Raw genomic sequence first — 266,016 nt, forward strand, 5'->3', positions numbered from 1 at the left:
ACCCCAGGGCTAGACGCCAGGCAACCCCTCTAGGGACCACCCTATTGCTTAGAAGCCCCTGAAATGGTTGCAGCCGGGGCTAAGCTGGCACCCTCCCTGCCCAGGCCTTCTGGCTCTTCTGCCCTCTGGGCCTCTCTGTGCAGCCGTGCCCCGTTTCTAGGGACTGTGAGAACAAACGTTGCTCTCCTGCATCTCCCCGTGTCTCTCCTGGCCACACCTGACCATCACACACGTACAGAACAGAACAGACGCCCGTGCAACAGCCACTGTGGGGCCTTTCCCAGGAGGCGCTGTGCGCAGTGATGAAGCCTTTGCTGAGTCATGCGCGTCAGGGTGGAGCAGATGCAGGGTGCAGCCCCCTCCTCTCTGCACCCACCTCCCCCTCCCAAGCGTGTACGGAAGCAGGGGATCCTAGCAACGCATGCGGAAAGTTTGGCTCCTTTACTCCAAATGGTGAGCAGTTCATAACCTGAAGGGCTTTGAGTAGAGAATAAAGGAATATGCTGGACATCACACACCAGAAATCAGCAGCCCAGTGACTTAGCAAAAATGACTTAAAATTCACACGCCTGCATCTTTCATCCGTCTCGTTTATTACAGTATTTCCTAGCTTTGCAGCCAGCACAGCACAGTGAAGTATTACAGTGATTTTTATCATTGCACCAGCATAGAGGCTACAGATCAAGAGGTGGAAATCGCGTGTGTATGAAGTGATCATCCAAACCTAACATTGAAAAGGGAATTTTCTCTGAAGGTGCAATCGTTTTCTTCAAAGTACTAAGTATCGCGGATAAACCTTCCTCCGGGCGTCTGTGTTTGGCTCCTCACATGGGATGACCGTCTGGGGACTCGGCAGGGGGGAGCGGTTCATTCCCACGGGGCAAGCTGGACAGGCGCAGTCCCAGCACAGCACGAGCGGGCACGGGCGCTGCGCCTCCTCCCCTCCAGGCAGGTGTGAGAGCCGCAGGGCCTCTCCTGTCTGGACCTGACGCAGACCGAGCGCGCCTTTCCCTGAGGGTCTGAGCCCCACCACTAGAGAGGGACGCTGGGAAGGCACCGGGGAAGCGCCGGCCGTACTCACAGCCCAACGCCAACCAGAGCAGGGAGAAGCGGATAGGCCTCTGCAGGCCCCTGAGCTGAGGTTTCAGTCACCAAGGTCCAAATTCCCTGAAAATACCCTCCTGACGGAACCAACTCACGCAGCCTCCCCAGGCCACTAGTGACTGGGCCCAGAGTAACAAAGGCTCATGACTCTTTGTGATGCCCTCAAAAGGGAAACCACACCAGCGCTTCCAGGCGGCCTGCAGGAGCCGCACGCGGGCCGTGGCCGCGAAAACTGCCCGCAAGGGCCCGCGTGCCCGTCGGCCACAGCAACGCAACGTCTGGGTTTTCTTTCACAGAAAGAGTAAAGTTTCATTCAAACGCTCTGTGTGGCCGCCCATGACCTGACAATGTAAGTAAGCGAGCACAGCCAGTCGACCAGTGGAGTAAAACTCTCTTTAAAAAAATATCACACTTCAAGAAGCAAAATCTCTTACCAAAATAATTGTTTCACTTTCCAAACTGCACTCGCCACAAGCCAGGTCAATAAACAGGTAAGAGAACTGTCTCCTGCGGGCCGAGCGCACGTCACCGGATGACTCCCTGTCCGCATGGCCTCAGTGTGCGTGGGGGAGCTGAGAAGGGAGGTGGCCCTTGCAAGTCCAAAGGCAGGAGCAAGCGGGGGGCGCGCAGAGCCAGGCGCTGCCAACAGCTCCCGGGAGCCTTCTCGGGCACGGGCAGCGGTGACGGGTCTGCCGAGAAGGGGAAGGGAGTGAACAGGATCTACAGAGAATATAATTCCACTTCTTGAAACGGTTTTCTTAACCCGCTGCTGTCTGAGCCCCCGACAGCTCACAGCATCGCATTTGGCACAAGCTCTGGTCCAGTCCGTGTCCTCGGCGCCGCCTCGCTGGACACGGCAGCTGGGCCTGCTGGCCTGACCCGAGCGACGCCTGCCTCGTATTCCCTGCACTGGGAGGCGAGGGCGCGGCAGAGTGGCAGAGAGCCGGGCAAAGCACATTCCAGGAAATAAAATGTCGGCCACCGAAGGCTCAAGGCCCAATGATTCCAGCCTTGAGCCACAAAAACGGGGAAAGGCCAGTGACACAGGTTACCTTTAATCGAAGGGATTAAAGAACTTCTAAAAGTCCGAGCGTTGCGCAAACACTGCAAAGGGACACCTGCAAGGCAGAGGCCCAGCATAGTGGGCTTGGGGTCCCTTCAGAGACCCGAGATTCAGGTCACTGGGCTGCCCCCGCCAGGTGCATGAAGAAGGGGCACAGAATCAGGGAAATGTGCCCCCTACTCTACGCAAAGTCGTGCCCATCATCCTCAGTTAACTGTCATCGCGGGGACCCCTAGCAGCCGCCGCGGCCCGGTGCCCGCGGCCCACCTGGCACATTCACGACCCCCAGGGCTGGAGCAGATGGGGAAGGCAGAGGGCAGCTGGCTTTAAGCCACAACTGAGGAAGACTCTGCACCCCGAGTCCTTTCCCACCAAGTGCACCCCTCACATCTCACTTCAAAATGCCAGCCCTGGGGAGGTGGGGAGGAAGCGCTCCTGAATGCTCTCTGTTCCTCGGCAGATGAGCGCCGCTCCCCAGCAACCAGACCCCAGCCTGCCCTGGGCTGCCCGGTCTTCGCGGGTGTCAGGAGGCTTGGAACGTTTTATGCTGAGGCTGAATGAACATCCTGGTTTTCAAAGGGCGGCAGCGGCTCTCTCCAAAAGGTGAAATTACTGAAGGTATCTGAGCAGGGGAAGTCGGAAGAATGGCTCCTTTTCAGCAACGGGAAGACGTGGTCGACCACTTCACAGAGTCTCCCGTACCTGGAAGGACAACAGAGAACGTCACCGCCTCGGAGGCACAGCCGGACGGTGGGAGCAGGAGTTCCAGCCGCTGTGCTCGGCGTGGAGATAAACCGAGGCAGTGGCCTGTTAACACAACACAGGTGGTTCCAGAACAATCCCTAACTCATCGTCCGGAAGCCCACGAGTGTGCAGAGGAGGGCCGGGGCTGTTCTCAGGTCTGCACAGACCAGGCCGCCTCTCAAACAGCCAGAGCAGGATCTGGCCTGGCAGGGCTGATGGCATCCTGTGGGCAAAGCACCCCCCACCCCCAGCACGCAGGACAAGGACATGCTCCCCTCTGGGAAGCAAGGAGCCCAGAGCAGACAGACACCCTCCAGCCGAGACTCGCCCGCTGCCTGGAGGCCTCACACAGTGACTCAGCAGCTCCTCTGCGGGAAGCCCTCCCGCCCTCCCCCCAGCGCTGGCTCCACGGATGCGAGAACGTGGTCACGTCTCAAACAACATTCGAGGCTTGCAAACCCAACTTGGCGAATCCGAATCTCGGGTTTTCAAATCCCTCCCATTCCACTCGGGAGCAGAATCAAGCACTAGTTTAAACTCCCGACTCAAAGGGGATCTGATTCAACTCAGACGAGTTAAAATACAGATATTCCTTGCAGGAACTAAAGACTAAACTCGCGCAGCAAAGGCCACGGTGGTCACTGGAACCGTGGAACAGCCCGGGATGAAGACGCCAGCCCAGAAGGCCAGAGCCGGCCTCGCCGGCCGCGGGCACTCACGAGGAGATGTTGGTCTTGGCGTGTTCCTGCACGAGCTCGCCCTTGGGGTTGACGGTAAATATTCTGTTCAGAGACACCCCGACTTGCTTGTAGGAGTACACGTCCTGCGGGTGGGGCGAGGCGGTGCGGTGTTAATGAGGGCATGATAAATACACACTACTGGTAGTTCTGAGATGATACAACTCTGCAAAGTTTTCATTAAGCCACAGCTACGCCTCCAAGGAGTCTACACAGAGCGTCTAGGGACAGGAAACACAGGCCTCAGCCCTGCCAGCCTCAGCACGCTCCTGATCGGGGACTGCGGGGGGAGATAGCCCACCCACCCCCTCAATCCTCACACCTGAAGGCCACTCTCGAGCCCTTTTTTCTCAGGCGTGATTTAAAAAACTGGGAGCCTTTTTTTTTCCCACTGGGAAATTAGGACCCGATTGTAATCTCGGGGATGCTGAACCTTCCAGAAAATGTGGCAAGTCCACATGTGATCTGGACGTGTTCCCCCCACAACATGAAACACCCGTGAGCACGTGAGGGGCAGGTTCCACCGCCGGGGCGCAGGGGGTTAGCCTTCCCCACACCCTGGCCCAGGCCCAGGCCCACTCACTTTGCAAGTAATTCAGGCCTTGACGCTTGCAGCCCCACCTGTCAAGCTTCTAACTGAAACCCACTAATCCACCTGCAAACCAGAGACCATGAAATGGTGGACCATGCGGTGAGACGCAGGCCAAAGACACCCCACCCGCCATTTCTTGTAGGGAGAGTCTGGCCTCCAGCCCCCGCCCCGGCCGCTGTCAGGAAAGGCATTTCAGCAGCTCTTAGGACCCCATTGGCTACTTACAGCAGGGCGGTTTCCAAAAGCAGCATAAAAGGGCTCTGTATTTGGGAAAAACAGGTTTTTGATGTCGGTCAGACACTGGACTTTAAACTTTTCTGGCTTCTTTTCAATCACTTCTCTGTTAAACAAACAAACAAATAAATAAAGGATCAGCTTGAGCAGAGAGTCTTCAGAACCATCAAACTGCCTGGGACTGTCAGAGATGCAGGATCCCTAAGAACACAGCTGAGGCCTCAAAGGTTAAGAAAGTGGAAGCCCCAGGAAGGCACCGGACAGAAAGCAAATCCACTTTCAAGTCTCCCTTCAAAGCAAACTCTAGGGACGGATGATGTCACCCCAGAGTGCCAGTCGCCCACGGAATGAAGACTCCAAAACAGCTCTCAGCTGCTATGTGAGGCACGCGTGGCCTCCAAGCCAAAGCAGAGAAGAGGAGAGAAGCAGGAACATAGCATCGGTCTCCTAGAGCATGTAAGTGCAGACACATCAGCCCATGCGGACGTGCAAGCCTAGTGCAGTGAGGCCTCACTGTCTTGGCCCAGGAAGGCAAGAATAACTTCAGGTTTAAACTCTTTGTGTAATACAACACACAAGCAGACAAGAGGAGGAGAAATATCGTTCCAAAATACACAGACAGGGCGTTGGGGACAATTCAACATCTAATCAAGACAGAACCCAGGAAGAGAAGGGAAGGCTCAGGACCAGAGCAGACGCCCTAGGAAGAGGAGGGAACGCAGGCGCGCCCTGAAGAGAGACAAGCACAAAGAAGGCGTGCTGACTGGCGTGGAAGGAAAACACCTGTCATTTTTCACCAAAAAAAATTACCATCTACATAAAAAAGAGGATCTGCATAAATTATGATTATTATAGGCAATAACGTCACCAGTTCCAAAATCAAACTAAATGAACGTGCCCCCCACAAAAAAATCAGTGTTCAAAATGCAACTGTATTTTCATGCACTAGAAACAAATAGGTATAGAATGTAATTCTGTAAATCAAATTTTAAAACTCCGAATCCGAGGAGTAAGCCTGAAAGATGTGCCAGACCTTGGAAAAAACTATAAAACTCCACTGAAACCTATTAGGGGAGACCTAAATAAACGAAGAAATGTACCACATAACTGAGTGGGAAGGATCGATAATATAATGAGAGAGTCGTTCTTCCTGTAAGTTGATCTACAGATTCCCTGGAATCTCAGTTAAACTCTCAAAAGGTTTTCACGTTTTTATGGAATGTGATTCCAGCAGCTAAGCAGGCGCGCAAGGCCACCAGGTGCAGCACAGTCACAACACAGGGCTCATGACTCAGGCGGAGAGAGTGGCCTTTTCAGCAAAATGGTGCCAGGAAAAAACTCAGAAGAAGACCCGGACCCCTTCCATAGGCAACAACCAGTTCCTGGCAGGGTACAGACCTAAGTGGGACGGGCAGCGCCTTCAGGTAAGAGGCAGGAGTCAGCCACAGCCAGGAGGCTCATTAGCACACCAAAAGCACAAGCTACACAGAGGAGGTGATGATCAACAGCCAGAAAGTAGGGAAATTTGTTTATCAAGACCACATACTGGGGGAAAATGCAGCATTCACGAAAGAGGCTGGGTACACAGGATACAGAGCACAAGTCATGACGGGCATGGCCAATAAACAGGTGAAAAGGGATATTTCATACCCAGCAGACTGACAAAAATGTAAACAGCAGAAAGCCTGTGGGCAAGAAAGCAGAACCAGCCAGACACTAATCCTCTGCCGGTGTGTGATCGATTGATTCGACTGCTTTTGAGAAGAGCTTGGAAAGGCCTAATAAAGCTGGGTGTATGCCTGCTCTGTGGCCCCACAATTTCACTCCTCAGTCCCTACAGTAAGGCCTCTGTTAACATGACCTCGACCGTAAACAAAACAAGCTAGAACGAAGCAGGTCCTGGGACAAGCTGTTGAGTTCAACTCCGGCTGGAGTTCTTTTCTCATAAAGGTTCCAGGGAAGTGAACATCATGGGGTCCAGGCAGAGAGGGGGATGGCTACGGGTAGGGATGGGGCTTGGGGTCATGTGACCCAGCCTGGGTTCCAGATTAGAAGAAATGCAAGTGGCTTCCGGGAATTTGGCTTCTGGGAGTTGTCAAGGTGGGGCAGGAGGGAGGATGGGGCAGGCACCCACAGGTGCCCAGAGCAGGGGACAAGGAAACAGCTAGGGAGCGAATTCTAGACAAGGAGAGAAAGGAGACCCAAGAGAAGCCCAGCGCACGAAGGCGGGTGAGTCTGGACTCAATCCCAAGAGCCGAGAGGTGGCAAGGACAGGCTGCGGGGGTCGGGGGGCAGGCTTTGAAGTCCACTGTGGACAGGAGCGGGGAGGGGCTGTTCCTGCACAGTTTCAGGCAGGAGGTGAGAGGGCCTGGGGCAAGGTACCTGTGCAGGGCAGAGAAGAGGCTGCTGGGGCTCAGCAGCAGCGGCCCCTGGGGCAGCACAGTGCCCCTCTCGTTGACCCAGTGCAAATAGCCCCTCGTCATGTCCGCCATCCCGATGGCACGCGCTGAGCAGTAGAGGAACTTATATCCATTTCTGCAAAGAAACAAAATGCTCATGTTGCGTGGCATCAGGAGACGGCTTGTGTTGCATTCACAAACCCCCATCTCTGCGCTGCCGCGAGTACACGTCCAATGTCCAAAAATCCTATTTTCAATTGAGGAACAAGCCACGGTGCATTTCACAGCACCTTCACAGTCCCCCACTTCGCTGATCCTCAGGGGACACCGCTGGGTCGGTATCTAGTCCTGGCTTTACCCCCAACCCCGCCCCGCCCACACTCCCCACACCCGGTGCGGGCTGAGGGCCGCCAGCCACATGGGCACCTGCCAGGGGCATCCTACCCCCACGCATGCACCCTCTCCCCTGGGAAATCCCTGGGGGCGTATAAATACAAGCAAACCTCTCTCATCGCCTCCTAAAGACCAACCGCCACCAAAAAACAAAACAGAACCACCCCCCAGAGGAGTCACTGCTCCAGATCAAATCCCATCTCTGCTCCCCTTTGTAGCAAATTCCCCCAAAGAGCCTGCAGGGGCTCCACGTTTACCATCCTCTCTGCAGCCCTCCCCAGGCCCAGTCTGCTCCCCTCTCTCCGACGCTGCTCATGCCCACAGCTTCAGTCCCTCTGAGCCAAACATCAAAGAAAAGGGCCAGGGGGTGTTCTCTGCAAAGCCACACAAGTTTTCCAAGGAGGTACCTTTTCTAGAAATATCCGAGACACACAATTCCAGACCCAAAGAAACAGCAAATGTCTTCCCCACGTGACAGACAGCAAGGACAGAAATGGATTTATAGTCCAAAAACCAGAATGAATCAGCCTGAGTAGCCTGACCCAGAGGGTCTCTTCCAACCAAAAAGTAGCTGCAATTTTTAGGGCCCTGGGAGTGGGGCGGCTCATCGGCAGATGAACCCTTTTAAATGAAAGGTCAGCTGTGGGGCGAGGGGTCTGCACCTCACTGTCGAGAAGCACAGAGTGGGTGGGCCTTGGCAGGGGCCATTCAGAGACACTGATCACGCCCCAGGACGCACTCTCTGCCCCCCACCCAGCAATTCTGCTTCTGGGAATCAACTGCCTGCAGGCCCCGGTCGGGGCATCTTCCCCACCCTGCTAGATGCTCATTCTAGGGAACAGACTCTAGAGTCAAGTGCTTCCTGTGTCCCTGCTGGAAACAGTGAGAAGGCTGGCAACTGCCAGGGGCACCAGGGAGGTGGCTTATTCCCATCACAGGCGTTTCTTTAAAATGGGGAACGCTTCCCGCCTGCAGGTGCGCCCGCACAGGCCCTGCCGAGCCCACCATGTTGTTCCAGGGCCCGAGTGTGGGCTGCCAAGGCTCGCAGGGCCAGCTCTGTGGGTACTGCCTGAAGCCGCGCCGACGGGCCTGATCAGGCTTCGGTATCTTCACCTGAGTACCCGCCCTCCTCAGTGTGGGCAGAGCCTCAGCCCCGCCCCTGATGCTGACGATTTTCCACTCGCCTTTCACCTCTCTTCTCCGCCCTTTGGCATTGAGCTCAGGCTTGAAGCGGGCTGGACGCCCCACCGCCACCCCCAAGGACACCCTGGGTCACAGCGACCCCCAGGGCAGAGATGTCCACACACCAGTGGGGGGCGGAAGGGGCTGGTACTTACTGGCTTACTTTGTGGTACAGCTTGGCAATGCCCTGGTGGGTCCAGTCCTTCCCGAGGGTGGGCAAAATGTGGCCAAGAGTATCTGATCTAAACAAAGACAGAAACGGGAAGCGTGGCATGAAGAGGATATCGCCCAGCAAGATGCCCATTCCCACTCACAGCACCATCAGTGCCTAACACAAAACACTGCAGGGGAGACCCACGACTTGCTTTCTGGACAGAAAGCCCCAAACTCAAGAGTGGGGCTACACGGGGAGGGACACGGCGGCCCTCGAGAGGGTGCCATGGCTCACGCAACGGGCTAAGCCCAAGTGCTGGGCCCTGAGACAGGCATAGGGAGGACCCCGCCCGAGTAGCAGAGCCAGGGGCCGATGCCCTGTCCGCCCAGAGGTGGAATCATCAGGCCCGGGGCCAGGGGTGGGAGCCAGCGGCCCACCTGGTGATGGTGCCATCGATGTCAGAGATGACCACCTTGTCGTCCCAGTTCCACAGGTAGATGGTGCCCTCGCAGCGACACGTGCCTTGGTACTGCGTCGTGACGCTGAAGACCACGTCATTCGGGCCGTTCTTCAACTTGAGGCTTTTCTGAAAGACAAGACCACGTGTCTGGCTGAGGGGCTGGGGGCTCGTGTGGCCTCCATGCCAGAGGCCGGGTTCAGATCACTTGTTCAGTGCACACGTCACGGTCTTGCTTCCCTGCCCTGCTCCGGGGGACAGTTCTTCTAGGGTCGGGGCACCTGCACCCGGCTCTCCTCGAGGCCTGCCTGCAATGCTGCAGCCCCCAGTGCGGGTTCCATGTGCCCAGCCTGCCCCTGAGTTTCCGGGGGGACTGCTCAGGTAGGTGACATGATGGCTCTAGGACTTGGTGTGAATAATCAGCCCCCCTTGCCGCGTCTGTGACCAGGAGGCAGGTTGAAGCCGAGCATGAAAAAAATGCTTCCCTCGACAACCAAGTTCTTTAGGGTTAAGGCAGACACCGACTGTGGTCAGGACACACCTCAGACCCAGAAGCACACGGTCTGGGCGCCGGGAAACCAGGGCCGATTCAGAAGCAACCTCCCCTGTTGGCGCACCTGACTCTGCAGTGAGCCCCTGGTGCAGGCCAGCGGGCTGCCTGACTGGGGGGGCCCCACCCTGGTTGGAGCTGTGTCGCACAGCCACAGGGCAAGTGGCCCTCTCCGCCCCCCACACACACCCCCGCCCCAGCAGGCAGCGCTGATGGCTGAGCGGGGTCAGCAGGTCTGATGTCTGCAGGAAACAGCCAGACCCGGCTCCCCGCTGGTGAGGGTGGGAACCCCTAAGAGCGGGGCTGCCTGCTCGCTGCCTCAGGACATGGGGTCCACAGGGGAGGGCGGAACTCAAACTGGTAGGAAAGACTCCACACCCCGCACAATTGCTTCACTTCCCCCCAGTGGGTGAGGCGCTGAGCGACACATCTCTGCAAGTGAGACGTGGGCTGCTGCTCCATCACGTCTCGGGACAAGTGCCACTGAGCAGAGCAGGAGCCTCCGGGCCGCGTCAGGACCACGGCGCCGAGGAGCCAGGGTTCTGGCCCACAAGGTCGGGGCCAGGTACAAACATGGGCACCAAGAGGAGGGGCCCAAGGTGGCCAGTGCACCGGGATAGACAAGGTACAGGTGGGAGCCCTGAGATCAGGGGCACCTGCAACCCGCCCTGGGCCGCGCCACTCACCAGCTGCTCTGAAGTGAGGCGGAGGGTCTTCTTGTAGCTGACATTCGACAACAGAGGGAGGTGGCTGGTGCTGGACGGCTTGGCGGCGGCATGTTCCTCGTCGCTGGAGGATGATTCATGCTTGATTCTGGAACACACGGTGATGTATTGCCAATTAGGAAATGCATCTGGCTGGCCATTAAAAATGCATTAGCGGGGAATCAATGGCGGAGCCGACGGGGTCTCTCCCAGATCCGTCTCTTGGGTCCTTTACCATTCGCGGGACATTTATCAATGAACTGGCTGGCGCGGCGCGGGCGCCTGCATCATGCACCCCGGCTGCCTCCCCCGGGCACGAGCCTGCTGACGCTGACGTCACTCCATGTGGAGCCAGGAAGCTCCTGGTCCTCCCTCCAGGCAGGGTGCTCACACAGGAGCCCTGCCAGCCCCGCCTCCGTGTGCCGGCCAAGCCCCAGGTATCCCCGTCCGGTCTCCATGTCTACCTTCCGGACACACGAGTCCACAGAACTGGGGTGCCCTAGGACGTGCGAGCAGGGGATGGGGAACCAGTGCGGACAAGGAAGGTCCCCATGATCCCCCCCATGCCAGCTGCCCCAGGAGCAGGGACTATACCCTATTTGCCAAAAGGAACCCACGGGCCAGAGCTCCTGACTCTTCTAGACTTTTCTGTCAGGTGAGGGACTAGGATGCAGGTGGATGCAAGTCATTTCCCTAAAAAGCTCCTCAAAAGCTCATCAGTAACTCATTGTTCCTGCCATTAGCGTCCTGCTAAGACACCTCCCCCCACCTGGCTGCATTAGCTCTGCTTCCTGAGACCATTAACTTTAAAAACATCTTGTGAAATGTTAATAAACATTTGTGAGGCTAAATGGAAAAGGCATGTGGCCCCCAGGCAGGTTGGCCCACGCTTCCCGCACAGCTGGCCACAGGGCGCGCCCTCTGGCAGTGACCGCAGGGGCACCGCCTCTCACCTCAGCCAGCTCCCAGCGGCCCATCCTCTCTCCTGCGTTCCAGTCCTTCAGCTGTTCTCCCACCAACCTACTGCTTCCCTGGCCCCCATGCTCACCCCAGAGCAGTCCCCACAGTGCAGCCTGTCCCCACGCGGGGAGACGGGGAAGATGCCATGAGCACCCGCTGCTCCCCGGCCGTCCTCACCACCTCCACCTCCAACGCGGTGACCTGGCTCTTTCTCGTGGAGAGCAGCTGCCCTCCCAAAGCACCGGCTCCAGGGCTCAGCTCCTGGGATGCAGGGGTGGAGGGGAGCCGTGGGAGTTCATGCCCCCAGTGCTTACTCGCCAGAAGGGTGCACACAGCAAGCAAGCTCGACCCCAGGGAAGCGGGGGAGGCCCCAGAGCAGCAGCCAGCCCGGGAGCTGCACAGAACAATCTGGGCCAGAGGCACAGGCGTGGCCGTCGCCAGGACATGCCTGGTGACTCCGGTGTGAGAACAGGGACGTGGCGGGGGTGTGGGGGGCAGCACACAGGATCGGGGCTGGCGTGTGGCGGCCCAGCCACGAGTGGGTGGACCCACGTCCACGACATTGTGGGCAGCCACCAGGCAGAGTGGAGATGACGCAAGGTCTCTCCGGCGCCATCTCTCAGGGCCCCAGAACCCCAGGGACATGGGGCTGAGCCGCACAGGAACCCCAGGCTGTCTTACTTTGGTCACATCCCTCTTTCCTTCCTGCCCTGCTCTCCAATGTTCCACAGCAGCGGAACCACCCGCATCGGCCCACCAAGACATTCAGGGTACAGGCAGATAACCAGACCGGGAGGCCTGGGGCCTGAAAAGCTACCCAGCCTCCTCCTGGGCCTCTGTGGCTCGTCTGTTACAGGACACGTCCGACAAAAGTCCCTTCCGGTTCTGACCCTGCAGATCTTATGATCTTCTGAACCGACAACCCAAGCTCTTCAGACAGGTGGTGGACCAAGTTCCGGAGCCCATCCAGTGGGCACCCCTGGGTGGGAACCCAGGAGATGAGATCCCAGGCCCCCCTGCCTTAGGGTGTTCATGTTCCAACCAGACGGTCTGGATGGGGAACGAGACCCCAGCGCCGACGAGAGCTCTAGTGACAACAGACTGACGTGCGCCGCTGCCAGTGGGCGCGGAAAGCGAGGCTGAGAGCTGCCACTTCCATCTGCTCTTCTAGAGACGCGCGCTCTGGGGCCTTGCAGCGCGCCACGCTTGACGGCGGACGGCAAGGGAAACACACACCAGGCTGCCCGGGAGCTGCACCGTCGGCTGCCACAGTCCCGGCGGGCATGGGGCAGGCCCACGGTCACCTGGGGATTCTGTACCCCCTTGTGCCTATAGGGATCACAGGTCACTCACTCCACAGCGTCTGCAAGAAGCAACAAAGCAAAGAAAGGGGCGCGTGCAGGCACATGCGACCAGGCGCCAGGAACCTCTAGGGGAGCACCCGTCTCCGCACAGGGTTTCCCACCTGTGCTCGAAGAGCTTAGGGTGCCAAGCTGTTTGCTGCATTGGGAGACTTCAGGGACGGGTCTGTCAATCAAGCCTGTCAATTAGGAAAACACTCCAAGAGCTTTTTTTAAATTCAGCTGCGTGGCTCTAATTAGGAGACTAGAGCCGGAGATGCCAGCGAAAGGAAACGATTTGCATTTCTCAAAGAGAACATCGGGCTGACACGCCTCAAAATCCCCATCCCTTCCACAAGAGTCCCTCCGGCAAAGAAGGGCGGCGTGGCTCGTTTAGAACAGTGAACGAGCCAGTTCATCTCACTGGAAAAGGCGCTGCAGGTAACCTTGGCACCGGAGAGCGTCAGGTATTCGGAAAATCCAGCACGCGTCCAACACACCCAGCTTGTCCCAACACAGGGAGCAGCGCAGAAGTGTCCCTGCTGCCCCCACCAGCGCCCTCCGGTCCTGCTGGACAGCGGGAGAATCAGCCATGGGGCCACATCCCATGACGGTGGCATCACAGTCCACCCCGAGCCTCGGGGAGCCGCGAGCCCAGGTCTGCCAGGCCCACAACTGGCAGCTCCAGGCTGAACTGGGCAGACATCCGAGTCTGGTCACCTCTCGGAGACCACTTTAAAGGCTTTGAGGCGGCCCGTGTCCCCCCGGCGCAGGGCATCCACCCTGACCACTCTGCTCTCCTCCCGGCTCCTGTTGTGAGGATTCCAGGAGCCCACACCGTGAGCCGGCAGCAGTCCCAGCCCTGTCTCACAGACGCAGGAGGGGACACCGACAGGCTGAAGGATCCGCCCGTGGTGCGCAGGCACTGACCCTCCTGCTCTCGCCTCCAGCGCAGGCCACCTCTGGTGTCTGCAGCTCGTGGCCAGGACGGGCGGCTCCTCTGCGGAAGCTGAGGAGAGCCGGTGGTGCCAGTGTAGCCACCTTCAGTTTCTTAGGACAGACGGGGGCGCCTCTGCCGTGACCCCCTGGTGGTCTCGGCCTCTCCTGTGCAGCCTCCCCCAGCTGCCCTGGGAGGGAACCTCCGCCTGCTCCTTTGCTCAGATGAGATGCGGCCTCTGTCCAGAGCCTGGGCTCCAGAGCACACCATGCACAGCAACACCCAAGGGCTCCTGCCAGCTGTCTACAGGCACCGACGGAGGATGGCACGCGCTCCCAGCCTGGGCACAGGTGGACTCACCTGCCGCTCCCTTCCAAGCTCAAAGTCAAACTCAACTCCAGAGGGAAAGTATCCCACCAGGCCGGGGAGCCCTCCCCGGAAGATGAGCCGAGACAAGGGTGAAGCTGGAATGTGACACACGAGCTGCCACCTTGGCTCCCCTCCGTGCCAGTCGCTGGGGTCTGCTGGGAGAGCAGAGGTGGGGTCCTCGGCACCACAGCCAGCGACGGCAGAAGTCATCCAGAGGCATCGGTGAAGACGGCGTCACCTGCTCCCGCACACTCCTCCACAGAGAGCCTAAGAAATCTGTGTCCTGCCTGCCATCACATGGGTTCTATTCTAACGCGTTCTAGAAATAAAATAGTTTAAGACCAGGAGCTGAAGGCTCCCAGTCTCAGTCTCTGCTATGGGTCAACAATCTCCTGGGAAGATCTCATAGAAGCAGGAGCTGTGGCCACTGGACCTCCAGGACACAAAGACAGCTGACCTCGCGTCCCGCCATGGGCCCTGTCCGCGTTCTGTCAACCGAGGAAGAAAAGGACAAGCGCGAGGCGAGGACAGGGTCCACATGCAGAGTCACCACGGTAACTGGGGGTGACAGCATCGCCCTGAGAGTTGCCTCAAATCCAGCACCAACAGTTTAACCTGGAGGTGGGACGCTGCTAATGCCCATCGTGCCACCCAAATCGAAATTCTCAGCGCCAAGGACACGGGAACCCGCAGCAACTCTGAGGGACGTATCAACGTAAGTCTTAGACGTATTTAAATGGCAGAGAGGGCACACTCTTCCAGAAAAGACACTTGGGCCACGTCTCTGGGATGGCATTGCTTATCGCGACTGCTTCACGGCTGTCAGTACAATCACGGCCTCTATGGGGAGAACCGGGCATGCGCCCTCCAGTGATTCTTTGTGGTCATGGAAGGTTGCCGAGTGTGGCCACATGACCTGGGTGGGCTCGCCCGCCACACACCCAGGCTGTGTGCTGCAGCCCCCGCATGTGCACAGCCCCTCGCCCAACAACGCTGACCCCCTCACAATGGCGCAGCCTCCCGTGTGCTAAGGGCGCCGAGCACCAAGCCCCGGAGGCGCCCCAGCCTTGCGGCCACGCACGCTGCTGCCTGACGACGGCTCCGGGCCGGGCAGGCAGCCCAGGGAGCAGCTGCTTCCCTCCGACGGGGCATGCCAACGTGCGCAGGACACTGAATAAAGGACAGAGCCAGGGCTGGAAGCCGGGTCCACCTGGGTCAATGGCCTGTGCTGTGTGGGGACCCCTGAGCACGCGCTGACCCTGGACAGCAGCAGCCCACCCCAGAGGACTCAGCGTACCTGGTGGCCAAGCTCAGCTGCGCCGGCTGCTCCCCGGTGCTGTGGCTCTTCCCAGCCAAGCCCTGCTCCGGCTTACTTTCCTGGGGGGAGAGGAGAGCGCGTCAGGGGCGCGCGTGCCCAGGAGGGGTCTGCACCAAGGGCTGTGCTGGGCCAGGCCTGCAGGAGCCCCGTCCCCGACACACAGCCCCAGGGAGCCGGGTCCTGGTTACTCCTCTGCTTAGGACAACACAATGAAGCTGAGAAATACATCTGACAGAAACAAGTCTGCCTTCCGTAAGTGTTTGTGGCAGCCAACCAAAGCTCGTCATCGCTGTAGCTCACGCAGACGCTGATCCGGGCTGCCTGGATACCCAAGGGCTTTCAAAATATTTTCTTATAATTGCTGATAGAAATGCTTGAAAACATTTTCACACCATATTTTGCTTGGGGAAAACGTGGACGCGTTCTCTCTTCTTCAATGCCGCATACGCTTAACAGGAAGCCCTGCTCTGACGTACTAGAAGGAGCGCGCCGGGCCTCTAAGAGACCTGGGCTGTCAGGTCTCTGGTTCGGGAATCATGGCCAAGTCGCAGGACCTTGCAGAGGCCAGTGGTCACCACGTGGCACAGAAACAAAGCCAGACACCTGAGGGTGGGGGGGGGCGGGGAGGGAACCTCGGGGTCAGTCACCCGGCCCAGACCAGACGACAGAGGCAAACATCTACAATGACGTCTCATCGTTTGTGACCGTCCTGCCAGGAGGCATGTTCATGTTCTCCGCTGTAGAATGTTAATAAAGAAAATGAGTGATATGAACCGTGCAATTGTGAGACCACCCTAACATTTGGTAAGGAGAGGCCATTCTCAAATACTCTGGCTTTTGATAAGCACGCAAATATCCAGTAATTTTTTATCTATTTACTGAGGCAAGTAAGCAACCACTGTCAATAATTCTCTGCCAGGCTAGTTCAAAGGATCTACACCTACGTCTGTATCTGAAATCTGTACGCGTTAGTTTCCTTGGAAAGTATTTACTTTCCTAACGGGGCCTTATTTCATGCCGACTTCCCTCTCAATTCACACAGTGAGAATGTGGAGACCCCATGATAAATCAGCTCTCCAGTAAGGGAACCAGACTGATGTCCTAAGTTCTCTTAAAGGAAAGCTTACCTGTCCATACCCCTTGGAAATAAAACTGAGGCATATGAACGGAAAATGTCAAAGAACAAGTGGGTCTTGACAAAAGCCCACACTTTTTCCCTTTGAACTAACAGCAGAAATAAAAGGAGCTTGCTGGGGTTTCATTACTTTTATAACAATCTTCACTCTTGTGGAGTTTCTTCATACACATTCCCAAGTAATCAGTATTCCCTCAAAAGTAGGGCTGAACCCCCCACTCTGGGTCCAGCCTGGGCACCAGGGATACCACAGGGATTAAAGACCCACGTGGAGCTTAGGAGCTGGAGAAAAAGAGATGCTAATCAAAGAGCTGCCCTAGTAATTGCAGGCCTGCGAACAGAACAGACAGCAGCCAGCCAGGCAAGGCCTTTGGAGTTGCTGTCTAGTTAAGAGGGGAGAGATAAAGGAGCACTAAGAAGAGCATGTAGCGAAGGGAGCATATGCAAAGGTCCTGGGGTAGAATGTACTATCAGCCAGTGGAGCTAAAGCCCAGAGAGCCAGGAGAAAGGCAGAAGGTGAGGCTACCAGGTGAGATGGGGGAGGATCCACAAGTCCTGCAGATCAGGGGCAAGTCATCAGTCTTGACTATCATAACAGCCCTGCACACCCACTAGAGGGCTAACACCTTTTAGCAGGCAGTGACATGACAGGAACAGGTATGCAAGCAGACCGAGGTAACTAGAGAATGAAGAAAAGGCAAGAATAGCTACACACAGGATCTGGGGAGCTGATACCCTGGATTTGTGGCCTGGAGCTGGGGAGAAATGAGTAAATCTGAGAGCCACTAAGGGTGCTAACTTGACAGGTCTCCGTGACGCGTTGGATGCGAGGGCTGAGGAAAATGGAAGGCTCCGGCCACGGATGGGTAGTGACCTCATCCCCTGATGATGGTCCAGTGAAGGAGAAACTCAGAGAAGAGCGGAGCTCAGTTCCAGACGGGAGGAGTGGGAAGCGCCTGACGCATCCCCAAGGCCACGGCTGCCGACTGGGCTGCTTGATAAACGGGCGCAGAGCCCAGAACAATGTCTGGTCCCAGAACAATGTCTGGTCTGAAAACAAGCGACACATGGGGCTGCCTGGGTAGGGTGCGGGGCCAAGGCAGAAGAGGAAGCCCAGAGACAACCTGAAGGACCCCTTTATGGGGGGGGTCAGACCCCTGGGGACCCCTTATGGGGGTCAGAAGAGCCCTCATGGAAACAAAGTCAGGTGGCATAGCGGCACGGTGCCAGACATAGAAAGTGCTCGAAACGTCAACCAAGATCTTAAAAAAACGGCATTTCCGGAAATGGAAACCAAGGCCTCGCACAGCCAGGGGAGCCACATGAATGAAATAATGAGCACGACTCGCGCAGAAGCCCATGCTCAGGGGGCAGGGCTGGCAGCTGGCCCCCGCAGGCCACGCCTGCCGGGCTCCTCCCCACGCCCAGCGTTCTGCTCAAGGCAGAGCTGGCTCCCGAGGGCGCAGCCTCCTGACGTCAGGGCAGGAACACCAAGGCCCCTGCCCAAGCCCGCAAGTGCCGGGCCTTCCCGTGCCCCAGGCTTACCTCTTTGATTGTGGTATTTCTTCCCCTCCATGAAAACCACCATCTTCCTCCCTTTTTGGGCATCTTATCCCTCATGATAGATTCCACAGTGGCCTGTTTTAAATGGATGGCAACATAAATAATGGAACCAAAAAAAGATCAACTCAGCACATTCAAACCAAAAGAAGCACACGTGCAAATTAAAGTAAGGTCCAAAAGAAAAGAGACTCGGAGAAAACACAACATACGATTTGTGAATTAAAAATTTTCGAGAAGCAAAACCTAATGGCGTCCAAAATGACATAAAGGTAACTTATGCATGAAGACTTAAGAAGATGTCAAAAGAAGAAACAAATAACAAATAAAAAAAAAACCACAACAACAACAAAAGAAAAAGAAAGCATTGAAAAAATCATTAGTGATTAGTAAGACCAAAGCTTTTCAAATTAAAGTGACTTACTGGTAACGACATTGTTACTCTCAATATGATGACAATAAAATAAAACATGAAGTCATTAATATAAAGTATAAGGTAAAACGACCTTAAACAAAAGGTAAAAACGCACAGGATCTTTTCAGTAAATATAAATTTCCAATTATTGACAAAATGAACGATAAAAGCATTTGATTTAAAATCTCAACTATTAAAAAGAAAAGGCGTCGTCTTGCCCAAATCCATGAACGTTTGATGGAGGAGGGAGGTGATTACATCTGGGTCACAGTTTTCTAAGTCTTTCCAAAGAACAAAATATCTATCTGCAGGCTGATTCCAGTCCCAAGGTAAGTGTTACCTACTTCCCACCCCTGTTTGCAGAAATAACAGGCAGTTAACACCTCAGGCAGTAATGAAAGCAAGCTGACGCCTTCCCACCAAGCAGGTAAGTGGAAACATATGTTGCAGGTAAGTGGCAACATAAATAACCCCCATATTCAGCCTGAATGGTGCTTCTCTCTCTTTTTTTTTTAAAGATTTATTTATTTACGCATACAAGAACTGGGGCACAGGCCAGAGGTGTGGGGTGGGAGGGTGAGAGGATTCACCAGAGACAGAGTGGGGAGCAGAACAGGCAGATTGACCGAAGTACACTGAGGGGAGCAGCGGGGAGACAGGAGAGTCTGCTGCGCCAGTGGGTAGCTCCCTGCCCGGGGATCGAACTCGTGCTGCAGAGGCTGCGGGCAGCTTCATAACCCAGTTGCATCTTAACCCTTGCGCCACCCCCCTGAACGGCGCTTCTCTTTACCACTGAAAAGCATCCCTGACCAGCTGAACCCACCTAGTGAACAGGACCGTCCCTACAGATGACACCACCCCGTCCCTGCTTTCATCCGCAGACCTAACAAAATCCCATTTTAAAAAAAAAAAAAAAAAAACTAATAGGCCTCACAAGGGGATTTAACTTTCACATGAAAAACAAAATAGTCAGAAGAGCAGTCGGGACACAGCCTCGGCGCGTATTAAGACACAAACTGTGAAAGCGACAGTAATCAAAAGCATGTAGGGCTGGGCAGGCGCCAAGGTGCAGGAGAAGCCCAAGTGCAGGAAAAATCCAGAATCCCAGGAAACATCCTAGGTGACAGGCGTGATGCTTCCAGGCCGGGACGGGTCGGGATCTCTAGGGAGCCACACAGCCTGCCGGGGCCTCCTGGGCACGTCACCCCCTCTCCTTCTGGCCAACAGATCCAATCCCCTGGGCAGGGCTCAGCCTGCGACCCGGTCAGGAAGGCGGGCTCGACTCCACAGCACGGGCCTCGGTGGGTCGCCACCACCTGTCCTGGCGGGGTCTGGCCAGCAGCTGGTTCGGCAGCGATTCTGTGGCCAGGTGTGGCCAGGCGCCTGTGAGGAGCCGGCCCTGCCCGTCCTGTCTGGGGTGTGGTTGTAGGAGGAAAGGACACGGGGCGGTCGTCTGGGACCATAAGGGAAAAGCCTGGAACGTCACGGAGAAGCCGACCGATGTATCAGCCTCCGAGACTCTTGGTGGAAGAATAAACTCCTGCGGTGTAAGACGCGCGTGCTCATCCTGTGCCCAACCCACCCAGTGTCTGCTGAGGAACAGCTGGCTTGGCTCCCAACACCTCACTCATCTCTCTCAAAGAAAACCCGGATGGGGCACAGGCTTACGGAAGTACCAGGAGGCCTGTTTTCCCGAATTTTGGAAATGGGGACGCAGGGCCCAGGTGTGACAAAACCCAAGCCGTCCGAGCCAGACTGACCGAGTCTAGGCATAAAAAGTTTCTGAGTTAGACAAAGACCACGAGCCGTGAGAGATCACCGACACCCTCTGCGGATTTCCGGCACCTGCCGCAGAGGATGACTGCTTCGAGTTTCCAAGCGAGGACGCCAAATCCCTCACTACGTCCCTATCCTGTGGCCTTTTGTCTGACTGGCTTGGAAGAGCTGAGACGCGTGAAGATAAAAATTTGTCCTGGGTGTCTCAGACACCACGGGAGCCGCTGGGGCCAGAACAAAACCAGACAGGAGACACGCTCGGCCCGTGCGCGAGGAATGCTCCCAGCTAGAGAACGGCCAGAGAGGAAGTCACAGTCAAATCTCACACACACACACACACACACACACGCACGCACACATGCACGCACGCCCAGGAGCACCCAGTGTGGCCGGAGAGCTGAGAGGATCTTCAGGAAGCTCAGCTTCGAGATGCCCAGACCCACCCGCAGGACCACACAGGACACTTGCTAAGTGTCAGCCGCGCTGAGCCAGCAGAAGACGACACAGTGCAGGAAAAATGTGCTTTTCCCAGCGCAATGCCTGGTCATGGAGGCTGGGGGCACGGTGGGCTGCCGGGGCGCAGCTGCCTTCTCACCCTCCCTCCCTAGCAGCCCCCATCACTCGCCCCATCCACGGCATCTTCCAGGCCAGCCGGGCCCAAGCCCGCACCTTGGCTGCAGACACCGGGGCTGCCTCCCTGCACCAGGGCCGCTGCCCGCTCCAGCCACACACAGCCCTGCTGCTCCTCACCCCTGGGTCCTGCCCCCGCCAGAACCCCCAGAGGGCAAGACAGGGCAAGAGGTAGCACAGACCTTCCAGGGGGAGTGACATAATTAATGTGGTTTCTAAAATCAGACTCCCATCCCCCGGTCACCCCACCCACCCCGCCAGCGGCCCCTTCTTTCTCATGTTAACGCTCACCTTTGGCAAAGGTTTCTGGAAGGCCTGCATGGCCAGGAGCAGAGGCGCCGCTGTTGTCCAGTTATAATACCTAACACCAAACAAGGAAAAGGCGTCAAAGAGACTGGAAACCTTTCTAATGTCACGAGAGGCACGGAGAACTCTAGAATTCCAGGAGACTCCCCCAAGAGCTCGCCCCTGTGGCCTACACCCCCGGCCCTCCTCGGCAGGCCCTGCCCTTGCAGTGCCTCCCAGATCCTCCAGGGTCACACTGAGGAATCAAGCAATGTGGGGGTGGTGGCACGAACCTGCCCTGCGGCCGGGCCCCAGCTGGGCAGCAAGCCCCATTCTGCTCGTGCATCCCTGCCTGGGGCAGCTGTGCATCCCTGCCTGGGGCTTCCTAGCTGCCCGGGTAACATGGAAACACCCACACCTGACCCTGGGGCAGAAGAGACTGTCAACATTCTAGCAAAACACCTGCACCCGCTTCCCCCACTTCAGACAGTGCCGCTTTCAAAGGGCAGACGCCCAGCCCAGCCGCTTTCTTTTCTGAAGTAACACGTTTAATGGCAACATGCAGGCGGCAGGAATGCAGCCTCAGTCGGCCCACACAGACCCCGTGCTCCGCTGCTCAGAGCTGAGTCCAGCACAGACGGTCCCCAAAGCCACAAGAGATGCGCCATCCACCTGCCAACTACACAGCAGCGCGTATTTCGCCAGGAGCAAGCCGACAAGGGCTCCCACAACCAGCCTGAGCTGCTCCGAGCCTCCCCAAGCCTGAGCTCTGAAACGGCATCATGATGTAGGGCCGAGGCCTTCCTGGAGCAACTTACTTATTCCCGATCTTCACCACCAGGTTGGGGTCGTCGATGAGGGCCGGGTTGTCCACGAACTGCTGATAGGACACAGCTTGCTCCGAGAAGGCATCTGGGGAAGCCATCGCGGGCGGGGACAGAGGAAACTCGGGGTCAGAGGCCAGGCAGGTGATCACTCGCACACTCACAAGTGCTCCTGAGCATGGACGCACCCCAAGGGCGTGCACAAGCCTTTAAGGTGGGTTTGTAAAGGGGGCTTCTGTGTGCTTGGGGGGCAGCGTCTGTGGGGAAGTGAGGGGGCTGGGGTGGGCTGAGCACAGGGGTCAAGCGAACCCTCAGTCACCCGGCCAGACAGACGTGTGAAGAACACAGCACACGGACCCCTCAGGAGCAGATGAAAGGGAGGCTGGGCCACCTCGGTCTCTTCTGTGACCCCGGGGATGAGATTACCCTCCCCAGGCCTCCCGTCCCCGTCTGACAGGCGCCACTGGGCCCACTTCCTTGGTGGCGGTAAAGAGGGACCAGGTCGGGATTGGAAAGGGTCCCTATCGGTGGCTGGGCCCCTGCTCAGCCACCTGCACACACGCTGAGCACAGCTGCCAGCCTCCCTCGCTCAGAGCAGCGGGAAGGGCTTGGGGTCAGGGGTCTGGACCACAGCCCTAAACCCTGGCGTCTGTGATGGCACCACCTGAGGTCCCGGCTTCCCCGCAACATCCCCTATTCAGCTACGCAGGGCCTTGAACCCTGACCAGGGCAGCACAGCCTCCAGGTCCTAGTCCACACCCACTGCTTCCCTGGGGGTGGCTCAGTGACCTGGCATGGAGCCAGGAGCCAGCCGACACTGGACACTGCAGGTGGCTCCCCTGCGGGGATACCAGCCCCTCTGTCATGATGCCAACCCAGACCAGCCTCAATTTGTACCCTGGAGTCTGACTCAGGTCACTAGATACCTGCCTCAGGGGCCCCGGCCTTGGCGCCAGGCCTACCTGCATGTCCCAGCAGGTGACTCTCAGAACAGTAAACCCTGCGCCCAACAGGCCACAACCCCCCAACTTCCCCACCAGCCGAAATGACCCCGGGCTCCTTCAGGGCCTCGGAGGGGTTGATGTCGGAGTTTCAGAAATACAATGGGTCAGGGCAATCTAGGAAGACTTCCTGGAAGAGACTAATCGGCCAGATCCGCAAGGCAACCTTGCTTCCCTTGACCATGAGTGAAGGACTGGCTGGTTCAGGCACAGAACTGTGGGCCCCTGGTCTCTGTGTGAGAAGAAACACCAAGCCTCACAGGCACTGCCGGAGGGAGCCGGGACAGGGACGCACGCAGGCGGGAGAGGCAGGGAGAAGCACACAGCCTCCCCTTCCCCTCGAGCCACGCAGACCATGGGGTGGACAAAAGGAGACAGTGGGCACAAGAGTGGAAGAGGACGCGCCGGGCTGCCAGGACGGCCACAGAAGTCGCCAGTCGGTGACAGCTGGGGGTCACAGGGTAACTTCGCTGGTGAGGTACTGTGCTCTGTGAACTAACATCCTGAGAGCCTGCCCAGAGCACCCTCAGAGCCCCCCGGGAAGGGCTCAGACAACCTCACAAGCCCCTCCCTCTGCCCAGGCCCCCAGTCTCACGGCACCGGCCCCCACTGCGCGTCCCTGTGGCGGCGTTCCCGCCAGGGGCAGGGCTGGTGCGGGGCAGGACAGCACCTGGCTCAGCAGACACCTGAAGACCAGGCCCGGGACCTTGCTGTGCCTGAAGCCGGCAACATCGGGCCACGCGAGGCAAGAAGTCCCGGATGCTCATTAACCACAGCCCGGGGGGAGGCGCCCACAGGAACCCCCGCGGGGGCCCTCGGCCGCGCAGGCGGCCTCCTGACAGTGGCCACGAGAGTGCGGCGCAGCCCGAGACCCGGCGGCTGGCAGGTACCTTTGGTGATCTCCCTGTTGTCACTGAGCCCCCCGCAGAGGGAGATGGCGATGGACGGCAGGTCCCTCACGCCGTCCGCGGTGCTCTCCACGCCACTGTCGATGCCGGAACTGCCCACGGACTGCGGAGACTGGTTGGCTGACCGGGGCCCGCTGTCGCTGGTGTGCTTGGCGGCGCCGGAGGGGTCTCCGCTGGAAGGAGGGAGGGGAGAAGACGCTCTGAGGACGCCCCTCACCTGGGCTCGCACAGAACACGGGGACGGCGGCCCTCGGCTGCCCCTCAGAGGCACCAGGCACTCCCTGGGTGGCCAGATGTCCTCAAGCGCCAGGACCAAGACAGAGAAGTGCCATGAATTAGGAGAGAAAACGACTCCCGTGAGCCTCCCTGCCCGGGCCCGTGTGCGGTGAACCTGGCGGCCAGCGCCAGGCCAGGGGCCCATGGCCGGCTCTGTGCTGTCACCCTCCGAAGGGCTGGCCTGCCCTGCAAACCCCAGGAGTGTGAAGCGGGTCCCCAGGGCTGTGCAAGCTCCTAGGGAGCGAGCGGGCTGTGCAGCAGCCCCCCCAACCCACCTCCATTTACAGGGTTGTGGGTCACTGACCCCAACACAGCCACGGCCTGCCCTGCTCAGAGGTGGAAGCCAGACACGCCAGGACACCGGCCCGCTGTGCCCACTGGCTGCTTCTCACCGCCAAGTGTGCAAATTCCGCTGCTGCCTTTTACACACTTTCCAGTCAGATAGAAGGGAAAACAGTCTCACAAGGAGTCGTCAGAGGGCAGAAAATGAGATGAGGACTAGGAGTAAACTTTACTTCTTGGGGAAGTACAGAGCAGCCACTTCCGGATCCATGTCGGTGAGGTCGTCCAGGTAGACGCCGTCGGCACCGAGGTGTCTGCTCCGCTTGTCTGGAAGAGCAAAGGGTCTAGTCACAGCACGTCCCTCCAGAAACCACCTCTGGATGGGAGGACAGCTCCACGGTGAGCATCAATCAAGGCACAGGACCCAGATTCGCGCAAAGGCGCCCAAACTGGCCCAAAAGCACAGGAGAGTCAGCGCCAGGCACCGCGCAGAGGCTGCCACGGCCGGCTGGGCTGCCTGAGGCCCGCACTCGCCTGCTGTGTGGTGCTCAAGTGAGGGCGCCACCCCGCCCAGGAAGTGCTTGAAGCCTGCCAAGGCCAGTATCATGAAGCACCACCATTTTATTATTAAACTGTAACAGCGTCCAGTAAGCGCCTGCCCGTCCATGCTCGGGGCCGGCATCCGGGCTGGATCCCATCAGTCACGGCACCCAGGACTGAGGACCTCCCGTTCCCGCCGGCAGAGAACCCCATCACTGGTCAGAGGAATCAAGGCACGGCCCGGGCTGGGCGGCTATCAGATTCAGCCCGACACCGTGGCTCCTGACGCGTGGCCAGGGGAGCAGCAAAGGAGCGCCTTCTGGGTGCGGCCGCTGTCCGCGCCCCAGGAACAAAGACAGACCGACCCAGAAGACACGTGTTCGCATAGGGATGCGCATTCTGAATGGGCATCAGTGAAACAAGCAAGTGGTCATTTGCAAGGGGCTAAAGGGGATGAGAACCCAAATGAGGCAATGCCCGAGGACGCCAGGATCAGCGGCCCCGGAGCGCGCTTAGCAGCCAGGGGAGGAGCCAAGGACGCGCGTAATAATCGACTTCCTAAAATTCACTTTGGATGGGCCCCAAGTGCAGACAAGCTTTTAATCCATGCAGCGCCCCTGTCTATCAAAGAAGGGGCTCATCCCCTGCTCCCCAGGTAAACGACCAGATTCCAACGACTAAGCTACCAGCGAAGGACAGGGACAGGTGAGCAACATTACGCTTCAGCTTCCGCCCTGATACTTCTGAACTTCCCAAGGAAGGAACGTGCTGGGCAGACCCACAGGCCTGCACAGGAAGAGCCGGGAAACCCCAGCCTCAAACCTTTTTTCCTGGAAGGCGAATCCATCTTGCCCGCTGCCGGGGCCACACCAGCAGAGAGGGACTTGGGCTCCTCCGTCGCAGGCAGAGGCGGGGCCGCGGCCCCGAGGGCCTCCATGTCGTCTTCATTCACGAACTGCATCTCTGTCTCGGGCTTGCTCTGCTCGAACAGCACCTGCTCAGAGGGCGCCCCCGCCGGTGTCGGCGACTGGTCACTGAACGTGTCGGAAGACTCGCTGTGAATGGCCTGAAAGTGTATCTTGTCGTAGATTTTCCTACTGCTCAACGGGCTGTCCTCTTTCATCTTGTGTGGAGACGACTACATGGCAGGGACAGAGAGAGAGAGAGAGAGAGAGGGAGGGAGAAGTTCAGGGCTCTGCAAACAGAAGAAGGGGATTAAACAGGGAGATCTGTCATTGCAACCTCTGCGGGGAGCTGTCCGCACACTGTGCAGGGAGAGGCTGGCGGCCCAGGGCTCGCCTGGTGATTTTCTGCAAGGAGGTCTGGAAATCAGAAATATCAGCTCCAAAGCCAATGAGCTTCCATATAAAACAACGACAGTTGTGGGCATAGACGTGGCAGTGAGATGAGTGATGCCCACCAAGCAGACGTGGCCCTGCGTTCACCAGGAGACCGGGGCGTATATCCACGCCACGGGAAGTTGGCAGTAACGAGAATAAATAAGCTACAATTCCCACAGCAACACGATGAATCCTGCACCTCGATTCTCTGCCGCGAGTCGGGATCCTGCTTATCCCCGTAGGGGGCGGCTTGAGCAGGGGCTGCAAAGTGGGCATGAGGGAGACCCCTGAGTTGCCAGCGGGTTCTGCAGCCTGGTCTGGGGGCAAGTGGCATGGACACGTTCACGGTGTGCAGCACGTTCACACGTGCTCGTGTGATCTATCCCGACACGGTCTGCCCCCAAACGTGAGTAAGTGGAGGCTTGTGGCTGGGTCTCGGAGAGGGGCACAAACATCGCCGAGTCAACCTCTCCAAAAAGTCTGCGGGTATGGAAAATATTTCTCCAAGGAGAAGCAAGCTATAATTAGAGGGTGAGCAAGAAGGGAAAGAAAGGGGTGTCGTTTCTGACTCTGGTGTCGGGGCTCCTACCACACATGGAAACAGCTGGTGAGTCTGTGGTCAGTGGGAGGGATGGGCTGGCACGTTCACGCCATTTTTCCAGTGACACAGACATGAGTTCGGGGAGACAGCGGGCGAGGTCGGCACCCGGGCTTTGGGCAGAAATACTGCGTTTTCCATGAGAACCAACATAACCTCAGCCCTTTCACCTCAACAGACCTGCTCCCCAAAGAGCCGCCCATCTTGAGTCTAAGAGGCGTGTCCACGCCGTCTCCACGCCTCATCCTCCCCCAGACAACCTTTCCAGGGGCACACAGGCAGAGCGCCCTTTCGGTTACGCTTACAAAACAGTCATGTCATTCATCGGAACGTGAAACAAAATGTCTTGAAAGACAAGACCGAGTCCGTTGCATGTTTCAGGAAGCCACTGTTATCCCCGCAATAGTCCCCCACGAGCACCCCCAGACAAGGGAGCCGAGGCCGTGTATGGACGAGGCACGGTCGGAGAAAGGAATCAAATCGTTAGAGGGTCCAACCAGCCCCAGACACGCCACACACGTCATCGCGATGGCTTCCTCCCATCCTACAGGAGACACGAGGCTCAGGGGTCACTGCTGACGGGGGGTGGGGACCCCAGGACAGGTTCCTCCCAGGCCCCTCATTCTCTCCACACTGCAGCTGCTTTTCTAATTCTCCTGGAAATCCCAACAGGATGAAATCCCACCAACAAGGAGGGTCCAAAAATAGTACATGACGAACATCAAAGCCTTAAAATTCCCTGACTTTGGTTACTGGTTAGATCCAAATCTTCCGTGTCTGCTCCACCCGCCTTCCCTCCTGCCAGTGCCCTCCCAAGAACCTTTATCTCTCTGTCTCTCTCTCACACTCACACACACGCTCACACACATGCACACACACGCGCATGCACACACACGCGCGCACACACATGGGCGCTCTCACACACACACACACACACACACACACACGAGCACGTACACTGCAGCTCTCACAACTCACTGGGACTTCTTATCAACTGGCCCAGCTTCCAGCCCCCAAACCACTCTTCCGGCGCCTTCTCCCTCGTCACGTCACGCTTGCAGAATTGAGAGGTGGGAGATACTTGTGTTTACAGTAACCGCAGGACCCCAGGATACATGTGCAGAAAGCAAACATTGTAAAATTTGGTTTGCGTTTAGTCACGTAGGTCCCAATGTCAGAGCAGTCCCTGATGGCTTCAAATGAAACCTCTTTATCATATTGCTGGTGCTGAAAAAGCGACTGTGTTTTGGGGTGAACCCTAATATACTCAGTTGCCTGCAGGCCCTGGTCCTGTGTTCCGTGGTTAGACTCGAAAACTTCAGGGCAGGACAGAACCGAGGGGAAACTGACCTTTGCAGCTTGTGGCAATTCTCCCCAGAGCCAGAGCATTTCTAGATTGTTCTTCGGTCTGTCCATGGACTTACTGACCAACTCTGAATCGCTTTTAGGTGTTAAAGGTCGGGAACCTGAAGGACTAGAGAAAACACAAACGCATGACTAAGGTAGAAAAAAGAAACTTTTCTTTGTCATGTTTTCAGCCCAGCATTCTATGGCTCAGACAGCCCAGAGAATTCACCCAAACCCAAACCGTATTCCCTTGTGAACGTGACCTCGGGGCACAGCCCAGCCGGGGCCACCAGGGGCCAGAGCACACAGCCCATGGGGCAGGCCCTCCGGATCTGGGCAGCCCTGGCCCAGCCTGTTCCAACTGCAAGCCAGCAGAGGCGACGCGAAGTACCGGGAAGATGAGAGCCAGAGGCGGCGGCAGGCAGGAAAGCCCATCCATCCCCGCACCAGAAGCTCAAGACCTTCAGGTCTCTCCACAGAGGCTGCCGCTGCCACACGCCCGCCGTAGCGACAATCTCTAGCAGCCACAGCCTATAGAGTATGTGTGACTCTGGCTTTAAAGATGGGGAAACTGCATCACGAGCCAACGTGACCGCGCACGCTGGGTCTCCGCAGCAAACTCGCCGTGGGGCAGGAGCCTCCGAATCGAGGTTTCTAGAGACTATTCTATTTCCCAGGAAGGAATACTTCAGTGCGTCCCCCATCTGCTGAGGTTCCTCCTGGAACAACACATGCATTTCACTCTCAGGTCAGCTCATGAGGGGCTGGGACTTGTGTCCTCGTCACGAGGATGAGATCTCCACAGTCTCGTGTCCGGCCATCGTAACCGGGGGGAGCAACCCCCTTCTCCCGAGACGCCCACGGCATCCCACACACGGAGCAGAGAAAGACGCCACCGAGTCTGTTCTCCTTCCTGCATCGCTTCCTCTAAAGAACGGGCAGCTTTCAACTGCAGCGGGAAAGCCAGCTCCCCCGTGTTCCTCTCGCGCCCCCTCTCAGCCTCGCGGCTTCTCACCCACAGGGCGGCAGAACCAGGAGCCTCCTGGGTGAACAGAGCTCATGTCAAGTAGGGGCCTTTCGGGCTAAGTGGACCCTGGTCTCTTGGGTCAAACCCCGTGGACTAAACACTCACACCCAGGTGCACACAGGCTGGTTCTGTCTCCTCGTTGCCCATGGCCCGGCCTCCAGTGTGCGTGAGTCTGTCTGTGGAGGGAAGGGACTAAGACAGCAGAGAGCACAGATGGTGCACCTCACACACACTCACACTCACACACACTCACACATGCCCACACACTCATACATGCACGCATTCACATATACACACACACATACACACACGTGCACGTACACACAGCACACGCCACCCCTCTAGCCCTTGGGAAGGAGTCCCGGAGGGTGAACACCGGGTAGACCTGAGTGCTGGGCAGCCTGTTCGCCGCCTTCCTCTCTCACTTCCTGTCCTTCTGAAACCAGGCTGTTCTCCAAGGACCAACGCTATTCCAGGCACTGAAGGAGCCCCCCCGGTTACACGCTCACATCAGGGACACGTGCGAAGGGGCACCTGGCCTCCCGAGAGGGCCCCGATGTGACTGGAGTCCACCCCCTCCAGCCATGGGGAGCACGTCCCTCCTGACGGCCTCGACAGCTCACGCCACCGCTGCATGCCTCACACAGGTGCACGATACGCCTTGCCACGCATTCCTGGGGACCCCAAGCTGCCTCGTCCTCGTCCACTTTCCCATCCTAGGGAAAGTCCTTTGGTCAGGCTTGGTGGAGAGCAGGTGGCAGCAAACGTTTCTGCAGACGGCAAATATTCCAGGTGTGTGGGTCCGCGCTGTCTCATCGCCCTCAGTTCTGCAGATGTGCGCTAAGTCCCCACTCGTCAGTCAGACGGAGTCTCCAAAAACATGAGTTTAAGCAAAACGACTTATTATGAAACCAGCTCCTCAAATAATATCCTTTGTTTCAAAGCCAGCCAGGTTTGCTTCCTTCTCTTCAGCGTGATAGAGAAACGACATTGAACGAAACGACATTGAACAAAACTCTCGTGCAGCGTGAACACGGCCCTTGGGGTCTGGATGCAAACTCACTGGGCTCCCACACAACGCGACCGGAACAGCCAGCAGCGGGCCAGGGCTGCGGCTGGCTGCGTGTGCCGGCGCCGGCCCTGGGAGGACGAAACGCCCACCGGTTTCCAGAGAGGCCCTCGGGTGTACCAAGCCAAGTTCTCCGGGACCACGCCCGTGCGGAGGGTCCACGCGGGGCCCACCTCTCACCTTCACACCCACGAGCAGAACCGCTGGCGTGAAGGCCAGCCAGCCTCCCCAGGAGGACCCTTCGGTCACAAGGGTGGGGGCCCCCAGCACAGCGGGTGACTGATGAGAAAGAGGATTCCAGTCTCCCGAGCAGCCAGCATTGTGGGTTGTTCAAAAAGTAAGCGTACAAGCTCGCCGACTGGTCTTTGCCTGATCACCCCTGTGAGCCACGGAAGGAACAGTCTTCAGTTTCCAGCCAAATCAGTCCTGACCCCGCGTGACTCAGTCTACCTCATTTTAAGACGGCGTCTCCTCTGCATGACGAGAACCCGAGATTCAGCTCTTGAGTGAAAAAGCTCCCCCTGTGGAAATTCATCACCGCTCCACTTGCTGAGTTTTATAAGGTGAGCCAGGCAAGTGCATGGGCGGGCAGAGGGGAGTGAGGGCCACACCGAGGGCTTCTTAGGAGGCACCTAAGACCCTGGCCTCAAATGAAGACACAGCCCCCGACCCCGCCCCTGCACCTACCTCTCCAGACACCTGCTCTAGACCATTATGGAAAACCAGCGCCATATCCCGAGTCTGACGGGCGGGTTAAACAGCATTAACACCTAGAAGACAGCTTGCAAGCTTACTTGTTGAACAACCCGAGAAATAAGCGAATGATCACACGCCCGATTTTTACTCCATGACACTACTCCTGAAAGCCCGCCACAGCATTAGGAAGAAATTTGGGCTGAGCCATCAGAGTCAAATCTAGTGCTTAAAAAAATTCTATTCTGCAAAAGTTTTAAATGAAAGGAAAAGAATTATTTATGTGCATTGTCTTCATAAGTAATTTGGTTAGTGAGTGAAAGATTTGTAAGCGTTAGATCAAATCTTCCCACTTCATCTCGTCATACAAATTTTCCACAGAATTAGCTCGATTAATGTTAAGTTCGATTTGTGGGTGTTAGAGCGAGAGGTTCATTCTGGAGGACACCCAAGCGGGGGAGGGACCGCCTTTCTACCTTTCCGAAGCAAGGAAGGGGGAGGGCTGCTGAGGACAAGAGCTAGAAAGGCCTCCCTCTCCCGCAACCGCAAGATGAGGGGGCGTCCTTTTGCAATCTATCGGGCTACTGGAGACGGGGAGACATTGAGAGAGAGAGAAAAACAATCACGTCAATGAGGTGAAACGGAAACCATACGCATTATTTGACTACTCTTAACAATAATACCTGTAAGAAAGGGAACGCACTTGGGTATCTAACAAAGGCTGAGGTCTGAGGTCTGTATGTTGAAGTCAACATCAATTTTCTGAACCACAAAAACAGGAAATTGCCAAAAGACCCGTTTCACTTTCTCTTTCATCCATGTGCCCATAAAAGACGTTTTTCTCTGGTCAGAATGTAGCGCCTGATCAAACTACACGCTCCAAAGAGCCGAGCTGTCAACTGTCTTTGGAAAAAATACACAATTCCCGGTATGGAAATGTATCTATTTATCCTAAGTTGTATTTGCAGTTGACGGTGGTCAGATCCACATTATCTGACACAGTCAGAATTCTGGGTTCATAGAGCAAAGTGTGAAAGAATTCTAACACTTAAAAATGTTTATTTTAAGCCCTCAAAATTCATGTGTAATATTTAAACAGATTTTTTTTTTTTTTTTAGCCCTTTAGTGGTTTCTCATTAGGCCACATAGTTTTCCTCCCAAAGTGCTTTTCCCTCCGTGGGGTTTATCTCCACAGACCTCATAGGGAGAGGACTCTGAGGCTCCAGAAAGGTCTACAGAGCCAGTGTCCAGTGTCCACCAGGACAGTGCATGGGCTCTGGACCCTGCCCATGACTCACCCCTGAGGGGCTCTGTCAGCACCTGGCAAATCAGCCTGAAAACACTAACTACCTCAACTTTTCTACCTGACGACTCGTTGAAAGGCTAATATTTGGGATATACTGGATCAAATGGATCATTACAATTTATGTTATCTGTTCATTTTCTGAGTATGACTAAGAGAAATTGTTAAACTTCCTGGCATGGACAAGACACACCTGGAGAAGGGGACCCCTGCCTGACTAAGCTGCTGTGTCACGGTGAAGCCAGGAAAGGTGACAAATCTTTTTCTCCAGCCCCAGTTTTGGTGCACACAGCAAACTGCGCTGGCTCTGAATGGGGGCAGGCGGCAGGGGGAGGCATTTGCCTGAGACTGGCTTTGGGGAGGAAGTCTTAGCTGCACCTGCCGGGGCTGCTGGAGGTTCTCACACACCCCTCTTAAGCCACAAGAAAACAGAACCCTTTCAGCCTAGGAATACCCCAGTGTCGCTGTCAGCTAGATGGCTGATTCCCAACCCCTGTCCTGCCGCCACACCCCTGGGGGCATTGTGAGACATTTCTTCCAGTAGCCCTCCCTCCTCCTTGAAATTTTAGTGCTGTGACTAGACCATCTGCTTCAGGGTTGACCCCATTAGAGGCCACAGACGATGATGTCTACAATCTTTTGTGGCCCAAAGTCGCTGGCTCAATCGAGGTGATAAGGGCCCCGGCAGGGATGGCTGGGTTTGGAATGTCCCCTCCCCAGGTTCCTAAGAGCTGCTCTGCCTCGCTGACTGAGGTCTCTGGCCTCTTCGGGATGGCAGTCTGCACCGGAGCAGCTCTGGTTTGTGCTGGGGCAACTTGTTTATTTCAGGAAATAAAGGAAAGAAATATTCTAGAACTCAGCAGAACAAACTAAACTTGGCAAAAAGGCCTCACTCAGCAGAATGACTCAGGGCCCCTGCAGCCACCGCTCTTTGGTGCTAAGAGTCCAGGAAGGCTGAGCCCACGTGTCCCATTGACCACGAGTGGACGTCGCTGAACAAGCGGTCAACACCTGCTCGGGGACCCAGGGCTGCAGCTCAATTATGCGTAAGGAGCAGGTCACGGTGGCCGTGGTGTTGCACCCTGAGCTGAACCACCTACTCTAAACTGCATCTTTTCTGATCCTAAGATTCTCATTCTGAATTTATAATTCACTACTTTATTAACCACGCTTGCTAGGACTGGTGTGGGGCCGCTGGGGGGGTGCGGACACACCGGGGGGCTCACCTGGCGTTGGGCGTCCACTCTCTATCGGAATTAGGGTAAGAGGCCGACTGGGAGTAGGTGCGCAGTGGGGGCAGGTCTTCCTTAGGAACTTCGTCTTGGAATGGAGGGCTATCACTAGGGAGGGTTCTGCAGGGGGAAAAAGACGAAAGTCAACGAATGATTAGAACCAGAACAAGAACAAAGGCAGTTTCTGTTTTGCTGAGTATCTCTGAGCACCTCGCGGATCTTCCCTTTTTAAACCAAGACTCATTCCAGGCAGCGGACAGAAAAAACGTGAGATAAGGCAACACACAGGCGCGCGTCTATGTGCCCTGCCGGGGATGGATCCTCGACGTGATCATGATGGACTCCGACACCTGCTGGCGTCATGGCGCCTCCCAAAGTCCACCTCACGGAACCGGCCGCAGGAGTGACAGCACTCACTGCCGACACAGGAGCCGCTCAGTAACTAAGTGTGCACAGATCATAGTTCATCTGGCAGAATAAATAAATATCAACCAAATACAGATGTATCCTATGATTACAAAACGACTGAGAAACTGCCAGCCTCAGGTGGACAATGGAAGCTCGCACATTTCATTCTCATTACATATCTGTCACGCTGTAACATCACAACTGGCCGCGCTATCTCACACAGGCTGGGGAGCCTCCGCAGGCCTTTCTCATGTTGCTGAAACAGCCATTGCTAAGCCCTGGAATCAAAAGTCAGGCAGCAAGGCGACCTAGCCCCAGAACCGCTCCCGGGGACCCCTGGTCTGGGGGCTGGGGACCCACACCCTGCTGCTCTGCCAGGAAAACACCGTTCTGTTCTCAACAATGAACAGGGGACACAACAGATGCACCAGGCCCTTCTCCATGGTAAAGAGATACAGAAACAATCCTCAGGACACTGAGTTCTATAATTATCTGAAACATCAAACGCTTTTGACAAATGAGTTTTGTCTTTCAAAGCTGTCGCTTTTCACCAAGAGTAATACATAAAAACAGAGTTTCGCCACGCCGATGAAAGCAAAGATAAGCATGACCCATGTCCACTCCGGGCCTAATCAAAACAGAAAAGGAAAGGTCCTGTTCTCCGGCCACCCTGAGACCCAAAGCCTGCCACCCATCAGCCCCCAACTAAACAAACCCAGTTTCGTGCAGGAACAACTGGTTTGCTCAGTTCCTATTTCTCAGTTCTGCTCTGCTAAAGTTGGGAGCCAGGATGCCTGGCCTTACCAAATGTCTCTGAGTTACACGCTACGTTAAATCCTGACACTCCTTTCAGATAGGGGCTGTGTGATTCCAAAATCTAGTATAAAATGCATTCACAGAAGAATGATTAATGCAAGGTGTGGGGTGGGGTACGGGGTCTGTAGGACTCGTCTGCATAAACTAATTGGCCTCACTCCGGGATGGGCCGCCCCCTTCCACACGCACCTGCTGCCGTCCAGCGGGTCTGCCTCCTCATCGGAGCTCATCTCTATGGGAAACACGTCTTCATCTTCCGATGTGTTCGCAGTGTCGTCTCTTTTCAGGCTGTCCAGCTGGGACTTTCTCCTCCTTTTTCTTCTCTTCTTCACAACAGAGCTGCTTGAAGAGGTCTCACTGGGCGTCAGAGCCTGCACAGACGTGTTCGAGTCCAGGCTCCTCGCACGATCCACCGTGTTCCTTTTTAGCTGGCACTCCATGAGAGAGGCTCCCTCGGACAGGATAGGGGAGGTGGCCAGGTGTATGGGGATCACTTCCTGAAGGTCAGAAAATAGTTTCAAACACGAATGTAGTGACATTGGCATCACACGGTCAGATGGCACATGCCCAGGAGGATGACCCATCAGAGCTCTCCACCAGGGTTGGTGGGGACGTGAATTAATGGTGTCGTGGGTCCTGACAGCATCAGGCAGCCACTGGGTGACCCAGCAATTCCGCTCCTGGGTCTGGACCCGGACAGACAAAAACTTGCACACAAATGTTCAATAGGTCAAAAGGCAGGACAAACTCACGTATGTGCCCATCAACACAGGATGGGGAGAGCTAAGTGTGGAGCACAGGGAGCATGCGTCCATATTCAGCCCCAGAGAGGGGGGCAGTGCTGACACCGTTAGGAAATAGTACGCTGAATAAAGGAAAGTCGGGCCCAAAGGACCACATGGTTCCATTCAGAGAAACATGAAGTAAATGAGCTGTTGCTTGGGGCAGGGGAGAGGGAGGGAGGGGTGGGGGATACAACCAAAGGGCACAGTTTTATGAAAAGATTCTAAAACTGACTGTAGTGACGGCTGCATATAACTCGTGAAAATACTAAAGCCCCTTGAATCATACACTTGAGTGAATTATATGCTGTAAGAATTATATCTTAATAGAGCTGTTAAAAATTTAAAAACAATAAAAAAATTAAAGTCACTCGGTCACTCACTAAGTAAACATTACAACAAGCAGCCACCTGAGGTCCAAAGCTCCAGTATAATTTGTGCTTTGGACACCAGGCCCAGCACACTGAAGCGGGAGGGGCGCTGAGGCCTGCGTGGTCACAGGTCCGCAGAGAATAGGCCCTCTGTTCGGCAGGCCCCCGAGGTTCGTGTCCACACAGACCTCCGTTGTGTGTCCCGGGTAACCTCTGCTCCAAGTTCAAACCCAGGAAGCGGCCCTGACGGCCCAGCCCTCCTCACTCACCTGATCATTATCAGTCTCCTGAACAAAAAACGCTTCTCCGTTATCTCCCAGTTTCATGTGCAAATCCACAGACTCCCCGTTGATTTCTATGTCAACCTGAAGGAAAAACACATTTAAGAAAACAAGGAACTGCCCACCCCACGGGCAACCTCGCGGGGACGCCACTCTGCATAAATAGCTCTCATCTCAGACACCCCGAAAGCATCTCATGACAATTCCAAATCTCAATCAGTCCATCCGGTTCCACACGCTCTCCCCACAAAGCAAAGGCGTCTGCTCCACGCAGCCCCGCAGGCTCCCTATTGCCGCAACGCGTGAGCACAACAGAAGCGGCACCACAGGTAGAAATCGGGTCAAGGGGGCCCGTCGTGGGGTGAAGGGGGGGGACTGGCCCTTTGGAGGTGAACCTAACGTAGCAGACATGCAGAACTGCTGCAACCTGCAAGATGCTATCATGCGGCATGACTTCAACTAGGAAAAATGTAGGTAAATAAGCGAAAGCCAAGAATTTGATTGATAAAAACTGACTGCCAGCGATGTTGGAAAAAGAATCTTGTTTAGAGAGGCCGATGTTTATTAATTTAAAAAAATGAAATGGGCGAAGTTGGAGGAACACCAATGCGTGTTAAAATGTCGGCTCAAGTAGAATTTCAATTAATAAAATGCGTTCATTCCTTCAAAAAGCAAAGTGCCACTGCATGGCCTCCTCGCAAAGCCAGGCCAGGAAAGGAACCTGGCGCCCACCGGCTGCTCGGCCCTCGCCCTGGGGACGCCCGCCCTGTTGGGAGGACAACCCAGGCTGCACAGGGAGGACGAGTGTGGGTGTTCTGGCCTCATCGGAGAGCTGGGTCAAGGGCCACCCGTCTCGAGAGGGACCCCAGAGGATGCCAGACCCCGACTCTGAGATTCCGGCCAGCGTCCCAGACAGACAAGCCACCGCTGCGCCGCTCGGGCTGAATTCCTCGCCCGCAGAGCCCAGGCGTTAATACGGAGCTGCCTGGAATGAGAACTAACGTATTAGCTAACGAGCGGTGAACACCACTCAACTCTGGAGTAATCCACAGCCACAGGGGCCAGAATCCTCCACATTAGTAACTGCCCCTGCAAAAACAGCGTCCCCCAACGCAGAGCCCAAAGACGGGGTCTCTGAGAGGTCCCGGTTATGCCAAGGCACAGAAATGCAATGATTTTCTCCGAGGAGACAACCCAGTCCCGGGCCACGGCTCTCCCGTCTTACCACTTTCTCCCGGGAGCGCAGCACCCCCATCTTCCCGAAGCGCACGTGGAACGGGGAGCACTGCAGGCTCCCGTTGGGCTGGCGGACCACGATGATGTCGATGCATCCAGAGAGCGTGGCGGGGTTCAGGCCCTTGTAGAGCTCCTTCACCGTAACGAACACCTGGCCCGCCAGCTGCCCGACGTAATTCATGGTTTGAGCCTAGGACAGACAGAAGCACAGGGAGACGAGCCCTTAACTCGGGAGGCCACTCAGGAGCCGGCACAGCCAACGCTGCCTCCTTTCAAAGGTGCACCCTGCACCCCGCACCCCCCCACCTGGCTCGGATGCTTCGCTTCAGCCGCAGGGACTCCACAATCCCCCGCCCCGCTGCCCCAGCCCTCACTGCCGCTGGGGATCCCAGGGAGCACCGGCCACTCCTCCCTGGGACCCCGCAAGCTCACCCTGATGGTTCTGGCCCCCCATGACTAGCTCTGTCATTCAGTGCAAGGTTTAAAGACTAAATCTCAAGACACTTGAGAAAGGCCCTATGTGTATTTCGTAGCCTCCCGCCTGTGCCAGAGGAGGCACTTAATGTTCTTATTTGGAATTAAGTTCTCACTGGAAAAGCAAAAAAGATAACTCGTATTTTGAACAATGTCCATCCTCGCGCCGGCCTGCCTGGCTGGCTCCTGCCGCCACGTCCAGGGCTACCTGCTCTGCCTCCAGCCACCGGCCCAGCTCATCAACGGCATCCCTCTCGGTGGGCACGCCGGGCGCCCCCCTCCGAAGGGCCTGGGGCCCAGGGCATGGCCGACCCGGACGCCGTCCCTGTCCCCTGAAGGCGCTGGGTCATGAGGAGAGGGAGGCAGGACACGAGTAACTCAGTACTGCCAGGCTCTGTCGCTTGACACGAACATCAAGGGAGTAAGGCCCGGGCAAGAGGGGAGTAAATCATGGAGGGGCTGGCCCGGGGGGGGCTGGACCCCTATGACATAAGCAGACGCGACATCAGCCCCCCGTTTACAAATGAGGAAACAGGCTGGCGCTGGGCTGGTCCGATGCCCTGCGCACAGCAGGCAACCAGAACCGTTGGTCCGCATCTGACGCACAACCACCCTCGCCTGCTAACGAGACGGCGCACGAGGGAGCCCTGGCAGCTCGTGGGGCGGTTTCCAGGGCACGTCCCCCTCTGCTGAGGGGCCAGCCCCTCGGTGGACACGCAGTTGGAGAGGCACCGCCGCCCCCAAACCCCGGCAAGGACCACCGCACGGCCACACCCCACCGCGCTTCTGTTTGTTTGCGGGTGCTGGTGCCGCTGACTTCACGCACAAAGGGGAGGGGAGGGCAGTTCCCAAAAAGGTGTATGAGCTAAAAAGGGATTCTTTGTAACCCTCATGCTTCCCAGTAGGAGGCCTCTCAGAAACCCTCCGCCCCAGGGCCCAGTCTAGATTTTCACCCGCTGTGCATACAAACGAGAGGAGTACCTGCGCCCCAAGCCCCTCCCCCGCACCTCGTCCACCCCCCTGAGATGCTCATGAGTCCCTGCAGGCATGAGACCTCTGAATAAACATGTGCCCAGGGTCGCCATGTGCCAACGCTGGGGACCAGGAATTGGGGTCCTGGGGTTCTGCAGTCACCTTTATTTCAGTTCTGTCAAGCCCCCTCACCTGTCCCCAGGGCTTCTCCTAATTTCCTGGCTCTCGCTCCAAGCCGTGCTCAAGGATGCCGGCAGCAGGTTCCCAACCGCCACCGCCAACACACGCCACAGGGTGCCCGGGGCCCACCACCTGGCATTTTTGATTCATAAGAGAAAGCTCAAAACAGATGGTATCACCACGTCTCTGCATCCAGCTTCTTGTCTGTGACATGAGCATGAGGACGTCGGCCTCCATGAGCCGCCAGGGCCAATCCCAGCTCCAACTAGTCGAAGACGCAGGCTGCCCTCCGAGTTCTTAGCAACAGAAGGGGCGTCTTTAATAACTTAAAGACTGGTCTGTTCTCCTGAACAAATCGTTCGCCTTCTCAATGAGTAAATTCAAGTAATCATGCAGAATCCAAGAACTTCACTTTGAAGCTTACAGGATCCAGACAGAGTTGTTAGTTGTTCTAACACCCGCATCTCAGGGAAATCAGCCCCCAAGGGGAGATGACCGAGTAGTGTGCCCTCCCCGCAGAGACCAGGGCTCAGATCTTCCTGCTTCCAGCCCTGGACCTCGTCACAGGATCTGTCCGGTGCATTTTCCTACCACAAATAGCTAGAAATTGCTCTGAGTCCATCTGCTATCTGTGCTCCAGCAACTCGCTTATTTGCAAGCTGAAAATATCTCCATTTGGAAGCAGGAATCTGCTCCATCCTCCTTAGCAAATAAATGATAGGGCTGTGGGTGCCACCTGACCACAAGTTCCAGGAACTGACCTCAACATCTGCACCTGCGGGAAATGCCTTAGCTGAGCAGAGAATGTTTCAGAAGACACTTCCACCTCACACCCGTTTGGATAGCTACCATCTAAACACCACGGAAAAGTATTGACAAGGATGTGGACTAACTGGGACCCAGGTGCAAGATTGAGGGGATGCAAAATGGTGCTGCAGAAAATGGTCTGGTGGGTCCTCAAGTAACACGTGACTCAGCAATTCCACTCCTGAGCACATCCCCAAAACAACTGAAAGTGAGGTCTCAAAGAGATCCTTGCACACCCATGTTCTCAGTGACATAATATTCACAACACCCCAGTGTCCATCAACAGATGAACGGAGATACAAAAGTATTCCACCGGGGAATACTACGCAGCCTTAAAAAGAAGCCTGACGAGGTGCATCATGGATAAACCTTGAGGACATTAAGTCAAATAAGCCAGTGACCAAAAGACAAATACTGGATAGTTATGCTTATTTGAGCTACTTAGAGCAGACAGACTCACAACAGAAATCAGAGTGGTGCGCACTGGGGGTCAAGGGAGGGCGAGCTAGTATTTACGGGGCACAGAGCTTCAGTTCTACAAGGTGAGGAAAATTCTGGAGATGCCTAGTGGCAATGGCGACCCAACCAGATGTCTGCTAGCTGTACTGACGTGTAGGCTTAAAACACGGCTGAGATAGTGAAATTGGGATTATATGTATGTTGCCACTTTTTTTTAATTTTAGAGGACAAAGGAGAATAATATTTTAAAACAACTCATTTCAGGGAGATGAAGATTGTTTGGTTAAAGCTCTTGTTGCATAAATAAATTAAATCTTTTTTAAAAAAAAAGGTCTTTGAGGGCCTCCCTGGTGGCGCAAGGGGTTAAGCACCGCACTATGAAGCAATCCGCAGCCTCTGCAGCATGAGTTCAATCCCCGGCCGGCCTCAGAGCAACCCACATGGTGCAGCAGACCTCTCCTGTTTCGCCCACTGCTCCCCTCAGCAGTGTATTTCTGTCGTCTGCCTGTTCTGCTCCCCACTCTGTCTCTGGTGAATCCTCTCACCCCCCGCATCTCTGGCCTGTACCCCAGCTCTTGTATGCATCAATAAATAAATCTTAAAAAAAAAAAAGTCTTTGAAATACAGGAGACGCCTTTCACGGGGGCGGGGGGACATTCCGGATGGAAGGGTGCAGACCTGCTGCCTCCTGGCTCCTCCCCAGCTTCCTGTCCTCCAAGATCTCCCCTAAAATCTGGGCAAATAGTTAAAGAACAGGACAAACCAGAGGAGCCAAAACTCCCCAGTATTATCCCTTAACCTTCAGCCTATTTGGAGTGAAAGGCTCAAGGCAGACGCTAATTTTATCTCCCTGAAGATAAGAAGCAGGACCAGCCCGGACCAGCCCTGGACTCACCTCCCCAAAGGCCTGGCTAATCTCATCACTGTCATTGTTTCCAGCCTGTTCTCTCGGGCACATGACCGGGAAGTGAGAGGACTATTTGTTTTAAAGAAGAAAGCAGCTTAATTGCCTCAAGAATAACCAGAGACAAGCAAGGGCTGTAGAGAGCAAAACAGAACACCCCAATTTCCCACTGACAGCCTGCAGAGGGATGCTCCACAGCCACCCCTCCAAATTACCCGGCCATCTATTGCTTTCAATCTCAATATCTAACCCAAAAAAAAACCAGCTGCTTCAGCACACAGGGCTTCAGCCCAGAGATGCTTGAGGTGGGGCACAGAGCCGAACCCCATAAAAGCCCTTTGGCCAAAGTAGGTTTCTCCAAGCTGGTTTTCAGGGAAAATTGGAGGTTAAAAACTATGTAGACACACATACACACACACACACATTTTCACATGACCTTTTCTAACCTGACCTTCTGGAACAAACACTAATTTTTCTGAGGTCATGGCCTCCCAGGAATGCACCTTCCCAGACACCCTTCCTCAAACTGGAAACCACTGCTGCACTTAGACGAGATCCAAATAGACAATACACAGAGGAACACAAAAACCCGAAAGCGTATTTCCACCTGGGATTGGATTTGCGACATTAACAATAAACAGTGTTCAATTTGAACAACATCAATTATTAAAAACTGAATGCCGGAATTGGAATTATTTTAGGCCAAACCCCTTGAAGGTCAATTCAGGAATCAGCTGTTCTGATCGTTATCAGGCAAATGGATAAAAAGGATTTCAGTTCTGTTTCTAATTCTCTCAACTGGAAAGTTCTCAAACGCACGTGTGAACTAAAACCACAATTCAAGGGGTGTCCCTCTCCCCAGCCTCAACTGAGGGCGCAGCCAGACTGGTTCTTGGCAAGAAGCTGTGTCAGCAACTGTTACACACAACACAACAAGTGTTTCCAAGCATATCAGCAACTTCAGAGAGAGACGGATATCAAGGTTTGTGGCATTGCTTAAAAAACCACCCTCAGGAGACACGGCTCTAAATAGACAACATCGATTTTAACGACCATCCTCCTTGTTTTTCTCCAATCACAGACAACATCAAACGCCACAGGAACCGGACACCTTCCCAGACTTTCCATGTAAAAACCCCTGAAAATGTGAAATGTTTCCCTCGCGGACGGGCTGACTGCTCAGAAGGGCCGGGAGCGCAGCGCTCTCTGGAGGCTGGGCGGGGCTCAAGTCCTCAGACTCAGCTCTCCAGAAACTCACCACTCGGGCACACGCGTTACCTAGGCAACAACAGCCTGCACTTGGTGTTGCGGGTCTGCTCCTTGGAAGGGAAACACCCACAGCTGCAGCGTGGGGCGACTCCCACCTCCCTGCTGAAGGAAGAGCGGACTCAGGTGAGAACCCCACCTTCGCAAAGCCCAGGCCCGGGATGTCTGCAGTCACCGAGGCCACATCTCTTCTAGTCACACCCAGGCTTTCCTTGACTACGTTTTGTTTTTTTTTTTGTTTTTTTTTTTGCCAGGATCCTGACCTTCTGTCTGTGAAGCCAGAGGCTTCTGGAATGACTTGACTGAATAAGAGCTTTAGATAACGACTGTCTCCCAAAAGTGAAAATGCTTCATTGGTGGTGTCCACCCGTGGGGCCATGGAAATCGAGGGTGTACAGTCAGGGCTGCCTCTGCCCCGCGGGTCCTGAGTCCATTCACACCGTTGGCCTGACTCTGGCCCAGGTGACGCTTACTCCTGGGGACCAATGTCCCTGCCTGGGAGGGGGGTGGGCGGGAGGGGGGGGCCTGAGGGTCGTAGGGGCTGCACTGACCCAGGACCGTGAGGCTCGGGGCTGTCATGCCACAGTTTCTGAGCGACACTCGAGCTTCAGCAGAGACCAACCTTTGATTCGTCTCTGGAAGGACACTCAGGACCAAACAGCATTTCGGCTGAGAAAACACATCCTACCTCCTGGCTGCTGTCAGGTTCCTGACCGTGGGCTCGGCCCCCGGGGAGCGAGCTTGTTTTCCTGGGGCTCTCGGGGGAGCCAAAGAGGAGCCGACATGCCAGGCTCCCTCCCTGTCAGCACTGCGAGGCCTCGAGTAACTACGGAGGCGGCAGAACATGAGGGCTCAGCCAGACCTCGGTGCCTGGCTACCAACTTGGAGAGAAGTGAAATCTCACAGCCCTCAGGCCCAACACCCACCATGTTTATGCTCCAAGCCATTCACAGGTCACTAAGTCATCCCAGGAAAAGAGCCAGGCCACCCCCACGCTCCAGCGCCTCCCAGCCCACGACCTTCCGCTGTGCGAGCGCCTGACCCCCACTGACACAGATCTGTGAGGACCCCAACCAGCACCGTCACCCCGTTTCCAACAAGGAACAGGTGTGGGTCTGCGAGGTATTCAAACAGGCCCAGCGGCAGCGAGGCCCAGGGCTTCCCATTCTCTGCCTCGGGCTGCCCCCTCATTCTGAGGGGATAAAATGGTAAACAGGGGCAGGACAGATAGAGAAACGCCAGTCATGTGACATTAGCAAAACAGACGGCAACCACCTAGTTCTGAAAGTCAGATAACACCAAGGACATGTCCACAGGCGTCCACTACTAACAGCTCATCGTGGCTGCGCTTAAAATGGGAATCCCAGAGGGAACGGTCCAGAGCCAGGGTGGACAGCGGCGCCATCGCTGAGACCACGCTGCTGAGCAGAACTGACTCCTGAGCGGGAGAGAGCCCCACGTCGATGGGAGCAATCAAACAGTCTCAACCACCACCTGGCAAAGAGGGGGTAGGGGGAACCCAGAACTTGGTGGGCGCGAAGTCTACGCTTCCACGACCTGGCCACTTCATCCCAAGCAGGAAGCCAGGGTCCGGGTTGTTGCTGGGGGGCCGGCGGGGCGGAGCGGAGGGCTGTGTGGGTTGTAGTGAGGGGTGGCGAACCGGCGGGTGGAGGGTGGGAGGCTCTGTGGGAGGTTTATTTTTGGCCCCGCCACACTAAATTCCAGACTCACAGACGCCAAGGTGAGGCCACCACCTCCACCGCGGCTTGGCAAGGCTGGGTGTGAGTGGGGAAGTAGTAAAATTTAAAAAGTAGAAGAAATTAAGAAAGCAGGAGCTGTTTTCTCCGGGAACGCCAAGCTCATAAAGACCATGCCCTGAAGAAAAGTCCCCGGCAAACCCGCCGAAAGAGCAGGTACACGCGAGGTGTTTCTTGCCACCTCCACGCTCTGTCAAGGGCACCTGGGCGCAGACGGCGTCCCGGGAGGACTGAAGGCCAGGCCTTCGGGGCCGGGGCCCGGCCGGAGCCCGGGCTGCGGCGGTCACAGGCTCCTCGCTGCAGTCGGCCGACTGGAGACTCCTCGGAATGAGCCATCGTTTCCTGGAGAGCTCCCTGGATGAGGCCTCTGCCGCCGCCGCCCCATCGGACACGTGCCAGGGAGCCTGCAGGCTGGGGTGTAAGGCACACCCAGGGAGCTTCTGGATTCAAAAACCAACCCAGCATCAGCCCCGGTGAGGCCTCCTCCCTGGGCCCGTTCTGGGCAGCAGCAGGGGACACAGAACCCACTACAGAAACCCCCTGGCACGGGTCACAGGGCACCGGCCGAGGCCCCGTCCGGCCTCCTGGCCACTCTGCCTCGTGAGCACGAGGGACCTGTGAGCAGCCTCGCAGGTGCTGGCTCTCGGGTCCGGGCAGCAACAGCGCTGACCCACCGGCCATTTTCAGGTTGACCTACTGCCGAGAAGCCGATAATAAGAGTCAAAATGCGTTTCTTGTTTATCATAATGATGCCAAGAATACAGTTTTTCCATTTTACAACCCAACCCAAAGAGGCGATTCCTTAGGCTAGATCTTTACTGCTTAAAGTTCTTGCATTCCTCACGTGAGACCCTCTGGCCAGGACCCTTGACCTACTGAGCTACGTTCTTCCAGGGTAATCCTCAATTTTGACTCTAAAATAAGGTTTTACTTCCCTCCACGCAGTGGGGATGACACGTAAGTCCTGCCTGCAAAGCTCCCACGTGAGCTGACAGCTCAGTCCGCTGTGGCCGCACCCCCAGACGCAGCGCACCTCACATGCGGCAGGAAAGGATGGCGCACAGAACGCGGAATCTCAGAGACTTCATCCAGTCACCCGCTGTGGGACACGTTAGCGTTAAGCTCCTTTTCCCACGCCGGTGTCTGGCTGGGCATTGGGCTGCAGGTTCCAGGTTTGCCTGAGCTTTCCGGGGGTCCGGGAGCAGCAGGCCCGCCCCACTGTGCCATCCCCCGGCAGCACACTCAGGGAGGCAGAAGGTGCCCGGCTCAGGTGCACGGACTTGGCTGAGCCAGGGGGCGCCCCCTGGGCCCTGCAGTTCTGTAGTCTCGTTACTTTTGGCTAGTAAAATAGATAAACACAATCTCCCTTTCTCCTCTTCATCCTGATCCAGCTCAAGCGGAACCTGAGGCCAGCCGAGTGGTCAGCGGACGCCCCTCCTTTCTGCAGCAGGGATGACAGGGCCCCGCGCCTGGCTCTGGAACTGACCAGGTGAGATTCACGCCTGTCCCCCAGACACTGAGCAGCTGAACATTCATGTCGACCTACCACCTTTCCAAACACTGAAGAATGTGCCTGGGCAGAGCGAGCACCCCGTCACTAGAAGTACTTCAGTCCCCTGGCTTTTAATTGGGGGGGGTCAGTTCCTCCTCAAAGGTATGACACAATCTGCCTCCCTAGGCGCCCCACAGTCCCTGAAGCCCAGGGACACCTCATCTCATTCTCCAGGGTTCTCGGGCCCCAGGAGGTGGCGGTGTGGCCCCCCAGCATGCACAACCACTGCTCCCCGCTCTCTCAGCACCCCCCAGTGTGTGTCCCCACATCCAGGCCACATCTGGGCTGCACCTGCCGTCACAGCGAAACACATTTCGCACTGCAACTGGGCCGTCAAGATGTCACCTCGGCCGCGCCAGGTACACGCCGGGTGACAACCAGAGCATAAAAAAAGACCATTTCTAATAAATCCCCCAAATGGTATAATGAGTAATAAGCCTAGCAGAAAAAAGGAAAGCAGCTTACAACAGCAGATCTTCCTCTTGTGACTTGTGTTCCGGGCGGAGGGGGATGAGCTCCACGTGAAGGGGGAAGAGGAAGCGCGACTTAGATGCAGCACAGGAAAAGGCGAAGTCTAGACACCTGGCCCCGCCCTGCCTCCAGCGCACCCCCCCCCGCCCGCCTCTGCCTCTGCCTCTGCCTCTGCCTCTGCCTCTGCCTCTGCCTCTGCCTCTGCCTCTGCCTCTGCCTCTGCCTCTGCCTCTGCCTCTGCCTCTGCCTCTGCCTCTGCCTCTGCCTCTGCCTCTGCCTCTGCCTCTGCCTCTGCCGGAGCCAGCCCACCGGCCGGCCGCTGCAGGAGTGAGCTCAGCTGCCCCGCAGAGCACTCAGCTTCTTCAAAACAAGGGCAAAGTCCTGTGTCCCTCCACACCCTGCGGGGGTCGGGGACAGACGCCCTCATGCGCTGTTCTTCGGGAATACCCCCGGGCAAAGTAAGAAAAGTCACTGCAAAAGCTGGAAGTGCTTTGGAAAAGCCTGCAGGCCAGGCCGCTGCTTCCTGACTGCAGGGACAAGCAGTGAACCAGCTGGCCCCAGGGCCCCCCAACCCGACCCCGCAACCCTTTCGGAATGAAGCAGGTGAGGAATCCGGATTACAGGGGAAGAGTGTGGCAAGAGTGTGTGTCTGGGGTCGAGGGCCGACACCCTGCAGAAGCGGGGGGCACGGAGGGAATGCCGGGATGGGCTGGTCTGGGGGACTCCCAGCACACAGCAGGTGCACAGAAGCTGAGTCACCTCCACCTCGTGTGCCCCGGGAGGTGGCTGCTAACACCTGGCCAGCACCCGTCACGGGGTCGCGTGACTTCTCACCTGCTTACATCAGGAGACTCGGCATTTTGTCCAAAATTGGCAAAACCTTTTTCCAGGGTGCACACGCTGCCAAGAAACACTTACGTTCTTGGAACTTCTGCCAAAACTCGAAACCACAGCTGGGGCTCCGCGAGCGCCCGCCCCCTCAGGCCGCCAGGAGAAAACCGAGACTTCCCAGAGAGGGACACACACGTGGCCAGCGGCCTCGGACACGCGCGGCCCTGCGCCCGAGGCGCGCCGCCAAGGTCTTCGCAGGGTCCAAAGATCTTTGTAAAAACCGCAGGGATGGGGAGCGCGGGGCAGCCAACCGCCCCCCTCAGGGCTGCAGCGAGCCCAGCACACCTGCCCTCGACCTGGGAGACCCCCGGGAGGTCCCGGAGAAACTGCCGCCTCGACGGAGTCGCAAAAATCAGAGACAACAGAGAGTCTACAGGACAGAGATGAGCAAACTCCGGACCACCCGCGCCGTGATGGGCGGGTCTAAGGCTGTTCCAAAACATGAGAGGCAGCCCCACAAGCTCCGACACAGAGGAATGCACGGAGTGATTTCTAATACGAACCCCAAGACGGCGGGACCGAAGGACGCGCCCCCGACCAGGCCCGGGGGAGGGGAGGGGACCCTCGTGGCCCAGCATCAGTGTTTCCATGTGTGGCTTCGGGTTTTGTGTTTCACACGCACATGTTTTACTTGGACGTTAACTTTTGGCGACCTCAGAGAACCGGGTAAGGGACGGGAAACCAGCCCAGGGTCAGGGTCTGCCTGTCCCTGAAAGTGCCAGACAGGAGGGGGGTCATCTGCTGTGGAGGGAAGGTCAGGGGTGACAGTTCAGTAGCTCCACGGTTGGGATTTTGCAAATGCTCGGCTGGTGAGCCCGCAAGATGCGTGTCCCCAAGGCCCGCGGAGGAGCTGGAAAGGGTCTGGCAGTGGGGCGGGGGGCGTCTGAACCAGAGGGTGGCCGATGTGCTGGGCCGAAGAGCCCAGGCTTGGACCCAGTGGGGCTTTGCGTCCCGGCGTCAAGTACCTGCACGGGTGTGCTGTCGAGTTTGTGTCAGGGTCAAAACGAATTCCCTGCTGCAAGGGGTTAAGTCTCAGGACTGTGAAGCTCTCCCACTGCGGCCCGAGTTCCATCCCCGGCCAGGGAGCTACCCACATGGCGCAGCAGACTTCTCCTGTCTCCCCGCTGCTCCCCTCAGCAGTGGATTTCAGTCAGTCTGCCTGCTCTGCTCCCCACTCTGACTCTGGTGAGTCCTCTCACCCCCTGCACCTCTGGCCTGTACCCCAGGTCGTGTATGCATAAGTAAATAAATCTTAAAAAAAAAAAGAATTCCCGGCTTTTGTGACTCCCACCTCTGCCAGACCCCTGCCCGCTCCACACTAACCATTCCAGGAGGGTGCTGCCCCAGGGTGCTGCCCACAGCTCAGGAGGCAGGAAGGCAGGCCAGCGGCCCACCCACCAGCCCTGACCTGGGGCAAGTGACCTGCCTGTAGATCCCGTTTCCCATCTGTGAACTGGAGTAATATTCACTTGCCCACCGCAGCGGACGGGTGTGCGGGGGCAGATGTGATTTTCCCAGTGCACCCCCAAATGAAAGCCAAATGTGCGGTCACAGCCTCTCCCAGACAAAGACTGGACTCTCCTGTCTGCTGGTGCTTTGCATAGATCAACAACCAAAACCGCACCCTCGCCAAGGACGGGCAAAGAACACCACCGGCTACGATCAGTCCAGGGCTCTGGGAAGGGTGTTTCCGTTCCGGTGGGGTGAGCCCGGAGGCAACACCAGCTTGGGCAGCATTCTGTGATTACAGAGTTGACTGGCAGGTTCTTTTGCCAAAGCAAAACATGGACGGGGGCTGGTCTGTTGAGGAGCTGGAGACCTGTAGGGCGGTGACGCCCTGTTTGCCCAGGCACCTCACTGTTTGCATCTGTCTTTCGTAAACCAAAGTTGTGCTACTGGCAGCCGTGAATGCAGATACACCCACAGAGGGTGCACCTGCAGCTGAGGGCAGGGGGAAGGGACCAGGTGTGGTGCTGATGGGGCCCCTGACCGTTTCAGGAGAACTGATGGAGCAACCTGCCTGCCAGGCTGCGGCCACCTGCTGGGGGACGCAAACCCAAGAAGACAGCCCTGCCCCTCGGCCTCCCTCAGGGCGCTGGACACCCCCCCCCCCACACTCACAAATCTAAATCATGTGGTCACCACTGAGTTCAAGCCACATGCTGACTGCACTGCGCGCATTGCTCCACGGGGCTCCCTATCTGCACACACTTAGTGCCCCCAGCACCCTCACACAGGACTCCCGCCACCCCGTTCTCTACGTGAGGACACTGATGCCGGGAGAGCCCAAGTAACTGAGCAAAGCTGCAGGGCGAGGGGCCAGGGAGGGGATCCTGGCACTCTTGTCTGAGCCCACACCCCGCAACCCTGCACCTGCCATCTGTTAATGCTGTGGGGTGCCCAAACAGGACCCTGTGGCCCCCCAAAAGGTCGGACTATGGGATGGAAGCTCCATTCCAAACCGCAGCCAAGCCGCCCCCCACCCCCAAACATAGTTCAACACTCTCTGTATGAATGCCCAGAGGCCCGGAGCCCGGGCCTGTGGACAGACACTCGGTGGAGCAGGACAAGATCTGTCCATCTGCTCAGCGCCACGGCCTTTATCTGGATGTCAGTTTAAGGCCTCGAAGCCGCCGGGAGGCCAGGCAGCACTGTTGTGGAACACGCCAAGAGAAACAGGCCTAGAAAACACGGCTTCACACAGGAGGCACCCCAACTCTAGAGCCGTGACAGTTACCTCAGTATGGAATCGGAAGGAGACAGCGTGGTTCTCCCACTCAGCAGAGCCAGAGAGAAACAGGATTTTCTCAATATTTTCGCCTGGGACCCACATTAAGAAAAACATTTTACGTGCAACTCAGGACTCACATGTAAAACCCCCTGCTCCGCCGAGGTGGAAAGAAAGGCCTCTGTGAGGGGCACCCCAGGAGAGAGGGGTGTCGCCCAGGCTCCCTGCACCCTGGGGGCTGTGCCCCGGAGCTCACATACACTCACACCACAAAATACACACACGTCACTCAAATACACACACACCGCAAACACATAATACACAGACGCCACACACGCATGCCCACACACACACACATGCACACACACCACACAAACATATACTACACACACTACACATGCGTACCACAAAACCACACAAATACCACACACACCACCCACATACCACACACATCACACAAATACCACTCAGAGCATGCACACACGCATAAACATATTCCACACGCACACACACACACCAGAGCTAAGGCCAGTCTCACGGAACAACAGCCAACGGACAGTGAGCCCACCGCGCGTCACGGTTTTATGGGGAGGGCCACATGCGAGCTGACCGAGACTGGCCTCTCCCTGGGCCCAGAGCTCTCTGCGGCAGAGTCCTCCGGGAAAGTACTCCAGCCCTGGGCCTGCTGCTCACTTCTAACTTGTCGAGCACAACCCTGGCCGGCGTGTGGCAGAGGGAGAGGGAGGAGGGCCCGGCAGGCAGGGAGGGCACAAACCCAAGGCTCGTGCTCTGAACTAACAGCCCCGGCCCACAGCCCGTCAGGTCCCTGACACCCCCTTCCCGAGGAGCCCCGGCCCCGTGTGCCGCCAGCCACAAAAGCAGGCGGGGGGCCTGGCTCCCCAGAGTGTCCGCTCCCGGTGAAGACAGTGGAGGGTTCAGACATGGTCGTCAAATGGACACGTGGAGGCTTCAAGTTAAGAACGCGCTGGCTTGGTGGGCTTGCTCACGTTTGCTTTTCTTCACAAAGCCAATTCCAACTTGAAATGAGTGGGCTGCCCCTGTAATCAACTGGGCCGGGACCCCATCAAATGCAGGACGTGCCATGTGGCCCTTCCAGGAAACTCCCCTCACACCCGAGAATGTCTTGTGGCCGGCTCAGGCCCTGACGACACCCCGTTCTCACGACCGCTTCCCCAGGGAAGAGGAAGTGCACACGGGTCAAACCTCAAGCCTTGGTGTCCCAACCCGTCACTGCCTTCTGGGTGTTTCTCCAAAACCACACCCCTGCCACCCCCGCCCCTCCAACAGGCCCGCCCTGGACAGGTGCCCGCAGCCCTCGGCAGCCCCACCAGCTCACCTGCCCACAGCAATCCACCCCCGGGGGGGACCTTCCAGACCTTGAACCCACAAAAGAGAGGATCCAGGAGAGGCCAACCCAAAGTGGGAGGGGGCAGACAGGGGGTCCTACCTACCGTGATGATCTGCCGCCTGGCGACCAGCCACCAGGGGGGACTGTCCGAACCCCAGAGCACTCCTCGCTGGCGCTCGGACCCTGGCTGGACTACCACCTTCACGGACTCTCGTCTGTCTTAATCGCTACAAGCATCTGGTGAATGAGTGATTATCTCCTCATGTCGCAGATGAAGACACCAAGGCGCTGGGAACTGAAGTCTCCGGCTCCGGTTACACAGCAGGCAGCGTAACAGCAAAGTCAAGTTCTTGTCCTCGAACCCCTCGGGCCCTTCTTTTGAAATATCTTCCCATCTCCTGCTCGCCCCGCCCTGCCCTCTGGCCCAGGGCCCGGAGGGCTGTCCCCGGGCCAAGCACAGGCCACTGACTTCCTCCTGGTCTAGCTGGGCGGCCCCCACACCCCAGCCGGGAGCCCGAGCCGGGAGAGCCCTCGGTCCGCAGCCCCAAGCTCTCAGGGACACAAGACTCGGCAAGTTTGGCCCCAGCGGCGCAATCTCTTATAAAGGGGTGAGATTTTTGATAAGGGAGACCTGGGGTGAGGAGGGCAGGAGCTCAGACTCCCCGCCACTGGGACCCGCCGGCCCACATGCGAAGAGCAGTAAAAGCTGGAAACACCCCTCCAGGCCTGGGGAGGAGGCAAATAGGAAACTAATCAAAACACGGGCCAGAAAACAATCTTCCAGCATTTCTAGGAGACAGAGTGTGTGTGTGAGTGTGTGTGTGTGTGAGTGTGTGTGAGTGCGCGTGCAAGCGCGTGCACACACGTGTCTGTTTCTCAATTACTCTGCACGCCCCATCGCTCACTGTAACTCCCGGACCCAACGTGGAAGGACCAAGCATCACATTCACGGCCCAGCGCCAGCCCCGCGCAGAACCAGGGGCCCCGGGCGGGAGGGGGGCCCTTGGCTGCACCCCCTGGAGCCCCGTGTGTCCTCAGTGGGGGGCAGGAAGGACAGACACCGCTTTGGGTGATATTATCTTCAAAAAAAAAAAGGTCACAAGCTCATCTTTCCGAAGTCTACACCCCTGGGGCGCCTGGCCGGTCCGAGGACCCCGGGGTCACGGCCCGCGGGCGCCGGCCCCCCCCCCCCGCGCCGCAGGCCCTCGCGGGAGCCCCAAGCGCCGCTGCTCCCGCAGCTCCCGGCGCCCCGCGGCGCGCGACTTGCAGGGGCCCCGCCGCGCCTCGCCGGCCCGCGCCCCGCTGCAGAGGCCGCACCCCGGACCCGCGGGGTTCGCCCCCGGCCGCCTCCCGGCCGCGGGGTGACCTTGGGCGGGAGGTCAGCGCCCCGCGCCCCGCTTCCTGCAGCGCCGGCGGGACCCGCCCCCCGCGGGCGCCCCCACCCCGGGCCCCCAAGGTCAGCGCGGGCCTCGGGCGGGCGGCCCAGGGCAGCTCGCGGCCCGGCCGGGCTGCGGGGACCCGCCGCGGGGACGCCAGGCGCGCCGCGCCCCGCCCCGGGCCGCGCCGGCCCCTCCGCCCGGCCGCGGCCCTCGCGCCCCGGCGGCTACTCACCCAGGGGCGCGCGGCCGCCTTTGTGCGCGGACGGCGGGGCCCGGTGACAGGCGGCCGCGCGGCCGGGGCGGGGGGAGCGGGGGGCGGGGCGGGCGGCGGGGGCGGGGCGAGCGGGCCGGGAGGGGCGGGGCGGGGCGAGCGGCGGGGGCGGGGCGAGCAGCCCGAGCGGGCGGGACGAGCGGGCGGGGCGGGGCGGGGAGGGCAGTGGGCGTGGCGAGCGACGGGGGCGTGGCCCGAGGCGGGCGAGTGGGCGGGGCCAGAGTGGGGCGGGGCTTCCATGGCCCGGGCAGTGGGGGGGCCCGCAGCTCCCCAGCCCCCCCCCCGCCCCCGAAGAAAGGGCGCGTCCGCCAGCCGCTCCTTCAAGCCCTCAGCTTTCCCGCGGTCTGGGCCCTTAGGCCACGTTTCTGACTTTCCTCCCCAGAGCCGGTCACCTGTGTACTTCAGCAGGTTGGGCTGACCTTGAGGATGCCCAGGAGGGTCTTGTCTGGGCACCCTCAGCGGCCGGGCCAGCGTGGCCAGCCCCTGAATCTTTCCGATCCTGTTTATTCAGCCACAGAAGGGCAGCTTGCAGCCGTGTTCGCCGCCCCACTGCCGTGCTCCGCCCCCCCACCGCTGCTCCACCTGCTCGTCTTCCTCCCAAAGAGCAAGCCCCCCAGCCTCAGGCATCCAAGCAGCAAACACCTGCAGGCTCGGGTCCAGACACAGCTCTCGGGAGTGACAGCACCTGCCCAGGCGGACCTTACACTCTCCAGCAGGGACCAAAAAAAGAAATAATCTCAGGTATAGAAATGACTTTGATCAGATGATCAGGTGGTTACATTTGAACTGGAATCCTAAATGACAGAAACTGGCGTCCCACAAAGAGGACAATTAGAGAGGTACCCCCCCCTCTCCCTGGTCAACTAGGGGCTCAGCTGGACTGGCCTTGTGAAGAAGCTGCAGCAGCAACAGCAAGTTGCCCCCAAGCACACCAGTAACCTCAAAAAAGACAGGCTTCAGGGCTTGGCACTGCTACCGTCAGAGTTCCCGGGAGACACGGCCCTAAATAGACACACCAGCTTTAACAACCCTTCTTGTTCTTCTCAATACACAGCGTCAAATGTTACATTTTCCTGACATGTCCCCAGACTTTCTCTGTAAAATCCTTGAAAATGTAAATTACTTCCCTTGCAGGCCATGTAAAATTCTCATAGTGGGGCTCAGAATGCAGACAGCGTTCCCGGAGCTCCCCGGAGACAGCACCCAGCTTAAGGTCTGTCTTGGTTCTACTTGTGCACTGACCATTTTATCTAAGACAACAGGGGGAGGCAGCAGAGCAGAAGCAGCAGGTGCCAAGGTCCTGAGGCACCCTCTGTGGATGGCTGGAGCCACTGAGTTGCCGCAAGCATCACAGGGAGCAAACTTTTCAGGTTTTGTGGGCCAAAGCGAGGAATTCAGATATCCTAGGGAAGGTTTTAAGTTAGGAAATACTTGTTTAAAATACCACTTCTCTACTAGATAGAAAATGAACTTCAGGGAAATAGGGGAGACTAAGTGCGCTCTGATGGGAGGATGGGGTTCAGACTGTTGGGGATGGGGATAAAAGGCAGGACTTTGGATACACTGCGGAGGTAATGATCCATGGCCTCGCTTTGTGGGGAGAGGCACGTGAGGCCAGAAAGGAGAAGCAAAGAGATCTGCCTTTGGAATCCTAACACAGAGGGAGGCGGGGCGCTTTGCTGATCTGCAGGAGGGAAGAAATGGGGGCTTGGGAGGAAAATCAGGGGGCAGTTTTGGCCACACTGAGTTTGATCTGGTTTTTAGCCACCCCAGAGGAGACGAGATGTCCGAGGCATCTGGTGCTCAAAACATCCAGTGGCCCCAGATGTAAGTTTGGGGTCACCTGCATGGAGGGACACCAAGTGATGCTAGGAGCTGTCTTCTATCGACACCCTCTAGCTGGTCTTAGGGAATCATCCATCTCAGCAGCCTCTGCCTCCAGGGAAGCGGTGACCCCTCCTTGCTGGCATTTCAGAAGTGGGGTGCCACAGAGGGGCCATTATTTACATGAGACCCCTCCTCCCACTTGGGCCCAGAAGGAAGTGACCTGTTCCTACCCCGCTCCAGGGAGGGCCTACCTCGGGACCAAGAAGCAAGTCCTGGAAAGTCTTTCTGGAAGCCAAGTCTGACTTTAGCCCACGTTAGCAAAGCCTCTGTATAAAATAAATCTTCAATTATTAAAGTTTGACGACTAGAAGTCTAAAGACCAAGAAGATCCAGTGCAAAGCCCTCATTCTCGGGGGCTGGAGGGCAGCACGGGGCTGGTGGTCTGACGACCCCGAGCAGGTAAGGCCTGGGCTGTCTAGCTCAGTTGCCCCCTCAGGGAGGCACTCTTCCTGTCCTCATGGCTGCCACCCATCTAAACATGGAGGGAGAGAGCCCTGAGCCATGAGGAGGGAACGCTCTGTCTCACACATTTCTCGGTCCACTGAATAGGATTTCCCAAACCCTGGCGTTTCGGACCCGCCCTGTCTGGACACACACACCCCCCACCCACCCACCCCCACCCCTGTCGGGCCCTGTTGTCCTGCTGGCTAGCAGGCAGGGGACTGGGTGATGACTCAGCTCCAGCTCAGGGGCAACCCTCAAGGCCTGGGTTGCCACGAAAAGAGGGGCTCTCCCTGGGCCCAAGGCCTATCCTGGGCTGGGGTCTCTGATGGAGTGACTTGGGCACAGGCACCCTCTTGCTCAGGGTCTCAAGAAGCAGGTGGGACTGTCCGGTGTCACCTCACCCTGGAGCGCAGAGGAGAGAGGAGCCTGGAACCTCCCAGAGGAACAGGTCCCGGGGCCTACAGGCTACTGGGGGCAGGTAGGAGAGACGCAGGGTCCCCCGGGAGAGGAGAACAGGAGGACAAGGGTTATCTGTGGGCACGAATGTCTGGGATGCAGGCCGAGGGCCCACCCCTCCATAGGGTGAGGATCCTAGATTAAGGCCCAGGCATCCGAGTCACAGGGAGATAAAGGGGAGAGGCTAGTGGGGCCACAGCTGGGGATCATGGAGGCGACACCACCCCAGTCCACCCTGACAGCTGGGTCCGTTAGGGAGTTCGTGATCCCAGCCTCGGCGGCGTGCTGGGAGGAGCTGAATACCCGGACCCAACACACAGCAGCCACCACCCAAGAGAACTTAGCCGGGATCCAAGTGCTCATAGTGCCCGTAGGACAGAGACACCCCCAATCAATCCTCAGACACCCTGACCGTGCTGCGCAGAGTGGGGGCACCACAGCCTCAAGTCTCAGATGCCCCAGTGCTAAAATGTACCGACGTGAGTGGGTCTTCGAAAGGGTTGAGAGGCAGAAAAATTTTCCCAAAGATGGATGGGATTCACAGTTTTTTCTCTTCAAGGCCGGCCGGTGTGGCTGGGCTTCTTGTCAGCTGAGCTCAGCCCCGAAGAGAGACCAGCAGACTCACGCTTGCCGGGGTGAGTCCTCAGTGAGCCCCTGAACACTGCCCCAGCCACCAAGGAGAAGCCTCAGAGTCTCTGTCTACAGCCTCTGGGGAAGTTGCATCTCCTGTAAGTGGACGAGCTCATTCTGGTACGTTCTTTCATCCACAATAGATGGCCAGGTAAACCAAGTCTGGGTTCGTGGTTGCCCTAAGCTGTGTCAGCCAGAGGAGGCGCCGCCTGAGGCTCTTCCTCTGTGGCTAAAGGGACGTCATCACGCCTCCGCCGCAGTAGGCTGGAGGGAAACTGAATGAGAGCACGGACCACGGAGAAATCAGGCTCCAGGGTCCCCTTGGTGGGTTTTGGGGTCCCTCCGTTTCAGTCACTGACTCCATTGCTCAGTGAGTCTACACCCGAGAAGTCAGCCAGGTCACAGGGAAAGTAGTGAGACCTCATTACGCTCCACCCTCCTTGCTGCCGCTTACCTTAGCTGCCGGAAGAAAGTCTTGTTGCCTCCACCCTGGAGGACATATTGGCAGGACCCCATTCAATTTCCATAACTTCGTATGGAGCTCCCTTTCATGGCAACTTTGAGCTCCTGCTTAATTTCCTCTTTCTTCCAGTGTTGTAGTTCTCAGCAGCCCCGGACACCATTTATTGGCTGTTATTGGGACAGGCATGGTTGACGCCACCCTGATCCTGCCCTTCTCCTCCTGATCTTGCCCCTCAGCTCATCTCCTCCCCTCCCACTTGCTCTCCCCCATCATCCTGTCATCCGTGCCCGCTGCAGGGAAGGGTCATTGTTGGGTGGCAGGGTTGTGATGACCCCACTGAGGTTATGATGTCAGCCTTAGGCACCCAGCGAATGATAACTAAGTAAGACATGGAGTTTGTTCTGAGGCATTACTGGATTCAGAACAGAATCTGGCACACACAGGGGCCAGCAGAAAGCTTGGAGCACAGCATGATCAAATTCTTTCACGAAACGGGAATTTTGCCTTGTTAAATTCTGAACTCACAGCAAACAAAATAGAAAGGGCTTTTAATTCAGAAAGTTGCTCTCCTGGGCCTCCCCGGTGGCACAGGGGTTGAGCGCTGGGCTGCGAAGCTGCCTGCAGCCTCTGCAGTGCCAGTTCGATCCCTGGCCGCTGGCAAGGGTCCCACATGGAGCGCAGACACCTCCTGCTGCGCCCGCTGCTCCCCTCAGCAGTGTACTTCCTCAGTCTGCCTGCTCTGCTCCCCGCTCTGGCTCTGGTGAATTCTCTCACCCTCCCACGCTTCTGACTGTACCAGTGCTTGTATAAATAAATAAATAAACCTTTAAAAAAAAAAAAAAAGAAAGAGGGCCTTCCCGGTGGTGCAGCGGTTGAGCCCTGTGTTGCGAAGCTGCCGGCGGGCTCTGCGGCGCCAGTTAGATCCCCGGCTGCTCCCCGGCCACCAGAGGAGGGTCCCACATGGCGCGCAGACCTCTCCTGCCGCCCGCTGCTCCCCTCAGCAGTGTACTTCGGTCCTTCTGCCTGCTCTGCTCCCCGCTCTGGCTCTGGTGAATTCTCTCACCCTCCCGCGCTTCTGACTGTGCCCAGTGCTTGTATAAACAAACAAACAAACAAATAAATAAAACATGCCTCAAAAAAAAAAAAAAAGAAAGAAAGTTGCTCTCCAACAAATTGAGGAAGCCATATGGGATGAAATAACCTTATCCACCTTTTTTACAAAGTGTGGAAGTTTGGGGTTACCTACTATGCATAGTAAAAGATGTCCATAATGGGTGTTGTCACAGAAAAAGCATCAATCCAAAGAAATGTAAGCTCTATATGAACTCTTTGAAACCCCCAAATTTCAAAGGGGAAAGGATGAAAAATTGCAGAAACAGTTGATAAATTATGGTCCAATTAATTAAAATGGTGACAAAAAAAGATAGTTATTATACAATCAGAATGGGCTCTTTGAATATAAGATAGTAATACTATAAAGCATCACAAGTCTATTGAGAAGGGAGCCCAAACTTATAGTTGAAAGCCAAGGAACATTCTTGTGCCCACCTTTGACCAATCTTTATAGAGGTGCTTAGGCCTACAGGGGGGTTCTCTTCTCCTGTGTGATCTCCTTAGACATGACCAGAGGGCCTGTACCAAATGTCATACCTCAGAGGAGAAGGTGAAACTGGGAAAATTGATTCACAAACCACGAACTTTCTCCCTCTTTGGGAAAATTCAGAGTTAGAACAAGCAATCTTGTCTCCTGGATACACAAAACCTGCTTCCCTTGCCATGCCATCTTTTGAACCTTGACGGAAAAGTGACATTTGAAAGGTAAGTTCTTACAGAGAAGAGAATTTCTTTCACCTCTAGCTCTTGTTACCTTGGATAGATTTGTAGTCACTGCAGATTACTAAAGGCCATTCTAATGTTAAAATCCTGGATGGTAAGTTCTAGATTTGTCATTATGCAACACAGCACCTTCCAGTAAATCATGCACCAGCCTAGTACATTCTGCTCTCCTGGTTATGAGAAGGCAGTTGGAAGCAGCAGCAACTGAAATACCTACAAATCATTTCAATGAAATAATTAGCTCATCATTTCCCCAGGGCATGTCAACCCTTCCTTGCCAGAATTTGGGGCTAAAAGTTTTTCATTTTCTTCTTATGAACAAAGTCTCTGGAACCAGAAGTTGTGGGTTCAAATCCTGGCATTGCCCCCTTACAGTCATGTGACCTTGTGTGAAAGACCCAGCCTCTTTGTGTGCAGTTTCTCACCCTCAGATGAAGATAGTGACAGACAGGACAAATTTGTAGGGTTGTTGTGAGGAATTGGGTGAGCTAATACATTTGTAATGTTCTTAGAAACAAATCTACCACATAGTCAGTGCTTTACAAATTGTGTTAAAGGAGAAAACCAGAGTTATATGAAAATTATGGTCAACCAATAGAAGAAATAGGAGGTGATCTAAAATCTCTTTAGAGATAGGCTAAAGTAAAAGCTTAAGGACATGATGTGTTCAGACAGAGAATGGGAAGCATATATTTCTCGTCCTAACAAAGAAAAAGAAAGGCAAACATAACTTCCAGGAAAAACACATACTCCTCCAAGAAAAGCTCCACATATAAGAAAGGCAGAGTCTGAATACAGAACAAACTAAAACAGGTTGAGATTATACAAAAATAGTAGAGTAAGGGCCTCCCCTGGTGGCGCAGCGGTTGAGCGCTGGGTTGCGAAGCTGCCCGCAGCCTCTGCAGTGCCGGTTCGATCCTTGGCCACTGGCGAGGGTCCCACATGGCACGCAGACCTCTCCTGCCATGCCTGCTGCTCCCCTCAGCAGTGTACTTCAGTCCTTCTGCCTGTTCTGCTCCCTGCTCTGGCTCTGGTGAATTCTCTCACCCTCCCACGCTTCTGACTGTACCCAGTGCTTGTATAAACAAATAAATAAATCTTTAAAAAAAAAATAGTAGAGTTAAAAAAAAGGAGAATGTGGGGCCCTCCTTGGTGGTGCAAGGGGTTAAGATGCAACCTATGAAGCTATCCACAGACTCTGCAGCACGAGTTCGATCCCTGGCCAGGGAGCTACCCACATTGTGTGGCAGACCTCTCCTGTCTCGCCCTCTGCTCCCCTCAGCAGTGTACTTTGGTCAATCTTTTCTGTTCCCCACTCTGTCTCAGGTGAATCCTCTCACCCCCACCCTGCATCTCTGGCCTGTACCCCAGCTCTTATATGCATAAATAAATAAATAAATAAATAAATAAATAAATAAATAAATAAGAATGTGCTGGCTTATGATGCTCTGAAAATCAGCTAGATTCTCCTCTATCAGAGTGCAAATCCATAGGCTACATACACCAACTGGAAACTGTAGCTTTAATTATAAACCATTATTTCCTAGTTCATTTTATAGAAACCAGGCACATGAAGCACTTTGATAACTTTTCAAACACAAATTTAAATCTAAACAAAGTTCTACTTTCTCACCCAGTAAAAGGTGCTGCCTCCAAGAAAATATCTTAAATCCATTCTTTTTCTTTTTAAAACTAAAGACAACAAGAAAGAAAAAGAATAAGCAAAATATAGACTCAAGTCAATGGGCCAGGAAAATCTAGAATTCTGGGAATTGTTGCTCTAACTAGAAATTATGCAATCCACATACACTTTGGCCAAGAGGGAGGCATTTCCTGCCCCTTAGGAACATAAGGTGAAAACTGTGCCAGGCTTCCTGTAACCAATTGTGCCATCGTGTTTCATCACCTGAGCAAGGCTGGTGAGGGAGCCCTTGTAAACATTTACTTGCTCAACTGTCCCTGCAGAATGCAGGAGTTTGGGTTTGAATGAATGAATGAATGAATGAATGAATGGGTGGGGACGAGAGGAAGAGGGGAAGTTGTGTTAATATTTCTTTGGGCTTATGTTCCACAGCCAGATGTACTCTGTACTGACAGAACTCCACTGTGGTCCATTGTCACCGGTCAGTTGTGCTCCTCTGTCTCCTCAGAGGTTGGGTTGCCCTTGCAGGGAAGCAGCAAGCAGGGCACAGACATCCCAGGGTCCCCTGTGCTGGGTACATCTGCACAGTCATTGAGTCTTACTGTCTACCATGTTGTAGCTCCCTTTTAATTTGGGCTTTCTCATTACTAAACAGTTTTGGAATTTATGAACCCGCCTTCCAAGGATAATAGGGCACAGTCATGATCAAATGTTGTGACAGGAGGGGTTTTGTTTAGACAGTCTCCTCTAGCCCTGTCTCCCTGGTCATACCCCCTCCCTGGGGGACTCTGTCCCCCACGGAGACTTGAACACAAGAGATTCAGACTTCCCTGCCTGTTGGTTCCAAATAATACGTCCAACGACCTGGCAGGTAGCTGCATCTGGATGACCCACAAGCACAAACTCAGCCAGGTCAACAAGAGACTCTAACTGGGGTCCCTGCTTCCAGGCACACCCCATGATCACACAGTACAATGCAGTCCCAGGAAGGGCTCTGCCCTGAGCAAAAAAAAAAAAAAAAAGAAGAAAACATTTAACATGTCACTGAGTACATGTTGTTCCAGCTGTTGTTCTGTCCGAGGTAGAGTCATTTGCAGCTGCAGAGGCAGCTTGAGCCAGTTTGAAGGTGCAGGGCTAGCCAGCGTGTAACCAGACAGAAAACCCTGCCCCTCAGCACGCCTTTGCCTTGTCCCTGAACACACAGCCCCCTTGTTTGCTTTCAAAGTAGTGCCCTCTGCCCCTGCAGGAAGGTGCTCCATGGCTCGCCCGCACTGCTGCGCTTGCTCCTTTTTATGGAGCCTGGTCACTGTGTTAACTGATTGACGATCAGCAGATGGCCCCCTCTCGGGAGGGGAGCCCACCTCCGCCCTTAGTGCACCCCCAAGGATTAAGTCCAACGTCCTTGGGAGAGCAGAGAGGACCCCAGCCATCAGCACCCCATCCTCATCTCCCCTGTCCTGACCTCAAGTTCGTTCCCCAAACACACCGCGGGGTTTCTTGCCTCTCAAGCCTCTGCATGAGAGTCCCCTTTTCTTGGAAACTTGTTCCTGAAATTTCTCCTGAACCCTCCTCTCCCACTGCTCCCAACTAAGTCACAAACTCCATTTTTCTTCTGCCCCACAGGGCCTTGGGGCAAACAGCCAGCACGCCCATAAGCAGCTCGGGGACCTCGCGTGCGGAGAGGCTGGGCTCCCAGGAAAGGGCCAGCTGCTTGGACTCTTCGTCCGGCTGCCCTACCTTGGATGGTGAGACTTCCTGCAGCTTCTCCCGCCTACTTGGCATCTCCTGTCCATGCTCCCTGCCCCCGTGGGCTCTGTGAAGGCCCCATGCAGGGCCGGGATGCCTGCTGGACGGCCTAGGCCTGTCTGGCCTTGGTGCCCACGGGGGCCACCGCCCTACACACCAGGCCTGCTGCCTTGAGTCCCGGACCCACAACTGGAGAACGGAAACCTGGCCGGGGAGGCAACCTCGGCCCACCGCGCGGGCTGTCGGCTGTGAGGGGGGCTCACTTACCAGGGCTCTGCTCCACGGAGGATGTTCCCCTCACCCTGGGCTCAACTGCCACCAACTGCCCACTGGCCAGGATTCCTGGCTCTGGTGGGGCCCGTCCTGCCACTCCCTGGAAACAGAACTTCTGCTCCACAGAGTGCCCGGCCAGCCTTCCTCTGCGTGGTCTGCGGATTCGTTTAAGGGGGCTCCAGAGTCATCCCGCGTGCTGCGCTGTGAGCCCTCTGCAGCCCCTCCTGCTCCGCGCCCTGGGGGCTCCGCCCAGAGTGAGCTCGCTGAGAGGGGACTTGCTTCTCTTCTAGGGCCCAAGGCGTGGGGACAAGCAGCTGTTCAGACTCCATCATTGCTTCCCTGGACAATTCGAAAACCTCTCTCGAGCCTCTCCACCCCAGAATCTGGCCTCAAGGCTGTCGTCCGCGGGGACGGAGCCCAGTTAAGAGCTGCGTCCTATGATGCTGCTGACGCTGGCAGTGTGGCTCCCGTGCGGAGATAAATGAGCCTGAGCTGGGGGCTGGAACCCCCGCGGGAGGCTGTGCACAGTAGCACCCCAATGATGACGGCTGGAGAGCTGGACCCAGGGAGCCAGGCTAGAAGCCTGCTATGAGCCTGAGGCCGGGGCTGGGGCGGGGCTCAGCCCACTGAACTCGGGGTCTAGGGCGATTCAAATGGCAGCGTCTGTGGGCAGAGCAGAGAGCAAAGCGCTAACACGTTCTGAGCTCCTCTGCAGGGCCTGGCAGGGCTGCGGGCAGGCACAGGCCAAGACAGGACAGAGTTGCTGAAGGTTGCAAGGAGAGGGGTGTGAGTTGCAGAATCTGGGAAAATTTGAGGGGCTCGGGGGCAGCACAAGGGCTTTCACAGGCAGCCCTCATTTTACTGCACTGCGCAGAAAATGCCTTATTTATTTATTTTTTTTTCAAATTGAAGGCTTGTGGGAACCCCGCCTGGAGCCAGTCTGTCAGCACCTGTCCCAGAGCACGTGTCCTCGGGCTGTCTGTCAGCTGGGTGAAGTACGCGCGTGGTTTAGACAGGGCACTGTTGCGCCATGGAGTGGCGCGCACCCACTGCTTTTGTACGCGCTGGAAACCAAAAGGCTCACGTGCCTTGCTTTACGGCGATACTCGCTTTACTTCGGTGTCCAGAACCAAACCCACACTCCCTGAGGTGCGACTGTCAGAGCCATGTGATGACTCTGCTGGCCACTAAGACCAGCCTTTTCCTGCTGGAACTAGGAACCCGTTGCACCTTGTAAACCGGAGGCCACACCACCACATCTGTGATGCGGGAGGGCAGACCCCAGCGAGAAGAGACTAGAAACTAGCCAGAATGTTCCTCGCCCCCCCAGGCTGACGACACCTTCAGACGAGCCACGGCCAAGCCGGAAAGCATCCAGGCCGAGCCCGGGGGCACTCGGTGGCCCTAACCGTGGCCTTCCCTCCCTGCCAGACCCAACTAGGGCGCACGCGGCCGCGGCACTCACGTTGATGTTGGACGACCACACGTTTCGAATCCATCCAGGATCTCTCATCATTGGAATCTGCAAAAGAAGAACACGAGAAATTAATTCATGGACATATTCTGGAATCAATGTCAGCGGCTGCACCAACATCGGTTCCCTTGAAGGCGGCGAACTGCGTGGCAGGTGATGCCGTCACCACAAAGCAGGGAGGTAGGGGAGAGGAAGGAGGTGGTGATGCCTCTCCACGCGCCTCCCCTAGAGCCAGCCCCGCAGCCCAGGGCTCTCCCGCCTACTCCTCCAACCTCTTCCCAGCCCTGAGCAACCCTGGCAAGGCTTCAGGAGATGAGACAGTGCCAGGAAATGATAGACTGTGGCGTCAGAAGACTTGCCGCCTCCTGACCGGCTGCCTCTGTCCTAAGCAGTGTCAGGGCCTGGAGCTTGTTTGTGTGTCTGCAAAGTGGTGTGACCGACAGCCTGAGCTGCTGCCGAGGAGGGCAGGTAAAGGGGCAGGGGTGAAGGGGCAGAGGCCTTGGATGGACTTCGGGTGTTGCTGTCCCTGCGAGCAGTGCCTGCGTAGCCCCCTTCGCCCCACCCCCCGGGGCCGCCACCCCCAGACTGGCTGGTCTCAGTGCCCTGGGCCTCCAGGTACAATCCGTTATCTCAAAGACATCCCCGCCTTGAGCTGACTACAGCGGCGCGGCCTCCCCCTGGTTTACGTGGTGCTGTACGACATTCCCTCGGGGACCCCGTACGTGGCCGGGCAGTGGGAACACAGATGTGAGTGCGAGGTGGACTTGCCTGAGGTCCCCGAAAATGCAGAAGGGTGGGGTCAGGAAGATGGTAGGAAAGCAGTCTGGGCTGGGGTGACTGTGCTTGCATGCCCGGGGCGGGGGCAGGACCCCCAGACATGCCCGGGTGGGGGGCAGCACGGCAGGGCACCAGCGCTCTGTCTGCAGGGACCCAAGTTCCGGCCACGCACAGAGGTTGGCATCTGAGCGGCTTCTGCACGGGGCCCTCTGGAAAGGGGGGGAAACGGCTGCTCAGGCAGAGGCGGGCATGTCCAGAGCCACAGCAGCAGCCACACACCTTCAGGGCGCAGCGGGCTGGCGCGGGGGCAAGAGGGGAAGCTGGGGTGGGCCCAAGGCAGGAGACATGGGCAGCGGGACAGGCCGCTTCCCTCCCTCCCTCCCCGCTTTCTTGTTGTAAAGTCTGTCTTCCCCAAATAAAACCTCTCGCAGGAGTCCAGATCCTTCAGATCTGTCCTCTGTGAAGTGGGGGTTAAAACACACTGCCGGCCGCCCCGGGGACTGAACGGGAAGAACTGAACACACGGGCACAGAACAGCTACACCGTGTTCACGGTGACGGCTCCCGGGGGTCTCAGGGGTGGTAATTTTATGGGGATTACACGTGAGAGGAGAACTCAAACAATGTACAAAAATGAACAACAATGTAAAAAATAGAGATAAATTAAAATTTTTTAAATGTATTATGTGTTCCGAGGATGTCACGTCGTGTTATTCTCATTCTTAACCGCCACTGCGTATAACGGAGTAGGCCAGAGGCACCTGCTCCAGCCAGGTCAGGGGGACACCGCAGCCCTGGTCTTGGCTGGCCCAGGGGAGAGCTGCGGAGGGTAAGGTGACCAGATCCGGGGCCACCAGGGCCACTTAGGGGCGAGGACACACCTTTGTGTCGCGGGCAGAAGAAGTGAGGTTAAAAGCTCCTCCAGCCAAGAACGGCCAGGGCGTGAGCCATGGGGATGAAGAGGAAGGGGGAGCTGAGACTCACCCGGCTTTGGTCCGTGGGTGAAGAGGGAGCTTTTGAAGGGGATTGAATTTCTGGTTGGGGAAACATGGGGAGGAATGTTCTAGGGTCCTGGAGCCACATGTATAGAAAAAGTATAGATTTTCCGACAAGGCAGATCAGGGTAAGAAGCAGATGGGAGCAGAGGGAGCCTCCCCAAGCCCGGGTACCTGTTGGAAAACTGGGGACAAGGTGGTTGATGTCTTCATCTATAATTTGCTTAACATGGCGACTAATTCAGTCCCGCTTCTAGCTGACGGGTGCATTTCAGACCCTTCTTGGGATCCAGTTACTGTTTCTAAGCCCACTGCTGAGGAACATCACAGCCCCTGCGAGGAGTCACGCAACTTGGCGACGCATGTTCTGGGCCATCCACTCAAATTCCTTGGGGGCACAGACTCTCTCATGCCCACCGGTGCCGCAGGGGACAATGGTCTGGTTGATTCCGTGCTCACGAGGTCGGTGAGGCCGGCTGCCAGCAGTTTCGCCCACAATACTTGGATTTGGTCCCAATGACAAATGAAGTTTCAAATCAAATGTGTTTTTTTGTGGCCAAGAGGGCCTCCCCATGACTCTGACCCCCAGTTTGGTTTGATTTTAGAGATGAACGGTAAACACAAGACCACCAAATAGGACGAACCCATGCATTGCCATAACAGCTCCTCTCAAAGCTAAGAATAACGCCATTCCACCCCACAAGGGCGTGACTGTGGTCATTCAAAATTCTATCGGGTCTCCCTGTTGGCACAAGGGGTTAAGATGCAGCCTATAAGGCTCTCCACAGCCACTGCAGCACAAGATCGATCCCCAGCCAGGGAGAAACCCACATGGCGCAGCAGACCTCTCCTGTCTCCCCGCTGCTCCCCTCAGCAGTGTATTTCAGTCAGTCTGCCTGTTCTGCTCCCCACTCTGTCTCTGGTGAATCCTCTCACTCCCCACACCTCTGGCCTGTACCCCAGTTTTGTGCATAAATAAATAAATCTTAAAAAAATTCTATCATTAAGTCCTGGCCCAGTCTTGGGACCCTGGGCACTGGTAGTCAGCAGCAGAGTTGAGTAAACAGATAGAGCCAGTGGTCAGGCCAGGGGGCTGGAGCTCAGGTGGTCCACGAAGGAAGAAAGACATGCTGACTCGCTGTGTGGCTGGAGCTTGGACTTGGTTGTCTTAGGGGCGAGGACGGCCAAGAGCCCACCTTTGGGCGCTGTCCCCTGCTGGAATAGCTGGTTTCGGCTGCCAGCTGACGTGCTGGTGATCGCCCTTGAGTGTCTTTCTTAATGAAGTTCACTTTTACAGTATTTCCTCAAATTAAACCTCTGAAGACCAAATGGCCTTCTCTAAGTGGCCCTTAACTCCCCACTCATGGGCTTCCTCCTCAGAGGCATATGTCAGAGGAGTAATTGTTTACTGGACAGGTGCAGGCAAGCGGTGATGGCGTCTCGGGTAAATGGCCTGGACCCAGCAGCAGCCGGGCAGCAGGGCAGCTTTCAGGGTGAAGCAGGCCTTGCTTGGAGGGAACCTGTATGTGCCCCTCCTTTCACAACCACATCCAGCAGTGAGCAAATCCTGCAGCTGCTCCTCTGGCCAGGGTCCCCAGTCCCTCTCGTTGTTCAGCCCCACCCTCCCAGCTCCAGCTCTCTCACGTGGCTCAGAGCAGCAACCTCTGAGGCAGGTTTTTCTCGGCGCTGTCATAAACCTTTCCTTGCTACATAAGCAAAGTTCCTACCCATCTGTCCAGATCACTCCCACCTGCTCCTCTGGATTCTCCGACCCTTTCAATCCCTCCTTTCACCTGACTCCAGCCAGACCCTTTGCTGCTGCTCTGCCTTCTGCCTGGGAGGCATTTCCGCTGGTTGCCAACAACTCATTCCCCAGACAACAGCTGACACCCCACTCTGAGAGCCTGCCCCAGCCTCCTCCACTGGATCTCCCCCGGACAGTGAGGACCCCGGGGCGATCAAGCCAAGATTAGACCCTGAGTTCTTAGGCAGGCAAATGGGCTCCTTGAGCAGCCCTGGGGCTCTTCGGGGGTCCTCCTGGGGGGAGAGGGGAATGCAAGGAAGCAGCTCCAGGGAATGCAAGGAAGAGTGGGAGGTAACACAAAAGCATGTTCTGCGAGGCATCAGAGAAATTCGGAAGCATTCGAGAAAGCAGAGACAAAGTTTTCTGGTTTTGTTTTTCGTCATAGGGTTTTGTTTTTGTTTTTTTTTGTTTTTTTGGTTTTTTTGCCTGTCATTACATCATTGCCTGTGGTCCATCTCCAGGGGGACACATACAATCTAGCATTTCCCCAAAACACAAAAACTTGAAACCTCTTTGTCAGCAAGGGAGTGGTGGTGTTTGTATGTCAGGTAACTTGTTTTGGAGAAATGCTGCAGCAGAAATGTCAGGTGTCATGTCCACACCCAGGAGCCACCGTCCAGACTTCCCTCCCCACCTGGGCCCAGGGAACACGAGGTCACAGGGGTTTTCCTCCATGTCCAGTGCGGCCACATCCTGATAAACATGTGGCAGATGTTGCGGGGAGCTCGGTTGCCGAGCATCGCCAGAGAGGGCCTCGGCCCCGTTTCTGCTCCACGTGTCTCACTTTCACACCACCACGATGTTGAAAAATCCTGAGTCAAACTGTTATAGGACAGGGAGAGGGGCAGCCCAAACCCCGCAAACCTGCCTATTCTAAATGGGTTCTGCCATCCGCCGCATCAACACAAAACATAGGAGACTTTAATGGGAAGGATCTTTAATAAAACTAGGAAACAATACAGGTAAGGCAAAGAGTCTAGTTTCTAAATGAAGCACCCAGAGTTACCCGTCCCCTCGTGGGTAAAAGTCTATCCATGTGGGATCGGCCCAGAGCAAGGCCCCAAGGCCTGCCACGAGTCTAAAGCATCTTCCAATGGGGACCCACAGAAAAGGGTCACAAACAACCGGACAAGCCCGGAAGGAAAAGAGCAAAATCAACATCAAGATAAAAGCTGCCATGGTCCCCTCCCCACAGGTCTCACCCACATCTGTGTCACCCCGTCCACGACCAAAAGACAAGCGCAGTTTCTTCACGTGTCTCTAGGCTCCATGCGCCTCCTCCAGGTCTCCTGGCTCCATCCTGCTTCCTTCCTTCCTCAGTCTCCTCTGCAGCTTCTCCTCTCCCTGCTCAGCGCCACCCTCCCTTGGGTGGAGCAGGGAACCTCCCCCTTTCCTGGGGACCACCCTGTTACAAAACCCTTGTAAGTTGGGGGCCCTTTGTGGTTTGAAGAAGGTCAAGAATGAGGAGCCTTGTGGAAGGAGACATGTGAGTGTTTCAAATTCTCCTTTCATGCCAGCTATGCCCAGGTCGAGTGTCCTACCATATATGAACAAAGCACGTCCTGGCAACTCTTAAAACTTGGTATCTGGGAGCCACAAGTCCGGAAGGAGGAACTCGGTGAGACACACATGATCACACAACACACTGACGCACCCGGGGTCTCACGAGGCTGCTGAGGAACAGGGTAGTGTAAGGCAGGCCGACACCCACCCACCCAGAGAGGACACACCCACCCCGGCCGCAGGAAGAGCACAAGCGGGTGTTCAAGGTAACAAAATCGAGGTTCTAGAATCGGACAGACTAGAACACGCGGACTCTCTGTATGACGCTGCCCTGGTCGCTTAACTTGTCTATGCTTCATTCCTCTGTAAAATGGGGATTAAAATAGATGACTATTGTGAAGCCCAACTGTGCATGGGTTTATAACCCTGGCACCGAAACCGTTCCATATAATGCTGTCAGCAAATGTCACATTTCATTATCCTTCTTGTAACTCCCACTACAAGCGGGGCCAGCACTCACTTGGACTGAAAGCCCCCCTCCTGTCCACCTGGGCCCGGGGCTGTAGCCACAGGGCAGTGCCATTCAGGGTACAGACCAGCAGAGACTGGGCAAGCCTAGGTGGTCACACGTCACTGTGCATCTATTCATTGCACAGACATCCATCGGGCTGAGCTCCAAGCTCACCACTGGCCCAGGTTCTAAAGTGCCTGAGCATCTCTGATTGATGTAGAGCCCTAAATATCCTCCCCAAGGAGGGGGCAGTGACAGGTGACAAACTTGGGCAGTGGGCCTGAGTGAGAGTGGCCACTCCGAGTCCCCACTCCAGAAGGGAGACTTATTTGCAGTCTAAACTCTGAGGTTTTCGTGGCAAAGGTTCTGTTTCACGCAATAGGCAAAGGCTTGGTCTCGTCCAGGATGCCACAGATTCCACAGGAAAGGACCCGGATAAACAAGGTCTGTCTGTTGACAAGAAGAGCCTGCAGCCCCCTCGAAGGAGCTGGTGCCTCCTGTAACCTCAGGACAAAGGCACTGCACCCAGCCCCACGGGGGTGCACAGCTGAGGGCAATTTAAAAGCCCAGGTTTTAAAAAACAGGTCCTAGCAGCCACCAATCTGTTCTTTACATCTCTAAATTTGGTTTTGTTTGTTGTTACCCTTGGCAGTGTGTGTGTGTGTGTGTGTGTGTGTGTGTGATATCGGGGTCAGAGGTGCAGACTTGCAGTTCTGAGCAGTGCAGGGACTCACCGTGTGGCTCAGGGCTGTAGCTAACAATACTATATTGTGTATTTGAAAGCTGCCAAGAGAGTAGGTCTTAAAAGTTCTCACCGCCAGAAACACGCGTGTGACGGCGTGGGGTGGATGTGGACGGGGCTTCTGGTGGTGATCACTTCCCGGCACAGACAGAAACGGACCACTGTGTCGTGCATCTCAGAGTCATAGAGTTCTCAGCTAATTTGATCTCAATTAAAAAAAAAAGCTTCCCCATGCCATCGACCAACTTAATATTTGTGTGGCTCGATAAGTTTATCTTTCTAAGAATAAAGGGCGACACGGAGAGTTCTCGATCGTGGCCACTATGAGCTCTTAGCAAACTCACTTGCTCTGAGGGGACGGAGGTTCCCATGGGAGCGTGGGAATGGCGGGGAGCCAGGCAGCCGGGGAGCCAGCCCTGACCCCCCAGCTCCAAGTGGGTGGGTTTCTCTGCAGCAACAGCCGCCACGGAGAACAGGCCTCCAGGTGTTCTGGTCCTTGCATTTCTCAGAAGAGGCGGGTGACGTGGGAGCTGGTCACAGCCACCCTGATTCCAGGGAGGACTTTAAATAAAAAAGCAGAGACAGCCCCTCGACCTTGGGTACAGCCAGTCCCGACCACATCTGGTCTCCTGGGACAGCCGCCCAGCGCCTGGGCCCCCGCCAGGCTGGAGAAAGGGCAGCAGGCGAGAGGGAACCGGGCAGGACACGCTGTGCCCGCTCCTCCAGGCTGAGCCGAAGGAGATGACAGGCGCTCCCAGCCCCCAGGCCCCCAGAGGAATCCTTCTGGGCGAGGCGTGCTGGAAGGAAAGATCATCCTTTGCTCAGCAGAAAAGACAACGCAGTGACACCCCCTGGCCCGCCCAGGGCAGTGAGGACGGTCAGCAAAGCCCAGCCCTTCCGGGTTGGGGACAAGCGGCAGAACCCTCCGTCCCCAGAGGGTTGCATGTGACCAGGGGTGGGGCTTGCTCCGGGCCTGGTGAGACGGGGAGGGGCCGGGGCCGTGCTGCCGCCCGCCAATCCGACAGCCGCCTTCAGTAGGAGTCAGGGTTGCAGCCACAAAAGCAGCCAACCAAGGGCTTCTCCATCACCGCCTGTGAGTGGGGGCGTTCCCTGCCCTGGGCCGGGCCTGGCTCTAGCGGCAAAGGTCGCCCAGGGTCAGCAAAGCGGACTGTGCTGGGCAGGCGCAGATTCCTAAGCTGCAGGGCCGACTCCTGCAGGCTCCTGGGCTGGCCGGGAGCGCCCCGGGGTGAGCGGGTGCTGTTTCCTGCCCCCAGCATCACCCACCGGCCACAAGAAGCTGTTGCTGCTCCAGCTGGAGCCCAGGGGAGCCTTCTGGAACATGCAGGAGGCTGGTCTGGGGGGCGCAGAACACACAGGACCTTGGGTTTCAGGGTGGCCTATGCTGCTCTACTTTAACCGAGAGAGAGAACAGGCCAGGCCCCCCAGAAATGGCCATCCTTCTCGGGACAGAGCATGGCGCCGTCCTCAGGCTCTGAGCCAGACCCTGGGTGCAGACAGGGCGGGGTTCTGACGCAAGATGGCAGGTGGGAGATTGGGGGGCTGCAGCTGCACTTCTGATGGCTCCCAGGCGACTCCGACGCTGCAGCTCTTCCGAGGACCAGCACGGACCCTCGATTCAGGCTGCTGAGCAGGTCATCCCGCAGAGTGCCCAGATCACGTTTTGATCTTTCTTTTTTTTAAAAAAGATTTATTTTTATTTATTTATTTATACAAGCACTGGGTACAGTCAGAAGCGCGGGAGGGTGAGAGAATTCACCAGAGCCAGAGCAGGGAGCAGAGCAGGCAGAAGGACCGAAGGACACTGCTGAGGGGAGCAGCGGGTGGCAGGAGAGGTCTGCGCGCCATGCAGGACCCTCCTCCGGCGAGCAGGGGATCGAACCGGCGCCGCAGAGGCTGCGGGCAGCTTCACAACCCAGCGCTCAACCGATGCGCCACCAGGGAGGCCCCACGTTTTGATCTTTCTAGATCTCAGCTCAGGGCATCCCAAACCAGGCCACACATCAGCATCACGGGAAATTGTTCAATGTGCCTGAGTTTCGACGCCAGAAAGCGAACTCCAACAAGAGAACCGGATTCCCTCCTTTTTTGTTTCTAGCCAACTGCCCAGGTGATTCAGCGAGCAGGGGAGCGCCCCGCCTCCTGCCCTCTGTTTCCTCTGACTCTCTAGCTCCACCTGCCGCACCATCTCGGCTTATGGGGGCCTGAGAGTGTCAGCCTGTCACAGCTGACCCGGCCGTCCGGAGGAGCCTCCACGCTGCAATTCATGGCGTCTGGCTGCTGAGCCAAGATAAGTTTCCTTCCGCACTCTCACCGGCCTGGACGCCTTCAGTCCTCAGGCTGCGCTTTACTCCCAGGAGTTCGGGGGCTGGGCCAGAGACCTTTCCACCCCTGTGCCGTGGAACTTAGAACCAAGGAGACAGAGCGCAGCCCCAAGCAGTGACAGAGGGATTTAAATGAACATTCTGGCGAAGCACCACCCTTTCCTCTGACTATTTTTACCAGAGGAAGCTGTCTGGAGAGCAGCGGCCATGGTGTGCCCCTGGGGTTTCCAGGACGCAAAGCAGGCCGCCCCAGCCCCTGTGCCTGCAGGAAAGGGGGCAGAAGTGGGGGAGGAGAGCCCCAGATAGCGGCTCTGGGGTACTTCCCTTGCTCCGCGCTGGCAGCGAAGCACTTTTCAGACACAGCCACTCAGAACTGCACCTGCTGCTTTTCAGAGGCACATGGGGGACCCCACTCTGAGCCGCTGAGTCAGAACTCCCAGGGGAGGCCCGTGTTTGGGAACCGCTACAGGCTTTGCTCAGCCCTCAGGGCAGCCCATTTTACAGATGAGGACACTCAAGAGCAGCCTTACCCAGCGCACAGACAGAGAGTGCCAGAGCCCCTCAGGGGGAGGAGATGGGCCAAGCTTTCTAGTGACCCAGAAGCAAGAGTATTCAGATTCCTCGGGGAAATTCAGGTGCTGGTGTTTCTGCAGACTCAGCACTTCCTGAGAGCATGCAGCGCTTTCTGAGCAAACCACGTCTGCCTGGGGACCGCAGGCTGCGTGCCCCCAAAGAGAGGCCATTAGTGCTGGAAAGCCAGGGGCTGAGAATCCATCAGGACACAGCAGCCCCAGGATTCATGGGAGAGGGTCTAGCAAAGAAATTACTTTCTTTTTTGCATAGAACTTAGGTTCAGAGGTCAGGAGAATGTCTCTCTCTCTCTCTCTCTCTCTCTCTCTCTCACATACACACACACACACACAGAGGTGTGTAAATGGTTTCAACGAGGCATTTGATAAAGCCTTGCATGATGCCCCAAGGGACAGATTGAACAGCTTGGGTTAGGTAATATCAGTCCAGCCAGTTAAACAAACATTCCTAAGGAACATGGAAATCTGCTTGGCTGGAGGTCACGCCCCTGGCTCTGACCTTGAGAGCATTTGATCAATATTAGGATGGGAAAGCGTGTTTGTGACATGGTCAAGATGGTGCAGTGGATTTGACTTTTAATCCCCCTGCTCCCCATGAACCCATAGTCCATAAAAGGACAAAGCAAAGGGACACAGCAAGACTCCACAGCAGATTTCCTGCTGGAAAAGGGGTGACTGGGGACGGAGCCCGAGGGCTACAGGGCTCCAGTCTGGAGGCACAGGGTGGGGCTGGGTCAGGGGCTGTAGGGGGTGCGTGCGCCAGGCTCCACACTGGATGTGTGTGGCCAGCAGCGGGGCACGGAGGTGAACGATCCACTGAAAGGACTGAGAAGAGGAAGCCCCTAAGGCACCAACCAGCGCGCAGAAAGCCCCCAGCAAATGCAACCACAATGATGCACCCGGACACGAGTCCTTCTGAAAGTGCTGTCTGTTATCCATACATCGGGAACAACTCATCGCTTGCAGCCATCCCAGGCCAGACAGCTTCACTGTCGGTTCCAGCGATTTGAAGGAGAATTCTGGAGCCCTTGGCATCACTCTCACAGGTTTTACTGGTGAGCAGGTGAAGCCAGCCAGCAGGGAGGCAGCAACGTGAGCCCCCTTCCCAGGGTGACACCGCCCCTTGAGCCCCTCCCTCTTACTCAGGTGTGCACACTTGCACAAGCGCACACACCCACGCCCAGGTGTCCATAATCAGGCACGTGTGCCCCACGCCCATGCACCTTGCCTTCTGCGTTAAAACGATCAAGGCCGCAAGTGATGGCCACGGAGGCCGATGGCGTAGCAGCCTGACAATTCCATCTGCCCTGCTCTCCTGTTGGCAAAACGGTGACCACACAGGCCGCCCCCGGATGCTCGGCCGGGAGGGCTCTGCTCTTTCTCTTCCCGTCTGGAGACCTCTCACCGCTGGCCCTTCCAACTGGATAAAACCCAGAAACTTGACCCTGTCTTGCTTCACGCTTCACCGTGAAGCGTCTATCAAGTGGCTATTAATAAACTCTGCCCAGGGCACATCAGGGGACTAGCTCAGCCTCCTTTTCCTTTGAGGCACTTTGAAGTTCAAGTCCTCTTGTCCTTGGATAAAGGGAATTCACTGTCTTATCGTCACAGAAAACATTTCCTATATGAGCTCCTTTTGCATTTGCCTCCCCGCTTGCAAGGCTGGACGGAGTGGCCTGATCCCGGCGGTGCCTGGTCTGGCCCCGGCGTGGCAGCGCCCTCTGGAGGGCATTTCTGGGACCGGGCCCCAGCCTGGAGGACGGTCTCGGGGCTGGGTAAACAGGAGCCCGCAGGCCTGAAGGGTGTAACAGGGCGTGGACTGGACACTGGGTCCACCGCCACCCAGGAAGGCCCCGCCCTCCAGTCTGAGCTGTGGACATCCGGACTCCATGCTGCTCCGGAAAACCTTCCTGGCTGGGATTCCAGAATCAGCATTGGGGGTGCAGTTGGGGGCGACCGGGGTCACCTCTCTGGGGACTTCAAGCTCTGCTGCCTTTGCCCTGGGGTGATGTGGAGAAAGGAAGGGTGGGGGCCGGTACGTGCTGATTGATGTGGGGAACAGAAAGGGAGTTTGAGAAGGGAGGGCGCCCAGCTGGCCACCTGCACCCTGGCAAGGAGCAGTCATTTCCTCCGTGGACAGGGTCCCAGAGCTGGCAGGGATGTGGGTCCCGCGCTGGGGAGGGCAGGTGCCGGCAGTCAGGGTCAGCCCAGCGCCCTGCGCCAAGGGGACACGAGGGACCTCTCTGTGCAGAGCAAACAAAATGGCCTCCTCTGGGTGAGGTGGTTTCAAAAGGTGCCCCCTCCTCCCACGTCCCCCCAGCCTCCCTCCCCGAGCCCTCCAGGAGCCCCTCGGCCACATGCTGGGCAGACCCTAGCCGCAGCCCCAAGCAGCCCTGCCGTGCCCCCTTCTTACAAAAGCACCCATGAGGCTGGTCTCCAAAGCCCCCTTTCCCTTCGGTGGATGTAGTGAACCCGGCTGCCTTAGCGGGGGCGCCCAGCACCGCAAAGGCGTTGGGGAACAGCAGCCCTGTGGGGGCGGCATCGTAGCCCCAAGTCCTCCCTGCTCAGGCCACACCATGAGGCCTGGAACCCGCATCCTGAGGATCTGAATTCTCTCGGGACGTCCCCCCCAGCATCTTGTTCTCTTCTTCCTCCTCACGATTCATAAGCTCAGAGGCCGACCCCACCCACCGGTCCTGCCTCGCGGAGGCTGCGGTAGGGGTGTCGCTCCGTGGGTGCCCACTACAGACCAGCCAACAGGGATGCTCAGCAGTCCTGGTCTCCTCTGATAAGGCCCCGCCCTGTTTCAATACAAATAAAGACATCTGGCAATTTTTTTCAATTTTTGGTTATTATTTGCTTATATCCTTTTCCAAATCCAAAAAGAAATTCAAGCAGCTTGGAAAACCAATCAAGGAACAGAGCTGTTGAAAACAGGTGGAAAGCCGGGAAATGGAGCCGGGTTAGCGGGCTGGGTGGTGGGGGGAGAACATGAGCCCTGGAACTAAGACTCGGGATAATCCTGCAATTTCCCAAACCAAACCCGGGACCCATACAGCTCCGTCACCACAGGCGCAGACGCCAGTCCCCCGCCCTCGGGAAGGTCCCTATGGGGTCTCGCACGGGGAGCCCATAATGAAGGCCAGCAGCCGTCCCCGTGGGCGCGGGCACAGGCAGCCCCTCGGTCACTGGCGTGGCTGGGGTGCTCTGTCTCGTGGGCACAGGCTGTGGCCGCCATCCTGTGCCTTTAACCCAGGCCAGGGCATCCAGGACAATTTGCCATCAGGCCTGGGCACCCACAGAGTGCCCTGCTCACGCCCTCACCACCTTCCAGCCTTCATGCCAGCGTCACTTCTCAGCCTCGGGAGACCCACCTGACGGGGAGGACAAGCGTCCCCTCCTGCACTCCACTCACTGTCCCTGCTAACCCCCAGCCCTCCCCCTCCGGTCTATGTCTCACTGATCCATTTGCTTGTTCTTTTCTCCCCCAGCCAGACTGTGGGCTCCCAGGGGCCGGTAGGGCATCTGCTTTATTTACTGGCCCCTCCCCAGTGCCCACAAGGACACTGACCACGTAGCAGAAAACAGTGGATGTTCACAGTTGAATGAATAAATGAATGAAAAGATGATCGTCTTTCTTTTTTCTCTTTGCAGGAGCATGGGGGAGACTGACAAGGTCGCTAACTTTTATCTGTAGAGATGGGGGGGTGGGGGGTGTCATCCACTATTATCATTTTGAAAGAAGATACTGTAGGGGGCCTCCCTGATGTGCAAGGGGTTAAGTCTCAGCACTATGAAGCTATCTGCAGCCTCTGCAGCACGAGTTCGATCCCGGGCCAGGGAGCTACCCACCTGGCGCAGCAGACCTCTCCTGTCTCCCCTCAGCAGTGGGTTTCAGTGGATCCGCCTGTTCTGCTCCCCACTCTGTCTCTGGTGAATCCTCTCACCTCCTGCACCTCTGGCCTGAACCCCAGCTCTTGTGTGCACAAATAAATATTTTTTTAAAAGAAAGAAAGAAAGAAGATACTATAACCTCCCCCAACAGGAAGGCTGTTCTCTCGGTAAACGCGAGTCTTTGCCAGGAAAGTGGAGCAGGTGGCCTCACGTCAGCTTAGATGCCACACACACGCCCGCGTGAGCACGCCCATCGCTCACCCCCACTCCTTCCCTCCAGCTCTGAGTCGCTCTGTTCCAGGGCCAGCGGCCTGGTCAGCCGGAGCCAGCCGGACCCGCAGCCTCAGCGTTCACGTTGAATTCCCAGGGAACCTACCCTCTCCCCGGCGCCTCTCGCCTCTCGGAGCCCTGCCGGCCGGGAGCTCAGCGCTCAGCGGGAGAGAGGAGACAGGCCATTGTGCCCGCCCAGCAGGAAGGGAGGCTGCCTGCTAGCGGCTGTCATGGATTGACCCTCTGCACCCCAATTTCTGAAAGGGAAGAAAAATCAGTTTCCAGTGAAACAAACCCAGAACAAAAAGCAAAGCGAGGTGTGACCTGGCGTGAGATGGGAGCCCCGCGTCACCCCCTCACGGAAACAGAGGCCTTGGCCTCGTGCGAGCAGGACCTCCAAGGGGGACCCTGCGGGGGGCTGGACGCCGAGGAGGAAGCACAGAGTGTGTTCCCACAGCCGGCGCCGGAGGAGCTAAATCACAAACAAGTGTCACGGCCAGGAGTTCAAATCACACGCCCAGTCATCGCTGACTTTGCTCCGGCGCCATCGGGTCCCTGCCACGGCGCTCCCCATAAGCGACACCCGACGGTGTCACCTGACACCACAAAAGCGCGGGTGCCGCAGGGACGGTGCCGACCGGGGCCTCTCCTGCTGGTGGTGGCACCGCGCCGCCTCCAGGGGGAGCTCCGGGCCTCCCCAGAACGTCACCCGAAGCCGAGGTCAGGGGTGGGCTGGGGACACGTGGGGGGAAGCAAAGGGGCCCGAAGGGGAAATCGCTGACTCCCCCGTCTGTTTTCTCCCCACCCCATCGCAGGCAGCGGGGTAGGAGCAGCGTGGGCTCTGGCTCCACCGCCGTCACAGCCCAGGGAGGGCGCAGGGGCTGCCGGGGCTGCTCAGACCTCTGGTCGGTGTTGCCAAACAAGCCTCAGGGTGAGACACAAGTGGGGTCCTGGGGGCATCTCCCTGGAGACCCAGCAATACAGCTGGCTCGGTGCCCCTGAAGAACGGCCAGCGCTGGTCATGGCGGGAGACGGCAGGACCCAGAGAAGGAAGGGGAAGCCTTGAACGCCAAGCTGCCACACCGGCCGAGCACTGAACTCAGAATTCTCCGGGCCGGGAGACGGGTCCGCACTAGGGTGTTTCCTCCTTCCAGGGCGCTCGCCCAGACCAGGTGCATCTGATGCCCCCTCCACGGGATGCCAGCCCCGCGAGCAGCAAGGTCGGTGCTGTGATAACCCAGCTGCTGCACCGGGCACCTACACGGGATCTGTTACTAGTGTGTGAGCCCCATTGTGCAGATGAGAAAACTAAGGCTCCAGGAAACCAAAACTTGTAAGTGGCACAACAAGGGCTTGAGCTCAGGTCCTGAGGCTCCTCCCGCCCACCCCCCACCACTTACACACAAGGCCACCCCCATCCCAGCCTCCACTCTGGGCCCACCTACTGGGTCCCTGACTGCTGCTTTCTCCCCCAGGCTGGGTGCCTGGCCAAGAGCACTGCCACGCTGCATGCCCAGCTAAGGAGAAATAAAATCTCAAGTGGCCCGAAGAACACAACCCGCAGGCTCAGCTTGAGGGGAACACACTGTCCTCTTAAAGCCCAGCCTGTGCTTGAGCTGAGCCCTTGGTCTAGAAGGCTCCAACGCCGTGTGCTCTGTTTATTGAAACCCTACTCTTCTCCAAGCTCTGGCTCCAGTGCCAGCTTCTCAGAGCTGCCTTCCCCGGCCCTGCCAGTGGAAATCCCGCCTGATCAGTGCCTCCTGGAACTTGGCAGCTGGCCACAGGTGCAGCTTCACCCACTCACATTCTGCCTTGAGCTCCCACGCGGGGAGCAGCTTTCTGGGGCTGTGCACGCTCTGGGTCCAGGAGCAAGCTGAGTCTCTGGGAGTGTGGCCACGGCTGCAGGGAGATGGCACTGACATAGCAGCTGCCTCCGCGGCTCCCAGTGCTGCCAGTGGCCTCTCCCAGCCCCAAGACTGAAAGCAGGCCCAGGACTGCGCGCCTTCCACTCTTCCCAGAAGCAGGCAGCCAGCTGGGCTCCCAGCGGTGGCAGCTTGGTCAGCCATCCAGCATCTTCCTCCCAAGGTGTCCTGCCTGCATCTGGGTATCTGCCTCACTTTCCTGCTTTTGTGCTTCTGCCCTGCTGCTTTGCTGGAACCCACTTCTAGGCCTGAACTTTCTCTGGCCTCCAAGAATGGGCCAGGGCTAGCCCCTGGCTGTAGACACCCCACCTCACTGGAGTGTCCGCCACTCCTGACACCCACCAGCCACCTTTAAGCCGGACAGGCTAGAACCTTCCAGATGTGGCACCAGCCTGAGCCAGTCCAAGTTCCCTGGGGCCCTTCAGATGCTGCCTTGGGCAAAAACCTTTGCAGGGGCCACAGCTCCAGTAACCCCCATCACCCTGCCCTGCCATCGGCGAGCCCACCTCCCCAAGAAGTCATGGCACGGGGATATCCAGTCCACAGTAGGACAGCGGAGGGGCTGTTGAGGGTGTTAACTTGGGGCTTTAGAATCAAGCGCACTTGGTGGTACGGGGCTCGGAAGAGTTACAGAAAAACTTGCTGTAGCTCAATTATAATGAGCCATCGGGGAGTGAAACAAGACGATGTGCCCCGGCTCCCCAGAAGGTAAGGTGAGGTGTGTTCTACTCTCACTTACACTTCCCTGGATATTCCAGATCTTCTGTGACAGACATGCCTTTGTATTCAGGAAAAACAAGTAATAATCAAAAGCATCATCTGAAAGGAGATACCGTGCAGAGCCCTGATGAGGATTAGGATGATGCTCCGGCCCCGAGGGGCTTGGGAGGTGGGGGCTCCTCAACACCGCGAGGCCCACATCCATGGGGCCTGGTTGTAGGGGAGAGAGGTTCACAATGGCCTGGGTCACCTGGGCAGTGGGCGGAGCCTCCTGGCTCCCTTCCTGGTCAGCGCAGGTATGACGGCTGCTACTGACCAGTGTGATGTGGGTCGCACACACTCCTGGGCAGAGGCCCCTCCGCCCTCAGCATGGGGAGGCGGCACTGGCCAGGCCAAGGTAAGGCTTCTGCAAGCAGCGTCCACTCAGGACATCCTTGCCCAAAGGGCCAAACAGCTTCTCCGCAGCCCCAGGCAAGGCCCCAGCGAGCCTCTTGCCCCCAGGCAAGAGCAGGACATGACTGAAGTGACAGGCGACAGGTGCCACTGGGAACCAGCAGGCCGGAGACTCTGTCAGCCTCTGGCCTGCTGCACCCTGACTCAGTTTCCCTAGACGCAGAAGACCCAGCCCTCCTCAGCCCCCTGCAGCTAAGGACAGGAGGCGAGCACCGTCTGGGCACCAGAGGAGCCACTGCTGACACATTTGAAACATTTTTTTCACTGCAGCCGACACTCTACCCCCCACAGCCACACCCCACCCCAGGAAGAAACTACCAGGCCCTGATTCTAGCCCCGGCCCCACCCTCACTACCTCCTCTTAGGCTTATCTGAACACCCTCTGCACCGGCTTTAGGGTTGCAAGTGAGAATAGTTACTTTAGATCAAAAGCCCTGGCGTCTAGGATGAGTCTCCCCAGGGCAAGGCGTCCGGCCACGGCACACACGTGCGGCTGTCCGAGTCTCGGGGCTCTCGATGCCTCGGGTCACCCCACACCTGCACCCAGCCCCCCATGACAGAAAGGCCAGGCGAGGCCCCAGCCCAGGGCCTGGGCGCCGCAACCCTGCGTCCCTGCCCTGAGGATCGAAGCCATCACCGCTTTCCATCCACGGCAAGACAAAAAGCCTTTAATTCTTGAATCATCTCTAAAAGCCCTTCTGTCCAAGTATCCATTCAGCAGCCCGGGAGCCTCTGGTCCCTCGGGGACTAATCTGGGGAAACTGCGAACAGACAAATCCTAAATGAGACCCTCTGGGCGCAGCTGACCCAGAGGTCCACTCAGCTCTGCGGGGCTGGAGCGCAGAGGTGGACAGGCCCGCTGGTCCTTACCCACGACCACGGTGACTCAGGGCTGCTCTTGTCCCGGGGGGCCTCCCAGCTGGAGCTGCAGCTGCCATCCTGCTCATCCATGCCGCCGACGGAGCGGGCGGCCGCCTCGCCAGCCCGGAGAGAATGTCCCACAGGCAACACAGCGGCGAATTTCATGGGCTCGGGAGCCAGAGGCCGAACCCAGGGCAGCCGCTTCTCCTTACAGCCCAGGAGCGCCGCCAAGTCACAAGGCTCAGGAGGGAGCCGAGTGTTGGATTGCAAATCCTCTCCCACCTGGGGGCTGGCTAACAAACAACTCGGAGTCTCCTCCTGTCCCGAGGATGCAAGGATGCGGATTCCCAGCTGAGGCCAGTTTCTATCAACGTGGGGTGGGAGGCTGTGGGGGGCCTGACCGCTGCTGATGGGCAGCTGGGCTCTTGACACTCATCTGTCCACACCTGCCCTGGAAGCTTCCCTGAGCACAGCCAGAAATGGACCCACTGACTGCCCCAAGGTCACATGGCTATAAAGAACAGAACTGGGGCTCCAAACCAGAGTTCTCTTTCGGGGGGGCAAGCGGGGTGCGAGGGAGAGCCCTCCCAAGGCTGTCAACAGCAATGCATTCATGTTCCACTCTGCTTCCAGTTGCCCCAAAGCCCCGGGGGATCCTCTCTGTTCCTCTGAATTGCCCCGGCACCCCTTGGGGAGTGAGGAAAGCTGGGTTCAGTGGGTTTCCCTCCCTGCCCCCCTCCACCAGGCTCAGCAGCCTCTGTCATCGAAACAGCTCTCGGTTTCGAACACCTCCCATCCACCAGGAAGCAGAGCACTTAGGCTACATCCTGGTATGTAATTTGCACAGCACCCCGATAAGATTTCAGACAGAACTGGGCTGGCCGGCGCACTGAGGACTGGGAGGCAGGGCCGGCAGACTCCAAAGCAGAGCTCACGATCTGATTCCAACCCTGCCAGGAGTCTCGGGCTCCGTGATGGGGCTGAGGGACATAAGCCCTGGAATAGAGGCTGGGAGGGAGGGCCCATAACTAGGATGGTTGGGGGTGGCGGGGGAGGTTGGGGCTGATGGGACACCACAGGGTGGGTCCAGAGGCTTCCATCTAGCTCACCAGGGACTAAGGGGACAACTTTGCCATCTGCTCAGAGGGAGACAGGGCGGCCCCTGGGTGCACAGTGGGCTTCAGAGCAGGGATAAGTGGGGTGCAGTCTCCACTCTTGTGGGCAGAGGATCCCCCCTCCCCTCCACAGCTGCCCCTCCTCCTCTGTCCCTGCGGTCTGTGCTGCTAAGACCAAGTGCCTTTTGATGTCTCTAACCTGCTGCTGCTCCACTGGCTGGCGAGGTGCCCTTGGTTCTGCTGCTCCTCCCCAGCCAGCTCCTCGGGTTTCACAGGCCCTCCTCCCTCTTCCTCTGTCCCTCCAGAGAGGGCCCTGAGCTAGAACCCTGTGGGCTTGGCGTTGGCGTTGTGGTGAGAGTGAGGAACACAGGTCTGGCTAGCACGGTGGGTAGAGCCTCACGCCTGCACAGGTTCGGGGTCCTGGCTTCCCCGGGGGCCGCATTCAGCTAGGAGCAGAGCAGTCCCCCAACCCCAGTCCCCAAGTTCCCAGTCACCATGCCTCGATCCCGGCCACACTGGCGCCCCTTGCCTTTCTTACTGGAGGAACACCATTTGCCCTGGAATGTTCCAGAATGCCCAGGCCCAGAGCCGCATGCCACCACCCCACCCCCGGAATAGCCCCCACGGTCTGAATGCCCCAATGTCCTTACGTGCCAGGAGAAAATAACCACACTTTAAGACACTTCAACTGGATGGGGCCACCCTTGCTATTTTTAATTCATGCTGTGAAGATATTTTAAGAACCTCATGACTAACGAGTGATAAGATTGTGCGTAATTACACCTGGCCGTGTTTGGCATTTAGCCAGGAATCTCCTGGCGGCGCAGGACGCGCCAGACGGTGCTGGTTCTGAACAGAGTTTGGTTCAAGTTCACAGTGGATGGGGAAGGCGGAGCCCCAGGGCTGCGGGGGGGGGAACCTCCCCGAGATGGAGGAGCAGGGACGGGGCCACACCAGAGCCAGCCGTCGGAGGGAGGCGCGGCCAGAGGCAGGTGTCTGGCCGCTGGGTCTGCGGGGAGAGCCAGCCCGCCGTGGCAGGTGGACCTGCAGGGGAACCGATGCCCAGAAGCTCCGTGTAGGGTTAAATCTCAGCATCTGAGTCACACAGACTTGGGCTCCGGGTCTGATGCAGCTTCTTAGAAGCTGTGACTCAATGGGCCTCCCCGGTGGCGCAGCGGTTGAGCGCTGGGCCGTGAAGCTGCCCGCAGCCTCTGCAGCGCTGGTTCGATCCCCGGCTGCTCCCCGGCCACTGGAGGAGGGTCCCACATGGCGCGCAGACCTCTCCTGCCGCCCGCTGCTCCCCTCAGCGGTGTACTTCGGTCCTTCTGCCTGCTCTGCTCCCCGCTCTGGCTCTGGTGAATTCTCTCACCCTCCCGCGCTTCTGACTGTACCCAGTGCTTGTATAAACAAACAAACAAGCAAACAAACAAACAAATAAATAAAAAGCGTGCCTCTAAAAAAAAAAAAGAAGCTGTGACTCAAGACAATTCACTGCTGAGAGCCTTCCTTTCCTTATCTGGGAAAAACAGGGATTAAAAATAGAGCCCCTGGGCCTCCCCTGGTGGCGCAGCGGTTGAGCGCTGGGTTGCGAGGCTGCCTGCAGCCTCTGCAGCGCCAGTTCAATCCCCGGCCACCAGCGAGGGTCCCACAAAAAGAAAAAAAAAAAGAGCCCCTCCCTCAGCGGGTTCTAGGGATACTTGAGGCCACTCAGGCAAAGTCCTTGACATGCCTCTTGTGACGAGACCCTCAAGTAGCAGCGTTTACCCTCTCAGTAGCTTGGAGGGAGGGGTAGCCACGCCATTTTATAGACCAAGCGGAGTCAGCGTTTCCTTTTGGACTTCAGGCCATGGCTGACTCTCCAGGCTCCTGCAATAGAGCCCCTCGCTGCCCAGGGGACCATGGTCAGGACAAGCTGAATTTCCTGACACCTGCCCTGTGTCCTCTGTGCTGACAGCACAGGATGCCACCTTCCCCCAGGCTAGCGGCTCAGCGACTGGGGGTCACCTATGAACCCCCAAGAGCACTCCAGAGTCTCCCACTTCTAAACCTTATGTCCTGCTGTGACCCCTTCCTGGAATGCCTTCCTGCCCTCGCTTCCTTTTTTTTTTTTTTTTTTGCAAAGATTTACTTATTTATGCATGCAAGAGCTGGGGTACAGGACAGAGGTGCAGGGGTGAGAGGATCACCAGAGACAGGGTGGGGAGCAGAACAGGCAGATGGACTGAAGTACACTGCTGAGGGGAGCAGCGGGGAGACAGGAGAGGTCTGCGAGCCATGTGGGTCAGCTCTCTGGCCGGGGATGGAACTCAGGCAGTAAGAGTGATAACGCTGAGACTTAACCCCTAGGCCACCAGGAAGGCCCCAGATATTATTTTTTGATGCACAAATAGTTTGAGGGTGGTTAAAAAAAAAATCAAAAACTTGCCCAAAGTCGCACGGCTGGTACATGGGGGCCCCTCCTGCCTGTGGGCTCCAAAACAGAAACCACTTTCCCCCAGTTCCGCTACCAGATCCAACTGAAGTGCGCAGATCCAGCAGGCTGAGAGGCTTACCCGACGCCCGCGTCTGCTCAGGGACACCCTTGGGGGCGCGTCCTCGCGTTCTGGAGGCGCCCAGACGGGAGAAGGCGGCTCACCCGGCAGCTCGCCCAGCCCTGGTCTCCAGGCAGTGAAAGGGGCGGAGCGCGCGGCCAGAGCGGGATGGAGACCAGCGGCCCGCGGGCCCCGCGTGGAGCCTGGACGCCCGGACCGGGTGGACACGCGCCTCCGGGCCGAGGTGCGGCTCCCCCCCCGCCCCCCCCACCCCCCGCGCGTCCTGGCGCCGGCCCGGCGGGCGATGCGCTGTCCGTGCACGCGGTGCTGAAGGCGCGCGGCCCGGGCGCTGCGCTCCCGCGCGCTCAGTCTGCGCTCTCCGCCCTGCCGCTGCTGCGTGCCCTGGCGCTCTACTACTTCGTGTGCTTCCACTCCCGCTGGGCTTTGGCGACCTCGGCTGCCGCGCCCACCCTTCCGTGCGCGAGCTGTGCGCCCTCGCCACGGGGCTCAGCGTGGCCATTCTGAGCGCCGAGTGGTGCCCGGCTGTGTGCCAGCCCCTGCGCGCCCGCGGCCTGCTGCGCTCCTCTGGGCCGTCTCCTTCGGCCTCGCCCTACCCAGGGCGGTCATCATGGGGCAGAAGCACGAACTGGAGACATGCCGGGTTCTCACTGGGCATTTCCAGGTGGGCACTGGGCCTAGTGCCGTCAGTGGCTCCCAGCACCGACCCACACCGTCGGCAGGGCAGCTGCCTGACCATCGCTATCTCTTGCGGGGAAATGGGGGTGGGGGAGAGAAGTGGAGGCAGGCACACCACTGGGCCACAGACACTGGGTCAGGCTTGGAACTGGGGGCTGGACACTCACCTCCGATCACCTTCCTTCCCAGGAGTTCGTGGCCACGAGGCAGTGAGTGAACGACGTTGGTCCTCCCAGTCCATCAGGGCCCATGGGTTTGGCCATTAAACAAACATTAAGAGTAAAACCCACTTAGTAAGGCAACTATATTATGGTTGCACTAGTAACTAAAAAACACAACAGCCTCCTGCTATGACATACACATGCAGACAGAGAAAGGTTGAGGATGAAGCACAGGGAGGCAGCAGGATGGGTGTGCTAAGGAGATGTGAGTGATCCTATTTGTCATCTTCACCCAGGATCTGAACCTCAGAATGCCTGGCACTGAGCCCACAGCAGATACCCAGAGATGTGTGAAGCCAGAAAGGTCTGGTGAAACCTGTTATTTTCCTAATTTGCTGTATGCTATTGTTTGTACAGAAATAACAAGGAGCAAACAGCAAGTCAGTTCCCCTTGCTGTTGTCCTGACAGCAATGCTGGACGTTGGCTGATGGGCCCAGATTCTGGGGTCACACCAGCCTGGCGGCCCCTGCACTTTATTTCAGTGTAACTTCATTTCAACCGATTACATCAGCGACATCCCATTTCCAAATGAAGAAACATTCTGATGTACTCGGGTTAGGACCAACATATTGGGGGGATACATTTCAACCCTGAACAGCACTCCAACCCACCCTTCTCAGTAGGGTGACTTGCCACCCTAGGCAAAGACCCTTTTAGAGGACAGGACCCAGAGTTAGAGTGGCCAGGGATCCGGACAGAGGATGAATGTGCACCAGAGTTCTAGAAAGAAAGGCACAGGGATGCTGGGACAGTGTATTCTGCGAGTGGCAAATGCAGTCACAGAATTCTAGATCCTTCTCTCCACGTGAAGGGCTTTAAAAGTCTGCACTGGCCTTTCCAGCTGTTCTGTTCATTAAAACGCTATAACCTGCTAAGTGCGCAGCCTGCCAAGGCAAGGCCACCGAAACAGCTGTGGACACTGAAGTGGCCTTGGGCCTGGGCTCTCCTGCAGGATCTGGGCCTCACCTGAGAGGCTGAATGCAAACTTCTTTCTTAGAAGCTTCCTTGAAGCCTGACTGCTGTGATCGCCTAGACCCTGGTCGGTACCTAGTATGCGTATTTGGCATGTGCTCTCCCCAGCACCGCTCCCAACGAGAAGCTGGAGCACTCTGATTGCACACAAGGCTTAGGAGCGGCAGCATCCACGATTAGATGCCGCTGGGAGTCCACAACTGGGTAGGAAGCAGCGGTGACATTCGTGTTAACATCCTGGCACCTGCAGGCACAAATCTCAATTTGTTCTGATACTTGATAGCTGCGTGATCTCAGACGAGTGCTTTAAACCTCGCTGAGCCCTACTTTCTTCTGTAAGATGGTTCCCAGATACCTATTTCACTGTTCTTATGTTGGTTCAATGAAATAACGGACAATTAGTCATCTAGCCTAGCACACAGTGGGTGCCTCACAACCCCTGCAGCTCACTGCTGGTCATTTCATAGTAAGCGAACACCCAGGGAGTTGGGAGACTTGGCAGAGGTAGTCCCTGAAGATCTCTGACAAACTATTTCCTCCCAGAAAATGCAATTAATACCCACGAGAGAAACAAATGCACTGAGAGCTTTATTGATAAGCCGGAGCAAACAAGCATATTAGTTTGTTTTTCAAATTTAAATTAACTAATAAAATGGGAGAGAACAACAGCCTTGCAGTCACTATTTACAAAAGACAAACGTAACTAAAGAATGTAAGTTTTTATTCCAAATTAGGAATAATGACATATACAAAGTGATTATTTTATAAACATGGATCTAAGTCTTTTATACTCAGGGAATTTTTTTCTTAGGGGAAAAAAAAGATTGACATTAACTCTTTGGCATTATTTTTCAAAATAATCTCTTCTTGGATTGCTATCTACTAGAGTGCTTACCGATGTCTAGGATGGATGTGTATAAGAAAGCACACTGAGAGTTACTTTCTGAGTTATTTTTAGACTTTTCCTTTGGTTTCAGGCCACTCCAAAAAGCCATGCGGGGTAAGATGGACTCTGGGGTCCAGAATCCAGGAGTCTGACTCGTGCTCTGCTTCTGTCCAGAGTGTGATCCTGGCGAGGGCCTCTCTGCTTCTCATCTTTCAAATGGGGAGACTCATCCTGGCCACACGGGCTGTCCAAGGAGAGGGAACCGTGATAGCACCTGGCCTGTAGGGGGGGGGCTCGACAATGCTGGTTAAAAAGACATGGCTGGGCCCTCAAAGTGGAGCGTCTTGCTGCCTTCTCCTCTGTCCGGGCTTCCTCTCTGGTCAGGGACCAAGCATTCCTCCGAGCTCACCATCTGAGGAGCTGAAAACTGAGCTTCAGGAACTTACAGCAGAAGTCTAGTGCTGACCAACTGGTTTCCACACACCTTTGGCGGATCAGTTGCTCAAGCCAGCGGGTCCTCTTCCCTTTGTAAGGCAAATTCTGCTCCATTAAGTCAATCTCCATAATCCAAAATCCCTTCCTGAAACCCTTTTAAAGAAAGTTTCTTTTTCCCTTTGCCCCTTCTCAGAGGGAGGGTATTTGGCCAACTATGCCAATGGCATCCTATTGGCTCTGGACAATTTGTTATGTTTTATTAACCTCAATGCCTCTGGGCTAACGTCTAAAAAAGCAAACTTCTAGGCAACAGCATCTTTCTTGTTAAACGACCTACTTAGTTCTTTCCTTGTCTCCTGCCTTTACAGTTAAAAAGCTTTTTTGGAATATTGCTTTGTAGTAGTTTACAACCAAACTCATGGCCACAGCCCGAAATACTGGTCCCTTTTCCAGATAACCCAAGAACTTAGAGAAGGGAGCTTGTGTGTAGAAGCCTGCGGAGGCCCTGACAGCAGGTTAAACTTTGTTCTCCATGAAGTGAACTTGGACACGCTGGGGGACGTGGTGTGGCCCGGAACTCAGCAGACGGACATGGCTTCTTGCTCAGGTCTGGCTCGTCCTCCTCACGCTCGGGAAGTCCCCATCCACCCACCTCTGGGCCTCAGTTCCCCAGCACCTGCACGAGGGGGTGCACAACAGACAGATCCCAGGCCCTTCCAGTTCCAACACCCGGTGGTTCTGGTTCTTTCTTTAGCCTCAGTGGGACGAGGCACGGAAGGCTCCAGAAAACCCGCCAGTGTGGTCCTCAAATGTGACGTCCAGTCAGAAAGAAGAGCGGCCGGTCCTCCTTGGCGTTGGCCGTCTGGAACTCGTCCCGCAGGCGGAACTGCCATTCGTCCTCCAGCTCCAGGCGGACCACCGTCTGGCGGAGGGAGTTCCGGTCCTGACAGATCACACATAAGGTGGCACCTGCGGGGACAGGGGCACAGGTGCGCGAGAACAGGTGAGTCAATCAGGTGAAAGCACCGCCGGGACTCAACTTGCAATAACGAGAGGTGGAAGGAAGGTGGGCCACGTGATCCGTTTCCTCTGGAATGCTCCATTATCTTAGTGAGAAACACAGGGCGATGTTACCTGGCAGCTCTGGCAGGTGAGACAATATGGGGGCAGAAGAAACGCTGACAGAGAAGTGAGTGGAGGAGCACTGGAACGGGACCGCTGGCCGGATCACAGGCCCAGCTTCTCAGCTCGTCCTGGTGTGAACCGCCACCCCAGCCCACCTCACAGCAGATCCCACCTTCTCCCTGCCAGCCGCCCACCCACGCAGGCCTACCTCTCCCATCTGCCCAGCCACACGTATCCATCCCCTTCAGCGTGCATCAATAGTGTGATCATGTTTGTGTATTTTTATTCCATCATCTATTATCTACCCCCCATCTGCCTATATTTCTATTTCTCTATCCAACCACCCACCCACCTTCCTGTCTTCCTTCCTTCCCACCCACCTAGCTAGCTAGCTATCCATCTGTCCCTCCACCTGCACCTATACCTCCCTAGTTCCCCATCTCGCTCCCTGTCCATCCACACACCCATCCAGCCCCTTATCCATCTCTCATCTATCTAGCTACACCCCTGCCCACTTCCTCCCCTCCTTCTTACCTAATATCCTGTCCTCCCTGAGGACAGAAATCTCTTGCTAGCTCCCAAGGCCTCACACCAGATCGGTGCTCAGTGAACACCAGCTAGGGAGGGAGGTCAGAGGTAAGAGCAGCCAAGGGGAGGTGATCTGAGCTGGAGTAACTTCAGTCCCACAGAATGAACGCTCGTCACGCTGAAACATCCCAGCGTGGAAACAGCCGCAGAAGCAGACAGGCTGGGATGGACGCTAAGCAGCGCGCAGGGAGCCAAGACCAGGAGGGAAGCCTCATCTATCCACCAGGAGGAGGAACACCCAAGGCCAGCCGGGGCCCATGTCAGGAATTCGGACCAAAAAGGAAGGCAGAAGCTGAGACTAGCTGTGACTCGCCTACAGGAGGGGCTGGTCCTGTCTCCCTGCACAGGCGCAGGGGAAAAGGCCGCCCAGGGGCCCGGCCCAGCCTCCTCGGGCCTCCCTGGGTGGTCGGGGGAACCACGGGCCCACTCTGTGCCTCAGTTTACCCGTTCTCAGCAAAGAGGCCCCGCACCAGCCACAACTGCCTCAGCGGTGCCACGTGAAAGTCCAGGTAAGAGGAGGGAGTTACCTTTCAGAAAGTGGAACTTTTTCAAAAAGCTCGCGCCCACGAAGGAGTCGCACAGGTACAGCAGGAGTCCGCTGAACATGAAGTCGGCACAGCTGATGTTTAAAGAGTGAGGCCTGGAGCTCACGTAACACACCGAGATCTGGAAAAGAAGGACCTGGGGAGAAAAAGCCATCGCGTGCCACCACGCGCTCGGCACCCTGATGCCCGGCCTGGCCTCCAGCAGAGACTCGCTGCCCGGGCAAGCCCAGAGGTGGGGGCCAGAAACAGCGTTTCCATGTTATTTCCAAGGGGAGACCCTGAAAATCCACTGTCAGATGTGAGTCCAGGTCTCATCGCGGCGTGAGAGGGTCTGGCCCCAGGACGGGCCTGATTCGTCTCTCACGGCGCTCGGGGTGGACCACGGCCCATCCCTGGGCCTTTGTCCACGTGGGCGCAGGGTGAACCCCTGAGATGAAGCAGCCGAGAGGTTCTGTCCTGAGACCAGGGCGCGAGCCCAGCCTTCCAGGACTGTCGGGGCTGTTGGTTCGACCGTGGGAGTTACCTGCGACCCCAGGTTAAGGTAGCAGTCCACAGACAGCACCGGGTGGGCGAGATTCTTCAGGGAGAGCGGGAAGAAGCGGTGGCTGTGGTGCTGGAGAAACTTCTCGAGCAGCAGCTGTGCGGGGGCCGCCAGGAAGGTGTGCTTGCTGTCGGGTGCGCAGATGTACTGGGCGGGCACGGCGGCCACAGGGGTGTCGGGCACCTGGGGGAAGGGCGGGTCAGAGCCTCCCGGCCCCTAGCAGGAGGTGCTTTCCGAGGCTCCAGGCTGTGTGGGAGCAGGGGGAGGTGGCCCCGCAGTGAAGCCCCCACCCCAGGGAAGGTGACCGTGCAGCCGCCCCAGCTCCACTCTGCCAGGCAGACCTGCGGCGCGGGGCCGGCTCACCTTGGACGTGATGTGGAAGGACCTGTGCCCGCCCACGGCTATCTGCTTCTTCATCACACTGAAGCGGTTGAAGCGGCAGAGCAGGAGGCCGGCGCTGTGCACACGCAGGTTGAAGTCCACGTCGTCACACGTGAAGCTACTCGGAACCAGCGGGCAGATGAGACGGGGTGCCCTCAGCCCACCGTGCCCCCCACACCTGCAGCTTGGGGCCAGTGTCCGAGACCTTCCGGTCCCGGGCACACAAGGACAATGAGCAAGGCAGTCATGCCGTGGGGGTGCGTGCCAGAAGCAGCAGGGGACCCTCGCTGGGACTGCAGAGGGGCTGCCCGTGCTGACCACGCTGCACGCCGGGCACAGCCTCGGGGCTGTGCAGACGCCCCCCCGGGAAATGCTCACAGGCCACAGTTCTGCAGTGCAAGGCCAGGGGCCCAGCTGAGCCCCCCCAGGCATTTCTAGGCATTAGCATTATGATCAACAGGCTGAGGCACAAAATAATTGTTTTACCTACTTGGAAAAAAGAAAATGAAGCTCCCCGGGCAAAAATAACAGTCACTTTTTACAGCTGGGGAAAACAAGGCTCAGAGGTGGTGATCAGCGCTTGTAGGCGGCAGAACCCAGCTTCCCTAGCAGGTGGCCTGGCTCCAAAGTCCACACTCCCTGTGGGCTGCCTTGGGGCCCTGCCTGCACACAGCGGCGAGCGACGGTGGTGGCGTCACCCCTGAGACGGCAGCACGTCTGCACTGGGCATGTGGAGAGCGACATCGTGAAGTCACTCGATATTTTGTTCGGGGCTTAGGCAACTTCGAAGCCACGTGTTTGGAGGAGAAAAAAATCCAAAAGAAACAGCACGTAGTAGGACGTAAGTCCTGGAAGCATCGAGTGAACCGAAGATGACAGCCGTCATCTGTGCTCCTCTCCCCTGCACTAAAGCGTACAGCAAAAATACAAAAAAAAACAGAGTGGGTGCCGAGGGGGGCCAGGCGGGCTGTGGGCAGGAGCCCCTGGGCTGCTGGCCTGCCGGGCAGAGAGGAGGCGTGGGTAGGCCTGCGCCGGGGCCCGGAGAGAGGTGGTGCCGGGGCGGGGCTCACCGGTTCTGGTTGTACTGCACGTTCTGCGTCAAGTCCACGTTCAGGACGATGAAGTCGTGCACGTGGCAGCGGGAGAAGGGCTCCCGCACCTCGCGGCTCCCGGTCTTGCTGGACCACTTCCGCAGGCCGATCAGCGCGTAGTGGGTGATGTTGGGGGCGGCCTCGATGTGCTGCATGATGTGCTTCAAGGAGACGTTCCTCTCTGACCACGAGAAGTCCCTGCTGGGCGGGACAGCGCCGGCCCGAGGTTGACACCTGGTGACACCAGGGCCAGCTCTGCACTGGGCCGGCCAGCGCGCTGGTTTCCCAGCCCGACTGGTTGTATGTGCTGGACAGAGCTGAGGGGGTGGTGCCTGCCCTCCCCCACCAAGCGACCAGCGCGGCGCTAAGCCCCCGCAGCAATCCAAGACACAGGCCTCAAGCCGGGCCCTACGGAGGAAGAAAACGAGGCCCCCATGACGTGTCCAGTGGCTCACGGACAGAGCCCAGGTGTGACCGGTCTGGCTCCGCAGCCTGCGTTCTTCCCGCCGCGCCAACCCCCTCCCGTTGCCAGTCGGCAGAAATGAAGGTCACATGGGGGGAGAGCAAGGCTTCTCCATTGTGAATTCCAGGAGCGAGTGGAGAGGAAAGGGCTGCGTGGACCACCGCCCCTCGGTGGTGGTGTCGGGGTGTGTGAGGATGGTGAGGGACAATGAGGGACACCTGGTGACCAGCGAGGGGGGCTGAGGGAGGGGCTGTAGGCAGCAGGGGGGAACAGTCCAGTCCCCGGGGGCCCATCAAGATGCTTGAGTCCTCCGGACCTCTGATCTCTGTCCCCAGCCAAGAGGCTTAAACTAAACCCTCTGTGATCCACACCGTCCACGGACCAATAATCACATCGTGTCTAGATTAATCATCCACACCATTCAGATGAGTGATCACAAGACTCACAGATTAATCCATGTCAATGTCAGGTTCATCAATCCCCCCACATGCAGTCAGTAATCACACTGCGGAGACCAGCAGTCACACCATGCAGAGCAACAGTCCAGGAGGGGTGGGAAGGGGGAGAACAAAGAGGGAAGGAAGCACCGTGGTCTAAGCTGGTGGGTGCACAACGGTGGTGATGCCTGGTGGGGGATCCTGATATTGCTCAATTAAAAATAAATAAAATCTTTTTTAATATTTTTAATTGAGCAATATCAGGATCCCCCCATCAGCAACTCTCTGGGGACTACACCTGAGGGGGTGGGGGAAGCAAATATTGTTTAAAAAATGAACAGTGGTGTAAAAAATAAAAAATAATAATAAAAATAAATAAAATCTTTAAAAATAAATATTAAAAAAAGAAAAAATTGAAAAAAGGGAAAAAATAATAAAAAATAAATAAAATCTTTAAAAATAAATATTAAAAAAGAAAAAAATTGAAAAAATGGAAATAAATAATAAAAAATAAAATCTTTAAAAATAAATTAAAAAAAATTGAAAAAAGGAAAAAAAAATAAATAAAATCTTTAAAAATAAATAAAACATTAAAAAAAGAAAAAAAATTGAAAAAGGGAAAAAAATCCATACCGTTCAGGTTAATAATCCACACCATTCACAGATTAATTCTCACAACACATTTCCAGTGCAGGGATTAGCCCCCTTTGAAAGACGAGGAGAAGCTGGTGTTTCCCTGATGCCGCACGGCAAGCTCACACACCGCTGGACTTCAGGAGCGAGGCCGGGGGCCAGGGGGCCCGGGGGGGGCTCTGGGGAGCACTGGAGGGGCTGGGCGCTGGCAATACCCCATTTCTCCATACAGGAGCTGGCGAGGGGGTGTGTTCAGTTTGTGAACATTTCTCTACCTGGATGACCCAGTGTTTGCATGTGTTTTAAACTGAATCTGTACTGTGGTTTTTCTCTGTTCTATGTCAATGTCTTTTTCTTTCTTTTAAGATTTATTCATTTATGCATACAAGTCCTGGGGCACAGGCCAGAGGTGTGGGGGGTGAGAGGATTCACCAGAGACAGAGCGGGGAACAGAACAGTCAGACTAACTGAAATACACTGCTGAGGGAGCAGCGGGGAGACAGGAGAGGTCTGCTGCGCCATGTGGGTTGCTCCCTGGCCGGCTGGGGATTGAACTTGTGCTGCAGGGGCTGTGGATTGCTTCATATTGAGGTGCTTAACCCCTTGCGCCACCAGGGAGGCCCACCTTTTTCTTTTTAATTGAAAATGCAAGCTGGGAGCACGGGGATCTGCACCCTGCACAGCACCTCCTACCCCAGGCCTCTCAGGGGTCTCAAGGGTGGGTGGGCCTCTCCCCAGAGGACAGCAGCTCCCTGGTCTCGCTGTGTGGGGGTCTCACCTGGCCCTCTCCCCGCTGCAGTCCACGTCCACCACGTTCCACATCACGCAGGAGTCGTCAGAAATCACGATGAAAGGCCAGATATCCTGCGGCTTGATGCCCAGCTCCTCCTGCCGGTTCCGCTCGAGCTCCAGGTTGTGGTAGGACAGCTCCTTGATCAGGAAATGGGCGGCCCCTGAAATGGACCAGCCCCCACCTTGGGTCAGCCCTGGCCAGCAGCCGCACGGCCAGGACCAGGGAGGACAGGAGCCGCTTGGCCACACCCCACCAGGCCCAGGTAGCCACGCACCCTGGTCCACACCCCTGCTCCATCACTGTGGGCTGTGCAAGCAGAACAGGGGTCCCGGGGGGGGAAAACACTCCCCTCTGGGTGCACACACAGCCATCTTTTTTTTTAAATAAAGATTTATTTATGCATACAAGAGCTGGGGTACAGGCCAGAGGCACGGGGGGTGAGAGGATTCACCAGAGACAGAGTGGGGAGCAGAACAGGCAAACTGAAGTACACTGCTGAGGGGAGCAGCGGGGGAGACAGGAGAGGTCTGCCGACCATGTGGGTTGCTCCCTGGCTGGCCAGAGATCGAACCCGCACTGTAGAGGCTGCGCAGAGCTTCACAGCGCAGAGCTCAACCCGTTGTGCCACCAGGGAGGCCCACAATCCGTCTTTTTTATCCTGGATTTTCTAACCATTCCGTCAATAACCAAACATTAGGAATATTCAGCTTTAAAAAGTCCAATCAAAATAGCTTGGAAAGTCAAAAAGCAAAATGCTTCATGTGAAGTTTAGCTCTGTCATCTCTAGAACTTTCTCTCGAGTGTCCATTCACAGGCTGAGGGCAGCGGGGGAGCCTACCGACGCCGGCGCTGTTGAAGATGCTGGGCAGCACCAGCATGATGTGGTTGGGCCAGTACTTCTTGTAGATGGCCATCTCGTACTCCTTGACCACCAGCACGTGCAGGTGGCTGGCCCCGTCCATCGCGTGGTACAGGTTGAAGAGCCCGTGCTCGTGACGGCCGGTTGTGGGGGTGAAGGTTGGGCTTTTTATGTATTCGTGACTCTGGAAAATATGGACGGAATGAGGGCGCAGCTCTGTGAACAGTCCCAGTGACCCCTCCTGTGCGTAGCTGTGCAGGGCAATTTCTTCCATCAAAGAGGGAACCAACTTCTGCAGTCCCGGAATCAGCTAAGCCTCGGGACCTGGGCCCGGCTTTACCCATGAAGAGCAGCAAACGTGATGCTGGTCAGTTCTGAGGCTCACATGACACAGTCGCCCTCTCTCAGAATCCTCCCAGGAGCAAGCCTGGGACAGCGGAGGGAGGGGAGCCAGCCAGGGAGCAGCTGAGGGAGGGGGAGCTGAGGGAGGGGGAGCTGAGGGAGGGGGAGCAGCCAAGGGAGCAGCTCAGGGAGGGAAAGCAGCCACGGGAGCAGCTGAGAGGGGAGTAGCCAAGGGAGGGGGAGCAGCCAAGGGAGCAGCTGAGGGAGGGGGAGCAGCCACGGGAGCAGCTGAGGGAGGGAGGGAGAAGCACAGGAGGCAGCCCGGGGATGGGAGCCAGCACCGGGAGAACAGGGGTGTCCCAGAGGGCTCAGCATGCACTGCCCCCTGTGTGACTCAAATCCCGACCACTCACCCACACGGCCTAGAAATGAACGGTTAGCCCGCGCCTCTTCTATTTCAGTAACTGTTTTCTTGCTAAGTTTTGACTCCCTTGCGACCCCGCAAAGCACCTCCACAAAGTCCTAGCACAGCAGGGGCTCATAACCAGCTACTGGCACTGAGGAGAGTGAGGGGGCCAGGGACAAAGCCCCGACCGGGTCATGTCCACGGGAGTGTCACTGCGGTGCCCTCCTGCCACCCAGCTCAGAGGGTGACCTCAGCACAAAGGCCTCTGTGTAGCCTACGGATGTTTCATGGCTGGTTACGGAAGGCTGCGACGCCAGGCTCGGCGGGCCGTGCAGAGAAGGAAAGCAGCGGTGCTGACGGGGAAGTGCCCTGCGGGGGGCCGGCTGACTCTGGGGCTGGGCCACAGCCTGGCCCTGTGGGGTCCTGTGGGGACCGTGCCCATAGGGATGGCGCCGATGATGGGTATGAAGGCCCCTCGCGCCGAGATGGGGAGCCTTAGAGATTTACCCCGAAATGCTGATGGATGGAACAGCACCAAGGGCGAGACTCAAGGGTAAGGAAGGAGAGGGGCAGGGCGAGGACAGGGGTTGGCTGTGAGGTTACTCTGCTACCTCAGTGGTCGAAAGGGTACAGAAAAGACGCGGGAGCCGCTCTGTTATCTTCCAGCCTGCACTGGGGCCTCGTGCCAGTGACTCCAGATAATCCTCGCAGCAAGCGTTGCCAGGGTTAATATTGCCCAAGTTCCCACGAGGGTAAACTGAGGCTCAGAGATATCAGGTGGCAGGTTCAGGGAACACTGAACCGAGATCAGATGGTCAAACAGGGCTCAGACCCTGAAGATGGGCAAACAAAACGCATCTGTACTTTTCTCTTTGTTCTCTATTGACAGACAGCAGAGCCGGGGCCTGGCCTAAGAAAGCAGAAGCGACAAACTTGAGCTGAGCCCGAAGACCAGCTGGAGACTGGGAATGCGGAGGAGGGGCTTCCGGGGGCAGGGGAGCACCCGCAGACATGTCCGCTCCCGTCGTCTGGGGAAGGGCCACATCACAGCCACATACGAACTGCTCTGTGACTACTCAGCGAACCCAGCCACGTCCACCTGTCTTTGTCCCTAACCTGCTTTCCAGCCAATAAAACTTAACTGCTTTGTTCTCAAACCTGGTCCCCAAAACCAACATAAACCCCTTCCCTATAAAAACAAGGAGGGGTATTTTCTTTCTCCAGCCTCCCTTGACCTGTCTTCATTCTCGGCTCCAAGCACTGATGCTGCAGTGACTCCTCTTTACTGCACGTCCAGCACAGGAACATAATTTGGGGGTTTGTAACAGCACAGCTATTAGGCCAAGGGTCAAACCTGACTCCAAGGGACCCCACAGCCGTGTGCAGCCTAGTCACCTCCAAGTTCAAGCACCACTTGGGTCTCTCCCGTGTGCCCCACCTGCCCTCAGCTCCCCAGGCAGCTGCTATCTCGAGGTCCCTGCAGCCCGGCAGCCACCTGCTGCCACACAGGCTCAACTCGCCGGGCGGAGCCAGTACCTTGTCTGTGACGAGGGGCAGCCGCATGCTCTCCAGCTGGCCTCCAGGTTGGCTGAAGACAAAGTGGTGCTCCTTGGACTTGGGGATGATGAAGTGGAGCTGGATTTCCTCTCCTAGCATGGAGTAAGAGAAGGCAAAGGCGTGCAGGGTGGACTCATAGAGCTGGGGTGCGAGGGGAAAGGACAGAGCTTGTCATCAGAGTCCGCGTCACTTCCCAGAAGAACCCAGGCCCAGCACAACCAGGACCTCCCAGAGGCCACCGCTACAGCTGGAGCACGAGGGACCCAGCAGCAGACACCCCTCCAGAGGTGAGCAGCCAGGCCCCGCTGCCGGCTTACACACCCGAGGCCACACCCTCTCAGCGGAGCCGGCTGGTTCTTAACTCTGATCAGTCTCACGAGGGATTCCCAGCCCTTCCAGACTCTGGATTTGCCCCAGAGGTGTGCTGCGTCGTGAACCAAAGCATCCCCACTGCACGTCTCCTTTTTCACTCAAATGTTCTCCTCTCAGAGGCATTATGTGTAATAGCACGTGAACAAAACAACAACAGCTGCGCTCACTGGTACCACGCTTGTCTGGCACCTTCCAACCCCTGTGTATTGCGGGTAACAATCCCAGGGAGTGGGTACTGCTGCCCCCCCCCACCATTATGGATGAGGAAGATGACGTTCCGGGGCGCACTCCCACCCCCAGGTCAAGCCTCTCCTCTCGTCACTTCCTCCAAAGAGCCCTTGACTCCAGTGCCCCTCGCCCTGTATCTGCGCCTGCTGCTCTCAGGCCTGACCTCCCAGCCCATGTCTGCCCGAGCCACACGTATGTCTCCTCCAGGCCTGAGGCCCCGGGCATCACGGGGCCTTCCCTGACCTGCCTCCTCTGGCTCACAGCCCCCCAGACTCACTGCTGGGGCGAGCTGTGTCTCCTGGAGTGGGCTCTGCCACAGAACCAGAGTCCAGAGTGGGGGGCGGGGGGGGGGCACAGATGCAGGAGAGGTGGAATCTGAGCCAGGAAGAGAGCAGAGAGGGACACAGCTGGAAAGGTTTCATAAAAAGAGGTCAGGGGAACCTTGAGACTTGAGGGGGTTGGGACAGAGTGAGCAGAAGCAAGGAGGGAGACGCCAGCAGGGAGCAGAGGCCTGGTTACAAGGCCCCTGAACAGGGGTCTCCAGACCTCCCGCCCCACCCCAGCACGGACCAGGGATCCCGCTCACTCCCTGCTGATGGTGAACAGAGGGAAAGCCTCAGGTCTTTGCATTTCAAAACCAAGCAAAGGTTTTCATATATATTTTTTCTGCCTTGAAAGAAAACTTTACCTCCAAGGATGAAGACGGTTAAGAGTTTCTCTACATCAAATGGGATTACTGATTATTTTTAATCCTTTAAAAAAAAAAATCACTCCTATATATTTTCTAACTTCATCTACTGTAAAATCGACACTTAAAAAAAGTGTGCTACTTCCACGGCCAAGCTCGGGTCAGGCAGACTCGGGAAAATGAAAGCTGAAGGGCAGGCTGGGTCAGCTGGGTGTTCTGAAGGATGAAACTGGACTTTCAGAGATGAATCCAGAAGTAAATAAACTCTTGCTTAAAAAACAAGTAAAAAAACCACATTTTTTAATGATGCACACCTGGGACTTACGTAATACTACAGTGAGATGTTACTTCAAAAAAAAAAAAATGAATGAGAAAAAGAGAATAAAGCCATATAAAATAAAGTGACTGTCTGCTGTTTCCCTCTGCAAAAGGGCGGGGCAGAGCCAGCCGGCGCTCTTGCGGCCGCAGCCGTTCTGGAAGTCAGGATGCCAGGGCCCCGGCTCTGTCTGCTGCCCCGTGTCCGAGCAGCTCCAGGCCTCCCGCTGCCCGCCTCCTCCCGTCAACCTTGCTTGGGTGTGAAGTGAAAAGAAAGGCTAAACCTGACATGCCACCTTCTGTTTCTGACCCTGGGCCCCATAATGACCCTGTGCAGGCCGCTGCGGGTGGCTGGGAGCCTGGACTAGCCAGGGCCCAGGACAGGAGCTCACGGGTTTACTCAGCATCTGGGCAAACACCAGTTTCCATCACATAAAAAGGTTGGGAAGCGCAGGCATGTAGCGGGTGCTCAGATTCCCCTGCTGACCACATCACTTCTATGCTTCCAGCATTGGCTTCCCGGGGGTCTGAGCATCGTCCCGCCCCTGGGCTGCGAGTCCAGAGCATGGGGACGGAGTACACTCCCCTCTGTGTCTGTGTCGGGCCCCTAGTAAGCAGCCGGGAAGTGTCAGCTCACGGGATTCCCTTTGAGAATTGCTGGGACAGCAAGAAAAGACACCTGCAGCCACCTAAGAAATGTGTCCTCCAGGGCCATCACTGGTCTGCAGTGTCAGCAATAAGCCCGTAAGTTACTGATGGGAAATGGGGGTGCAAGTAAGGCAGGAAGCAAAAGCTTCTAGAACTTTCCATCTCCCACTCCAGAATGAAAACATTAAGAGAACAGGGAAGCAACGGCATCAGCCAGGTGAAGCCCTTCAGAGAGCTGCCAGGAGCTGCCGGGAGCTGCTGGCACTGCGGCCACGCCCGGCACCTACCTGGTAGCGGGGGTGGAATCCCATGTACTGGTGGCACTGCTCGCAGTGGTGGTAGGTGTTATACGCCGCGTACTTGGACAGCCTCATCCGCGCCGTCTGGCGCCGCACGTACAGGTCCTTGGGCTTCCGGGACATCCCTCTGTCTGCACGAAAGGCCCGGCGTTAAGAGCAGCGGGAGGCAGGAGTTCTCGCTCCCTACCTCCTCAAGCCAGAGTGAACTGCACTGTGTGAGGGACCCCGGCTGGGCCACTCTCACCTGTCTGGCCCCGAGACTCAGCGGCCCAGGAGGGCAGCTCCGTGGGAAACTCACAGACGGCCGGCACGGGGCCTAGGGAATGTCTCCGAAGCACACGCTCCAGGGCGCACAACGTGACAGCGTGACTCGACCGCCACATGACACGAACACTGTCACGTGATGCAGGTGCACCTGTGTCAGATGTGGCAGGTGACTCAGCAGGAGGAAGGTCTGAGTCCCGAGACGCTGTGCAGACCCCTCGGGCAAGTGGTCTCCGCTGAGAAGAGAGAAGACCTAAAGCCGCTGGTCTGACATGAGGCTGGTGAGTATTTTGCTCTCACTAGCATCCACCAAACTTTTCTAGTTAGTGCTTCTAATCACGGCAACCACACGTGTCTGTTTGCTGAGAGTGGCCCCGAAATGCTGCAGGACCCCGTGACGTCAGTGGCCCCTTTAGGACGGGGCCAGGGGTCTGACCTCCCACACTCCATCACAGATCCTTCTAGTTCTTTCCCGACCACTGCCCCTGGCAGCCTCTGACCCTTCCTCCCACCCTTGCCTTAACTCGGAAGCCTCCCTGCACTTACTAATCTCCACCTGTTTGCAAGTACTTTGCCTTGTCTGACCATCTGTTATAACACGTACGTTGTTTTTTATGCGCTAGTAGCCAGAACCCTCAGAATATTCTGTCCCCGCAAACACCAGGAGGGTCTTCATTGCTGTCAGCACCCCTGGGCACCGCCTCTTCCTCCGTGGGCCCTGTCACGTGTACGACACTGTTACAACCCTCATGGACGGAGGCCACGTATGTGCTGACGCCATAATGACCCAGACTGACGGAAAATTGTGAAAGAACAACTTAAGTTATTGATTAAAAAGCAACCACTTGTTGACAAAGAACAGACGGAAAAGGCCAGGGCAGATAAAACCTGGCTGTGCAGAGACGCCGCCTAAATAAAGTTAACCAGCGGTCCTGATAAGATGCCTCTGAAGATGCTATAAACATAGGAATGGGTCTGAGACAATCTGAGATGCTTGTGGGTTCCATGCCCACGCCCCAGACGCCCCCTCCGAGACTCGGGGACAGCAGCTGGGGACTCCCACACGGAGAAGTGACCGCTCTCTCCCAGCACGTGGACAGCCACCAGGAGCCCCGGACCGCGTGCCGCGCTCCCGAGGGCCAGTCCCCACAGCTTTGCCAAGAGATTCACTACCTTCTCCCTTTTCCTGCCAATTAAATTGCAGACGTCTATCATTATAACATGGATTCCCCCCAATAAATTTCTACTGTGCTTCTATGCGTTTGACTTGAGTTGCCCGCGAGAGCTTTGGCGCTCTGGAGGGGCCCACCCAGGGGAGCCCTTGCTCGTGCAGAGTGGCCACGCCAGCTCCCCAGCACGGACGATTAGACTCCACACCCGTAGGACTCGGCTCTTCCCTCTAGGAGGCATTTCCCATGTATTTTAGAAGGCGAAGCAAGAGATTGCAAAGTCTGACCTTCGCTCTTTATGCCCTGCTGGTGTGAACAAATCAGGCTGGCGTCCTCGTACTTGGGGTCGTGAATGATATAGTCAAAAGGCATCTTCCTGAACAGCTCCACGTCCGGCCAGGGGTCGCCGAGCTGGAGGTAATGCCAATCTGTTTCTCCTCGGAGGTCTACAGGGCGTGGAGGCACAGAGAAGCGACAGGACATCACGCTTAGTTTAAAGGAAACACGGTCATTTATCCAGGCCGGGTGACCCACGGGGACACTCGGAAGCCAGGAGTTACGTCTAGTGTTAGCCACAAAGGACGCCCAGGCACCATTCTGTGACTGAGCAAAATGACTACCCAGGAAAGATGAAGGCACCCCACCCAGGCCCTGAGGGAGTCTGATCTTGGCCTGAAATTCCAGCTACACAGCAAGAGAAAGGCACCAAGTCACTTGAGAAACGGATGCCAGGCGAGGCCAGCCCCAATCTCCCTGGAGAACTCACCGCTGTTGATCTCCTCCTCGTCATAGACGTCCACCTCCGTCAGCCGGATGAGCATCCGGGACAGGATGCTGAGGAACTGCAGGTAGGCGCCCGTCTTCCCGATCTGGAAAGGATGAGACTAGTCAGCCTCGGCACCCCCGCCCCGTGCGGTGAGTGGGCTGCAGCCTGAGCCGGACGCCCTGGCACGCCCCAGCCTCCTCTCTGCACAGGGGGCGCCTAATCCACACGAGAAGCTGGTAGTGCAGTCGGGGGCCGGGATAGGCACCAGAGAGGAGTGGCAGGACGACAGGAACCTCGGCCCAGGGCCGCCTGGTCCTCCCTCACAGCGAGGGCACCTTGGTTCTGAAGCTGCTAGAAATCAGACTTGATCACAAGCTGAAGAACGTGCTTCAAAACTGATGGGCCAACAGAGACATCACTCTCCAGCCTTACATGCCGCAAGCTATTCCTTGTATCGATCGCTCTGTCCACGACAGAACTCACTGTGCCGGACACGGCTCGCCGGCACCGCGGCTCCCTCCCCGGGTCAGAAGGAGAAAGGAGGCTCCCGTCTGCCTGCAGCAGCGTCTCCTGCGCTCAGCCCAGCCCCGGCCGGCGCCCTCAGTGGGCTCATCTTAGTCACATGCGTTAAACACACTGTGTCGCCCCAGAGCCCTCCGATCACCCCCATTTCAGTAACAGTTACTCTTGCAACATGTGCCCAGGCTCTTAGCTCAGTGCCTAGTTCAAGTGAACAGTTAACAAACGCTGATGAGCGGGAATCACTGACTTTAAAAAAGGAAATAGGAAATATGACCAGGGCAAGCATCACTGAGAAGTATCTCTGGCTCAGAAAATAGACAACAGGTTAAAATCTGTCATCTCTAAAGAGCTCTGGGAGCAACAGGGGGAAAGTGCAACAGTCTAAAGGAAAAAACAAGACGGAAAACCACCGTGAAAGTTCTGATGACCGAACAAAATACACTCAACCTTGCTAATAAAATTATTTTTAATGGGGCCTCCCTGGTGGCGCAGGGGGTTGGGCACAGAACTATGAGGCAATCCACGGCCTTTGCAGGATGAGTTCCATCCCCAGCCCGCCAGGGGGCAACCCACATGGCGCAGCGGACCTCTCCTGCCTCGCCCGCTGCTCCCCTCAGCAGTGTACTTTGGTCAATCTGCCTGTTCTGCTCCCCACTCTGTCTCTGGTGAATCCTCTCACCCCCTACCCCCACGCCTCTGGCCTGTATCCCAGCTCTTGAATGGATAAATCTTTAAAAAAAAATACTATTTTTAATACCATTACTATTACTAATAAAACTTACTATTTTCACCTAGCTAGTGGGCAAACACTTTAAAGACTGACAGCATCTGCTTATCAGATGAGGGTGTGGAGAAAACAGAATCCCCTTTTAACACATATCTTATTTTCCCCTAGTTTTCAAAAATTACAAAAAGCAAAATATAGTCATTTAAAGGCTGAAAATAAATGCAGATTGATAATGAAGAAGAAGGTTCATAAACTCCACCCCCCTGGGAAGATTTAGTGGTTATCCTGCCAGGGATGATTTCACGCATCTCACACACAGAGACACAAATGCTGGTGTCCCCGCCCCTGGTGCCACGCTGAGCATCTGTCGTTCTGCCACTTGATGTTTTGCATTTGAACATGTCACGGCCCCACGTGGGCGCACAGGGTCTGCTCACGCCGTCTGGCTGGATCCCACCACTGGGACCAGAGGCATGTAGGTCATCTCCTGTGTTTTCACACTTGCCAACAAAGTGGGCGCGCACGCTGGCCTATCTTCATGGCTCCTGTTCGGGAATCCATTTTGGGGATAGAATCCCCAACAGGCTGAGTCAAAACGGAGCAGGTCTTGAATTGTGGGGGTGACAGTGTTGACAGTGATGCCAGCATTCAGCGGGTGCTCTCCATTAAGACGCGTTGCTGGGACACAGTGTGACTGTCACTCTCGGAGGACACCGAGGCAGGAAGGCTGGAGCTTGTACAGTGTCAGGGGACGTCAGAGTCAGAATTCACCTGCAGAACCATCTGGCAGCCTGCACTGTTCCAGCAAAGCCCCTTCCCGGGACCCCATACCAACCTCCAGCTCACCCCTGGGGGAACACCTGCAGATTCCTAACCTTAACAAGTAGAGCTTTGTGGTTCGGGAGAGGTCAAGAGCCAGGGGAGGGCTGGGCTGGGGAAGCAGCCCCCCAAACTCCCAGGGCAGAACTGAGGGCTGGCGTCTCACATTCAGCAAAAGCAAAGCGCACACACTGGCCAGGAGGCCCAAAGGAAAGAATACTGGATGAGCAGAATTGTCACGTGCAGGGGTGAGACAGGGAAGCACCCCTGCCCTCCGAGTCACAAAAGGAGAAGACTGAGGTCAGAGGGCAGACAGCATCTGGCTGTGGGCAGCAGGCGCCCCTGGACCTCCACCCACCCACACAGCAGGCCCACAGAGAGTCCCCCACGGGGTTGGCCAAACATGAATCGGGATGTGGTCAGCCCCACTCCAGCCCTGTGGACACAGGGACCAGGAGTCCCTGGCCCAGGCGCACCCACCTGCGGGGGGCCACTGAGCAGCAGCCGGCGCGGGTGGAAGCTGTCCACGCGGCCCTCGGCGCGGTTGCCGTAGTCCATGTGGCTGGGCCGCGGCACCGTCCACTGGCGGTAGTACAGCGACTGCTCCGTGGACGTCATGGTCTTGCTGAGCAGGGGCCGGAAGGAGCTGGCCCACATGACCGAGTGGGAGGGCAGCAGCGAGGCGGCCTTGGGCAGGCCACTGCTGTCCGTGGACGTGACCATGTCGTACACCAGCTTGGGCAGGAAGACGACGGGCGGCTGCCGGCAGGCTTTGGTCAGGGCGCACTGCGAGGCCTGCAGGACCAGTGGGCCAGCAGCGGGCACCGTGGGTGAGGAGGACGAGCAGGCAGAGAGCTGGGAGGACGACGAGGGCACCGATGCCTGGATGCTCCTCTGGCCGGACCGGGGGCCACAGTCAGGCTGGGGGGCCAGCCCGGGGCTGATGATGGACGGGGCCCCCCGACTTGCTCGGAGCCTCTGGCGCTCCCCAGGGGCCCTGCCTTCCTCTGAAGGGCCACAGGCCACTGGCGACCTGGCCTGCTCCCCCGGAAGGGGTCCCCCTGGCTGAGTTGAAGGCTCCCTGCCGAGCGCTGAGCCTGGAGAGAAAGAAAACCTGTGAGAGACGCCGCCCAGGGGGACCCGGCGCAAAACCTGCCCGTCCCCTGCCCGGGTTCTGCAGCGCAGTGTCAGGGTCAACGCCCAAGTTAACCGTGGCTGTTTATGGAAAGCGCCCAGCCCAGGGCGACCCACGGGACACTCAGACATCGGGAGTCATGTCCGGTCCTTCCAGCCCACAAAGGATGCCAGGCGCTGTCTGTGACTGAGCAGAGTGGCACCAGGAGAGATAAAGGCAGCCCAAGGCCCTGGTTGACCCTGACCATTCCTGCGACTCCACCCCCAAGCAGGTAAAGCACAAGGTCTCTCTTGAAATAGGTAGAAATGAGTGACCTCTTCATCCTCCAAATCTCAAACAACCCCAGGCCCACCGGGCGGCCCCCGGGGACACTCACTGGACGCCTTCGAGGAGAGGGACGAGGACGCCGAGTCTCGGGAGCCGGGCCTCTCCGTCTTCACGGGGCTTCTCTTCTCCGAGGCGGAGCCTGGTTTAGAACACCCTGATGAGCGCGCGGGGCATCCGCCCAGCTCCGCCAGCTGACAAGCTGCATTCGCACCTGTCACCCCTCCCCGGCCAGCAGCCTTCGCCCACCTGGCAGGGGTCCACCTGTGCCAGGCCTGGGGACGCAGGGGACAAGGCCCCAGGGCCTCAGTGACAAGATGGAGCACGAGGAGGGCCAGGGGCCCGCAGGCCGAGCTCCCACCCAGCCTGGGGAGGGAGGGCAGGAAGCTTCCTGGTAGAGGAGCCGCCCGCCTTGGGTCCAGGAAGGACGTGGGGATTCCTGGTGAAGCACGGGGAGAGGAGGCCGCAGGCAGCAGGTGGAGGGCGGGGGTCATCCGCGTGGCCAGGAGGGGACATGGGCAGGGCAGAGCAGGGAGCGTGAGAAGTCGAGTGTGCTCCAGAGCATGGGGTGCCACACGGGGGCCGGAGAGTGCGAAGGGGGCAGGAGGCGACACGGGGCCGTCAGGCCCGGGAGTGCGGACTTGTCCCGGGCGACAGGCAGTCACCGTCACGGTCCCGGGGGACAGAAGCAGCCCGCGTCTGCAGCGCGGGACTTCCCACTTCAGGGAGGTGACCCAGGCCACCCCGCGAGCAGGCGGAGGAGGGAGAGCGGGGTCTGGTCTCTGGCCCACACCCGTCTGTTCCACCACTTCCCCCCCACGACTCTGCGTTTTGCATCAACAGGTTTTCTTCTCCTCACTGTCGACGAGGCCCAAAGCCCTGCTCTGCTATGATATCAGGCCCCACTGGGCACACTGTGGGGTGTTAAGAGTCTGCACACGCCTCCACGGGACACCTGCTCTTCAGTCCTCCCACCGAGAGGACGTCAGAGAGGACGTCTGCCCCCAATGCGCAGCAATTCCACCAAAGATCCAGTGGAGCATGAACTCGATCAGCATCCTGCAGTTCTTTATGAATTCTAGAACGAGGAGGAACCCAGCTGGGTGTCCAGCTTCTCACACCACCCATAAAGGGAGGAAAAGCAAAATCCGAATTCATCAAGGGATTCGCCACTCCCTGCCAAGCTGTGTCCGCACAGCTCTCACCCGACCCGCAGACAGGCACGGGCCCCCAGGGCTGACAGCAGGTGGCGGCGCGGACCCCACACGAGGGAGCCTGGGAGGCATCCAGAGGCCCCAGGTGTGCCGGGCGAGGCCCACCTTCCGTCCCCGGCTCCTCGTCCTCGTTGTCCGTGCTGCTCAGCCTGTCCGCGTCGCTCTCCAGGGCCTCGTTCCGGGAACCCTTGTCCACGGGCACCTCGCTGCTCACGAAGTAAGCGGCCAGGCCCAGCTCCTGCTCCAAGGCCGTTCGCACCAGGCAGGAGGAGTTTATCAGACGCAGGTCACAGTAGCGCAGAGACCTGGGGGGACAGGGCGTGACGTGGGGGGACGCCTCCCGCGAGGCGGTACCCCAGCACGCGCCGAGGAGACACGGGCACCCAGCACCGCTGCCTCCCGGGCTCCTGCGGACGGCAAGAGTCCAGAGCCCGGCACGGAAGGGTTCTCACTCCACGTCAGCAAAGGCCACGCCAGGAAAGACACGCAAGGGCAGCAGCAGATGGCCTGCTGCCCTCCACGGGATGAGGTGAACCTCTGAGAGCCGCTGGCCACCATCCATCCAAGCGCCTGCCTTCTGGAGGCCCGGGGAGCGTCTGCTTGTCTGGGCAGTGGCCGGAGACCCCAGGAGACACCAAGCGGGCTGACGTCCGCGAGGCTGGGACGGCTCCGTGGCTAGAAGACCGGGTCCTCCCCAGCGGCGTCGACCGCCTCCCCCCCGCCCCCCAGATCAACACCTCCAGAGCCAGCGGAGACCCGGCAGCCCAGACACCAGCGGAGGAGCAGCTCTGACTCCCGAGATGACGCGACCCTTTCCCGGCAGAGCAGACACGCCTCACACGCACAGCCCAGCCCCGGGTGCCCGTCGGAAGGAGCACGAGCTGCCCAGGAAAAGCCGTCACGGCCACAGGCTGGAACGCCAGCACGAAGGGCGGGTCTAAGGCTGTGGCTATCGATTGCTCCAACTACCCTCGAGTGGGGGGGCGGGCAGCAAACCGCAACCTGGTCTCAGGCTCCTCGAAGAGCCCCCCCCCAGAGGTAGAGCCCCCCACGCCCCGCCCCCTCACCTTGGCAAGGATTCCCCGTGCGGGTCCATCCCACTGAAGATGAGGATGCAAGGCAGGCCCTCCAGCTCCAGGTAAGTCTGAGGTCTCCACTCCGCATCCTCGATTTTTTGCCACATCTGCAGGTAATTAAAGAGTCTCAGAGCCCTGACGTGCGGTCTGGGGGAGCCCGTGCTCCCACCGGGCCAAAGCCCTTGCAACGCGGCCTTCGATTACAAGGGAAAGTTCTTTATTCCACAGATCAGCAAATAAGCACGTCCTCTGCTCCACCGGTCTCCCGGCCACGGGGAACACAGCCTGACACGTATGGGCCATTCCAGAACTACCGGCCGATGGACTGATTCCGTGGGACAAAGTCTATTCTCAACGGCGTCTAATGTTTTCCTGACCTCGCCATGGTGTGCTGTGCCCTTTCAACTTCATAATTCCGCCTCGTCAAGGCACTTTCTTTCATAGCTCCTCCTCGTTCAGGGAGTCTTTCTTTCATAACTCCCACTTGCTTATACTTGAAATGTTCAATATTAGTGAGACACAACTGCGGGCCAGGCCCTTGCTAGTTTGGGGGGCTGATCTGCAGGGCTGGCCTCTGCTCGCCACAGCCTGGGGAAGAGCCAGGTGACAGGCAGGGAACGTTGAACCTGCCTGGGGAGGGGGACAACGGCAGGCATGGGGAGAAGCCCGGGTGCGGGGGGTGCAGCTTCCAGAAGGAGGAGCAGAGTTGAGTTCTGCAGAAGCATTAGCTAAGCGGAGGAGGGAGAGAGACTCACAGGACAAAGGGGAAGGATGTCACCGCCAGAAGTTCGTAATCAGAAGACAGGGTATTTGGGGGAGCAGCCAGGAAGCGTGTTGGTACGTGGTACCACTGCACTGAAGGATGCTCTAGCATCCTCTAGAGTGGGGCTCTAGCCAGGTGCGGGAGGATGGCAAGGTCAGGGAACATGCAGCCGCCCTGGCTCCCCAGACCCCACACCCACCCTCCCCAGGTACCCGTCACCCTCCTGCCCTGCACTGCCCCCACCTTGAGCTGCTTCACAAAGTGCTTCCCCACGGTGATGCCCGAGCTGGGGTTGCCCAGGATGATCTCAAAGTGCTCCTCCAGGGCCAGCCGTGCCCGCACGTGGGCCAGCCGCTCGTAGGCCACGGCCGCCAGGGGCGAGCAGGGCACCCGCAGTAGGACCATGAGCCCGTGGCCACAGGGGCACTGCTTCGGGGAGTTGATGAGGTTCTGGGTGATCTCCAGCGTCTCCACCGACGTGTAGTTCTTCATCTGTGACAGGCCGCTCACGGCCATCATGGCGGCCGCGTAGTGCTGCACCAGGACGAAGGTCCTGATCACTGCACTGTGCAGCCGGGGGAACCTGCAAGACAGACGTATGGCCACCGTGACCCCAGCTGCTTCAGGAGAACCTGCAAGACAGACAGACCACCGTGACCCCGCCCTGCTGGGAATTGTGAGGACAGAGACTGCTGTGACCTGCGCCCAAGGCCCCTGGCGCGCTCTCAGGAGAGGGGGGTCTCTTCCAAAAAACAGAACCCAGGGTGTCCACCACCTCAGCACAGGCCGCTCCCAGATGACAAACAGCGTGCCTCCTTTTGAAGCTGCTGGTTTGGAACCTGAAATGGAGCCATCCTTTGTCAGGCAGCTGGGAACAAAAGTGGAGGCTCACTGCCCCAGGGAGGCCCCCCGTCAACAGCAGGTCATCAGCAGTTTAGGTTTAGGGGAGTCAAAAGTTATATGTAGATTCTTGACTGTGTGGGGGTCAGTGTCCCTGCTGCATTCGCAACATGGAGATACTAACAGCAATAGACTCAGAGAGGTGGAAAGCACTAAACAAGATAATGAAGCCAGGCCTCAGCACAAAGAACAGCGCAAAATGAGCCCTCGACAGAGGACACAGAGGAGGTAAACACTGACACTAGCTATGATTGTCGCTATTGTTTCCTTTAAATCCTTTGGCGTCTTCCCTCCTTCTTTCTTGCCCTCCCTTGAGTATCAAACACACAATCCCACATGCCGGCATATTTCTGTCCATTCACACCCTTAAATTTTTCTGGAACAGCACAACAGAAATAATCACTGACCCAAAATTCAGGATGAAAAACCAATCTTTGATGGAGGGATGGAGTCGCCTCAGGAGGGAGGGAGGTGAACTCCTTCCTGGAACCCCCTGGATGCATGCATGCATCAACCTGCACTTGACCTTGAAGCATTTTAGTAACTTGGAAGAGAGACGCGTACCTTTTTCCCAGTGCAGTGACCATGGCCTCAAAGGAACTGTCGTATCTGAGCAGGGGCAGGCTGTGTCCCGAAAGTGTGGACTCAATGAATTCGGACAGCCCAAAGTACTTCTTGTTCTCAGGATATAAGTCCACTCCCTAAAACAGAGAAGTACACGGGTCATCTAAACTTTGCATTTGTGGGGCCTGAGAGGCTCCTAAGCTGGATCCACTGGATCTCGATCGTGTGACTCTGCAGGTGATATTTTATGAGTTTATTCCTTCTGCAGACCCAGTACACAGAGAGTTCCACACTAAGGCTGGCAGATCCTCATCGGTCAAGACTTTGCCTTTCATTTGACCCTAGTGTCTTTGCCAAGAAGAAAACCAAGGCCTCCCTGGTGGCACAAGGGGTTAAGCACAGTACTGTGACGCTGTCCGTAGCCTCTGCAGCACGAGTTCGATCCCTGGCCAGGGAGCTACCCACATGGTGCAGCAGACGGTCTTCTCCTGCCTCACCCACTGCTCCCCTCAGCAGTGTATTTCAGTCAGTCTGCCTGTCCTGTTCCCCGCTCTGTCTCTGGTGAGTCCTCTCACCCCTGTACCTCTGGCCTGTACCCCAGCTCTTATATGCATAAATACATAAATCTTTTTTTTAAAAAAAGAAGAAAACAAGCCTTATCATTTTTTAAACATACAGCTTTCTTTGTTGAGATTGCTTCTTCACAAAATTTGAAGTTGTTTCCAGGAAGAGGCAAATCCATCATCTTGTACTAAGATGCTTTTAAAATCAGCAGGAAAAATGCACTTACCTAACCAATTCACTCACATGACAGAAAAGCCATCCCAAACCAACATCAGAGTTTCTCAAACTTCAGAACAGAGCAAAATTGGGGAGGTTGTTAAAAACACAAAGGTGTGAGCTTTATCCTCAGATAGCACAGTGATTGGTGGGAGGGCAAAGTATCGGTGGGCTGGGTCACACCCAGGTTCCCCACTTCACAGCTTCATGGCCTCAGGCAAGTGGCTCGACCCTCCTCTGCCTCATTTTCCTCATTTGCACATCAGAAATCATCCTGGCACCTGCCTCTTGTATTAGTTCATATGGAACTAATGCTAAAGCACTTCAAACTAAAGCACTTCAAAAAGAGCCTGCCTGGCTCACAGTGAGTGTCACCCAAACACTGTCACAGGTGCCCAAGTGGCTGGATTGAAGACAGGCAGCAGCATCTTTCAAAGCTCCCCAGGTGACTCTGAGATCCTCCGAAGAAGTCTGGACTTTGATGCTTACTTATCACTTGCGTAATTAGCTAGAATGCAACCACCCAGAATTCTCAGTTCACCAGAACTGTGTGTCTTCTATCTTGATGAGCAAACTAAAATCAAACTCAGAGGTTTTCGGAGGGAGATTTTGAACCCTGTTGTTTAAAGACGCAGACATAGGAAAGCCAGGAATGATTCTAAGGCTTCTGGACCAAACGTGACATGGTCTCAGCTGGGGAAGCCAACAACACAGTTCAGCAAGGTTTTAAAGACCAAGACCTCTAACCCCAGCTTGTGTCGAAGATCCAAGGAGCTGGAACTGGCTTGGGCCCTGGCTCTGCTAGATTCTGCCAAACACAACCCCCCACCCAAGCTCAAGGGCCTTTCCACGCCAGCGCGGCACCCGCTTGCACTCACGTTGCTGTAGGAGGCAGGCCAGTGGATCTCGTTGTAGGGGCTGATGAGCGTGTGTTGGGTCTGCAGCGCGTAGGGGAAGGAGGTCACATGAAGAGTGACGATGTTGGGGGCCTCCTTCACCTCCCTGCAGTTGAACAATCTGTCTACCAATCCCACAGACGGGTCGCTTTGGGAATAGAGATTATGAACAGCACTACTGGTGGGGGGAAAGGGAGAAGACACAGTGAGTGGGGTTAGTGACAGTGCCCTGTCATCGTCCAGGGATGAGTAATCAGCCCCAATGGTGCCGACAAGGTAAGCACGTGGCTCCACCGTGACGGTGACAGTCGGGACCCCCGGACTCCTGACTTGTCACAGGTTTGGCTTGTGACAATGTCAGCTCCCCACGGCCCAGCCCCACTAACCTCACAAGATCCCAGTGGGCGTGGTCATGGATCAGGACAAAGAGTGTGTGCGGGTTCTGGAAGGAATTTTGCAGAAAGGACTTAAACTTGGTCTGTGCCTCGGTGTCCAGCTTCAGAACATACTGTTCCACCCTCTGCTTGGTCAGGTGCTCCTTTTCCAGGCCCAGCTCCAGCAAAACCCCTGTGACACAGGATGAGTACATCAGCACCTCTTCACCCCGCAGACATTCCTGAGCATCTTCTGGTGGCAGGTGCAGTGTGAGGCCCCAAGGCCACCTGGGCACAGGCACCTTGGCAGCAGAGAGGCAGCCCCCCCCCACCGCCCCGTTCCCATAAACACTGTCTACAGCTGTCAGTGCAGGAGCTGGGCCCAGAGGCAGGCTGCTCCACCAGATGGGTGAGCTACCCCCTCTCCCAGGGGCTTTGGAAGCAGCTGACCCCTGGGGTGGGGTGACTGAGGGGAAAGCAAAGTCACCTCCCACCCTGGACACCACTGGCCGAGGTGGCACCACACTCCAGGGCAAATCCTAGGAGTGAGACAATGTCTTGTGCATTTCACAGTCAATCCCTGATGGCACAGGACGTGTAAGCTGAGGTCAGATACCACGGCACGAGCAGGCTGCTGTCCGGAGCAGGGCAGGGTGAAAATTCAAAGCATGATTCTGCTTTTTCAGATTCCAAAACCCAGGCCCAGTCCTACCTCCAAGCATCAGGTGTTTCAGGAGCCACAGAGTGGGGTGCTACCGCTTGCCCCATCTACCTTCAAGGCAGAGATGCTAAAACCCCATCTGAACTATAGTGGACCCGAGCACCGGCCCCCGCAGCCCCCAGGCTGGTACCTGAGTGCCAGACGTGGAAGAGGGTCTGCTGGTAGGTCACCTCTGAGGGAGGGATGCAAATCAGGAAGTCGACCTTCTCGAAGGAGCCCAAGTCCAGGTTCTGGGTGCTGGAGTCGGCGATGGAGCACACGTGGGAGAGGAGCTTCTGGGCCACAGCCAGCTGGAAGGGCCGCAGACAGCGGGACTCCAGGCTGGAACCTGGAACCAGAGTGCCCGTGACCTTGGTGAGGACCCGTGACCTTGGTGAGGTGCTGAAGGGCAGAAGCCACCGCCCTGGACCTCTGCTGGGGAAACAAACAGGGACCCCCAGACTAACTGCGCCAGGGGCCAGGGACCCAAGGAAGGATGACATGTCCAGTGCTGCGCTGGGCGCCCCCCACACCCAGCTCCACACGCCTTTCCTAGTGTAATGCAAGTGCATGAACCAAGGAGCTGTGGTCGACTCTGCTGGACAAGCACAGTGTCCCAGGGAAGCAGCTGCTGAGACTGGGCTTTGGAGGAAGCTGCGAGTTCTCCGTTAGGGAAGAGCATCACAGCCTTCTGGAACTCAGTGCGAGCAAGATATTTCAACAACACGTTGAGGCTGGACAGCACAGAGAAGTGCACCCGCGCAGGAAGAGCTTGCAAATGTGTACTCAGGAAGAAATGTGATGTTATCATTAAGGACTAAAATTAAAGTGAGAAATGAGGTCTACTTGGGGGAGCAGGGGAGACCCAAATTCTGCAGGTGCCTCTGGCGTGGCCTCCTCGGGAGATGCTGCCTCACAGCCCAGACCCCGGCCACCAGCAGCTGCACCTCTCCCGTGGCCAGCAGGGCCCCCCAGCTCCGTCTCACCACTCACTTGTGCATGCAGGTGCCCCACCGACATCCAGGGGTGCTGACTTGGCGACAGAGGAAGCAGTAAGTGAGGAAGAAATGTGGCCTTGATTTTCCTGATGAAATTTGTCCAGCAAAATGTCAATGTCCCCCTCTGGCCAAAACAGAGAGAATGACAGTTGGGTTTTCCATCCCAGTGGAGTCCAGCAAACATCTAGGGGACACCTGCGTATCAGGCACTGTCCCAGTTTGGGGGTGGAGTTATCAGGGAGGCCACAGCTGGGGAAGGGAGGCAGATGCGCTGGAGTAAGGCACACCCGGACCAAGAGGTGTCGCCACAGAAGAAGGACGGGCCCAACCCATTCTGGAGGGGAGGAGCCCCAACCCGAGAGGGGTTGGGGCGAGGGGGAGGGTCCGGAGGGACAAGAAGCCAGGTGGAGCACAGAGCACAAGGGCACAGGAGGAGGGAGGTGGACAGGGCAGAGAGGTAGACAGGAACAGGCACTAGGCTGTGTGAGCCCCCAAAAGACAGAACCTACAAAGCTCCCACCCAGGTAACCGACAGCCAGAGCAGAAGACGGCCAGAGGCCACGCTGACGGGCTGGAAACACCACGGCCAGAGCCACACCCGGCACCCCACGCCGGGCACCCCACGCCGGGCGCCCCAGGGCTGGGCAGAGATGCCGTGTCTTGCGACAGGCCTACCTGGGCACAGGGTGCTGAAAAAGGCCCCCAGCGAGTCCACCTTCCCTGTAACCAGCTCATAATTGACTTCCTTCTGGTACTCCGCTGGGGTGAGGAGGCTCTCAGACAGAATCCGGGCTTGGTATTTCCCTGGAAAACAAAGGACAACTTTCACGAGATCCCTGCGTGTAGAATCGGCAGGTGAGCCCCAGGACGGGGCCCAGTCCGTGCCTCTCCAGCCCGAGTCCAGCAGCAGGCCTGGCCAGGAGCAGGTGTCCAGGCCACGAGGAGTAGAGGAAACCGGGAAAGGCTTCGGGCGTGACTCGCCCTCCTGGCCGGGCAAGCAGCCGCGAGCCCTAGTCCTCCCGGGCCGGTTCCTCCTGAGGAGCCCGCCAGCAGCAGCTACGTCATGGGCGCTGTAAGGATTAACAGGGCGCCTCTCACAAAGTGCCCGGCCCAGCGCCTGAGGGCAGGGTGCAGGGTGTCACCGAGTCAATGGACCATCCAACCAGCATCAAGAACTGTAAGGACCTCCCCGTCCAGCCTCCCCCCTGCTCCAGCCACCCCCAGGGATTCCCTCGCTCTTCTCAAACACGGAGCCCCTGCACATTCCCTGCCCTGCTCTCTCGCCATCCTCAGGTCCCTCCTCCCTGGACTGTCCAGCCCCATCACGCCCGAGCATCACCTCAACAGCCTGCCCTGCTCCACTGCCCACCCCCTCGGCCCCACGCCTGCCCCCGCGTCAGAACACGGCTGGCGCACGCCAGCCCCGGCACTCCAGCCCTCCCCACCCCACGCCAGGGCGTGCCCTCCTGGCCATCGCCTCCCCCGCATCACCCTTGCCCGTCTGTTGTCTCTTCCCAACATGAGAAACAAGCCCCCGTCCCCGGCTTCCACGGAGCAAGACCTGACCCCACGTCCTCTCCCGTCACCTTCCCATTTCCCTGTCCCCTTTCAGGCAGCACTTGCCAAAGTCGCGTCTACACTCGCTGCTTCACTAATTCTCTCGAGCCAGCCATGGTGCCCGGCTGTCGGCGCCCGGAGCCGTCCTGACACAGGGGGCCGGTTGCCGGCCCTCGGGCCGCTCAAACATCAGAGCCCCATCCCACCCCCCGACAGGCACCCCCGGTCTCCTGCACTGACGTGATCTCCCTCCCCGAGCCCCGGTTACTAGTCCTCAGGCCTCCTCTTGCACCCTGCACCTCCAGGAAGTTATGGGGTGCACCCCTTGGCTGCTGAACCCCCCAGATGCTGACTCCTCTCTTACTCTGCAGACGCAGCCCCTGCCCTGCCCTGCCCTGCGGGTGTTCACGTCCCACCGCTGCCCTCCAGGGCCCGGGGCCAGGCCAGCCGCTCACAGAGCACTCGGCTCCAGCACCGTCTCCCGCCCGCCCCGCGCACACGGCTACGGGAAGGTTAACACCAAACTGCACAAGCCCAGTCCTCGGGGTGGCCGCGCGGCCCCTGCCCTTCTCGGCAGCGCCCAGGCCCGCCGCAAGCCCTGAGGGCGCCACTTCAAAGCACGCCCGCTCGGGCCACTCCCTCCACCAGCCTCACCACCCCCAGTCCCGGCCTTTGCCCGGTCACCCTGCCGTCCAGCATGTCCCACGTGCCATCACAGCCTTGGGGCGCTCTGCCGCCGGCCCCCAAGTCGGCATCATTTGCTTCCTCTTCGCGACCAGGTCCAGCTCTCGGGAGAGCGTCCCCGACCCCCTTCTCCAACCCGCCCACTGCGAGGCCAGAGGCAGGCGCCAGGAAACCAGGGACTCCCCTTGGTCCCCGGCCCCGGGAGCACACACTGAGGCTCCTGTCCTGTTTCTAGAATTACTTTGCTCATCGCCTCTGAACTCACGCGGCACGAGGGGTCGCTGTTTCCTATCTCCAGAGGAGCTGAAGAGACGGAGGCCGGAGCCCCTGCAACAACACACCATGGGCTCGGGCAGCGGCTCTGCGGGTCCTGCCCGACTTGGCCGCCCCCATCTCTGTCCTGCGTTCCCAGAGGCAGGCCTGACCGGAGCCCACAACCCAGGGACGTGTGTTAGCGCTCGCACAGGCTACTGCAGCCACGACCCAGCGCCCTTAGAGGCAGAGAGGGCAGGTGCCAAGGCGGGCGGCGAGGCCAGCGAGGCCTCACTCCAGCTGGACCGGGCGCACCACCGCCCGCCGCCCGCCGCCCGCTCACCCGTCACGGCGATGCAGGAGTCGATGGCCGCGTTCCGGCAGGCACAGATGATCACCACGTAGTTGGTCTTGGCCAGCTTGCCCTCGACGAGCAGCCGGAACATCTCGGAGAGGCCCTCGGCCAGGGAGTAGGTGCACTCGATGATGTACACGCTGTCGTTGCAGGAGCTGGCGGCCAGGCCGGCCAGCCAGGGCAGCTGCGCGGAGGTGACAGGCGCCACGGCGCCGGGCGCGGGCGGGAAGGGCTGCGGCGGCGCCTGCTGGTACTGCCGGATCTCGGTCAGGTGCGACTCGCGCCAGGAGCGCAGGAAGATCCGCTCCAGGTCCTCCATCAGCGGCACCTGGTCAGCCGCTGGCGGCGGCGACAAGCAGACGGGCATCAGCGGCCGCCCCCACGCACCCCCTCGGTCCCACTGCGGTCCGCACAAAAACACTGGCCCTTGTGGGGCAAGGCCGGCAGCTCGTTCAGAGATAATGTCTAAGCTATTCATGGGAACTCGGCAGTGCAGACGGCGGCAGGGAAGTAAAGAGGGGGAGGCAGGAGCCACACGGGCCTGCAGGCGAGCCCACTTCTCAGGAAGGAGCGCAAGTGCAGGGTGACTGGGGTGCGGGGGAGGCGGGTAGGGGATGCTGGCCTGTCTCTGGGGCCCGGAGCAAGTGTGGATGCTTGCGCTGGGAAGCCCCGGAGGACTCAGAGCCCGGAGGAGAGGCAGAGGGTGCCCTGGGGCAGGGCAGGCCGCGGCAGAGCGTGACCAGCTGGACTCAGGATGGAGCAGGCCTTCCAGGACGGGTGGGTGGGGTCGGGAGGGAGCGAGAGCCGGCAGCTCCTGTCCAGCCCAGCAGCACCGTCCAGGCACCGCCCCTTCCCTGGCTGCTCATCTGCTCCTCCTCCATCCCAGAGGGTCTCCAGTCCATAATCACCTCCAGGGGACCTCCCAGCCCCCAGTTTTAACACAGGTGACGGAGCTGAGCTCCCCCCATCTACACCTAGACCTTCCCTGTGCTCACATCAGCACAGCCCTCAGCTCAGTCCTGCGGGCATCTCCACCTCAAAATTGCTCAGAACTTTTGCTCACCCTTCCACTCCACTGCCAACCTGCTTGCCACAGCCCTGGCCTCCCTCAGGCACCTGCATCCTCCCTCCAAGTACACCCCACATCTCTCTCCTGAGCCGCACCCACCTCTCGCTGGGATGGCCCCACCCCACCCCACAGCGCAGCCAAAGGGGTCTCCTGAACGAAATCGCCCGCTGCTGTGGACAGACCCGTGCCCCACCCACCCCCGTGTGGAACCCCCAGCGTGACGGTACTTGGAGATGGCCCTTTAAAGAGGGGACGGTGGCTCCATGAGGCCTGAGGGTAGGCCCTTGAGCCTGTGTCCACCTGAGAGGAGGTGGGCCCAGAGTGCTCTCACTCCGCAGCCTCCCAGGACCGGGCCCTGCTCCCTCAGCCCCACACCCTCACTGTCCACCCCCAAGGCCCACCCGAAGCTCAAGGCTGTTTCTTCGCACCACCCAGGTCTCTGCTCAAATGTCACATCTCATGACCCCAACTGTGACCTGTGCCAGCCCCACGGCCCATGCGCCACCTGCTGACTTCCTGCCTGCTCCTTCCTTCCCCTCCTTCTGGCAGACAAAGACCTGGAGGTAGAGTATTTTACAGCCTGCTGAGCCCTGCCAAGCCTGGAGGGGTCATTTGGAATGATCTGGAAGGTGCTGATGTGCCGTAAGCCCTTCCAGGCCATTGGGCCTCGACCAGGCCTAGGAAGCCATCAGCACCCCCAGTCCACTCCCACCAGCCAGGGCTGTGTGCCTGCAGGCTCAGGGGTGGTGGCCACCTGGCTGGCGAGGCTGTCACCTCTCCCACCCACGTGTCACGGTTTTTCTCCCCGCAGGAGGGACGAGGCTCACCCAGCTGGACGAGATAGTAGACGGTCAGCAGGAGCTGCATCTCCTCGGAGATGGGCTGGATGGTGGCGGCCCCGCACTGCTCGTAGGCCCTGGAGATGGACTGAGAGTTCTGGTAGCAGGTGTACAGGAGGGGGCTCACCACCACGTCGCTGAGGTTCCCGCAGAGGTAAGGGAAGTTCCCGTGGCCTGCGGCAGGGGACAGCAGCTTGCTCAGCCTTGGCACAACAGCTGCCCCCACACGGCTCAGAACGCCAGGTTGCTGCAGTTGCAGGCAACCTGCATGGGGTACCTCTCCCTCCCGAGGGCTCCCAGGGGCTAGTGCGCCTGCGTGGCCAGGTGAGGACAGGACAAACCCCCAGCCAGGCTCCGGCCACGAGGGCGGGTGGGGCTGGCTCCTGATCCTCATGCTGAGCACCAGGCACAGCAGTTCAGCGAGGCAGAGCGAGCGAGTGGACGAAAGAACAGGTGAACCGGCCAATGATGTCACGGCATAGGAGCCCCTCGCTTGGGCCGTGGCGGAGGTTGTGATGACCTCTGCCAGCCCCAGAGCGGCTTGGGGGCTGACCTGCCACGGTCTGCCCAGCTTCTTCACAGCCCTGGGTTCCCCAGGAGGACAACCTCGGCCTTGGCCCGGGATGCCGTCTCCCTGGATGCCGTCTGCCTGTTCCATGGGCCGCACTTGCCTTTAAAGATCACTGGCTTGGCCTTGCAGATCTGCAGCAAGTTGTCAGGAACAGACACTGGTTCTCCAGAGGCCACAACGGGAAAGGCGACCGAGGCTGGTCCCACCAAGCCGACCTGCGGCACGCAGGACACACCTGCACTCTCTGGCGACACGCGTGGAGGACATGTCAGACGAGGCATCCAGCTCCGGCAGACCGGACCTCAGGTCGGCCACAAATCTGCTGCAACTTGATCTTTACCCTCCACCCCCGCGGGAGCACCCAGTCCTGGAGCCAGGGGCTTCTAGGGTTGAAAGCATCTTTCAGAGCCCTTGGTCCCATCTTCCCTTCAACAGTCCAGCCACTGACAGGCCCCCCTTAAATCCCTCTGGAAGGACGGATGCGCCACTGTGAGGGACCCGGCTATGTTCAGCAGCAGATCATTCTAACAAGCAAGAAGAGATCCTTTCCTTAGACCAGTCAGGTCTGCTCCCCAGGACGTCCTCATCAACACGTACGCACGCACAGATGCAGGTGCACACACGCAGCAGGTGCACACACAAGAACACAAACACACGTGTGCACCCGGCACCACCATCCCAGTTCTGGATTTGGGGTGAGGCTGTTGCCACTTACCATACTTAGCTCTGGTGCCACCACCCTGGGGGTAGCCCCCCTCCGCAGCTGATGGAGATTCTGGAGACCACCCCTTGTGGCGCTTTTTGGGCGGCCCGGAGCTGGGTAAGATACCTAGACGACATTCAGACACGGATCAGGCCCTCGTCAGGAGGAGCTTCCATGAAACGCGTCCTGAAGGAACCATCCTGCCAATTTTTGTAAATGCTTCACCCCAAAGCCGTGCAAGTGTCTGCACTTTCTATCACTGAGCCTTACTTAGTTCCTTCAACTTGAAAATGTAACAATAAATTCTACTCTGAAGGTGGTTTAATCAGAAGGAAAAAGAAAAGACATGAAGCTTGGAGCAGTACCCAGCACAGAGCTTGGGCCCAAAAATGGCAGCCCCCAAGACCACCACCACGGTCTCTGCACCTTCCAGTGTGTTAGTGTGCGTTTCTCCAGACTCAAAGCAGGTGGATTCCACCCACCAGCACCGTGTGACCAGCTGGGGGCAGCACCGGTCCACGGTACCTGCTCCCGCCCAGCCCTGAAAGCTGATTTCAGGCTAGAAGGATCCAGGGGAACAGAAGCTGGTGGTGCCCGCTGCTGCAGAGTCACCCCCTTCCATGCTAGACCCCAGTGTGTGTGTGACTCACCCTACAGCCATGGATTATTCAATATATCGAGCATTAATTGCCAGGTTTTTTTACCAATCAGACACAAAGATCCCCTACTTTAGGACGACACGTTACTCTCAGCTGGGAAACTTTCAAAACTCCCCATGTCTGCACGCAACTTCACCCCCAGTAAGCGGGACCCTGGTGCCCCCAGCTCAGGGGTCTCTGCTCCAAGCAGGCAGAGTGGGAGCCCGGAGCACTGGCAGGGTCAGCGCCTCACTGGGCTCACTTGCTGAATCAGGTCTCTGGAAAGGGGAGTAAGAAACCGGGTAGTTCAAGTGCAAGGCAGCTCGAGAGTGACCACTTCACAGTCTACAAAGGAACTGAAAATGGTTTCCACCTCTTGAGACTGAAGCCAAGTACAGTTAAGTGAGTAGAAAGTCAAGACGGAAAGTTTATTTGCCCCGAGGACTCCTGGCCCCATGCAAGCAGCTCGGCTCTGTTGGGGAGCCCCCGCGGAGCCCCCAGAGCCTGAGGCCAGTGCTCTGACAGCGTGTTAAATGATCAGAGGGGCAGGACGGGAGTGGACCGGGGCACCAGGGAAAGCGAGTCCTCACTGTCTGAAGTGGATTCTGAGCTCATGGACTCTCCCAAGATGGTGCCCCAGGGTGCCAATGTGCAGCTATTCCTGTGTCCTCTGGTGGGGGCAGGACGGGAGCTTGGAGCGAGAAGATTCCTCACCGGTCAGCCCATTCACGGCAGGGAATCCCCAGCCCGTGACCACCGGACAGCAGGCACGGCTCTGCAAGCCCAGCAGGGGGCAGCATGGCTCTGCTGGAAACCAGGGAGCCAGGGACCCGCTCCCCACAACTCCCACGCCCTACCCCACCTCTCCTTATGCTCGATATGGATTCAGAAGTGGAATTCTTACTCGCAATCAAGGGTTTGCTTAGCCAGATTTGTCCAAGACCCCCTGACTCAGGAGACAGAGTCAGGGATTCATTTCTGTCGGCTTCTCATAACCACATTTCCCTCATTTATCCGAAGCTGAGAGCCCTCCTGCTGCGCAGCCAGAGTGTGGGCCCAGCTCCCTCTGCCTCTGGGCATCAGAGCCCCATGGGGCCCCACCCACCTAGCCCCGCACCCCTCCCACGCCACTGGGGCCCAGGACTCTGGCCCACCCCCCAGAAGACAGCCCCAGGACGGCGCTACCTAATGCCGAAGGCCGAGGCACGGCGGACAGGCTGTTTCTTGCCAGCTGCTGGTGCTTCGGGGAGTCTTTGCCGTTGAAAACAGCTGGAGCCATGGCCGCGCTCAGCGAGGGGTGGTCAGAGGCCGGGCCTGGGGGCAGAGGGTGGGAGAGAGGGCAGGGTCAGTGCATGCAGCGAGGCCGGCGGGCAGCGGCTCCTTGTCTTCTGTTGGGGCAGACCGGCTTTCCACTGAGAGTCCCAACGGGCGAGACTCCCGGTGATTCTGCCCAAGGAGAAGGCCTCCCCCCACGCACGCAAGTGCACACATGCAGGTAAAGGGACATGAGAGGCTAGTGAGGGCCCTGGACGCCAGGAGTGCCCCTGAAGCTGTCCTGTCTTCCATCTACCTCCTCCTGCACCCCCCGAGTTCAGGTGTGCATCACACACGCTCGGATCACAGGTAGGCGGGCAGTGCCTGGTCCAGGCTGCTCACAGGCCAGGGGCTGTGGGACTTTCTGGGGTGGGTGTGGCCACGCACTGTCGAAGTCCCCCATACCAGCCAGAATGGTCTGGAAGGCACCGCAGAGTTGGGAATAGTACAAAACATTTCTTGCAGGTGAGGGGATGAGCGTGGGCCTGAAGCCAGACGTCCTATGTCTGAACCCAGTTCTGCTGCTCACTCGCTGTGTGACCTTACCTAACCTACTTAACCTGTCTGGGCCTCACTGTTCTCACCCACAGAAGCAGGGGCCAGAGAGAACCACTGTGGGGGGTGATACAGGTGCATAGAAGCTAAAAGCACAGGATAATGCCTGGCAGGGAGGGGCTGTCACCACATTTCATTCTGACAGTCACCCCGACAACCAGACAGGTGTCCTCCAGCTTTACTGACAAGGAAGCACATTCAACGAGTTGCCCCCAAACACAGGAGAAAGAAGCAGCCCTGGACCCTGCAGCCAGGTGTCCTGATGACGACGGTGGTGACTGCGCAGGGGCCACATGTAACTATCCCAGGTGGCCCAGAGCAGTGAGGCAGTGAGGACAAGGGCAGGCCCCACTCAGAAAGGGAGAACATGCGCAAGGAGGCACAGCCTCTGCACATGGGTGTGATGTGCCAGCTGCAGCCCCTCTGGGCAGGGGGAATAAAACCCCAGCCTTCCAGAGTTCTGGAGAAAGAAGGCTGCTCTGGATTTTGAGGACAGCTGCCAAGCTTAGCACGCGCAGGACGCTAACCACAGGCTCCGGCAATACCTTCTGTCGCTTCCCAACTCCACCATACAGTGGGAGATCTCAGATAAGGACCAGGGGTCTCGACTTCACAGTGGTGAAGCAGGGTAAAGAGGCCTGCTGGTGGGGTGGTGCCAGCATCTGATGGGGCATGCGCAGAGCCAGGCACACAGAGCACATGATAAATGGTGCCCCTGCCTGCCCTCCGGGCTTTCTGTTCCAATACAGACCTTGCGCCCCTCACAGAGCAAGTTCCATGCTGCGAAATGGGGTACGGTGGAGTCCTAGCCCCCATCTCATCCACAAGGGATCACATTATGGAGTAAACACAATACGAAAGCAGAACGTCTTTCCAAATTAAAAACACAGCATTTCCACGGAGTTGAAAATGACAAACACTGTGAAATGCAGAGGTAACACAGACGAAGAAAACACACAAAGCACGCCCCCTGCTAGTCTTGCAGAAGATCTGGCAGCAGTCGCGCCCCACCAGTGACACGCCCCGCCCATGACTTAGTACCTCCAGAGCTTCCCCACCACCTCACCTGCCTGCTGGGCTCCCATTGCGATGCTGGGATTGGTCCCAGGAGTGGGCTCACTGGAGAAGGCAGCCAGAGGCCCTGGGCTCTCCAGTGGCGGGAAGGGAGAGCTGGGACAGGTGCTGGCGGAGGTCTGCCGGCTTCTGAACTCTACCGGGACAAAATGCACGCGTGAAAACCAGTATGTGACCGTCAACCACAGTAACTCGATTTCTCAGACTGGAGCTTGTCCTACGGGAGAGCTAGATGCATAGAAAACCATGATGGTGCCAGTGCCATCCAGGCCTTGCTTCTGTAGACAGCGGGCACGTGGGGGGCAGAAGGGGTGTGAGAACCCCCGAGGGCCTTATGCCAGGAATGGGGCATTGGTCAGCCTGATGGACAGCTCTGTCAGGAGAGGGAGCATTCTGAAATGAGCATTTGGGAAAAAGAGAAAACAGATTACACAAATGAGTCATTCAGTGATTCCAAGGGAAGAACCGAGTATTGCTCAAAGGTCTGAGCTGCGAGGTACTTGCTCACAGCAGGAGACAATGACTCAGCTAACCCCACAGGTGAAAAGCCACTGCCTCCCAGGGCGTAGGAAATGACCGGCGCGCGGTAGGGGCTCCAGCAGTATTTGTGAAAAGACAAGGAGAGAAGGAAAAGAGTGATAGCACTGGTGGTGTAGGGAGCACCTAGAGCCAGCCTCTCCTGAAGTCCTTCCTTCTCCTCACAGAACCCACCGGGGCGTTCCAGGTGACCCGAAGTGGACCAACTCAAATAACTGAGGGACCAAAGGCTGGTTCCCCTGGTCATCGTGCTGACGACCTCCTAGGACATGTCCCTCCACCACCAGTCAAGCCCCAAGGGGGTGGAGGGCAGCCCTGTTCTAAAGGCGCTGCCCATCACTCCTTCAAGGACTGGTCTCTCTGCTGGTCTCTCTGTTCCTGGTTAACAGGGCTGAGGGCGGGTAGGGAGGGCACTGCTCAAGCCAGGCTTCCTTCAAGGCAGGACGTCTCGGCCTTGGCACGGCCCACCTCACCCATCCAGGGCCGCCCGCGTCCCGCGGGGCAAGTAGCCACATCGCCAGCCTCCGTCCACTGGTCGGCACTGCTCAGCCGGGACCAGGAGAACTGGCTCCTGACAGGGCCCTTGTTCCCAAATACTTGCCCCAGGAAAGGGAGGGTGGGGGGATCTAGCGCTGAAAAGCGATGCAATCAGGGCGAGGGTGACCTCACAAACTAGCAATACACAGAGGTCCTTCCATTCCATGGGGCTGACCTTCTGCAGAGTGGTGTCCCCCCCCAGAGTGGATGGCACCCTCCCCGCTTGGAAGACACCCACTTCACATCCCCCCATACACATAACACCCCTGCACGGACACAGCCCTTCACACACACCCCCTTCTCTCTCTCACATGCACACGGGAGCCGAGCCGCTCACCAGAGCCCTTCCAACAGATGAGGGGCCCTTGCATGAGCGCCCCCTGGGCGTTGCGGACCAGGTAACACTTGAGGTGCTTCTGCTTCTTGGGCTGGGCGGTCAGCTTCAGGTTGATGTGGTTGGAAAACTCGGTGAAGTAGCAGAAGCCCTTCTTCCCGCAGCCCACGCAGTTCCCGGAGAAACCTGGAGGGCGAGCGCGCACGTGAGCCCTGGCCCGGCTGCCGTCCTGCTCCCGGGCGGGCCTGGGATTGGTCCTCTTAAGCAAGTAGCAGTAAGTAAACGAAGGAGGCGATTTTCAGCCTCCGGTCTCTCCCCTGGCATCTCCCGTGACACAGTGAGCCCACGTTAGCCTCTCCACAGAGTGAGAGCAGGAGGAAGGCGGGACCCAACCCTGCGTCATCGGGATTTAGCATAATTCTTGGCATAAAAGTCATTCACTAAACATTGTTGCCCATAAAAAATAAATCATACATAAATATCTGCATCTATATCTATAGATCACGCACAGCTGATGAAAACACTGACTGGGGCCCGTGCCACCCAGCGGAGAACCTCCAGCGTCCCGCACCGGCTCAGGGGTCACGATGACCTTGGCTGGAGTGGAAGGACAAAGACTTAGTCACGGAAGATTAACCTGCCTCAGGGCACATTTTAAAACCTTCACTGGAGAGAACTTTACAGGCCAGAACTGTCGGGTTTAACTGTCTACACGGCCCGGTTCCTGCAGTGACTGGGTGCTCCCCCACTGGTCTGGGCTGCCAGCAACAGTATCGTGGACACAGGGCCTGTGGGTGCCCTCTGAGGAGCCCAAAACTCCACCCTGGAGCCAAGCAAGTGGCTGCGCTGAAAGAATTCGGGAATGCGCGTGGGTTCGGTGGGTTCTGTGGGTTCTGCGACACGCGGTGGAGGCACCCCGCTGGATGGGGCAGTCTTGGGCCGGGTCTCACCGCGCGGTCACAGTGGCCTTCCAGGGCTGACAGGGAATCCCCCCGTTGAGCTCCAGCAGCTGACAAAACCACCACTCGTGAGTCACTGAAATCCAGACCGTGTGCTCGAAAAGCCCGTTACAAACCGGAAAGCCTGTTCAGACTGTACTTGTTACAACTGTGGGTCGCAGAAGAGACGACTCGCTCCCCCACCTGCTACCGTCCACGGTCAAACGCCCACCTCAAGCAGGTCCTTCCTCAGACCTTGGCTGCCCCCCCAGCCCCACCCAGCGCAAGGCCCCTGGGCTGGGGTGACCCTGAAGCCGGGACTAAGCTACTTTATCATATTTTCTAGCCGACAAATTTACAACAGTCGTTTCAACTCCGGCCACGAGGGCCGAGCGGCTATGCGTGCAAGCGCTGCATTCAAACAGAATATCCCTGAGCCTCTGGCTAGTGCTCAGAAAATAACAGCAGCGAGTAGAGGGTCGAAGCATCTCCAGAGGAGACACCGCATGGCAGAAACCGCTGGGTCTGCTTTAAGTAAAATCAACATTTCTTAAAAGATCTTAGAAATCAGAACAAATAAGGGAGCCAGTTTGCTTAAGCTTCCAGAAGTCTATTCTCTGCACCCAGCAAATAGATAAGGCACCCAAGACGGTCCCGCACAGAGATCAGAGCATGACCTGCCGTTCAGTCGCGCAGACACGGCACTCGGCCGAGCTGACAACACAGCAGCCGGGCCAGCGGGACTGTCTCCGGGAGGCGAAGAACCGGGAGGCTAAGTGATAATTCAACACAGAAAACGATGCATTCGATTCCAGCAAGAAGCGCACTTCCTAGGGAGTCTAGCCCACAGGCCCCAAAGCCGCTGGCCTCGGCCCGTACACCTCATTCTGCTGGGCCAGCCCCACCACACCCACCACCTTCCCGCCTCTGCCACCCCCTGGTGAAGGCCCCACCACATCCCACCCATCGCGAGATGCCCAGCCCAAACGCCGGCTCCCGTGCCCCAAAGGGCTGGTCTTGCTCTTCCCCAAGGCTCTACTGCTCTTTCTTTCGGCCAGACAGCCCTCGCAACGTCTTCCTTTGGGCCAGTTTTTGAAATGGGCATCTCCCCAGGTCTCCCGAGGGCCGGGTTTCTGTGTGGCCAGTGCAGGTGCAGGTGGAGTGAGTACCGACGTGCGGTGGCAGGCGGCACCTGGCCACCGCGGGAGCCAGCAGGAGCAGAAGGGAGGAAGCCGGGTGGGTGGACGCACCCGCCCCGCGGGGCCCTGCACACGCGCAGAAGCGCTGGCCTGGTGGTTCACTTGTTCCTGCTCCAACCGGGCCCGAGAGAAGCGCAGCCCCAGGGCCACCTGAGAAGAAATCTCTGAGGAGCCTTCCGAGTCGGGCCCCGGGTATGGAAGGATAAGTGAGCGTGGCGCAGGGTTACAAGACCTAGGATGCTGGGGGACTCTGCCTGGGCTGGTGCGGCCACCTCTTTCCAGAAACGGGCCTTTGTCCCATGAGAAACGGGGGCTGTGCAGCCAGGGGGAATCTCTGAGCACGAGGCTGGAGGTGGCTGCAGGCTGGGAGGTGACTCCTCACTGTAGATGGGGTGCCCTCCCCTCAGGGGGTGCTGGGCGCCCACACCGCTAGTGTTTCCTTCTAAGCCACAGTCCAAGGAGGCTTCTCCGCTCCGGCCACCACGGTCCCAAGCAGCCTCCCACGGCCCTGGCGCCTTCCTGGGAGTGGGAGGCTTCTGCCCTCACTCGAGTGTGCTCGCAGGGCGCAGCCGGCCGTCCCCAGTCAGGGGCCCCCCACGAGAAAGAGCAGACCTTTGAGCAGCCAGGCTGAGCACTCAGAGCACACTTGCTGGGCCCGAAGCCAGGGGCTCCGAGGCAGACATAAAAATATATGGCCCCTGGCTGTGAGGAGGAGGCACAGCCACAAATAATGAACTCGGTGGAGGCAGCACTACGTGTCCGCCAGACGTCCCAGTGGCCTTCACCGGGCAGAGCTTCAGACTCCTGCAGCCGAGCAGTCGGTCCAGAGGGACCATCCCTTCCCTAGAGGGGAGCCCCGGCCTGGGAGAGGAAGCACCTCTCTCTGGGATGGGGCCCAGGCAAGGGGCCAGGAGGCAGGTCCTGAGCCGGCTGGGAGAGGCGGGCTTTAAATCAGAACTGGGAGATGGACCACATGGCCTGTGGCGCCGCCTCGGAGGACCAGCAGGTGCATCCCCAGAGCTGAGAGCCCCTCCTCCTCCCTGAAATCCCCGCTGAAATCCTCCTGGGGATAAAAGGACGCTCCATGGGTCTTTGTAGCACCTGAGAGGAAATCCCGGTCTGGGTCCCGGCCCCCAGGACGGAGAATGGAAGAGAAGCCAGGCCACCGCGGCCAGGAGGGGCGACTTTCCCTTTCCACCTCGTGGATCACGTCACGCTCATCACAGTCGGGGTGACGGCAAATGTGGCCTGATGACAACTGAGAAAAACGGGGCCACCGCCCCGGGCCCTGGCACTTGGGCCAATTCCCACGAACACGTGGCGTGGATGGGCCGTGTCCGCAGGGCCGCACCCACACGTGAGCCGGGCCCCGGGCCCATCTCAGCCTGGGGTTAGACCTTCAGGAAAGCGTGACCGTGAGTGGGCACTGGCAGCTGGTGGGGTCCCCTCTGAGAAACACACCCCCACTAGCTGAAGCACCTCGGTTCTCATCTCTCAGCTTTCCCAGAGAAAATCCCACTGTGGCTCCTACGTCACTAACACCAGACTCCCTAAGAAGTCAATTCTGGGGGGCAGAGGCGCCGAAGTCGTCAGTCTCCCCAGAGGCCCCCCAGCCCCACCTCACAGGTCACCAGGCAGCCCCCACCCGGCGCCTGGAGGGCCCAGGGCTGGCTTATCCGGCTTATCCTGTGCAGCCCGTGGGGTTAATGGCAGGAAACCTAAACAGCGCTAAGTGTGCAAGCTGAGAGCATAAAGTTATTTTGAAAGAAGAAAGCAGTGGTTGTTACCAACCACCCTGCTCATCCACCTCCCATGGCTTTTGGCGAGCAATTAACAGACGCCACTTCCTCCGGGCTCCCCGCCTGAGGACGGGCCGTTACCACCGAGTGAATGAGCTGAAGACGCTCGTCTCCACATTTCAAGACACAGACCCCCCTTGATTTACTACCCTCCAATTCCTTTACAGCCACAAAGTGGTGGAATTCAGGCCAAGCACCCCCTCCCCAGCCTCCCCCACCACCAGATCAAACGCCAGCCAGGTCACCAGGCACAGCCTGCCCGGCCCATTGCTCCCCCTTGGCCTGGAGGCCAGTCGGACCCCGGCAGAGTGAGTTTTCTGGGGTTATTTCTGTCTTCACGCACGAGTCACGTAAGCCGGGTGCTGCTAGGGAGAATGACTAGGACTTTTGCTCTCCCTGGCCAGGGTGGCAGAGCTACTGTCCTGGGGGCACTCACCTGCTGTGCTCAGCAGCCCTGTCCCCTCCCTTCTTCCTCCCCGGGGCCTCCTCCCAGGTCCCGCTGCACCCTCCGGTCCTGCACACAGAGCACCCTGCATGAAACGTGCTGGATAAATACCCACCGAAGCGTGTTTACCCACCCGGCTTTAGGGCCCGATCCAGCACAAAACCGGGGTGCATGTGCATGAGAAGCCTACAGGAGAAATGGCGGGGTTTTAACCTAGAAGTGTTCCCATCCAAGCTCACAAACAAACTAGTTTCTACAATGCAGTTTGTTCTGTGTCTGAAGGAGATAAGATGATCACGAACCACCAAGCCTCCTGCCAGCCAGTTCTCCAGAGACACCAGGCTGAGAAGTGGACAGAACATGAGGGAAAGCCCCTCCCCCTCGACAGAGGAGGCCGGCAAGGCCCAGGGCCCCTCCGCACCTTGGGCATCTGCACGGCACCTGCACGGCATGGCTGAGCACAGGCCTGGCAGACAGCAGGAACTCAGCACATGTCTGAGGAATGGGAACCCGGCGTGACCTCACGGCTGCAGTGCCGTCGGGGATGTCACGGGCCAGGAGTCGTTTGAAAGATCAGAGCCACGCCTGCCCTTGGCTGACCTTGACCAGGACCCGGGACCCCGAATTAAAGGGTGGAGTTTGGAGCTGGGGAGACTGACAGTGAGCACTGGCTGGGTTCTGCCACTTGTGCTCTTTTAGGCAAGTTCACCCCCAAGTGAGGATAAGAAATGATGTCACCTTTGAGAGGGAGCCGGGAGGGAAGGTGCCCGACCCAACCGCACACAAAGCCAGCCCGGCGAGGCTTCCGCCTGCAAGCGTGAAGCCACGGTGCTCCAATCCAGCCTCTGCTGAGGACATCGGGGCCTGTCCCCGGGCCTCCCTCACCCCCCGCCCGCGTGCAGACCGAGGACACGGAGACGGAGGACGCGGAGCCGCTCACCCAGAAGAGCGTTGTGGCCGCTGTCGTCTGGCAGGAAGCGCTGGTCCACGGCGCACACCAGCAGGTGGTCGGGCAGGCTGGGCGACTTGGCCCCCACCAGGAGGAAGCCGGCCGGCACCTCGAGGGGCTCGCTGGAAATGGAGGCCAGACGCAGGTCCTTGCCTGCCTGGCAGAAGCCTGGAGGAACAGGCAGGGTCAGCGTGCCCAGGGGACGCTCTGGATCCTGTCAGGAACAGCCCTCACTCTGGATGGGGCCGGCCCTGCGTCACTGATTAGGAATGGGAAAGAATTTTCTGTGACCGACACACATCACCTACGTTGTTGTTGACCTTTTAAAAAAAAATCTCCATTTTATTCTACCTAAAATTTAAAGATTATCTTTTATTGTTCTCCTACCACCACCCCTTAGTCCATAGGCCCGCCCCCCCTCCCCTCCTCTTAGAAGCCCCCTCCCGGTACGAGTGCCGCTAGCTCCGTCAGTATTTTACTCTGTGGACCTGTCCTGCAGGTCACTGGCCGCCCAGCCGCTCTCCAGCCCCAGGTGCTCACAGCAGGATGGGGCAGCTCGACTGAGCTAACGGTTCCCTAGATAACATCCATCACCTTCCCCGCAGCACTGGACTGAGGACGGGAACCATCACTCCCACCGATCAGCTCGGCGGTAAACACCCAGGGCTGCAGATCCGGGTGGGGAAAAGGCATTCTCATTTCAAACCACCCAGGCAGAGACGTGAACCCTGGATCCCCACTGGGGTCTGGCCTGGCCGTCCAGGGAGCAGGCCCGGCAGTGAGCCCGGAGAGGCCCAGCAGGTCCCAGGGGATTGCCTAGCACCTGAGGCACAGCCCAGGCCAGGGGAGCAGGACAGGCCCAGGATGCACCTGGCGCGCCCAGCCGCACCTCTGGGCAGTCTCGGGGCCCCCTTGGTGGGAAACACTCACCGTCAGTGGTGCAGCACCCCTCAGGCGGGGGGTGCATCTGGTAGGGGGTGGCAGGGCCGTTGGGCTCCAGGGCACCTTCTCCCTCTTCCTCCTCTTCCTCATTGTCCACTCGGCTCCCGCCTGGACCCAGGGGAGAGGGGTGAAGATTAGGGCCAGCCTGTCCCCGCCCTCGGGGGACCTCAGGGCCTCTCCTTCAGCATCTCAGTCTCAGGCCCCTCATCACTGAGCAGCAGCTACTCACCCCTCCCTCGGCCCTGACCAGCACGCCCAAGCCCGCGTCGGGGCCCTTCTCTGCTACAGGGAAAGACAGCCCCTCAGGTCACAGACCCACACTCGAGTCTGGCCCCCCCGGGCCATTCGGGTGCCCTTCCTTCCTGCCCCCCACATGTCCGCATATGGCCAGGCTTCAAGATGGATACATATCGGGCCTCCCTGGTGGTGCGAGGGGTTAAGCACCGCACTATGAAGCAATCCACAGCCTCTGCAGCATGAGTTCGATCCCCAGCCAGGGAGCTACCCACAGGGCGCAGCAGACCTCTCCTGCCTCACCCGCTGCTCCCCTCAGCAGTGGATTTCAGTCAATCTGCCTGCCTGTTCTGTTCCCTGCTCTGTCTCTGGTGAATCCTTTCACACACACCACCCCCCTGCATCTCTGGCCTGTACCCCAGCTCTTGTATGCATAAATAAATAAATAAATCTTTTTTTTTTTTTAAAGAAAAGGATATATATCACTGGTTGATGAGACTGAGCCCGAAGCCTGCACGTAGTAGGGGCGTGAAAAATACTTGTGCTGGGCACCCTGGCGAAAGCGACCATCTTCTCAGTGAGGAAGCTGAGGCCTGGCGAGACCCCACAGCCCACAGCTCCCCAGCCACGTGCTTGGGCCCCGCCCCGGGCTCCTGGTGACGGCGGGTACCAAGTGGGGTCCTCGCCACCCAGAACTGCCGGGTTCAGGAAGCGAGCTGTGAACCCCGATGTTGTTATTTATCCTGAGGGAAGAATGGATGCAGACATTGCCGAAAACACAGACCACCCAAACTTCCCCGAGGTCCCCACACAGCCATTCCAGAGCAGACCAGACAAGTCATGACTTTAGGGAACTTGTCTTACATGAAAGAGCATTTGGGGATTAACAGCAAAGGTGAAACTGGTCAAAAGAGCCAGGAATTGGCCACAGAAAGCCCATCATCACTCCCTGTCACTGCCAAGAAATAAGCTTCTGGCCTCAGCCCCCGAATCAGCTCCTCAGCCCCTCTCACCTGTGTAGCTGTCCCGGGCACCCAGCGAAATGTCTCAGACAGAAGAGGGGCAGGAAATACCTGCCCGAGGGATCTGAGCACGCCCAGGCCCAGCTCATTTACGGAGAAAGGGGTGAGGAGGGGTCCTGCAAAGGAACTTTCTAGGTGGTTGAAGCATCATCCTTCTAACCTCTTTCAACTTGGATATCTGGGAGAAAAACCTGTCTCCCTGGTCATCTGATCAATAGCGTGCACGTCTACTCATGGCTCAAGGTCATTATCGGCAGCCCCAAGGACACGGCGCCAGGACACAGGTGCTTCCCACTCACTGTCTGTCTCCTGCCTTAGGGCTGGTTTCTTGTTGCTCTCTCTCCTGCTCTCTTCTTCAGCTCACCCCACCCCATCCATCGAGTGGGTTAAGTGATTTAGTGATTTTAAGTTAATGATACAATCATGTGCAGAGATGGGGCTGGGACCGAGGACTCTGCCACTGGGAGGTCACAGTCAGGTTACCTAACCTCTCTACACGTCAGATCCTACATTGCAAGACAAGGTCGTTCCAGAAGGTCACTCTGAGCTGTGACAGCCTGGGAAGGAAGGCCCCGCAGAGTGGCGCAGAATATTCCAGATGTCATGTAATCAGGGCAGGGCACCGGGAACGCAGCTCCCAGGGGCCCCCACTGTAAAGGCACTAGGGGACAACAGAGAGGAGAAGATGAACATTCCAAGCCAGCCCAGGCCTCTGACCTTGGGAAGGTCACAGCAGGAAGTGAAAGGAGAATTCCTAGAGGACACAGAGGTGGCTGGAAACTGTAAAAAGATTACCAGGAAGAACACAAGGGGATGGGGGATAAAGGGAGATTCTCCTTCCGCCTCTTCCTTCCTCCATTAAATGCATGGGGGGTGGGGGGCGGTCAGGAGAAGTTGGAGAGGCTGGCCCAGGCCCAGGGCACAGCACAGGTCCTAGTGAAGGTCCAACTTGCCCTTTGACCCCCATGGAGTGGATGGCACGAAGGCCTTGCAGGAAATCAAGACGGGTCTCAGGGCCAGAGCTGCAGAGGCCCCGAGGGGGTGGTAGAGACCCCAACTGTCAGAGAGAAAAGGGAGAGAAAGTCAGAGAATTGGGGCCTGGGGGGGGGGCACAGGAATGTCTGCCCATTATTCTGCTAAGTGGAAAAGAACAGGAATTCAGACTCTGAAGGGATGAAAGAGGAGGGTCTTAAGCCTCAGAATGCAAAGAAAGAGCTCAAAATCCAGTCGCTAAGAAAGCAGGGTAAAGGTCAAAAGGTCTACCCCAGACATTCCAGCCCCTTTGATGGGCTCTGGGAGCAGAAGGAGACTTCCTGGCTCTGAGCAAAGGAAACCAGACAGCCCCCAAGGTCTCGGCGGGACGGAGGGGTCGTGAATGGTGTCAGACAAAACCAGCCAGGCTGGCGGGGGAGGGGGGGAGTGGGCGGGGTCTTCATTCTGGATCACAGGCGCCCACGTCCACAGCAGCCTCACCCCACGGCAGATGCTGGCCTTAGTGTTGACACTGGATGTATCTGCTCCCGGGAGAAGAAACTGGGAGAGGTTTTAAGGGGTGGCATTACAGGAATAGACCTGCATCTTGCTTAGTTAATAAAAACTTAGCTCAAAATTCTGGGCTGGTCTTATTATGCCTTTTGTTGGTCTTCCTTGGAAGAAGAAAAAAAATAAAATGTGTGCCCTGCTAGAAGGGCTGGTCAGACCTCTAACCCTGAAGAGCTGCCGAGGGGGGTCATGCACCTGCACCCCGATCCTAAAAACTCTCTTTAATGTCAGTGTCCAAGGAAGGATGGCATAAGTGTCCCTGACAGACAGACAGACAAAACAAGGTGCAGCCTGGACAAGGCGTCTGCCCCGAGTTTTATGATGCAGAGACAGGGGCTGGAGCCCAGTGCTGAGTTTTGGTGACATTCTGCAGACGTAAAAGCCACTCCCTTTCCACCAATCCCCCTCACTAGAAAAAGAAAACCTCAGAGGATGTCCCTATTCTCTTTGCTGGACAACAGGGGAGACCCAAGAGAACGCCTACTCTGGGTTTCATATCAACACCAGAGGAATGGTAAGTATAAGCCTCAAGGCTGCCTGGCAGATGGGGAACTCCCCAGGAGGTAGAATGTTCTAGATGGAGCCTCCCAATTAGAAGCCTGGAGAGGGACTGTAAGGAGCTCTCAGTAGAAGGGCAGGCGTTGGGAGCCCAAGCTGGCGCCTCTCCCTCAGGTGAGCACCCACCTGGGCACCTGGGCGCCTCTGTCCAGCACACCCCAGCCTCTGCCCAGTGCCTCCAGAGCAGCCAAATCACAGGCCTCGGCCTCCCGCTCCGTCCTCCGAAACCGCAGGCTCCCATCTTCCCAAGCCCAGGGATTCTGTTGTATTTCACCCCAGTGGGGGTGAAAACACTTCGTAGATTTTAAGGTCCTGCTCAAAAATACTAAATTATTTATCCTGATTACTGTTCTTCACTAGCCCTTAGCAACAAAGGCTTTGCATACTGTAACAAGTTAAGGATAACCATTTAATAGCAACTGACAAAGCCTTTCAGCCAAAAGCACAGCCTGTGAGTCACTCGGGTCGCTTCCAGCTTCCCAACGGCACCGCAGCGCTGACTGCACCGGCCGAATCCTTCGCCTCTGAATCCAGCCAAGGATCCTCCGATCTGGTGGTTTTAGGCCCTGAGCTATTGCCATTTGCAAGGTTAACTGAGTCAGAACACTTTCCAGAGTGACACAGATTAATTCAGTGAAAACATCTATGGGGTCGTGGACACGCCCCCGGCTAGGAAAAGGGACCATCAACTAGACCTGGTGCCCCAACCACGTGTCTGTGCAGCCCTCGCAGCCCACCAGCCGCACACCCTCCGAACATGCGCGCACACGCGCACACACGCCCGCGGCCACCCCAACCAGGCCCCGGCGCACTGCACTCTCGCATTTCCTGGTGGGTTCATCAGTGCCGGAAGCTGTGCCCCCACTTCACATCACCCTGCTAAGCCAAGTCTGCTGTAAGTTCAAGACACAAACTGGCATGAGCTTCCATAACAGGCCTCCCTGGTGGCCTCGGGGTTAAGTCTCAGCGCTGTCAAAACGACAGCCTGAGTCTGATCCCGGCCAGGGAGCTATCCACAGGGCGCAGCAGACCTCTCCTGTCCCCCGCTGCTCCCCTCAGCAGTGTGTTTCAGCCAGTCTGACTGTTCTGCTCCCCACTGTCTCTGCTGAATTGTCTCACCCCACACCCCCCCACCCACACACACCTCTGGCCTGCCCCCCAGCTCTTCCATGCTAAATAAAGGATTCATTTAAAAAAAAAAAAAAGAAGAACTTCCATAACAGGGACCGTCCCCGGGACAGGTGGCCGGGAGGTTACTTTTGCCATGAAAAGTCACAGCTGTGGGCCTCCCTGGTGGTGCAGCAGTTGAGCGCTGGGCTGTGAAGCTGCCCGCAGCCTCTGCAGCGCCGGTTCGATCCCCGGCTGCTCCCCGGCCACCGGAGGAGGGTCCCACATGGCGCGCAGACCTCTCCTGCCGCCCGCTGCTCCCCTCAGCAGTGTGCTTCGTCACTCTGCCTGTTGTGTTCCCTGCTCTGACTCTGGTGAATTCTCTCACCCTCCCGCGCTTCTGACTGTACCCAGTGCTTGTGTAAATAAATAAATAAATAGATCTTTAAAAAAAAAAAAAAAAAGAAAAGAAAAGCCACAGCTATAAAAAACCCAGGCGTTGAACAATCAAACGATACAACTATTTCATTCTCTAGATAACTAAGCAAAGAGCCCCGACGCCTGGGGGTGTGTGTGGAGCCCTGGCACAGGCTCCTCCAGCTTGCTGTGGGTTTTTTAAGTTTCTGGAGGACTCGCACCGGCTGTCACAGGGAACGTCTAGACTGCTTGGCAAAGACACATGCGTGACTCGCGAGTGTGCCGTGGACACAGAGCAAAAAGACACAGAGTCCTGAGTTAGACAATCCCGGCCACCCACCCACATGGAAACCTCACACCTCGGGGTCGGCCCACTGGGCGCAGCCCCACAGCCCCACGCCACCTCCTTCCGAGGAACGACCCCTCGCGGCGTGGCTGGCAGTCACCCCCGCCTCCGCCAAGGAAGAACTCGGGGTCACTTCTCCTCCTAGACTTTCTTTTCTGCACGACTCAGGGTCGCGGAGCAGCAGAGGGCCTGGGGGGGGCTGGGGAGCCTGGGGGGACCCGGCGGCGCCTACCTTCCAGCGCCGAGAGCTGCCGCTCGGCTTCCAGGTAGAGCTGGGAGAAGACAGGCCGGGGCACCAGGCTGCTGGAGCGCAGGGAGGCCTCGATGGAGTTGTGCAGCACCTCCTCGAAGCGCGTGGTCTTCAGCTGCCCGGCGTAGGAGTTCCCCATCTTCCGCGGGGCCGGCACGCTCTGCTCAAAACATCGCAGGGCAGGGGCGGTCAGCAGCCGGGGCGGTCAGCAGCCAGGCTGGCCGGAGCCCGGGCGGGAGGGGCCTGCGGGAGGGGCGGCCGGTGGGCGCAGGGCAGGAAGTCATATAAGTAACAGCCCCAGCCTCCTGGAATGGGCTGCCAGAACTCGGCTCTGGGAGGTAAGCCCACCCCCGACCCCCCAGACAAATGAGGCTTTATCTTCCTGGACCTCCAGGGCAGCCCTGCACCCCTCTGCAGACAGGGCGGCGGCTGACCAGCGCCAGCTGGAGAGTGACAGGACGTGGACCCTCACCGGCTCAGGGGCAGGCCGCAGACCCCAATTCCTTTATGATGTTTCCCTTATACAATGAGGAATGACACCTGGACGATCTAGCAATCAGAGAGGAGGCGGAAAAGCCTGTGTGTTGTGGGGGGGAGTCACAGCCACTTCCTTCCCCCAAAAGAACGGCTGTGATTTTATTTTCTTGGTAGCCAGTTGACCAGAATAGAAAACACAGACCAAACTGTCCATCCAGTGGGAGGGTTGAGTCACTGGGTTCTGGCATCTTCGGCGCTGTGGTCAGTGGAGCAAGGACAGAACATTTTCATCCCCCCAGAAGAAGCCTCCTACCCTGTAGTGGTCAGGCCCCAACCCCCCGGGTCCCCTAGCCACAGGTAACCACTGGTTTGCTTTCTGTCTCTGAGGCTTTGCCTCCCCTGGAAACTCCCTAGAATGGAATCACACGGTCTGCAAGGTTGTGTGACCGGCTCAGCACAATGTTCTCAAGACTCGTCTGTGTGTGCAGCTGGACTGGGCTTCGTTGCCATGGAGACATTTTGATGCGTCTCCCCAGACTTGATTCCTTCCAGAACTTGGGAAGGGGAGTGATGAAAGCCTATATTTACAAGTTATAATTATTCAAGAAAGCGTTTTTTATTCTTTTTTCACTTGATGTTACAGGTCACCCAATCCTTACACATGCCTTGCATTTGAAACCATTTTGATGGCTGCATCATATTCTACTGATCAAGGTGGAGAGTATCTGCTCAGAATTCTTTCAGATAATGCCTCTGTCAAATCTCTATCTTTAGTTCTTCCCAAGAATCAGCATTTATATTTATTTTCCACTTGTTTTCTCGATTTCTCTAAGCTTAGCTTCATCTGGATTCCCTTCTTCTATCTCCTTTTGCTGTATTTTTTTCAAACTTCTTAAAATGATTATCATCATCTTTATCGCTCGCCTGTCGGTGTTTTCCTCTGGGCACCTCCTTTGCTATGGCACATAGGTTTAGTGTAAGTTTCTTTTCATCTATTTTTAGGCAGTTTATGATCTCCCCTTGGATTCCCTCTTTGATGCGATAATTATCCAGGAGTGCATGTTCAATTTCTAAACAGTCAAGACTTGGAGGGAGAGAGGTCAGCCTTATTTTATCCATTTCTGACTTTTATTGCATCGTGATAACAACTGTGGCCTCTTTAGAAACTACTTTTTAAATTGGTTAATGGTTACTCTTTGACAGATACCTGATGGATTTTTCCAAAGACACCACTGGCAAGAGGAAAGAGACATGAACCCCCTTCAAGGGAGGAGACAGACTAGTCAGTTCTTCTATGTCCCTGCATATTACTTATCTATTACACTGTTGCTTTTCAAAGTATCATTTGACTTCAAAAAATTGCACAAAAAAAAAAAAAATAGCCAAGACACCATCCCAGACATGTCCTTAGGGCCCCAGTTTCCCACTTGGTCTCGGGGCTGCACACCCCACACGCTAGTTGTGAGACCAGCTTCCCAGCCAGGCACACTATCCCACACCGTGCAGGTGAGGAAACCGAGTCTCAGAGAGCAGGAACCCAGGGACTTAACACTTTCAAAGGTGCACTGGGATTCCAGCCAGAGTCCCTGCCTGGAGTCATAGCTCTCCCGACCCTCGGCCGTCGGCTTGCTGTGTGAGCTTGGGCAGGTTGCTAAGCTGCTCTGAACCAAACATCTTCAGAAAACCAGAACCCACAGGGGATTGAAAGAGGAAAAACACATATTAGCACATGAGATTGGTGCGGGGAGCTGCCTTCCAACAGCCAGCGCCCCTTCACACAGTCACAGATATTCTCGTTTCATTCTGGAAGGGGAAGATTATCCCCATGTTACAGACAAGGGCAAAATCCATACGGTGGCGAGGGCGGGTGGGGGGGGGGCACTTCTATAAGACAAAAAGCCCAAGTTCTTCAATCAATAAAATATGAGCCACACACGAGTGCAAAGAATCCCCCTTGTCCATTTCAAGACTGGCCTGGCCATGCAGTCAGCTCAATTTTCTGCCTCTATTGTCAGGAAGAGCCAGCCTTTCCTCTTCCAACTCAAAGTAAATGGAAACCATTAAGCACTTCCTGCCGTGGCAATAACTGCCCACCAGGCCCTTGGTCAGCCTCTGCTTATAGCCTGGGGAAATGAGCTGTTGGGAAGATTGCTGCAGGAATTAGCCCAACAAAAAGAAAGCGCTGTGAAAGGCCGAGGTCAGCTGCTGGAGCCGCTAATAGCCGAGGCACAGGGGCTCCAGCCCTCCTGTCTGCCTTTTTTCTTGACCTGCTGCACACTTCAATACGTGAATGAGTGGTTACTGGCCGCATTTGGGGCCACTTGCATTATTTTCCATTCAGGGTGGTCTGTTTAAAGCTGCCGCCAATTAACAGCGTCACAAATGCCTCCCGTTTCTATAGGATCTTAGTCTGAAAAGCTTGAGGCTCACAGAGAGAAGTTTTAAGTTTAGCCCATTTTACAGGGAGCCACTGAAGAATCGGGCTCAGAGACTGAAAGACTGACCAGGCTCCAGGCCCATCGCCCAGGGTCCGGTTCAGCTGACTTGATAATAACTGGCACCCCAAGCCCAGAGGGCTCCAGCACATAAAGCAGACCGAAGCCCAACGCGATGGAGAGAGAAAGAAGGAAGGAAACTGACATCGTCCAGCCGCAGTGCGCAGCGCTCCCTGCTTGCCACACTGGTGCCCAGCGAGGGACAGATTGAAGCCCACGTCAGCGTCTCCGAGACAAAGTAGCCTAAAGGAAGTCTTGCTGGAAGAAGAGAAGCAGAATTAGGAATGATGCCTGGAGAGGAAGGAGAGAGGGGGAAACACAAAAGACACAAGGGCATAGGGAAGATATAAAAGCTGGAAAAGAAGTAAAATTATCCTTATTTACAGGTGGCAGGATAACATACATAGAAAATTCCAAAGACTCCGCCAAAAGTTGTTAGAAACAATGGATCAGCATAGCAGAGTGGCAGGCTACTACACCAATACACAGACATTAGTTGCACTCCTATATGCAAATAATGAAGTAAAAGAGAGAGAAATCAAGAAAACAATACCATTTTCAGTGGCATCTAAAAGTATTAAATCTCTAGGAATAAACCTAGATGAAAGGCCTATTCAATGAAAACCACACGACAGTGTTGAAAGAAACAGAAGACACAAGGAAATTGAAAGCTATCCCCCCCACGTTGATTGGAAGAATCAGCACTATTAAAATGCAAAGCAATATATAGATTCAAGGCAATCTCTATCAAAGTTTCAATGGAATTGTTCAAAGAAATAAAGCAAACATTACTGAAATTTATGTGGAAGCACAAAGACCACAAATAGCCAAAATAATCCTGACCAGAAAAAGAAAAAAAGGAATGGAGACATCACAAAATATACTATAAGGCTATAGTAATCAAAACAGTCTGGTATTAGAATAAAAATAGACACACAGACCAACAGAATACAACTGAGAGCCAAAAAACCCCACACTTACATGGCCAATTAGTGTAGGACAGAGGAGCTTAGAGTATACAATGGAGAAAGGAAAGTCTTTTCAACAAATGGTGCTAGAGAAAATAGCCACATATAGCAAAATGAAACCAGACCAGTCTCCATTCTCTCCACACAACACATACACATAACTCACATAACTCAAAGTGGATTAAAGACTTGAATGTGAGACCAGAAACCATAAAATTCATGAAAGAAAATAGAGCAAAACCCTCAGTGATACTGACTTTAGGGAATTCTTTGGGGACTCAACTCCAATGGCAAGAAAAACAAAAGCAAAAATAAACACATGGGAACACATCAAACTAAAAAGCTTCGGCACAGTGAAGGAAACTATCACTAAAATGAAAAAACATCCTACCAAATGGGAGAAAATATTTGCACATCAAACATTGCACAAGGGACTAATATCCAAGATCTACAAACAAAATGGGAATTTCATCTTACAACCTTAAGCAAATGTTAAAGGTTTAATGTCTTACAAGCAGACAGAAACAGCAAGAGAGAAATTGCAAACCACCCCTGTGTGATGATGCATTTGAAATAATAAACGCGGTTGAATCGGGAAGAGGAAGGAGCCCTGAGAATCAGGCCAGCAGTGTGTGGTCCTTTTGGTTCTTCCCTATTGGGCCACAGTGGGCACAGCAGGCACTTTCTAGACGCCTTGTGGTCTGGTGGTGGGGGTGCTACCTTACAGACAAACCCCCTGCAGGGCGAGGGGTTTGGGACCAGCAGCCAAAGCAGCCTGGGCCACAGGCGGCTGGGGCCCCACAGCAGGTTAGAATCCTGTACGTGGCAGAATCCTGTACTTGGCAGAATCCTGTACTAAGGACCAGAGGAGGAGAGCCTAGCCCGAGGTCGCATGCAAAAGCCCAAATCCTCCCAAACGCTCCTGAAGCCAAGCGCACCCCTGCATAGCTGGCGCCACTCACACCTGTGCACTAGACTCCACCGCAGAGAGTCAAGTTGGTCAACTGCTATGTTACCCCCATACCCTGACACGTCACACTGTGTGCCAAGGCTGGGGTCCTCACCAGCTAGCACCTGGATCCTAGAACCAACCCAGTGGCCGTCGTGGCCAAAGGGTGGTCAAACCACAGACTGTGCCTTAAGCACAATGGCCTGGCTATAGCGTCTGACAAGGGCACATGTGACTCATCGGGCCTCAGTGCTCCCAGCTGTAAAATGGGATTGCTTGGTGGCTGCAGAGAGTACAAGAGGCAGCAAGTGTGAAAGTGGCCTGCACAGCAGTGAGTAGTGGGTGCACGAGCATCAATTTCTAGCTAAATCTGAATATTCACATGAAAAGGTAAACATTTCAGATCAAAAATGACAAATGACCGAAAGTGTTATAAACCACGGCACAACAATGAAAGGGGAATGGTGGAGGATCAGTGAGAACTTGGGGAACCAGAAAGGACTAGTGGATCAAAAGTAAAAAAAAAAAAAAAATTCCTCCCTGGTGGTGCAAGGGGTTAAGTCTCAGCACAATGAAGCTATCTGCAGCCATTGCAGCATGAGTTCAATCCCCAGCCAGGGAGCTACCCACATGGCACAGCAGATCTCTCCTGACTCACCGCTGCTCCCCTCAGCAGTGTTAGATCTGCCTGTTCTGCAACCAACTCTGTCTCTGGTGAGTCCTCTCACCACACCCCCCATATCTCTGGCCTATACCCCAGTTCTTGGATGCATAAATAAAATAAATCTTAAAAAATAAAGGCTATTTTTAGCAAAAATAAAAGCAACTTGGGAATAACATTTGGAAAGGAACATGCTCCAAGAATACAGACATGGTAAAGGGGAAGGAAGGAAGCTCTTAGCAAATGGTTTACAGGACGTCACTGGGAGAGAGTCTAATCAAAACTAAAGGTAAAAATTGGGAACTGTTTTAGGAGGCAACACAGTCCCTGAAGGTTCGGAACTAGGGGTGTATGATGATGAGGGCATGTTTCAGGCGGGCCAATCAGACAGGGGTGTTTAGATAAAATTGGAGGGAAGACCTGGAGGAAGACAGCCTGGTGGGTGCTGCTTCCATTGGACCTGTCCATTCCTGCTGCTTTTAAGAGTGAGACACAAAAAAGTTCCTGGAAAACTCAGCCCGTGGACATGCAGTTGGCCGGCAGCTGGTGGATTCCCAGACGATCACCAGATGTGGGTCTATTTCACCAAGTCAATATCACCCTCTGTCCACTCAAGCCCAGAACCAGGACTTCTGCGAGACCGTCTGACCTCACCCAGGACTTGACCCGATGAAGCAGACCAGCGCCAGGAGAGCATGGGCGAGCAATCTGGACATGCTCCCTCTCCCCATCCTTCCAGAACACTCACAGCTCTAACCGTGGCTGAATCGGCACCAGTATACACTTACAGCTTGCTAGAAAGAAAATTTCCGTTCCGTACAAGCTGCCTGTCCTGCAGCTGCTACTTTTCTGGAAGGACGGGGGAAAGGCAGGGTCCGCGAGGGTGTGTGATGGGGAAGGCAGGCGGGGGCGTGGGTGGGAAAGCAAAATCCTCCCATTCCACAGCGAGCGCGCAAAAGCGATCTAGAAGGAAGAAATGGCAGCACACATTGTTATTTGTAAATAAAGGGGTAAATTCCAGGAAATAATAAAAAACAGAAAACGGCTGCCTCTCGGGAATGGGAACTGAATGGAACACGGTGGAGTCGGCTGGTTTTCGCTAGAAAGCTTCTATGTGCCTGAACTTCCCTAGACGACGCGCACACTTCCATCTCACGAGAGTGGAAGGCTGCACTGAGCATCTCCGGTGATTCACCAGCCCTGGGAAAAAAGCTCATTTTGCAGATGCGGAGACGGAGCTGGGGGACATGGTCTTCCCGCCGCTATGATCTCCTTCCTCGGCGGGAACCCCGACAGCCTTTTAAGCAGCGATGCGCAGAGCGACACTAGCGCAGCCCGTAGTGCGACGCTGACCTTGACGGACACTCACGTGCCCTGAAACACGCGCCTCGTGGTCCTCAGTTCACAGACAGGACACAGGCAGGGCGGGAGGGCAGGCGCCCCAGCTCACACTCGTGACCCCCGAACCCGAGCGTCTGCTTTCGATGAAGCCGCTGACTTGAGAGAAGGGATGTTTCCTGAAGTTACCGGTGTAGACCTTTCTACCACCAGACGGTCACGGGTCCAGGCGGGCTAAAATGGTTGGTTAGAAAAAGGATGACCTTGGGTTCTTGCTTAAAGGGGTTTTCGACTAAAGGGGGGCTGCGATGAGAAATTAAAGCCTCCATCAATGCAAAGTCCCATTTAGAGGACACCTTTCTGGGCAGACAAAGGAGGGGCGCAGTCGAGGAATGCTCCCTGAGAAGGTCTGCGTGAGGGGGGCCGGGGCTGCCGGGCAGGCAAAGCAAACAAACACTCCTCCGGGCCTGGACAGTGTCCAGTGTCCCCGCTCCACGGCCCACCAGCCCTCCCTGGAGATTAAAGCAGGGCCCCCAGGCTCCAGCCCGGTCAGAGAGAAATACTCTCACCTGGCCTCTCCTAAAAGTGACGTTAGTCCTTTTCTATTTTGAAAAACGGACTCTCCAAAGGTTTCACCCCAGCAAAAGGGAGGCAAGTGCCTTTATCTTGACAGACTCGCCGCACTGACTGAGGCGCTTGGGGAGAAGCGCAGTCTGGCCCCAATCACCGACCTTCCTCGGGGACTTCCCTCGGCCTTTCATCAGATAAGCGGTCAGGTCAGGCACTTCCGCCTGTGCCAGAGCCCCGATCTGTCAACAAGAGCGACTGAGTGCCTGCAACTCACTTCCAAAGCCAGCACCCAGCTCTGGGGGCCCCTGGGGGCCGCACTCATCTTTGAGTCACCTCCCTGCCACGCACAGGGTGCCCCGGAGACCTCCGCTCACTCCCCACGGTCACCCACTGCTCAGATGTTCGCTCCATGAATGGAGACTGATGCCCGCACGTGCCGAGAACCAGCAGTTCAGTCCACAGGCCACGTCTCGTCCCACCAAGCCCGCAGGACCGGAAGAGGACCTGGCAGGCCCCTTCAATGCAGAACGAACCTCTCGGGCACGCAGGATGTCACCAGCATCAGTTGATCGAACTCAGAGCTTGCAAATCTGCTAATCTGCTATGGGTAAAAAGCATGTGCTTTGACCAGGGGCTTCTTTTAAGCTGAGTGGCCCTGGGCAAGTCAGCTAAGCTCTCTGACCTCTGTTTCCTCGGCTGTAAATGAGGGTTGTAAGAACTCGCTTCCAGAAGGTGCAGTGGACTAGCTTTGTAAGGCAGCTGGCAAAGAGAAGACACTAACCGAATTCAAGTTTCCTCTCTAAAACTGAAATGAGGGGCCTCCCCAGTGGTGCAGCGGGTTGAGCATTGTGCTATGAAACTGTCTGCAGCCTCTGCAGTGCAGGTTCAATTCCCGGGCTAGAGAGATACCCACATGGCGTGGCAGACCTCTCCTGTCTCGCCCACTGCTCCCTTCGGCAGTGCCTTTGTCCTGGTCTGTCTGCCTGTTCTGCTCCCGGCTCTATCTCTGGTGAATTTTCTCGCCCTCCCACGCCTCTGACCTGTATCCCAGTTCCTGTATAAATAAATAAATCTTTAATAAAATAAAATAAAATTGAAATAAACTGCTCATAATTCTAATTTCTAGATGTTAACCAAAGATCTTGATTTAATTCAATCCACAGCCTCAAACTGGCTTCCCTTAGCGTGTGCCCACCGAGGGGCCTATCCAAGCAGGTATCACCCTGTGCCCCTAACACCCCCCCCACCCCGAGCTTGAAGGTGCTTGACAGCAGGAACTATTCAGTCACCTCTTTATTTCCCGTGGTGCCTGGGACACTGCACACCCCCCAGAAACAACTCCTAAAAAGAGCACAGGGGAGACGCAGGGCCCCAGTGCAAGATCAGAGTCGGGGCTGTAAAGGAAGGAGCGAGGCCTGCGCCAAGGCAGGCAGAGGCCCCAGCTTTCTCTTTAGGTCCTCTGGGCATCCCCACCCGTGTCCCTGCTGCTTTCTGCTCCAGCAAGGTCAGCATGAACTGTGCCTTCCAGAACAGCATGCCCTGCAGGGCTGGTTCCTCCTGCAACAAAATGATCTGCTCCCCCTTCTGCCCCACCCTCCCCTGCGCCAGGGTTTCCCCTAAGGCGGCGTGTGTTTGTGTGTCCCCCACTTCCAGGGCTTTGCGCTTCAGGGAGCACCAGCCCTGTGACCAACTCTGCACTCTCCAGAAAAGCACACGTGGCCAGGGAGCGGTGGGGGTCTGCACACCCCCACCCTTCACCCCACCCCCACCCCAGGCCACCCCAGGCTTGAAGGGAGGCCTCCGCTGGAGGCCTTAGGATCTCAAGACCGACCTGAGAGAGCCGGGTCTGGGCTGAGCTACAAGTGGGCCACGTCTGGTCTGCTCTGAGCCTCCTCTGGGAGAAAGGGCAGTTTCCTCTTCCAGAATCACCACTTGCGTTTTGCAGTTAAACGCCCCAGTCACCAAAGCAGGACACAGGCGGAAACACTGCCTTCCACCGGGTAAGGCCAACAGGCTGCGTCCCCAACCTGAAGACGCTCGCAGGAGGCGCCTCGGGAAACAACCGGCTGCAAATGCGTGTGGCTGTGGCTGCGGGCCGGCAAGGCGGGGGAGGGGAGGGCTGCACCTCCCCCTTGGGGTGGCTGGAGTGAGGAGGAGGAGTCGGACTTGCCAGCTGAAAGGAGGAACAGGCATGCGGGGCAGGAGCTGCAGCAGGGACGGGGCGACACCCACTGTGTGATGGGGAGCACCGGCAGGCCTGAAGGCTGGCACTCACGGAGCCGGTGTGAGTGCGGGTGCCAGGGTGGCGAGTGGCCGCTAAGGACTGAGCCTGTTCCCGAGGATTAACCCTGGGGAGCCAGGGGAGGGCTGTGGGCAGGCCTGGAACTCAGACTGTATTGGAGGGGTACCACCCAGGCTCCCCAGGCCTGCAGAGGTGGGGCACTACAGGCGCAGCGGCCTGGGGAGGAGGAAGCTGGTGGGGTCACCCTCCCAGAGCTGAACCCGAGCAGCCTGAGCCCGACTTGGGCGCCGATGCTCTGCTGAGCCCGCCTGCCTGGAAGCCTCGCTCCGTCTGCACCCCCTAATCTTTGTCTTCTGTCTCCCCTCAAGCGGCTGTCGCTCGGTCAAAGCTGGAGTTCAAGTTCACACAAAAGGAACCTTTCCTCGGCTACTGCCAGGCCTCGCTCCCGCCCTTTCTGTCACTGGTCTCCACGCCGAACCCATCCAAGCACACCAGCAGTCCCCACTCCCTCCAAGCCGAGGCCTCCCACCCCCAGCATCCCTGCTGGCCTTGCAGGGCCTCCCGGTTTGGTGACTCACACTGCCTCAGCTGGCCCCAGTGACACAGCCCCCCAGAGTCCTACCAGGACACCCCCAACTCAGACCTGAAATGGCCGGCCCCCATTCCTTCCTCCCCGCCTCCTCGTAGCACAGCTGAAGCCCCGGCCAGCACACAAGTCTGGTGTTTCAAAAACCACCCCAAAAGCAAAGCCCTCTCAAGACGGTGCTTTCAAGCTCGTGCTGTCACTTCCCACTGCCCAGGGGCCTCCTCCGGACGGAGGGGCGCTCAGCCCGCATATATGATGTGGCCATAAAGGCATTCCCTGCGTTATGGTCTCCCATAAAGGTTTTGACAGCCACCCCCTGGCAGGAAACGCCACATTCTAATGTAGATTTCTCGGATTTTCCCGGAGGAACTCATAAACCTCACAGGTGTCATGACAGGAAGAGCAGCCCCAGCCGGCGGGGCTGGGGGCCTGGCTTCCGACTCAACTCATCGACTCATCAGCTGAGCCGGTCCTGGGGCCGCCACCCACCAGGCAGCCAGAAGTACCTTCAGAATAAACCCGGCAGAGAAGAAATGGCTGAGAAAGTCTCTCCAGAAACCTCCAGGCGGGGTCCAGGGCGGCGGGTCTCAGCCGAGCGCCACAGTCCTCCTCACTGCTTCCGTGTCCCCCCGACGCCAAGCAACGCACTCGCAAGGCTGTGGATGTCATTTCCAAAAATAAAAACAAGGAAGCATCATTTTTTAGGTGGACTTGGGGAGGCGGGGGGCTCCCCTGCCTCTTCCTAGAAGCTCGTGCTCTGCCATGACCCTGCCGGGCCCAGCCTTTATAAGACGCAAAACGCTGACCCCAACCTTCCCCAGCCCAGAGTCACAGGCCCCGCGCCTTACCAAGAGCGGATGTTCCAGCCGCCCGTAAACCAGCCAGTCAAGAGCGGGCTGAGCGCGGCACGTGGGCGCTCTGGCAGGGGCTCCCGCCCGCCGGGACTGCGCCTTTGATGGAGCAGGGAGCCCCGCCGCTCCCAGAACAGCGCCAGGTCAGCCTGACACCCTGGGCCCCCGCCCTGCGCAGGCAGCCAAGCACCCAGGAGGGGTCTGCCAGTTCCTGCAGCGGAACAAGCCGCAGGGGAAATCAGGTACAAGCCGCAGGGGAAGCCAGACCTCCCGAGTCGTGTTCCATCTGGCCCCGGCTCCCGCTGGGCTGGACACGACCGTCTCCTGGCGCTGGGGCGCGCGCTGGGTCAGCGTGCTCCCTCGCAGGTACAGGCCAGTCTGTCTCAGCAGCCGCGGCTAAGGCGGGACTGTCCACAACGCGAAGGTTTTGTGCCTGGAGAGGAACCAGTAGCGGCCCAGAGAACAAAGGGGCAGGGAAGGCACTGGCTTGGCCCTCTGAGGACCCCAGGTGCAGGTGCCCCAGAAACATGAGCCCCTCAAAACCAGCACCTCCCCTCCCAGAGGAGGAGCTGCACACCCAGGAGGGAAGCTCCCCTAGGGGCACAGATGCACCCTCTTAAGCTTCTTTTATTTAAATCGCTGCCATCACCAAGCAAATCAAGGCTCTCCAGCAACCCTCACAGCCCTGGTCACTTTCTCCCCCCGCGGCTGACTCTTACAAAGCCAGGAACCGTCCAGACCCTCACTGAAAAAGGCAAGCAAAGAAATAACAGGAGTCACCTTCCCTGGCCTCCATGCCTCTAATGGGTTTTGTCATCTCGCAACATCTTTTATTTGATGGCAAAGATGACTGGGTGTGACCCAGCGGCGGGGTGTCCATGTCCTTCCCCTTTTGACAAGACCCAAAGAGCTGATGGCTCACGAGGGTGTCCCTATCAGGGGCAATCCTCAGTTGTTCCTCCCCGGGGTCCACACCGCACGCCTGCTCCTTCCCCAGCAGAGCTCGGCTCCCTGGAAGGCCCCCAGGGCCCCAGCCTGCCCCACACCCTCCTGGCAAGCACACAGCGGCCCCTGCTGGCTCCGCCTCACCAAGGCTCTGGGGGTCTTGACTCAAAGGCCGGGGCCAAGGCCTCACAGACCAGGAGGCAAATGAGGTCTGAAACAGATGGACAGATGGACAGGAAAGGAGCTTGACCCCACAAGGGGCGCTGCCACCTTCTGAGCTGGCCACGCAGCATGCACTGTCAGTCACGGGGGAGGCAGGCACTGCAGAAATGCCCCACAAGAAAGGGATGGGGGCTGGGTGCAGTTTCCAGGGCCCATGGGCACCAAAGCGCATGCAGGAAGTTTCCCCCAAAATGCAGATATGCATAGACCACTCAGCGAAAAGAAGTTAGATTGTCATAGGAAAATGTACATGTATATAGAATGTAATATTCGACGTATCAACGAGAGATGGAGGGCAGAGACTAAGAAGACGGGCTGTGAGCCCAGGCTTGGGTTTGAGTCTTGACTTTACTGAACATTAAGCCTCGAGCAATTTCCTTAACCTTTATATTCAACTCAGTTTCCCCAGTTGAAAGAAAGGATAATAGGCCTCCCTGGTGGTGCAGGGGTTAAAGTCTCAGTGCTATCAAGCTATTATTGCCAGTCACCGAGGCATGAGTTCGATCCCCGACCAGGGAGGTGACCCACATGGCATAGCAGACCTGTCCTGTCTCCCTGCTGCTCCCCTCAGCAGTGTATTTCAGTCAGCCTGCCTGTTCTGCTCCCCACTCTGTCTCTGGTGAATCCTCTCACCCCTCCACATCTTTGGCCTGCACCCCAGTTCTTGTATGCATAAATAAATAAAAATAAATCTTTTAAAAAAAAAGAAACAGGGGATAATAACAGCAGTTTAGTTGTGTGGGTTCAATGCATTAATATGCATTGTGAATGTTACAGACACAACATTTACTGTACTGATACTAACAAGTATTATCATTACTAAGCTTTCAACCTGTGGGGAAATAAATAAAATGCCTCAAAGTGATTTCAAAATGTCTGCAGTGGTTACCTCTAAGTGAAAGAATTCAAGATTGTTTTTTCTGCTTCTTTCATCTTTTCTATAATTTGCTAACTTTTAATTGACACCAGTTGTTGTCATCGGGAGAAGAAAATTAGAAGGACTTGCCTTCATTGGGTCTGAAATATCTTTGAACTGACACTCCGTTCCCACCTGTCAAAATTGTCAAAATAGGCTTCTGAGGTGCTTAAAGAGGAGAGCTCACCCCAATGTCAGCTCTGATCGGGGCTCCTTCTGCACAGGAGAGAAGCACCTTCAGCATGAAGCCAGAATTCCCATCTGCCATTTGACGTTCAATGCCAAGGTCTCTGGCTGCCACAAACCCTTCCACATCGCACGTCACTGTCCAAGCCCCTCCCACATCCAACACGACAAGCACAGACCGAGTCACCCTTTCAGAGGCCAACATCAGCATCTGGGACCGATGTGTTCACTTCAGTTTTCTTTCTGATCACAAAGGCTAGAAGTGACTGGATGACTTTCAAAAGCAGTCACTGTCCAGCAAAGTGACCGTGACCACCACAGGCAACAAGGGCACAGGCTTGGCTCACAGAATGTTTCCCTGTGTTTCTCGGATCCTGTTAGATCTGTTGACTTGTGGGAACTGTGGGGCGGGTGCTGCCAGGCTGCAGGCTCGTTCCCAGAGGCTCCACGTCGATCTCAGCAACCTTCCTTGTGCCTGCTCTGGAAGTCCTTACCCCTCCCTCATGACATAAACTTCTATTCATCCTTCAAAACCTATTCAAACATCTCCAGCTGGGCGGCCTGGCCTCCCTAAACAGACTTTGTTTAGTTTAAGGAACTTCCAGAAGCTGGACTAGAGCTAGGTGGGTGGCAGATGCGGGTGAAGGCCACGGCAGTGAGGTGCAGACCCAGAGGACGCCCATGGACCCTACAGAAACCCGCAGGCTCTCCCCCTGGACTCTGGCGTGTTAGGTAGAGTGAGAAGCCACATCAAAACCAGGATTCTTGTTGAGACACTGTCTGCAGAGCACCTGGCCCCTGCACCTCCGACCCTGGGGGCAGCGAGGACGTGGCATGCACCCCAGATGCTCTGAGTCAAGCCGGGAGGACAAGGTCGCGACACAGCCGGGACCCGGCCACACAGGCCCTGGAACACCAGGACTCTGTCCTGGGCACCCTGACAGCAGCGCCTGCTGCCCGCAAGGCCCCAGAGGACACAGCGCTCCCAGGTGACTTTCTCCCTCGTGCCTAAGCACCCACGGAATCCAGCAGTCACCCCGAATCTGAAGGGGACAGAAGCATGAGGAAACCTCTAGGAGACAAGACACAAAGCAATCAGAGAAAAGCCAGCGACACAGACAGATCTTTTTAAAATAACTACTATCTGAGAGTTCGGGGAGCTCTGTGCCGGCTGCCCATTCACGCGGTGGGGTGAAGCTGTGCTCCCCTTTCTACCAGGTGTTTATCTCTTGTTTCAATGTGTCCTTTATGATGCCCCCCAATGTGCTGCCCCAGCCCCAGGCCAGGGCCCCGCCACTCTGGCTTTAGCGGGAGCGACACCTCCGTGCATTTGGGCTGCTCTAACACCACCAGGATGGGGGCGGCCGCAGCACACTCAGCCCTCGTGGTCTGGGGGCCGGGAGACCAGGGGCATTAACCCCATTCCCAAGGGCCGCACCCTCAGACCTCGTCGCCTCCCAACGCCCCCCACTTCCTAACAGTTCACCCTGGGAGTTAGATTTCAACTTAGGAATTGGGGTGGGGGTGGACATGAACCCCCCACTCTGTTGCAGGGGTCCCCAGCTATTTAGCTGTTCTGCTGGGTCACTCCCATACACAGGCAGGGCTGCCACCTTGATTTTAAACTGCAAATGCTCCCTGATCAACAGCTGTGCTGAGGAACAGGGCGACCATGGGCGGGTTCCCCTGCAGGAAACACTAAGGTGGAGGCAGGAAAAGCGGGCCGCTTGGGAGGTGGGAGTGTGGACCAAGTTGCACACACACGCCATCCACATCTGACGCTAGAACCTTCCACGTGCCTCTGCTTCCGCCTCTCTCCTCGGCTCCACCACAGCTCCCCGGTGGGTGTCCCCAGGACCCAGCTCCCGAGCCGGGCTTCGCTGGTTCACCTCGCCCTGGAGAAGAAGTTCCACGTCTCGCAGTGGTGTGTGTTCCCTTCCACGCTGCGGGGAGAAGCTGTGCTCCCCTTTCTACCAGGTGTTTATCTCTTGTTTCAATGTGTCCTTTACGACGCCCCCCAATGTGCTGCCCAGCCCCATTTTCCCACCAACACTGGTGCAGGCTGCAGAGGCAGTGGTCTCGAGGCACACGCCCGTCTCCTGAGGGCAGAGCTGACCAGGGCCGGGTGGCCTCACCTCCTGGCAACTGCAGGCCAGTCTGAGCGCACCAGGGCTGGGGACCCCAGCTTGGCTTGTGCCCTCGGTGAGGGAGTCAGACTATCTTCCTGGGACAGGGCCCCCTGTTAAGCTCTGTTAATAGTAAAGAAATCTGTGGCTCATCCCCCCACTTTGGCAAATGCAAAATAAAACTGAAGCATAAGCCACAACACCTCTGGCTTTTATTTACAGAACAGCAGAGAGCGGTGGGTCTTGGCAGCACCGTGTGACCTCGGGCGGGCTCCCCAAGGGGCTCCCTGACCTGGCTGGCTCCTCTTCGCCACCCTCGGGGAGATAACAAGGCTGACGTCAGAGGGATTTTGTGAGGATGCAATGAGATAACTTAGCCAAGTATTTAGTGCCGGGGCTCACACTTCACCTGTATTTTTTGCCCTGTGTTTGTTTTTTTTTTTTTTAAGATTTATTTTATTTATACATACAAGAACTGGGGTACAGGCCAGAGGTGTGGGGGGTGAAAGGATTCACCAGAGACAGAGTGGGGAGGAGCAGAACAGGCGGATGGACTTAAATCCACTGCTGAGGGGAGCAGCAGGGAGACGGGAGAGCTCTGCTCCGCCATGTGGGTCAGCTCCCTGGCCAGGGATCGAACTCACGCTGCAGAGGGTGCCGATAGCTTCATAGTGCTGAGATTTAACCCGTGCAGGGCACAATGAGAGGGTCTCTAAATGAGTGTGAGTGCAAAGCCGCAGAGCTGGCGAGGCACTGATCCGTCTTTCTCTGCTGCGGTAATTAGAAGGACTCCAAGCAGCCCGAGGTCAGAGCGACCCAGAGACTCTAAGTACAGACGGTAAGTAAGAACAGTATAGTTCCCTCCACTATTCAAGTGTGTGGTGAACTTTAACACAAGAACCAAAGGCTTAGGAATAGATAACGATGTGTGGTTTCCGCAAGGACTAAATCTCAGCTCTGCCCAGAAGCCTCAGGCACAGGAGCCATTCCTGCTTGGTCTTGCATGTACCGGCTCCTGCTTGGTCTTGTATGTTACCAGACACAAGTGTGATTTCGTGGGCTCCCCCAGGCCAGGGCTGCCTCTCGCCCGTGTGTCTCCCCAGGACCTAGCACCAAATAAACCGCGAGCGTGTTTACGATGAAGTGCTCCTGTAGTTCAATTTCAAACAGCAAGAGAATTAACAACTCCAAACGTCGGCTCTCTGGAGCTCTCCAGGAATAAAGGAACACGTGCCTCCTGAGTCTTGCTAGCGCTGACTCATCAGCAAAGCGAGCTCTACATATTGAATCAGACCTCCTTGAGCGACAAAAAGCATGACATAGTACTAGAAGCAGGAAAGACCAAGGCTGGGAGCTGTATCACTGTCATCTATCACTTAACATTACCCGAATTGGGATTTTTTTTTTTCCCAATGCAGAGGGAAAGGCTGGAAGGAGACACACGACGTTCATCCATTTCCCCAAACATCACCACGGATGTTTGGATGTTTGGGGAAATGGAATACGGTCAAATTTGTTCTTCTGAATTTTCTCTTTTTAAATATTTTTTTTTTTAACAAACCGTCACCTGAATGTATACAAGCAACTGTGGCACAGGCGGAGGGTAGGGGTTCATAATCGTCAAATTCCATCGTTTGAGCTCGTTCCAGGGCAGTAGATCGGGCGTCCAGGAAGGGGCCTGTGGTCACCAGCAGGCACCTGCTTCACCCTCAGGACAATCAGCCGCCCCAGCAGACGGTGTGGCCCCAAGTCTCCTTAGCAGCTCCCGCTCAGGCTTGAAGGGGGGCAGTGGTTTCTGGGGACAACAGTCCCAGCAGCAGGAACCTGCTGGGGTTGAAAGGGAAGCAAACATCCCCACAGCCACTCTCCAGGTCAAGGCCAGAGTCAGGTCCAGAAGCCGCAGGAATTGCCGCCTGCCCCCTGAACTCCAGGCCCCTCTTCTGGCAAATGATGGACATTTGTCAAATTTTACTTTTTTCTTTGCTACTATCAGTACTGAAACTCAAAGAAAGCCCAGATAACTTTCTTCAATTGGAAGTAATTAGATCAGGTGAAGAATTAGCCCTTGGCAATTTTTCTCAACTGACTTGAGCAACTGTCAACATTATCAAAATGTGATTTCTGGGCCTCCCCGGTGGCGCAGCGGTTGAGCGCTGGGTTGCGAAGCTGCCCGCGGCCTCTGCGGCGCCGGTTCGATCCCCGGCTGCTCCCCGGCCACCGGAGGAGGGTCCCACATGGCGCGCAGACCTCTCCTGCCGCCCGCTGCTCCCCTCAGCAGTGTCCTTCGGTCCTTCTGCCTGCTCTGCTCCCCGCTCTGGCTCTGGTGAATTCTCTCACCCTCCCGCGCTTCTGACTGTACCCAGTGCATGTATAAACAAAACAAACAAAACCAGCAAACAAATAAATAAAGCATGCCTCTATAAAAAAAAAAAAAAAAATGTGATTTCTGTCACTGGCAGCACAGAATTGCATGGCAGTGTAGTCACGACCTACCAGAGATGATCAGAACTGTTTTTCCTCCTAGTTTGTATGTTTTTTCCACAGTGACTGAAACTTCCCAGGATTCAGAGGATCTTTCTCATTTGGGAAGACACACTTTATAAATATTGAAAATAATGAAATTGCCAAATCTGTTTGAATCTGTGAAGAAGGGAGAGGCCCCTCCCCCCAGTAGGGGGAAAAAAGGCCAAGCAGACGGCATGGTAGGGAGGGCCGGAAACTGTAAGGTGACTGTGAAAATTCAGAAGGAGGAAAAATTTGGCCACATTCCATTTCCCCAAATGTCCACTGCTGTGAAAATGTGTTTCCTTCCAGCCGTTCCCTACTCATCACCCACACCCACACCCACACCCACACCCACACCCACACACACTCTCTTCTATTACATGTTAAGTGGCTTTGGGAGCCCACAGCCTTGAGGACCCGATGGAGGGGCTTGTACCCACAGCTTCTCTGACCCCAGAGGGTCCTGGGATGAACACCCACCCACATCAAGCTCCCTATCCTTGAGGGGACCTCAGGGTTCACTTCCTCCCCCAGGAGCCCCACACTGCCCCAACCCTCTCTCTGTACCCCTTTCTCTTTGTGAATGTGCTTAATCAAGTTTGAGGAGATGCAAAGGAATATTTGCAAAATATTTATGTCACAAAGAGTCAAGATCCAAAGACCCGCCATCTGAGAGCGGGAAGAGCAGCCGTGTGCTTCCGCGCTGCTTTCTCACAACACGGATGAGAAAAGCTCCATCCCGGCAGAGGACTGTGCAGGAACCACGGATCCAGGACCCGCTGTCATGCATCGTTCACTTGAAGTTACTGTTTCATGTACCTGCGGGTCACTTTAATTGAGGACGCGCCGTCCCCAGCGCCCGTCTGCAACATCCTGTCCTCCCGCCCCCTGTACCCGCTTGATGGTCAGCGCCCCCTTGCTTTATCATTTTAGCACTACTTTAACTGCAACTTAAAATATGGCAGCTTGACCCCAGCCCCACCCTCCCCATTTGACAGAGAGCAGCTTGGGGGTGAGCCAGTCCCCGGGGTCTGGTTAAAATGCAGATTGTTCATTTCTGACAAACTCATTGAATTTTAAATTAAGTTTCAACCTAAGCTCTAGGACCCATTTCACATCTTTAAAACCGTGGATGGACGAACATGATCTTCTAAACTTGCTCTTCCTTCCAGTACGACGCGGCCCAATCTGAGTGGGCGTCTCCACTCTACAGTCCATGGCTGTTGAGCTACTTCTTTTTTTTTTTTAAAGATTTATTTATTTATGCATATAAGAACTGGGGTGCAGGCCAGAGATGCAGGGGCGGAGAGGATTCACCAGAGACAGAGTGGGGAGCAGAACAGGCAGATCGAGTGAAATCCACTGCTGAGGGGAGCAGTGGGCAAGGCAGGAGAGGTCTGCTGTGCCCTGTGGGTAGCTCCCTGGCCGGGGAATTGAACTTGTGCTGCAGAGGCTGCGCACAGCTTCACAGGTTGCGTCTTAACTCCTTGAGCCACCAGGGAGGCCCCTATTGAGAAACTTCTAAGTGTGTTTCTTTGTGTGTTGTGACAAATCACGCCAGAAAAAACATCATCTTGCATGGCCCCTCATACCCACAGCCCGGGGGCGGCCACACAACTCGGGGGGCACTGATCCACAGCAGGTTGTACAAATAGCGCCCCCAAGAGCAGGTGGGCAGCACCACTCCAGGTGAGGGAGCACGACCGGGTCCAGGTTAAAGGTTTGTAAACTGCGGCCAGTCCCATGAGTGTGCGATGGCACCACACCGTGGTATTGATTTGCATTCCCCTCCCCCAGTGAGAGTGAGCATCTTTTCCCAAATCCATCAGCTATCTGCTTCTCTCTTTTCCCTTTTTAAATTCCTAAACTATGCCTTCAATTCATCTTACCATAGCAGAGAGAACCTTCTGTGGCTACCACTATCTTACCATCACCTTACAGTTCTAAGCCCCGTTCGACCACACAGTCTGGTCTCTCTTTTTACTGTTTCAAGCTTTTTCCCCTGCTGGGGTGAGGGACCGCTCCCTTCTTCACAGGTTCAAACAGATTGGGCAACTACATGGCTTTCAATATTTATCATCTTTCCATGATTTTCAGATGAGAAAGATCCTCTGAATCCTGGGAATTTTCACTCACTGTATGAAAAAAAAAAACATCAACGAGGAGAAAAATAGAAACAGAGTTCTGATTATCTCTGGTAGATAATAAGCACACTGCCATACAATTCTGTGCTGCCAGGGACGGAAGTCACATGTTAATAATGTGGACAGTTGCCCAAGTTAGTTGAGAAAATTTATTCACCTGATCTAATTACTTCCAATCAAATAAAGTTATCTGGTTCTTGGGCCTCCCTGGTGGTGCCAGGGGTTAAGACGCAACCTATGAAGCTGTCCACAGCCTCTGCAGCATGAGTTTGCTCCCCGGCCAGGGAGATACCCACATGGCGCTGCAGACCTGTCCTGTCTCCCCACTGCTCCCCTCAGCAGTGTGTTTCAGTCAGTCTGCCTGTTCTGCTCCCCAATCTGTCTCTGGTGAACCCTCTCACCCCCCATACCTCTTGCCTATACCCCAGTTCTTGTATGCATAAATAAATCTTTAAAAAGAAAAGTTACCTGGTCCTTTTTTTTTTTTTTTTTGAGATTAAATACTGATAGCTAGCAAAGGAAAAAGTAAAATATGACAAATGTCCATCGTTTCACAAGAGTATTTTATCAGGGACTCCCCCTGGGAAGTGGAGACTCGCTACCACCTTATGCTCTGCACAGAGTGTGGCTGGACAAGGGCCACGGAAAACAGCCCACAACAATAGATTTTACAGCTGAAAAGGGGATTCAAAAGCAAAAGTTGGTCTAACCCTGTGCCTTACCGTAAGAAACTGCCAGAATTGTTTTATTTATTTTTTTTTAAAGGTAATTTTTTTTTTTTGAAGAGGCATGTATTTTTATTTATTTATTTATTTGTTTGTTTGTACATGCACTGGGTACAGTCAGAAACGCAGGAGGGTGAGAGAATTCACCAGAGCCAGAGCAGGGAGCAGAGCGGGCAGAAGGACCGAAGTACACTGCTGAGGGGAGCAGCGGGCGGCAGGAGAGGTCTGCGCGCCATGTGGGACCCTCCTCCGGTGGCCGGGGAGCAGCCGGGGATCGAACCGGCGCCGCAGAGGCCGCGGGCAGCTTCGCAACCCAGCGCTCAACCGCTGAGCCACCGGGGAGGCCCATGCCAGAATTGTTTTAAATACAAGGAATCAAATATCTAATCCAAGAAAATAATTCTGCTACTTTTACCTACGCTGTTTGCACTTTATAAATTCTTGCCGTTGATGAATAGATTTGAAAGAGATCTTTGCTGCTAGTTTTTTTTTATGTCAATGTGGACTTGGAGTAGATGTGGAGAGCAAGGTCCGTAAAATGTCATCATCCTTCTGTTTGACCGGAGCAGGGGCCCCTGGACCCTGGGGTCTGCTCCGGAGACACAGCAGCAGACACGTGGATTCAAGCCCCTTGCCTGGTGTGGCCAGCGGGGAACAGGCGAGTCCGACCTAATCTGTCATTGTTTCCCTAAGTTTCATATTTGATGGAATTGATTTTATAGACTGAGAAAGACTGATTCTGAGACTGGTGGGTTTATTCTACTCAATAGCTGCTGGAGTGTGGACACAGAAAGCTCAAGGAAAACGAAATGAAGGGATCTGAGACTGTCTGTAGGTCCTGAAGCGGTCTGGGATTCTAGCAGCAGGAGGATCAGTGTGGCAGACTCTGTTGAACTGTTCCTAGAACTAGGATTAAGGGGCACACACCCCCCCACCCCCCAGCCATCCTGCCTTTCACGTCTCAGGGTCCATCACACCAACAGTTCATGCTTCAATGTCTGTCTTCCCATAAGACTTTGAACTCCAGGGCCTCCTGGTGGCGCAGGGGTTAAAGTCTCAGTGCTGTCAAGCTATCGCCAGCCACTGCAGCATGAGTTCAATCCCCAGGCAAGGAGCTACCCACATGGTGCAGCAGACCTGTCCTGCCTCGCCCGCTGCTCCCCTCAGCAGTGCATTTCAGTAGATCTGCCTGTTCTGCTCCCCACTCTGTCTCTGGTGAGTCCTCTCACCCCTGACAACTTTGGCCTGCACCCCAGCTCTTGTATGCATAAATAAAAATGAATCTTTGGGGGAAAAAAAGACTTTGAACTCCAGAGGGCCACAACCACATCTGTTTTGTGATCTCAGGCACACCAGAGCCCAGCCCTGCCTGGTTCTCTGCACTGGCCCTTCCTGAAGGAATGAGTGAGCACTATTTGGAGAGGTCCTGCTATTTGGAGAGGCTGGTCAGCAGGGAAGCACAGGAGACAGGCTGTCCATCCAACCCACCAGTGCCCGAGTTTACTCCTGGGTCGAGTCTCACCCTGAGACCCTCAGCCCCTGAGCCGGGCCCCTGGCGGAGCCCTCTGCCAGGGGTTGGCAGTAATATTACAACCTTGGCTTTTTTCCCTAAGCCAGCGTGGAAATCAGCCATATGAAACTACCTTTGGCATCTGCCAACAAATTAAGTCCGTGGTGTCACAATGCCATTTCTACAGGGTGTGGGTATGCGCGTGGGCGGAGGGGGCACGCGCAAAACAGGGAGGCTTCGCTCCCACATCAGGAAGTTAACACATGTCACTAAATTCCCGAGTCAAGAAGCAGCAAAATATGTATTTAGAAATGTCATGGGGCTGGCAGAGAATCAGAAATGTCATGGGGGCTGCAGAGAATCAGACTGCAGTCAGACCTAGCCCAGACCATCTCACAACCTCCCCTGACGAGAGAACTAGGGCCCCAGGCACTGCGCGGCCAAGGCGGCACAGCTAGTCGGGAGCCCGGGCTGTGCGACGCGGATACTGGAATCCAAAGCCCGTGCCCTTTCCACCGCTTTAGGCCCGTATGCTCCTTCGAAGGGGCGCATGACGTAAAGGAAGAAAGCTTGAGGCCGGGGGCTCACCAAATGCCACATGATGGACAGAAATAGAGAAAAGATGACAAAGATGAATAAAAAAGAGTGAAAGACCATGTTGAAGACGATTCCGAGAACTGAAATTATATTCGTACCTAATCCACGTGAACTGAAGTCACCAGCGGATTTTTTATTTTTTTGGCTACAGCAGCTGGCATTCAGACAAAAGGCCAAGCCCCACCAAGCATCTGGTGCCCCCGTGCAAAGCTGGGGAACACCTCGGAAGCAGCACCTGCCACTCGGGGACAGTTTACTGGGTCCCAGGACGAAAAACTCAGAAGGGCATTTGCCCCTCCATCACCCCCAGACAGTGTGACACTTTGCAACCAAGGACGGGTCAGGAACACCTCGGAGCACAGAGGGGGCAGGGTGCGAGTGGGGCCGGGGGCAGACACGCCGCAGGATGGGGTCTGGGGTGAGAAGACCCAGGTGGGTGTTTCAAGCCCAGTCTGTGCGGTGGTTCCTCGGGCCGGGCCTCCCGGGACCGCTCCTGCAGGGCTGTCTGTCCCCGGATGGGGTCTCTGGGCCGGGGCAGGCATGGCCATTCCCCCGCAGGTGCTTCCCCTCCCCACTGGAGGCAGAATTTCTGTGAGAACACACCCCTAAGGAAAGAGACCGAACCTACAGAGACTGTCACTCTGGAAGAACAGGGACCAGGAAGAGGAAGAGACATTGTCAGACACATGTAGCCAGGTAGAGTCAGGTAGCCAGGTAGAGTCAGGTAACCAGGTAGAGTCAGGCCTGTGTGAGTTCTGGGAAGCACCTCATCTATTAATTAAATTTGGGGCCTTCCTGGTGACCTGGGGGTTAAGGCTCAGAGCCTTCACTGCTGCAGCCTGAGTTCAATTCCCCGGCCAGGGAGCGACCCACCTGTCACAGCAGACTCTCCTGTCTCCCTGCTGCTGCCCTCAGCAGTGTATCTCAGTCAGTCTGCCTGTTTTGCTCCCTGCTCTGTCTCTGGTGACTCCTCCCACCCCCACACCTCTGGTCTACACCCCAGTTCTTCTACACAAAAATAAAAATTACCAAAAAAAAATTATTAAATGTGGCTACTTGTTACAGAAGCTCACCACGGGGGCTCAGCAGGAGGGGCTCACTCCTCCCGGGAAGAAGCCCGTGGGGAGGCAGCCCAGAGCCAGGGTGGCATCCAGACCACGACCGCCAAGACCAAACTCTGCCCCAGAAGATGGAGATGCAGCACACGCACATGCCAGCCTGGCCAGGGGACAGTTCACCGGGGACAAAGTGGCCTCATGCCAGGCGTCCCGCCCAGAGACATCCACTTATAGAACACTGGCCAGAACGTGTTCTGATGCCACCTTCGCTCCAAAGGAGTCTGGAAAGTGGAGCTTTAGTCGGGCAATTTGCTCTAATGAAGAAAATCAGGAATAAATAAAATAAGGGAGGGGAGTGATGCAGCTGTGAGCGTCTGCTCAGCTGGAGACGAGATGAGTGATGTGTTCTGGAAGGCACGGTACGAAAAGTCACGAGAAGACCAAAACAGAGCAAGGCCAAATCTGTCCCAGACAACAAGGTCGTGCTGACCTGGGGGAAGAGGATGTGCAGACAGACTTGGTAAAGCTCATGCAAAAATATCAGTGTTATTTTACAATCCTGCCGAGGTGGCTATTTGGGAATTTGCTACCTACCTGGTAAGGGATGCACGTGAGCTGCCCAGGAGGGTGCTTCTGCTGGCCCTTTCTACGAAGGGCAAAGCCAGGAGAGGGGGCGTGAGGGCCAGAGACACACAGGGTATCTCACCCAAGAAGACACAAGTCCAAAGACTAAGAGCTGGGATCTGAAGGCCAATCTGTCACGCTCCTAACCCACGGCCTCTCCCACCTCCCTCTTGTCCAGTTCAATCTCCTGGACACCAGACACAGGCAAGACTCTGCCTCTGTTTTGGGGCGACCCAGGCCTCTGGCTACTAGGCCGGACCCACAACAGACCACACGGAGTCCTGCAGAGCCAGCTGACTGGCCCCTGGCCCGGCTTCATTGACTGGCCCCTGGCCCGGCTTCATTCTCAAAGGTCAGAACCATCCCCTACCTGCTTCCCGCCAGCCTCCTAGACGACTCCTGTGGAAGTGCCCAAGCTCTGAGCCACGGGGCCTGCCTCTCGCCCTCCCTGGCCTGGAGCAGCCGCCCTCAGCTGAGACCCTGCAACAGGCTCTCTCGTTTTGTGGGAAGGCCTCAGGCCTGAACGTAATGTCCAAAAGGGCTTCATAACCAACATCCCCAGGCGAGAGGACAGACGGGAAAAGAGCGAATTTCATATTTGGGCTTCTACTGATTATGATACAAATTTCCACAGGTAAATCGATGTTCACAGGCCTGGGGTGGGGAGACAGGGGTGTGGGACTACAGGGGTGAGGGGGGAGGGGGCAGGGGTGTGAGAGGGCAGTTCCCAGACAGAGTTGCGACCCCTTGGCTGAGTGAAGAGTTGCTGGGCTGAGCCTGCTTGAACCTAGGAAGCGACTTGCCCGAGTGCGCACGGACAATCTCCACTCTGCGCTCGGAACCAAGCCAGGCGGGAAAGACATGGCAACTGCAGAGAGACGGGACGCGAGCGACAGGGCATGCACCGCGCAGCCCAGCGGGCCAGGAAGCAGGAAGCCTTGCCATGCAGGAGCGCAGGGGACGCGCCCCAGGGGTTAAGTGGACAGCAAGCAGGAAGGTGACGCGACCACTCCTGGGTCCTGGTCTTTCTGCTCTGGGTTTGCACGGAGACCAGGGATTCTGTCCAGGTCCCTGGACCTGTCTCCAAGGGGACGTCCCTGGGAGTGCAAGGACGGCGAGAGCTCTGGGGGCCCTCCAGAGAGGCCGGACGTCCGTGCCCGTGTCCGAGGAAAGACCCACCCTGCGGAGCGTACACCTGTGTGGCAGCAGAACCAACACCTGTGGGGGAGCACCGACGTGGTGTCCCCAGACCCATCAGCAATCCATCTCCAAAAATGGGGGCACCCAGGGAAACTTCTATGTAAGATACAAAGTAGCAAACAGGAAAAAGTCCATGTTATGTGCCTTTTATCAGATCTTCAAATGCCTCTGCCAGGAGACTGACGTGCACATTCAGGTCAATTCTGGATGGGAGTGCGTTCCAGGGTGACCCTCCCGCTGACGCTTGGCCACCGCTGGTGTTTCTAGCTCTCAGCATCTGAAGCGAAATGTGATTGGGTCATGGGACGTGGGAGGAGCTGAAGCAACACGTCTGAGTTTACACCAAGGGAGCTTTTCAGATCAAGGACGCTTGCCAAGACCGAAGTCTGGCAGAACGCACACTTTCAGCCTCTAGAATTCTGGGGACTCATGTCTTCCCAATTTTCCTTCTATGATCCATTCTCTTCTAAGACGAGTCCAGCATGAATTTACCCCTCACTGGGTAAGGAGTGAGTGTCCACTATGCGCCCGGCACTAGGCGTACTGCCCTGGAGACCGCGCGGATTAGGAATAAAGGCACTAGAGCCAAACCGCCTGCATCTGGAATCATCCCCACGGCTAACCGCGTGGCCCTGAGAAAGTGACTCCATCTCTCCACGCTTCAGTGTCACTATCTGTACAACGATAACGGGGCTTCCTCGTGGGAGGCAGGATACCAGCCCCCAATGCCCACATCTAAGCCCGGCATCTGCAAGCACTACCCTAAATGGTAAAAGACTTGGCGGATGGGATTAGGGTGGCCGACCTCTAGAAGGGGCAGCTCTCCCGATGGTCCCGCAGCTCAGTCTAATCACTTGAGTCTCTGAAGGAGATGGCGTCCCCCCTGTCGGCACAGTGACAAGACCAGAGTGGAAGGGGGCGGAGAACAGGAGGAAAGAGCTTTCAAGGCGAGAGGCACCCAGACGGTCCAAATGCACCCTTTAAAACGAGCCCGACTTCCTCCCACGCTGAACGTGCTCATCTTCAACTCACACGCTCCCACCCATCATGATGCACCTTTGGGCCCCTCATGACCGCGGCGCTGCACTCCTACCTGGAAAGAGGCCCCTGTGTTCTCAGCAGGCCGCCTGCCCCTGATGGCAGGTGAGAGAGCTATGCCAGCGCCACAGTTCCCCTTCTCGTTGGCTCTGGAAGAGTCGTCCTAGATCCCCTTCTCCAGTAAGTGCCCCCAGGCCAGGAGAAACACGACGACTCCCAGGAAACCCTCTGGGTCTTGAGAGCCTTGAATCGCTCCTAAATGTTTCACTGGCAGTGGTTAAATGTACAGAAACAAGAATTCCAGCAGCACTTAAAGCCAGGGGCGCAGCCTGCACCGGCGGCGTGCTCATGCGCAAACCGGACGAGCGCGAGCCCCGTGCCCGAGGACCAAGGGGGCAGGACGTCGGCTTCTCCTGGGCGACCACGCGTGACCGAGCACCTGGCTTCCGTCTGCAGGGGCTGCGTGGGGAGGTGGTCACCACCGTCCCCTGCCACAGACACAGAAGCCCGGACTGCTCATGGCGGGAGCCGAGAGTGGACGCAAAGGCCTGATGGACGCCCACGGCGCTGCCCAGGGCACTGTGAGGACGTGGACATCGGTCTCCAGACGGGAATGTCAAGGGACACTCACTTCAAATGGCCTATTTTCCAGATGCCTAAAAGTGTCCAATAAAATGCTGTGACAGCTACTTTGTAAGTGTTTTTGGGGAACCCTGGCCTTTGAGAGATTTCCAAAATGAGAAGTGATGGGAAAAACCTTGCAGACTGAATGACACAGTTGCTGCAAATGTCACTCAGGCACTGAGCAAAATTAGACCCAACGTATGCCCCCGCCAACAGCTACGCCTAGATTTTTGTTGTTAGAATCATTTCTTAGAGAAAGAACAGCCCTTTATGAAAGAACCAGCAGATGCACAGTAGCTCCTTAAAGGTCATCAAGGGCTCCTGGGCTCCACAGCACGTTGCCTTGGTGACAGCGGGGCCAGCAGCCTTGGGGCCCCAGGAGGGCAGGGTGACCCCTGGGGCGACAGCGAGACCATAGCACATGTATTGAGCAATAAGGACAGCACCCGCCAGTGCATTATCTCTGCTCCTCCTCCCCACGGAGGGGGTTATCTGACCGGGGGGCGGCTCAGAAATGTACCCACAGAGAATGAGCTCAGAGGGTGTGGTCCAGCCACGCAACGGACACTAGGCAGCTGTAGAGAGATGAAATACCGCCGCTTGCAGCTGAGTGGAAGAGCTTGAGGGGATAATGGGAAGCAAAAGTGAACCCCAAAAGATAAAGACCAATATTGGGCAATTTCACCCACAGGAATAATATAAGAAAACAAAACAGATGAACGGACACAGTAAAATAATTATAAGCCAGCAGACACTGGGGAAGGAACCGGGGCTTCTGCGGTTAAGATGGAAGAGGGAGAGCAGGGTCGAGGGGAGGCAGAGGATGGAGGGGGGTTAAGTCGGTGAAGGAAATTTTAAGGTTCCATGAAGCTAAAAAAAAAAAAGCTAACAAAAAACACAAATCTAGAGTTCCTTAATTTAAGAAGCAATTGTATTAATCATTCAAAAATATAAAAACAAGGCATTTTTTAAAAGAAATTTACCACGGATAGACACTGCACCCCTGAGCCCCGATTCCTGCCCAGTGGTTCACAGGGAAATGGAATGAGGAAGGGGCTGGAAGGTAAGTGGACTCACCAAGCTGACAGGAGCCCGAAATCCAGGCCAATGAGAGGAGGTGGGGTCCTGGCAGGACAGTGGGGAGCTACAGCCACAGGGCCAAGGATGCTGGGCACCCCAGCACACGAGGCTGCCCACTCGAAGGCCAGGCCCCTGCCCACAGCCCACCCCTGAGCTTCCAGCAAACTCTCCCCACTGCACTGACGTCCCCCTAAGCAGCTGCTCCCAGGACAGCAGCCGCAGCCGTGTCCTCTGGGCGTGACCCCCAGAGGCAGCGCGTCCAGGACCACGAAGCCAACACAATCCCAGCGCAGCGAGCACCCCAGGCAGGGCCCAGTCCCCAGCCGATCCCCGCTGGGCTGCCCAGATATGAGATGTCAAGATGTCTCGGAGTGGGGCCTGGGGCCCAGCAGGGGCCGGGGGAGGCCCCACAGAACTGATGTAACCTGTGTGAGTAAAACGCCCCTGTTGTCCCAGGAACCAGCTCCAGAGAAGGGGGCATGGGCCAGACAAAACAGGAGGTACAGCCCCTGGGAGGCACAGAAGGAGACGGAAGATGACCCCCAAGAAGCCCCACCTCCACTCCTTTGCCCCCCAAGTCCTCCCGCCCCCAGAATGTGCTTCTGGGTCACTGCTGTCTACGTCCCAGGTACCTTCCACGTCAGGAAGGTCAGTGTCAGGGGTGAGCTCCTATGTCAATCTCAGCCCCCAGCCCCTCAGGGCGTGACCTTATCTGGAAACAGGGTCACGGCAGATGCAGTGCTGAGGTGCTGCTGACGCAGGTGGCTTCCAATCTGACATGACTGGTGTCCTGCTAAAAGGAGGAAGCCTGGGTTCAGCCCAGACTGCACACATCCCCTGCGTGGGAGGGGACACTGGGCCCCACTGGACTTCACGGAAAAGGGGCAGTACCCACAGTCTGAGACTCTGGGAAGGCTGAGCTCCAGCATCCTGACTCTGGCCCCCACCCCAACAGCGACCCCAAACCCCCCACCTGCAAGCAGTCCTTGAAGGGTCATGGCCCCGCCCTACACCCACAACCTGCTCCTCCAGGTAGTCCTGGGCACTACACACACCAGAGAACCTTCTAGACAACCAGCAGAGGCTGATTCCTGCTGGGAGAAGCTGCCTGCAGTCCCCAGCTGGGAGGGCAACCCACAGCAGCGCTCCCAGGAACCCCCCTCCAGGCACTGCTCCCCTCCAGCTGGCAGGACCCCCAAGACTCCCTTTAGTGCTGCAAATTGCTCCCTTTCCCTCCTTGTGTGAGGCAACATCCCAGGCACCACCCATGGGAAGTTTCCCTTAGACGGACCCCAAGATCTAGCCGGGGGTCAGAGCAGGGGGGGTTAGCTGGGCCATTTGGCCCTCATGCCTTAACCACACAGGCCACCACCCCGCAGTGGTGAGTGAGGCCCTGGTCCTGTGTCCTGACTCCTCGTCTGTCGCGGCCAGAACCTGGGTAAGGACAGAAGGACAGAGCTTTACCGGCCCCCTGGCCCCGGCGGGAATGCACAAGGGGCTTGACAGTCCTGCATGACGCCGCCAGACTTAGGTCCCAGGGGCACAGGAGGAGGGTGTGGGGGGAATGAAACCCACTGCTGCATCCTGGAAGAGGCCGGGGGCCTGCGGAGGCAGGCACGGGGCACGGGAAGAGAGAGGGGAGCAGCCCCCGCCCACCACAAACCACATGCACAGAGGAGCCCCCCGCACTTGGAACCGCCCGGGACAAGGAAAGACGTCCGGCAGCAGGAGACGCTGGAACAGGGAGAAGACGGGGCCCTCGGACCATCCTGGTGGGCCACTCTGGGTAGGGGGCGTTTGGGGAGACCCCCGCAGGCCATGGGACATCCAGGCCAACAAATGGGGTTCAAGAGGCAAACAGCTCTTCCTTCTGCTGTTCACAGGAAACCTCTCTGTCGATTAGGGATTTACCACAACCCCGGCGAACCCACCACACTGAGCCCCGCGGAGGCGTCCCTGGCGCGGGCCAGCCTGCCCCGGGGCCTGCCGTGGCCGCGACGTCAGCCGCCCTCGGCATCTCCACGCCAGCGGCCCGATCACAGAGGCCGGGGAGGGGGAATGACCGGCCCCCGCCCCAGGAGTCTGCGGGCTGCGTGGGGAATAACGTCAGATGGATGGGCTGTCACCTCCTGCCCCGGGGCTGACGAGTGACCGCTCCGCCCAGGGACATCTGCTCGGCCCTCTCAGGCAGCGGCCCTCTAGGGAGACACAGGCGGGGACGGCAGCGCGGCCACCTTGAAGGGCCAGGTCAGTGCCCCCTGCCCTCCCTCCGCACACAGGCTCCGGCGCGGGACCCTCGCGTCTCAGAGGGCTCCCCGCAGAGGAAGGAGCCAGATGGCGCAGGGAAGACCTTAGGGGGCCGAGAGGCAAGCAAGGGACGCAGGGCAGAGAGCGAAAGGCCGCCTGGCTCAAAGCGACACCCTTTAAAATAAAGAAGCAACCTAATATCTTCTTGGAGAGTCCAGGCCTGGGGGTGATGATGCCTTCGTTCAGGACACTTTTCTACTGGACACATTTTCCTCTCGTTACCCCTAGACTGCGGGCTTTCTGAGAGCATAGCTTGTATCCAACTGTGTTACCTCAGCACCAGTCACAATATCAGGCATATTTTGGGGTGTCCCTGGTGGCATAGGGGTTAGTCTCAGCACTATCAAGCTATCAGCTGCCACTGCAGCATGAGTTCAATCCCCAGCCAGGGAGCTACCCTCACGGCGCAGCAGACCTCTCCTGTCTCCCCGCTGCTCCCCTCAGCAGTGTGTTTCAGTCGATCTGCCTGTTCTGTTCCCCACTCTGTCTCTGGTGAATCTTCTCACCCTCCCCCCGCACCTCTGGCTTACACCCCAGTTCTTGTATGCATAATAAATAAAAATAAATCTTAAAAAAATAATAAAATAAAAGTCCAACCATGTCTAGAGAAGTTCAGGAAAGTGAGAGGATTCTATCGGCTCAGCAGATCATGGAGGGCTTCCTGAAGGAAGAGGGCCTGAAAGGATGGCTGAGAGGTTCCCTAGGAAGCCACACGAGAGTCCCATTTACGGCCAAGATCTTGAATGTTGCTCCTGGACAAACGTGTTACAATGGCGCGGCGCTCCTTAAGATGTCCCTCCCTGAGAAGCCCGTGCTTCAACTCTCAGAGCCCCTCAAGGATGGCGTGGAGGCTCTTACTCGTCCCGCACTGGACACTGGACCACGTGAAAGACCCCCCCCTTCTGTCAAGGAGACGAGGGTCCTCACAGACCCTCAGGACAGGTGAATGAATGTCCTAACTCAAGAAAACAGATTCGTTCCTTGCTGGAGCTTACGCCAGGCCACATACACGGTCTCTCTGCGAACAAACAGCAACCAGATGCAACAAAGCTGAATGTCTTTAAGCTTTCACTGCAGCTCAAAAACAAAGACGCTCAGCTTTGTCAAAGTCTCCCTTCCCGGCAGATGGGGCGATGAACGCGTCGGTGAGCGGCTGCCCCCAGCCGCCGAGCTCCGCCCCAAGCGGCTCAGCCACAGAGGGAGGGTCATTTTGACCTGATTATCTGGGTCTATGAACCTTAAATCATATTCACTTAAGTAAAACATAAACTAGCTGAGCTTTTGTAAAAAGCCTCTCGAGAGGCTGGGAAAGGCATTCCCCTCCGTGCTCCAGAGGACCAGCATCGGGTCACTGAGCCATGACTGTGCTTTTTGGTTCTGCGTTGGTTTTACTGAGGTAATATTGGTTCTCAACACAGTAGAGGCTTCAGGGCTCAAGTCTGGGGATGGTCATTGGAGATCAGGGGCCTGAGGCCTCGTCTCATGGGAACCCTCTTGTTCCTCTGACAGGTGAGGGGCCGACCCAGTTCAGTTACGACTACCAACCCACGGCCCCTTCCACCAAGCCAGGAGGCTCCTCCTCAGTCCTCGGGCCCAGGAACACAAGATGAAATTGTTCTAAAGCTCTAGGAAACACGTAGATATTCCCTCGCCCCAGTGCTGCCAAGAAACCCCGGCAGGAAACACATCAGTTCAGTGCATGACTGAGCACCCAGGTCATAGAACATAGTAAGCATGCAATAAATATTTGCTGAGTGAATTAACTGTATTTTTAGGAAAAGAGTTGCTTCTTTGGTTTGTTGGTTTGTTTTGTTTTGATTACTTTCTACTTCAGTCCCGTAAAATGTGTTATTTCTTACTTCAAGTTTTACTAAATGAACTGAGCCCTTCCAGGGGAGCTACAGTGGTGGACAGAGGACCTGGGGGGAAGCAGTGCAGCTTAAAGACCCCATAGTGTGACCAGAATGTTCCATGTCACAGGGGTTGCAATGCAGGGTGGGACTGGCCCCTCCAGTAGGAAAAAGATATAAAAGAGGTCGTGGCTCTTTTTTAACTCCGATCCATAGAAAGTTGGTACCTGTGCCCCCTCCCAAAATTTCTGAAACTAAATAAAAATAAAATAATTTAAAGACAGCTTTGATAGAGGAGGATATGGTACAAAATCAGGATGTACTAAATACCACTTTATTTTTCACTTTAAAACGGATGATTTTTATGTTATGTAAATCTCACCCCAATGAAAAGTATACCTTGGGGTTTCTGGCACCATTTCCAAACACAATTCCCAGGGAAAAGCTCTGCCCTTGGGTTGGGGGGAGGGGAGCCCCACACCCTGAGTAAGGACCTCACCAGTGTGACCTGTAGGAGTCAACTTGACAGGCCATTGCTTGGCTAAAGGCGGGCAATCTGAGCACCAAAAAGAATTACTTTACTGAATAGAGCACAATGTCCATGTTAAAAATCCCTACAATCATAATAACATTTAAGAAAAAAAGGTTCATTTGTCAGCTTTCAAGAGTACAAAGGAGGCAACTCATTTTGACAGCTGGTAGATAAAAAGAAAGAGCCAAGCAATTCTCTAGCCTTTCTACTGAACCATAGTTTAGGAGACTGGCGGATGAAAAATCCTTTATAAAGCACCTCCCTGGTGGAGCAATGGGTTAAGCGTCAGCACTGTGAAGCAATCCACAGCCACTGCAGCACGAGTTAGATCCCCGGTCAGGGAGCTACCCACATGGCGCAGCAGACCTCTCCTGACTCACCTGCTGCTCCCCTCAGCAGTGTACTTTGGTCAATCTGCCTGTTCTGTTCCCCGCTCTGTCTCTGGTGAATCCTCTCACCCCCCCGCACCTCTGGCCTGCACCCCAGCTCTTGTGTGCAATCAATCAATCTTTTTTTTTTAATGCTTTATAGATAAATTCCAGCCAGTAAATGAGAAAGGAATAATTGATCATGATAGTATCATTTTATAACCCCTGGTGCCATCAAGGGTCCTGGCAGTGACTGTCAGTGGTAGAAAATCCAGTGTGATGGGCTGAGAGGGACCAAGTGGATGAATCAGGCTACCAATCCCTGAATCCACAGGCAGATCCTCACATCACAAAGGGGGACGCCCTGACATGACACCTCTCCTAAGGGAAGGCAACACAGGCAACACGCCCTGGCTTGCACATCTCTGGCCAAATATTGAACCTGAATCTGAGCAGGGCTCTAGGTCAAGTTACCAATTTATTGAAACTACAGGGACAAAAGCACAGAGTAAACCCAGTCCATCAAGGCCGAATCAGCAAAATGCAGAAAGCAGGGAATTGCAAGAGATGATGAACTGGTGTTTCCATCAAATAAATAGCAGAGAAAAATTCTCACAGGTCCAAAGAGCCCTAGGACACCAAGTGGTAAAAGGCAGTATGTGGGGCCTCCCTGGTGGTGCAGCGGTTGAGCGCTGGGTTGTGAAGCTGTCCGCAGCCTCTGCAGCGCCGGTTCGATCCCCGGCTGCTCCCCGGCCACCGGAGGAGGGTCCCGCATGGCGCGCAGACCTCTCCTGCCACCCGCTGCTCCCCTCAGCAGTGTCCTTCGGTCCTTCTGCCTGCTCTGCTCCCCGCTCTGGCTCTGGTGAATTCTCTCACCCTCCCGCGCTTCTGACTGTACCCAGTGCTTGTATAAATATATAAATAAATCTTAAAAAAAAAAAAAAAGGCAGTATGTGGCCTGGTTTGGAAGCTGATTGCAACAAATTAATTAACTGCAAGAACATGTGAATGAAACATCAGGAGGCTGTGAACACCGACTGGCTATTTGGAATAATAAGGAATGGTTTAATTTTTTATTCAGGTGTGATGATGGTATTGTGTTTTTAAATCAGAAAATATCTTTATACAGACACACAAAAGCATTTGGGATGAAAGGATAAATCTGAGATGTGCTTTAAAGTAATTCAATGGGGAAAAGAAAAAGTGTTTGGGGGGTGTAGAGAGAACAAAACTGTCCACTGTTGCTAATTTTGTGAGATGGGAACTGCATCACTGCAATATTCTCTTAAGAGGAGGTTTACAATTCTCCAAAATAAAAGACTGAGCAGGAGAAAAAGCTTGACCCTAGAACCTTTGGACTTGGGGTGCCAGAATGGTAATTTCTGGCACCTCAATGGTAAAGGGAAAAGTCTGATCAGCCTTGAGGCAGGGCTCCTCTGTGTTCTGGAAGACAGCTGGGGCTGGCGTGGTGAGTGAGGGTTCTGTGCTGGCCAACAGCGATTTGAAATAGTGCAAATTAGAACAAAGTCGCCTTCAGCTCCTTGAAACCAAATCTCTGCAGTTTGTGTTGGCTTTTAAAGGAGGTTTATTTGTTTTGTTTTCTTTTATTCTAAACATGGGCTGAGACTGCACCGGCCTGGACGCTGCCTGTCCGTTCCTGGAAGGGAACTGCTTGTGGTTCTGTCCACCACCCGCCCGGGAGCAGCGGAGGAGGATGTGAAGGAAGATGTGGACACGCCTTCCGGTGCGAGCTGGAGGAATAATTCAAGGTGACTTTCATTTTTGCTCACATGCTGTTCACTGAACCTGCCCGGCACCAGATGCTGTGCTGCGTGCTGCTTCAGTCGCCGCAGGCAAGAGGCATTTTATCCACACTCTGCAGAGCTGGGAACTGGGCTGAGAGGGAAGAATCCTGGAAAAGGACTGACGCACTGACAGGGCTGCAGCGTGGTGAGCCTCGAAGCCTGCCCTGGGAAAGCAGCCAGACGCCAAAAGCCACAAGAGGGTGATTCCACTTAGAGGAAGTGTCCAGGATAATCACTGTCATGTATTCGCCCAACCTCCACCTGCCTTCACTCTATGAAGTGCCCCGAGAATGTGACACGTGACACAGACCGAGACGCAGATGCATAAACTATGATCGCTCCATTTCCAGTGTATGTGCTGCTGAGGGGGGCACCACGGGGGTAAACTAGTAAAGGAGCAAACAGAAGAGCTGAAGAAGGTCCCACCTTGTACAGTTCTATAAGCTTCCAAGGAAACCCGGGCCCTGAGAAGTAAAAGAATCAGTTCAGCCCAAACAGAAATAAAGAGAAACCTGGGACCCAGGTTTCTCTGGAGGGAAACTCACCAGGGACAGAGTCGGGAGCAGAACAGGAGGATCTACTGAAATCCACTGCTGAGGGGAGCAGCGAGGAGACAGGAGAGGTCTGCTGTGCTGTGTATGTCAGCTCCCTGGCTAGGGATCGTACTCATGCTGCAGTGGCTGCAGGTAGCTTAAGTGCTGAGACTTAACCCCTTGCACCACCAGGGAGGCCCATATTTGCGATTCTGATACAATTAACAGTCCCTAGTCCAACTACAGAAATGTTATATCTACACTATCAAGGCATTTTTTGGGCCTTGATACTCCCTGGTGGCCCAAGGAGTTGAGTCTCAGCACTATGGAGCTATCAGCAGCCACTTCAGCAGGAGTTCGATCCCCAGCCGGGGAGCTGACCCATGAGAATAAATCTCTAGGGGAAAAAAAAAGGGGACACCTGACAGGGTTAATCCTGAAACTAAAACATACGAGGACCTGGCAAGTGACAGACGCTGCCCACGTTTCCCTTTCATCTTCCTAAAAAGCATAATATAAAATAGGAGTGAAAACACATTGATGAATGGGATCAGCGTAACTCAGAGAAACAGGAACCACGTCTAAAACACTCACAATCAGCATCTCACCATGGAAGCGAGATGCTCTCCTCTCCTCCTCCTCCAGTCCTTCCCCTGCCTCCCAGCAAGGGGAGAAGCAGATTTTCACGTGAAGCAGATTTTCACGTAAACAGAGAAAAATAAAAGTACTGTTCAGTTACCCGCTTTACACCATTTTGGCTCACCAAAGGTTTCCAGGAGTGCTCCGCTTCCCAACAGCGGGGTAAATCTGTAATTTTATTTTATATTTTAAAACTGTAATTTTATTTTAACAATGTTTTAGATGCTACAATAAGCATTTTCTCCTAACCAGAAAAGACAACAATACCTTTTTAATTTTTTAAAGTAACAATTACATAAGATGAAGAAATTATGTAAAAATAATGACAGAATACTCTGCAGAATATTTGTGTAGAATTTTCTTTCGTGTAGAGTATTTGTGTTTCTTTTTTTTTTTTAAGATTTATTCTATTTATTTATGCATTGAGAGCTGGGGTGGAGGCCAGAGGTGTGGAGGGCGGGGGGAGAGGACTCACCAGAGACAGAGTGGGGAGCAGGACAGGAGGATCTACTGAAATCCACTGCTGAGGGGAGCAGCGAGGAGACAGGAGAGGTCTGCTGTGCCGTGCATGTCAGCTCCCTGGCTAGGGATCGTACTCATGCTGCAGTGGCTGCAGGTAGCTTAAGTGCTGAGACTTAACCCCTTGCACCACCAGGGAGGCCCATATTTGCGATTCTGATACAATTAACAGTCCCTAGTCCAACTACAGAAAAGTTATATCTACACTGTCAAGGCATTTTTTGCAAAATTCCTATTATGTGTGTAAACTTAAAAGACAAGAACTTCCCCAAACGCTAATGATGGTTACTCCTAGTGGAGGAACTATATAGAGGGTTTTGTTTTTTATGTTTCTGTGTCTTATAAGTTTATCGTTTGCTGCAATGAACCGACATCACATGGGAGAGTGGATGAAAATGCATGTTAATCTTTTAACCAGATAAAGAAACAAATAAATTTTCCTCCGAACAAAAGAGATGTGTCAGTGGAAAATGCCAGTATTATTGATCAGCTCCTGCCAGGAATTAAAAGAGACAGAAGCTCTGCTCGCCAGGGTCCCCAGTGGGGACACCCTTGAACAGGAGGGACAAAGGACAGGGCCAGATAACAGTGTTTAGAGATGTCTCTGATGTCCTCACCATCGTCCCGGACAACCGGACAGAGGAAACAAAAGCTCATTCTCGCGGGGCCGGCTGCGGGGCCCGCAGGCTCCCACCTTTTGGCAGGCGGCCTTCCCAGAGCTGACCTCTGACTCTCACACACAGGCCGTGTTTGCAGCCGGTCAGCAGTGTCAAAACCGCTCTCCAGCTCCAGCCATTGAGAGGCAGCCCAGGAGAGAACAATTTCTTTTCTTTTCAGAAGCCAGCTTTGTGTCTTCAGGGCCCAGCTGGGATAAGAATGGAGGTTTTGAAAGGCAAGAGCAAAAAAAAAAAAAAAAGACCATCTTCCTCCCCAAATGAGTAATTTTGTGGGATTATCCCAGGGCCTGGGGATGCCGGATAAATCTGGTTGAACTAAGCTTTCCAAGTGTTCTCCAAGGAATACATTTGCGCAATAGGAAAGCATTTCAAGATCACACTAAAATTTCAGATGTAAACCCACACTTCCAAAATGGCACTAACGAGGGTTCTGTGTGTTCTAGACACAGGTTTTGAAGCTGCTGGTGCTGCAAGCCGCCCTGGGGGAGGGGGCAGGTAGCAGAAGCCAGTCAGAGAACAGGCAGGGCACCGGCTGACAGAGGAGGCAGAGGGAGTCTGACCCCGTCATGCTCAGGCCTACCTCCAGGTCAACTCCACCTGCAGGTTGGGGTGCCCCAGTTGACCCGGTCACCCAGTGTCACCACCCCTGCCTGAAGAGGAAGGCTGCCCAGCTGCTCAGGAGCAAAACTCCACAGGAACCCACAGAGCTTGCACCCTGACTCACTACCCCAACTGCCACGGAGCGCAGACCAGTCCCAGCCTCGAATTAGCTAGGAGAGTGTCTCAAATTTATTAGGCAAACATCAAGCACAATTGGGGCTCAATAGTCTTGGCTCCATAACAAAAAGCAACAATTCTTAAATTCTTAGAACACGTCATGCAAAAGGAATGCAACGGTGAGCCTTTCCAATAAGTGGTGCTGGAGCAACAGGGTGTCCGCAGGTAGATGTACAAACCTGGGCTTAAACCTGTATACCTCAGACAGTCACCCTGAATGGATGGAGACCTCCCTGCAAAACATAACACTTCTAGGTAAAAAGCAAGTTGGAAAGTTCCGTGATGGAGGGTCAGGCACAGAGTTTCTAGATTTGACACCTAAAGCACAAGCCATGAAATGAAAAGCTGATACACTGGACTGCATCAAGATTTACAGTTTGGCTCTGCAGAGGCCCCTGGTGGCCCAAGGGGTTAAGACGCAACCTATGAAGCTGTTCGCAGCCACTGCAGCATGAGTTCCATCCCCGGCCACGGAGCTGATCCACATGGCGCAGCAGACCTCTCCTGTCTCCCCGCTGCTCCCCTCAGCAGTGTATTTCAATCAGTCTGCCTGTTCTGTTCCCCAACCTGTCTCTGGTGAATCTTCTCGCCCCCCCCCACCGCTGTACCCCAGCTCTTGTATGTATAAATAAATAAATCTTAAAAAAAAAAAAGAGGTTAGAGAGCTCTGGGCTACCTTCTGCAAAGGGCAGTTCTCAAACATGGCTGCTTGTCCGATTCACCTGGAGGGCTTGTCAAACCACAGACTGCCAATTAGTATCCCCAGGGGCTCAGAGCAGGTCTAGGGTAGGACCTGAGAATCAGCATTCTGGTCAAGTTCCCCAGGGAGGCTAAAGCTGCTGGTCTGGGGATACAATCTGAGCACTGCCACCCTACAGACAAGGCAGACTCACCTTGCACGAAGTTCGAAGGAAGCTTACAGATGACCTAGGCCATCCTCCAGAGGGACAGATGAGAAGCTAAGCCCAGAGAGAGAACTGACGCTGTCAAGGTCAAAGCTGAACCAGTAGGTCAGGTTCCCTAATGCTCTGTCCCTGGTCGTTTTACTACACGGCCTGAGTGGGTCCTAAGATAAACTCAAGGTCAAACCCTCTCCTGGGGGCCAGGGGGCGGGGGAGGGGGGCTGTTGTGAAAAGCTTATCATGACGGGCACTGCAAATAATCCACTGGGGTGCAGGGTGGGGAGGGAGGAGACAGAATAAACAAAAGTGACCAAATATGAACAATTATTGAAGGTGGAGAGACCACAGCATTCATTATACTAACCTCTCTGCCTCTGAACATGCTGGAAAGCATCCACATAGAAACGGGAACAGGAACCACATGGGTCCAGATTTGTCACTGACACCCCTGAGCGGGGTTGGGCTGCCCTGGCAACCCCTGCAATGCATACTTGCCCTAAAAGAACAGTTTGAACATCTGTGATGTGTCAAGACTTGGCAGGGTTCTAGAAGGATCCAGATAAAATGGAGAAACAAATTTCTGTCCTCAAGAAGACCATAATAGGTTGGGGTAAATAAAATGCAAATTATTGCATTGCAGGGACAAGAGGCCAAAGAGAAATTCAGAGCGAGCTAAGAGATGAAGCTGCATCTGTTTTCATACCCCAAAGATTAAACCTTTTTTTGCCACTTTCTAAGAGCCGCCAAGTTTTAGATACGTGGATTACCATCAATCAGTGATTTTTTTAATCAAAATAGAACATGAAAAGTACAAATGATAGGAAAAGTCTAGGAATCTGCTAGAGAAATGGTTAAATTGCAAATTATATAGAATACGTTAATATATAATAGCCATAACAATGACAACAGTCAAATTACAAACCATAATAATACAAAAGCGTTAAAATGACATCAAAAATGATAGGCACTATTCATGAAAAAATGTCATAAATTAAAGATATCATATATTATTTTGTCCCATATGTAGATAAATATAAAATTTACCTTTTATCTAAAAAATGCACCCAAATGTTAATAAATAGTAATTATATCTGCACCACAGATTTCTGGATTCTATTAAAAAAAATCTCTTGTAGATTCTTAAATTTTATGTCACAAATATGTATTACCACAGTAGTCCTTCCCCATCCTGCTTTTCCTAGTACGATTGTCTTGAAAGACCTACCATTTATCTGTATGTCCAAAAACTAAACTGAAAAGCTGAGAGAGCCCATTAAGTGCAAGGAGATTAACTGCCTGGAATCTTTTGAGGGGATTAGAGGTCGGGGACCCTCCGGAAGGGCCAGCCAGGGTTCCATGCGCTGCGAGCCATCACCCTCATAGTCAGTAGCCCCCACACAAGCCTCAGACCCCTTTCCAGGCCAGGGCAGCAGCACTACCCCTTGCTGTCCAGGGAAAGGTGGGATTCTCAAAAGCGACGGCCCTCAGCCCTGGAGGCCACAGCACACAGGCCCTTTGTTCCCACGTCCTCCAGTCCAGTCCGGCAGCCTCTCCACTCGGACTAGGAGGCCCCGCAGGGGCGGGTGGGGGCTGCCCCTCCCCTTCAGCCCAGTCTCCCCCTCATTCTGATTTTTGAACCTTTTGTTAGTTCTACCTTGAGACTATCTCTGACCGTGCAGGAATCTCTAATAATTCAGATGTTGAAGCCACAAAGTGGACGCAAGTTTCTTTACAACAATTTTCATGTCCAGTGACATGGCAGTGCCAGGCGGACGGCCTGCAAGGCCGGAGGAGTTCAGTGAATTTCCTTCTACTTGAAGGAGTCATCAACTTGGCTTTCAGCACGGAAACCTTCAGAAATGTTCTATGAGATTATAAATTCTCCTATTTAAAACAACAAATCAAAAATACAGGTAATTTGAAGTCTTGCTTCTAAGTACCTCCCCAGTAAAGGCTTACAGGTACTGGTCCCAGCAGCTACTTCCACTAATCAGAAACATTTTAAAACACAAATAAACCATTTTAAACATCTGCAATAACAAGATAGCCAGGATGGGATTTTAGTTTCAACCTGAGCTCACTGCTTACCCCATAAAGAACTCTGGTTCCAGGCTGAACAGCGGGCTACCCGGTCCGCTACCCCACCCGCCGCTGTGGGCATGGGAAAATCAAGAGGCACATGGCACACTTTCATGGAACCAAATTCCAGCATGAAAAAACTGGAAGAAACATCTAGAAACAAACTCCAGGCAAGCGCAAAAACAGTTCTCTGGAGGCAAGGGATGGCTTCCAAGAATTCTCCAAATCCGCCCAGAGGTCTGAGCCATTCTGAGAAGACTGTCAGAAGGTGGGATTGTAATTGGCCTTTAAACTCCCAGTGACATTTCCCTGCAGAGTCTGCCACACGGGCAACATGAACGCAGCACTGATGGGAGCCCAAGCGCAGCGCTTCCCAGACCCCAAGGCGCAGCTGGTGTCCAACACAAGCCAAAGCGCGCTCCTGGGGCTGCAAGTTCGGGATCAAGTGAAACTGACCCAGTGTTTGAAGGGTGGCCTTAAACACCAGCGCGCCCCGAAGCCGGCACTCACCTCTATCCCAGAGCTGCTGACAGAGAAGCGTCGCTGCGCAGACCAAGAAGTTTCCCAGGTTCCCGGCGGGTCCTCCTGACGGGACCAAGGGAGGGTTGGCGGCAAAATGGCCCAGCAGCCCTCTCCAGGAACGGGCAGGCCCCGGTGCCCCCCACCACCCCTGCCCGCCCCCAACACACACCCCTCTTGGGTCTCCAGGGACGCAGCCTTTGTTCCAGGCCCACCCCAGTCACTGAGTCCCAGCCACCCCGACCGGCCTCCCCAGGCGGGGCCCCTCCGGAGGGTCCCGGGCCGAGCGCAGGGGAGACCCGGCGGCCGCCCCTCCGGCCTCTCTCGACGGCCGGGCGGGCCCGGGGGGCGGCGCCCCTCACCCCGAGGCGGCCCCGACCCGCGCTTTTCAGGCTCTCACCGAGGAGCGCGCGCCCGGGCCGCTCGCGGAGCCCAGCGCGCGGGGCGCGCTCCCGACTCACGCGCACACGCGCGCACACACCCGCACACGCGCGCGCGCGCACCCGCACACACTCACGCGCTCGCGCACCCGCGCGCACGCGGGGCCGCTGCGCCCAGGTCGCCGCACGCCCCGGGCCGGGCCCCGCGCCCCCCGCACCTCCCGGGGTCCCGGCGGAGGAGGCGCCGCGTCCGCCCGGCTCCAGCCCCGGCCCCCGCCCGGCCGCCCCCCGGCCGCGCTCACCCGCCTTTGTCCTCCGCGGCCCCGCGCCCGGGCGCCGCCGTCGAGCGCCTGCAGCCGCGGGCGCCGGGCACACCCCGGGGGCTCGGCCGGGCGGGGCGCGCGGCAAAGCCCGGACCTGGGAGCGGCGCCCGGGCCCCGACCCCGGCCCGCGCCCCGGCTCCGGCTCCGGGTCTTCGGGCGCGCCGCGGGGGAGGGGCGGGGGCGGGGGGCGGCCACCCCCGGCCTCGGGGGCAGGGTCGGGGCGCGCGGGCGGAGGAGCGGCCGGCACCGCCGTCGGGGGGCGCGCGGGAGGCTCCCCCGCGCGCCCCGCTCAGCCCCGCGCGCGCCCCCGCGGCGTCCGCGCCCCGACACAGCTCCGGGGACGGGGGTGCCCAGCCGCGGGCCGGGGCGCCACCTGCGCGCGGGAGGAGGCGCCTCTTCCCGCTCTCTCGGGGTGCCCCGGCCGCGCCCCGGCACCCGCGCCGGGAGCCCCCCGCGCCGGGCTGAGGCGGGAGGGTCCCCGCTCCCGAGCAGAAGCCCCCGCGGAGAAGGACCCCCAGCCCCGGGACTCCGCGGGCTCGGAGGCTGCGGGAGGACCCGCCCGACTCGCCCCCGCGGCGCGGGTCTGCGCCCCCGGGGCGCCCCCCACGCCCTGCGCCCCAGAGCAGCGGGGCTGGGGGGCTCGGGCCTGGCGCAGATCTGTGCCCGGCCCCTCCCGGCCGGGGAGGAGGAGGAAGGTTCTGGAGGATGGACACCTGGGGTGGGGCCGGCCGCGGAATGAATGAACGAGTGAGCGAGAGCGGGAAGGACAGGACCAGGCCGCGAGCGCTGTTTGCGCACCGGGGTGGTGGGGGCCGAGCTCCCGGGTGGTGGGGCCGAGCTCCCGGGGTGGTGGGGGCCGAGGCGGCCTGAGCGCTGAACCCCGACGCGGGACTGAAACTCTCAATGTCTTTCTTCTCTTCAGCAAAGGAGGGGCCTGGAGCCTCGAGCTGGAGACCCCCAGGGCAGGGCGCACCCCAGTCTCCGCGGGGAGGGCCCCTGGGGCCAGTGGGAGCGCAGGGCCTGGGCAAAAAGGTGGACCCTCGTCCCCTTACTACGTGGGCACCAATGTGGTTTCCTTTTCTGTGAAATATTTCCAACACTGAACCAGGGCGCGGGTGCCAAGAGCCAGCCGGGAATAAGTGTCACAATGAACGCCCCGTCGGTCTTCCAGCTCCCCACCTTCCAGCTCCCCACCGCTCTGAACATCCCGTCCCTGCTGCCCACCCCATGCTGTCAGGACCCAGAAGCAACCCTCACCTCCCTGCAGGGTATTATGTCAGTATTCTCCCTGATGCACCTCCCCCCAGACGAGACCCTCGGCCCACTGTTCTCATCCTATTACTACTTTGCAGCGTGCACGTGTGAGTGAGGCACAGTGAACATTCTGACGGTTTTGCACATTTCCGTGTGTCTGACTCTGTGTTGGTCTGGAACCCAGAAGGTGTGTCTTCTGTTGTCTTGCTCAATAGTCTGTCAGATTCCGCTAATCAAACTTACAACTTGAGTTTGCTCATTTTTTTTTTTAAAGATTTATTTTTATTTATTGATACAAGCACTGGGTACAGTCAGAAGCGCGGGAGGGTGAGAGAATTCACCAGAGCCAGAGCGGGGAGCAGAGCAGGCAGAAGGACCGAAGTACACTGCTGAGGGGAGCAGCGGGCGGCAGGAGAGGTCTGCGCGCCATGTGGGACCCTCCTCTGGTGGCCGGGGAGCAGCCGGGGATCGAACCGGCGCCGCAGAGGCCGCGGGCAGCTTCGCAACCCAGCGCTCAACCGCTGCGCCACCGGGGAGGCCCAGTTTGCTCGTTTTGACAGCCAAGTGCTATCCCAGGAGGTGAGTGGGCCTGATCGATTTGTGCATCTTTCCCACCACGGACATTCAAGTGGATCCGGTCTTTCATGAGTGAATATGCTTGCGCCTGCGTTGGTGTTTCTGGGGTGGAGCCCACTTGTCAGCCCCTCCAGCAGGAACACAACAGTTGTGTTGCATTGACATTAACCAGCACGTTTGCCCTTATGGCGGGTTATTTACTGCAGTTGCTAAACTGGTAATCACAGCAGGAAATGCCCCCCAGGGCAGCGCCATGCCTTCACCCCTGCCAGGACACTCCAGAAAGTCTTTCCTTTCAAATGCTGATATTCCGCATGTGCTTGCAACTTTACTACTACGGGGTTCATAAATGTGTAGTGCTGTTTCCAGCATAGTCCTGTAAATGTCAGTCCCTGAAATGAGGCCAATGGAAGTCGTTTCAGTTTGTTTATTGCACGGTTGGCCTCCACACAACAGACTGAAGTGGTAGAAAGTAAAAACAAACACAAAAAAGAGAGCCCTTTAGTCGCCCCCCTTAACACGGTGACAGCTTGCATTCTGTCAAGCAAACGAACACCCACAGAGCCCAGCTCACGGCGCTTTATCTTAAAGGGCCCGAAGTAAATGTTTTAGGCTTTGTGGTCCCAGAGGCAAAATCAACACTATTCGATAAGTACTTTTACAAAAGTTATTTAAAATATACATACCCCTTTATAAATGTAAAAGCCACTCTTGCTTCATGGGCCATTCAAAAACCAAACCAGAACAGGCAGCTGAGTGGGTTTCACCCATTCCAAAAATTAATTCCTTTCCTTGAAACTCAGTATTAAAAAGGACGTTACTTTTAACAAAGACAAAAATTGAAGTTAGCACAACAAAAGAGTAAAACTGAATGTGATGTAATAGCAAGGGGGAAAATCTTAGGAAGCTGTCTCACACCTCAGCTACTTAATGCAGTGACTCTGGGGAAAACAGTTCATCCTGTTTTGAAAAGAATGAATGTTAGAATTGCATAGGCTTTGACCAGAGAATTAGTCAAGAAATGAGGTTCAATAAAAAGGTGTATTCTTTTCCTGTTTAATGAATCATCTCTCTGTTCCAAGGTTACTGCTTGAAACACCAGCCCACGGTTATAAATTATTAGATTTGTTTTTCCTGAACTGAACCTGACCCACTTGTTTTATATGCTCTATTGAACTTGAACCAAAACTTGAAAAAGTAATTTCTAGATAGTTTCTTATACAAGGGAAATCAATGTGGTTTAAAATATTGTTGATAAGATTAGGCACACACTAAAAAAACGTTGGTGGCTGACCCAAAGCTGACAAAGGAGCTGTCAGTCTTCAAACTCATTTGGTCATCAGAGAGTTCTGGAAGAGGCCATGGGGTCAGGAAGGCGATTAGACATGGCTCTGGGTACGTCTGCTGCTGTGACCAGCATTGTCCTCAAGGCTCTCACCCACAAGTCTCTCACACACCCACCCACTCACACATGTCTCCTCCAGTCCTTCACACCCACACAATCCTTACACACATGTCCCTCTCACGAGGATGTGCACGTGCTACCCCATGTATCTTTACACATGTGTTTGCTTCCTTAGATCATCCCACACAGGGCCTCCCTGGTGGCAAAGGGGTTAAGTCTCAGCACCATGAAGCTATCAACAGACACTGCGGCCTGAGTTCGATACCTGGCCAGGGAACTGTCCCACATGGCACAGCAGACCTCTCCTGTCTCCCCGCTGCTCCCCTCAGCAGTGGATTTCAGTGGATCTGCCTGTTCTGCTCCCCACTCTGTCTCTGGGGAAATCCTCAACACCCACCCACCCCTCCATACCTCTGACCTACACCACAGCTCTTGCATGCATAAATAAATAAATCTTAAAAAAAGAAAGAGAAAGAAAGAAAGAAAGAAAGAAAGAAAGAAAGAAAGAAAGAAAGAAAGAAAGAAAGAAAGAAAGAAAGAAAGAAAGAAAGAAAGAAAGAAAGAAAGAAAGAAAGAAAGAAAGAAAGAAAGAAAGAAAGAAAGAAAGAAAGAAAGAAAGAAAGAAATGTGTCCCACACAGTTGTGCAGTCTGGAAGCCCAATCAAGAGTGGCAGGACTGGTTCTTACTGCAGGGCGCAGGGGGAAGGATCTGTTCCAGCCCCCAGGGAAGGTCCTGGCCCCTCACAGTCTCCTCCCTCCCATGTTTCTGTGCCTGTATTTCCTCTTCTTAGATGGAAATGAGTCATCAGTTTAGCTTGGTGACCTCTGTGGAGACCCTATCTCCAAATCAGATCACATTCTGGGCCTCTGGGCGCTGGGACTCCAATGCATGAATCTGGAGGGGTCAGAAACAGGTGAGAACAATATAATGTAGGATCCAGCTTGTTTCTGCATGTGATTTAGAACAGAGATACTGAACTCTACCTTAATTAACTGTACATCCTAGGCCCAGATGTGGAAGTTCCTCATCTGAAACCTTTGTTATAGAGCAGCCCCAATATTGAACGGGTTCCTGGCTGTGGGTCCTCACCCGCGCGCTTAAAAGGGACTTAAGAACACTCCACTACAGGCACACACAAAAGGTTAATAAAAGGTTTATTTACAAGGGAAAAGGAAATAAGGAAAATGGACAACTCAGGGAGAAAATAGGGAAATAAAGTCATTAATGCGTCCTACCCGATCCGCCGACCTGGAAACCCAAAGTCACTCTCCGAGCTGGCCAGACGCGGCGAGCTGGCGGGGAGCCAACATGGGGAACCCCCCAAAGCCCATGTGTCTGGCTTTATACCCACCTGGCGGCTTAACCCCACCCTCAGGTCCCAGCCACCTTCCCTTGGGTGGGAATGGGATGTGGAGTTCCCAGTGTCTTTGGCTTTGGCCTGGGGTAGGGTGGAGTCCACAAAGCCTGTATGGGATTAGCTTTAGGACAGCCTTTCCCCATAACACCTTCAATTCAAATCTGACTATTCCCAACTCTCCTCCACCCACCCGTGTTACCAGGAATATTAACCCATCAATTCAAAGGCCTCCTCAGGGGCCTTCCTGAGGTGAGCTGCTCCACCTGGTGGCGAGTTCAGGTGCTACACCTCGGCAGGTCGGCATTGAATCTAGGGAGCCGATGCTCTCAAGACTTTGGTTCCATTATAATGTCTTTTCATGCCAATGCAGATGAAGAAAATATGATTCCTGGCCTTAACCACTGTCTGTGGAGTTTGCACACTCACCCCATGTTTGTGTGTGCTCCAAATGTCCATGTTGGCGTGTGTGCGTGCGCGTGTGTTTCAGTAAGATCATCTCCCTTTTGTTTTTGCAGAAGGCATTGTCATTTATCATTTAATAATTTAAATGTAGCCCCCTAAGAAAGCAAATGACCTCGAGTTCGCAGATTGCCTTTCTTTTCCTGACACAATTCAAATGGATTTTTAGAATACAAACTCCTACATACAGAAGATGCAAAAGGACAATTCAAGTGATTTTTTTGGAATTATCACCAATGAAACTTTGCCGTGGTAAAATCTTTAACAAATTAGATTTGAACACTGCCAATTTGTACAAACTGAATTATTAAAAATACAGCAATCTGAGTTCAAGTTTTCCTGAGACGTTTTCTTATTGAATTTCCAAAACTTTGCAATGCTCACTCTAGTATTCTTTCTCCTAGATAAAGTCACTTTAAATCTATAAGATTGGAACATACAAAGAAACCAATTATCTAACAGCATAAAATACAAGCAGGAGAAAAAACAGAAGTCAAACTTGCAAATAATTTTATAACACCGAATCAAAGCAAAATCCATCATAAGGGATACGCAGAAGAGGTAAGACAAAATACCATCTCAGTAGTGTGCACTGTCACTATTTACTTTACACTTTACATTTCAAAGTCAGCATGGTCAAGATGATTTCCAAGTATTTATTTATAATGTAATGTCCCTACCGAAAGTGAAAAGTTTTGGTTTTTTAAAAAATTTATTTTATTTATTTATGCATACAAGAACTGGCCAGAGGTGCAGGGATGAGAGAATTCATCAGAGACAGAGTGGGGAGTAGAACAGGAGGATCGACTGAAATGCACTGCTGAGGGGAGCAGCGGGGAGACAGGAGAGGTCTGCTGTGCCATGTGGGTAGCTCCCTACCTGGAGATTGAACTCCTGCTGCAGTGGCTGCGGACAGCTTCATAGTGCTGAGACTTAAACCCTTCGCCACCAGGGAGGCCAGAGAGTGACAAGTTTACTGGGAAGCTCATCCCAACATTCATCCCAGGTTTGTGTGGGTTTTTTCTGGGTGCTCTGGTTTCCTGTCCTGTCATCAGGGGCTTCCTAGTCCAGGTTACAGGGCTCATCCAACACCTATGGGGAAGAGGCAGGGGTGCTGGGTTTATTTAGGGCTTCAGGGAAGGCTTCCTAAGGAATTTGCTGGAGGAAGGACCCACAGGCTGAGGTTCGAGCAAGGAATGGAACAGCGAGAAGAGGCAGCGTGGCGAAGCTTTGAGGAAGTGAGAGATGAATGACCAAGGTGACTGAGAACGCCATCCAGCCGAAGTCCCAGGCACAGAGGTGGGGGCTTCTGAGTGCCTGGGGGGACGCCGCCAGGCAGGCAAGTGACCAGTGAGCTGGGAAAATCCTAACATGGAGGACAACACTGACCCAATTCAAGCAGAGAGGGCTGAAATCCCATCTGTGCTTCGAGAGGTCTCTCTGGCAATGTAAAGTTAACAGTTACCCCCAAAAAGGTCGTTGTTGAATTGGACAGTGACCGTGCAGAGTTCCTGGGAGGTGAAGAGGCAAAGCCAGGGAAATGAGCGAGAAGGGTCCTAATGGCCGGGGAACAATGGCCAGAGGGCGGGAGCCGGGCAGTGGGATCAGGAGGTGGGAAGACCCAGCTCCTCTCTGGAGAGAGTTGACAAGCCTCCTGCCCTTTGTAGCGTCCTCATTGGGGTTCGCTGAAGCGTGCGGCAATAGCTCATCTTTCCCACAGCTCTTATGTGACAGGCTTTCATGGGGATTTGCCCGATGGGTGTATTTGACTGCCGGCTTGCTTTGTTTGTTTCCTTTCTGAAGCAGGAGGCGAATACTGTTGCTAACTAGAGACTGAATCCAGGAGCCAGGACCCAAGCCAGTTCCCTGGCCGGCATCTTCTCTGGAGTTCTCTGGAAAGCTCCTCGTTCTGAACAGCACCTGGTGCAGAGTGACTGCACCAACCTTTGTTCCCGTGAGTGGCCTTTGAGACTGGCTTGGAAACCGTGGTGAGGGTGTAAAGTTCGAGTAGCCACTGAAGACAGACGGTGCACCCGGGCCCTGAGGTCTGTTCTCTCTACAACAGAACTGCAGGGATGTTGACCCGCAGTTTACACACAGAGAAACTGAGGGCCCGAAGGACAAGTTGCTCACCAGCAAGGGTGGCTCGGGTTGCTGCAAGACTCTTCCAGACCAGGCTGGCCGCTCCTTCCCATGCCATCCGCCTGCCCAGCATCCTTCCATCTCTTCCACTGCCTCTCTGGCTCTGTGTTTGTTTGTTTTTTTAATTTATTTTTAAATTTAGTTTTATTTATTTATGCATGCAAGATCTGGGGTGCAGGTCAGAGGTGTGGGGGGTGAGAGGACTCACCAGAGACAGAGTGGGGAGCAGAACAGGTAGATCTACTGAAATACACTGCTGAGGGGAGCAGCGGGCAGACAGGAGAGGTCTGCTGCGCCATGTGGGTAGCTCCCTGGCTGGCCGGGGATCGAACGCGTGCTGCAGAGGCTGTGGTGTGGATTGCTTCATAGTGTGGTGCTTAACCCCTTGCACCCCCAGGAAGGCCCTGTTTTATTTTGTTTTGTTTTTAACACTACCAAATTCAGTTGTTCTTTTCTCCCTCTGGGCACCCTCAGCCTGTTGTACATGTTCCTCTCAAGGCCTTGAGCTTTCTGGTTACGTGTCTCCACGGGGCTGGGCTGCTGTATGGTAAGGGCCCCCTGGATTTCCTTCTCCCCTTGGCACTCCTCTACTGCCCATGCGCAAACAGTGTGGGTGATCGAGTCTCAGGGCAAAGTCACAGGATGGGGTGGGGACAGACGGGAGTTCATTGCCCCAGTTCCCCCGAGCTATGCTCATCCTCCATCTTCAGCCGGGTGTGCCTGCCACCCCCATCCTGACTCACACCCCACCTTCAGTCCTTTGACCCCACCGCGGGCTGCAGAAAATCTAGTCATCCTTCCAGAATCTTCCCAAGAATCAGCACACCAAATTAGTCAATCAGTTATGGAGTCAAATCCTGTCTCTACCACTGCTTTACCACTGGCTCATTTTTGTAATCTGGCTAATCTTCATTTTTTCTGATGTCTAAATTAGATGGAAAACACCTACCTCTGAGTCTTGCTATAGGATTTACATGGAGAAAATGGTCGTTTAATGCCAAACCTGTAGTAAATGCTGGCTAATGCCTTATTTTAAAAAAATAACCATTTCTGGGCCCCAGAGTTTGTCTGCCCAGCGACTATGGTTGGCAAAGAGCTCTTTTTAAAATACCCCTTTGGGTTAAGTCTCAGCACTATGAAGCTATCGGCAGCCTCTGCAGCATGAGTTTGATCCCCAGCCAGGGAGCTACCCACACGGCGTGGCAGACCTCTCCTGTCTCCCCGCTGCTCCCTCAGCAGCGTACTTCGGTCAGTCTGCCTGTTCTGCTCCCCGCTGTCTCTGGTGAGTCCTCTCACCCTCCCGCGCCTCTGACCTGCACCCCAGTTCTTGTATAAATAAATTTTAAAATAAATTTTTAAAAAAACTACGTTTTTTTTAAAAAAAATAGAGTCCTCAAATGGAGGAAGAGAGCGAGGCAGCGCACACCAGCCCGGGCGGCCAGCCGGCGGCGGGCAGCGTGCCCTGAGCTCCGGCCGGGCAGTGGCTGAGCCGCCGGGGCTCAGAGCGCGGACACCCCGCGGCCACTCGGCGCCCGCCCCGGTCCCGACCTTGGCGTTCCTGCGCCACCTTTTCCTTCTCGCCGCCGTCCGCTCCGTGGACTCCGGGCCGGCCTTTGCAGGGCGCCGCGGGCGGGGCGGGCGGGCGCAGTGCGCATGCGCAAGATGGCGGCGGCGGCGGCGGCGGCGGCGCTCTGAGCTCCGCGGCGCCGCGCTCGCCTCCCGCTCTCGCTGCGCGGGCCCCGGGGCTCGCGCGCGCGGCCGGCCCGGCAGGGGCGCGCGGGGGCGGCGGGCAGCGGGCTCGGTGTCGGCGCGGGCAGCATGAGTCAGCCGCCGGCGCGCAAGCTGGCCAGCCTGCTGGTGGACCGCGAGGAGACCGTGCGCCGCCGCTGCCGGGACCCCATCAACGTGGAGGGCCTGCTGGTGAGCGCGGGCGGGGGGCCCGGGGGCGGGGGGCGCGGGGGGGGGGCCCGGCGGCGGGGGCGGGCGGGGCGGGCGCCGTCCCCCCTCGCGCCGGCCCCGGGCCCCCAGCGCTCTCCGCGCGCCCGGGCTCCCCTCGGCCGCCTGCGGCTGGGCGCGCCCCCCGCGGCCATGCCAGCCCCGCGGCCTCCCGCGGACGCCCCACCCGCCCGCGGACGCCCCGGCGCGGTCGCTCCGTCTCGGGCGGCGGCAGGTTGGCGCCCCGCGGTCTCCCCCGGGGCCTCGCGGGGTCCCGGCTTTCCATTTACCCCCGTTTTTGCAACTCGGGGTTCCTCGCCGCTGCTGGAGACGGCGTCGAAGCCGGTGCCCAGTCCCCGCGGGGAACTCAGGGCGCAGGAATAGCCGCGAGCCGCGCCCCGGGTGACCCCGCGGGCGCGGCCAAGGGAGCTCCGCGTGGTGCGGCCCGAGGAGGCCGAGACCTCGGGGGACCCGGCGGGTCCGCGGGGAGAGAAGCCGCGTTGCCCGTCCAGGTTCCGGCTCCAAATGACGTCTTGAGCCCGCAGGTTGTGTCCTAAGCCCGGCCCCCCTGTGAGAACACCCCCCCCACTCCATGCGCCCCCGCCCGCTGGGCGCGCTCCGCCCCCTTCACGGGGACCTGGGGGGCGCCCCCAAGTGTTCAGCCCCCCCCCCTCAGTTCCCTGGCAGCGCGGGGTCTCCCCCAGGCCGCGGGCGCCGCAGCCCCTCCGCCCCTTCCCCGCCGCGGTTTGGACCCCGATGGACACTCGCTCCGGGAAACTGGCCGCTGAATCTTGCTTTGATTTTCCTGGCCTCTCCTCGAGCTGCTCCTCCTCTGGCCGTTCCCTGCATGTTGGTGCGTCGACCCTCTGCTCCCACATTCCTCACACGGGGTGTCCTTGACCTCTCCAGACAGGGCTGCCGTCCACACTGACGGGCCTGCGCTAGAGGGTATGAGAACCAGCAATGCTGTGTTTGTTACCAGAAGAGACACCCCCTTAAACACGACCCCTCTGGGGGTTTCTTGCCTGTCGTCATAACCCCCCAAGCTATAAGTTCAAATCCGTTTTCCAGCCCGGGACTGGCCATCGCTACTTAGATGTCAGCTCCTACCATATTGAATTATCTCCTCTGCCCGGCAGCAACAACCCTGCCGTCTGCCCGGGTCGTCGCCTGGGCTCGTCTTGCCTTCACCCTTTTCCAAACCCACCCCTGCTCCTCCCAGCCTGATCACCTCGGTCCTCACCAGTGCTGGCCACTGGGAACCGTCATCCGTTTTTCTGATCCGTTTTCCCAGCATCTGGTCTTGCCCCAGCCTTTCTGCTTTCTCCGTGTACTAACTGACCGTCGTGGCCATCTCGCAGCTTCTGAGCACTCATTGAGCCTAAGGCTTTATCATGGTTCCCTCGTGCCCTCGGGGTAGGGTAGAAACTTCAAGGTATAATCAGGCCCTGGTTTTGCCTCTCCTGAACTGCTTCCAGTTGCGAAATTTTCTGTATTCTTTTGTATCCCTAAATATCCATATTCCCTTTCCCCAAAAACTTTTTTTTTTTAAACACTTTTCTGGTTAACCTCCTTCAGGTCTAGATCTATATAGATCAGTTGTCAGAGGCCTCCGTCCCCTCAAGACTGGTCGGGCGTTCCTTCTGTGAGCCCCCTCCCTTGCTTCCCTGACCCTGCTGTGCAGAGGTGACCCAAGTCGGCGAGTAGCTAGAGAAACTCTCCCGGGCTTGAGCTTCAGGCGGAAATTGTCCAGGTGACAAAAGCTGTAGCCGAAAAGCTGTAGCCGAAAACAAATCAAGGCTGTACCTCCTTCAGTGGTGCGAGGCTCTGCGCTCCCCCAGGGGGGTCCGTTCCAGGCCTTTGCGCCTTGTCACCATCTCCATGTCACTCTCCATTCTAGCTTAACAAATACTGACCAAGTGCTCAAGATATGCCAGGCACGGTTCGACTTCAGAACCGAAAACAACAGCGGCCTCCTCTGTTTGCGGTCGGTGTCCAGACGGTCTCACTTCCCTTCACGGGAGCTGCCGTGGAGTGGCGAGGCGCCGTGTTCAGAGCGAGGTCGGCATCTCCCCACATCTAGGAGTGCGTAGCCCCTGAGCCCCATCTTAAGCCAGAAACCACTTTGACTCTAAAGGGGAGGAACGTGCCACTGCTGTGAGCACTTCGGGAATCTCTGGAATTGCAGGCTGGGGACCGTGGACTCCGGCGTCTCCAGAGCATGACAGTGTCGTGTCTTCATAGTTTGCAGTCGGGAGATGAGTCAGGCTGTTGGGCTGTGTTTTCCCGCAGGCTGATTTCAGTCACTGGACAGCGGTGCCTGCTGTGTCTGGCCTTGCCCTGCGCTTCTGGGTTACGATCGGGAGCCCCTCCAAGCCCCGGTCTGCGTCACAGTCGTTCTGACATCACGGTCTCTACAGTAGTGTGACCCTGGCTCCTGTAGTACCCCAGCAGATGGGGTAGAAATTCAGATACAGCAACTTAAGCCCTCCAGCTCTCCATGACTGGGGCTTGAGCACATTCCGAACTCTTGCTGCAGGGACTCTGGCCTCGCGCAGTGTTAGCAGAAGGGGTGAAAGTGAAAATAGCCTTGCCAGTTGCTTGGCTCCTCAGCCCTTGATGCTGATGGGCCTGCCCTTCAGCCTCCGCTGTTGGCGCCCTGTTTGCAGGTGGCTGTGGCTAGAGCTATGCGAGCGAGCCTCGCCAGGCACACCCAGGCCTCCCCCCGCCCCCACCAGCCTCCAGGACTGGCTCCCCACACCCCACACCGCTTTGTTGTGCTTTGCAGATAGTACACTTTTTTGCAAGTCTGTCAGCACCACTTTCCGAAGCTCAGCTGATGGTTGGCATATTTTAGAGAATATTTTAAAATTGAGGTGTGTCCACTGGGTTTTTTAAAGACATGCTTACAGCACACTTAACAGACTCCAGCACAGTGTGAACGTCGCCTCTGTGCTCTCGAAGCCAGGCGGCGCCTTGCTTGTCACGTGCGCGCGTCATCGCGGTGGTCTGGAGCCAGACCCCGAGTGTCTCTGAGCCGGGCCTGAGGTGGGAAAAGAAGATTGTTACCCAGTAAAGTGCCGGCCATGTGACTTGTTGTTTATACATCACTAAGTTAAATATCTTCTTTTTTCTAGCCATCAAAAATAAGGATTAATTTAGAAGATAACGTGCAGTATGTTTCCATGAGAAGTAAGTTGATTACTGAGTAGGTCCCAGAATTTGCTTCATGGGATTTCAAATATTTGTCTTAAATGCACGTGAATTGATAGAATCTGCAACCTGGGTGTCTGCTTTAGCAGTGTACAGAAACATTTAAAACCACCCTCTTCAGCGATCCTTTATTTTCAATGTTATCTAAAAGAAACAAAGATGCATGCAAAAATTTATCTGTGGGAGATTCACTGAAGACTTGTGCAAAAGAGTAAAACTGGAGACAATCTGATTTTCCAGTATGGCATCTGCCTAACAGATACTCCATATGTAATTAAATACCATTCATTAAGAGTAATGTTGAAATACATTTAACAAGTCAGGGTGTTTCCAATATTGAGTTAAAAATAGCAGGTCTCTAAAATAATGGCATGTTCCAGCACGTTCCTGTTTTTGTTTTAAGAAGCTACACATGTTGATTTGTGTATGTGTGACGGAAGGGGGGCCAGAGAGTGTTTGTGGGAAATCAAAATCCTCTTCCTAGGGGCATGGGTGAGGGAATTGAGACTTTTCCCCCTTCGTTTATATACCTGTTAATGCCGGGGAGTGGATGTTTTAAAACATACCTTTCCCTCAAGCTGTATCATCATTGTCCTAAAGAAAGCTAGTTTGAGCTCTTCCAAAAGCTTCCTGAGCAGAGTTGCACTGTGACACGTGTAGAGATGTTTCAGACGTTAAAAGGAAAGCCAGGTCTTTGCCTTTGCTTTCTAAATAATCTCTTAACTTGAAGACCAAATGAGAAAATTAATTTTAAAAGATGACTTCCAGTTCTGCTCGTGCATGGCGGCACGAATGCAGACTGAGCACCCAGCCTGGTAAGCTGCACTACGTCTGAGAATTCACGAGCTCTGTGGAAACGGGCTGCCTATGTCACATAATGCTGTATTTAAACCTAAGACCTTTTGTTTTTAAACCTGGGACAGGCTAATTTTTATCCAATTTGAGAAATGTATTTCACAAAAATCAGCTGTGATTTGGTCTCATTGTAGGATTTTAGTGTCTTTTGACTAAACAAGAAGCAGTAAATGTTTTCATGGGTTGAGAAGAAATACCTAACGTTTTATGATTGTTCTGTTTCCCAGATGCTCTAAAAGTGAGGAGACCTCGCTTTGATGTATCGCTGGTTTACTTAACACGAAAGTTTATGGATCTGGTCAGATCTGCTCCTGGGGGGATCCTCGACTTAAACAAGGTGGCGACGAAGCTGGGCGTGCGCAAGCGCAGGGTGTACGACATCACCAACGTCCTGGACGGGATCGACCTGGTGGAGAAGAAGTCCAAGAACCACATCAGATGGATGTGAGTGGGTGTCGGGCTTGTCGTGACTGTGCTTTTCCTCTGCGTTAGTGGCAGCGCCATGCTTGGAACGAGCTAGATGCCACCAGTGCCTTGACGGTAAAAAACAAAGACGTGACTTGCTGTTAGAAAAGGATTTATAAAAATTTTTTGTGTTTTCCCGAAAGATACATCACCCCTTGGGACTGAGTGGGAGCCATAGACGCTGTCATTCTGACATTGTGGACAGCTAAATGGAATAATTATCAGTATTAAAATGTTTCGTTTTTAAAGATTCTAAGGAGGGTATATTTGATTATATAGATTATATAGGTGTTCTTAAAGGAGTTCCCTCTGTTCCAATTGGGTATCGTTAGCAGGGGTTGAGGCGTCAGTTAAGGTTGTCATACAGTGGGTCTGTGCACAGCAGGGCAGTGTGGCTGTCGTTGGGGAGACTTCGTGGCCTGACTCGTGTTGTGCTGTGATCCGGTGGCTACTGATGCTGACCTTTTGCTTTTTCTTTGAAAGAGGGTCTGATCTGAACAACTTTGATGCAGTACCTCAGCAGAAGAAGCTGCAGCAAGAACTTTCCGACTTATCTGCCATGGAAGATGCTCTGGATGAGTTAATTAAGGATTGTGCTCAGCAGTTGTTTGAGTTAACAGATGACAAAGAAAACGAAAGATATCCTTTAACTGTACCTTTTTTTATAAATGTCTCTTATCAAAGCAGGCTGCTTGGGTCCGCATGGGCTCAGGATGTGAGCGGGGAAGTCCCTGGATGAGTGAACTTGGCGAGTATGATAAAAAACTGCTGCTGATTGACTTACTCTTTTAGATTCTACTTTTTATAGATTTCTTTCCACCCTGCATTTTAGGGGATTCTCACCAAAATCATAGGTGCTCTCCCACAATGAGCCGGAAAGGGAGTGCGGGGGATTTAGGTGCCTTCTTGGGTCGTGCTGGGTCAGGGATTCAGACCTGAGTAATGCTTTTCTCTGGGAAACGTCGTGACCATGCAGTACAGTTTAAAGGAATTCTTTATGTGGATTATAAATTTTGGAGCACACTTTATGAAATCGTAAGAAGTGTTTGTGATACAATGCATGTGAAATAACTGTTTTCCTGACTTGACTATGTGTGTGATAAGAGATAAGTTACTTGGCCATGAAGTGTCCTTGACGGAGCCTCACGCTAGCGTACGTGACGTATCAGGACATCCACAGCATCCAGGCGTTCCACGAGCAGATCGTCCTTGCAGTGAAAGCTCCAGAAGAAACCAGACTGGACGTCCCCGCTCCCAGAGAGGTAGGTGTCTGCGTTCACGTGAGTTCAAGAGGGAGGGGCCGCTGCCCGGCTCTGCTTCCTGCAGGTGCCACCACTCTGTAGCTGGTGGACACCGTCCGCCCAACGCTTCACGCTTGGTGGCGGTCACGGCCACTCCCGCACAGAGGAGGAACCGGCACAGAGTATTCACTTTCTCCCTGTTACCACAGTCCGTGCCGGTGGTCAGGGGCAGCTCGCTCTTCTTCTAGTCCCTCACATCTTGAGTTCCTGGTGATGTTTCTGTGTTGCGTGGATGCCGGAAGGGCCCGTGCAGTCAGCCAGCACAGCTCCTTCTCACGGCTCCGAAGGTCTCTGGAGAGCCGAGCGTTCAGATGACAGGGGATTTTAGATTCCTTTGTCATCAAAACACTGATATTTGACTCTGATGTACCAATTCCTCTAGGGGCTGACTCCTTGAGTAGAGGAAGCTGAGCCTGAGTTACCCACGTGCGCACGTATTTCGGAAACCATAGCTGAGCAGGCAAATAGCTGTTTTTGAACTGCGTGAATTGGCCAGTGGCTGACCGTGACTAAAGCTAGGAATGGTTTTCTCCACTCCATGGTAGAGGGAAGCTGTCTGGATTTAAGTTTTTCAGAAATATCACCCGAGGCTTTTGCAGCTGTAGTAAGCGCAGACAGTGCAGGGCCGGCGGCTCACTCCCTGGTCTCGTGTCCAGGACTCCATCACGGTGCACATTCGGAGCACCAAGGGGCCCATTGACGTGTACCTGTGCGAGGTGGAGCCGGGCCAAGCGAGTGGGAAGACAGCGGCCAGCGCGGGGACCTCTGCGTCCAGGAGCAGGTGTCCGGGACCCCCGGATAAAGGTAAACGTGCCGGTTTTGTGATCAGGAACACTTAAGATGTTAATGACTTAAAACATAAGCGCATGTTTTCTTTATAAGCGTGTAAGACCTGATAGGTATTTTTAATTTTCCTAGCTATAAAAACTTGAGTTAAACATGTTTATGGTAATTTTTACTGTCGTGTAGAATATTCTCACAAGTCCATGTTAAATTCCGTAGAGGTCAGCGGGAGCTGAGAACTGCCGTGGGTCCCGCAGTGGCCCCAGTGGTGCTGCTGTCGGGACGAGGGGTTCCCCGACGGCGCCTGGGATCGTGGGTGCGTTCGGTTTATGCTTGTGGTGACTTATGAAAACACTAGCTTCGTGCCATTAAAATAACGTGGTCCTTAGCCAAGGATTTGTAATTTTTTTTAAGCACTTGAATTGTTACCCATCTGCCTTTCACAACTCCACTTAGGAGACTCTTCTGGTATTTTTCAGAGGAAGACCCTCCACAGCAAAGTGAAGAACTGCTTGAAGTGAGCGACTGAAAGCCTTTGAGAGTTGGGACGTTGAGTTTTAGAAAGTCCCATGCGGGTGCGTTGCGCCTCAGATCTAAGCCTCGGTGCAGCCCGTCACCTGTGGAGTTCTCGCGTTCTCAGTTAGTGGCCGCGTTACGGCCTGTAGTGACATGGGTGGCTCGCCGCTAGATTCCCAGTAGTTACGGTTTCCGCATTAAAAAGCGAACTTTTTGTGACTTCACTGCTTGTTGTCAGTGAGATGCTCGCCTGCTGAAGGACTGCACCCTGAGAGCATCGTCAACAGTGCAGGCCTGAGTGGACGGGCTTCGTGGCTGCTGCCCCGTCCTCCGAGGATCACCCGGAGCTGTCACAGTAGAAGTTGCCTTACACGCTTCACGCCTGCTGCGTGTGCCGTGCATGCGGCAGGTGTGCATGAGCCTCGTGCGAGGTCTGTATCCGTGTGACATCCAGGTTCCTCACGCAGTTTGTCTGAGTGAACCTTCGCCCTGTACAGCCAAGATGATGTATATAGGGAGAGTGACAGACGAATCCTCTAATTTCTGTGGTGTCTGTGACTTACTAGAATCTTCTGCGTAGGGTTAGAGCAGCGTTTCTCCCCGACTCCTCCATGTCGCGTGTCCTGGATGTGCTGCGCATTCGTGTCTGGGTTGGTTGCGGTGTCTCAGGCCCCTCTGCTGACCCGCACTCCCACCCCTGTGCTTACGCGTCCGAGCAGGCAGGCCCTGCCCGGGACCGAGAGGCAGATGCAGACACGCCGCCACCTCGCAGCTTCGTGCCTCGCAGGACACGAACTCTGTTGTGGTGAAAGCGATCTTAACGTTTATGCAGCAGATTTGGATGCAGCCCCCCTCTTCTGTCAGAGGGGTCACCAGTGACGCGTTTATTGTCCCCTGCCCTCTCCGGCTCTAGTCCCATGTTTCCGAGTTCCCAGCTATTTCTACCTCATTTTGTGAGTCATTTACCACTCTGTGCCTCAGTTTACTCAGTAGTTTACCATTAGACTGTGAGCTCCTTGAGGGAATTTGTCTTAATCATTGTTATGCCCAGCGCCTTGCACCATGCCTGGCACATTAAAAAGTGCTTAATAAATGTTTGAACAAATCCGCTCGTGCGTGCGTGAGTTGCAGTTCGACTGGCTGAAGTCCTCGGCCGGCCGGCTGTGCAGGGTTCGCGTCCGCATCACATTCTCGTTGCCAGCGCCTCGTGCTTTCCAAGAAAGATTTCAAGCAACTTGAAGTTAAGACTGTGTATAAAAAGATTTAAAATAGGAGTCAAGCCATAATTTGGGAAACATTTCTTATTCGAATACTGCTGAGCCTGGTGCTCTTCCTGGTCTCGCCCCCCAGAACCCCGGCCTCCCCGCCTGCGCCCCTCTTCTGTGGGAACCGGGCGCTGGTGACATGCTCTCTGCATGGGCAGCGCCCAGGGCAGGGGGGCACAAGCACGTGCCACGGGGCGCACGCAGGGCTGGGCGGCAGCTGGGGCTGGGCGGCCTGGGGCCTGGTCCTCCGTGGACAGCTGAGCTGTGGGCAGGAGGTTTGCAGGTGACTTTCTAAGAGCAGGAGGAGCCCGTCGTGCGGGGGGGAGCAGGAGAGGCCTGTGGACACCTGCAGTTAAGGGGAAACGGAGGGAGTAGTGGGGGCTGGGAGGTGATGAAGGGAGGTGGGGTCCTAAAATTCAGCAAAGGACGCGCTGCCTGCGGTGACGGGGTCCGAGGTGACGGGCCACGCCCAGCCCGGAGGGCGAGAGGAGGTCTTGCGGTGCTTCACAGAAGTCCATGTTCCCATCCTAACCACACGCCTCGGGGTCCCCGCAAACGCTGAGGGCCGCGTGGCCAGAGGCAATTCCCAGCCGCCTGAACGCGTTGCCGGCCCAGACTCCCACGCGGGCTCATGCCCTAGACCCCGCGAGCCAACCTGGCGCCGCCTTGGCACTTACCTTGCAGCCCTCAGCCTGCCCAGACAGTCTCCCTGCTCCCCTCCTGGCCGTCACTTTCCCACGGTTCTGAACACGGGCAGGCGGCCTCGGGCCCGCTGGCCCTGCCGTCCGTGCTCTCGGGACGGCCTTCCCGAGGACGGGCGAGGGCTGAGGAAGGCGGAGAAAAGAGCTGGAGGGAGGCGTTTCAGAGCCATGCCGGCCTCCCCTCGGGGCTTGGGCTGGGGGGACGCTCCGTCTCTGCTGCCTCCCGTCACCTGCCCAGGGGCGGGGGGTGTTCTCTGAGGGTGTTTGGGAAAGAACTGGCCACTACGGGCTCTGCTACGTGGCGTTTCTTGACTCTGGAGCCCGTGTTCCCGCTGCGGAAATACGCGATTGACTTGCCCGAGGAGGAGCCCCGTAAGGGCTCGTTTGAGTGGTTCTCAGCAGTGGGCAATTAATTCCGTTCCTCGGGGCAGCATCTGCCGAGATGACGGGATGTGGAGAGGGTCTCACGCTGCTGGCCATGGTGGCAGGGACTGGGTGCCACTGAGCACCGTGCGGCGCGGCGCCCCGCAGCGAATCACCCTCCAAATGTCAGCCGTGTTGATGCTGAGAAACTGGAGTTACGCCAGGTCCAGAGGCAAGGGTGCTCCCCGCCCCTCCGTCCAGTCTAAAGCTGTGACTCCTCTTAGCTTTGCCAGTAGAGAGCGCTGGGTCTCGGGCACGGACATCTGTGTCTGTCAGCTCACTGGGCTTGGAAGGGGCAGAAGGACGTCGCTGCCGGGGAAAGAGCCGTCACAGACTTTGCAGTCAGCACCTTACTAGTAAGGATCCAATTCAGCTGCAAATCACAGAAAAAACACCCTAAGTATCAGTGACTTTAAAGAAATACCTGTTTACTTTTCACACCTGGAAGTCTCACACCTGGGCAGTCCGAGCTGCTGGGCCTGTCGGCCGCATCAGGGACCAAGGGTCCTTCCAGAAGGCGTCAAGCTCAGCTTCTGTCCCCAGAGTCACGTCCAGGTCCAGAGAGCCCTGGAACCCAGCCACGCTGGTCAGCAGGGAGCATGATGGGGGAGGTAGGTGCACTTCCCCTTAGGACACACCCCACAAGCTGCGCACCTCATTTTAATTCACAATGACTGGCTGCAACTGGGCCACTTAGGAAGACCTTTGCGGGGAGGGCAGCGCGTGCAGCCGACGGCCTAGTGTTCTGCTGCTGTTGAGGAAGGAAAGAACGTGGTCAAGTGGACGTCGCTGGGCCTCACCCAGAGCTGGCTCTCCTGCCCTGTTGGGCACAGGGCGCCTGGACCTCCCAGTGGCAAGTCCAGGGAGGTCACTTGACAGTCCCGGTGAGGGCCATGCGCCGTCCTCCAGCAGCTCTTTCCTGCAGCAGGTGGCGGGATTTCCTGCCCTGGGGTGATGTTGCTACAAGACGCTGGAACCTCCATCAGCCTGGGTGCCCCGGGAGACCGGGGAATAGGGCCTGGCCGGGGAATAGGGCCTGGCCGTCCGCGGAGCATGTAATGTGTCACATCCCTGGGGTTTCCCTGGAGTTAACTTGTATCCACAGCGTAACAGCCCACCCTAGCAGGCGTGTTTGGGGACAGCTGGCTTTCTCCACCACAGGTCATGAGTGAGAGAAAAGTGCAGCCCAAACAGCCTCACACCGAGCCCGTATCAGCTTTGCTGGCCTCTCCAGACCATGGTCAACACAACCCCGACAGCCATCAGCGAATCCCCCGCCGGCTGCGGGTGGGGGGAGCCCAGCAAGCTTGCGCGACGCGCGCCCCCTAGTGGAGGACTGAGTCGCTCCTCTCTCTTCACTTGCTTCGGCTGAGCAGATGCCTCCAGAGAAGGGCCCGGACCCCGGGCCTGCGGATGCAGTGAAGTCACATTAATGCCCACGCAGTAAGCTCTAAATGCAGTGACAGTCACAGCTGTTCACTTAGGACACGGACGCGATGCCTGCCTGTGACCCTTCCTTCCCCTTCGTAGTGCCCGGTGTGCGGGGAACGGCATTGTGTGGACCCCCCAGGGCAGCACCCCCATGCATGGCCTCGGGCCCGTGAGCAGTTAGTAGTAAAACCTGCTTCAGTCAGACATAGGGTGCTCTGGCAGCAAGGATGATGGCGTCGAGGCTCAGTGAGCACGGGGCATTACCGCAGAGGTGGGTCCCCCCAGGAGGTGGGTTCCTATAAGGAGCCTGTAGCAGCATAAAGGGGGCCATCATGGGAGCAGAGATTCATCGTCAGGCAGCAGCCACCACCCTGAGGAAAAATGGGGCGGTCCCCACATCTCAGAAGGTGACGCCACACTTGTGCTTAGGTGAAGAGACCGGCCCAGCGCCTGGTGCTCAGGCTGGGAGTCTGCCCATGCCAGCCTGGCCTCAGCTCTGCCAGTGTGTGTCTGTGCTGGTGGCTGAACTCTCCGATGAGACTGATAAATGGACCTTGGGCTTGGGGCCGTGGGAGTGGACGGGGAAGGAAGGCCGCCTGGTTCCAGCCGAGCATTTCTCAGTCAGGCTGATAAGTGGACTTAGGGGCCTGGGCGCCCTGTTCCTAGCTGACTGCCTGTGTCCATTTCCTAACCTCCTCCGTTACCAGCACCCAGGCAGCCGGGAGGCAGGCGGGCCGTGTGGCTGACGCAGTTTGCAGAACACCCAGCACGAGGGCAGAGGACAGAGGGGCAGGCTGGGACCTGACACCGTGAGCACCGGGCATGCACTTCACCCGATGGCCCCATGGAGCGCAGACCCAGCTCTGCCCCCCAACATTGCCACATTGGATACGTCACCCTGTTTTCTCAAGTCACTACCTGAGTCCAAGACGCCTCTACACCAGTTGTTGCCAGGGACACGAGTTGTGTCTTAGAGACTGTGTGTGTCTCCAAATGAAATATTAATTTAGAAATGCTATACATAACTTACTCTTTTATTTGTAGTAAAAAATAGTATTTGGCCCAAAAGTAGATGACTGGATCAAGATGTGGTACATATACACCATGGGATATTACTCAGCATTCAAAAAAGATAAACTCATGCAATTTGCAGCAACATGGATGGCGCTGGAAGGGATCATGCTCAGCGAAATAAGCCAAAAAGAAAAATCCCGGATGGTCTCACTCATAGCAGGAATCTAGAAAACTTAAATAAGGGACCAGGAAAGAGACTAATCAATACAAAGTAAAAATCAAAATCAACAAGCAACTATAAACCAGAGACACACTACGCGGGGGGGGGGGGGCAGGGAGAGGAAGGACTAGAGTCAAAATAAGGGGGGGTGCAAATGTATGGGGAATATAACCAAAATGAAAATTGTGCAAAGATGTGCGAATTATATAAAATAAAATATGCATTGTGCAAAGATGAAAAATGATGTAAGAATTATATAAAATAAAATATTTTTTAAAAAATAGTATTTCGGACTCCCTCCAAAGGCATAAAGGTAAGTGCTCCATACACTGAGGTTTGCTTTCAGGCTGCTGCGGTCCTCCCGCCTTCAGCATCTTCCTGCTCCCCACACCTCAGGTCGACCTGTGGGCTGTTGTCGCCCCGCATCGCGGGGACGAGGACGAGACCCGGCTGCAGTGACTGGGCTCCCCGCCCCCCCCGCCCGGCCCCCCCGCCCCGGCCCCGGTTACCTGCACCCTCCCGTGTCTGTGCTGTGAGGGTGGGGCATGCTCACTTTCCCCCACCGCTCCAGTGGGTGGGGGTGACCCGCACAGTCTGGTGAGACAGAACCGGGCAGTGGAGTCACAGAGGCGGCCCCTGCCGCTGCTCACGCTGCCCACGCAGCCCCCCCTCCATGCTGGGAGTGTCCCCACACGGATCCCGAAGCTCATGCTGGCGCCCCTGTGGCCGGGGCTACGTCAGAGTCAGTGGTGAAGCAGGGGCGGTGTAGGCGGGAGGAGGCCCCCACACTGCTGAGGAGGTGCTTTGCATATTTCTCTAGAATACATTTGGGGTGTCCCCAAGGCTCCTGTCACAAGGGAAAATCAACAAACATGAGCAAAACTGCCGGGGAAATATTTTCAGATTTAGGCAAAGTTGTCTGGGGCTTGTTTTTCTTAGTCTATTGTTACCCACAATCGATTTATTTATAAAGAGAGAAATTCCATTTGAATCCCCAGATGTAAGTTTTTCTCCTCTTTTTGTACTGCTTCCCCCAGGCAGGGGCTGTGTCCTCTTTCCCGTGCACCACAGCCTCTTTCCGCCGCGGGGTGGCTGGGGCGTCTGGAGCCGTCCCTGATGCTATTCTTGACCTTAGTGGGGTTGCCTCGATACTGGGGGTGGGAAGAGGAACATCCTGTGAAGTCACAGACAGCTCAGGTGGTCTTTGCCTTATGCAAAACAGGCCTAAGCTACAGAAAGAAAAAAAAAACAAAACCCTCAGGTCTAACAGCCACGCCCGCTGAGGTGAGTTGACTTCAAACTTACTACATTTCAACTTCAGGCGTGCAGGAGTTACGTGGTTTGTAAAAGACTGAATGTGAACATCGCTGGGAATTACATGACACATTAAGTAATAACTTCATGTCCAAAAGATTAAGTGACAGCAGGGGTCTCGAAAATAGGGAACATTTCAGAGTCTTTTCTGCAGACCAGGCTTGGGTGTAGGCGCTTGAAAGACAAAAGTAAACATGGCACATTCCCTGCCTCTAACTGGAGCCCAAGAGGAGACCCCCAGCGAAGGCCCACACCTGCATCAAGTGCCCACCTGAGGCAGGTGCAATGGTAAATGAGAGAGAAGGCAGGGACATGTACCCAGGGCAGGATGTGGGGGTACCCAAGGTCCCCAGGCAGAGCAAGGGGAAGAACATTCCAGACGAAGAAAGACATGGGTAAAGGCGAAAGCAGTCACATGAGGGACTCTGCAGTAGAAGCAGCAGCTTTCAAGTTCTCCTCTGCAACCTGCAGTGAGGAAAGCATTTTAAAGATTGTCCAGTGCCCACAAATAATTCCCAAAGTGACATCACTGCCCTGCAGCACACTCTGCTCATCATTCCATTCCATTCCATTCCAAAACAAAAACAAGAACCTAATCAGCCACAAGCTGCCCTTTGAAAAACACCCATGAAGGAGCTTCCAGAATCTTCCGATTCCTGTAAGACATGGGTGGTTGTTAACAGGCAGTGGGAGAGTCAGATTTGTATTTAGGAAGATGGCTGCAGAGGACTCTAGGGAAAGAGTGTTGTGTTTCAAGTTGAGAAGTTTGGAGTCTGTTCACTTGTTCCTTCATTTTTTCAGCAGACGTGCGGACGTGTGGACGTGCTGGAGGCGCACAGCTAAACCAGGAGGTGCCACGCTCATGAGGTCATGGGCAACGGAGCTTGACAGCCACCTGGCACCTGGCACAGCCTGTAAGTCTTTACTGAGCCTCTCTGAGTTCAGGGTGATCCCCCACGAAAGTCTTCAGCACGAGAGGGGAACTGGGAAACTGGCTTGAGGTAAGCACTTACAAAATAGCAGTTTTCTCGCTCCTTAGTACAGAGCGAGTATGAAGAGAGAAGTAACTAGGAGCCAGGAAACAAGATGAATTTTTTTTGAAGATTTATATTTTTTTTATGCATACAAGAACTGGGGTGCAAGCCCGAGGGGTGGGGGGATAACAGGAGTCACCAGAGACAGAGTGGGGAGCAGAACAGGTGGATCCACTGAAACACACTGCTGAGGGGAGCAGCGGGGAGACAGGAGAGGTCTGCTGCGCCATGTGGGTCAGCTCCCTGGCTGGGGCTCGAACTCATGCAGCAGTGGTTGGTGACAGCTTGATAGCGCTGAGACTTAAACCCCTGCACCACGAGGGAGGCCCAGAAACAAGATGATTTTTATTTTCTGGTTCATTTTTAGAAAATGTGTAGATTATATTGTAATTACTGACGAGGACATTTTACCTTAAAAGCCTTGATTAAGTGTGGAAAAGTGGTTTGCAGTGGCTTTGGAACACAGATGTGGCCTGTTTTAGTTTGTGTTCCTTCTTTGGTTTGAGGTTGGATAAGAACCAACAAGGAAATCACATGCATGGGGTTGTTAGGTGAGGCTCTCCCAGTTCAAAACTTTCATCAGTTCAGCCTAGGGTCTCCTGATCTGGGGCCCTCAAGGTCCCTCAAGGACCCCGGAGGGACTGCGTGCTCGCACAGGTGAGAACATCAGGCCACCGCATCCGGCCCTCTGTGAGCCGAGCATGTTGTGAAATCTCCAGCTGAAGCCAAGTGAGTTCCAATTCCCATGGAGATAGATGGTGATTCACGAGTTTTATATCCCCCTAAGAAAGTGAGAAGCGCTCACACATTTGCTGTGACTTTCCCGATGTACACATGCTGTGGCCCTGCAGCCGTCAGTGTCAGCGAGCCCAGGGAGGTGTCCTTGTCTGCAGGCCAGCTCCGCCGAGCCCACTTTACACACCACACCAAGAGGTGGACGGCTGGAGCCCGGGGGTGGCTAATTAGCATTCCCTGCTGTGGCTGCCCGTCCCCAGGGCCCAGTCGTCTCACTCTGCAGCGAAGCCTCCTGTGGCTGTTCTCGTCATCCTGCCAGGGAGAGGCGGCAGCTAAGCTGTGTGGAGGCTTCTGAACAGCCCCAGGCAGTCGCGGGAGAGCTGGAGCAGGAAGGCTGGCAGGGCAGGGGTGGGGGGGAGGGGGCTGCAGCGATCCTCGGGTGCTGGAGGACCTGACGCACCTCCCAGTGTGACATCTTCAGCGGACGGCTGTGGACATCTCTGTGGGGCTGGGAGAGAACCACTCGGAGCAGCCTCACCACGTCCCCGGGAAGGTCAGGGGAGGCTGGTGTTCCCCGTGTGTGGGGATGCCCATCTGTGCAACGACAGCTGGGTTAAGGCGTCGTGCGCCATCTCACCGCGTCGCTCTGCTGAAGATGCAGGGACGCGGCAGATGAGCACGCTCGCAGGTGGGTCAGGCCCGGCGCCCGGCCCAAAGCCGGCTGGCATCCCGCTGCTCCACTGCCTCTTCAGCTCCAGCAGAGTCGTCTGAGAAGGACACAGAGGGTGTCTTCCCCCAAACAGTCTGGAGACTGAGACAGAAACCATGGGAAGGAGAAGTCCGATTTTGTGTGAAGAAAATGATGGAAGTAGATCTCTCGCCGGGAGCAGATGGTGCAACGTTTGGGCTCAGCATGATCCTCAGAAGGAAACTGGCTGTTTCTTAATAATGTAAGAGGAAGTCTTCAAGTTCTAAGCTCTAACGACCAGTAAATACACATCTGACACCAGGCCCATGAAGACTCATCCTAGTTATCACGCTCAGTCCGCTGTAGGCTAATCATAACTTCCTACCTACGTGGGCGCGAACGCCATCAGAGTTATCTTGAGTTGGCAACCCCTGTATCAGAAAGGGAATATACACTTGGCCGGCCTAACGTCTCCATAAATCACAGTGAATCTGAGCAGACCCGGGAGAATCCATACATTGAATTGATTTTCCGTTCTGTGAAATAGTTTTCCATGGGCTATGGCTTAACCTCCGGTTGGCATGTCAGACTTAAATATGGAAAGGGGGCTGAGGTTAAAAGCCTTTTAAAGTCTGTTTCCATTTAACCTTTGGTGACTTGTTAATCACAGACTCTCATCGATGAGAAAAGATCACGACACTGACTTGCTCTTCATCATAAGGCGATATATCCCATAGAACCCGTCAGCTTGGGCCTCCCCAGTGGCGCAGCAGTTGAGCGCTGGGTTGCGAAGCTGCCCGCAGCCTCTGCAGCGCCTGTTCGATCCCCAGCTGCTCCCCGGCCACCGGAGGAGGGTCCCACATGGCGCGCAGACCTCTCCTGCCGCCCGCTGCTCCCCTCAGCAGTGTCCTTCGGTCCTTCTGCCTGCTCTGCTCCCCGCTCTGGCTCTGGTGAATTCTCTCACCCTCCTGCGCTTCTGACTGTACCCAGTGCTTGTATAAATAAATAAATAAATCTTTAAAAATAATGATAATAAATTAAAAAAAAAAAAAAGAACCCGTCAGCTTTCTGAAGAGCTGAATATCCCGTACTTTGCAAAATCCTTTCAGAGCCGCCAGGGAAAACTGCAGGGCTGAGCCCTGGGGGGGTCTGCCAGCAGGGTCTCATTTTTTGTTTAAAAATATTTACAGTTGTTTTAGAATCGTTCTTCTCAGTTGCTCTGCTGGAGTTAATTTGGTGCAAAAGGAACACGGGGTTGTTCCTTTTGTAGGAACGTGGTTAGCGTGTGGTTCTCTCGTCAAGCTATCCATCAGCCCGTTGAGTTTTTATGAATCATATTATGCTTTGACTGTTGCAGTTACCATCCACTCATAATGAAAGTGAGGACTTTGGCTGAAGCTTTCCCAGGTGCTGGCCACTGGAGACTCTGATCCTCCCAGTATCTTGGCACATGGGCATCATTCTCTGCATTTGAGCAACAAGAAACCTGAGGCTTGAGGGGGGAGTAAGGAGCCTGCCCAGGGCTGAGTGCTGACAAGGGGCAGGGTCTGACCTGTGCCACCCACAGCCAGATTCCTGTTAGGAGCAAAGGCCACCCCCTTGCCAGCCTATCTGAGTTGAGTTCCCAGAATTCTTGCAGCTCATGTGGTCACCATGAAAAAATGCCTTAATTTTTGGAAAGAGATTTTATTTTGCATAGAAGGACTGGGGTGTAGGCCAGAAGGTGGGGGGGGGCGTGGGGTAGGGGAGGTGAGAGGACTCACCAGAGACAGAGTGGGGAGCAGAACAGGCGGATCCACTGAAATCCACTGCTGAGGGGAGCAGCAGGGAGACAGGAGAGGTCTGCTGCGCCGTGTGGGTAGCTCCCTGGCCAGGGATTGAACTCAGGCTGCCAAAGGGGGCCGTTGAGGTAGCAGTGCTGAGACTTAACCCCTAGGCCACTAGGGAGGCCCAATTTTTGGACAACTCTTGAGAAGTTGCAGCAAATACAGACTATCAAGTTGTGATGACTGTGTTTCCTAGTTTCATTTCTTCTATCAAGAATCAGTTCTTTCTTCCTGTGACCAAATATACAGAGCAGGTGAGAAGAGGTGATCTGCTGCAAGCCCTTGGGCTGGTTTCGGGTTTGGCTTTTTATAACTCACCAAGAAGGCTGATTTAGCCGGACAGTGAGGCCTGGAACTGTAATTAGACATGCAGATAACATGTCTCCAAAGAACTCCACATCTACATATATTCTGGGGCAGCTGTTTAGATCTTGGGCTCAGACAGCTGGAAGATTCAATTTTGTATGCAACTGGGGAATTCGGTTTGAGAGTTTTGAGCAGACGCATCTAAAAGAGCCTGTGACAGCAAATTTATGAAGTCATCTTTAGTGCTTTGAAATATGGCGTTTTGACTTAATTTGCAAATTGTCGCAAATAGGATTTCCGACATCTTGTAAAGATATCCAGTACAGTGTGGCTTTTTAAGGGTTAAGGAAATTGGGGCAAAGAAGGATAGAAAACGCAAGGTGAAGCCCTTGAGAGGTTCGCCCCAGCGCCCTGGAAGAGGCTGGCATCTCAGGCTTCTCATTTTAAAAATAAAGCAGCTCCGCCTGCTCCCTATGAACGTGGCTTCTTGATCCGGCAGCTCCATCTATTTTTCCACAGGGGAACATCTTGTGCCTTTTTACGCTTTATTCTTTCCACCCTGCAGGAAGCGTTCCACTTGGTTTCTGTCCATTCTTTTTTGTTCAAATCGGCAGAATGCCGCCGCAGAGACGTGAACATCTCCCCAGGTTTTCAAACACGCGACCGCAGGCGCCAGGGTGTCCCAGGTGGGCCTCAGCCACAGGTCACCCCTGGGGTGACGCCGACCCGGCCCAGGGGCTGCCTCGGGCACCCCCAGCCTGGAAATGGCCCTCGTGGCTGCTGCTGCACTGGGGCAGTGGGATCAAGACCTTTCTTCCAGATGTGGTGCATATACACCATGGAATATTACTCAGCCTTCAAAAAAGATAAACACATGCCATTTGCAGCAACATGGATGGTGCTGGAAGGGATCATGCTCAGCAAAATAAGCCAGAAAGAAAAGGAAAAATACTAGAGGGTCTCACTCATAGCAGGAATCTCGAAAACCTAAATAAGGGGCCAGGAAAAAGAATAACTATGAGAAAGAAAATATCAAAATCAACAAACAGCTATGAACCGGAGACACACTGTGGGGGAGGGGCATGGGGAAAGCAAGGATTGGGGTCAAAATAAGGGGGTTGCAATTGTATGGGGAATATAAAAATAAAATTAAAAAAAATCTTTCTTCCAGAAAGTGCTAATCCCACCTCACGAGCTCGCAGGTCTGAAAGGGAGCATCTGTTTTTCCACCGACTCTGCCTTCCCTGAAGAAGGACCCTGTACGTGACGTCAGGGCTCACAGAGTGGAGCATCCTCAGCCTTGCCATCAAAATAGCATTTCAAATTGATGAGCCCAACGTGAGAAAGTGAAATGTCAACATCCCCGTATAGAACTGCAAAGTGTGACAGATAAAACGTGAAATGTGCATCGTTTTCACTTTGTGCTGCTGTAAATATGAAAAAGAAATAATCCAACACAGCACAGAACTGCAAGGGAAGGTCTAAAATTCTAAAATCAATGTTGACTGAACTTTAACTTCTGCTTTCAATGACTTGAAAACTAACAGGCTTCATTTTTTAGTGCAGTTTTGGGTTTACAGGAGAATTGCAGAGCAAGTCCACAGTTCCCATGCTCCCTGCCCTACACACAGACTTTCTCCATTATCAGCAGCTTGCTCTGGTGTGGTGGATCTCTCACAATGGGCGGAGCCAATATTGGGACATTATTATTAAATCTAAAGTTTATACTCATATTAGCTCTTTGTGTTGAATGGTTCTGTGAGTTTTTTTTTTTTAAAGTTTTCATTCTTTTTTTTTAAAAGATTTATTTGTTTGTTTATACAAGCACTGGGTACAGTCAGAAGTGCGGGAGGGTGAGAGAATTCACCAGAGCCAGAGCGGGGAGCAGAGCAGGCAGAAGGACCGAAGTACACTGCTGAGGGGAGCAGCGGGCGGCAGGAGAGGTCTGCGCGCCATGTGGGACCCTCCTCCAGTGGCCGGGGAGCAGCTGGGAATCGAACCGGCGCTGCAGAGGCTGCGGGCAGCTTCGAAACCCGGTGCTCAACCGCTGCGCCACTGGGGAGGCCCAGTTCTGTGAGTTTTGACAAATGCATAGTCTTGTATCCATCACAGAGTATCATACAGAATGATTCCAACAAGCTCCCTAAAAATCTTTCATCCACCTATTCATCCCTCCTTCCCTTTCCCGCCCCCCACTACACCCCCAGCAACCATGGAACTTTTTATTGTCTCTATAGTTTTGCCTTTCCCAGAATGACATATAATTGGGACCATCGTATGCAGCCCTATCAGGCTGACCTCTATAATGCAGCAATATACATGCTAAACACGAAACAAGCATGGCTTTACATTTCAGCCAACTGCAGACCGCAGCACACACGACAGAGCCTGGCGGTCCCAGCAGGCTGTCCCATCCGCCTAGAAGGGACCATCTACTGGCTCTGATGTTTGCACAATGACAAAATCCCATCAGATGTAGTCCCTTCACTAGGTGACACAGGATGGTATTGCATGTCCTTTTGTAGCCTGTTAGCTTATTTTTTTCATTGTTGTATAATATCCCACTGTACGGATGTGCTACGTTTTGTTTATCCACTCACCTATTGATGGGCATCTTGGTTTATTGCAAGTTTTGGTCATTATAAAACTGCTATAAACAGTCATGTGCAGGTTTTTGTGTGACTGAGGTTTTTACTCCTTTGGGTAAATACCAACGATCACAATTGCTGGCTCATAATCCAATATTTTGTTTTGTAAGAAGCTGCCAAGCCTGTCTTCCCGAGTGGCTGGCCCACATCACATGGTTACTACCAGCATAAACTGGAGCTCCTGTTCCCACATCCTCAACTGTGTGTCTGCCTTGGTCATTCTAGAAGACATGTTATGGCTCACTATTGTTTGCGTTTGCATATCTCTGATGACACAGGATGTGGGCACCTTTCGTAGGTTTACTTGCCATCTGCATGTCTTCTTTGGTGAAGTTTCTGTCCAGATCTTTATCCATTTTTAAAATTAGGTTGTTTTCTTACGGTTTAATTTTAAGAAATCTTTGTATATTTTGGATACAAGTCCTTCGTGTTATATGTTTTGCAAATATTTTCTCCCTGTCTGTGATTTGCAGTTTTACCCTCTCAACAATGTCTGTTGCAGAGCAGTTTTAAATTTCAGTGAAATCCAGTTTACCCATTTCTCTCTCATGGATCCTGCTTTTTGTGTTGTATCTAAGACCTCATTGCCATATCCAAGGTCATCTAGATTTTCTCCTATTTCTCCTCATTTTACATTTAAGTTAATGATCCATTCTGGTTTTTGTTTGTTTTTAAAGATTTATTTTATTTATGGATGCATACAAGAACTGGGGTGCAGGCCAGAGGTAGGTCAGGTAGAAACCTGTGATGCCTCCTAAGTTCCAGACTGGGAACTGGTAGGGGGTGAGCGGTAGGGGGTGAGAGGATTCACCAGAGGCAGAGTGGGGAGCAGAACAGGCAGATCTACTGAAATGCTCTGCTGAGGGGAGCAGTGGGGAGACAAGAGAGGTCTGCTGCGCCCTGTGGGTCAGCTCCCTGGCTGGGGATCAAACTCAGGCTGCAGTGGCTGCTGGTGGCTTCAAAGTGCTGAGACTTAACCCCTTGCACCACCAGGAGGCCCTGTGATCCATTTTGAATTGATTTTTTTTTTTTTTTAAAGATTTAAGGTCTGTGTCTATAGTCTTTTTTTAATTTTTTTTATGTAGAAGTCCCACAGTTCTAACACTATTTATTTAAAAGTTTGCTGAATGTTTTTGATGCCAGGAAGGAAAAAGATTCCAGTGCTGAACGCCGCAGGACTGGCAACCACCCAGGAAACAGTCCCGTAGGGACCCACCCTCCCTTCTCTTCTACACCCCTATCTTATGTTTGCAGGAGCTGCTCCTGAAATAGTGTGTTAGTCAAATATTTCAACAATAATGCTGTGTAACACCCCCCCCCCAAACATCCAATGACTTAAAGTGTTAAAAGCGTGTCCTCACACTCACAGATCTGTGCGTGTGCGTGGCTGGGACAGTCTCATCGGGAGCTTCCTGGGTCAGGTGGAAACCTGTGACGCCTCCTTGCTCCAGGCTGGGAGCTGGTCACTGTTCCTTTTGTCCCTTCCCTGTTGGTCAAAGCAAGGCATGTGGCTGAGTCCAACATCAGTGGGGCAGGAAATGTATTTCTCCCATACAGATCCAGGAACAGGGAGCATTTGTTGAACAACTGTATGAGGAACGACTTAGTAAGTTGACGAGGCAAAGTTTAACACAAAGAATTATTGGCTATAACAGGGAATGGGAATAATAAAGTTTCGGCAGAAAAGAAATGTAGAAAATGCTGAATAGAGGACTAGCACATCTAGGACACTGTCATTCTACCTAGAGCTGAGCTAGAGAGAGCGGCCCCACCCAGTCTCCCCCAGGACCCAGATCCAGAACACACTGGGAGGCAGGACTAGCAGTGGCTCATTGGATCGCACCAAAGTGACTGTGGTGCTGTGTCTATGGAACTTGCTAGAAATCTGAACACTGGCACTTGCCAGAAAGCACCCTCTTGGCTATAGGGCAAAGGTGTTCCTGGGAGGGATCTCACCAGAGACCAAGGGGGATGCTAGGGAAAGCTGCTGGTGCTGTTGGGCACTGTGCAGGGGAGGAGGGGTGTCGAGCCAGACCCGGAGAAGCCGCTTACACTGCAGGAGCCAGGGCTGGGGAAGCTGTCAGTTCAGGAGCTGGACGTGGGAGAGACCCCACATGCAGGAGCCAGCCCAAAAAGCACAGGGGAACCACACCTTTCCCCTCCCGCAATGGTTCTCTGGCGTCCCCTACCGGCAAAGCTGAGTATTGTGCCAGTTAGCAAAGGAAAAAATATTGAGAGGGATTGGATCCATTTTCACAGCACAGGCAAAAAGGGTGATGTTGAAACTGAGAGACAATAAATCAATAATTAGCACAGCAATTATCTAATCTAATCACAGATAGTAAGACTCAAAAGACAGCAACTTAGCAAACTGAAAGCTTTGTGAAAGCATCTAAACTCACTCTCTGGACCAAACCACTTACTCTGCTAGACCAATGAGTCTCAAAGTGCCCCCCTGCATCTGCTATGCCAGAGCCACAGGGAATCCAGCCGAGTCCTGAACTCCAACTGGAACTGGGAAACCAATTTAGGATGCAGGAAGGGCAAGAGGACTCTATATTCTGAACACATGCCCCAGCAAGCTCCAGCTACACTGAAGCTTAAGGTCCAGGCACCCTTTGAGGTCAGCGACTGTAGGCCGAATGAATTAATCAGGCTTTTTACACGAGTAGCCTCTGCGGCTATCACCTGTGGCCTTGATCGTGTTAATGCAGAAGGTGCTTGGGAGCATGCACGGGTCGGGGGGCACAGTTGCCTGATTGTGGCCACCTGCAGTTTGGGTGTATGTGCATGTGTGGGTGTGCATGCCTGAGCCTAGAGGCGGGGAGAAAAGCTGTGGCAGAGGAAGGAAGTGCGGTGTGACCACAGAAGGGGCGAGACCCCGAGATGACGTGAGAGAGAGAACGCCAAGGAGATCCCAGGGAGATGGAGTAAAGATTCATGGCTCGTTGCCCGCCTACCTCCACCTCCCCTGCCCGGCCCAAGCCTGCCTCCCTGCTGCCAGCCTCCCTGCCTGGCATGCCTGTGTGCCTGGTTCCCTGAGAGCACTAAAGCCTGAAGAATCCCCTGAGGGCTCCAGGACCCTGTGTCCTTCTCCCCGAATCCACAGTGAACCTGCCCTGTGCCTGCTGGCGCAAGTGACCCTTTTTTACTTACTGCTGTGTCCTTGTCTCTTGGCCCAGTGCTGCCACTTACCGGGTGCTGCTTTAGGCAGATTCGTTGCTGGGCTTGCGGGCTGTTTGACAGAACCGATTCAGACCCAACCAGCTGTAATTGACCAAAGCCTCATCCCACAATGCTCCCTAGTGAGCACGCGCCTTGACTATCGCTAGCGAAGCCCTAAGGTGACCCCCCCCTCACCAGCATGGCAAACAGTGCCTCCCAAAGATGACTGCAGCGGGATCTTCCATCCTCCATGCTCTCCTGCCATGTGACCCGGCCACCCCTCCATCCCCTACCCTTACATCTAGGCGGGCTTGTGATCCACGCTGTGCAGAAGTGATGAGGCTGACTTCTGAGGCTAATTTAAATAGGCGATGCCGCTTCTTCCTTGTTCCCCGGGACACTGTGGAGCCCTGAGTCTCCATGTAAGAAGTGTCCACCCTGTGAGGAGCCCGTGCCTGCTCAACGGCCACCCGTGGATTGTCCAAACAGCAACCCCCGCCGTCCACCTGTCAGCCAGGTGAGCCACAGGGCGACACAGGTGTCTCAGGGGTTGCAGCTCCCAGCTGCAGTCACCCCCAGCTGTGGAGTCTCCCCAGAGACGAGTCTCTAGAGCCATCCCACTGCCCATCCAGATCCCTGTCACACTGTGAAAACAGCAAAATATTCATCTCCTTTGGGAATCAGATGTTATGCTACAATGGGAACTGCAGCAAACCCTAAAGTTCTTCTGGATCAGAATCACCTGGCCTGGGAGCTCATCTACAACTCATGTGCTGAAATGCACGAAAGGCATGAACTTCTATTTTAACCTTCTCTAGTAGTAATATTGCTTCCTTTCCCTCCTGCCAAATAGCATTGCAGAAAGAAAGCACAATCCTTCGAAGCTTTTTCCATTGTCTAATGGCTCGATGTCAAGCTCTTCATAAAACTAAGTGTAGGGTAAGGAAAAATATCAGGCTTTTCTGTCCTCCCGCCATCAGGATAGATGAGGGAACCCTGTGATCCTGAATGCGTGCCTGATGGCGGCACCTGAAGTGGGTGCACCTGTGCTAAGACTGTGCTTTTTAAGGGCGGCGTCACGGGGATGCCAGGGGAAGCCGAAGCAGCAGCCGAAAGAGAAGCCGAAGAGAAGCTGAGAGAAGGCCGGAGAGCCCAGATAGAGTGAAGACTTGCTGGGGGCTGGGAGGCCTGCCAGCCTCCCGGCCCCCCAGCACCCCTGCCTGCCATGTACCTGGTAATCCCAATAAAAGACCCGCAAAACCACTGAGGACTGATTTCTCCTTTACCCGGTCTGCATGGGATCCTAGAAAACCTGCACAGTGTCCATTCCTGCCCCTACACACTAAGTCAGAAGTGTCCCAGGTGGAATCGCTTCCGCAGCTGGAGGAAGGCGTAAGAAAGCAACGCGGGCAGATCGAACCCAGGTCACTTCAAATCACATTCCCGTCTAAAGCACTAAGTCACCAATCGTGCCTCAGCAGTGTCCAGGAACTTCCCTGGGTCGTCTTCAGCAAACATCTCAGCTCAGAAAGCTGAATGGAATAATGGAAAGAGGAACAAATTAGGGGTCCAGAGAACCTCAATTCAAAAATAAGTTCCTCCTTGTAATGTCTTGTGGTTACCTCTTTGAGCCTCAGTTTCCTCTAAAACAGGATTAGAGGAAACCCTTCCTAGCTCACGGGACTGTTTCGCTGATCAAATGAGGTGGGAAGAGGTGGGAAGAGCTGTGCGAGCTGTAAAGGTGTAAGACAAAATGCTAACAGTTGTCGCTTCCCACTAAGGGCTGCTCCACAAAAAATGAGATCAAAATCAACAGAAACTGCTTCCAGGTGATTCAGGAAGGTATTGGGGGGAAAGTAAAGCAAAAACAAAGCAAATAGTCCTCCCTGGATATTTTTTTCTGGAATTTCTTGCAGACCCAGGGTCCACATTCGTGGGTCACAGTAATAAGGGGACAGAGGCACGAGCGGGCCCTTTGCTGCCCGCCCCCCCATCCCGAGTGCACGGCGGGGTCATGCTGCTTTGCTCTCACAGGTTCATGGGCTGCGGCCGAGGTGTCTCCTTTCCCAGCACCCCCACGGGGGAAACAAGCAGCCGCTGCGGGTGCTTTGCCAGGACTCATTCCCAATCCCGAGTCCTGAGGGAAGCACCAGCCGTGTTCGGGCTTGATTTTGCTTGATTTTGTGCCCCAAAGGTGGCATAAAACAGGAGCCCACTCTGTTGCTCGGTGTAGGGCCAGGACAGGGCACTGAGCAGGTTTCCTGATCCAGCAGACCAGGTGAAGGAGGAGTCAGAGCCCCCAGTGGCTTTTGCAGGTCTTTTATTTAGATTTACCAGGCACACGGCAGGCAGGGGCGCTGGGGGCCCGGGAGGCCCCCAGCCAGTCTTCACTCTCTCTGGGCTCTCTGGTGTTCTCTCAGCTTCTCTTCTCTCGGCTTCTGTTCGTTCTTGGCTTCTGCTGGTGTCCCCGCGATGCCGCCCTGATAAACTCCATCTCTCAGCCCAGGTGCACCCACTCCAGGTGCCGCCATCAGGCCTGCATTCAGGACCGCAGGGCTCCCTCCTCTATCCTAATGGCGGGAGAACAGAAAAGCCCGACACTTTACCTCACCCTACACTCGGTGACCTTGCATGTCGACGATCCCTTTTACATCTGCCCGGATGACCGGACGCAGAGACCAGGCAACCCCTCGTTTCACCAACATGAAAACCAGGACCCACGGAGGAGCAGCAGACTCCCCCTGCCCCGGGTCAGGACCCACAGAGGAGCAGCACCCCCATCCCCGCCGGTCTCCTTCGTTCTGCCAGCGTCTGGCGCGGTTTCCAGGCTCGCATACCCTGCCGCCTGCCGACATCTCCACATGGATGACTAATAAGTTTCCTAAACTTGTCCAAGCAGAGCACCCTATTCCTCCCACCCACCAGGACTTGCTCTTCCCCCATCTACCCGACCTCAGTTAATTGCCCAGTCGCCCAGGCAAAACCCAAGAGTCACATTTCGTTTGTTTCTCTCGTTGTCCGCATCCAAGTCACCAGCAAGTCCTGTGTCTCTACCCACAGAGTTACACTCAGGTCAGTCTGCTCCTTACCACTTGGACGACGACCACCAAGTCTCCCTGGCTCTCACTTGGGGCTCCTTCATAGCCAGCCGCTGGCCTCTGGCCCCACCCAGCTCTCCCTGAGTCCCTTCTCCACAGCGTAGACAGAGGGAAGTCTCAAAACCATAAAGCAGATCCCACCAGGCCACTATTCCAAGGACCCCACGGCTGTGCCTCTCGTAATAAAATGCAAACTCCTTGCCAGGTTCTGCATGGCCCCATGTAATAGACCTGCCTGTTGCTGGGGTCCCCTATCCTGGCCCTCTCCTTTACTCAACTGTAGTCACATGGCGCCTCCTGCTGTTCCCACAACACCCAAGCTCGTTTCTGCCCCAGGGCCTTTGCACCTTCTGCTTGCTCTCCTAAAGTGCTCTTTACTCACATCTGGGCATGGATTGCTTACTCAATTTATCTGTTGATAGGTTTCTGATAGAACTGACCTTGACCACTCTCTAGACAAAAGAGTCTACCCTCCAGTGACTCCGAGCCTTTATCCAGCTTTATTTTTCTTTATAACTCTGTGTCCTCATGAAATTATGTTATGCATTATTCATACACTTGTTTATTGTGTATCTTCCCCACTGGTACTTAAACCTTAGCCTGACTGGGTTCTTGCTTTCTTCAGGGTGCCTAAAACGAGACGTATCAGGGCCTCCCTGGTGGCGCAGGGGTTAAGACACAACCTATGAAGAAATCCGTAGCCTCTGCAGTAGGAGTTCGATCCCTGGCCAGGGAGCTACCCACATGGCGCAGCAGACCTCTCCTGTCTGCCCGCTGCTCCCCTCAATAGTGTATTTCAGTCAATCTGCCGATTCTATTCCCCACTCTGTCTCTGGTGGATCCTCTCACACCCCCACGCCTCTGGCCTGTACCCCAGCTCTTGTATGCATAAATAAATAAATCTTTAAAAAAAATCAGTCACGTGGGGTATCAGTCACGTGACACCATGCCTATCCCAATATTAACTGAATCAATGAACAAATCAACAAACTAGCGTATAATTAAGTTTGGGACTATCAACAAGATTTTAAGAAGCAACTTGAGGACATAAACACATGGTCATCCGTGTCATTTCTTAGCACAAAATTCCCACAGAGGCAACTTCCACTGTGGTGAAGCTGGCAAAGAGCCATGGTCGATACAAAGGGAGAAAGAACAGAATATTCTTAAAAAGCATTTTGTGCAAAGAACACACTAACTGGGCCCTGGACTCCCTAGTTGGCTCTGTGTTTTCTGTGAGCAAATTTATGTACCCACAAGCTCAGAGCACAGTGCTTTCTCAGTACATGCTGCTCCCAGAGGAAAGGTGGGTCAGACCCAAGCAGTTGAAGTAGCCCATCTGGGAGATGTGATTGAGTCTCTCCAGAATCCATTTACGTGGACTCACAGGAACGCCCTGGCAGCCAGGACCCAGACCTGCAGGGGGAGCTGATACCACACGTCCATTCTGGAAAGTCTCAGAAACTGGGGTCCAGAAACTTAACCATTCCTTCAAGTTGAAGGGAGTCAAGAGGTCGCTGAATTTCATAAACATCCAAGATGTTCTCTTACTCCTGCCAGAGTCTGAGAGCTTGAGATTCTCTAGACTCAAAATGTCAAGTGGTCAAACTGGTTTCCTACATTCCGTGTAATAACGAGTTTTTCTGCTCCGAGGGACCACTTCCTCTGTGCGTACAGGCCTCAACGTCCTCTGCCACCTGGCTCGTAAACATGGCAAAAAAGTCAGCTCTCGTCACAGAGGGAAACCCTTGTGGGTTTATTAAGAAAGCTCTAGAACTTCACTTCATGCAACTGGAGAGCAGAACAATAAGACCTTCCTCTCAGGGACCCAAATTACTAAACAGAATGGAAATCATTCTAATCATAGTTTCTTTACGACACTGTTGCTTGATCAGTAGTAAACCTCACCTCGGTCTTGTAATATCACAACAGCAAGTTTCCGTGGTGTGTAAAGGCTCTGCTTACCCCTCCCCCATCCTTCAGGGTAGCACTTGAAAATGGAAATTAGGCATCTCCCCCACCCTCGGTCACCCTAACAAGGTTGAATTCAGTCAGAAAGAAAGTGGGCGGGGGTTCATCGTGGCTTCTGGGTTAGGTCTGAAAATGGAGTTTGCTCTCCCTGGCATAAGAGGGCAAGGGGAGACTTTTGCTCCAGAATGAGGGACTAAGCAATCCTCCGCAGGCAAGTCTGCCAGTTTGCGCCCAAAGGGCTTCACCATTTCCTTTTCAGTCTAGTGAGTTCCTGGACTTCCTGCTCCAGGACTTCAAACCAAGAACTCAGGCCATAGAAAGATGCATTTTAAAAGATGGTTCATCCCTCAGCCCCATGGCACAAATATGTCACTGGATATGATACATCCTCAGATCCCTGCCAGCTGAGCTGCGGCCACGCTAAGCACATGTATATGGTCACGGCCGCACCCCCACCTGTCCAAATACAGAGCCCGGCTCCTTCCCTTGACAACCCTCTTCAAGCTCCCCGCTCTCCCAACATTTTCTTCCGTAGTAACAGCTCCAACAGGATGCCTCTTCAATGAACATCAAAAATGAGACCACCTCTCTCGGAGTATGCAGGTCCAGGCTGTTAGCTGCTACTGGTGTTCTGATGAGCCTGGCCCCCAGGTGAGTCCTCCCCAGGTGACTCCTCCCACAACTCCAGCTCAGCACAGTCTCATCCGTCAGTCCTGCCCTTGACTTCTTTGCTCTGAGACCATCCCATGTTGCTGAGTCTTACTTGAAATGTGACTTCTAACTCAAATCCAAGTTGTCTTCATCATGTGACAGCAGCATTGAGACAAAAAGTTACTGACAGGCCAAGGAATGCCTCTCACACGCCCATGCCATAAAATGCAATCAAAATCGCCCAATCTCTAGACTACATCCTGGAGATTGATCTAGTTAACCTTAGTTAACATAGTCAATTCTTGATCAAGAAGTAACTTTTTCTGGGCCTCCCCTGGTGACGCAGTGGTTGAGTGCTGCGCTGCGAAGCTGCCGCAGGCTCTGCAGCACCAGTTCGATCCCCGGCCGCCGGCGAGGGTCCCACATGGCGCGCAGACCTCTCCTGCCGCCCGTTGCTCCCCTCAGCAGTGTGCTTCGGTCCTTCTGCCTGTTCTGTTCCCCGCTCTGGCTCTGGTGAATTCTCACCCTCCCGCGCTTCTGACCAGTGCTTGCATAAATAAATAAACAAATAAATCTAAAAATAAAAAAAAAAAGAACTAACTTTTTCTTGGGCTCCAAGACAACCATTTATCAAGAGCTCTTGACTGATTTCCAGGAAAATTAGTTTAAGTCCAGTAATGGGTAATTCAGTTGGGAGGGGGCGGGAAGGAAATGCAGATGTAGTCTCCCAACTGCTGTGGCCTGTGAGTGCTCATGAGGCCAAGCTTACAAATTCAGGTCAGGAAGGTCACCTGCCAGGTGGGCGCTTTGCCTCCCTGCCAAGGGCAGGAGGCCATGAGTGGGTACGAATCTTCAGCGTTGGGATATGCTTAAATAAACTCTTTAACTATACACCAAAAATGAAGAGACACGTAATCAACCATAGATGCGTGTGTGCTACTGTCTGTTCATTTTTCCTAAACTGAGAACATTAGCATAGAGCAGTTCTTTTGTCCCCAGGAAGTTGCTATTAAGTCAACGCCATGTTTTATAACCTCCAACATCTTAGGGATGTTGGAAACTCCATGGTAGCTTGCCCTGGCCCCATGACCCAGGCCTCCGCCTGAGGCTCTCTCACTGTCCCTCACAGGTGAGAGGGAGCTCAGGCGCTGATGCGAAGGACACCAGCCCCCGCGCTGCTCATCCCTGTGACTGGGGCTCTGTGGCCGCCCCCTGCTGTCTCCACCACCTGGTGCCCGTCCCATACCCATAGCACCCAATGGGCGCCAACCTTAACTAGGGGGCACCTCTCAAGAACTGATTTGGAGAAAGGGATCCACAGCTAAGTTGTTTTTTTAAGCACTGGACTAATTTATTTGTAATGTCACTTTGGTTCAAATGTTTTCTGATTCACTCACTCCATGGTGATTTTCATCCAAATGGAAATAGTTGTTCTTTCCTTCACATGAAGGCTCTGGACTGGAGAGCAGGCAAAGGACTCAGGTGAGGTTAGAAGGAAATGACCTCTTATCCAGCGGTTCTCAACTGAGGTTAAAGCCAGACATACAGACAGAGAGGCAGATAGACAGAGAAAGAGATTTTTGCTCCATTCCAGGTCAAGGCAGAATCTTTGCAGGAAATCTAAGAAAAAGGTATTGGGGAAAAAAAACAAACAAACATTTCCGGGTGATTCAAATGTGCAGCCTGGTCGAGGACCATCAATTTAGAGGGACAAACACTTTGGGACTTGGGACCCCTAGATTCTAGGCTCTGCCCTGACACTCAGGCGATTTACCTTGGACACAATTTCCATGTATGCAAAATAAGAGCTGTGGTGTGGAGGGTGACTTTATCCTTTCAGATCCGTCACGCCGACACCAGGGCCTGTGCCGGTGTGCACGTGGGCATCTCCATGTAACGCTGATTAGAACCGCACTTTGGGCTGAAACCACCAAAATAGACCACAATCCCCAACATGGTCTTTTAGTGCCCAGCGTACCAGCCTTCCCTGTCCTTGTTTTTTCCCCCGGCTTTGCACCTGCAATCTCATCTCGTGGGCCCTCCTCGCTAGGGCACCTGCGGCTTTGCATTCACTGGACGCCTGGACCATAGTCCTGGGAGAGGGCTGAAGGAACCCGGGCGGAGCTGAGGAACAGACGTGAAAGGGCAGACGAGCTATGGTAGGGGATCCTTCCTAGGGAACAACAGGAGTGGGAGGCCGGAGCAGGGTGGATCCCCAACGTATCCCCAACTTTCAGCAGTGTTGCTGGGTGTATGGTGAGCGTATGAAACGGACGTGGAAGGGGAGAAGCCATCTTGGCTGTGAATGTGATTTCTTTAGGATTTTTGATCCACAGGCTGGAGGCACTAAGGTTACATAACTATCCAAAGAGTATGACCTTGGTCCCTATCAGAGCTTCTTCCAGATCTTTCACTCACGCTAAAGGTATGTTGTATGCAGATATTTGATGACCATGGGAAATTAGGTGTGCCCTTTGGGAGGGCCCATCTGGCGGACTGTCTTGTCGGTTCCTTCATTCACATCACACTCACTCATTCATGCTTCATTTATTTGCTCCCCTCTACTCTCAGTTCTCTAAGTGCTATCTGGGACATTTTCTTGGCACTTACTTTCTACGATGTATTTTGTCACCAAGGGATAGGAAATCAATGAACGGACTGACACGTGAAGAAGGCGGTGTGGGATAAGCACCCCAGCAGGAAGAGACCCAGCAGCAAGGAAGTCGCCAAATCCTCCTCCCTCAAAAAGAAAATATAAAAGCCTCAAAACAGACAGAGAACCCAAAGAATTCAGTGCCCTTACAATGAAGCAACTGTCTCGCGGTAGCTTGTGGGGAGCAATGATGACAACTGACTTTGGCTACATCTTTGATAATAATAATGACCCAAGCACATTCTCCCTGTCAGAGGCTACGAAAAGCTTCCTATATATTATGTTCATAAAAATTTCATTTAATGCACCCCACAACCCCAGGAGGTAGGGCTTACCAGCTCTATTTTCTGTGTGAGGAAACTGAGTCTGGGAATTTAGGTCACTTCTGCAGAATAGCACAGCTGGCAGGTGGCACAGCTGGAACTATGAGCTGGGTCAGCTGGGCTCAAAAGCTCACACTGTCCACTCTGCTGTCTCAGCCCCACAGCATCACTGTGGTAGGGCTGCCCCCCACCCCCACCCCAGTGACCTGATCATCAGCTCATCTCCAGGTCTCAGAAGGTGCAAAGGTGGGCAACACCTTCAGGAAAGGATCCTCCCCGAGTGGCCCAAATTCAAATGGTTGCATTCTCATTTGGTTAATCTTCAGTTATCTGGAAAATTCATTTATATGAAGCTCTTATCCCCTGTCAGTGAAACAGACAAAGAATTACAGCCATTTTCTTGAGATCAAAGCACCAGAAAGATGCACAGGACGCCAGACACAGTCCTGATTGTGCACAAGACAAGGATAATACATTCTGGGTTGTTTCCAAAGCTCTAAAAACTCATCCCAATTGGTTTAGCCCTCCAAGTCATAAAGCCACAGTGCCCTGCTGGAGTCAGAGAGTAATCTATTATAATGACTCAATCCCAAATCCTTCTCCTGGGTCCCTATCAAAAAGTTGAGTCACTGAATTTTTTATACTTAGACATTGTATGATGTCTCCCTAAAAGGCTTTTCTTTCACTTGCCCGCCCTACCACCCCCCAGAACACCTCTCAGACTGGAAACACACTGTCCTGAAGGCATCAGATTGATGTCCTGTTGCCTTATTCCTTCAAAACACTTTGCCATTAAATGTACTTGAAAACACACATTGTTAGTTCAGGGCTGGAGTTCAGGGTTTCCAATGCACGGCTCAGAGAAACGGTCTTTTTCTCTTAGCCGTCAGGATGACTCTTACCAAGAGTCAAGGTAATTCATTTGTCTTCCATTCGCTTTCATTTGTCCTTCTGCGTCAAGAAAGCGGCAAGAGAAAGGTTGAAAACACAAGTGTGGAGCGGGCGTGTTCCTGCATCCAGGCCCTGTTCGGCGCCTGAACAAGCCCCTTTGCTGTTTTTGAGCCAAATCTGCTCCTTGGGGTTCAACAGTGTCCCTCCCAGACCCTCCTTCTTTCTTGTTATCCTCTTCACAGCTGCTCAAGGAGCGCAGGGCACCTTGTCCGAAGCCAAGGGGAGGGGCCTGGGCTCCCTGCGAGAGGAGCTGCTGGCTCAGCATTTGATGTGGTTAAGTCCTCAATACATTTGTGATCCTCATTATTCAGGGAGCACAGCTGGGGGCTCACGGGAGGACTGAGTCCAACAAGGCCCGCCCAGGCCCCAAAGGGTCATCAGGAGGCCGACTTGTGGTGTAAGTGGCATAAATGATAGCGCAAGACTTGACTTTGGGTTTTGGTCAGTGTCATGGATTAAAATGTCCCCCCCAAATTTCATGTCGCTGGGACCCTGAGTATGTGACCTTTGCAGATGTAATTAAATTATAATTTAATTATCATTAAATTATTAATGCAGTTAAATTATCCTGGATTGGGGTGGGCTCTGAGCCTAATGACTGGGCACCTTGCAAAAGGAGCAGACACAGACAGGAGAGCAGATGGCGTGTGAAGATGGGGTCAAGCAGGCGCCCTGAGTCTGCTCTTTTTAACGGGTGCCTGTTTCCTTGGAAGGTAAAATCTTAAGTTGAGATATTGCAACGGGGAGCCTTGATGTTCTGCCACCACCAAGGTACACCTGGGGCTCCCAGAAGTTAAAAGAGGCAAGAAAGGTCCTTCCCCTGGAGACTTCTGAGGGAGGATAATAACCCTGGGGACGCCTGGATTTCAGGCTTCCAGCTGCCAGACTGTGAGAGAATTCAGTTTGTGTTGTTTTAAGCCACCCAGTTTGTGGTAGTTTGTTATGACAGCCTGGGGAAATGAATACCGTTAATCTGCTTTTTCACTAGAACGTTCTGACTTTATCTTACATTTGCTATAAAGTTTGACCTACTTTCCTCCAACAGCAAATACTAATGCATTGAATGAACTGGTCCCTGCAAAGGATTTGAGGAAGCAGGGAATAGCCTCCCAGGAAACACAAACATCGCCTACAGAACGAAGACCAAATTCCTTAGCGTGTCCCCTGTGACAAGCCATGATTTGACCCAGCCCAATCTTTCCAGAGTAAGTGTAGTTGGAAGCAAAGTCAACCCACATCCGGAGTCATCAACTGTTCAGCCACCAGGAACATCCTCGTTCACTCCCATCTCACTGATCTGCATTCTACTCATTCTTAAGTTTTAAGTTAGACGCCCCCTCCTCCAGGAAGTATGCCCTAATTCATCCTCTATAAGTAAGGATTTTTTTGTTAGAAGCTAAAAAAAAAAATGCCAACTCAAACTGACATTAACAGTAAGAGAAATTTATTATTTCATGTGACTAAAAAAAAAATCAAGACTAAAAATGGTGTTAGGTAAGGAATGTTCTGGTGATTCAGGGACATTTATTTCTGTCTCTTAGTTTAGCTTCTGCAGTCAACTCATCTGATGGCTGACTCAACACACGGTAAGAAAATAGCTTTAGCAGCTCCCTGAGCGTCTTCCTTCACCATCTAACATGCAGAGTCTTTGTTTCAGTCATGCCAGTAGGAGACTGGATCTTCACTCTGACTGGTCCAAGCTTTGGTCTTCACCCTGATTGGCCCAGATTAAAGAGCCTGGTCACTCCTGAGCCAATCCCTGTGGGCAGGCAGAGGAAGTGCACGGATTGCTGAGAGTCCACTCTCCTGGAGCCACGAGTCCACCCAAGTAGAAACGTGGGTCATTGGGAGACAGGCAGGAGGAAAGGAAGCCGGAAGACAGTCACGTGCCCAGCACATCCTCTCCCTCTTCCACGTGCTGATGCACTTGTCAGCAGTTCCATTAAGTCATGGGCCACTCCGTGCATGTGTCCACTCCAGTGTCTGCACCTCTCCCGGCAACCACCGGGGGATCAGAGACTCGGATGTCCAAGTTAGGGTCCGCGTTAGCCAGTGGCAGGCTTGGTGCCCAATAAGGTTTGGTGGAAGTGAATCACATTTTTAAAAAGGAAATAAAGAAAAAGTTGTTTTCATACTTTTGAATTCCCAAAGGATCCCATTACGTTGTTTTCTGCACATTGATTAATCCCTTGTCCAGGAAGTTAGGCTAATCGTGGGCTGCATGAACGGTCTCAAGTGCTGTAACCCGATACATCGCCCACATTTTAGTCCTTTACAAACTAAGTCAAATGTCCACTGCATTTTTTGTGTGTGAATGTGTGGAGAGTTATAAATAGACGTGGAAAAACACTAGGACTGTGTGAACTCAGTTGGCAGGGGCTTGGGCTTGGACCCCCAAATATAGCCTGCTGACAGTTTGCCACAGCATTTTTTTTTCCACACAGTTCATCATTTCGAACATTCTGAGCAACTATCCCGAATATTTGTTCAACAGTACATTTTTTCCACTTTGTCTTTTGGCCAAATGGGGGGCTTTTCTTTTTTAAAAAGATGAGAATTCAGGCACAGATAAATATATGCCCCGGCACTTGGCTGTGCTACAATTCTCTATAGGCAATTTTGTCTCATGTCCGTGGGAGTGGTTTAAGTCTGGAAGCCTCTGGAAGGCCTCAGTCTCAGACTGCTGCTCCCACAACTTGAGCCAAAGGCAGGAACGCAGAGAAGTCCCAGGGAGTGGGCCACAGACATTGTTTTGGTTAAACGGAACCAGACAGAAGGGCAGCTCCGGGAGCGGTGTCTCCACAGAGTGGGAGCTCTGAGAAGCCTCCTGTGGGGCTGCCTGGTGACCACCACAGAGTCTGGCCATCCTCTCCTCTCCCTCTCTCCAAACCCCACTGGCTTCAGGGTCCGGCCTGGCAGCCAGACCTGTCATCTCCAATTAGAAGTGAGTGGGCCTCTCCCAGCCGAGGCTTGGGCCGTGTCTGATTAGTCCATGGAGCTCGGAGTCTGAGATCAGAGCAGACGTCCCAAGGGCGCCATGGCAGGGATGGGCGTTTAGCGTCCCCAGCTCCATCACAGGCGTTCATGCAGCCTGGGTGTTCTGGTGACATCCTGGGGAGACCTCACGGTCAGCTTTTGAGAAGGAACGGAGCTGCCAGCATCTGCACGTGCCCCTTCAGCCCTGGCTCTTGTCTCTGCGTCCTGTCTCAGGTGCAGATGGGGTGCGTGCTGCGGGGGTGGGGTGGGGGTGCCGCCTTCAGAACACCGAGAGCAGAAAGCCCGTCACCTTGAGTTGCTGCAGCAGTCCAGGCTGCCCAGCTCTGCATTTCTTCACAAGCAGAAAAAGAAGAAAGAAACCTCCCAATGCAGGTAGTTCCTGCTAAGGGCAGGAGGACACAGCCCTCAGCCGATTCAAGCATCAGTCCTGACTTCTGAGGTTACACAGCTTGGAGAGATCTCCTGAGCCCTCAGAGGCCACGGATGAGCCCTTGTGATCCTGGGTGCCCCTCTGTCAGCCCTGGTGGATGGGATGGGCCGGGACGAAGGCTATGGGGTAAGAGGCTGGCAGGAAAGGCAGGAGAAGCCCCAGAAACATGAGTGGGGCACAGAAAACAAGTCTCCCCCAGTTCTGGGGTGATCGCAGCCCCTCCCGCCCCCCCGGCCATGCATACTCTGCTGACAACTCTTGTCCTGACAGGAGCTTGGGGCAACCTGTGCCACACCAGCTCTCACCAAGGCAGACCCCACCGCCCTCTGCTCCCCTGGGAGGGTCCCTGGTGCTCACGCGGCTCCAGCCAGGGCCGGCGGCCCCTCTCCTTGGGCCCACTGTGGTCATTTGCGAAGCTGTGGGTCAGCAGCTCTGGGAACTGTGTGCTGTGTCTGGCCCCAAAGCTTCCTGTCCCCGCAGCCCAGGCCGCGGCCCTGCACAATGCCCTCCGAGGATCACAGGCTGAGTCACGTCTGCGAGCTGGGGGCAGGAGTGGGGCCTTCGGAGGCCCGCGGGCAGGACCAACTACGGGCATTCTTACTGTAACAATTCTAGTGATGCAGGCTTTTGTTTCCCAGAGTGTTTCCACCTGTATTGACTCACTGACTTCACGTCCTCTCCCTCTGAAGTGGCAAAGGCGGGACGTTATATTCTCATGTCAGAGATGAAGCAACTAAGACTCACAAAGGGTTGCTGCCTCCATAGGATCACACAGGATATCAGCCATGAGCCTCAAACCACCAGTAATGCTAATAACAGCTGTGTTATCAGCCCCCCCCCCGCCCCCGCAGGAAACAGATGGTACTCTGCAGAGAGGTGATTCATGGGGGTGCAAGGAAGCACTGTTTACAGAGGTGTGCTGGGGCTGGGGAGCCGCGCTGGGCTAGCGGGGCATCCCGGAGGCCGCAAGCGCAGGGAAGCGTCTGTCACCCATAGGCTGGGGACAAAGAGAGGGGTTCCAGTTCCAGCTTCTGGAACTGTGGTGAGAGCTGTGTGCTCAGGACAGAGCCACCGAGCAGGGGCTGCGAGGAATGACGGCCATCGCCAAACCCAAGCGTGAGGACCCAGCGCTCTTTCCTCCTACCCCTCCCATTTCCTGCCGGTGCCTCCCAGTGGCCAAACTCAACTGGAAGCCAGAGGACAAACACACACCCATTGCACGCCGCCCCCGCCCCCGAGGGCCGCTTCCCTCAGCTAGCACCAGCGGCCAGAGCGGGGCGGATCTGGGCGATGGGAAACATTCAGCTGTATCTGGTGTGTGCTTATTTGGGGAACAGAAAATAGCCTTGGGGACTTCGATAATGGCCTCATGGAATCCTTGCTATTGTCCTGTGTGGGGATCACCGAGCCTCAGATTGCCCACTCAAGTGTGTAAGACTTGAAACTCTGTTTTTCTACAATTTAATGTTTAATAATAAGATGGAGACTTCGTCCCAATTTCCTCAGTCAATTCATGGTTTCTTTGGCCAGGTTTGGATCCTAGTCAACACTGTAACTCCTGAAACACTTGCTCCAGGGGTACAAGGGGCTTTGAGAATCACAGTCAACAGCTGCTTCTGTCAGCACTTCCACCTTGACATCACCCAAGGCATCCTTGTTCCCACCTGGATCAAAAATTCTTTTTTTAAAGATTTATTTATTTATGCAAACAAGAACCGGGATACAGGCCAGAGTTGTGTGTGTGTGTGGGGGGGGGGTGAGAGGATTCACCAGAGACAGAGAGGGGAACAGAACAGGAAGATCGACTGAAATACACTGTTGAGGGGAGCAGCGGGCAAACAGGAGAGGTCTGCTGCGCCGTGTGGGTATCTCCCTGGCTGGGGATAGAACTCACGCTGCAGTGGCTTCAGCCAGCTTCATAGCTTGCGTCTTAACCCCTGGCACCACCAGGGAGGCCCAGATTCAAATTTATTTTTTAAAAATTTCTTTAAACTAACAGACCAGGGCCTCCCTGGTGGCACCAGGGGTTAGGTCTCCGCACCATGAAGCTATCGGCAGCCATTGCAACATTTGTTCGATCCCTGGCCAAGGAGCTGACCCACATGGCTCAGCAGACCTCTCCTGTCTCCCCGCTGCTCCTCTCAGTAGTATATTTCAATACCTCTGCCTGTTCTGCTCCCCGCTCTGTCTCTGGTGAATCCTCTCACCTCCCCATACCTCTGGCCTACACGCCAATTCTTTTTTTTTAAAGATTGATTTATTTATGCATGTAAGAGCTGGGGTACAGGCCAGAGATACAGTGGGTGAGAGGATTCACCAGAGACAGAGTGGGGAGAACAGTCAGACTGACTGAAACACACTGCTGAGGGGAGCAGCGGGCGAGTCAGGAGAGGTCTGCTGTGCCATGTGGGTTCTCCTTGGCTGGCTGGGGATCAAACGCGTGCTGCAGAGACTTTGGATTGCTTCATAGTGTGGTGCTTAACCCCTTGCACCACCAGGGAGGCCCTACACCCCAATTCGTGTATGCATAAATAAATAAATCTTTTTTTAAAATTAACAGACCGAAGACACTCACCACCACCCATTACACACTCCCCCCACCCTGACTTACACCTGCCTTCCACCTCTTCACTTCCGGTAATCTCCGTTCTGTTGTTGATGTTCTCTGACTTGTATTTGTTTTGTTTTGTCCAATCATCTGTTCTTTTGCCTTATATTGCACATGTAGATCAAACCCTCCAATATTTGTTTTTCTTCTGTTGACTATTTTGCTTTTCATACTCCCCTTGAGTTCCTTCCATTTGGCTGCCAATAGTACATTTTTATCTTTTTTTATGGCTGAATAGTATTTCATCGTGTCTTTATACCACATCCTCCTTAACCAAACATCTGCCAGTGGACACTTAGGGTGTTTCCATGTCTTAGCTATTGCAAATAATGTTGTAATAAACATACATCACAGTTATACTGTAGTCACATGACTCTTTGAGGTAATGATTTTATATTCTTTGCATAGATACTCAGAAATGGAATCACTGGATCAGATGGTACTTCTGTTTTTTTTTTTTTTTTTTTTAAAGCTTTATTTATTTATACAAGAACCAGGGTACAGGCCAGATGCCCGGGAAGGTGAGAGGATTCACCAGAGCCAGAGCGGGAAACAGAACAGGCAGACTGACAAAACATACCACTGAGGGGCGCAGGGGGTGAGACAGGAGAGGTCTGCCTCGCTATGTGGGATTCTCACTGGCCAGCCGGGATCAAACCCATGCTGCAGAGGCTTGCAGAAGCCTCACAGCACTGCTCTCAACCGCCTGCACCACCAGGGAGGCCCGGTACGTCTGTTTTTTTGAGGAACTTTTTGAGGAAACATCAAAAGCTTCCTGTTTTCCAAAATGGCTGCACCAATTTATACTCCCACCAACAGTGTAAAGGGTTCCTTTTTCTCCACACCCTCACCAACACATGGTGTTTCCTCCTTATTACGTAAGCCATTCTCACAAGTGTGGGATTGTTTATCTTTAGAGACAAGATGAGTTTCCTGCAGGCAAAAAGTTGAATTTTTGTTTTTGATCCATCCAATTACTCTATACATTTTATTTTTTTAAATATTTATTTATTTATGCATAAAAGAACTGGGGTACAGGTTAGAGGTGTGGGGGGGGGGTGAGAGGATCCACCATAGACAGAGTGGGGAACAGAACAGGCAGACTGACTGAAATCCACCACTGAGGGGAACAGTGGGGAGACAGGAGAGGTCTGCTGCGCCATGTGGGTAGCTCCCTGGCCAGGGATCGAACTGCTACAGTGCTGCCGTGAGCCCCACAGGTTGTGTCTTAACCCCTTGAGCCACCAGGGAGGCCCTACTCTATACCTTTGATTTGGTAAGCTCAAATAATTGATATTTAGGGTAATTACTGAAATACAGGTGTTCATTGCAATTTTATTATTTGGTTTCTGGGTGTCTTATAATTTGTCTTTGTTCTTTTTTTTTTTCTTATTCGTCTGTGCTTTGACATGTTCCTTTTGTGTTATGTTCAATTCCCTTTCAAATTTCATATGTGTTTCTTCTGTGGATTTTTGTTTTGATGTTGTGGGGTTTATGCATAAGCTTCTGTGCTTACAACCATTTGGGCAGATTACTCTCTCGAGCTCATTTTGATAACCCACATTTTTACTCTCCCTCCATGCTGCTCTATTCTTTTTATTTTATGGTGGAGGTGATGGTGGTGATTGTGATGGTGATGGTGGTGGTGCTGGTGGTGGTGCTAGGGGTAGGGTGGTCCTCGTGGTGATGGCAGTGGTGGTGGCAGTGGTGGTGGCAGTGGTGGTGTTATTAGGGGCTGCCTCAATCCCGTCAGCATGTGGTTTCTCTATTCCAACCCTCTCATTTGCCCCTGTGGGAAGATTTACTAAGACTTGCTTCTTCAGGGTTGTGCCCTGGAAGCAAGGCTAACGTTAATTTGAAGCCAAAACCCAGGATTTAGTTTCTGTTAGGCCCTACCCCCTAGTGACTTAAACCCAAGATCTTTTTGGGGGTGACATGGCAATAGCTATCCAACTCTTGTTTCTTCTTCTCTTCTCCTTTCTGCCTCCCCCACAATTCCCTGACTCCAGCCTGTGGAATACTTATAAAGTAGTTTAGGGCATTGGCTAAATGGCTCTGAGTAATCAGGTATGTTTCTGTTTTTAATCTACTGCTCTGGCATACGCTTTATCCCCTAAATCTTTCAAGGATTAGGATTTTGAAGCTCAAAAGTCTAAGTCTTTGCAATCCAAAGACTTTGCTCTTTAGAAAACATTTAAAAATTTCTGCCACGGTGATAATTAAAAACTCAGAACCAGGAACTGCCACGTTGGCTGCCTGTGGCACCTCCTCCCTGCAGTAGGAGGCCGCAGCTGCTACCTGAAAGAGAAGGGCCTCAGTTAGGAGACGTCCCCAGGGTGAACACGACAGTGTTCGTGGAGAGATCAAGTTTATTGAGCAAGTGAAGTTTAAATTTCAGGGTCCTTCATTCCCAAGTCCTCGGGGTGGGGGGCTCAAGCAATAGGTCATGACTTTAAAAAAAAGCAAAACAAAGATTTTTTAACCACAGTCAGTTAAGACCACGGTCTCCTTTCACTCCAGTGTCTTTTCCCCACACTGCTGCAGGCTCTGGGTGGTGCTGTAGTGGTCGTGGGGCTTGGGGACTTCTCTCAAAGGAAAGCTGAGCTGAGTCTATGCAGCTACATCTTTTATCTGGGCAAGAGCAGCATGCACCGTCCTCACACCTCAGAGCGTCTGGCTTAGGGTTGCGCTGGGTGACTGTACACAACAGACACTTATTTCTCACAGTCCTGGAAACAGGACGTCTGTGATCAGGGCACCAGTGTGGCCACATAAAGGCTCTCTTCCAGGCTGGATAAGGGAAAGATTGTCAACTTGGGAACACTCTCTTGGGACCCAGCTAAAAACTGAGCATTTGGGCAAGAAACCCGAGGGGGGTGATGTCATTCCCTGCTAGGGTAACTTCTAGAAGCCTGCGGAAAGCATGGTCCGAGCTGAGCCGAACTGGAGTGACTGGACAGCCATAGGGGTTAGCCGAGAAAGTGATTCAAAGACTCAGGGACAGGGACCTGCTGGCGTGCCTGTGCTGTGTGAGGCCAGATGCGCGGCAGAGGACTATGTTCTACGGGAAGGCCCAGCTGACATCATTCCCCAAGGCCATCTGATCTGTGATAGTGAGAGTGGGGCTGCCAGACCGAGCAAGTAAGAATAGAGAACGGCCAGTTACGTTTGGATCTCAGTTAAACAGTGAGCACTTCCATGGTGTGAGCACACCCAAGGACTGATAGGCCAGTGCGGCCACCCAGCGCCTCCCATCTTTCCTGGCAGTGACTTGGGAAGACGAACCGGTCGTGGGAAAATCCCAGCAGGGGACAACTCGGGCTTTTGAAAAGCATTAGGGGATGCGGTGGTGGGTGCGTAGCGATGGATGGTGCGTACGATATAGACAAGGAAAAGTTATTAAGTATATGATGTATCTCTCACGCACTGTTTGAGATATGCTTGAAAATTATTCACTGTTATCTGAAATTTGATCTTAACTGGGCATCCAGTTTTCACCTGGCAACCCCACGTGAAGCTGTAGTGTCAGAAAGAGGCTCAGTAACTGTCCTTCTCTGCAGGTCAGGCATGTTGGTGGAGTTGTCCAGGCGAGAGGCTGTCCCCACCCTGGGAGTGGCAGGGGTTTGACCTGTGAAGAGCACTGGAGAGGGGTGATAGCACACAGATCCTGGACACGGCTGTCCACTGGTGTACTTCTGCACACATGTGTGGACTTGTTAACATGGAAATAAAGATTCAGTGGAGCAGGAAGCCCAGGGTTGTCATCGCAATAAACCATTTCGATCCTTTCTCTACTTCCTGAATGAGAGTCCCTGAATAAGCTTCGGGCCTATAAAACCCAGGTCTGTTCCCGAATGATGTTACTTCCATCAGCCCGTGTTTTCTTTCCCCCAGCCGGAAGGGGCCAGGGCCCGGCCGGCCAGGGAGATACCCACATGGTGAGGCAGACCTCTCCTCACCCGCTGCTCCCCTCGGCAGTGTATTTCGGTTGATCTGCCTGTTTTGCTCCCTGCTCTGTCTCTGACGAATCCTCTCACCCTCCTGTGCCTCTGACCTATACCCCAGCTCTTGTATAAATAAAATAAATCTTTTTAAAAAAATTAAGACCTGGAAGTCCAGTGGCCCATACCCTGAGTTGTGTCCTGGGGGCCCGAGCGCGGCTGAGCCAGTGGCACTGCGCATGCGTATGCACCACCCCTCCAGCCTCTGGAGAGTAGACGTGGTTTTCAAATTTTCTGTCCTTATCTTACAGAGGAAAAGTCTGGCTACCTAGATTAAAGCCTTGTGGTTTTTTTTTTTTTTTTCTTTTTTCTAATTTTTTTTTACTTTATACTGTTTTTATATGTATTTTAAAATTAAGGTACAAGTGACCTGAAGCATAACGATGCATTATTTGTGTAGGAGTGTCAAGGTCTCCTTGAGCTTGCACTGGTCTGTGAATCTGGAAGCCAAGGGCAGGGAGGTTGTTCTGGCCGTCCACTGCACAGCTGCGCCGTGGCACCAGCAGGCTGGAAGCAAGATTAGACAAAGGGAAGACCTGGCCGGACAGATTTTCAGCCCCTTATAAGACTCGAAAATTGGGGGATTTCCTTTGAATGGACAAAGGCTGAGTAAAGGAAAGGCAGCCTCTAGAAGTACATTCAGAAAACAATTCTAACCTATGTCTCCCCAGGGACGTCCTGGCCTTGACTTTTGATTTCTGGGGGCTGCAGGAATGCCTCTGCAGTCCTCAAGGAAGTGGGGATCTCCAGCTCCATTCCCACTGAATGCTGCTCTTCAGGCAACAAAGGAGTGGACCGCCTCCCACTCAGGAGCTGCTTTCCAGTGAGCTGTCTCCATGGTGAAGGTGGGAGAAAGAGAGAAGATGGTTTCCATGGCAACACTCAGAGAGAGAGGTCGTTTCCTTGGTGATGAGAGGAAGGTAGAGGTGATGGGGCTCGAGCATCCGTCTCCCAGCCCCTGCATGCGTCTCACCTGGCCTTCTGGAATCAGGACTTTGCCTGGTGGTAACAACAGTCCCACAGGTGACGGACTGAGCCAGGCCCCTGATCTAGAAAGGGCTCTGTTTGGGCCCTGGGTTCAGGCAGACTTGGCTGGGGGCACGTTGTGGCCCTGTGGGCTCACTATTGTTTTATCTGTAAAATGGGACTAATCATAGGTTTGACCTCTTAGGCTGGTGAGGGAAGTAAGTTAAGTGTCAGTAAATTTTAACCATGAGCATCACGAAACTATTATTATCACACAAAAATAACACTGTGGAGAGGCAGCCCAGTCAGATTTCATAACACTGCCCTGGGGAGGAGGAAGCCAGGCCGCGGGAGTAGGCTCCGAGGCCCACACTCTTGGGTTGCAGCGTTTAGTGAGGGCCGGGAGACTCGGACTCACTGTCCGGTTCAGTTTCCCGGACCCCAGTCCTCTTGCTTAGGAGAGTCTCCTGCCGCAGGCCCACCCTCATTTCCACCCCATGCCCTCGGGGCCCCACTGTAAGCCTGTGCCAATCAGCACAAACAACTGGGTGATTATCAGTGCAATTAATAAGCACGAGAAGGAAATAGTGAATTAATTTGGCGAAATCTTCCCACCCCATATGTCACGGGACTCAGTCTAGACGAGAGTCTGGCTGCCGATGATGGGCAGAGGGCTTGACTGTCTCAGACAACGGTGTTAGCATCACGCAGCCTCTGATGGCATTCCTGGATGACTCACTGGCTGAGTTATTATGCTTCTGCTTTCAGGACATTAGTTATTCCACAGGTGATAGGTAGTTCTGGGCAGACTGCTGCCTTTAAAATTAACCAGCAGTGGAATCAAACCCTAAAATCCACAACATGCTAGCAATGTGATTTTGGGTAAGTTAATATCCTCTTGACCATCTGTTTTCTGATCCGTAAAATGGGTGTGCATATAACATCTCCTGACAGATTTGTTGTGAAGTTTAGAGACAATGTATATTTAAAACACTTGGTACATGGAAAGCATTGAGCAATGGATATCTTTTCTTATTAAACACTGATGGTTTCATCACCTTTTACTTTGTTAGAGTCTCACTTCTCTTGTTAATCCTCTGCTGGGCTGTTTGCCTGTGACGACAGGGTTTTGCACCAAACTGATGCCAGCTAACGCTCCCGGTTGCCTCCTGAGCAATGCAGGGGCCAGTAGGTCTCGGTGATTTCAGCTTGCAGCCGAAATGTCACTCTGTGGGTTGCATGGCAAAATGGGATGCTCGCCAAGCCCTGGCACCGTGTGACACCCCAGGCTGCTGCGATGCCTTATGGGCTGCCAATCACCTGTACAAGATTGGGTGGTGCCAGAAAGTTTGGATTACTCGCTCTCCCCCAGTATCCATGCTTGATTGCACTGGAAGTTAATATCTGACCCAAATCCACCAGTAAAATTCTATCCCCAATCTAGAAAACTTAAATAAGGGACCAGGAAAATGAATAACTGTAAGAAAGTGAAAATCAAAATCAACAAAAAACTATGAACCAGAGACACTTTTTGGGGGATGGGGGGCGGGAGGGGAGGGATTGGGGTCAGAATGGGGGGGTTGCAATTGTATGGGGAATATAAAAATAAAATTTATTATTTAAAAAAAAAGATAAGGAAATAAAAACATAGCAGTTCATATAACATTCTAATCTTGTTAAGTTTCTGGTTATAATTCTATGTCTCATATAATAAAATTGACATTTTTTCATGTTTCTTTTAAAAAAAAAAAAAATTCTATCCCCAAGGAATTTAGGATTAGGTCCAAGAAAGTGTTGTTAGTGTCTTGATGTGGTTCAAACACATATATATATTAAAGCCTGAAATGGATCTGAGGAAAGACATACACACATGCACACACGAGCATGCACACAAATGCACATGCATGTACACACACACACAAGTATGCAATATACACACACACACTGACACAGAGTTTAGGGACAGAAGCTCCAGGGCTTATATCTGACCCTCCCAGGTTTTGGTGGCATTTTTGACTGTAGATTTGGTGAAACATTAAAATAAATTTCCCTTTCTGGCCTCTGTTGTTGTTAAACTAGGTCAAGTTTATTTCTGTTACTTGCAACCAAAAAATCCTAAACGATATATTTCCTTTTCGTGGGAAGGTACAGGGCAGGGCAGGGTGAATGCTGTGATACCTTGAAGAAATTCAGCTCACCGAGGGGCTCTTCCTCAGACTTTCATTTCCATAATAAAGTCATTCCCACCCTTCAGCAAGAGTCTTGAGCTTTTGTCTTCCCAGATCCTCCTAGACATAAAGACCTTGCAAAGGTTGCCAGACACCAGTCTTTGTCTCCCCTGCTGCATTTTCTTATTGTCTTTCACAGATGCCTGATAAATTCCTTCTCTGGGTACAGAGAAGACTTGGAAAGCGAAGAACGAAATGCGGTGCTGGACTGCCCAGTGTGGTTAGGTTTCTGAATAAATCAGCTCTGTCGGGGAGTGAGCTGTGCTCCCTCTGTGCTGGAAGTCACCCAGTGACAGCCTCACGGGCGGACTCTCCGGACCCTTGGGATTGCTCTGGGGAACCAGCATCTCAGTCAACCCCCAGCTCGGAGTTTAGAATAGGCAAGATGGCAGTACTTCCAGAAGCCATGATTTGCCAAAGGTTGTGTGGTCTTGTAGCTCGGAGAAGGGCCACCATGCCTAGCGCTGAATGCCTGTCCTGTTCAGTGTCTGAATGCCTGTCCTGTGGTGCAGGCTGGGTTCCCCGGCAAGCCAGTTCTGAGAAGAGTTTTGGGGTGGGCTGACACTGGGACCATCCCCTGGGGAGCGGGGAGAAAGAGGAGTTAGATGGGAGAGAAAAGCTCCTTGGGCCCCACAGGGGGCACAAGCGCTAGGATGACCTTCACACGCATGCCCCGTGGAACAGACAGGCCTCTACGCCATCCCCACTGGATGCAGCCACCTTGGGAAGGGCACCACCTTGGACCAGCTCTGCAGCAGGCAAATGCCCAGGGCCGACGGCTCAGGTTGTCAGAGGACAGTGTTTCCAGAGCTGGGAAGCTAGTGTGCCAGTAAGGGGGCACTAGGGGGCACATTGCCGTGTCCACCAAAGGTAACCACCTCTCTGCAAAAGGCAAAGTAGAAACCCAGCACAGGAAGACCGAGGAAGGCGGACTTGAGCACAGTATACCATGTGTATACCAGTATACCACGCCCCCCACACACACCTGTATTTACAAAGCACGTCCTGAGACAACCCTTGCCCAGCACATAAAAATGCCATCCTATCCTCACACAGTGCGAAGTCTAGCAATCAAGGTGGAAATAACAGCTTACTCACATCTACGTGAGAGGAGCTGGGCTGCAGAGACCCAGCAGCTCAGGGGGTCTGAAGTAAGCTTAGTTAATTGAACTGAGCAATAAAATTTTAACAAGTAGAAACATCACCAAAATTGGCTAAGCATTATTGAAAAAAGAAGGGAAAAGAATGCTGGTCTAGGAGTCAGAAAATCTGAATTGGAATCCAGGCTGTGTTGGCTGTGTGAGCTTGGTAAGGACTTAAAACCTCTCTGAAGTGAATCTGACAATGGCAATCTTAGCTCTTACTTTACAGGGCTGATGTGGAATGAAAAAGCTAGCACCACAGCTGGCACCACCTATGAAAAATAGCAAGGATGTAGAGGTCAGTCGGCTGGCTTCCTTCTCAAAAAGCCAAGCAGCCACTATGGATATTGTAAAAGTTATGGCTCCAACCACAGGGCCATAAACCCTGCTTTTATGGCCTTATGAAGGCCAGATGTCAGGCAGGGAACCACGGAGCTGATGTGCAGTGCCGAAACCTTTGGAGCACACCAGTTATCTGGTGTCCGGTGACTTCCATGCCCCTAAGTCTTGGGGTAGGGAAGATTTAAAATATTTGGGATTCCGGTTCAAATCAGGCCAAGATCTGTTGGGTGACACCAGCAGACAGCATCCCCAGGAGGTCTGTAAGCAGCCATCCTAAACACAGCCCTGACACTCAGGTGCACATGCACACGTACTCACACGTGCACACACGCACGCACACAGAGTCTTACAATAGATGGGTTTTCGCAGATTACCATCTGCAAAACCAGCAAAGGTTCAGCTAAAAAAAAAAGCTGGTGGTGAGGAGACACAGCCATTCCTGCACGGCTCGGGTAATTAGGAGAATTGAAATCATCTTTACCACCCAAGTGTGCAGAGAGTGGGAGGCAGCAGAATATTTTTATTCCTGGTGACCTAAAATGCTGTGTCATAGACAAGACAGTTAGCAGAGCCCAAGACTCACAGTCATTTCCCCCCGTTTTTTATTGTGCTATTTTATGCATAACTTGAATGTTACCATCTTAACCGTCTTGAAGGGTAGACAGAATTCAGTCACGTCGTGGCGCTCCCCTCGCATCCATCCACCTCCTGACGTCTTCATCTGGTAAAGCAAACTCCAGATCTATCAAGCAATCATTCTCCAGTCTCCCCTCCCCCAGGCCCTAGCAACCGCCCTTTCACAGCCTTGCTTTTCAGCCCAGCAAGGTCAAGTCCAGAGAGGGCCAGCAACCGGAAACACACACAGGCCATCTGTTGCTGGCTGAGGACGGGACCCAGCTCCTGAGGTCCTGGTCCAGCGCCTTGCACTCGGCTCCTCCTTGGTCATGGGGCTCGGCGGGCACAGGGCGCTGGCGGTGCTATTGGGGGACCAGTCCCGACCACACGCATATCCCTGACCATCCCGTGTCAGCTCTGGCTTTGCAAGCAGTAAAGGGAGCTGCAGAAGGGGGCTCAGAGTCTCGCAGCTCAGAGGCAGAGGACACTGGCTCAGTGTCCTGGGGCTGCCGTGAGGAAGCGCCACAGGCCCCTTAGGTGCGATGACAGAAACATTGTTTCCCCCTCCCTGGATGAGAAGTCCAAACACCAGGCATTAAGGGGCTGCTCCTTCTCAGAGCTGTGAGGGGGACTCGCTGCCGGCGGTTCCCCCCCACCTTCAGCTTCGCATACCATCCCCGCTGCGTGCATGTCTGTGTGCGAATTTACCCCGTCAGTGAATGTGTCAGCAGATTAGATTCAGGCCCACACTCCCCAATGTGACCTCATCTTAAATTCTATCAGCACCAAGCCTATTCCAATAAGCTCCGTCCTCAGGCACAGGGTTGGCGGTAGCAGGGTGGCAGGGGGTGGGGGGCACGGCTGTTAGGACGTCAGCAAACAATTCAACTTGCACCAGTGACACTTTACGGGCTAGTCCAAAGAGACAAAAAGGCTCCCCAACTGGAGAACCAGACTTCGTTGAGTGTATATTGGCAGCTTGACACCTGGCATGGGGCTCCACAGACGAGGGTGGTCTAGCTGACACATCAGGCAGCCATGCCACCTCCACACTGCGCTCTCCATGCCAGCTTGCGATCGTGGCACAGCTTTGTGTGAGAATATTCATTGCCGCGTTGTTTGTGACACCAGACACATCCCTCTGCCAGGGAGAGTATGTAGGTGGCGGGCTGGGGTCCACTTGTGTCCCCCAAAGAGTCTGTGTCCCCGAACTAACCTCCAGCACCCCCGAATGTGGCTGTATCTGGAGATGGACCTTCAGAGAGGTAACTGAGTCAAAATGAGGTCATGCGCGTGGGCCCCGACCCATATGACTGGGGTCCTTATACGAGGACAGCAGGACACAGGCCCAGAAGGAAGGCGATGACCCAGCGGATGTCCACGTGAGACGGGGCATGTCAGGAAACACCCAGATGCACAGAAAAGGAGGACTCAGGGCAAGGATGGCATCTCCAAGCCTGGAGAGTGGCCTCAGGAGAAAGCCACCCCGCAGACATCTACATCCCAAGTTCCAGCCTCCAGGACCTGGATCGGATGAGTGTCTGCGGCTGCAGCTGCTGGGCCCAGGGGCTGTTCCTGCTGCCAGAGTACCCATAGTAGAAACACACGCATGGGCTTGATGGACACCCGATTCCAGCTGGGTTTACCTTGGGGAGGGGCAGTGGAATGCCAGAAGACTTGGACTATAGCTGCGACCCATATTTTCCAAGCTGTGGGGTGGGTACCTGCAAGTTTGTTGTGTTCTTCTCTCTGCTTTTTATTTAAAAACCCAGGAACGGGGGCCTCCCTGATGGCGCAAGGGGTTAAGCACAGCACTGTGAAGCTGTCCACAGCCACTGCAGCACGAGTTTGATCTCCGGCCAGCCAGGGAGCTGCACCCCTCATGGTATATTTCAGTGGATCTACCTGTTCTACTCCCCACTCTGTCTCTGGTGACTCCTCTCACCCCCTGCACCTCTGGCCTGCACCCCAGTTCTTGCATGCATAAATAAAATAAATCTAAAAACAAACAAACAAAAAAAAACACCCAGGAACAGTGAGTATGTCTGCCAGCACAGACAGCCTTCATTTCCGGGCAACCTAGCCTGGAAGGGCTGTCCCAAGAGCTTGCTTTGACACCCGGCTGGTCACTTCTCTTTGGCCTAAGTATCTCTGACCGGTGACATCTGAAGAATGAACTCATTCAATTTTTTCCAACGTGTGTCCCATAGGACACTTGAGCCCAAAGCCGTTTTTGATACATAAGAATTGGCCCAGAATTAGCTGGTTAAATATTTTTAGGAAGTGCTGGATGGACACGATCAATCAGTTGCATTGTCTTACTGCAGAGATCCCCAAAGCTTTTAATCCCAAATGGGAACTGGGGTATGCAAACAACAGGAAACTGTTTTCAAAGAATAGCCACCAACTTCTTTTTCTGCTCACACAAGTAAGAGCAGATGTCTCTGATGAAGAAACATCAAGAATTTTCTGCATGGTCTACTTTGTGTAAATAATCACATTTTTAAAAGTTTAAATGACAGAAAGACAATCCCAATTGCTGCCTTGTAGGCCACAGACCTCCCAGACTGTGACAGGGGCCTCCTAACATGCACAAGGAAAGACTTTACTAAAAATATGTTTGTTGCAATAATTAGAAAATTCTATTATTTCATTTTTAAAACAAAGCCAAAAAATGAATCGAACAAAAATGAGACCATCATGAATTGACTGAATTAAAATAAACTGTAGTTAAAAAAAATCCATTCTTGGTTTTCTTTTTAATTTTTTTTGTTGTAAAATACAGTATTCATACAGACAAGGGCACAAAATAAATACATAATTTAGTCAATATCCATCATCCAGGTCAAGAATTAAATCATTGCCAGAAACAAAGATGTCCTCTATGCCTCTTCCCAATCACGACTTCCTTCTTCTCATGAGAAACTTATGAGTCTATCATTTATTTCTTCTTAGGTGTGCCTGTATTAAAAAACCCTTTAATAAATAGAATCTAAAGTATATATTCTTTTGTGTCTGCTTTCTTTTGCTGCACATTATCTTGTGATAATTCCTATGTTGCTGCATTAGCTGTAGTTGTTTTCATTTTCCTTGCTGCATAGTATTTCTTCCACTGAAGAAATGCACCAACATTTATATCTATTCTACTCTTGTTAGAATTTGGGGTTTCTTCCAGTTTGGAGGTATTTAGGAATTTCACTGCTATTAATATTCTGCATGAAGTACATTTCTGGTGGGTATAAACTTAGGAGTAAAATTGCTGGGTGTAGGTTATACCTATCTTTAGTTGATAAAGTTTAACTTTACTTGATAAAATCAAACTTTTCCAAAGCAATTGTAATCTGTTCTTATTCCCATCAAGAGTGGATGAAATTCCTGTTGCTCTATACATTGTCAGAATTTAGTATTATCAGATTTTTAATTTTTTGTCATTGTGGTGAGTGTGACTTTCCTTTGCATGTTCCTAATAATAATGAGGTCTTTACCTTTTCATATGCAAATAACTAATTACATATCCTATTTTGAAGGGTATGTTCTGGTTCCTCACCGATATTTCTGATGCCTTGTCTTTTTCACATTGATTTGTAGGAGTTCTATATATAATTTGGATACTCTAGTGTATCCATTTCCTATTGCTGTTGTTAACAAGTTACCACAAATTATGTGACTTTAAACAATGCAAATGTATTGTTTTATTGCCTGCAGGTGAGAAATCTAAAATCAGTCTCATTGGGCTAAAATCAAGGTGCTGGCAAGGATGTGTCCTTCTGAAGGTTTTCAGGGGAGATTCTATTTTCTTGTCTTTTCCAACTTCTACAACTCACTTGCATTCCTTGGCTTGTGGCTCCTTCCTCAGATCACTCTACCCTATTGCTTCCATAATCTCATCTTCTGCTACTATCTCAGGCAGCCACCTTCCTACCTTCTTTCTGTAAGGACCCTTATGATTTCACGTAGAGTTCTCCCAAATAATTCAGTGTAGTCTTCCCATCTCAAGATCCTAAACTTAATCCCATTTGCAAAGCACCCTTTTCCATGCAATGTGATGGAATGCAACCCCGGGGGTTGGGGCAGCGACATCTGTTGAGAAGGATGGTCTTTATTCTGTCTCCCACATCTGGTGTTGTTCTTAAATAAAATGTCATCCAACCACAGGCCATCAATGGAGATGCTGGGTCTTGCAGTAAGACTTCCAGTAAGGCTTCTGGGATGTGGTGAAGCAAGGTTTGCTGGGTTCTCCGGGCTCATGTTCGGAGTGGCAGGGCCGCCAGAGACCCGCTGTCTCCCTGAGTCACTTGTTCCTGGTGGCTCTGCCACTTAGGACGTGCCCGCAAGCATCATCTGCTTGAGCAGCTCCTGTGTGCCCTTGATAACATCTGGAGGACCAGTCCTTCCGCAGCCTTGACTCGCTCACTGGGCCTCTTGGGAAGTTTTGGCAGGAGCCTCATTCTAGGCAGACAGGGCCCCCACAGATCAATTTGTATGATTCTTTTGTCAGGAAAGGACAACGATGTGACCCATTTTGTTCCCCTCTTTGTTTTAGCTGCCAGGACAAGCTCAAACTTGGGACCTCTTTGTAGTCCTGGTTTGTGGGATGGCTGGCCTCAGAGGCAGCAGAATGCACAGTCCCATCCCTGCACACGGCCACATTGGAAGTCCCCAGTGCACCCCTGAAGCTTCCTCTCAGGGGACCCTGCGTCCCAGACACAGCTTATTCCTAAGTGTGTCTCTTGTGTCATGATACTGGAATGTTTATTTCAGCCCCACCAGAGGTCCGGGTTCTTGATCAGGTGTCTGCACAGGAAGGGGGTGCCCATCTTGCTCTGGCCTTCTTGAGTCACCATGTATTTAGCCCAGGGAGACAGCTGGACCAAGAAACAAGTTACCTGGGTCAACGAACTTGTGTCCCCCCCGAAAACTTGCAAGCCATTATCTGAACCTGTATCCTCGGTCCCCAAATGCAGCACCTGAGCTGGGGTCCGTGTAGAAACGTTTTTTTGGTCTGAAGTACAAAAAAAAAAGATTGTCATAATAACTTAAAAAAAAACCCCTAAACTCATTGGCTTTTGGTTTTTTTTTTTTTTAAGTACTCTATTAGAAACAAAGCAAAGGAACAGACGAAACCAATCCTAAACAAACTCTACTTGGCAGAATCGATGTCCCCAAAGGGGGCGGGGCTGGAAGGAAGAGGGCGGGGCCTGTGGTGGGGAACTGTGGGTGCCTGGGGTGGACGTGGTGTGATAACTTGCATCTGAAGGGAACCCGTACCCCTCAAATGCATACAGTGCTGGAAAGGCTACCTCAATAAAAAAGCACAAGTTGAAAAAATTATTGCATTGTAATGATGGCACCGGAAATGATTTTATCACTCTTTCAAGGCAAAAAAAAATGTCAAACCCCTCCCCCGTTTATTTTCTTAAAACGCTTTTTGGTGAGGTGTAAAATCCACACAGCTGTGAGCCTTTATAGTAAAGGCTCCTGACCGGTTCCACTGCCAGGCCCCACGTAGGAAGGAGCCGGTTGCCCACAGCTGGAGCTTGGCGCAAGGCCCTTCACCAGCTGTCCTTTCTCACCACACACCCTCTGCTACTCTTGTGACGGTGGCTTGCTGGCTGCTCCTCAGACGCTCATCGCTTTGGAGCCCACCTGTCTCGGAGGTGGATCTCTTGTGACCCAGAGCGTCTTCTCCTCCTCTGTCTCCCAGGTCCAGCCTCCTAAGAGCCCCTGGCAGGTTAAATGAGCTATAATTGTTGGCAACCTGGCTGTGAGTGAGGTAACCCTCTGGTAATCAGCCTCTGGGCAGCTTGACAGCAAGGCTTTCTTCACATGAAGCCTTTCTAGAAGCTTCTCATGAATGACCGAGCTCTCTCGCTCCAGCCAATGGCATTATGTGCTCACAGTGTGCCCAGATGTGCTGGGTCACCATGTCCTGTAGAGATTGCAAACTTGAGGGTGGGGCCACGTCTTATTTGTCTTCATAGTCCCTGAAGCCTCAGTGTAGCGTCTTGGGCAAAGAGTGTGCCCATTCATGTTTCTGGGACAGGGGAGGGAGTGAGGGAGTGAGAGGCTCAGTGAGCCGCTCGGGAAGCGGGCTGTAGGGTAAGTGATTTTCAGGCTTTTCTGCCCTCCCGCCATTAGGATTAATAATGGATCCTTGTGGTCCTGAATGCACGCCTGATGGCGGCACCTGGAGTCGGGAGTGGGCGTGCAGAAGTAGATACACCTGGACTGAGACTGGGCTTTTCAGGGCAGCGTCACGGGGATGCCAGAAGAAGCAGAGAGAACAAGAGCGAAAGAGAGAACATGAGAGAAGGCCGGAGAGGCCAGAAAGAGTGAAGACTTGCTGGGGGCTGGGAGGCCTGCCAGCCCCCCAGCACCCCTAAATGCCATGTACCTGGCAAATCCCAAGAAAAGCCGGAAAAGCCAGCAAGGGCTCCAGGACTCCTCCTTCACCCCGTCTGCTCGGGTCATAGAGAACCTGCCCTCTGGCCATTCCTGCCCATTCCACAGGCGCAGGCTGGACATGGGACGAGTGACCCACCTCTCCGGATTTTCCCGCAGAGCTCGGGCGTGAGGGAGGTGGGGGGTGAGGCGGGCTGGGTGAACTGGAGCGATGGTGAGCGCAGGCACGACCCCAGCTTTCCCTGCCTGGGCCCAGAGGCAAATAGCAATGAATTATCGTTTATTAAATGTCTGTCCTGAACCAAGCACTTTTCATATCTCATTTATTCTCATCTCTACCAAATAAGGAAGGAACCTAGGATGCAGAGGGGTGAAAAAACTTGCTAGAGTTGCATGGTTAGCAGAGGTAATGAGGCGCCCTGGCCTGGATATTCTCATTACCCCCAAACCCATCTGTTGAAAACCTAATTACCAAAGTGATGGCATTGGGGTGAGGCTTTGGGAGGAGACTAGGCGGTGAGGGTGGAGCCCTCCTGAGTGGAATTAGCACCATTTCAGAGGAGGCACCAGAGAGGCCCCTTCTGTCCCTCGAGGTCAGCGCAAAGGACGCTATGAGACCCAGGGAGCAGGTCCCCCCAGCGCCATGGCCCTGGACTGCAGCCTCCAGACCATAAGAATGGCCGTGTGAGAAGGGGGTGCTGCTTTAGCCCCAAGTCCCCGGTGTTCTGCCAGAGCAGGTGCCCTCTGGCCCTAAAACCTTCTTCTTCCCACTGGTGAGAAGCGCAGGTTGGGGCCAGGCCGTTGCTGTCCACAGACTCTCCCTCGTCCGATCACTGACAGCGGAGTCCCCAGAGTGACCGTCGGGGTCGGGGCCACTGGACACAGACAGTAAACCATGTGCTGCCGCAGCACGGCCGTTTCAGACACCACGAAACTTGAAAAGAGGAGCTGAGTTTCCGCTGGGTTTATTTTTGTGACCAGGAGAGTGACAGCCGTAGGAATATAACAGAGAGCGTAGAGCGTCTTTGAAAGGAAAATGCTTGTGCTTTATCACTCGACCCAGAAACTCCAGCTGAGCGTTAATCTTGGATGGATTTTGTCTGCTGATTTGGCAAACAAATAATAAAAACGGTGAGGTGGGGAGCATCTCAACGCGAGCCTCGGCAAAGGCCCCAGCCCCGAGATGACGTCCAGGGCCTGGCCCCTTCTGGGTGGTGCCGCCCCTGGAGCCTGGTTAAATGGCTCCTCTGTGTTCTGACCTGGCGAGAGGGGAGGGGACCCCAACCCCCTCTACCTCAGAAAGTGAGTTTGGCTTCCAACTGGCCAAGGTCTCATACTTCACCATGTTTTCTCATTTCCTTAACTCTTCTTTTTCTAATGATTCTAAATTTGGGCAACAATCTTGCAGTCAATAAATATTGCCAAGCAGGGGAGCCCGGGGCCAGAAGTCAACCTGGGGGTTGAGAGGAGGTCCTGGCAGGGGTGACCCGGGATCTCAGAGGCCAGGAATTCCCCGGCAGACACGCCAGCTCTCTGGATTAGGGGCTCAGGAATAAGTCTTTCAATTTTACAAAGAGGTTTTTTTTTTTTTTAATATCCTTTAAAAACAAATGTCCTGGAACATCCAGCCAGCTGCAGTCGGCTCTGCAAGATTTATGTACTTCTTGCAAGTCACCCGGTGGTTCTGAGCGGGTTGTGGGAGGTCAGGGATAGGACAGGCCGGAGGGTGGGGAAGCAGGAGCCATTTGGGATGGCTGCGACGCCCACTTTCCCTGCTTTATCTCACGTATTCCTTTGCACGTTGTTTCCAAACCCCTGTACGTCCCATCTGAGCTCTGGCACAGATCAGTAGAGAGAAACTGAGCCACAGAATAAAGACAAACCTTCCTGGAGAGGGGTCATGGGTATCAAAGAAAAGTGGACATGATTTACCTGAGGTTTATTCTTTTTCTTTCTCAACTTCTGTACCATATGAAAAATAGCTTTATTGAGACATGATTCATCTACTATAAAATGTACCTTTCGATATGGGCAATCCAATGGTTTTTTAATATAGTCAGAGTTGTAGAACCGTCACCACTGTCTAGTCCAGGATGTAGAATGTCCTCTGGAATGAATATTCATTCCGTAGAATGAATCCAGAATACTCATGATCCCCTCACCCTGAGAAATCCCATACCTACTAGCAGCCACTATTTATCCCCCATCCCTGGACCATCTTTTTTTTTTTTTTTTAGATTTATTTATGCATACAAGAACTGGGATACAGACCAGAGGTGTGGAGGGCAAGTGGACTCGCCAGAGACAGAGTGGGGAACAGAACAGGTGGATTGACTGAAGTGCACTGCTGAGGGGAGCAGCAGGGAGACAGGAGAGGTCTGCTGCACCATGTGGGTAGCTCCCTGCCCGGGGATTGAACTCGCGCTGCAGTGGCTGTGGATAGCTTCAGAGTGCTGTGTCTTAACCCCTTGTGCCACGAGAGAGGCTCCCCTGGACCATCTTTTTGAAGGAAATGGATCAGAATTATGACAACCCTTTGTTTTATAAAGGGAGTGAGCACTTGGTTGTGTGCTGTAGGAGCAGGTGGCAGAGGGGAGAGTATCCCTTGAGCTCCTGGCTCTGCACACAGGGAGCTATGGGCTGTGAATCTGAAATGGGGCTTCTTGGAGGAACTAGGGAACTTGTAGAAATGAGATTCTGATTCAGCTGGTCTCGGGGGATGGATTCTCCATTTCTAGAAAGCTCCCAGGAGATGCCGATGCTGCCCACCCCAGCCAGTGAGTAACCAGGCGTGGGAGCCGCCTGGTCGCCCTGACGGGCTGTCTTACCGAAGGCAGCCGAGAGGTGGAGGCGTGCAGTGGGAAGGCCGCCAGGCTTCAAGCCACCCTGACGGGCCTGCATCTTGGGCCAACCTCCACCTGGCCTCCTCCTTTTGCAACGTGTACAAAGTTCTTTGAGCACAGGGGCAAAGTCTTGCACAGACTATTTGAAGCCACAAAGGTGACATTATTGAAAGCATTTCATGTCAGAGGTTGAAGGTAGGTCTCCATTGGCCATGTGGACTTGACAAAGGTCTATTGCTTCCTCTTCTGTAGAAAGCCCTGTGTGCTGACCAGTGCGGGGAGGGAGGGCTGGCAGGCCTGGAGAACCCGGCTGGTGGCCTTGACAGAGAAGCTGACTGCCCTCTGGGTGTTCTTGGAAGTCAGCAGAGAACACCAGAAGTAGCTGGATCCTGTCTTTCTCACAGATGCCACAGCTCATAGCTACTTCACAGCCTTGCTGCTCTTTTCTGAGGCTGCTTTTGGCCCCAGGCTAGGTTACTTCAAAAGCCTTCCCTACCTCTGGTTAGTGGGAAGGAGGCTGAAGCAGGGGCACTTTCCCTTGCTAAAGTTCCCTGGGTCACTCTGCTAGGTGACCCTGCCCTTGCCAGCATCCTGCTGGGCACCTGGCGGGGCTGGCTTGGCCAAATCCACGCTTGACTGTTGTATACTGTGAGGCCACTCTGGACCTATCCCTCGGTGACCTTTTGTCTTTTCTCTCCAGATAGCAGCTGTTAGGTTTTTTCACTACAAAATTTTTTTTTGATTCCAGTACCAGTAGGTCACTGTGTTACATAAATTTAAGTCTTAATAGAACATTCTGTTACAAACAGATCGAGGGATGTTTCAGGGAAACAAAGAGCCTCAATAGTGACTGGACGCTGTCAGGACTGTCTCTCTGGGGTGCTGGGGTTGCTGCCTAGCAATCTGTCCACTTCTCTATAGACAACGGCCACTGCGCCTGTTTGCAGGGGCAAGCGCGGCCTCCCAGGCCAGGGGTTACTGGGCCTTTCAGGTGCCTGCAGTGCTGAGAACATCAGTCATTGAAGACTCAAACCCTGTAGACGGATACCTGACAGGCCTGCAGCCAGTGGATTCAAACTTGTGCGAGTCAAGGTGGTGCCACCAGACCATGGCAGGAGGGCAGCAGTTAGCTGAAAGTAGAAGGCACACAGCGGAGACGCAGACACCCCAAAGGCGGTGCAGGTCCTTTATCCTAACAAAATGGAGCTGTTGGAGCTACCGCTCCAGCTCTCTGTAGAAGGTAACACTGAGCTCTGAGTTTCTGCGAGGAGAAAGTAAACCGTTGCACACACTCCCGCCTGTGGCCAACTCCTAGGGGCCGTCTGGAGGCTGCCGGCTGTTCTCGGGAGAGCTCTGCAGCTCTGCAAAGGGGGAGGCACCCCGCCGGGGCTGTTCCTCATGCTCCTGCTGAACAGCAGTGCCCAGCTCCACGTCAAGTGCATGGCGGTGCCCGCCCTATGTCCACTCTTGGAGAGACGCCAGGCCCCTCACAGGTTGTCTCTGAAACAACCAAGTCTTCAGTACTCGGCTCTGAGCTGGGCCCCCAGTAGCCCAGACCAGCATAAATAGGCCTCTTTATTTGCCTGCCTTCACGCTAAGGATAAAGAACAGCAGAGCTGAGGAAGAAGGACATTCCAGAAATGCCAAGAGAGACCTCAAAAGAGAGTTGCGCTGGGGCTGCCCAAGGACTTGTTCAGGGGAGAGGGGAGAGCTGCCCACCAGGCCTGGCCCCAGAGGACAGCGACTTGCCCCTGCCCACAGAGAGAGCTTCGAGCAGGGATGCCTCTGGCCCCCACAATTTTGCTAATTTAACAGGGTGGACTTTGGCCATCGTGTGTCATGCTGCCTGGACACCCAAGAGATCAGGTTGCCCGAAGATCTGCAGGGGGCGCGGCCAGCAGGAGTGTTCAACAGAGTCAGCTCCAAACAAACAGCATTTCCATCCAAGTCTAGCAAGGCGTGGACAAGGAGTCGAAGGAGGACTCTGTTACTCATTGGGAGAAAACCAGACCGTCCTCTGTGCTGCAGCTCCGGAGGTGTGAGCTGGGGACACCCGGTTACCCAAGAGAAGAGAGAAGTCCTGCTTCTGGGGACGTGCCCTCCGGGGGGTGATGCTCAAGAACTCCCAGCGGCGGTCAGTCTGGGTGCTCTCTTGTGGTTCGAGACGAAACCACATGCATTTCCTCCCAATACGTGCAGACTAAAATTACACACACCCTCCTCTTACAGAGTCTTAGAGACTTGGGTATTTTCAACTTGTTTCTCACTTAATAATTGTCATGTTGATTTGTGCCCGCTGACATGATTTGGGTACGAGGTTTAGTCTGGGAACAGCTGTTCCTAATGCCACGGCTTTGCTTCTTTTCAGTCACAGAAAGCGGATCGGAAGTTTGGGTTGTTGTGAGGTCGACGAAGGGGCCACGGCTTGTGTGGGCCTGCATCGCCTATTTCGGGAATGGGACTTCTGAGTCACTACCTAAATTAGACACAGGTGTTCTTAGCAGCGAGACAGCTGAGCGACGGCTCGGGGGCCCCTGTCCTGCTGGCTTTACTGGCTGAGGGTCCCAGGGAGGAAGTGACTCAAAACGGTTGGGACGGGGCGAAAAAGCAGGATCTTAAGAGCAGATCCTCCCAGAGGCACCTAGGTGAGGATAAGTTGTGGTCCTTCCTTGGCAAGTCTGGTTTCATATCCCTATTCTAGAAACTTCTACTTTCTGATATTTGGGGCAGCTTACTCACCCAGCTTCATAGCCGACAGAATGATTCCTACTTGCAGTTGCAAAGTCATCATAGGAACGGAGGCTGAGTTTAAATGTCTCAACATTGTAGGAGCTTCACCAACAGGACACGCTGTTACTGGTCCTATTTCTTTTTTCTTTTTTTTTTTTTTAAAGATTTACTTTATTTATTTAAGCATACAAGAGCTGGGGTGTAGGCCAGAGGTGTGGGACTCACCAGAGACAGAGTGGGGAGTGGAGCAGGCAGATTTACTGAAACACACTGCTGAGGGGAGCAGCGGGGAGACAGGAGAGGTCTGCCGTGCCATGTGGGTCAGCTCCCTGGCGGGGAATTGAACTCGTGCCGCAGTGGCTGGTGATAGCTTTACAACGCTGAGAATTTAATCCCTGCACCACCAGGGAGGCCCTGGTCCTCATTCTTAGTGGCCCTTGCTGTTAGTTCTGTCTTCCTCTGTCAGGTGCCCAGGCTAAACCCTTGGAGGGCAAGGATTGTTTCATTCACCTTTGAGGTCCTCAAAGGACAGGGAGGTGTGGAGGAGACTATCAGCAAATTCCTGCAGGTTCACCCTCTGGCACTGGGGACCCTGGAGGCCCCTTACCCTGTCTTGACTTCCACACCTACAGCTTGTACTTCTGGTGCCACCTGCCTGGGATGACCAGCGCAGGAGGCAGGACACAAGCAGCACAGCACAGCATTTGCAACCTAGAGTGAGCATCGTCCATGGAGAGGGCTGTGTGAGGCCGTAGGATTTCCAGGGAGGGTCAGAGGCAAGATCCCCAGAGGCTTCATCCCCATCCAGCAGACCCTGAGGCAAGGCCAGCAGGGGTTGTGGGGTCTGGGTGCAGGTGTGGCTGCAGGTGTAGAAAGGCGGATCACTCTCTTTCACTTATTGAGCTCTATGAGGACCTACTGTGTGCCAGACAGTCGGTGAGGTGCTGCGATGGAGAATGAGACCTGGTACAGTGGGAGTTTTTACAGAACTCTGTGAGGCACTGGGAGGCGGTGCCAGATACCCTTAGGGCACCACCCAGGAAGTTAGGGAACTCTGTGGGGAAACCAGGGCCCAGAGGGATCTGAAGGTCAAGTTGGAGGAAGCCTCATCCAAGGAGGAAGAACATTCCAAAGCAAGAGAACAGCACTGGAAAGGTCCAGAGACCCTTGACTTGACCCTGGACTGGAAACTTCCAGAAGACTGTGGATACAGGGCCTAGCGGGAGGAGGGGGGAGGGGGGACGGGCACCTGCCGGATCCAGCAGGGGAGACCCTGAAGGAGCCTCCGGGGAAGCGGGGCTTTGTAGAGAACATCTTTGCTGAGAGCTACAGACACAAGGCCCCGCCAGCAATGGCAGCGGTGAGGGAGCAGTGGCACGGGGGAGAGCAGGGAGGCTAAGGGAGGCTTTACACAGGACAGGTCACCATCTGGAGACGGCCCAGATTCTCCTCTTTGTTCTGGAAGTTCGGGTTAGTGAAGGAGGAAGTTGAGCTTTTCCTTTGACTGTCTCCTTGGCAGATGGGAGGCCCAGCCACCACCAGACAGCAGCAGGTCAAATTACCTTCCAGGGGCATGACCACAGGCTGGCACTCGTGCAGATGCAGGCTCGGATTCAGGGTCAGCCTCCTGCAGCAGTTGGAAATCCCCAAATTCCTGCGGGACACGGCCACCATCAAAGAAGGGGCCGCGCAGTGCCTGGCAGAGGACAGCACACCGGAGGGGGTTTGCGCTTGAAAGTGGAGCCTACCCCGCTTTCCGCCCCTCATGCTCTTCCCACCCTGTGCAGCTGTGGGCGGAGAACTGGGCTTGCGTCTGCAGACCCAGGCCTGGGCCCCCGTTATCTCTGTGTCCTTGGCACTTCCCACCCAGAGTCTCAGTTTCCTCTGTGAGGCTTGGGTCTGCTCTCCTGGCCCCCAGAGACCATGGGAGCTGACTCCCGGGACAGAGAGCATCACAAGGAAGTCCGGACCACGGTCCCGGAAGACCTTGCTCCCAGCCCTTCGCCACCAGTGCAGGTAGTTGGAGACAGCGAGGGTGGGGCTCCCTGGGGTCAAAGTCAGAGAGAAACTGGGAACCAGAGGGCGGGGGGTTGGGAGGGACTTTGGCTCAGATTCAGCAAACATTTGTTCAGTGACTGCAGAATGCCCCAGGCATGCAGCCAGGTGACTACAGACATTAAATAATCTCCACGGCAACCGGGGGCTGAGGCATCCTTGTTATCTCTGTTTGGTGAGCTCAGATGAATGGCACGACCAGCCCGAGAACACATGTCTGGATCCCCTTGTTGCTGAGGTCTCATCTTCCATGTCACCTCCTCAGAGAAGCCCTCATGTCCTTTCTCTGGCGCAACACCTGGATATTTCACTTACCAAACGACTTTGCAACCACATACTGGTCCATGCCTTTTTTTGCTGAAGTCTAGTTCTCTAAATTAGAGGCAAGAACCAGGATCCCTCTTCTTCACACCACCTTCCTAGTCGCTGGGGAGAGGGAGCACCCCAGAACCCCCAAACCAGCCTATCCTGCCATCCACCGCATCAAGACAAAACATATAAGAACTTTAATGGAAAGAAACTTTAATGCAATTAGTAAACAATACAGAAAAGATGAAGAATAGAGTTTCTAAATCAAGCACTCAAAGTTACCCATGCCCTTGTGGCTAAAAGTCCAGCCAAATAGGGTTGGCCCAGAGCAAGGCCCGGAAGCGGGGGCCCATAGACAAGGATCAGAAACAGCCAGACAAATCTAGGAGGAAAAGAAAGTGGCATTAAGTGTGATTCAGCTCTTCCTCCTCTCCATTCTGAATTAGGTTCTTGGCCCCATCTAGAACGCCCCTTCCCTCTTTCCAGGAGACAACCTGAGGCTGAGGGGCCCCAGTTTTAGGACTGGAGTTGGATCACAGGGGAACAGCTACAGCACAGAAGCAGAAGCTGGATGGGGGTGATGAGGGTCAGATCCAGAGAGCAGAATTCTGTCTAGGGGATCATGGTGGCGTGAGAAGCCAGCCAGGGTCTGGGGTCCAGCCCCCCACTGAGAGACAAGCAGAGAATGAGAGACAGGAGGGGCAGAGACCAAGGAGGAGACTGGGGGGCCTGATGCACCCTTTCACTGGTGTAGACCAGAGGTGGGGGACCCAGAACCTGGGGATACCCACACTGGTCGCTGGTGTCCTTGGCTCACTGGTGTCCAGACAAAATGGGAACAAACCATAGACAGAGCTTCCTGCTTCCCCTTTCATCCAAACTGTGTGTGTGCGTGTGTGTCTTTTCACTTCCAGAGTTGCTCTGACATTATGAGTCCAGGGCCTAGCCTCTGGCCCTCGGCCAAACGGCCAGATTCCTTTCCAGTCTGGAGCTTGAAATCTGTCGTGAATTGACATTTTTGGTCAAATGGTTTAGGAGCACCCACATCCAGAAACCCCTGGGCTCTGCATTGTGCACGCCTGTGCTCTCCTCACGAGGTGCAGCCTCTGTCTCCCTGGACAGCAGCTGCATAGAACAAGAAGAAGCTTCAAACTCGCAATGGCCCATTACCTTCCTGAGAGTTTCTGCCCTGGGAGGGCAGCGATGAGGCCACAAGACCAGGAATTCATCCATTAATCTTTTTCAAAAACTACCAGTTTCCCAACAGAAAAAATGTTTTAATGAGTCCTCATTTTGTTTTTCAAATCAGATATACAAATAAGCTGATAACGATTTAAAAATAATTCAAAACAAGAATCTCCAGTCATGGGAGCCAAAGCTTGGGCTTCTGAGTTCCTGCCTTACGGAGGAAATTAATTTGAAATGGCAGGAAGAAAGAGGAGGTAAACGTTCATGTCTATTTTCGTTTTCCAGTGAAGTCCTGTTTCCTTCTGACTTTGTGTAAACAAAGAAAGGACAGTTGTTCGGTTGCTTATTACAGATAACCCATATCTTTAAAGTAAATGCCATTTATCTAAATAGGGATCCAATAAATGACTAAGCTTTTCCCAACTGGAACTCCTTAGCTAACAATGAATAATCACAGATATCATTTTGTGGGGGAATTACTATGCAAAAGTCAGAAGGGTAAGTTAGAATCTCATTAACAGGCATTATCTGTTTTGGCCGGAAATGCCATTCCTAAAAATCTAGCACAATGAAATAAAATCGTCTGCAGAACAAAGGTGTATGCGTGTGTGTATGCGTGCGCGCGCGTGCACGCTTCGATATTATTCATAGTGGCCAAAACCCGGAAAGAAGGCAAATATTAGTAAATATGGAAGCACATGAAGCCAGTATGTTATTTCCAAAGCATGAAATGTTATGCAGCCTTTAAAACCAGAGCTCTACCAGATGACGAGGTTGCATTTCCAAAATGCATTGTTGATGAGAAAAGCAAGTTCCATATAATAGGATCTCTTTTTACACATGATAAAAACCCCTCCTGTGATTCGGTCTATTCTAGTGTTTATATCTAAATGCTTTTATTTTTGTATTGTCATGGAGAAAATAAAGGAAGGTACATTCTAGGTGGTCAGTTAGGTTATGTGGGATGTGCTCTGGGCCTGGGTTTTGCAATGAGCTGGGATGGATTTCAATAGAACGGACTAGAAGGGTACTGAGAAGTCAAAGGAAAAAGACAAAGTGAACCCCACTTAAGAAAATTCACTGGGAGATAGTGAAGGCAAAGATAAACAGCTGGGACTACATCAAATTAAAGAGCTTCTGCACAGCAAAAGAGACAACAACAAAAACAAAGAGAAACCCCACCAACTGGGAGAACATTTTTGCACACAACAGTAATGATAAAGGACTGATCACAAAAATCTGCAAAGAGCTGATGAGACTCAGCACAAACAAAGAAAATAATCCAGTCAAAAAATGGGCAGAAGAGCTAAAAAGAAACTTCTCTGAAGAGGAAATGCGAATGGCCAACAGGCATATGAAAAAATGTTCAACATCACTTGTCATCAGGGAAATGCAAATCAAAACTACCATGAGATACCATCTTACACCAGTGAGAATGGCACATAAAAAAACTAGCAACAACAAATGTTGGCGAGGGTGTGGAGAAAAAGGAACTCTCCTGCACTGCTGGTGGGAGTGCAAACTGGTCCAACCACTATGGAGAGCTGTGTGGAGATTTCTGGACCTACTAAACATAGAGCTTCCATAGGATCCGGCAATTCCACTCCTAGGTATTTACCCAAAGGACACAGAAACATCCATTCCAAAGAGCACCTGCACCCCTATGTTTATAGCAGCACTATTTACAATAGCTAAGCTTTGGAAACAGCCCAAATGCCCAAAAATAGATGACTGGATCAAGAAGATGTGGTCCATATACACCATGGAATATTACTCAGCATTCAAAAAAGATAAACACATGCAATTTGCAGCAACATGGATGGCGCTGGAAGGGATCATGCTCAGCGAAATAAGCCAGAAAGAAAAAGAAAAATACCGGATGGTCTCACTCATAGCAGGAATCTAGAAAACTTAAATAAGGGACCAGGAAAAAGAATAACTGTAAGAAAGAAAATATCAAAATCAACAAATAACTATGAACCAGAGACACTCTATTGAAGGTGGGGGTTGGGGACGGGAGGGATTGGGGTCAAAATAAGGGGATTGCAATTGTATGGGGAATATAAAAATAAAATTTATTTAAAAAAAGAAAGAAAAAAAAAAGAAAATCCACTGGGAGATATAATATAGTCATATTTATATACTTGGTAAAATCATCTCTGTAGTTGTAAGTAATGAAAATATTAGAAAACAACTATAATATAAAAATAGTATTGAATTTTTCTCAAACAACGTTGTGAAATATTAATTTTCCCATTTTTATAGATGAGGAAATGGAGGGTGTGACTTGCCAAAGGCTCTCTGGCCCCCAAGCCTACCTTCTTTTCCTGAAGCCATGATGCCCGTCACTGTGAGCATTCAAGCATCCCACGAAAGTACAACGGGGATGGTAGAAGCCAGAGGCCCAGAGAGACGGCTGTCAGAAGGTGGCACAGCAGCCCCAGGAAGCCTCGTGTCTTTCCACTCCAGGCCCCTGCAAACCTGCCAAGTGTGTCTGCCAAGACGACACAGGCAGCACCAAATCACTGTGGGACAAGACCACGGCCGCTGTCACTCGTTCTGAAAAGTGGACAATCCTGGGCAGGAATAAAGCTGGCCCGGGGGTAGAATCGGGGAGGACAGGCCGGGGATCAACCTTGAGACACTCAGCAAGCTTCCTGGGGGCGAGTGAGGACACGTGCCGTGAGCAGCAGAATGGGTGGCATTTTGGAGCAGCCCCATCCTCAAAGGGGCTGTTCCCTCTGGACATCAGTGAAAGGAACTGGGGATGACTGTTTGGACAGGAGGTGGGCTGTCTCCACCCTGAGGTCAGAGAGGGGCCCGCTTCTGGGCAGAGCAGGAAGCTGACCCCGAGGATGCTCCCTCTCAACCCAGACCCCGCACACTGGCCATGCCTCTTGCTAGAAGGCCATCTGCTTCTGGGCCTCTAAGAGGCCAACCCAGAAGGGCTGTTACAGTTAGGCCTCCTTGCTGTGGGGGTCTCTTCTGACTTGACCTTGAGGCCCCCCTTTTCTCTGGAAGAAGTAATGAGCAGGCCTGCCTCAGTCTTCAGGGAGGCCGCAAGCAGAGCACACAGAAGGGCAGGTATTGCCCCTTGCTGCCCACATGGTAACCCTCTGGGAAGACACCAGCCCTGCTTTCAGGGGTGCCCTGAGGCCACCCTGGAGCAGTGACCTCAAAGGACACAATCAAGTTCTCTTTCTTTGGATGGTGGCAACAGGACAGGCCTGTGGGGACTGACTCACAGGCAGGTACAGAGACATTTGGGGAAGGGAATCTCATGGTCTTACTTCTAATCTGGTGGGTTGGGCCTCCAAGTACTAAGATTTGAAGGATGACTTTATCTTACACACCGATCCAGAGTGGGGAAGGTCAGTTATGTGGCCACAGGCATATGCCCCCAAAATGCAAGTCTGATCATGTATTGCTGATCTCCTGCTGAAAATGCCCCAGTGGCTTCCCCAGGGATGAAGCCCAAGATCTCCGCCAGGGACCTGGTGCCAGCCTCGCCCCTCCGGCTACCTTACCATGGCCACCTGGAGTCCTCCAGCTCCTTCCTCCAGTCCCCAGGCCTCTTGCACACTTCTGCTTCTGCTCGGAACACTTCCTGTTGCAGTCAACCAGAAAGCTTCTCTTCACCCTTAGAGATTCAGCTTAAAATGTCACATCCCTGGGAATCCTCCTTGGCCCAGCCCTCCTCCCAGCTTAGATTAAGTCCTCCCAGAGCTCCAGTAATCGTTGTGGTCACGACACCTTCGGGACATGTTTTGGTCAAATAGGGCGCCATTCCTACTGGTTGCTGCATCCCCGGGGTTTAGTTACTGGCTAGTCATTCTTCATATCTGCTGAGTCTGAATGGGGAAGGAACATGATTTCACACTAAGGGATAGTGTCCTGTCGTCTTCCTGTTTGTTGTCAACAATGCCACACATGTGTCCTGAGCATGGCCTTCGAGCCCTTTACAATCTATCCCTCATCTTCTTTCTCCTTCTGCTTTCTAGACCTTGAGGATGCTTTCCTAACCTTGACAGTGCTGGACACACAGTAGGCCCACAGTCTGTGCTTACTAACAGGCCCAAGTGAAATGCTCCAGGGCCCTTCCACATTGTTTCCCTGCTTTATGCCATGCCTTTGTCCTGTCCCTGCCAGCTCACTCTGTGCTCTAAGATGTCACTGAATGTGTCTGTCTGTCCCAGAATGAGTCAGGCTTCCCTTGGGAGCTCTGCTCCCTGCTCCCGGCTCCTCATGACTCCTACTGTGCTCCCAGGGCAGTGTTTATAAAGCTGGCTCTCCCGCTCAGTTTGGGTCATTGATGGCACGGAGTCTTCTTCCATTTGTTGTCACCAGCCTCTAGCGCAGCCTCTACTACATCACCCATGTTCAGTAAGTGTTTGTTGAAGGAGCGAATGAGTACAGGGATGAATGAATGATAATTGAATGAAGAAAGTGGCCAGGTAAGGCTGCGAGTTGCCTGGAACCCATCCTGATCTAGGGCTACAGGGCCTGTCAGTGACCAGAGCCAGAGAGTCCTTCCTAGTAGGCAGAACTGGGTGGAATCCTTTTTTTAGTGCATGATAAACAGAGGCCCCAAATGTGAAGGTCACACTGCAGGTTATAGAAGAATGAAGTTGGCAAGATATCAAGGGTCATGAGTCATCAGGCTCTGGTGTCACCTATTTCTGATGACACAACACACTTTTTCCTTCTTAACAAAATAATGATGATTCCTTAATATTGTGCAGCACTTTTTAGTTGAAGTCCTGTTTGAAAACAATCCCTGAGCTGGGTTTTTGTGGTTGAGTAACTTGTAGAGATCACACAGCATTTAGATGAAGGCCGCAGGGCTGGTACCCAAGGTTCCTGGCCCCACGTCCAGTGCACTTTCCAGGATGTAACACCTCCGACATCACAATAAATCGTAGTTAAATATTGATTCTAGTCTCGCTCCTGGGAAATGCCAGCATTTCTAATCAATACCATCACTTCCTACTTCTAAGAATTAGCGGGACAGCTAGCCCAGACTTGTCAAACTTTACATAAGAGAGCTGGTAAAATCTATGGTAGGCTACAAGGAGGAACCAGAACATCACCTGTGTATGTCAGTGTAAGAGTGTGTGTGTGTGTGTGTGTGTGTGTGTGTATCCTGTCAATGGCTCCATATGGGAAATACTCGGTGTTTCAGGGCACTCAAAAGTGAAAAGGTGAACAAAACAAGCTGATCCCAATGCACCGTGCCTGCATAGAATAGGACCTTAATAAATATTTGCCAATGAATGAATGTGCCTTAAGTTTAAATATTCTTCTATAGTCTGCCTTTAGCTAGTATTGCCATTGAACAGCTTTTTGAAACTTAGATGTGTATTCTAAATAACTACATCAATCTGTTTATGCTTTCATCCAATAAAATGACCACCTACTAAGTGCCAGATGCAGTTTTCCCACCACATAGCAGTGAACAAAATAGACACATGACCCCCTACCCTCCTGGTGTTGAATTCCTTTGCAGTGAGAAGGAAGGAAAATAACCAATATTCACTCTATCTAGCAATTGGTAATAGGTATGAAGAAAAATGCAGTAAGGAGAAGGACCAAGGTGTGCTGGGGCAGGTGGAGCTACAGTATAAATGAGGGTGCTCAGGAGGATGACGTTTGAGCAAAGGCTGGAGGACAAGAGACAACTTGTGAGGGTGTCACAATTCTTATATGTACAAACGCTTCCTCTTTTAAAAAGAAATGCCTCCCAACTAGCTAGTGTGTGCTTTTCTGCCCTCTAAGAGAGGACTAGGCAGGAGGATGCAGGTTTTCTTTGTGGCTGGGGTATCTCTGGTCTCTCACGTGGGACCAGTGTTGTGAGGATCACAGAGGCTGAGGCCACAAGGGTGGAGGCCCACTGTCTCTGCACACCGTGGCCCCGAGTCTGATTTTCTCTTGCCAATTCTAAGTTGCTCAACTCTTCTGTTTCATAGGAGGATCTAGAAGCCCAAAGTGAGAAAATGATTTGTCAGAGATCACACAATTAACAATGGAAAAATTGGAATTTTTAAAAGTTACAGGGCCTCTAGAGCTCAGGGGGAGTCGGCCTTTCTTGAGTGTGATGCCACTAGACTTTGGGGTGACAGGGGAGGCCTGCCGGTGCCCCCATGACCATCACAGAGGCCCAGCTGGACTGAGGCTGGCATTGCTCCTTTTCATCTCTGGCCAACACGAGACAAAGCCCCAGAGCCCGGCAGCTGCCCCAGTTCTCTGGCTCCTGCCCAAGAGGCCACACCGGGGACCAAGGTCAGGTCCAGGGGACAGATCCTACATGCCCTCCCAGGAATGCCCTTGTCCACAGCAGGCGGAGAGCAGCAAATCCAGAGCTGAGGCCCTACCAGGGCGGGAGAGATGCTTCTGGCGTCCCTCTGGGGTCTGACTCCTCTCATTGACATAAGGGGAAACTGAGGTCAGAGAATGCTGAGACACCCAAAATTCACACAGAGTCCAATTCAACAAATAATTCCATGTAGCTTACATTAGTTTTGAATTATCATCTTTACTGTTAATTTTGGTAATTTTTCAAAGTGCTTTCGACTGCTATGCTTGCTCAAGGCTCATGAATTTTATTTTTTTAAATGTCTATTTTTGCATTAGTCAAAAAAAAAATCACCTTCTTTTGATTATCTTGCCTTTGACTTTGTTACAAACTGATTTCAAAAGGCAAGGAAGCTGGTAATAGGAGCAAGTCCTTTGCCAAGATTTGAGCTGTGTCCAAAGTAACCCCTTGCAAGTGGCTTCCTCACCCAATATATTTTCCCTCTTTCCTTTGACAAGTGCCATTCAGAGAATGGAATCATGAAGGGAGAAGGTAGCAGCCAGCAGTAGGTAAAGGTGGAGACTCTGCTGGCAATTCAGAGGGTTGAGCAGAGGAAACTAGAATCCCAGCTCTCCCCTGAATTCTGGGTCTTGAGGGTGTCAAAGATCTTCCTTTAACAGGGTTAGTTCCTCAGCCTGATGCTCAAGGGCCCCTAGATCCCCACAGCCAGTATCTGATCCAGCCAAAGCTTACTCTTGGCCACAGAACTGATGGATCATCCCTTCCCCGCTTCTCCTCAGGGTCTGCTGCTGGAAGGTGCTTCTGCAGCGGTCCTAGTTCTTGCCATTGTCTGAGTCCCTGTCTCTGCCCTGAGCTCCCCTAACTTCCCCAGAGCACACTGTATATTTCTCTTGAATGTTTCCCACTTGATAGGATGTCCCAGCTGGCTGGTCCTTTAGAGTTCACTAACGCCACCTCTTTCCGCTTATAGGCGAGGATCTAGAGGCCCAGAGGGAAAATAACTTGCCTGAGATCACACAATTAGCAAATGGAAAAACTGGGACTCAGCTTTCCGGTTTCTCGACCCATTGCATTCAGCATCCGAGTGGAGCCAGAATATATTTCCTTTTCGTTTTTTTCTGGAAAAGGGCGATTCTACCACAAAGGGCTATTCAACTGCTTACTTCTGTCTGAGTTTTTAACTTGTCCATATTTACCTACCTGAGAATAAATATACAACATTTAGATGCAATCATCGACCTGTGTCACCCAGCGAAATGTGGAGGTCATTTTTTTTAATGATTTTTTTTAAGATTTTATTTATTTATACAAGAACTGGGGTACAGGTCAGAGGCGCAGTAGGGTGAGAATTCACCAGAGACAGAGTGGGTAGCAGAACAGGCAGACGGACCGAAGACCCTGCTGAGGGGAGCAGTGGGCGAGACAGGAGAGGTCTGCTGCACCATGTGGGTATCTCCTTGGCTGGCCGGGAATCGAACCCTCGCTGCAGAGGCTGTGAACAGCTTCACAGTGCTGCGCTCAACCCACTGTGCCATCAGGGAGGCCCCTGAAGGTCATTCTTGAGCCCTCTCTTCTCTTTTATGTCCAGAACACAAGCTAGGTCCACCGCAGCAGATGAGAGAACAGACTTCTGATGTCATTTTTTCTCCCCAGTCTTACATTTGTATACCCCTTCGTGTAAGTTTTCTCATTTTAACCCTTGAATCGACTCTGCGGCCTGGCTTTTATAGAAGAGGCAGTGGAGCTCCACAGGTGAAGTGACTTTCCCACGGTCACCTCGCTCACCAGTGGTGCGAACGAAGCCTGAACCCAGGTCGCAACTTCTTTTTCCCCTGCTGGGCTCTAAGATAAAAATGGGCCCCCCACCTCTCCAGTGGGGATCAGAACAAGGATCTTTGACCAGGTGCTTCTAGATTAACCTGCTTCCAAGATTTACTGCGTAAATACTTAGAAAAAATGGCCACAAAGAGCCCTGCAAATATTAAGTGTTGTGACCGGTAGGGTAAAACTCTTGAAACCTAATTAGGTCAAATTGCAGCGCTCTAGAGAACACGTGTGCCTCTCCACCAGCTGTGGGGACTCATTCTTGACCACCAGCCAGGTAAGCGTGAGGGAGCCTGAATGTTAGGAAATACCCCTTCTTCTCCTGGGCCCCCAGTTTTTCCTAGTTCTTTTTCATCCTTTCAGATTTCACCAGAATAATGACTCTCACAAGCTTTCCCTGATTCCCACCTGGACTCTTGTGGTCTTTCAATTCTCTTAGCCCGTGTAGTTCTCTTTTGTAGCACTTGCCATGTTGGGAATTATTTGTGTGATTATTTGAGTCGTCTCTGTCCCCTCCAGCAGATGATAAGCCTAATTAATAAGTGCCCACAGGGATTATTTTTCTGCTGCTGGCTACTGCGTCACTAGCACATACACAGCTTTGCTGAATGAATGAATGAATGAATGAATGAGAGTACTTGGAATCCTGGCAGCTTTTGACAGGCGAGGTGAGATGGAGCATCCCTTCAATATACCAGATGCCATATGAGCCTTCTCTTATTTAATTCTCACCGAAACCCAAGGGGAGAAATTTAAGTTCAGAGAGGCAAGTTTGTTTGCCCGAGGCCACACAGCTAGAAAGGGACAGAGCCAGGCCTGGAAGGAGATTTCTGTGCCTTGACTCCATGGACTCCAGTGGGCTGGCCTCTCTGGCCTCACACCATGACTTCATAAGAGTCACGGCAGCAAGTGGAATATCACAAGGGCCACCTGAGCCATCAAAGTGCCACACAAAAGGCCAGGAGGTTCAAGTGCTTCCTTGTTTCACAACCAGGCAGGCATCAACAGAGGCCAAGTGTTACCCTGTGCTCTAGCGCCACTTTAATGACAGTTTTCTTTGTAGGCTTTGTAAGTTGTTAATTACTCATGATCTGAACCACCTAATTATAAATGGTGGCTTGTGAGTTGCGAAAACGTCCCGCAAACTGGTCTCCTCCTACTTTGCTGTGTCACACTCTGCTGAGTCCCAAGACTTCCTCACCCCGCATGCCCATGATTGCTGAGAGGTTCCCAAGTGCCTGTCTCACAGGCCCGAGGACCAGAAGCTGGTGCCCTGGGCCAGGATCTTCAGTGACTGGGGCCTGGGGGGCTTGTGTGACATCACACAGCATGACAGTGCAGACTCTAGGCCTCCCTGATCTGGCTTCCACTTACTCCCACTCCCTAAGCACTCATGCCCCTGTTCTTTAGTCATTACTTATTTTCCCTTTAATTTACCTATTATGTTCCCATGCTGTCCTGGAAGCCAGAGGACTGTTCTCTCTTTCCCTTTCCAAACCCAGCTGAGTCTAAATCTCAAGCAAGGTCCCTTGCTTCCTCCTTTTCCCAAACCCTTCACTAGAAGACACCTCTCATGCCAGGATCCTTAGCGTTCTCTTGGCATATTATCTGTCAATCTCTTCCAGCACTTACCTCTCTTGAATTATAATTATTAATGCTTTCTCTTGTATCCATTCATCAAACAAACGCTGAGTACCTCCCTGTTCGATGGACAATGTGTGACGCGAACTCTGTGTAGGCAGAACCCATGATCACTTCCTTCACGTATCTACCAAAGAACTAGCCAAGGCTCCAGCTGAATTTAAAAGGAAAAGAGAACACAGGGAATGGCCTGGAAGGAGATTGCCTTCCAGAGTGGTCCATGCTGGGAGGGCAGGGAGAAAGGGGACAGGAAGAGAAGTGGCACCCACAAAGCCCAGAGTGGGGACAGGTGAGGACATGAACCTGTTCTTTTCCATGAGCAGGACATCCTATACCGTGTGCAGTTGTGCTGGAGCAAAGTATGGAGAGGGACTAGCGACTAACACTCCTCATACGGTAATGATGGTAAGCGATGGGGAAGCACTGATTTGCTCTGGACACACAGCAGATCCAATAAGGGGAATGTTAAAAACACTGATAGGGAAACAAACACAGTGCCTTGTTGTATATATTGTTAAAAGTTACAGGGCCTCCAGTGCTCGGGAGGAGTTAGCCTTTCATTAAAGGTCATCAGATCTTGAGTGAAGGAAGCGTTCAAGTGTGAGTGGAGAAGGGAAGGAAGGAGGCATAGCACAGGGTGAAATTGGCTTAACCAGAGAGGGAGGAAGAGAAGAGCTGAGTTTGTCCAGCTTGAGAAGAAGTGGAGAAGCAGAAAGAGAAGTGTCTGGAAAGGGAAATCGTGGACACTGCACAGAAGGTCCCAGATTCCACTCTAAGGACTTCAAGTATAATCACAGAGCGTCCAAAAAAGATTTGTGGACCAATTTTATCGATGTTTCGCTTATGGGGAAAATGAAATGGTCAGATGCGACATCAGGTCTCCTGCCAAGCTGGCAGGACCAGAATCAAAGCTGAGCTTACCAGGAGCCCAGGCATAACTGGGACCACTTTTCTCAAACATATCTAGGTAAATCCCTGTGGCGCGACTTACATTTATTTCCAAGTATCCTTTAAACCTTGCCCAACCCTTTCTCTGAGAATCTTTCATAGTATATTGGTGAATAACTTGTCTTGGACACATACAGTATCTTTCATCTGGAGATCTTAAGGAGCCTTAATGACAACCAAGCTTCATTATTTCTGTTTTGTGTATGAGGAAATTGACTCACAGTGGGGTTCAGCAATTTTCTTATTCATGCTGGGAGTTATTACCAGAGGCACGAATGAAACTTAGGGTGAGTTTCTATTTCATAAACCATTAAACTCTGGACCCTTTATAGTCGTGGAGTTTACAAAAATAATGACACCTTAGTGTTGAGAGTTCAGTCTTTATTCTGTTATTAAACCTTGGCTTTTGTGGGACAGAAGCATCTCATTACGACACCTGCTTGAGTTATTCTGCAGTACACAAGATGGGAAGAGAGGTCGTGTGTTTTATTGGTGATGCCCAGGCCACTGTGGCTTCATTGTTTCCCTCTGTCCAGCCATTATCATATATCTGAGTCCCCATTACATCATCTGTAAAATGGGCAGAACAACATAACCATTAACAAAAGGCGTTTGGAGAAGGTATTTTCTATAAAGCACGTTGCCTCGTGCATAGACGTCCTTATACCAAATCATAATCCTTTTCATTAAAATCAGTAAGTGCCACATGGGAAGACAGAAAAAAATGGCCTTTTGACAGCCCGATCTGGGGCTGGAGTTAGATTGCATCTGAAGTGAGCATCACTACCAATGTGTAATACGTTGATAGAACAAGAACTGTGTTGGTCAAAAAAAAAAAAAAAAAAAAAGATTTAGGTCATATAAACAAAGGAGTCTTCTTTTCTTCTTGTTGACAAAGGAGGACCTCATAAAATTTTTTTATTCTGTGGCTTTTTACACGTGTATTACACAAATGTATGCATTCTTGTAAAGGTTCAAACAAACCAGAAATAGAATGTAACTTGAAAAGTTATTATCCCAACCTTCCTACACACATTCTCTTATCATTCAAGGTCTTCAACCATTCTCATATACATACACAATCTATATAAATGACGGTCTTCAGGGGGTGCCCAGTAAATGTCTCTCAATTGCCACTTTTTCCTTTTTATGTAAGGTTTCAACGTCCAGCATTTGGGAAGAAGCATGGTTGGCCTACCAAGATCCATAAGAACACAGAACCAGTCATTGTGAAACTATCTGGACTCTTGTTCTTTTTGCTTTGCATTTTATACTGTCTTGCAAACCAGAATCCATAAGCATTGATTATTTTATTATTTTGCTCCAGTGCACATACAAAAGGGCCTGGCTCACTTGGTGAGGTCTGTGGTGGTGTGACTGAGTCGTTCAACATCTAGATGAAAGGACTTACCTTTGGCCCAGAAGCTACTGTTATTATTTGAGAGAAAAAGCTGCATTGGCTTCACCAGGGTTTATTCCTGGCTAAACCCAAGTGAAAGTGGCTCTAATACAAAAGATGAGGGTCTGGAAACACTGATTAAAATGCTACTTTGGCAAAGTTAAGGCTTTAGAGCTACGTTCCCTAACTGTGGCCTTATCTCTGACATGCCCGAGAAAGGTTAAGATACTACAGGGCCTCCCCCATGGCGCACTGGCTGAGCACAGGGTTTGCGAAGCTGCCCGAGGCCTCCGCGGCGCCGGTTCGATCCCCGGCTGCTCCCCGGCCACCGGAGGGTCCCGCATGGCGCGCAGACCTCTCCTGCTGCCCGCTGCTCCCCTCAGCAGTGTCCTTCGGTCCTTCTGCCTGCTCTGCTCCCCGCTCTGGCTCTGGTGGATCCTCTCACCCTCCCGCGCTTCTGACTGTCCCCGGTGCTTGCATAAATAATAACATAAATC

At 54.4% G+C, this 266,016-nt stretch overlaps 3 protein-coding genes across 23 annotated transcripts; 1 reads left to right on the forward strand and 2 right to left on the reverse strand.

Annotated features, from left to right (window-relative positions):
* Nucleotides 1-513: 513 nt before the first annotated feature.
* Nucleotides 514-62,292, reverse strand: LPIN1 (lipin 1). 7 transcript variants are annotated; one of them, XM_037528506.2, is made up of 21 exons: nucleotides 56,724-57,039; nucleotides 54,931-55,005; nucleotides 37,362-37,562; nucleotides 36,125-36,220; nucleotides 34,892-35,199; nucleotides 33,473-33,598; nucleotides 28,158-28,281; nucleotides 25,692-26,007; nucleotides 24,563-24,656; nucleotides 23,754-23,944; nucleotides 21,857-21,950; nucleotides 21,045-21,114; nucleotides 17,918-18,010; nucleotides 15,217-15,296; nucleotides 10,296-10,422; nucleotides 9,040-9,188; nucleotides 8,604-8,690; nucleotides 6,857-7,009; nucleotides 4,466-4,580; nucleotides 3,631-3,734; nucleotides 515-2,869 (listed from the first exon to the last, which is right to left on the reverse strand). In XM_037528506.2, exons 3-21 carry the CDS (start codon nucleotides 37,551-37,553, stop codon nucleotides 2,710-2,712), a joined length of 2,679 nt encoding a protein of 892 aa, XP_037384403.1. In that variant the 5' UTR covers nucleotides 37,554-37,562; nucleotides 54,931-55,005; nucleotides 56,724-57,039; the 3' UTR covers nucleotides 515-2,709. The 7 variants fall into 7 exon arrangements, with proteins under 7 accessions (XP_054557344.1, XP_054557345.1, XP_037384403.1 ...); XM_037528509.2 differs by lacking the exons at nucleotides 54,931-55,005; nucleotides 56,724-57,039 and adding an exon at nucleotides 62,224-62,292; XM_037528504.2 differs by lacking the exon at nucleotides 54,931-55,005.
* A 24,887-nt stretch (nucleotides 62,293-87,179) lies between these two features.
* GREB1 (growth regulating estrogen receptor binding 1) lies at nucleotides 87,180-179,853 on the reverse strand. 14 transcript variants are annotated; one of them, XM_054701374.1, is made up of 35 exons: nucleotides 179,839-179,853; nucleotides 179,148-179,222; nucleotides 147,805-147,954; nucleotides 136,995-137,172; nucleotides 131,525-131,644; nucleotides 130,586-130,762; nucleotides 125,268-125,450; nucleotides 123,849-123,992; nucleotides 122,099-122,227; nucleotides 120,288-120,401; nucleotides 119,673-119,816; nucleotides 118,990-119,175; nucleotides 117,082-117,432; nucleotides 114,921-115,049; nucleotides 114,241-114,369; nucleotides 113,399-113,596; nucleotides 112,560-112,740; nucleotides 112,156-112,351; nucleotides 110,498-110,634; nucleotides 109,277-109,616; nucleotides 108,262-108,377; nucleotides 107,300-107,499; nucleotides 106,033-106,122; nucleotides 105,002-105,618; nucleotides 102,454-102,556; nucleotides 101,975-102,133; nucleotides 100,243-100,385; nucleotides 97,684-97,845; nucleotides 95,379-95,583; nucleotides 94,526-94,700; nucleotides 92,194-92,415; nucleotides 91,106-91,241; nucleotides 90,725-90,925; nucleotides 90,184-90,322; nucleotides 87,180-88,912 (listed from the first exon to the last, which is right to left on the reverse strand). In XM_054701374.1, exons 4-35 carry the CDS (start codon nucleotides 137,149-137,151, stop codon nucleotides 88,749-88,751), a joined length of 5,847 nt encoding a protein of 1,948 aa, XP_054557349.1. In that variant the 5' UTR covers nucleotides 137,152-137,172; nucleotides 147,805-147,954; nucleotides 179,148-179,222; nucleotides 179,839-179,853; the 3' UTR covers nucleotides 87,180-88,748. The 14 variants fall into 14 exon arrangements, with proteins under 14 accessions (XP_054557349.1, XP_054557348.1, XP_054557347.1 ...); XM_054701373.1 differs by lacking the exon at nucleotides 179,839-179,853 and adding an exon at nucleotides 179,557-179,571; XM_054701372.1 differs by lacking the exon at nucleotides 179,839-179,853 and adding an exon at nucleotides 179,329-179,381.
* Nucleotides 179,854-188,857: 9,004 nt separating this feature from the next.
* E2F6 (E2F transcription factor 6) lies at nucleotides 188,858-197,243 on the forward strand. 2 transcript variants are annotated; one of them, XM_037528521.2, is made up of 7 exons: nucleotides 188,858-188,973; nucleotides 192,126-192,180; nucleotides 193,284-193,500; nucleotides 194,005-194,160; nucleotides 194,669-194,783; nucleotides 195,479-195,626; nucleotides 196,085-197,243. In XM_037528521.2, the coding sequence occupies exons 1-7, from the start codon at nucleotides 188,872-188,874 to the stop codon at nucleotides 196,132-196,134; spliced, it is 843 nt and encodes a 280-aa protein (XP_037384418.1). In that variant the 5' UTR covers nucleotides 188,858-188,871; the 3' UTR covers nucleotides 196,135-197,243. The 2 variants fall into 2 exon arrangements, with proteins under 2 accessions (XP_037384418.1, XP_037384419.1); XM_037528522.2 differs by lacking the exon at nucleotides 188,858-188,973 and adding an exon at nucleotides 190,900-191,049.
* Nucleotides 197,244-266,016: the final 68,773 nt, after the last annotated feature.

This window comes from Talpa occidentalis, unplaced genomic scaffold (genome assembly GCF_014898055.3).
Source record: "Talpa occidentalis isolate TD23 unplaced genomic scaffold, MPIMG_talOcc4v2.1 talOcc4.5, whole genome shotgun sequence".
NCBI classification, from domain to species: Eukaryota; Metazoa; Chordata; class Mammalia; order Eulipotyphla; family Talpidae; genus Talpa; species Talpa occidentalis.

What these genes read in the sequence shown, in the direction of transcription:
- LPIN1 (XM_037528509.2), bottom strand. Translation starts at nt 37,553, where the DNA reads ATGAATTACGTCGGGCAGCTGGCGGGCCAGGTGTTCGTTACGGTGAAG. An exon ending in GACCCGCTGGACGGCAGCAG is followed by an intron (nt 33,599 to 34,891) that starts GTGCGTGTGGAA and finishes TTCCCCCTGCAG; the next exon opens with AACCCTCCCTAGTGATAGCC. An exon ending in GAAATACCACAATCAAAGAG is followed by an intron (nt 15,297 to 17,917) that starts GTAAGCCTGGGG and finishes CTCTCCCCCCAG; the next exon opens with GAAAGTAAGCCGGAGCAGGG.
- GREB1 (XM_054701377.1), bottom strand. Translation starts at nt 137,151, where the DNA reads ATGGGGAACTCCTACGCCGGGCAGCTGAAGACCACGCGCTTCGAGGAG. An exon ending in TGGCACCAGAGCTAAGTATG is followed by an intron (nt 119,817 to 120,287) that starts GTAAGTGGCAAC and finishes GCGTGTCGCCAG; the next exon opens with AGAGTGCAGGTGTGTCCTGC. An exon ending in GGCCTGCCTCCTACAGCAAC is followed by an intron (nt 110,635 to 112,155) that starts GTGAGTGCAAGC and finishes TCTCTGTTTTAG; the next exon opens with GGAGTGGACTTATATCCTGA.
- E2F6 (XM_037528521.2), top strand. Translation starts at nt 188,872, where the DNA reads ATGAGTCAGCCGCCGGCGCGCAAGCTGGCCAGCCTGCTGGTGGACCGC. An exon ending in GCAGTATGTTTCCATGAGAA is followed by an intron (nt 192,181 to 193,283) that starts GTAAGTTGATTA and finishes TCTGTTTCCCAG; the next exon opens with ATGCTCTAAAAGTGAGGAGA. An exon ending in AAGAACCACATCAGATGGAT is followed by an intron (nt 193,501 to 194,004) that starts GTGAGTGGGTGT and finishes TTTCTTTGAAAG; the next exon opens with AGGGTCTGATCTGAACAACT.